The sequence below is a fragment of the Myzus persicae genome, unplaced genomic scaffold (assembly GCF_001856785.1).
Source record: "Myzus persicae strain clone G006 unplaced genomic scaffold, MPER_G0061.0, whole genome shotgun sequence".
NCBI classification, from domain to species: domain Eukaryota; kingdom Metazoa; phylum Arthropoda; class Insecta; order Hemiptera; family Aphididae; genus Myzus; species Myzus persicae.
Genome location: NW_019100468.1, coordinates 1 through 288,358, shown reverse-complemented (window position 1 = coordinate 288,358; position 288,358 = coordinate 1). Strand labels below are relative to the sequence as shown.

Genomic DNA, 288,358 nt, shown 5'->3' with positions numbered 1-288,358 from the left:
ATACACCACTAATTATAAGTAATATTGAATATAGCATTCAAATTATAACTTTTGAGAGGTCAAAATTGAAAATTCTTTGTAGTAATAAAAAGTATTGGAAAAATAAAAAAGGTAATTTTTACATAAAACAAATTTTGAAAAAATGGATCTTCTTTTTTTAGTAACTCAAAAACTAATATTTGTAGAGTAGATAACTTATTAGATAATGTAGTGTGTCATCATTTTTAAAGATCTAAATTATATTTTCGTCTTAAATAAAAGGTTGAGAAACGCTGATCTAGAGAATGCATAAGTAATTATTGATATTTAAATTTTAAAATTTATTTTATTTTACATAGTTGTTATAATTTACTTTAAAATAAAAAGTCTATAAAATTATTCTATTAGTATTAATAATAATTATTCTGTTTTTTTAGTCTATACAATTCCATACCTAGTATTCTTACATTTATGTTTGATTTTCTCGGTAAATTGCTCTAATATTATAGCTAACAAAAAAGTTGATTCTGCTGAACACAATTTTTCCATGTTGTACAATGTATATTTGTAAGACTTATGTCGGGTTGTATGAAAAATTGATGAATAAATATCAATAAAATTTATTTCATGTCCTACTAAATTATATTTAAGAGACCATTACTATTTCGATTACTATTGATTGTGATTTATGTTAAGCGATTGTTTATGCAACTTGACATATTTAATATTTATGCTTTTTGTGTTCTCTCAAAAAAAGAAACGATTTTAAGTTTTCAAAATACTATATTTTATTTAACATACAATTTTGTTTTATTTCAGATTTCTTATAACATGGATTTATTTCAACAGGTAAATATTTTGATTTAATTTATTAATATAGATGTTGATAACATTCTCATACTAATTTAAGGTTTTAGTGCTATTTTTGGGTATATTTTCACATAAATTCATATTTTAGGAGCTATATTGGTAATTTGGAGTTATAAATGCTGTTTTTGGGCATATTTTTAAAAACTAAGTTTCCTACCAAACAGCTGCCTACGAATATGTGAATGAAAACAAATTATTATATTATTATTACTTATAATTAAAAATCTGTAAAATTAAAAAAAATTTGTTGAAAATTTTATTTTGCGTATTTTCCAATTTTTAGTGTTATTTATAGAGCTTATATTAATGTTTTTATGTGTATGTTTAAGCGCTGAAAATTAATTTTTTTAGTGCTCTAACTTCCGAGCCCTGTTAATTAACATTCTAAGTAGACCTACCATAGTTGGTAAGTATAAAATAGTTATCCTACTTAAAATCATGTGTCCAAAAATACTCCATATTATATGTATGTGATTGTTGAACATCCTATCAAATAGTATATATTTCTATACATTATATTAATTTGAAATCATAATTACGTTCATTCAGAAAAAATAATATAAAAATAATAATCCAAAAATATTACAATAATTTAGCTATGGTTGTATTGTAGTTTAGATAATATAAATATTTGTCATTAAATGTATCCTGTTACTATATTACATAGTTAAGCAGTAGTCATATCAGCAAAAAAAAAAAATAATAATTCAAAAATAATGACAATAATATCATGGCTATGGTTAAATTGCAGTTTACTTATTCTTTTGTTTAAGAGTCTGGCGAATTATTTTATTTGAAATTCTTGTCAAAGCTAATCTTAACCAATTTCTAATTTTTGTTTTAACATCATACTCTGTTGCATCGGTGTGGAAATTTAAAACAACGCCTAATAGTTAACAAATATTGATAATTATCAACTGTGGTTATTACTTATTAGATATGAATTATACACATACTTTTAATTGAAAACATATTTTTCTAATATCTACTACCGAAAATGTGTATTGTATATCTTACAAACCCTATTTTATAATAATGTCAAAAATTAATTTTAATAAATTATTACACACTTTAATTTTGAATACTGATACATTTTTTAATATTATTATTGTCTGGTTAGTTATTGGACCATTATAGATTTTATAGATTATAAAACCAAATTCTCTAGAAATGTTAATAGTTATGGGTACTACTCAATTTTACTGATTCTGTTAACTTATATTCACATATGGGTTAGGTGCTTCACTCCAATATTTGTTAGGATAGAGCCTAATAATGACCAGCCCAATAAATATAAAACTTTTAAGTAAAAATAAAAATAAAAAACAGGTAAAATATGCAAATGTATGTAAATTCGGATCCTAGTTATAATATAACTAACATACTTTGTACAATTATTGTCTTACTCTTATCGTAGATTGCTGATAGGTCATTTTTGATTCATAATAAATTGTATGTTGTATTGCAGCCTGTAATGGCTCTGGAGCCAGTTAATATTGACCTAGCAGCCTCTCATTTAGACCAGGATTCTGGCCAAAAGCTACTTCAAAATCAAAGTACATCTACACAGTAGACTACAATCGCAAATATGTATTCCTGCCCCCCTCTCCAAATAACACCCTGAAATATACCCATAGGTTACACTAAATTCAAACAAAAAATACAACTCCAACTCCTTTGAAAAATTTATGAAAATAAATGTATATGCTGATGTATGTATTAAATATGTCAATGAAAAATAAATAAATAATTTAAATTATCACTTCTTAGCACAAGTTTTTAGCTTTTTAGAAGTGAATCAATATAATTAAATGTTTTCTGTATTATTATATTGTACTATACTACTATATTGCTTTTTTTTTATTTTGCAGTTTTAGTTTCAAAATGTTAATTTACTTACTATTTTTTTTTTTTTTTTTGAGCTGTAAAATATTATATTTTAGCAAAATAAACTTATAATTATCAACAATTTTTAATAAAACACTAAATTGCTTTTCTCAATATGTTTTGTAGTTGATAAATTTATGTCGAAACAATAAGCAGTTTCCACAGTCATATGTTGAAGATATGAACAAAATGTACAAAAAATGCAATAATAAGCAAAAGAATTCAAAACTTTTATGCAATTTAGTACTTAAAGGAATAGAGTTCATTTCTCCTAAGAATAAAAATTCTTTTCAGTATGCTGCCAATGTTTATAATGAATTATTGCAACTATCCCAAAAAGACTCAATTAATTTGCAGGTTAGTATCTAATACTATATTATCATATTGTTTTATTAATTAAGAATATATAATAAAATATATAGTTACAGGTATACAGTATATAGGTTATAGGTTACCTATAAACTGTAGTATGTACTATAATCTATGAAACATATTTTTGAACTACATTGCTGCTTAAATAAATTTACTAAATAGAAAAGATTGTTTGTTAACAACTATTTTTCACAAGAACCATTCTGATCAATTATAGTTATGAAACCAAATCTAAGAAAAGAGAACATTAAACCATACAAATATAATTTTTTTTGTCTTTTTGACATCTCTAACACTTATAAAACAATTATTATTGTTATAAAATTCATTATTTTTATGTTTTTCAAATAGGAACAATTTATTTTATATTAGTGATATCTTAAATATAAACACAATATTCCTGAATAAATTAAAATTGTTTTTCTATGTAATTTGGTATCATGCAACAAATATTAAAGATATTAATATAAGAAACTTCTTTGTCGCTTAGATTGTATTTAAATATTATTAAATTATTAATGATAAAAATGTATGAAATGTTTCCTCCTAGTTCACCTTACTAATTATACCATAAATTGAGTTGGTATGTTTGATAATTTTGTATGCATTTCTTATTATTAAATACATAGAATGCCAGGTTTCATGACCAGTTGCCAGGCTCATAATTGTTCCATTAAATTAGTACATTTTTCATGCAATGTGGCTTCTTACTTATCTAATGTGTATTATATATACATGATAATGTATTATATATAATTGTTAAAAACATGATATTTTTTTTATACATTTTAGACCAAAAATTGTGTTGCTAGTACTTCAAATGGTAATGCAATTATAACTACTGAATTAGAGAATGATAGAAGTGACAATGAAATTAGTGAAAGCGATAAAATATTCAAAGAAGTAAGGCACATATTATTATGGATTTAAGAGAATTAATTTTTTTTTATTTATGCATGTAAATTAGGTAAACTTTATTTAATACTATGTATTGTAAACTACAGAATAATTCATTTTGGTATTATACTATATAGTGCAACGTATAATACATATTTTATACAGTAAAATATTCAAGCTTTCATTAAAAAGTATATGCAAATTTGAAATTATCCAAAACTTTGACTGCATTACTCAACAATTTCCCTTTTGTATCTTAGTAATACAAATTGGAAAAATGAAAACCAATTACCAATGAGTAATGAATTAGTAATTAATAACAATTTTTAAAAAATAACATTTTACACTTGCATAAAATATTTCTATAAAGAACGTATCCTTATTACAATGTTATACAAATACACATCACTAGATAAACTTTTGTTAATATTGTTGTGTATTACTATTGATATATACTATAATACTGATACATGGTTTTTTGGCATTTACCATTGCTAATTACAAACATTATATTCTTATTTATTATAATATACTATCAACTTCAAAATTATATTATTTGTTTAAACCATAGAAATAAAAATATTGCTAGTTCCAATGTATGAAGTGCAAGTTACTTCAGCCCATACTCAATAGTTCAATAACTTCAGTTAATCACCTATTTTTTGCTTTTGATATGTCATATTCATTGGTAAAAGTTTCAGTGCTATTGCATACAATAATTATACATTGACCATGCATTTTTATTAGTATAATAATTACCCAAGTACTATTCATTTTTGATATTACTAAGTAGTATGTTCATTTTGTATGTTTCAGTTAATTGAAAAATGTTATGAAAACACAAATTTTTCAAAATCAAATATTGATGTTATTGATAATTTGTATAAATCTCTGCCTTCTGAATTTCTTGATTCTAAGTATTTTATTTTGTTGTTAAAAGAAGCAAATCAAGTGATCTGGCCTGATAGTGGTATCTGTTTATTTACACACATGGAACATATATATGATCAACTACAGCAATTTAAAACTTCAATGAAGGTAATATTTAACAATAGCTAACAAAGGGCTAACATATTATAGAGGTTAAAGTTAACCTCCTTTAATGTACTGAATAATGATTTTAAAAGTCCATTTTTGTTTCTGAAGCTATATAACAAAAAGTAGTTATTCAGCAAATCAGATCGACCTCCTGTTTGGTTTGATTCTAGTTTATAACAGGTGTAATTGTTTTTCTGTTTTTTCATACAATTTGTTATTTTTATAAATACTCTGTTAAGTTTTAATGCTTGATATATCATATTTAATAAGGTATTAATGCCTATTAAGCATTTGTCATTGTTTTCTTTTAAATTATATTTGTCATTGTTTTCTTTTAATTTATATTTTTCAAATTTATTCATCCTAGTTTAGTAATGGGTGTTGTTATTATTAACAGACTTTTTACATTTTATGAAAATATTCTTAAATTATGAAGTCATGGTTACAGACTACAGTACCTAATATACAATATATTTTTTTATTTAGGTTAAATTAAAAAATGTTAAGAGTATTTATGATTTATTATTAACGAGTACATTTTGTATTTATTTAAAATTACTATAATTTAAAAGAGCACACAACTAAAAAAAAAAATGTTTATTTCACATTATTATCAAACATTAAATTAGTAGGTATATTATTAAAAACGATTTGGTCAAAATTCAATGTAAAAAAGTATATTTAAAGAGATATCAGAATAATTAGAATACCGTTATTAGGCGGGCCTTGATATAATTGTTTATCTTACACTTGTAAAAGTTGCTCACTTTACACAATGATTTACTCACCAAATTAAATTTTTTTTCATGCTTTATTTACATATAAATGTGTGAATTCTGATGCTAAAGATGATAAAAGTATCTCAATTTTAATAAAACGTTAAGTTTTTTTAAATATTTAAAAATCTAAAGAAGTAATGTTCAATTGTGGCATTCCACATTGTGAAAAGTGACCGTTGCAGGTACAGAGTTGTTAGTAACAATGATTAGTTCATTACAGTTTTGAATATCAAAAATATACAATTAGACAAATAAGTTATGCGAGTTAAGCTCACGTTAAAACGTTAAACCTATACCATTTTTCTTAGAATTTAAAATTTTTTTAAATTTAAAAAAATATTTTTGTTCTCTTTTTATATTTTAATATTTGTGATAGGTTCAAGATAATAGAACATCTGTTGAGAGTAAAGAAATTAATGAAAAGTCATTAAAACGTCTCAAAAAACTAAAAACTGCAATGAAGGTAATTTATTATTTTATTGTAATTTAATCAAACTTCACGAATGATAGATTTTAAAATTATTATTATTATTATTATGTGCTTTTAGAGTATCAGAAAAAAAATTAAAAATCTTGATGAAAAAGAAATGGATATAAATAATGATGATGAATTTAATTCTGACTCTGCATATGTATTAAAGGATAAGTAAGTTTTTTGATTTGATTACATTTTATTCAAAACCTTTTGAAATATTATATCTGCTGAAATTTTTAATATTATTATTGCTAATTTCAGATTCTGAACAAAGCTAGGGGCTTAGTTTTATTAATTTCTCTAGTGGATGTTTTTAGATATTAATGACATACAATCTTATAATACTCCTTTATACATTTCAAAAAAGACATAAATAGTAATTAAAAAATAAAATCATAAATCATAATAAATTAATCTTCTAATAAAATGCATTGTTATAGTTTCAAATTTAATCACATAAACCTAGAGTCCTGTTTTGGCATAACCCATAATGTAGAGCTGACTGCCAAGGTTGGCATTAAAAAAAATAATAATCATTTTATCTATATATTTTTTTTCTTTTGGAAATTGTAGATATGAAAAAAGGATTGTTGAAATATACAAACGAATGTGTAAGCTACAAGATGAGCCAGACTTTTTAGAAGAACCTGTACTGCGTTTTAAAGAAACAAATGACAGATTGGTTAATAAAACCATTGAAAAATATTATAATCTTAACAAAACATTTCCAGATTATTTTGAAATATATACATTATTAAAATGCTTACGAGAAAAAAAACAACTAAAATGGACTGAAACTGAATTAAAAAATATTTGTGAGTAAAATATTTTAATACAATGCTCCAGATATTTTAAATAATGTTTTGTATTTATTTTAGCTCATGATGCTTTTCTTAAGCTTGGGAAACAATTAAAGCTTCGGAGACTGAATGAATATTTTGGTCGTTTGGCAAATATAAATACAATGAAGGATCCAGCTGAAGAAGATGGAGAACTCAAAAAGAAACTCGATGAAAGTAACAAAAAGTTACATTCAGATTTGAATGCGGTGAGCTTGTTTAGGGAGTTGGTTTATTCTGGGAGTAGTATAAAAAAGTTCTTAGAAATAGAAAAATAGAATTTAAATATAATTTGAGTTTAATAAGCATTCTTTTAATGGGTATTTCATGTTTAGTTTGCCTAATATTCACCAACTCTAATTGCTTGAGATTGTCTATATTGAAGTATGTGTCCAATAGAGAGTCTCCCGCTAGGATTTGCCCATTTTGGTATACCTTGAGATAATAAATACATCACAAATCTGTTTTTTTTTATAAGACTCACAGAAACTACAATACTTCACATATTTTATTTTATAATTTAATTAAATTTTTCAGTAAAAAAGTTAAAAAATTATTTTTTTATTTTTGAAACAATTGAAGATATCTATTTTGTAGAATTTATTTTTCTGAAAATGTTTCAATATTTTATTTTCATTCATTTTATGGCTTTTAATCATTTTTTAAATTTATAGGTAAAACGTCAAAAACATTTAGGGCATTAGCCATTAAGTTATATCCTCACAGAACACTCCATGTACTTTTCTTTTAGACTTTCTGTCAAAATGTTACAATAATTATAATAACCTTGGAAAAAGTGTCATTTGTCTGTAAATGTAACAACAGCAAAAAATTTATTCTACAGCTTAGTGGTATTTGTGTATTTATTTATTCATACAAGTCAACTTTTGACATTTTTTTTTCATAATCTAATTTTGTGTGAAATTTTGCCCCCAATCAATGGTACCACATTGACATTGACGCTCAAGGATTTGAGGTTTAGAATTTTTAAATGCGATACTGTTAGAAAAATAATTCATGCAAAAGAGCACAAGTAGTTTAATTATTCTGTTTTTATCAGATTAAATTAATATTTTTATGTAATTTTCTTTTATACCTTACCTAATACAACAGTTAACAAGATCATACAAGTTTTTAAGTCTAATGAAAATCAACAAAAATTGGCTATTACCCCCTTTATATAAAAACTGTGCTCTTATGTTTGAAGTGTTCAATTAAAAAATCACAAAATAGCTTATTTTAGTAATAAAAATCGTATGATATGACACAAATATTTCCTTTCAATGAGCATTAACTTTTTATTCTTCATTCATAGGTAATTTTAAATGACTCAATATTAACTTTTGAAGTTAAGAGAACGCTATATCCGCATGTGTATTGTCTCTGTTGAAAACAGTTTTTTACAAGTAACAACCACTCAAGTTGCAGTTCAAGCTAAGCAACCAAATGTTCCCACTATAAAGAGGAGAACATTGACTGTGCAACATTGCTTTATTTTTTTTGATATCACGTACACAAAAAAGTTCTTAGTTTTCTTGTTTTTATTTCTGATATCAAAAAAATATAAGAACGATGTCGCTCAGTTAATGTTCTCCTCTATAGTGCACAAATTTGGTTCTTACTCGCGACAAACAGTTTTTGGTATGTTTTGCATTTGTGATGCTGAAACAATACACATGTGGGTGTAGCGTTCTGTTCAAAATAATGGATTATATTTACAGTGGTTTAAAATATGGTGCTTTAATTATATGTATATTTTTTTTTAGTTGACACAAAAGTTTAAAAATAAACAAGATTATGCAGAGGAAACAGAAGGGTCTAACCTTAATGATACAGAGTGTGAAAACAGTTCAGAAAGTGATTATTCCGATAATAAAAAATTTAATAAAGAGTTGAAACCCATAAAACCCATATTAGTTAAACGGAAAAGATTATCATCGTCAGGGTCAGAAAATTCTAAACCACCAAAAAAGAGTCAGAAAACTATTTACATGGAGTCATTTGATTTAGCACCAAGTGGTGTTACTTTAGAAACAATACAAAATGAGGAAAATGAAGATACAACTGTTATTACAGGAAAAGTACCTGGCCAAATAACAATTGTGGACAATGTTAAAGGTATGCTAAATAATAGCAATAGTATTGATGAAGTAAACGATGATGCCAAAATTTCAAAAAATTCTAATGTTATTATGTCAAATGGGGAAACATGTTTTGTTGACAAAAAGCCTTCCAATAAAATAACTGTAAAAGATGTTGATGAGACGACAAGTAAAAAAAACAAAACGTACACCAAAGAGGTTGCTGAAAAAGTAACCAAGTGTATTAACAACACTGATTAAACCTTAGGAAATAATAATTTAGTCACTAAAGGATCTCTTGATAATAATGATACAGATACAATCCTTGTGATTGATGAAGATATTAAAAATACTAGAGTTGAAGATAAAACTAATGAAACAGTTACCAAAGAACCACAGGAATATAAAATTAGAGAAGTAGAGAGTGAAGTAAATGCTATGAATCATAGTACTATACCTATTTATAGTGATGATGATGATCCAATTATCACTGAGCCTGAAGTAATAATACATGAAGATAAAGATTCGAGTAAAGATGTAATTGAGATTAATGAACTTGATGATTCAGATGTTGAAATAACTTCTTGTGAAACATCCATAGTTCCAGTTCAAAATAAAAAATCTCTAGAAACTATTATAAAAGCTAGTAAGTGTTAATTACTCAGTATTAATGTATGAGGATGCTCACTTAGCATGTTATAGACTTGTAAAATGGAGCATAAAGTGCCATCTTTTTAAGGTTTTTTTGATTTTGAATACATTTTTGTAATTTGTTTTCAGTGAATTTTGAAAAGAAGTACAATTGGAATAAAGAATCGAAGGGTTCTAATCCTATGCTCCCTTGTGTAAGTTAAATTATTTTCTAACAAAGATAAAATGTATACATACTTGTATGTTTAATATTGTAATATATATTATATTTTTTTTTCTTTAAGTTTAAAAAATAATTTTAATAATGAAAAATGATTAATTAACAATATTGTATTCATAATAATTACTCATAAAACTAATACATTATTTGTATGTTGTTATAAAGCCTTTACATCAAAATTCAAGTAATTTGAACCAGAATTCAAACAATAATTTTGTCAATCGTTGGGTTATGAACAATACGCAGCCTCCTAAACAAAAAAGCACAAGCAATATTCCTAATTTCAGACATAATAATAGACAGTAAGCTAATTTTTGTTATAATTATTGATTAATTGTTTAGTACTCAATTAATTGTATAAAATAAATATGATTTCAACATAACAAAACGTTTTGAATTAGGTATTATGAATAAGTATTATAACTATTTATTATTTTATTAGTAGACCCACGACTTGTCAGGGAACGCAATCAACTTCTTTTCAAAGGAGTATGCAAACTGCAAGACAGTTCACTCAACGTATTTCAAATACAGTTCAACAACAAAGAACTTTCAATAATCAATCAGTATTACAAGAAGTAAATGTTTTATTAAATATATTACATATTTTATTTTATAGTCAGATTTCATAATAGAAAATTTCCATATAAAAAACTTCCAATTAAAAACATTTTCTGTTGAACCAATTATATATTTAGGAACCAAATCAAAGTTTAAAAAACTATTTTTATTTTATTTAATAAAATACTCTATACTACACATTTTGTTAGTGCTCATGAGGCTTCGTAAAAGTTTTTTTGTAATTTTTAAATACAGTATAAAATATAAATCCAATATACTCGAGAGTTTTTCAACGAGAGAATACACAGCCGATCAACAAAAAACTATTCTGTCCCCTACATTAATATTATGTATAAAAAGTGGAAAGTGGGTGCTGATCTGCTGTACAGTAGGTGTCTAGGAGGGACACTGTAAGGCAGTGTTTCTTTAACTGTGTTCCGCGAACGCCTATCTCACTTAGGAGTTCCGCAAAAGCACTTTATCTACATCATCTATCATTTATACTTTTTTAAAGATAATTTTCATAGGGGTTCCGCATAAAAACAATACATTTGATACCGAAAAGGTTGTGAAACACTGCTGTAAGAGATGTGTTAAATAATTTGATAAAAGTTCAATACTATAAATGTTGTCAAAATTTGAACTTAAAATGCTTGGAAAAAAAATTGTGCCTTTTTCATAATAAATTTAAACAATATTATATTTTATAATTTTTAAATCATTTCAAATTATATTAGCATAACTTAAAACTTTTAATTGACTATATATTTATGATAACATTATATTTAAAATCTAGATAATTATTGTCCTCTGTATTTTTTTTTTAAAATGTATCAAATTGAGAAACCTAAACTACCATTGAATACTTAGCCACTTTACCACTTATTAAAGAATTTTTTTTAAACAGTAATTAATGATATTTTCATATGTAAGTTTATTATGCAAATATATATTTTATTATATTTAATTTATTTTATAGCAAGTAACCACCATGACTACAACAACTACAGTACGACAAATAGTCCAAAAAAATCAAGTCCGCCATCCCGGTAATCCTGTAACTAATGGTGGTAAGAAACCTGAACTTATAGAACTGGATTAGTATTTAATATTGTAAATATAATCTAATATAAACATATTTTAGCATATTTTATCATAATATTGTTTTTATATTATTTTCATTTGTTAGATATTACGACATATATTATTGTACTATCAAAGTTTTTTAAGGTTTTGTCTTAACTAAATATAATATTTTGTCTTCTATAAAACGTAAAATATTGAATTAAGGGACTATATTTGTTTCTATTTAACACCAACAATTTCTTTGTAATTGTAAGTATTTTGAATTAAGATCTAGGTATATTAAAAAACTATTTTAAACAAATATACTTTTTTCTATTCAACGGAATATTATTAAACACTATAATGTACAAATGTATCATGTATATAAATATATTGTTAAAAAATACATGTTTTCATAGTAAGGTAGCTAGTAGGAAAATATCATTGCAATGCCCACGACCAGGGACGATAGTCTACTACCACTAGTCTACTATCATCTCCATAGCTTCAACTATTCATAGCACATAGGTTTACTAACCATCTCATGACTTATTTAACCCTCTGTTGTAACAGCATAGTTGTGTTGGGGTTGCTGGGTTTAATCTTCCCCGTTTGGCGCATGACTAACAGAGGGTTAACTGGGACCCTTAGATTAAAAAGATCCTTATTTGATTTTCTATTTTAGTGTCTGCTTATCAAGTTGAACTTTTTTTTTTAATTTTTATAACTTGAAGTATGCATATTATATATGCGAAAGGCGATACAGACTTTTCGCCGCTTATATGTGCTTCAAGTTACCAGACATAGATCTATTCATTGTATATGATAAAGATAACACGTTAACTGCAGTAACCTAGACTTGAAAGTATGATTGGATGTAGTATTAATAATTTATCAGCATGTGTCGGCCCTGTGTTAAAAGTGATCATCTATGTATGCAGATCTCAATTAGCAATAAAAGTTTTAATATTTGAGTGATCTTTGGAACCAGCAAATCTTAATGATAACTGCATGATTAAAATTTGATATGTTTCATATTTTGTAAGACACGTTTGAAGGCTACATATTCAAATGAAACGTTTTCTATAAAGCAACATTTTTTATTAATTTTTTAAGCTTCATATGTTTTGTAAAAATTCTGGGAAGATGTCTAGACAATGAATTTGGAGATTATAGTCTGCAGTCTTCATAGTATGTTCCTAAAGTACATTTTTTGTTTTTTGATTCCTAAAATGCATTCCCCTGCAGGCGCCCATTGTCCCCTTCCCAATTTATTTATCCTAACACTATGTTGTTTCCTGCATACATTGTAAAGGGCGACCGTTATACTCCGAAATTATTTCGCCAAATGATGATTTTAAAGTCAGTCACAGCAACATAACCTTAGGCCAGCTGCGGCTTCGTATTGTCCTCCACAGCATAAAATAGTTGTCCTCAGTAGGTATCATGTAGTCGGCACAGCATCTTTTTGTAGGATTCCTTAAAATGATATATTTAATGTATCTAACATAATATACTATTATGGCACAATTTCTAGTGTGGATTTGTGATCATATTATTTATGTGTACTATACATACACACTCCAGTTTGCTGTCTTCCCATATATTATATTTATATAAATGTTCAAGCATGTACTTATTTTATATATTATATTATATTATAAATATCTGAATATATATTAAACTATAAAATGGTTTTAGTTTATGTCAATCAAATAATTGACAGAAAATAAATAAGGAATGACGATTGACGAATGACTATGATTCAGATAACAAATTAACACTTAACAGGGGGAGCGCTTACTGTCGTCATTGGTGGTGGTTACCCCACCGGTCCGTAGTAGGATAAACATTATTGATAGTCTATAACGGCATACGAATATACGATTCTATTAATATTTTGAATCATTCTCACTTCTCAGTGGAAAATCTATTTTTGATTTTTGTTTTTAGGTATTTGGAGTAATAAATACATAGGTACCTATAATATTATAACAATTTCTTAGTTTTTTAAAATTAAAATGGCGTTTACTATACGAGAAATATTTACGTTTGACAATATTGTTATATAAACTTACGAAATGTTGTGGAAGGAGAACAAGTTTTAAAAAGTAAATAAATTATATATATATTATATTGGAAAAACTGTTAAGGTATGTTTCTTACATATTATAATATATGTAAATATAATGCTAAAAAATTTAATTTTTAGAAATCCTGGACACCAAAATTTGTAAAAAAAAAGAAGAAATATATAATTATTTAGGAAGTAAACATTTATATTTATTTTTAATTTTTTAATTTTTATACTATTATATTTTTACTTTAGTACTATAACTAACATGGGAGGATAGGCCCATCGGGAAATCGGGATTTTCCCGGTAGGCCCCCATCGGCCATCAATATTACACTCAGAGGCCCCCGTCCCAAAATTTTTAAAAAATATAACAATACTATAAAAGTATATTTTTCTAATACTGGCTGGCGCCGTTCTGGCGACCCTTAATGCGCATTTGTAATATTTGTAAACTTCATTTGGGCCTAGGGGCCTCTGTAAAAACTCGTCGATACCCGATTTTGTTGTATGTTCTAAACTTCTATTGTGCTGAAACTAATTTATGTATGAAATGTAAATATAAATAAACATAATCGATGTTTAAATAACAAAAATAAACAACAATAATAATAATTAATTTTTCGATTAGTGATAGCAGTAAATACCTATCTTATATTGTGGTGATAAAACATTCAAAAATGAAATACCTTTTAAAATTTTGAAAATCGGGTAGGAACCCCTAAGGAAGGTATTTGGAACAATTCTGTGAAAAAAATTGGAAAAAAGTTAAATAGCGTTATCATAAAATTGGTACATCAAAAATACCTGTTCTTTTATATATAAAAGGATTTAATAGTTTCTTATATTTTTCTTGCCGATACAAAATCAACAAAACATCGTTTCGATAGATTTGACTAGTATAAATTATTTTTGTAACTCGAAAATTATTTTCACGAATTGATCACTACCCACTAGCTAAGCTATTGACGCGACCACAGGTGATGTGACCGGTCTTGGGAGAGTTATCGAGAAATTAATGAAAAAAAATTCACGGTGCGGGATTTGAACCCGCGACCCACACATTGGGCCACCGCGGGATTGTTCATTAAATTTCGATATTCCCTCTTTAGAAGAAAGTGGCAAGTATTAAGAAGACTGTTGAGAGAGAGTAATGGCCGCGCTGGGGGCCGTGGTCTTACTCCCCCAATTCAAGGATACAATCGCTGTAAAGACTGTTATCAACGTAATAACAATCCCAAGGTAACAGTCGAAGGATGATTCGTATTGGTAACTCAACGTATCCATAGAAGTATGAAGAATAACCCCCCCAGGTGACTGGGGTTCGGGCTCCCCGCCGGGAAGCCAATCGACGCGGACCACAGGAGATGTGGCCGGTCTTGGGAGGGATATCGAGAAATTTATGAAAAACATCGCACGGTACGGGATTTGAACCCGCGACCCACGCGCCGGACTGCCGGACGCGTAACGCTGGGCCACCGTGAATTATTCTTACATATTCGATATTCCCCTTTTAAGCCAGAGTGGCAGTGGCGCAGTGCATGCAGTCGGCGCCCGAACTACCAGCAACATCGCGCAAGGCGCAGAGTCGATGGTCCTCAGTTCCAAATATACATATAACTTTTGGACTGGTGGACCAGCCGGGACGGGAAACAGAATGCAGAGACGTCAATGAGCAGGAGTTGGTCAGTGACCCGTTTAGAGAATGACCGCAACCCCTTAGTTGCTGAATGAAGTAATTCATTATTACCGAAATTATTATAAAACAATTTTTGTTCATGAAATTGATTTACATAAATAAATTTGCTTTGTTATGCTACTTATCTAGTTGGTTTTGAATTGAAATACACATAGTATTATATTAAAATCAAACACATCAACATTCAACACCCTAGGGTAAAATTAATTTATGTAGCTCGTGAAAATAGTAACTATGTATACCTATTGTAAATCTCTAAAATCTATAATATTGTACCAAAAAAATCCTTGAACAAAAAAAATAAATTTCAGTACCTATAAAACTTCAAAAGTTGTACAAAAAAGATAAATTTCTCAAATGTATTAAAATTACTTTGTACAAAAGAAATTATCAACGTTATCTTTTTGTATAAAAATTGATATTCAAATAGATTTCCAAATAATTAAGTTATATTACAGTTCTATTATTAGTTTTATTACAGTTACCTATGTCTTACATTATTTATGATATGTTTGTACAAAGAAAAACTACGTTCTGAAATGAAATATGCTGAAAGTACATAGGTAACTCAGGACTCTGTATACTTTATACAACACAATATTTGATCAGATTTGATTCATCTTGTGTGCAAACAAAGGTGCAATGTCATTAAAGTCGGTCTTTACTCTTTAGTTATAACTTATAAGTGTTGTAACTTATAATCAGTGCTGGAGAGTTGCAGCATTTGCTAATTATTATTTATTTTTGGCTCTAGCAGGTAATGCCACTGAAACTCATGTCAACATGATGTTACAATCATCTCAAATATTCAATTTGAAAATTCTTCCTTTTTTTTGTACTTGTATTATTTTAAAAATGAAGGAAATATTTTATTCCTATGTTTTAAATTTATTGACCAGTTGTTCGGAACACATTATTATTATCATGTTTTGCGACAAAGTCAGTCTCTCACAAAACTCAGACAACATTTGAACGATACTTCAACACGTGATTCGTGCGCTGTCAATATTATCACATTTTCTTATTCTTATATCATATAATAATTATTAATTATTATATAAATATGTAGTTTATTTGTTCAACTGAAATTCACGCATATAGTCCACACGAGCCCTGCGGATTCTCGGGCAAGTTAAAGCCTAAAGGATTCTTTTTAACCTGCTACCTGTAGTTAAGTGATTCTGAGTGTGCAAGAAAAAGTTAATTAAATATTTGGTTAACCTAGTTATTATATTTGCTATTATATTTTTGAATAAGACAATAAACATGTATACAAAAATATAATTACTAACTATTTCAATATATTAAATTTAATGTAACTTTTATTTTTATTTTTTAGTTCCCAGGTCCGTTTCTTAAAAGTGGATTTTGAATTCACTATGATCAATAAAACAAACATACTATTAGTGTCCTGCGCCATATTAAACAGTTTAAAAAAATATAATAAGGTATTTGAATGGTTTTCGGTATGGTTAAAATATCAGAATTTTGTGAATTTAATATATTTCTATAAATTCCTTATTTCGTTGGCTCACTAAGATCAATCAAAACCAAAATCGATTGAGTACTACGTACCATTATACCTACTGATTGTTACAAAAATAAATACACCAATTATAACTAATATTTAAGTTTTTTTTGCCCTTCGAACATTTTTTTCCAATCATCTAGCATTCTAGCCCCCCCCCCTGCATTTGAAAAAGCCTGTGTACGTCCCCTGGTGTGTATATTGTATATTTGTAATAATTATAATTACATGTGAACACTTGGACCTAGTTTAAAGTATATTATGTACGATATGGTATATCGCGTTTGTATTATACAAACCGAAAAACCATGAGATTTACAATCCTCATCAATAAGACTTGAGCTTGTATTTCATAGGTCTACTCCTAAAATACTAAACTACCTTCCCTTTATGTTTCATTTTCTTTTTTATTAAATTATTTAGCATTTAGGTTACCTACGTAAATACATACATTTAATATAAGCAATTTCAGAAATATGGCAGTAGGAAGTAAGTATTAAAGTAGGTACATCAGGTTAGGTATATTCAACAGCCAACAATACATTTTACTTGAAAATCGATTTATCAGACGAATATTAATATTAATTACTAATCAACAAATATATCTCAAATACAGAAGTATATAACTTTTCTATTATCTTTAAATTTTAATCTAACTTTTGGGCGTCGAAAAAATAACTACTAATAATTAATTAAGTAAATAAATAATATAATTTATTAATATTTATATTAATATAGTGCTCATTATATTATTCTACGTGTTGCGTTTATTTATTTTTAATTTAGGCATTTTTTTAACTTCTTTAATTACTGTGGAAGTAAAGACAACTTTTCCACTTTGAGATGGGGGATCTGAAAATACATGTGACTGTGCACACACATCTCCGTCATCGACACGAGGATACGGGAGCTAAAATTGTTCAAAAAATAGGTCGTGTTAAAAAAATTAATTATATTATACCCATAGTCTTCCAAATTTCACGTCACGTGACAAAAATGGGGGAGATTATATATTGGTTCTTACCTCTTACGCGATCTACCCCATTTTTATCACACATAATTTGGAAGAATCCGTGTATATAAATATATTATTTATTATTTATCATAACACTTATGAATCAATAACTAATTTTACTTTAAATAATCGGAATATGGCATTAATGTTGCAACGGCTTATAAATTGTATTTCTTTTTCATCTAATGTTCTTTGAGACACAACTTTTAATACATTTGCCCATAACTCGTCCACAACACCGTAAATAAAATTGTAGTCATCGTCATTGAAGTTAAATCTATATTATAAAATATAAACAACAGATTTTAGTAAAGATAATGGTGTAAAAGCCTGTCACCTCATAAGTTACACCATATAAGACAATAGATAGGTATATATTATGGTACAGCCGTACAGCTATATGTAATTAGCGTATTAGTGGGTAGGTGGGTGGGTCCAGTCATGTGTCACTGTGTTAGGTCATTGAGTGCTGAGGGTGAAAATTATAGAGTAATTTAGTTGTAACCATCGACTGCATTACGCCTTTACGTTAATACGGTACATCGTACATATTACCTAAAACATAGACAAAACAAACTATCACACTATCGCTAATATAATAATAAATACCGCATTCAATCACGCATCACAGTCACGCGAGTAATGTTTAATAATATAATTTCAGTGTAATATTCAATAATATATATTTTTTTAATAATGTTTCGTAATTTTGCGTTTCAATTTAAATAGACTGGATAAGTCCATAGGCGGCAAACAGATGATGATGGCGCGATTCTCTTTGGCGTGAATGAACTTGACTAAATAATTTAAAATTGTAAGCCTAAAGGGCTAAAGCCAAGCATAGACGCATAGTGCCATAGTGCATACCATACGATTCAAGACTGAGAAGTGTGAATGAAGTCTGTAGTCTGTAAGTATAGACAATTAAAATGTTAGACCGCTAAACGTCAGCATTCAGCGGTCAGCAAGTTGTTATCAAACTTATTCAAACGTCTACAATCCAAATGAACAAAATATGTATATTATATTTTATTATTCTGTAAATTGCAATGTTGCGCCGAAGAAAAAAAACCACAGTTTACTGGGTTACCCTGCAATAATCTGTGTACATTTGTATAGTTTAACTTTGAGTTATATAGCTCAATTTCAAAATATGTATTATCTTCTTATCTGTGAATTCGTTGTAACCCGCCGAAGGAACCACACAAAAAACAATTTTATTTTTAGAACTAGACGGTGCTCGAGCTTGACTATTGAGGTTGAGAAGATCATTAAAAAATTGGATATTGTAATTTTACAAAACAATAGTACATGAAACATCTAAGCCACATATTTTAGTTTCAATAAAAGTTCTGCTAGCGCAATACATAATCAACCAAATAAATAGTTGTGAAGAGTGTAATAAATATTTTTAGCTTCAGCGTTCAAGGATGTAATTTAATGGTACTCACAGGTTCTAGCAGGTTAAAGCCAGGGCTCGTAAGTTCATGAATTTGCGTATCAATCGTGCTAAGTCGTATTTAATGGTAGGTGACATAGAAATTCATTTAAAGGTAGCGTGTTTGAGTATTTGAAGTTTTATTTTGCATATTTATAAGTTTTTTGTCTATTTTGATTTTGGAATATTTATACGTTTTTCTATTTTATCTTGATCATACTTAAAGTATTTTTACATTAATTTGATGAAAATGCAATAATTTATACTTTTGCACTGTATAAAATATAAAGGAATTTTTGCAATGTAAAATTATTAAAAATAAAACGTTTATAGCCTGTAGCCCGCGTTAATAAATTAGTGGAAAACATGTCATATGAAATAGTCTTATCTTCTTGATACTTTTACAGTGGTTTATTCTCGACTATTTCAGTTGTTATTGCGACGTGTGTGCGAGAACATTCGTTCAGTTTAACGATTTTTGAACTTTTTGAGGCATATTTTGCCAGTTTTTTGTGCACAAGTTGACAAGTGTAGTGTATACATGTATTATTTTTTAGGGTATGGACTCACGAACCCTGGTTATAAAGCCTATAGGTTGTATTTTTACACAAACGTCTGTTAAATTGTGCAGGTATACGCTATACAACCGTTATAAATATTAAATTATAGCTATACTAATAATTAGACATTAGTGAACACTAAATACCGTTGGTAGTTCAGGTAGTTGCATTTCCTCAATTTTGTTTTCGAAATGCGATATTTCATCATTAATAAATTTTAAATTTAAAAACCCGCCTAACAACAGATGACGTATCTTACAATTTTCAATCTGAACATAGTAAAATATTAACGTAACTTCTTTGGGATTTTTGGTGATAACGCATTTAGGTCATATCTTTTACATTAAATTTTGTATACATTAAAATCGTTTGAAGCAATTTCAATTTTTAACGGATCAATATTCAATAGTGAAGACGTGAAGTTATTGATTTATTATTTAATACCTATTAATAATAAATAATAATTTATATATATAGATTTTATAGGTAGAATGTAGATTATAACTTTTCGGAGTTTACAATATATTTAAGACTTCATTGTTATTGTATGATAGATCTTTAATCATTGAATTTAAACAAGAAGAAAAATCATCGCCTGCAATGTCTTCAATCAGAGATTTTTTCCCTATCGAATATAGTAAATTTCAGTATTTTAATAAAGTTTAGCATTATAATACTTCAATACCATTAGTGATTAAAGTTGATTTATTTCATGTTATTTAAAATAGGAGCCGGTGGAGCCAAACCCAAGAAGAATTTTATTCAAGAGAATAAGAGATATGTGACTAAATTAGCAAAATACACTCAATCATTAAAAGAAAATGTAAAACCGTCAAACAAATTACCATGCACCAATATTCAGGTACACTATCAATTTATTAGTAGGTGTAAAAAACATATTAAATTAATGGTGATGAATTTAATACTTAATTGCGACAAGGTAGATTTTGATTTATAAATATGAAACCTTGCTCACAAAGAATGAAAAAACTACCATGGGGAATAATTGAGATTGCATATAAAATAATTTTTACAAGGCTCGGACTTATGGTAGGTTTTTAATAAAGAGTGCAAAAGAGTAACAATTTAAAATTCGGTTAAAAAATTATTAATATGCAATATAGTTCATTATTTTGTGCATATTTCAATTCTATAATTTCTATAGGTAATATATAGGTATTAGGCACAGAATGAGGCCATATTTTAAAACATATTTATGTGTAACTCTTCCAATTATATCCTAATCAATAATATATTTTAAATATGATGATACCTAACCCACATTTTTTTACGCAGGTATCAAGTAATTCTTCAAAAAAAAAAGAAACTATAAAAATTTGGCCATCAATTTGTACAAATATTGTTTATTTCTGAATTAATATATGCATTTTGCTATATATTTTAATAAACCTATTTATTTTTCTTTAATTTTCAATAAATTAAAATTAAAATTGTTTTAGTTAATTATTTCATATTGTGCAGTTAAAATAATTTAATTTTTTTTAATATTAATGATGTTTCATATTATCTCAATTAATAATTTATTTTTAAATACATAAATGTTTAATAATTTACCTGTTTATATCATTAATTGAAGACATTGTTGTTCTATCATTCGACTTCAAATAAGTTGTAATAATGCACTCTTCAATGTGTATCTTTTTTTGTTTATTTGTGTATCATGGCAACAATAAAATCAGTCTTTTTATATTTTACAAAACACACTTTTAATGTCTTGAATCTTGATGATGACATATCAATAATGTTATAAACCATGACAACCTGTATTCAGCGATAGTTAAATATGATTTATAGTTGAATATTAATAATAATAACAAATAACAATAGATATGATATGCATAATACCAAAAAAATCATTCTATTAAAAACTACTTTACGAGCCCTCAAATTTGTTTCATCCTGGATATAATATTATTTAATGGTTTTTCAGGTCATAAATGCATGCTTATTTTGAAGTTTTATAGAATATATTGCCCTCTACCAACCATTAAATTAACTTACTTATATTTTACACAAGTTACTGCCTCTAGCTATATGTTAAAAGACACATTATCCCGATGCCATCGTCTGTCACTGAATACATACTATACAAAAAAAAAAATGTCAGCATATCATAGATACATTTTATCCCGAATATTGGTTTGACACTAATACATTTTAAAGGAACTGAAATAAATATGCTTATTAGTTTGGGATGGAAAGAAAATACTAAGAAATCTATAAGTATGGTCAACTTAATTTAACTAGTTTAAAAAGAAAAATATTTTTATATATTTGTTATAAATATTCCGTCTATAAATTACAGGGTATAATTAATTAATTGCACCTTGAGAATTTTTGTAACTACTTTTTGCTTAGTATATAAGAATGAGAATCAATGTTATATATGGTAATATGGTGAATATCTATGTTTTAAGTTTGACATTTTTCTATGTGCCACTTAATTTAATCCATTCTATTTGAGTTAATTTAAAATATTTAAGGTATAATTTTTGCTTCAATGTGTATTATGAATATATTATTATTAATTTTATATCTACAAATATTTGCAGAATTTTAAATTGAGACAAGGGCCAAATAAAGAAACCATCCAAGAAAACTCAAAAAGAAAAATCAAATCTATAGACTTGGATCAAATTGATGCTAGTATCAAATCAATTCGTTCTGCAATAGCTCAAACTAAGATTACTCAAAAAAAATTAGGAATCAAAAATGTCGAAAAATTATCTTTTAAAGATCAAGGTATTTAAGTTACAACATTTAATCCTGTGGCTTGGCCCAAGAATTGCTAATATTATGTTTTGATAATGTTCATAAATAAATAAAAAAAAAACAAATTGGCCAATTCTTAAAACTGAAACACAATTTTAAAATAAAAATATTGTTACTTAATTAAATTTGTGTTTATTCTATTGTGGCACTCGCCTTGTTTTTTACTGTAAATGTGTAAGTTTTATTTAGACATTGGCCATAAACTAAAACTTTAAATAAACTATTTTTAATAACTAAACAACTTAACATTTTATTTATACCTTATAATAATATTCAATTGTTATAAGTCTCGATGTTAATAACTTATATTATTTATAAGCTCCTAATTGTTTATGAAATGGCCAATGTCAAATCTAATTTGGTATCAAGTTTTAATGACATTGGTTAATTAATCTCAAATTCGTCCAAATGTGACATCGGTCTTGCACCAAGCCACACAACTATATCATTAGTTGTTAAATGTGATAACTTATTATACAATAAACAACTGGATTAACAAAAACTGCATATTTCGATTCATTTTTTACTGCAGAGTATAAAATATTAAATCAATATTTTTACTTATTAGGCTTAATCTATATATTTTTAAACTTTTATTTTACATAAATGCGATGTAATCATAGTTAACTATTTTAAGTATTATTATTAACACGCCAATTATTATTACTCAACAAATTCACAAAGATATTAATGTTGTAACGAAAATGTTTTATTATAGCTACACAAACAGTAAATCCATATGATGATGAAGATAAATTAAGAGTTAATATCATCAGATGTCCTATATCAGAGACTTTTATGCCTAAACCCTTTCCAACAAAACACATGAACACTATTTCTGTGCAAACTGAAAGTTCTGAAACGGAGTATTCTAATTTGATGTCTAGAAAAAATGTTAGTTCTGTACATCAACAAGATGACAATAAAACCAAAAGGAAACAACAACATTTAGGTGGATTTAAAGAAAACATAATTGGTCATCATCAACCTGGGGAAATACCAAAGTACAATTAATCCCAAAATATTTTTAATAATTTCTGTAACACATTTTTATTCCTTATAGATATCTGAAAGATCGTAAAGCACTTAAAGAAAAAAATGAGAAAGAAATACAAAAGAAATTGACAATTAGGCGTGAATTGGGTCTTGATGATCCAGCATGTCCTCCAGGTCATGTATTATTACCAAAAACTGAGCGTCTGGAACATCTAGCTAAAATAAAAAAAGGTAACAGTTAATCATTTTAGATGATCAAATCTTAACATAATAATTTACTGTACATCTTATTGATATAGATTATGACCTATTGATATTGCAATTGAATATGTTGCCCGTCGGTTCAGATTCATATAAGATGAAAGAGAAACGTAAACAAATTGAAAAAGAATTGGATCAAGTACAACTAGGTGTTAAACTATTTTCTAAAGAGAAATTATACGTTAAAACCAATCAGAAAATAGCTGTTTCTTCCAAATAATTAATACAATATTATCAAATAAATGAAGCTGATAACTGTGGTGTGTTAAAGTATTTATACAAATATTAATTGTAAGTTAACCAGTTAAATTATTTTTAAGGAATATTTATTTTATCAATTCTGCTGTGATTTATTTTAATTTGACAATATTATACAATTATTAGATTAGAATAAGAATTTTGAATTAATTGTTTATGATGTTATAACTTGATTATTATATTATCTGATTTCTGTGACTTTAATAATCAATAAAATATTGTTATTTTTACTTTAAAATATATTTTTTTTTATCAAAATGTAAAAGCTATTGTAACAAATAACCCACTTTAGAAAACAATGTACCCACATGTGATGTCTGTCCTACATTTAAGTTTGAAGTCACTCATTATTAAGCTAACAACAAAATTGGAACTCCTGGATGTTTAGATATATTATGTGATATTGTCCAGGAGGTGGGCATACACCCCGCCTCATCTGTTGGTCGGAGGGCACCAGATCACGATTTCAAAAAAACTGAGGTACCTCGGCGTGGTACTGGACCAGCGGCTCACCTTCGCCGGCCATATTGACATGGCGCTAAAAAGCCTCCTGATCGGCTGCCGCACTGGCCGGGCTCATGCCGAACATTGACAGGCCGGGTCAGTGGAAAAGGCGGCTCCTCGGCTCAGTAGTGGAGAGCCAGCTGCTGTATGCCACACTGGTATGAATCCGATCGGCTAGAACCAGGGCAAATCTCTTTCGTCCACAGAGGTCAGTTGCCCTTAGCCCTTAAGGTGATACGGGCATATCGAACGGTCTCAGACGAAGCCGCTCTGCTGCTGGCCTTCATGCCCCCAACTGATCTTGTCGGTCTAGAGAGACTGAAAATCAAAGCCCCACTGGGAGCACCTAACATTCCTGGTGTACCACTTCCCTCCAAAAACGCCGTAAAAACCAAAGAGCTGAAAGTCACCATCACTATGTGGCAAACGAGATGGTCCACCTCAACTAAAGCGGCGTGGACAAGACTGGCAATACCAGACGTGGGCAGGTGGCTTGGGAGAACCGTGCCAATGTTACCTTTGACATACCACATGACACAGGCATTGACACCATGGGCGGGTGGCGATCACCGCATCGCAGGACCACAGTATGTGACTCTAGGGTGGCGGACTAAGGTCGGCCCACAAAATCATCAGTAAGGGCTAGCAACGCCCGAAGCGAATTCTGTTCTTTCTTTCTTTTTTCTGTTTGTTTTACTTGAATGTAAGCACCGCGAGTTCCGCTTCCAGGTGGACATATACCTGCGATAGGAAAAGTCCATTTGGTAGAGGAGAGGGGCGCAACATAGTGTGTCATTGCCTCATTGGTATCTTATGTATTTGTATATGTACCTACACAATAAAGGATGGGGACCGGGGGTGAAGCAATGCCAACAGCAGTTCCTCCCTCGGTTCTAGATAACAAGGAAAAAAAAGAGGTATTATGTGATAGATACATTACAATTCTGGGCATCAAAATGGGTTGAAATATCAAGTAACCCGCAAAAATTTTGCCCGGGTTTTAACACAAAACCCGCTACCCACAAAATTTTTTATCCAGTTTCTAACACGAAACCGAAATCCCCAAAATCAACATAAATTGAGTAGTAACTAGTAACACTAGAAACTAGAATTAGAAATGGACTATAAATAATAAAGATGCTTGCTGCACAAACAAATTATTAATTATTATAAAGAAAGTGAAAATGTGAAATAAGATTAACTAAATGTCTTAAAATATAATATTGTAATTTATTACATTTAATATTTACCCAGAGCCTAATCTCCGATCTCTACTTTCAGCCTTCAGGCCATGGGGGTAGGGGTAATTAATTATTAGTTTAGACTTCATGGTTTATTATCTATTAAATGTATTATTGTATAATATATACGCTATATAAGTATACTAGCCGAATTACCCATCGTTGCCGGGTTTAAGTGTGAAAATGTATGTAATATGGCAAGATTAAATATTGTTTATTCTATTTTAATAAAATTTAATTGTTGAAATATTTAGAAATATTTTATACATATTAATTATTAAGACAATTTTATTATCATCATGACCATTTGATAAAGTCTTCAGTGTAGCAAGAAAATCAATTTATATGAGAATGGACAAAGAGGCACTATTCAAAGCATACGTCGAACTAGTAACAATTAATGGTAGGCCATTAAATATGGTTATATTCAAAGATTCTGGCATGCAAACAATTTTGAAACCCATAACACAAGCAATTGGAAACAGTAGTCAGTAAGTAATCATCACCAACCTAATAAATTTAGGAAAGTCCATTTTTTAAATTGATTATTTTATAATTATCTTACTCTTACATTTTAAATAAGTAATCATATTTGTGATTTACATAATTACATGAATAGTAATATAGTATATTCAATGTATGATTGCCTAACTACCATACGAATACTATTAATATGATTGTTTTGGTTCTCAACTCTCAAGTACACATTTGTGTATATATTTTTAACTTATAAAGCTTATAAGATACTTGGTATTTATATTGACTGTAGTCAATTGTACAAGTTCTTACCTATTAATAGAGTATTTAACATTAGAATCACTTTTTTTATTTTTTATTCTAAAATGTATTTATATTTTATATACATTTATTTTACAGATTTTACTATTTATCCACAAAATATAAGGGTACATATTATGGATAAAGCCGATAAAGGCAAACAAATTATGAACACTATAAAAAAAGATATAAATAACCACCCATTATGATTAGAAACGGATTGTTTCAGTAGATTGAATACTGCAATTATTGGGATTAATATACAGTACCAAATAAAAACAAATTAGTTATAAGTATAGTAAACCAATTTAATTTTCATAAGATTGAATTATGATATGGTTATGTCATTTTGTCAATATATAAATTACATAATAAATTAATAAATATGTAAATAATTTAGAGATTTTTAGATAATTCCTGGTTTTTTTTTTAATAAATACTTACCTACTAACAGGTACTAATAATTACCTGCTTTACTAATTTAAATGACCTATATTTTAAATTAAATAATTCTACGTAGGTACCTATTTCATGTTTTCATTAGGTGATCTATGGACTATGATCATCTTTTAGTTATGCAAATGTACTTGTACTTGTTTAGGTCTTAAAAGTACTGAACCGTTATGAAATAAGACCTGATCAAGTTTATTGATGTACGGTCGACAATGGTGCTAATATGGTGAAAATAATGCGTTTGCTTGCTGAAGATAATGAAAATAATGCATTAATAACTCAATTTTAAATTTTAATATGTCAAAGTAATAGTTGAATAATACATACATATAACTATGATGTAATATACACATTTTATTAAAAAAATTTATCATTTATAAATTAAGCTGAAATTGATGAAAACAGCACCAATGAAGATGGTGAAACTGATATTTTGGCTAACAACCACCACTCAATTGAAAGCGAAATATTAAATGATAACTTCCAAGAACATTTAGTAAATTCATTGAAATCTACAGGACTTCGAATGACTTTTTGTATGAGGTGTGTTCAGCTTATACAATTCAACTTTGTGTATTTGATGGTTTAAAAACCACTCATTTAAAAGATATTTTAGAAAAATCTTGCAAGGTTTTTTTTTAGTGTTGTACATTTTAAAGCTTAGTTTTAAATTTCTGTCAAGTCTCGACACTTCTAGAGTTTTATATTAAGAGGACGCCACACCCGCATGTGTTGTCTCCGTTTTACAAACGCTTAACATTCCAAATTTACGCTCAGCAGTTCACGCTTTATGCCGTTAGCTTAAAAATTAGAGTAAATCGACCAATTATGAAACTTGATGATAAGAACTTAATCTGTGTTTGGTTGGAAGTTTTTTTACGACAATTCAGTTTTTAAGCAAGGTATGCTTGTATAATAAATGTAAATTAAAAATGCTCAAACCTCACTTAAAAACTGAATTATTGTAAAAAAACTTCCAACAAAACATAGATAAAGTTCTTAACATAAAGTTTCATAATAGGTCGATTCACTCTAATTTTTAAGCTAACGGCATAAAACTTGAACTGCTGAGCGTAAATTTGGTATGTTACTCGTTTGTAAGACTGCGACAACACATGCGGGTGTGGCGTCCTCTTAAGTTATAGTTTTGCCATTAAAACTAAAAACAATATTGTGAGATGTCGGAAATAATAATGTACTCAGTGGGGTAGCTAAAAATAGCCTATGCGTAAAGACGTAAAGTTCGGTATTATGAATTTTATAGATTTAAATAGTCCGAATAATATTCTGTTTCACAATCTGGAGTAAAAAATGTATCGTGTCATCCAAAGAAGTTAAAACACGAAAACTGATGACGACATCATATTATATTATAATATCCATCTATGGAAAAAACCGGTCGTCGTACCTAGTATACTTGTCTATGTCACTCATCAAAGACGATCACAATTCTAATAATTTCAATGAACAAAAGAGAAACTTAGGTAGGTATAAGACAACAATAAACTGAAAAGTCGTTAAACACAAAATTCAGTCGTTATAAACAATATTTACTCACATATTTCATTCTGTTCAGGTATTTTTTATAAAATATCTCGATATTTTCAGTTCAGAATTAGATGATGAAGAAAGTAGTTCCACCCCAACTACCCGATTAGCTGAAAAATAGCCTTTAATTTTTATTCAGATAAAATATCAAAATTACCCCCTCAATAAGCCCTGCATTATGTATGTTAATGGTCGAAGTTAGGGTTTGGTGGTACAGCACAAGAAAAACAGGTTTATTTGCCATTAACACCTTATATTCTAGACGATTTTAGTGTGATGTCAGAGATTTAATATAATTGTTTGCCATCTACATCCAATGCAATAAAATTTTCTGATCAACTGAGATGGAAGTTTGGTTTCTTTAAGTGTTACGACATAGACATCGTGCTTCAATTATAGAGATCACCCAACAACAATTAGTTTAAGAAAACTTGGGATAACTAGAGGAAATTAGAGATTACCAGTAGGGGGACTAGTAAACGGAAAAAAAGAAGATACTAAAAAGAAGAAGACAAATCTTCAAGAAAATGTCAACTTAAATAACCCTAGTGCTAAATCTCACAGGACTAACCATTGAAGAGATGATTGACTAACTTTTAATTAATAATTAGTACCTATAGTTAAGTGATTATTCAGTATCAACTGAAGAGAGTGCTTGTTAACAAAATAACAATTGGAAAACGAAGAATCAACAGGAAAATCATATTGAGTTTAAACTTTTAAAGTGTTATTACTTTAAGCTACCCACTCACAGTGTTCCACTATATAAAATAAAGTTTAAATTTTATAAAGTGATAATTTTCGTATCGATTTTATTTGTAGCCGTAAATACCCTCTCTTTACATAGAACGCAATAGTCGATAGTAGAGATAAAATTTAGGTTTTATCTATATGAAATTCTCCGTTGTTGGCGTTACCAGAAAAACTGTGGGTACAATTTTATTTTATTTTACTAATTAGCAATCATTTATTTATACCTACATTTCTTATAACATGAATGTTTAATTAATCTAATCATTATTAGAAAAAGATAATGCCAATATTGTTTAAACTTTTTGTTGTCATAGTAAAAAAACAAATTAAAAATTATCCATCCATGAATAATATTGCTGACATAAAAATAAAAAATCATAAAATAATATTATTATAATTGAGATTTTAATGTGGGTTTACTGCATGGGCTCCCATAATTCCAACAGCAGTGGTGGCCGAATGGGTTAAGGTGTCATCATAGCAAATGATCAACAATTTAATTCAACAGTTAAAATCAAAGTCCAAGTTTACACAAAGTAGGATTGAGGGCAACCTAATCGATGCCAAACGAACCACATACATTTTTTACAAATTTACTTTATAGGCGGCGAGGAATAGGAAAAAAAATGAATATTTGGTTATTTTGTTATTTTTATAGGCCGTCGTCGTTCACAATGCTTCATATCTCTTTCAATCATATGCCAGTATACAACACTCACAATAATTTTGGATTTTTAAGTCATTTTACAAAAATATTCATTCGAAATAATTTATATGGCTAAACAACGTTTACTGCAGGTAGATTGCCTGATTAACCTGATAATAACTACTGCTCGCATTATCACGATCAAGCCTCTTATGTAGGGATGGCATTTTTAACGGTCAACAAAGTGCACGGGATCAGCTAGTTTATTATAAAACTTATAATTTTCAATAATAAGTACACCACGTATATAATATTATAATATTATCTTTCCAGTTTTATGGGAACTACATACAGCAATAATACAGTGTATGTTGTGTTGCCTATTACCTATATTTCCTGAATCCTGAAGCAAATATGTAAAATATACCTATTGTTGTATGTATGTACAATATTAATTTATCACACTGAATTAAATTCAACATATAACTTATTCAATACTGAATTATAACTATAAAAATATTATAACACCCTGCCAAAATTACTTATCCACATAAGCTTTTTTGGAATAATTATTAGCAATTGCCTCAAGCGCAAGTGTTTCTTTCAACAGTAAACTGAACAGAAGCTCATTATTTCAAACACTAATAGTATAAATAATATTTGCTCTTAAATAATTTGAAGTCACTACAAAAAAACCTTTTTGAAAAAGCCGAATATTTTCCAAAGAATATTCATTTATAAAAACTGAATTTCGACTGAGTATAATACATTTTTTAAAAGTAAGTACTTACTACTTAGGTAGGTACCTACATTAGCCACATTTAAAGTAAGTGTTTAGTTGTAAGGAATTGGATGGCACAGGGATGTATCCCGCAAAATGTTGGTACAACACTACTCAGCTCGTCTAAATGTTATAAGTATTAAGTATCTACTATCTAAGTACTTATAAGTTATAAAATTATAACCATTTAAATTTGTCAACATTTCCATTTTTGTCTATAAATATTTTCAGAAAAATATTTAGCTTCAGAAAATAAATTAATAATGTACGTTGTCATTCAACTATTTTGAAAAAAAACTTCAATAAGTACAATGAAAAACCATTTAGGATAGTAGTTAGTGGGTACCGATTTACTATAGTAGTAAATAGGGGACGAATGAGTAATTGTACAATGAATAACTTTAAATAAAAATAATTTATTCAATAGTAATTTTGCCATTATAAATGTATTGTACAAAATGTTTACATTTTTTAATCAATAAATTAAAACAGATCATAATTCAGCTAGAAATAAATAACAGAACTACATTTGCAATTTTTGAATTTATCATATGCGTACAGCAAGTAAAACAATAAAAAAATTGAACATTTATTTTATTCAAACATTATTAATTTATACGAATTATATACTTATTTCATAAATGCATTTTATAACAGTTAAAACCATAATATTCTCGCCGACTGATGTAAATTCCAATTAAACTACGTCATCCGCACGAGAGTCGAGAACTAGGTACATATGGTTTTAGGACATTAGCCATGGACACCATTTAATCTATAAGTAAGTACCTAATAAGTTAAATTCTTAAATAAAGTTAAAAAAAAAAAAAATATTGTGTTGTCCATGCGATCAGTGCAAGTCAATCACGGTTCTGTAGGCTGGAGTTTAGGTGTCGTGCGAAACACGGTGAATCATGAATCCTGCTGAAGGTTAATTATATTTTTCAATTTTTACACGACAATAAGTAATACCTAGTGATAGTCATTAGTCATGCTGGATATAAACAATATATAAATGTATAATAATATACTTAAAATGAGTCGGATACGTTAAAAATGAATTATTATATAATAAAAAGCCCCGCGAACCTGCAAGAAGGTCATTTATTATATTATGTTCTCGTTAAGATAGCTGATAGTAGGTATTATGATAGTATACTAAATAATATTATAATGTATACATATATATATATACATTGTACACTTGTCGTATTAAATAATAGGCGTTTTTCTTATTAGTGGGTACGCTCAGCGACTTTCACAACGCCTGCAAATAGGCGTGAATGCATGCTATATCGCCACGAGAGCGCTATCCCGACAAAAAAAAAAAAAGTAAAAATCGCATTATGTTTAGTAAATAAGATCGAATAATTATTAATACCGACGATATAAACAACATATTATAAATAATAGAATCATACGAACTATACGTATAGTGAACATTATACACACCATTGCCTAGGGGGTCTACTCAACCACCACCCGATCGATCACCGACATATAATATAATACTAAATAATAGTATAATATCATACAATAGAAGTCAAAGTCAATAATAGTAATAATAATACCCACAACCCACTGTAATATATGCGAGCACGGTGCTGGTGCAGTTGTAAACGAGAATGTAATTAACATTTTTAAAGCCCGTGCTGCATTAACATTGTGTATGTGTAAATAGATGTAGGTTATAAGAGGTATCCATCACGATTTTTTAGCCCGTCCTATAGAACATTGTCGTTTTTAGGTTTGAGCGGCAAATCGTTTTTTATATTCATGTATACCTATAATAATCAGGCCAACGCGCTTATTATAACGAAAAAACCACCGTATAATGCCTGTAAACTAGTAGGTACTATAGTTAGGTATAATAGGCACCTACTACATAAAATTATATATTCCATATTTTAATATTCCTATATGGTATATACCAGCTAGATATAAATAGGTAGGTAGGCCGTATAGAATTTAACAAGTTATTCAACAGCGATTTCACGTTTTAGACGTAGGCAATTCTATTGATGCTTTTCAGTATTTATGAGGTGTATCGTAATAATTAACTACCTATATAAAGAATTATCACTAATCATGTAAAATAAAATAAATATTTATACATGTTATAAAGTCTATGTAGACTGTAGCATTTGACATATTAATATAAACCAATACACAAATAATAGGTATAAAAACATTTACCTATTGCGATACTATCCTTGCCGTGGATATGATTTTTCTTGGGAAGGGGGGAGACAATATACCTCATACAAATGAAAAATGCATACTTATATTTTAAAATAATTTATATAATTGATAATTTCTGGATTTTTAATAATTTGATGTTCCTTTGCTCGTGCCTCGTGGTACAGTTTATAATACTCTTTTATATTTTAAATCGTAACCTTATTCTGATGGGGTGTTTGTTGAATGATAAAATCGGAGCCCGGGGGGGGGGGGGAGCAGTTTCAATGAAAACACTTAGAGAATTGAAACTCTTTATTTTTTTAAAAAAAAATTATATTATGATCATGGATTACGCGTAACTCATTCAACAGTAATTTAAAATGCACAATGTAAATTGTACGCGTATTCTGTAGATATTAGTTAAAAATTAAAAATGTACAAATTAATATAACTGGACTATTATAACCATAAATGAGGATACTAATTTAAAAACTGGACAGAGCAGACGACCTTAGCAGTCAAAGGCGCAAATAGTGTTTGAGATTTTTTTTGAGGGGGAGAACTTAATCCAATAATAATGACAATACTGAATAAGTTTAAAAATCAATTGGGAAATGTTTGGGGGGCTAGCCCCTTAAGATGCTTCCTATTTGCTCTTATGCTAAGCACCCACCAAATTGTGCCTATGGATAACACCCATCAATTCCAAAACCTGAAATATTAAACTTGATATACTCACGCTTTATGCGTTTGTGTAATGTGTTATTTAAAGGGCTATCAAAAACACATGTCCCTCTTTAGACTCTCAAAACCACGTAACTTAATCATGATTTTTACCCGGGTACGGGGTAGATAGCCATGCAGGTAGGCACTAGGCACTAATAAGTAATATTAATAAAATGTTTATTGAATATTATATTATACCTATACGTCATGATATAATATATGACGTATATATGGTATATATAATATATTCATATAAATGTTATAATGAATATCATATGAATAAAATATATTTTAATTTATCACGTTTCGTTTCTGTCGTGTGTTAACAAACTTGTTGGCCTGCCGTATATTATTATATGTGTATAAATAAAATCAGCCAAAGTCTAAACAATAATGGGAGCGATGACTAGCGATAACCTTTATTTTCGATTCGAAATTACGTCACCCGTAATTTGAAATTAAAATGATATATAGTATAATATTATAATCAAAGTATAAGCGCTCTGTTATTCTCGAGAGATGCGCAGCTATTACACGCTATACACTTATAAGTTATAACATTTAATATTATATTAGTTAATCATATCGTGTGAGTATATTATTACCTATATTATAACATGTGTAAGTGTAAATACCAAATACTAAAATATAGTAAATACTGTAATTTTATTGTTATCAATCAAACAATTATTATTGAAATAACAGTCGCAAATATAATAATAACTACGTAATGTAGAAATCTGAAGTACGCCCGATATATTATTATGATGCGTATATTATTGTGTGTTGGGCGTCGAATATCGAAACATTGAAAATCATTGCAGTAACAGAATAGGTATAGCCGACGATCCTCGATCGGACGATTTGTGAATTAACCGATCAAATAATATTTCTGCTACCGAGGTATCTATCTATAATCGACCTACTCAAGTCTGTTAGGTACCTAATCCGTTAGACAACTGTGCCCGACAAATAAATAACGAAACGCAGGGGCCGGGGGCGTCCCTGGATCATAATTGAGGGGAGGGACGAGAAAAAAAACGTTGAAAATAAGCCATGAATAAGGAATATTATACAGTGGTGACTGGTGGTCAGGCAGGGATCCAGAGTAAAGATCTGGGGAGGGGGCACTATTTTCTGCTTATATAAAATTACAATATTTGAATGACTATCCACCAGGAACAAAGATAGTACTATCTTAGTTTGTGCACCCCAGGTCCCCAGAATGATACGTACTCGTATAATAATATATTATATTATCAGACATACTTGTAATTTTAAATATGGTACTATCAGGATCTGTAGAATTATTAAAAATTGGGAAATAATATGTCTGGGGGGGGGGGGGTACGCCACTAGCCCCCCTGGATCCGTCCCTGGTGGTTGTGCCTCTTGGTAGGGATAATATAGATAGACGTCAATTTTTCTAAAAAATGAAATTCCAGCCATGCACTAAAAAAAAATATTGATAAATACAAGCTAGTTACTGTTTTTTTTTTAAACTTAATGAAGAAATTGTATAATATGTTATTTCACTTTGACAAGTTACCTAACCTTACGTTTTTACTTTAGGTAAAATAAAACAATACGCACAGTATTAGGGACGGGCGTAACACGATTGCGGACTTTTTACCTTTTTACCTGAAAAAAACATAACACGATTGCGGACTTTTTACCTTTTTATATTTGAGGAAAAACAACACGATTGCGTGTTAAATATTTTTATTTTGAGTAAACACAATTTTTATGTTCCTGTAATTTATTGTTTTTTAATTTCAAAATCAACTGAAACTTATATACAAATGTGGCACACAATTATTAATTTATGTTTAAGATTAGACATAGATATACAAAAATCGTTAAAGTATTCAAATTTTCATTTTGATTTTGAAAAAAGTGCTCACAACGCTGTTAGACATTTTTTTCCAAACTGCAAAATTATGGCCTGCAGATTTCATTTAGGCCAATCTTGGTTCAGGAAAATTCAAAGTGACAGTAATTTATTAAAAAATTATAATTCAAATTCTGAACTAGGTGTTTGGTTGAAACAATTTTTTGCACTTGGATTTTTACCTTCGGAAGATGTAGAAGATGCTTTTACTTATTTAATTGAAAATAGCCCTACTGATAATTTTGAATTCACTGATTATATACTGAACAATTATATATCATCTGATGCCGTTTTCCCACCGATTTTATGGGCAACTGAACCTTCAACAGAGGCAAGAACGACCAATGTGCCAGAATCATTCCATAGTCACTATAATTCTCAGTTTTATACGTCTCATCCATCTATTCACCAAGTTCTACATATTTTATTAGATATCCAAAGTGAAACTTATTTAAAAATATATAGTTTAAAACAAAATAATATTAACAAGCCTCGTAAAGATCAAGAAGAGAATATTGCATATATAATAAATACTTGGCAAAAATATAAAAAAAAAGAAATATCTTTAAATAATTATTTGCTGACATTAGGACCACGTTTTTGTGCAAAAAAGTTATAAGAACTTGATTTTTGTTATGTATATAGGTATATTTTTTTTTTTTGACACGTAATAATAAGTTACTGTGATTTATATACATATATTTTTACTAATTTACTAATTTTTACTACTATTTTTACTTATTTTTTTTACTTATTTTACTAATTTACTATTTTTACTTTTATTAATTATTATTATTATCATCGTTATGAGTACATCTTAATTCTTTATTATATGATTTTTTTTTACATACTTATTGAGTTACTATTAATGTTGGTAAAATTATTTAAATATTTGTGTTTGCTCAAAATAAAAATCGTGTTGTTTTTCCTCAAATATAAAAAGGTAAAAAGTCCGCAATCGTGTTGTTTTTTCTCAAATATAAAAAGGTAAAAAGTCCGCAATCGTGTTATGTTTTTTTCAGGTAAAAAGGTAAAAAGTCCGCAATCGTGTTGCACCGATTAGGGACAACAGACGTATTTGTAGAAAAATTTAAAATCTTCGTAATTCGTAGGTAATAACATTGGTTATAAAATAGGTATACGACTATACGAGTATAGGTTGTAACTTGCAGGTATAACATTAATGTATTATTATACAAGAAATAGTAATAATGTTGTATATTATTGTTAATTAGATATTTTCGTGTATACCTGAATCATCTACAATTTATTTTTGCTTGAAACATGACTAAAAATCAAATTAATATGTTTAAGGTCAGCTAGGCATTTTCTGGTAGGGCCATGGTAGGCAGCCAGTGTAAATAATTATGTTGAAAAATGATGTATAGAAAATCGTGGTGTCTGGCTAATGATAACTTCAATAAGTACTATTTTTACGAATATTTATTTTGTATAAATCGTTTGATCTGTAATTTTTAAATTCGACATCACCAATTGATATTCGTCTGCAAAGCAGTGTGGTCTCAGCCAAAGTTGAATATGCAACAAGTGGATTTATCATGTCATATGGCTACATCAAACAAAATTTCTAGAATTTTGAGCTTTTATTGGTACAAAAAAATAGGTACCACAAGACTATGAGAGAGCCGATTGACCAGTCAATACCTCAGATGGACCAGATTATAGCTTATACTTAGGTATATTTTATTTGGCTGGCAATGCTTGCTGCTACCAATCGAGTATCAACTATCAAGACAGCATCACTAATTAAGACGATATATTATATACACTAAATTCGTGGACAGCACGCGCCCTCGCCGAAATATAACTCGTAGAGTCGTGTCCAGCGACAACCGCTGGCTATCGATCGCGGTCGACCACGTCGATTTACATATTTTTCACCATTAAGATATTATTGTCATAGCCATTAGCCATCAATCAACGCAAAGTGATATAACAATCGTTGCACCGTCATCGTACTATTGCCAATAACTATTACTATTTACTGGTCGCATATAGTTACTTTGGGAAATCGTTACATATTATGTGCGTTTCATAGTTTCATTATTTATTACATTATTATCGGTATTCGGGACCTAACCGGAATAATACTTTTACTTTCTCTAAGCCGAACAAAATCGGCTACGCGCTCCCAAGCGACCCTTTGCCCTTTTATCACGAATTTGCGGTGCCGTTAAAAATTACGATCGTTACACTAATACACTATCGCGGCGAGTTTTTGCGGTCTAACGATCGTTAATTTTCCCCATAATATAATAAGATATCGGTCGTAAGTGCAAACATACCGCGAGTCCGCGATCTATATAATAATAATAACAACGACAATGACAATAATTACGCCGCCGCCGAATCGAGGTAAAAACTCGAAAGTGAAAAGGTAAAGAAACCGCCATACACACAAACGACGGTACGCCGCCGCGGAGCGCAGGTTCGAGTTGAGGTCATACCCTTGGTAGTAGTTGTTGTACACTATAATACAACGCACTCGTACAGTCGTACCGTCGTTTACTCCACTCTCGGCGAACCAGTCGGCCGGCGGGTCGACCTTGGCGGCTGTAGAACATACCGATATTCCGTGCGGCTAGACCTTGATCCGTTTCGCTGGTTGTTTTTATCGCGGTTATCACGCCGACCGCCCGTCCACCATTCACCCAGTGACCGTGTTGCTGTCTACACGCACGTCGAGCACCGAACACCATGAGTGGCAAGTGAGTACAACATGTATTATAAGTGTAATTTGTTGTACGATTGTATTTCTCTGTACAATATCGTACCTAATCCAACTTGATCGTTTTCACCGATTTTCAATCATTTTTCTCGTCCATCGACCATCGTTGACGTCGTCATGTCGTTTTGTTTGCTTCGCAGATCAGACTTCGGACTCATCGGCTTGGCCGTCATGGGCCAAAATCTCATACTCAACATGAACGATCATGGGTTTGTGGTCACCGCCTACAACAGGACCGTCGAGAAGGTGGACGAGTTCCTGCAAAAGGGTGCCAAAGGCACGAAAATCGTTGGAGCGCACTCGCTTAAGGAATTGGTCGACTCATTGAAAAAGCCTCGCCGGGTCATGATGCTTGTCAAAGGTGAGTCAAATTTGTACAGTTTTCATCGAACACTACTAATGTCAACACAAGTAGATCGGAAGTAGGTGGGTAGCCACTTGGACTAACTACCTTTTATAAAAGTCTCATTTTGAAACTAATTTCTACAATATGATAGTAATGAGTATCACGTAGGTGTGCTCGTTTCATTTTTAGCCAGTCCAATAGAATGATAAGCAGCCGACTTATTTTTCTCGCTGTGTCATAACTCATAAGTAATACCAGCAAAGGGTGTGCAAGGTAAAAACTATGTGCTCCTAAGTCATTCGATTATATGCTTGAGTAAAGTATTGTTTAGTATTGACATAAATAGGTATAATATTATATACGTGGGTGATTGGCATTTAAAATTAATATTTACCGACCCTCTAATTAATCCAAAAGTAATTTCAGGTGCGGTGAAAGCAGAATTCACTGTGTCAGTGCTTTTGTCTATGCTAAGTACTTCAGCATTACGGTGTACACACTGTACTGTACGCAAGCTGTTTTTAACACCTCTATTGTTACAAACATCTGAGCCTAACATGCTGCTACAAACACTTTGATTGTTGCATCACTCAAACTCACTTATAATGTTCCTCATTAAATTAATAATGATTGTTGAACAATTGAATATTTAGACAAATTAACTTGTAGGTAATATTGGTAGAAGTCAAGCTATTCTATTAAAACATGTTATGGTTATAGAACTTAAATTAAAACAAAATAATCCATAGTATAATCCTAAGGTGTAGATATGTTCAAGAAATTTATTTATTTATAAAATAATAGCACACAATAGTAAAAAAAAAAACAATAATTCTTTTATATTTCAGTCAAACTAGAATTTCTAGTTGTGTATTGTTCTTTAGTCAAGAGTCCGTCTTTGATCTTTTCAAACCTCTGTTTTTGTGGTAACACTATTGCTATGAATCCAAGATCATCTGGTTTGGTCAACATGATGTTTGGAGTTTCTGCTAGTTTGCTGTTCATTTGCACTAATTTTCCCGGGACGGCCGACAGTATTTTGTGCTCTTCGCCGTCAGAACAATGGACCTTACACAGAGTTGACCCTGCCTGCACAATTTGAGCTCCTCGTTTTCCTTTTCCCGTCATTATATTGCTGAGGCGGTCAGTGTTCCCTGATACTTGAAAATCTATTTTGTCGATGGTTTTGCCCATTAAAACATGAGTGGGTGCCAACGACAAGATGCACAGATTGTTGGAATGAATTAACACACTGTAGTCTTGATTGGGTTTTTCGTTGACGTTCGTGGCATAACGAGATTCATAGTACCGTTGAACGACAGTCGGTGGAACATCTTTAGATATGTCAACCGTTTGTTCTATTGATGGAACTGAATCGTCGTCGATACCGAAATCATATACACTCGATTTGTCCATTTTCATTAGTCTACACGGTATACGAAGGTTTAATTATTTAGACACGTTTAAGTTGTGATCAAACTATGAATTAATGATTAACATTAGTTTTTACGGTTTTTGTTGGAATGAATCACTTTTGTACGAATGATGATGGACATGAAGTTCAAATTTAAATCTTTTAATTTTCGTGTACAATAACGTGCTACTGATAACGTATAAAGTGTTATCTGAATGTCATTAAAACCAATGGTACCAACTTAAAATATTTATATTATTTATCGTTGCCTCTTATTTTTGAATTATGAAGGTAATACTCCGCCATTAACTTTAATATATTTTGTTTTTTTTATCAAATCGTGCTAATTAAATGTTAATTTCTATACAAATGCATACAAGTTTTGTTCGTTATAATTATTTTCATTTATATTTGCTGTACTTAATGTATGTATTTTTTGCCATAAACATAATCAAAATATAACAATTTTGTGATGCATGTAAAAGTTTAAGCATTTTTACAATGACTAATAAACTAAATTGTCATTCAAACATTAGAAATGTTAATATTTTCAATGAGTTCCTTAATTCATTTTTGGTTTATTTTTGTTTTAGCTGGTAGTGCTGTTGATGATTTTATTGCTCAACTTGAACCTTTGTTGGAAACGGGTGATATCATTATCGATGGTGGAAATTCTGAATACCAAGATACACAACGCCGAACTAAAGCACTTGCCCAAAAAGGCTTGTTGTTTGTTGGTTCAGGCGTATCTGGTGGTGAAGAGGGAGCACGATATGGTCCATCATTGATGCCTGGGGGAAATCCAAAAGCTTGGCCATATATTAAGGATATTTTCCAAGTGAGTAGTCCTTAATATGAATATTATGTTGATATATTTTCCCTATAACTAGCAATTATATGTATACTATGAAGTAGTCTTGGGATATTTAATTATTTTAATTTGTTATTTTACTTACTTACCAATATTTAGTTAATATTGCATACCTATAGAACTGAATAATTTTCTTATAGAAAATAAATTATTAGATAATTATACCTGAGCTAATGTGCTTTTTTGTAATGTTATCTTATCATTTAAATTTTCTATTACCTTCAAATATTATTATTATAATACATTTTAAGAACCAAGTCTTAGTTGATCTGTACATAAATTCTATTCAAATTCATAACTTTGACAACCTAGCCTTGGTTCAATAAATAGTTCCATTAAACTAATAACAAAATATAGGTATTTTAAAGTTTATTCATGTTATGCCTACAGTTAAAAATAGTTTTGTTTATTGTTGTAATGACTGGTACAGGGCTATTTGGGCGTGTAATTTGATCATATTTTCTACTGCCTCAAGGCAACTGCCTACCAGATATATAATATAATAATCCTTACCTACCAAATTGATATTATAATAATGCTATGAAAGTAATTACTTTCACTTTGATCAAGATTTTATTTCATGCAATCTTAAGAAAATAGTATGTAAACATTATAGTTAAATTAAATATATTGTTATTATGATTGTTAAGAAATCCAATTGCCTCCAATTTTGTATCAAACCATATCTAATTTACAGAGTATTGCTGCTAAAGTTGACGGTGAACCTTGTTGTGATTGGGTTGGTGAGGATGGTGCTGGCCATTTCGTGAAAATGGTCCACAATGGAATTGAATATGGAGACATGCAACTTATCTGTGAAGCATACCATTTGATGAAATCTGCTTTAAAAATGAATAATAAAGAAATGGGATTGGCCTTTGAAGAATGGAATAAAGGGGAATTGGACTCATTTTTAATAGAAATCACAAGAAACATAATGCAGTTCAAAGACGACAATGGAGAATATTTACTTGAGAAAATCCGTGATGCAGCTGGCCAAAAGGGTACTGGTAAATGGACCGCTATTTCTGCATTGGATTATGGTGTTCCAGTCACACTTATTGGAGAATCTGTCTTTGCACGATGTCTGTCTTCATTAATTGATGAAAGAGCGGAAGCTAGTAAAGTTCTTCAAGGACCAACAGAGGCCTTTAACGGAGATAAACAAGCTTTCTTAAAAGACATTGGAAAGGTAACTTAATTTTAAATTCAGTACAAATCAGTTACATAGAGTTCCAAAGGTCAGTAGGTTACAGTTATAATGTGTTCTCATTGTAAACAAAATGTGATAAAATATAAAAAGTATAAAAAAATATTTTCATTAATACTGATTTAGTTAATACTAAACCATAAGTTAAATTGATTATGATTGGAAGTTTTCACAATACTGTAATCTTATTCTTAATTTTTATAAACTTAAAAACACTAGAACCTTGTACATATTTAGCATAATGTGTATAGTTATTCACATCTATTCTATAATATCTACACAACGAAATATATTGATTTGCTGGTAGGAACTGGCGTAACATATAGAAGGTGTATGCACCATTGTTGATGTCTTGTTCTAATACATATTCATTATTAATTGGTGTGATGTATATTTTTATATTTTATTTACCATCATATTATAGACTCTTATATTTTACTCTTTCTTAGCGGCATCTCATTCTAAACGATAGTCCTTATGATTTATACTGTATTTAAGTAACTGAATGTGTTGATGTAACACATATGTTTTTGTTGCAATTTAATATTAATATTTTGTTTTAAGGCGCTGTACGCATCTAAAATTGTTTCATATGCTCAAGGATTCATGTTGATGCGAGAAGCTGCAAAAATACACGGCTGGAACTTAAATTATGGAGGAATTGCACTCATGTGGCGTGGAGGATGTATTATTAGAAGGTTGTATTATTATATTTACTTTTAGCTACTGAAGAAATTGTTTGACGCAAATATTGTATTCTAGTGCATTCTTGGGAAAGATCAAACAAGCATTTGAACTTGATCCAAATCTTAAGAATTTGTTACTTGATCCATTCTTTAAAGATGCCGTACACAACAGTCAAGCAGCTTGGCGCAAGGTTGTTGCTTCAAGTGCCATGCTAGGTATCCCCACTCCAGCTTTCAGTACGGCTCTTGCCTTTTACGACAGTTATAGAAGTGCTAGGCTTCCGGCCAATTTATTACAGGTAAAATATATACTAAACACATTTGTTATTTATTGTTTAACATGTAGTATAATTGTAAACAATTTTAATTTGCTAGGCTCAACGTGACTATTTTGGTGCTCATACTTATGAGCTTTTGACTGCTCCTGGAAAATATATTCACACAAACTGGACTGGTACTGGTGGTGATGTTTCGGCTAGCACATACAAAGCTTAGGTGTGTAACAAGCACTGATTGCCTGTAAATTATTTAATTTTTGGGACCAGACATATAAAATGGGTTTATATATTCTCACAGATTGCTTGTTAAAACCGATTTTATGTTATTGTATTTAAATAAAATGTACTTTCATCTACTTAAAATTAATTATCATGAAACTTAAAAAAATATTAGTTCACTTCTGTATTGTAAAACATGATTATTGTTATTCCCCTTTTTAAACTTTTATATTTATATAGTGTACTGTTATTGTTAAAAATGTATTGTTTTGTCAAAAAAACCCGTTTTGTTAATAAGAGTATAATATTTTTTTTTATTAAAAGTGGTGAATTTCATAACAAGTTTATTTTTTTAATGACAAATTAATTGTTTCTGTGTATAAACAATAGTGGAAAGTTGATGTGTAGCTATCAGTTACTGTACTGCTTTGAGTGGACATTGGCTTAGAGATATTATTTTTTATTGGGAACACGTTTGGGGGGGGAGAGAACTGACTCATTAATTTCAGGGATACTGTTAAGCTTTAATATTGTATTTTACTCTTAAGCCAATAAGCAATCATTTCATAATATTGTAAATAATAAACTACTACATTCAATAGATGGTCATAAGGTATGAATTTCTATATATTTCATTATAAATACAATTACAATGCAGGCAGTGTCGGTAAAAATATTATTAAACTCAAAATAAACTTTATAAGGATATTTTAATTGTCTATAATTTAAAATCCATAAATTTCAAAAAATATATTTTAATATATATTTATAAATACCATTAATACACATCCTCTCAATCCTTAAATATTGACAAATTCAAAAATTATTGTATATTAAGATTTATCAATTTTTAACTATAGATTTATGTACCTACTAAGTATGTTAAGTTATCTGTTAATGTTATATTATTAATTATATTTGAATATTTTTGCCTAAGTCCGTTGATTCGGTATAGTTCAGCTGCTGTTCTTAAATCACTTATGTAGTCAAGACTCAAGGGTACCTAATAGGTAACTTATTTGTTAATATTATATAATATTAAATTAGTATCAAAAATATATAACATTTTCAAATGTTTATGTATAATACTTTATATTACAATAATGTCAAGGTCACAAATATAGGTATATTACCTACACGTCTTGATAAGGTGAAATGTTATCCAAGGCGTCTTTAAAATATGTAGGCATAATAGTTTTAAAAAAATTCAATAATTGACTGATAACATTTAATTTTTAGATTTCAATAACTTTTAATGTAGGTACCTAGGTACTTACTACGCACTATTTACCTAGCTATTTTATATTATAGATAGGAAAATAAAAGCATTCATGTCTTAGGTATGTATCCATGACCAGGGTCTGAAAATTTGCAGGCCTGGGGGAGAGTACATTTTGGGGCCTAAAATGTCATCATTGTCAAGTGTCCGTTTATAATGATGCATGAGCCAAAATAGGCTTTAAATATTACACTTTGTTCTTACAACAATATGAATAAGTAAATAAATTAATAACACAATACATAATTTACTTAAGCTTAATATTGGTAATTAAATTGATAAAATAAGTCAATAAATGTAGTAAAACAATATTATAAATTAACTTTCCTATTTTTTAAATCAACAGATGTGTCTATAATATTGTTATATTTTAGTTGGTCAGCAATTTCTTTCTATAGATACCCATTAGGTATAGGTAAGTTGGTGTCTTTTTCTTGGGATGGAGTGCTTTAAAGATATTTTTAATTTTCAACTTCAGCTTTAAAAATCGAATTTTAATAACTTTAAAATTATAATTTAGTTGCTACCTTAATTATAATAATTATCTACTAATCTACTACTCGATACTTACCTATTTGTCTAGAATTTTAAGCAACACCTACCTAAGTTAGGAAAAAATTATCTGTTTCGAAATTTTTTTTTATCAACGCATTTATCACCATGTACTTAAATTGTTAAGTCAACTTTGGAAGGTCAAAATAAACTTTTACTTGTTTAAAATTTAAGTATCATAATTGTTTATTTTTTAATACAATATAATACCTACACACAATCATAATATGAAAATTATCAAACAAATATTTCACAAATTACAATATTAAGTATAATTCTAAAAATATTAAAATGTAAATATTTTAAATTACAACAAAATAACTTAAATCGTATTTCTTGGTTATTTAAGAGGACGTTATACTCGCGTGTGTTGTCTCCGTCTTATTAGAGCGTAGCATATCAAATTGTACGTTTAGCTCTGTTAGCTTAACAATTAGAGTGAATTGACTTCTTATTAAAATTAAATGTAAGATTATTACGGTGGGCTTCTGGGCTTTATATTATATTTTAATTTTAAAGAGAGTTATGAGTATCTTAAAATTGTAAATTGTTTGTATAACTTAAAATAAGTAATAACTATTTTTAAAAAAAAAACTGATATAATTTTAAGATATTTTTGGTTACAGAATAATCATTTTACGTGGAACCTAGTTTTCAATTTTCAATCCTTAGCTATAAAAGTTGAACATTTTATAATTTTTCAACTGCAAAATAATTTGTAAATTTTCAATTTGAAAAATTTTGTCAACATTTGAACTTTTTAATATTTTTTAACTGCTGTTGTAACTTGTAACAATATATCAGGAACCTTATATTTTATTGACATTTATAAAAAAAAAAAAATTGAATACTACTATAAGAGTTGTTTAGAGACAACAGTTCAAACTGATGAAGGAGCCATATTAATTGTCGGTCAAGAATTTTCGAAAAGAGATATTGTATTAAGAGCTCGAGATGATACATTAACACGCGTAAGTGAACATCAGTCGTATACATCATACATCGTTCGTACGATGCGTTACAGTATCCTTTAATGTTTTGTTATGGACAGAATGGTTATCCTATACGAAATCGGTTCTTGATCAAAATAACTTAATTAACAAAGTTTATTCTGAAAGTTCTCATCTTTCCAATAAATCCAATGAATGGATTGCAATGAAACGTGCAATTTTGGCCCCTAAAAACGACACCGTCAACATCATAAACGAAAAAGTTCTTTCCATGTTCGAAGCTGATAAAAAAAAAACTATATTTCCATAGATACACTTTAATCAAGATGAAGCTATAGATATCCCGACTGAATTTCTTAACTCATTAAATCCATCAAGTCTCCCTCCACACAAACTTGATTTAAAAATCGGTGTGCCTATTATTCTCAAACGAAATTTAAATGCTCTCAAATTGTGCAATGGAACGAGGTTAAAAATATTATCTTTGAAAAAAACCTTATTGAAGCTGAAATTCTTACCGACTCAGCGAGTGGTCAAATTGTATATATCCCAAGAATACCAATGATAACAAACGAGTACCCCTTCAAATTTAAACGTGTCCAATTTCCCGTTAAACTTTGTTTTGCTATGTCAATTAATACGGCATAAGGACAGACAATGAAAGTTGCAGGAATTGACATCAGCGATCCTTGCTTCAATCACGGACAATTTTATGTTGTCTGCTCCCGTGTAAGCTCAGAAAAAAATGTATTCATATATGTCCCTGGTGAAAAAACTAATAATATAGTTTATTAAGAAATATTGGTTAATCGGTAGTTATGTAATATTTTTCCAAAATAATAAAAATTACTTTTCAAAAAACTTAGTTTTATTTTTTAAGTTTAGTATCCTAGCCTTATATCTTATCGATAATTATGAATTTAAGACGGTAAATGGTAATACATGGCGTTATCTTATTTGTCACGAATTTGTTTCCGGGCAACGCCGGGTAATTCAGCTAGTAATTTATAATATTCTTTTTTAAATTAATTTTACTTTAATCATATACATTTTGTTTAACGACATTTTTACTGATGACGCAAAGCAACAACTAAAGCTCTTCAAATTTACGGTGAATGACTTTCATCCTAATAGCATGAAAAGGGATGGTTGGTATCTTTCCACTTTAGGCCATGTATTTACACCAGACGAATAAATCCTCGCTAATATAGATCTCGTTTTTAACAAGTACAATTGTCCATTATATCCCACGTCAAAAGAAACGAATGTAGTAAATCCACGCAAACGACCTATATGCGATGATAATGCAGAAGTGTCTCCGCCAAGGAGACGTCGAAGGATATAGGTACGACGATAATTTATGGGTCCAAGAACAAGTAGATGCTGATCAAGGCAATATTATATTGCCAGTAGAAAATGGCAACCATGCCTGCCGAACTTATATAATATGTTGGCAAACGACTATGCTAACGATACATGAGAATCTTTGTTTGTGGAAGGAGAAAGTGTTAATGTGCTCACAAGAGGTGACCCTACTTAGCCGAATACATATCGAGGATATGGGGTAATGAAATTTTCATAAAATTTCCATTCAGAAAATTTGATAGGTACGAATATAAATAGCACAAAGATTCAATACCTACTGCCATTTACAACCCAATTTCCAAATGGCAAATTTACACCGATAAAGCTAATTAAAATCAGACCACTATAGCGTGTCAAAAGAAAACAATTAAAGACTATGAAGAATGACTAATAAGATATTTTAACACACCGTGTGACTAAAAATTACATGAAATATGTCAACATTTTATATGAAACTAGGCGAATATTGATGGCCAAAAGTTATATGTTCAATTTTCATATTTAGTGTTTGGGACATAAAACTTTTGGCCTCTTAGCCATCGATATAGAAGGTATAGGACTCGTGGAATATTGCTCTGGGCGATATCACGTTAAAAAAAACGAGCCGTAGCTTAACCTCAGCTGTAAAGAGGAAATAAACTATAAATTATTAGCCAACCAGCTGAGAAATGACTGGAAAGCTTAGATCCCCCTATATATAAATATGATATACATTAAACAGAATTAATTGTATTCAAAAAGTGTTTATAAATTTAATAAATTATTATTAAGTCACGTCTTATGTATAAATGCCAGTACCTATACAAGATTTTCCAGAAAATGAATACAAATGAAATATATTTTGATATGTTCATTCATAACACATTACTGTTTTTCCTTATTTTTTTTTGTTTTGCCCGGTGCTTCTAAAAACTACTGTCTACTAGAATTTTTAAATTTTGAACCGCCGAATGTACCAACTGTGGATTTCAATTCCCGCCTGAAAAAGTACCGGAAGTAGAAAATCGAAGCATTATTTCGACTACAATTTTATTTTCGTGTAAACAGATACGAATAAAAAACACACACACTTCATTGAAAAATCTTTACTTAAGTTCCTCAGAATCTAAGACACTTGTCGAGATAAAAATACTATCCTATACTTTTAAGTTGGACCAAATCGTACACATTAAGTATAATAATAATATTATCAAAATTGGTTGAGTAGTTACGGAGTGCATTGCACTAAAACCATAAAAAAATTATTGTCGTATGCTTGATTTTTGTGTGAATAGATTATTATTATGTTACTAGCCGTCCCAACACGGCGTTGCCCGCGTATTAGTTTGTTTTTTGACATTTTCGTAGGCCGTGTATTATTGCTATTATGTATGAGAAAATATTTTTTTTTTTTGTTTGTAGTTTATTAGTGGTTTCGGTATAGTAAACTATTGAGTATGTCAAATTAATATTCATATAATGTCACTAATAATAACACACGGGATTAAGGATAGAACATAGTCGGCAATGAATGAGTATATTACAAAGTTCTTTATAACTTAATCAAATATAATTTTATAAATATGAAAGATATGTAACATAGTAGAGACCCTAACAAAGCCAAGGATATGATTGGATAGGTCGTAGTACAATATTTGAATTATTAATTAGGAATACAAAGATACGTGTCTGCCGGAGGAGTGCATATTATATGTACCCGAGACTGATCGTAAGAAAAAACAATTATTAAGATTCTAAATTTGGGTCTACAGCTTTCAAAATGGTATCACATGACTCCATATGACTTACTCAATACTACCAAAGTGTTTTAGGTCGGCTGGTAAACGAATTTGACATAATGTAGCCGTGGGGACTAAACGTATTATTTTACCCCCATCATAATCCTGCACCAAGTAACGTTTTCTGGACAACTCGACTCCACCAACAATGTATGCTAATGTTATGTTCCAAAATGCATTTCCCAAAAAGCGGACATCCTAACGAAGCCAGAGATATGAATGGATAAGTCGTAGTACAGTCGTAGTAGAGTAAATCAGCTGTAGTAAAATTGTAAACAGTTTGCTTGTTGCTATACATATTTCCTAGTGAAAATAAAAGGGTCTTAACAAACTAAAACATAACACATTATGACACATTTAAGAAATATTGTCGCATTAATTTATCGGGAATTCACAGCTGAATCTTTAGGTAGATTGGTGAATGAGATAACTGAAGAGGATATATGCTGGTATACTAATCATTTACAATTAGCACTACAAAATAAGGGACTTCGGGACACTGTGAGATGTATTTCAATAATTCTTACTGGTTATCCTCCAAGAACGCAAGACTTTGGTGGTTTGTTATACAAATGGCTTAGGAGAATTACGCCTTTAACCAGTGTATGTACTGTAGCGAGCTGTGACTATGACTTATAATTAGTAAATCCCTCAGGTAGTTATAAATGAACATGTGAATGACACAATGTCATTTAAAGAATAAGAAGAACTCCATATATATATATATATTAGTTGAAGGAGGCCTACAACGCACCATAAATCATTGCGCGTGACAGAACGCTGCTTAATTAACAATTTAACATATCTCATTGTACTGTACAATCTTAATTTAGATGCTGTTTCAAGGTAGGATCATAGATAGACCATTCATATCACTAAACTCAATGCATACTTACCCTTACAATATACAAAGGACAAAATGGAAAAAGAGATCTAATGGTGTTGCTTTTGATCCACAACCACAGACGTTAATGGATATTGACGAAGTTTTACTTTGCAAACACCACTGACAAATGTAGTCTCGAATAATCAAAACCGGGTACGAGAAAGAACGAATGATTGTCAAATTTATTCGCCGCCAAAAAGAAAGAGAAAAGCTTGCTTTCAGCATTGCGATAATGACATACAAAACATAGTAAATATCACACTACCTAGCCAGACTAAATCGTTAATAAGTACATATTATGTTTTTCAAGGAAACAGCTTGCCCCCAAAATTTAACACAAGTGGACGAATTTAGAAATGAAAATGAACCATTGGTAGAAGAACAACCATGCTCAAGCCAACAACATTTTTCAACTGACCTAGAGAGGCCGGTCCGAACACGAAGACCGCCAGCGTTTTATTACAACGAACAAACTCCAGTACGCATAAACCAAAGGGTTAACACTTGTGATTTTACGATTTGTACCAATAGTGACTTACAAAACACAGTAAATATAAGTATTTTTAATTATGTGTGTTGTCAAGTATGCCCTGCAATATAAAAATTATATGTCTATGTATATTTATATATATAGATTACACTACCTAGCCAGACTGAATCGTTAATAAGTACATATTACAACAATGTATGCTAATTTTATGTTGCAAAATGCATCCCCAGCATATAGGGGACCTTGACGATCCATGGATATCATTGGATAAGCCGTAGTCCAATATTTTGATTGTAAATTAATTTTAAACCGATACGTCTCTACCGCGGTATAGATATTTTGTCCGAACCAGACATAGGTACATGACGCGGAAAAAATTATTCTGATTCCGAATCCAGGGATATGATTGGCTAAGTCGTAGTAAAAAATCATATTTTGGTGTATATGATACATATAAAGTTTGTTATTTTAATTTTTAATAGTATTAAGAAATCATCCATCGCATTTTAACACATTAAAACTTACACTACAAAAATGACACATTTTCGAAATCTTGTCGCACTTGTGTTTCGCGAATTCGTAGCTCAGGTACTGGGAAAACATACTTCGAAAGTCAATGATACAGATATTGGACGGTATTCGACAACTTTGAGAAATAACACATCATGTAATGGTATACGAGACACTAGCTGTTAAATGCATCCTATGTATTTTAACCAGCGAGCACGCAAAAACCCAAATTGTTGCGGACTTGGTAACATTGGTAACAGTATGGATCAAACGAGTTTCGCCGTTAGCCAATGTAAGTACGGTCCTTAATTTAATTTCGAAATATTATACAAGACTGTTTTTCTTTCTAGATATTATTTGGTGGGAGAGTCCTGGAAAAACCATTTACGTTACCACTAAATGATTCATTTCCTTACTTTATACAACAAAGTCAGTGGAAAATAAGATCAAATAGCTCTGTATTCGATCCACATGAACAAACTATACAAGAGATGAATAATGTTTATGAAAAATTCAATTTTCCGGAAAATCCTTTATCAAGTATAGACCCGCCTGGACGAAATGCTCAAGTGCCTGCGAAACGGTGCGCTTGGTGTACGAGACAATGACCGCTTGACAAGGCCATTGGGATAATGAACCAATTATTACGCACTCGCCAAATCACACTTAGCCGACCAGTGTTTTTTCCCGATAAACCCGACTAATACTGATTGAACTATATTTCACGGAGAAGTATTTTATATCAGGGATACACTATTATTATTATTATATTATACACCCGACTCAAATATATTATTATGTTTTTAAAAAGTGCAAAGTTAAAAGCGTAAACTTTCCGTATTTAAAATAGTGTTTCAAAAATGCAAGATGGTTTTTGAGTGAATCAAAATTGGTTTTAAAAATTGGGGTGACCCAAACATAAGTCGTGGACAATTACATAAACTATCATATTGACATCATCTATTACAAGAACATCAACAATAATTTAAAAAAAAAACCTCATAAAAATAGAAATTCAATAGGGTGCCATGTTATTCCGTATTCGTTTCGAATATTTTGTACAAGAAACTTTGAATACATTAATATTTTTTCAGTAGTATAAATCAACAACTTACAATTAAGATGAATAATTATCTAACAAAAATATAATTAACTACATTTGTAATTATTTAGTTAACTTAATCAACGGATACACTATTGAATAAATACTTATATTTCAAGTAAAAATGCGTATAAATGAATGAAAAATAGTTACACAGAAGTTAAGGCCCCCCCCCCAGTAAATTTTATTCGCCCACCTCTACTGGGTTCCTCATAAGTTGTTATATTAACAATTAAAAAATATTTTTTTATAACTATTCTCAGTTCAAATTTTTACAAAATTCGTCAAAATCACAAAAATTCACTAATAATTTTGTAAATACAATGTATCGATCTTATACAAATTTAGATTCAAAGGGAGGGGGTGGGGCTTTATATATATTTTACACAGTCTTCCCTAGTATTTTTAAACTACCTCAGTGCCACTGAGCCACGGTCACCTTCGGCTCTTTTCCTGCATCGCACTGCAGCCGCTACCGGTTACTGGAAACCATATATACCTAGCTGTTTCGTGGGCTGACAGCTTTGTTGAGCCGTCCTTAGACACGACCTTACCGAACTGCACTTCCGTGTGCGGGGCATCAGACTTGAAGCTCCTCTGCGCTGCCCCTTCGGACTTCCGACATCGCTGATTGCCCGAGACACGTCCTATTCGGCTGGCCGAACCTTTGTCAATGATGACGAAGCGCATTCAATCTCACATTCTGTGGGGGCGAGTATCATCACTACCGTGTTAACCAATATACTAGTGAAACACCGGTGGACTTGCATGATTTGTTACCACTACCGCGGTCGGTCCTGCAGACAGCTCGACAACATCGACCGAATCCTTCTGCGTCGATAGGTCAGCGAACGGTTGATCCGTTATTCCGTTAAGACGACTTGCAGCAACTCTGTGGCAACTCCGAGGCGACGGAAGTTCACTGCACTGCCATATTTAAGGCATCGCACTGAATCCTCTGTTCAGTCCACGACACTTTCTGCAGGTGATTTGACCGGAGTCCGACAGGAGCATAAGATAAGGTTATTGCAGTGCTTGCAGTATTTGGACATGGTCCTACATAGGTACATCAGTCGATACAGTATTATATCGAAAGTGTCTACTTTAAAACTTTTAGACTGTAGGTGTAATCAATTATTCGTTGTGTTATTTGTAGATACTGAAATAAAACAGAAACGAATTAAATATACTTCAAACACTTGCGTTGCCCATATCAACAAGATTTCTATATAGTTTTGGACATCGTGAATAAATAATGGTTAATTATTATTTAATATGTAATACGTATTATGTATGTTAATATAAAATTTAAAAAAAAATTGTTCAAAGAAATTAAACAAATTAGGAAAGCTCACTCTGCCAGAGTGTTAAATTTCCGATTTCTAAGACGTTCCTATAATTTAAAATTATACAACGCAATGGTATAAATTACATACACAATTTGAAATCTTTTAAAATTTTTTTTCTTGGGATTTTTAATATATTGGCTAGTATGAATTCATTTTGAATAGAATCATTATTTAATATTAATTTGTTCAACTGTAGGTAGGTAAAAAATACAATATTGAAACAGGGCAGGTCTGATTGAAATCGTACGAATAAAAAATTTAACACTAAAAATATCATAATAATTTATTGATTATTGTTTTGAAAGTAACTATAGTACCTTGTCAATTTATTAATTAACTAGATAAATAATTTTATATCGATTATTCCTATGCTCACAAAGTATTGAATTCCTTTGATTCATGCCATGGGACTATAGCCATGAACTGGTGGTATCCAACGACACTATTTATGGTTTCGAATAACACTTATCATTCGTATGACTACGGCCTAAATGTGATTCTTCAAAAAAAAAGTTTTTTTTCCAAACCAATATCCAATTCAAAAATATGTAAGCAAATTTTATAAGAAATGAGAATAACCTCGTATCATTGTGGTATTGAATACAATAATGACGTTGATAAGTTAAATCATTCTTTTGGTTATTCGAATGAACGATTTTATGACATTAATGTCATGTTTTATCTGAAACTAAACTTGTTTTATTACATGTTAATTCGTCAATCTTTCAACCTAAGTATTATCGTTGATTATAACTACTATTTAAATAGTTTAAATTATTTATTAAAGAAGTTTAATATGGTTAATTTATAAATTTATAATCAATGATATTATTACTACATTTTATCAGTATATGATTTGTATGGTGGATATAAAAGGGTCTACTGTTGAGTTTAAAACATGAAGCATGCATCAAACTGAATTTTCGCGTATTGCCCACCAAGGTGGTTCTTATAGCCACTTATCGGCGTGTCCAAAATCAAAATAAATAAATAAAAATATAACATAATATTATTCATATAGAGTGAGCACCAAGCGAGGTACTGCCTAATAATATACTGCTCGCATTATCATAAGCGAATCTCATATAGAGATGGCATTTTCAACGGGCAACTAAGTGCAAGGAAACAGCCAGTTATAATATATTGGGTAGTTATAAGTATTTTATTTATTATAACGATAACACGGAACTCTGTATAGGCTATTTACCTACATTACTGTCTCAAGTGCATTTTTGTCGCCATATTATAATTTTGCAGTAATATTATTACATATTTACATCACTTCAGTTTAATCGTTGTATCATTATACTGCTATTATTATGGTATAGTTAGCGTATTGATAAAAATCATATTTTGTTATGTTTATAATGTAATAATTATATCACATTACGCGAGGTCAATCCCGATTCTGTTTCTCTTCACACAGCACATCGGAGGCTGTATGCATAATATACTATGAAATCAGAAATAATAATAATATAATATGCATTGTTGTAACTACATGCCACACTTTCTTCTAAACGTTATATTGATGCTCGACACTTCCCTTCTATACACTTATAGTTGAGACATTATCTTTTACAGCTCAAAGAGGGGGGGGGAGAGAGAGCTCCAAGATAGGTTAGATCTCGTACCTCTGACTATAGTTATGTTAATTTTATTTTATTTTATCCTCAACCATTTTCGTTAGCACACGACAGAAAATGTAATTGTCCTATTCTCGTAATCATTCTACTCCGAGTGCAAACGTTATTATGAGCGTACACCCGGTAGTCTAAATGTCAATTACCACAGCCTTGGCACGTTCGTTTTCATCCGATGGATACACTCGACTTCTGTGGGATAAAAGTTTGTGTGCCAACGCTGTGGCACTTAGATTGCTTGATGTATGCTCATAAAAACGTCTGCTCTTGTCATAAATTCACATTAGAGATACCACTAGTTCAGCACAATTAGGAAATCTGAGGTGTGTGCTGTGTGCATGAAAATGGATGGGTATTGAAATGAACTTACTGACACAACAAACCAACGAATACAAATTTTGTGTGCTCTAACGATAAATATTAAAATATCAGTAATTCACGAGAAATTCAGTAATTCGGTATTGTGGATTCTTAAATAAATTGTCTTGAGCCATTTACCCATACAGTTATTTAAAATTATTAACAGATTTTATAAATATGTATTTATTTTTGTGAATTAAAATTTACTTGTATGGATGTTTTCTTTAATATTTGTAACATTTTAACAGCTTATCAATAAATGCATATTATATTCAACATCAACAATAATATTGTTTGAGTTTATACATTTATACCCACCTATTTTTAAAAATAAATCACGGTGTATTATCATATTATGTGAAAATTTGTTTACTAATTTTTCACCGGTTTTGTTGTTGCGTAAAAATTTTTAATTTGATGTCATTAATGCGTGATGTTTTACATTGACATCACGTTAAAAAATAAATTGAATGTCAATATGTGTGAAATTACTTTTTATATTGGTAAGTTATTTTTTATATATTATTATATATTATTACAATTGATAAGTAAAATAATATCATCATTGGGTATCAAATACTATAAATAATTTATTATAGATATTATGCTGGATATAAGAGTGTCAAATTCTCGGCTGACGGATTAAGAACATTAGTACATTTTATGTATTTATTTGTACACATGTTCAAGTCTATCGTTAGTCACTATAATTTGTGTTGAGACTTATCTTGACAAAAGTATTAATTATCAATTATCATAGTATCTGGATATAAATCTAAATGTTATATATTATTTATCCATCTAAGATGACAACTTCAGTCATCTACTGTCATTTATCTTGATATTTTCGTCATCTATGTAGATCAACAATAACAATTTCTATTATAATTACTCATTAGTCGAAAGTAGAAAGTCGGGGTTGACCACAAATAGTGTACAGCTTTCGATAGTGACTGCTGCCATGGATCGAATCCTGGAGTTGCAGTCTCTCAAAAGGTTGGACGGGTGGATGGGGGGGGGGGGCTGCTATCTTAACGAGACCTTAATAATAATGCAATAAATTACCTTGCAGTTATAAGTGGGGCTTTTTAATTTAATATAATAAGTAATAACTCATTTTTACGTATCCGATTATTATTTCGTGTATTATTATATTATGTATGTATATATGCATAAAGCACGACTAACTACTATCACTAGGTATTCCTTATTGAAAAAGATTATTAACCTTCAACAAGATTCATGAATCACCGTGTTTCGCACGACACCTAAAATCCAGCCTACGGAACCTTGGTTGACTTTCACTGACCGCATGGACACCATCATAAAATCAGCTACAATGTTTTTTTAAAACTTTTTTTGTTTACTTTATTCAAGAATCTATATTATTAGTTGGTACGCACTTATTTATAAATTAGATTGTATCCAAGGGCTTCATTTCAACGTAGATATATACTACAGAATATAGACTGTTATAGACGTTATTTTATTTTTGGGCACGTATAACTGATACGTTGGATTTTATTGTACATAAATATCAACATGTTCAGTTTATTCAAATTAATAAAACAAGTATTGCTAAGAACGAAGATACCCCAAAAAACCTGTCATTAATAGGTATAGAAGTTATGTCAGAGACTCAATCACTTGAAGTAATATTTCTGTTGGTAATCGGAATAAAAATCCCCAGACTAAAATATTACCTCTCAAACACATGCAAATTATTGAACAAATATTTTTTTTAACGCTGTAATTAGTGTAAAATAAAAAAAATAAAAAAAAAAATTTTAAAAACACACTTTTCCATAAAAACATTTAAAAAAAAATTTTAAAAATTGCACTAAAAAGACAAAAATAATTCTCTGTACTTAAAAATAATGAAAAATTTATTGATGAAAAATTTTAAAGTGTGTGGTGCTCATACACTTGACATATATTCCCAGTCACTATCTTATAAACATGATTGAACAAAGAAGTGTATGTGAGACTTTCCTTGGCTTTTAAATTTTTCATCAGTAAATTTTTCATTATTTTGCTCTTATACTTGACATATACTGCCAGTCACTATCTTATAAACAGGATTGAACAAAGAAGTGTATGTGAGACTTAGCTCGGCTTTTAATGTTTTGTATGATGCACCACACACTTTTAAATTTTTCATCAATAAATTTTTCATTATTTTTAAGTACAGAGAATTATTTTTGTCTTTTTAGTGCAATTTTTAAAATTTTTTTTTAAATGTTTTTATGGAAAAGTGTGTTTTTAAAATTTTTTTTTTTATTTTTTATTTTCTACTTTTTAGTTGAAAGTAAATATTTTTATTAAACGTTTAAGAAATATGTTTGTGAAACAAAAAGAATCAAACTACTGGTGATTATGATTTATTTATAAATAAATAAGTTTATGTGGTCGTGAAATGACAAGACATTTATTTTGTTTGCCACAACCAATTGAAATTTTTTTATATTAACAATTTCATTATGAGACCATTATGTGTATTATATATTTTGTTATTTGACAGTACTTATAATTTATTGTCCGTCATTTACAATTGCTTCTGATATATTGGGACGATGTTGTCTCATTCTGTCGATTTCATCCAAAGCGTCAACGTTACAGAATGTCTTGCCCGTTTTTTTTTTTTTTTTGGTCCATGTCCCAAAATGACAACGGATTATTGTATTGTCATCCAAGACCAAGGTCTATACCAATTTTCAGAATTTTTCATCTTCAAAAAGTGCCTCAAATCGAGCGCGCAAGATTTGATCACAGACAGACGTGAAACCAAACTTAAGAAAAGTGTTAATAATTATAATCATCAAAAATAGTTAGCGAAGAAAAGTACACAAAGTAAAAAATCAATGGTTAGACAATCAACAAAATTGGAAACTGAGCACAACAATATGGACCTTTATTCAGGTTCGTCAGCCTGGCACCCCAAAATCAAAATTTTGGGATCAAACCATACATAAAAATTAGTAACCATTTCGTAATAATTTGTAACTACAGGATAAGAATTTGTAACTAACCACAAATTGTATAGTAATTTTTGTATATTTACACTCGACCATAAACCGATAAAATATCTCTATCAAATGGCCGCGAAATACGGACGTACGATGGTATAAGTCATAAGATGAATAAAACCCCGATTACTGTTTACAGTTTTTTTGGAAATAATAGAAAAATAATATTGTTACGTTCAAGGCCGTAGTCAGGAGATGGTTTCAGGGGTTCAACCCCCCCCCCCCCCGATTTTTTTTTGAAATAAGATTTAATTATTTTTTAAATAAAGATTAATTTAATTTTAATTATATTTTTATATTTTAATATTTTATTATACAATAAAACCCCCCCTCCCCTTAAATATTTTCCTGTCTACGGCCTTGATTTTCATATTTTATCTTATAATACAACATATTTATACTCAAAACCTCCCTAAATATTTGTCTGGCTACGGTCTTGGTTACATTATATATAAATAATAATTTTCGACGGCGCACACACACACACACACTCACAATATCATAATCAATATATTGTATAATAATAAGAATCATCATTAAATAATGTAAATTAATGTAAGTATATAATATTATAATGTTTTTCCAGTATTTTGTAACCTGAAAATAATTGTAACTTATTTTTTTTAGATTGAAGATAATTATACCGAGGATATAAAAAAAAATATATAAACATGAAAAATACTATAATATTAATTTTAGTATGTGTGAGTCTGGCACATTCCATTTTTTTTGGAAATGCGAAATTAGTAAGTACTAAGTTTAAAATGTATAAAATGATCAGAGAAAAATAAGAAATATTGTTAAAAGAAATTAAATGAGCTAAAAGGAAAAAACGCACAACCGTTAGAAGTTAGTACCTACGAGTAGTCGAGTAATCAAAGAGCGCCGTCTATGTTATTACGCTTTCCATACAGTCATTGCTTGTCTAGTAAAGTTGTGAGAAGTCTACGGCTATAACCGCCACCATGGATTAAAATTTAAAAAAATATACAGGGTGATCCAACAATTATGCTCACCCCCTTTTTTTCTTTAATGACGTTTTTCAAAATCTGATTTTTGGAATCTCTAAAAACACTCAAAGACAATATTTTCATATTCTTGAGATTTTTTGTACCACTTAAGGAGTGTCCTGTGGCGATACAAACTTTTGTTTTTCAAATGAGAACCCCACTTTTTTTCTTTAAATTATTTAGCTTTAGCGGATAATTTTTTTGAGAATTTTGATGTATTGAAATCAAAATTCGAACGAGTACTTTTCTAGTGATTACACATTTTGTGCTAAAGATAATATAGTTTATAATAGGGAAGAAGGATATGCTTATACAGCTTAGATCAGAGTATTGAGTATATGATCTAAGTTATACAGTATACGTTGTTGTCTATAGTCTAAAACTCTAAACACATAATATAAAATAATACATCATTTTATATTTATTTAGTCAAACACTTAGGTAAATAGTAAGTAAAATCCTTCATTCCTTCTTGATTTATTAAGTTATTTTTCTTATTCCATGTGTAGAACTGTATAAGTAAATTGATATATTCACATCTCGTCGATGGTATTGGTGACCAAAAATATTCGCGGTCGTGACACATACTTGTTAAGTTACTAAACAATGTAATGAAATACAATGATAGCAACTTAGTGCTGTTCGAAGATGCGGCGATGTCGCGATGATTGATCTTCCAAGACGCGACACTTCATTTGGTTAGATTTTTTAGAAAACGTCCATAATAGGCTATTATGGACTATTATCCTTAGTACAAATTGTCCAATAACTAGAAAACCACTCGTTCGAATTTTGATTTCGATATATCAAAATTTTCAAAAAAATTATCCGCTAAATAATTTAAAGAAAAAAAGTGGGGTTCTCATTTGAAAAACAAAAGTTTGTATCGCCACAGGACACTCCTTAAGTGGTACAAAAAATCTCAAGAATATGAAAATATTGTCTTTGAGTGTTTTTAGAGATTCCAAAAATCAGATTTTGAAAAATGTCATTATTAAAGAAAAAAAGGGGGTGAGCATAATTGTTGGATCACTCTGTATATATATTATATAGAATTGTAGAATACATTTTTATAAATCTGTGTGATAACTTTACTGAAAATAAATGATAACGATAATCAGCTGATGTCGAGTCCACCACTAAAACATTCTAACCTGCTGATTTTTGTCCTACATCTTCGAAAGATATGTTGCAATAAAATCATTTATGATTAAAGATTTCGATTCAGTATTATTTTTCTATGGTATTATTCAGTAAAATTCGCCTCCGTATCATTGAATATATCAGTTTTCACTAATTCACTTTTCCAAGTAAAACTTATTTATTCAAGTGCTCAATTCACCAAATATATTGTAAATTTTTACTCACATAATGGCTCTATATTTAAGAAGGTAATATATTATTATTAGTTTATGTGTAATCATTAATTTAGTTTAATTTGTTTATAACTATTAATATTGCAAAATGCTGCACAGTTTAAATGACTTAAAAAGCCATAGTGTGGACATTTGTTTCCGTGTTGTAAATGTTTTGTTACAACTCCTCAATGACATAATAAATCATCCGGATCAACCAAATTTCAGAAGACTCTACTTGGACGGTGATGTAATTCAAAATAGTCTTTTGCCTTTTGCTGGAGCTATGGAATTTCTTTTTGAAATCGGGTTTATAGATGATAGAAATTCTTTAGTGTTACCAGAATCTATAAGTCTGAGTACATTAAATAACTACAAACAACAACTTATAAACATAATTGCAGAGCATCAAAAATCAAGTTTAAATGAAAATAGTTTCTTAAAAGAAATGAGTTCAACATCATTGACTGTACTTAAGTTTGAAGATAAAATATTGCAAAGTAAAGCATTACACAATTTATCACCAGAATATATTGAGTTATTTTCAAATGTCAACAAAAATGAATCATTATACCATGAAAAAATGATGTTGAAACTCATGAAATGGTTTAAAGAGTCATTTTTTAAATGGTTTGATACACCAATTTGCCAGTTCTGTTCTAGTACTACAAAATTTAAAGGATTAAATCACAATAATAAAGATGAAAATGTTAAATATTCAGAAATGTATGAGTGCGAGAACTGTTGTTCAATCACTGATTTTAAGAGATATGGTATTTGTGAACAACTTTTAACTACTCGTCTGGGTAGATGCGGTGAATGGGCTAACTGTTTTACTTTATTCTGTAGAGCGCTTGGTTGGGAAGCAAGATTGGTAGTTGATAAAACTGACCATGTATGGACTGAAGTTTGGTCAGTTAGTCAACAAAGATGGATTCATTGTGATCCGTGTGAAACAGCTTTAGACAAGCCATTACTATACGAAAAAGGTTGGGGAAAAAAATTGTCATATATTATCGCCTACTCTAACGAAGAAGTGCAAGATGTTACTTGGCGGTATGTAGGAGATTGTTTCAGCGTTTTAAAAAGAAGAAAACTTTGTTCAGAAAAAGAGTTGTTGAATACAATTTTGAGTTTGTCCCATCATAGACAAAATAATTTATCATTGTCAAGGCGTAAATATATTGCAGAAAGACGTTTGAAAGAGTGTTTTGAAATGTATCTTAGTTTATACATTATACACTGTAAACCTGAAATTGAAAATTATGGTGGCAGAACGTCTGGATCTCTTGCGTGGAGATTAGCTCGAGGAGAAACTAAAATTGAGAAATTTGTTTGGACTCCGTCTGAGACTGAAATAGCCAATAAAAGATTTGAACTAAAATATTCTACAGCTATTGATAAATATATCCATGGCAATAGCATTCACGTAGGATGGAAAAGTGGTGTGTATAGTTATAATTCATTATTTCGCAAAGAAGAATTAGACTGGAAAAATGTTTATTTATGTAGAGAAGAATACAGTGAGAAATCAACAATAGAATGGCGATTTGACTTTTCTTCAAGTGGTCTTGTTGTACAAGATGTTAAATTAGTTTATACTACAGCGCTGTTTAACACAGGTCAAGTTGAATGGAAGTTAATTGGAAATAATCTTACTGTGAATCTGCCTACTGTGGAAAATATTAAAGAAGTCGTTTTTGATCAAATGAATGGTGCTGATTTTGTAACATTAAATGCAAGTTTATCTGGAGGATCTGGGGATACAGCCTGGCAACACTCTCAAATATTTAGACAGTCAATAAATGATCAAGACTATCCATTTCAGATAGTGTTTATTCTTAAATAAATATTTAGCATAATAATACAATTTTAATAATTTTTTAACTATCATTTTATATTGAATTAGTGCTACAACTTAAAATGTATATTTTTCTCTTAGAATATTATTGTTTTTAAAAAACTGTAGGTAATACTTATTTATTAAAATACCAATATAAAACACTGTCAATTGTACAAGTAATTGTGTTCTTAACTCCTTTAGTTCAAATAAATAAGTAAATATTATATAATATATTAGTTAAAAAAATAAAATTTAAAAATTGTATTTATTAATTGTTAAAAAATATTATAAAATATTTCAGTGTACACAGACTATGCACAGCTAGACAAACAATGTCATTCCAAACTCCGACAATGTAAGTAAAAAAAGTATGATTATAATAATTTTTTTAAATATTATGTTAGTACTTATTATATTTTATTAAAATTGTTTTAACACTTCAAACGAAGCTTTTGAGTTAAGGCTATTGTAGACTTATTGTTATTGTCCAGGGAATAATTATTAGTATAAAAATAATATTTATAGTTCAGATGTTCAATAAAGGCTATATTATATTTGTACAACATATTTTTCACCATTCTATTATACACTTAAATAATATTTTACGTAGTCACACGACTACACAACCACATGGTTGTTACTACACCTACGGGTTTACCCTTTGAAGAATATATTTATGATTTCATCTCCAAAAATGAAGTTAAAAATCTAAAATACATTTTGATTTTATAAATTGTAGAATTAGAATGTACGTGTAACACTTCATTGAGAATTATATTTTTTTTGTGATTCCTATCATATCTACCTACTGAAACATCTAGAATTCTAGACTAGGAAGTTTTTTTTAAATATTTGGTAGATAGTGTACTAAAAAAAATTTTAGTCTTTATGCTGTGTTGCGGCTCATAATAGAAAAACTAAACTTTAGTATGATATAAAAATATGTGAAATTTGTTCTTTAGACACCGTATGATTTCCATGAAAGTAAAAACTGTTCAAGAAGTCGAGGCAATATTAGAAGAGACCCATGATAATAAAAATGCCCGCCTCAATAGACCTATGTCTCCTCACTTGACTATTTATCAGCCTCAACTAACAACCATATTATCTATTACACATCGTGCAACTGGAGTGGCGTTGAGTGGCGTTACAGCTGGGTTTGGAGCATGTAAGTTCAGTTTTTTTTTAATCTTAAATTGGTAAGTATATTTAATAACTCAAAAACAAAAACTAATTTTATATTACAAAGTAATTCAAAAGTGTTCCCATGTTAGTACCGTTCCTATGCTTTGTCCAGCTAGGGACCACAACTCACATTGTTGTCCACTCATGGCGGTTGAAATTAAATCTATAACCGTCAATTAGATACCTATGTTAGAGTCTCATTGGACAAGTACGATTTCTTGCATAATTATTTATATCAATATACAATCTGTACAGATTGTGTATAAACTACAGATATCCATTAATATTTATAATTTAATTTTTGTTATAAATTCGGTAGCACATTATCTGTGAGCTAATAATTTTTCACTCAATAATTTTGTATTTATTATATTTTATTACAGTATTCCTTATCACGGATTTGCCGTCATTTGTACAATTTGTACATGGGTTGGAACTACCGTCGGCCGCTATTGTGTCAGCTAAAGGATTAGTCGCTTTCCCGTTTTTCTATCATTTTTGCAATGGTGTTAGACACTTGGTAAATTTTAATGAACTTCATACTTATTTTAGTTTTGAAAAATTAATACTATTTGTTTTTTTGTTAGGTGTGGGATGCTGGTAAATGTTTGACCATCAAACAAGTTTATTCAACTGGATACGGTGTGATTGCTGGTAGCATACTTTTAACGGTATTGGCTTTAGCTTATAGTACTTAAATGATAAAAACAAATAATTGTTCAGTTTCTTATTCTATTATACAAAATGATTCATTTCAAATAAAACATGTTTATTAAAATCAATGGTATTGTACATCTTGTGTTGTAATATTGTAGTATTCTCATTATTTATTTGTCAGATAGAATAACAAGTTGTGTAAGTAATATAATAGTTACATTATATTATTGTTATGTATGTAATGTGTAACATATTTTTTAAAGGATTACAAAAATAATTATGTTAAATCATTGGGTTTCTTATTTATTTTTTAATGATACAATACTGTGACTGTTAAAAGTTTTTTTAACATAAACAAGTTTTTTGTTTCTAATCAAATTTTTGTAAGATTGTTGTTTTCGCGGTTACTTATTAACATAAATATACTTATGATTCATAGATTTTCGTTGTACAAGAGTAGCAGTAGAGTACTATGGTTATTTTATTGTAAACATCAGAATATTATTGAATATATTTTATGGAGATTTAAAGTAGATTATTCCAAAATTTGAAAAGAAAGAAAAAAATCCGTACTTTAATCGTAATATAGTATTATAATAGTATAACTATGTATAAAGTATACGAGTACATAACATTCACAAACATAACTGAACAATAATTTTCATTACATCATCTTTCAGGGAATAAACAAAGATAAAATATAAAGTAGTCCCTGTTTATAACTAATTATCTCCTACAAATAATTATATTCAATGTACTGAATAGTTATATAACTTATATGTGTCTTATTCACCCGGTGAGCAGTCCTCGTTATCATTTTTTATATATATTTTTCTGTTATCGAAACTACTAATCATAGTATCTATAGATCTGGAGGGTTCTCTTACTTTGATAATTTAAATCAAAAATATCCATAGCCTTAATTTTATGTGAAACCACCTTGGGTAGTTCTCGAGGTAAGGTTAGGTTACTCTGAGATCAGCTGAAGGTGGGTTAACATCATAATTGAGGAACATTTTCGATTTAAATTGTCAGAGCAAGTGATGCATCCAGGTCAATATGTATATCTAATATCTATAACCAAAAAGTATCAATACAAATTATGCACTCTATCATGTACATATTTCTATACATTTATATTGCAGGAGAACAATGAGAAATGGCATTATAATTTAGTGAAGATCAGGAAAAACTTTAAAAATCTTTATTCAATCTTATTTATAGATTTTAAATAATAAATTACAACGAGGGGTTGGAATTTCAATGCATTTATACTTTATAGCATTATTTTTTTTTAAATTTAATGTGACGCTTATTTTGTTGAGTATTGGTATGTTATGGTTTTGTTAACTGGATTTACTACATTTGTCTCCATTATTAGTTATAACTTTAAGCAGCTTTTGTAAAATTGGAGTTCTTGAACACTTTCTCTAATGTCATCAAGAGCTCTATGCTTACATGCTTTGATCGGAACTTCATTTGCTAATTCGGGTTTCCAACGTCTAAAATTCATAAATTTATTAAAAATTGAACACGTTAATTAGATTTTTTACTATTACTTTAACATTTTTGTTATGTGGGATTCGAAATAAATTAAACTGTTAATTCAAGATACAATAGTACTTATTAGTTGTAGGTTCTTGATAACCTGATTTTCAGATGAATTAACTCACCTTTGAACTTTTATTATAATATAAAAATCTGAGGATAAAAAAATGTAATGTTTCAGAAGTTTGATTTCAAGTTATCAAACTCCAAAACATAAAACCATTAAGATTAGAATAAGTAGACCAAAATCATACAGAAACTTACTTGAATTAGTGTCCCGTAATAAGTCACACAATTAAACAGCCACAGGCTACGCAACGGCCGCAAAATTTTCTAACTTGTTTAACACATCTTTTACACCTACATGGTTATATATCTGTATGTTATTAAACGATTGTTACACTCAAACTTGTTTCTTAAGAATGTTGAATTTATGAAATACATACATAATATCACATGTATTAATATGTAATTTTACAACCTGTATAATGGGTCATGGTTCAAAATAATGCATGTAATATAAATTCCAAAAAGTATGAATAATTCCTATATTACAAGGACTAAAGTAGCAACCAATGTGACCACAGAGCAGCCTGTGGCTGTTTAATCACGCAACTCATTCTGAGCCCTTCATAGAAGCTGAGTTTGGTCGTCACGTTATTCTTCTAGGTCTTTGGGCATTAAACGCTTAGCAATTAAAATAGAATATTATAATTAGGTTTAATACGTACTTAAACAACTCTTTTAGAGTAGACACATCTATTAATCTATAACTTAATTGACTTTCAAGTTTTGGCATATATTTTCTAATAAAAGTTCTATCCAAGTAAATGGAATTACCAGCTAACGGACAAACGCCTGAAATAATAATTAATATTATAATTGAATGATTACTCTGGCATCAACCTGGTTGAATTTGAATGATCAAGAATAATACTTATCACTTTGTATATTTTTAAAATCACCTTTAGGAGCAAACGGTTTAATAAACTCATATAACATTTGATCAGCTTGTTCTATTGATATATTGCTCTTTCTAACATTTTCAGTCAAGCCACTCTGAAATAAAAATACACACAAAATAAAAGATTTGTCTAAATTAATAATAGTTGTGTTTTATGTGAACAATTTTTAAATCTAAGCACCAGAAAACTTGGGGAACTTGTTCTTCTAAATAGTGGTACTTCTATTTTCCCTTGTTTGTATTAGATAAATGACAAATTAATTTTGCAATATAGATATTAAAATATGCAACACCCGTTCACCCCCCCTCCCCCCATGACCATCTAAAGGCACTTTATTCAGAATAAGAAAGGTACCGGGCGGTCAGATGCTCCAGTCAACCACCGGCTTCGGCATTTGGAACAAAGCCAGCGTGCATGAGAATGGTTTAGAAAATTAGTACATGCTATAGTCTTGCAAATTAAGTTCATATAACAAATATGCATAAAAACAACCAATAAACAGAATGAAAGGATCAATAATTAAAGATAATAAAAGGTCATAAAATATACCCTTGGATCTTGGCACTTATCAAGATATAAATAAGCTCTTCCAGAGAAATGTTTAATAACTATACTTAGCTTATACAATAAAAGGATAAAAAAAACTGGGCCAAATTCAGGTCCTAGTGTGGATAACTGAAAAACTCACTTTACTAAGAACAAAAAAATCAAAATTGTGTCAAAATATTTACCATTTTATGATGCTTTTTGGACCAATCTTCCATATTTTCTAACACTTTGTCTGATTGATGTATAACAATATTTGGACTCTCAGCTAAAACTTTTAAATTTTTATCGGTTATAATTATAGCTGCTTCGATCAAGGTATGGTGATTGTAATCTAATCCAGTCATCTAAAAATCGATAAATACAATTTACTAATTTAGTTAAAAATGTATTTACCTGAGTAAATTATTTTAGTAGGTGGGTTTAAATTTAACATATTTGCATTATAAGATTATGTATGTTCTTATTTGAAATAAAAATATTAGTATTGCAACATAATACTCCTTAAATGCTGTGCTTGTTACTAATTACACATACAAATTCAAAAAATCATAATTTGAATGTATACATAATTTAAACAAAAAACTGGTCGAGCATGCTCAAAAAGTCACTATGTTTATGTTAATATTAAATTAATTTCAGTAGAGTTAATAATAATTACATACCTCGCCGTCAAACCATACAATATTGTGCTCATTATTCAATTCAGGATTTATTTCAACGCTCATTTGTCTTCTTAAATTTAAAATACTTATCCTGAAATAAAGCATACACCATAAATAATACACAATTATGAATTGATATGGTAGGTAATTTATATTTTAATCAGTATCACTTATGAAATGTAAGTTATAAATAATATTAATCAATGGGAAAACACAATGACACATCTTATAGGCTTTTATGATTAATCATGTTAGTCACCGTCAATATATTTTAGGCAAAATTAATATTTAAAAAAAAATGATTTTCGAGAGTTGTAACAGTAATGAAGACCTATGTTGTAATTTGTGTAAACTCAAATTATAATCTAAGGATAAAACCGATCATTCTATGAGAAGAATTCATATTATTTTGCACAATTCTTGTAATTAAAAAATGTAATCCATTAAGTATATTTTCATATAATGAGTGAATTTTGACAGATATTTGTTTTAAATTAATTATATGGTTTGATCGTTGATTTAATGTACTTAGGATAATTTTAGTAATATCAAAAAGTATAACACAACACCTCTATAGATTCAGTACCAATTCATTTGTGGGTAGAAAAAGTGTAAGGTTTAAAAATATTTAAATTAAACTAATGTCATAATACAGTATGCAGTTCAGAGGTATACACAAAGGGAAGAGATTTAGGGCCTGGACATGCATGCCATTACAACTAGTTCAAAAATTTATCTTTGAACTATTTTATAAATGTAATATTCTGTAAATATAACAAAGTAACAACAATTTGTTTTACATTACTTACGTTTTCAATAGGTTGATTAAATTATTGAATTTTAACGTATTCATGGAGTTTTCAATTACTTCTACAACAAATTTTCTCTACTGGGCACTAAAAAATTAAAATAACAAATTAAATAGGTAGGTATGTGGCATAACATTTAATACTGGTTTAATTGGAACAAAATTTGTAAAATAATTCATAAATTGTATTTAAAAACAATAAGATTCACGATGATAATTTAACATTTAAAATAGTTTACAGTACAATACATTTTACTATATAGGTGTTAATTGTATTTTTATGAATACACGTATAGAACAGAGGTTCCCAAACTTCTTATTGTGCGACCCATTTTGAATTTTTTTTAAAATATAGCGACCCACAATATCAATGAATGACCTTTTTTTTTTTTTACCATACAACAGAAAATTAAACTATTTTGTTACATTTTATGTAATTACGAAAAAAATGTATAATAAGTATAATATATAGTATTTGACACGGCCGCTGGTAAACTCGTAATTGTCATACTCACAGATAAGGATTGACGATAAAACTGAATTTGAACTTTGAACATCAACGAAAAGTAATAGATGATTATATTTTTGTATTAATTTAAAAAATAGTGCGACCCACTTTTGGGTCGCGACCCACAGTTTGGGAACCTCTGGTATAGAATATTATTATTAAATACGAAGAATGAACTAAGTACAAAGTACAGTGAACTGTGAAAAAAAAAAAAATATATATAAAATTTACAACCAGTGTCCTATACTATTGATAAATGAAAAACCAAGCTTATTTACCGGTGTCCGGTATGGCTTTTAGTAGTACACACTTATAGCTGCACAAGTACACTAAGTCACTACTGTTCAAAGTTGAAGCGTTTATATATAACCCCAGTAAGCAGCATTTATTATAATAATTATCAATGATTGTTGTCATCACAACACGATAATAATAAGCTAATAAAATCACAGAATAAAAAATAAAATAAAAAAATCACAGAACAGCGAACAGCGCCCTCTGGTTGTTCGCCTCAACTTCGTTGGGTGTCGACTGTCGATAACGAGAAGGCGCGAACTGCTCTGCCTTCGTCCGCCCACTGCCCAGCCATGTCACCGACATAATATACCTTGTTTATCTTTGTATGCATATTTTAGTTCGAATTAACTCGATTCGTATTGAGTTATTTTGAATTAGGGACTAGGGTGCGAGACGCGAGTGTACAAGCACGTCAAAAACCGTATTAGTATAACACACTTCCAACAAACCAGTTTAAGTTTACGTTGCAACATTTACATGCAAAGTTCAACCTTTAGCCGATTTACTCTAATTCGAATTAATCGATAAATCTCATTCGGTTGTTGAAGTGCGATTAGTTTACATGTATTCAGCACTCCCGTGGTTATTTTCAATGCGAAGAATTTCAAATGTGTTATAACTAAACCGAATTGATGTTAAACTGAATTAACAGCTGTTTACATGCATTGAACTTGGGGAGTTACCTCTTTCAAATCAAGTTAAATCGGTTTTAATTGTGTGTGTAGCCTTAGTAATATCATCTACTTGATACATAACGGGGGCCCAAACGCTAGACCACAATTTAAAGAATAATATGATTCCTGATGCAATTAGGTATTCTTTATACTGTGACTAGACCAAGTGTTCTCAAGGACATGGGTTAAAGAATTAACATCCCAATGAATGACCATCACAGGTCACTGAACTAAATACTATATTTAGTTCAGGCCCACAGATGTTTTATTATAGTATAGAATTCTTGTGTGAATAACAGATAATTGAAACCGATGTAATAATGTGAAATAGACTGTGAGAACATTAAACATTACTCACGGTTAAGATATGTGATCATTGACAGTCGTTTCATTTAGATTTTAGACACAGATTCCATTTAATATTTTTACAGCATGTTTGTTGTTAAGTGTTTCAATCACAATAGCATAAAATTGAAACCCTATCAACTTGCGTATGGAAGTGGAATACGTCCATTTGTACGCTTTCATTTGCAAATTTTTCATAGAATACAGTACTTTTGGAGTTAGCTGGTAAATTAATTCTGCATTCAAAAAACATGTAATACAAAACAATACTATTGTTTTTATTTGAAATATATTACCCGTATTAATACAGCAAAATTCTCTCTATTCAGTTGGGACAAATTCCACTTTTTCAGGTTCAATCTTACATTTTAATTCACATCAAATACACTCAATTTACCACCTATAATTCAGTTAGAAACATTTGAGTGCTGGGAAATTTCCATCTCGGATTTCATCTTGATTTCTGACGTCAAAAAACAGCCCTTTAAAAGTGTTCCTTAATCCTCTCTAATATTATCAAACACATTTTTAACAAATGCTGTAAGCAATTCAAAGAACAGGGATTGGAATTTAATATGAGCTACTTGGCCGAACCCTAGGTCCTGACTCTGTTAATGAAAAAAAACATAAATTAAAAATCATACATTGTTATTTTTATAAAATGTTTGTATATAATGTTTTTAAGATATATAATATAATAATAAAATATGTATCTGGATAAAAAAATTACATTCTGAATTTCCAAATTTGGAAATAAATATAGTTATTGTACTTTACAGTCTGGCGTCTGCACCGATTGCATCAGATATTGAGTTGTATTTATCTTCCCTAAAATCAGAAAATACAAAAAATTAAATTAAAACCCTAAGTATGATTATAACACTGAAATAAAAAGTGCTATGATAACATTAAAACAAATTAAAAAGGTAAATAAATTTATTTTAAGGGAATATTTGGTTTTTAATCAGTCAATTGTACAAGATAAACAAAAAATTTTTTTACCAACACATTCATTTTAAAGCTAAACTACAAAATTTTATAAAAAATGTATGTTATCAATGCTTTCTCTTTTACAAATTTGATATTTGTTTATTTTAATTTAGAATAATATTTAATACTTGAGTTACCAAGAATAAATTGTACATCACATTGTTTTATAAATTAATTGAATCTGTGTTCAAAGTTTGGAAACTGGTATATAATATTGTTAAATAAAAATTTAAAATTGAATTAGGTATTAATATGTTAGTTGCAAACTTTAATTTAAATTGGAAACATTTTTTTAAAATCCCACTCCACCTTTAATACAAATTCTGAATCTGCTATAAAAATGATAATCTCCCTTATTTTAGAGGCTGGACTTATTATATAACATATTTTTTAATAGTTTTATTCCATATAATTTTCTAGTTTCTATACTTATGATTGTTGAGGTATAATAGTTGTGTACTGAAAGCTAATAAAAAATATAAGTTTATTTTAATATTTATTACCTAAGAAGACACTCTAATTCCTTTTTTATATTAACTATAACTGATGGGCCATTGTAAATGAAAGATGTATAAATTTGTATAAGTGAGGCCCCTGCTTTGATTTTGGCATATGCATCTTGACCATTAAATACTCCACCAACTCCAATAATTGGGACTTTACCTAAATAATAAAATAAAGTAAAATAAATTAATTCTACTAAGATATTATACTATGAATATAATTCACCATTTGTCAATTTATAAAATTCCAAAATGAGTTTTGTAGATTCTTCTTGCAAAGGTTTCCCACTGAGACCACCAGGTTCTAGCGCATTGGGATTATCATAAACACCACTTCGTTTAATAGTTGTATTTGAGATTATTAATCCATCAACTTTACACTAAAACCAAAAAACCCTTTTTTAGGACATTTTTAACTTAATCATTATTCAATTAAAAAATAATTTTACCTTTTTATCATTAATTACATCAGCAATGTCTTTTTTATCTTGATCAGTTAGATCAGGAGCTATTTTTAATAATAATGGAATTTTGCGTTCTTGACACACTTGATTCCTGGCTTCTATGACGTTTGAAAGTAGACTCATGAGATCTTTTTTCTTTTGCAAATTTCTTAGACCCGGAGTATTAGGACTAAACAATTTTTTTGAAATTTATTTCAATTATTTCATTTTTTTAGAATATGAGTTGAGGTTGAATGTAAAATTAGCTATTTTACCTGGATATATTTATAACAAAGTAATCAGCAACTGAAGCAAACTTTTCAATACCTTTCACATAGTCATCAACTGCACTTTCAGACTCTTTATTTTTTCCCAAATTAACACCAACTATACCATCAAAGTTTTGGTGGTGCTTAAGTTTTTTAAGCCTTTCAAATACAACATTATGACCATCGCTATTGAATCCATATCTAACATATAACATCAAATTAATATTCATAACTAAGAACGAATGCAATTTTTACCTATTAATAATAGCTTGACTATCTAAAAGTCTAAACACTCTTGGTTTTTCATTGCCTGGTTGAGGTAGGGGTGTTATTGAACCAACTTCAACAAAACCAAACCCTACATCTTTTAATGCTTTTGTTATTTCACCTTGTTTATCCAAACCAGCTGCAAGGCCTATTGGGTTGGTAAAATTCAAATCCCACAACTTGGTTTTCTAAAAAAATAATTTAACATAATACACTACCATTGATTATAAAAAATACTAATATTTAAAATCAAAGAAACTACTTTTTTGAATAATAAGAATAATAAATAAATGATAAAAAGTTAAACTAACCAATATCGGTGGATCTGTATAAAATGATTTTGGTATGAGACCATATTTTCCCGTAAATATTAAAAGGTTATGAGCACTTTCTGGATCACAAGTAAAGAATGCAGGAATAACATATTTCTTATAAAATTTTTCATTTAGGGTAATAACATTTGTTCCTGCCCATAAAATAAATCCTCCAGACGAAATGTAAACCAGGGATCTTAATGAACCCTAAATACATTAACAAATATTAGTTTATAGGTAATCAATTGATTATTATTAAAACATGCAGATAATTTATTTTATTATGCCAATTTAAGCATAGTTTATAACATTCAATTTATCAAATACAATTTGTAATAACTTACCATTGTATAAAAATTCAGATTACAGAATAATTTTCTTAAACCAAAATATTAGAAAAATATAGGCTAATTAAGTTTGGAATTCATCCACTATGTACTTATTAGTCTGTACTTATATGAATTTGAAGTCTGTGCAAAACTCCTTTGTAAATTGCCATAAATTGTACTACTACTTATTAATTCAAGTCCACTTAATTACTGAAATAAAAAATGTATTAAATATTTAATTTGTTGGGTAGGTCTAGCCTAACCTACGTTTTAAATTCGTCAAAAAATATGTAATACCTATCAGTGAACATGTAGATTGACAGATTGTAGAACAGTAGGATGTATGAATAATTATTAACCAATTATTATCTATTTGAACTATGATGAAACAACTGACAACTAACGAGTAATAACAATTAACAATAACGAATTACTTATAATTGTATTCTGTAAGACTATAATTGAGTATTGACCACGAATCACGAGACATCGAATTATTATTTATTGACCACCACGATTTTAGATAATACTATCTTAAATCGTGTTGACCACGGAAATTAGAAATTTACATTGTTATTGTGATAAGCTGATAACTGATAAGGGATGAAAAAACCGGTATGGAATATAAAGGGGCATACAACCACAGATATATAGAATATTCTATAAATATATATTATATTCTATATTGGTATCTGTGATAACAACCCATACACACGATCGTCTACAGCCTACAGGACGTGTCCGTGCCTTTCCAGTTTCCCCACCTACTTTATTACAATACTAAATTTTATCCAATTATTAAAAATATAAGATTAGCTATATGCCTATATATAATATATTGATATTTTTTGTTGGCGAAAAGTATCCAAATTTCTTTTTTTTCGAATGAGAAGCAACTCTGTTTACTGTAAATTATTAAGCAGATATTTGTTTTAATCTAAAAAACATTTTAACGAGCAGTTTCTGAGTTATTCAATCTTAAAATACACAGAGTCTAAGGATATCTATCTTCTTAATACCTAATCCTTAAAAAGTTAAAAACAGTTTTTCGTAAAATCATGACAATAAAACATTGCCTGTTAAAAGTAACACAATGTAAGTAGTGGCTCCCATCGACTGTCAGTACCGGACTTCTAATGTCTATAATAATCTCTGAAAATGTATACATTGAACATTCACTATCAAATAATATTCAAGAAGTCTTAAGGGAGATTTTAAAGTTTTGAAACCTGCAGAGGAAGTAATAACAAAACGTTCAATTGGTGACTGGTGTTGATAATGAAATGCATGCAAAAAAACCGCAATGTCCGCTTTATGTTCGACGCTACGGATAAAATAATGGAAATTATGAATACACTAGGTACTTGAAAAACCTGATGATAAATTAAAATTGAATGCACGCGAATACGTGATGTTTTGCCATTGAGATCCGATAAGTCTTTGCAAGACTCCAACGCAGCTATTAAAAAAACAAGAAATACTTTCACCGAAATAGAACCAGTAATCATAGAGTCCACGACTGCACCAAAAGTATTTATGGAAAACGTTAAAATTGTTACATGGGTCGATAAAGTATACACGTATCTGGGCATTTTATCGTCTTGGCCGGAGTATTCCACTTTAAATTCTACATTTTTTAAATATTTATTACATATCTGTATGAAAATTTAAAATAATTATTTTTAAATATTTTTTTCAGAAAAATTCTAACCAGATAGAGAAAATGTCGAATTGGACACCGATTTTGACTATCAAAAGTATGCATTTTTTTTAATGATTATAGGTACAATATTACAATAATATATTTATTTTTAAATAATTTTTCAGAACATTCTATGGAAATGGTGGACTACATTAAGGTTAACGGTTATGCTACTTGGAATCCGTATTCGTCAATCAAAAGTATGAATTTTTTTTAAAGTTATTACTTATTAGTACCTACCTACTGTTATCATTATTTTAATACCATTTTACAGAACATATGGATGTTATAAAAATAATTTTCTTGTCTGCGTTGTTAGTATTGTTCTGTGATAACTGATAAGTAAAATTAAACAATTTACTACAATTTATATACTTCCTAACATTTAATTAATGTTAAATTGTTTACAGGATTATAATATAGATTTTATTTAAAGCATTCTAAATAATATATTGATGATAGGCGTGTATGTAGAAATTTGAAGGAGAGGGCTGATTTTTTTCTTTAAGATTATGAATATTATTTTATTTTATTCTACGTAGGTACATGAAGGGGTATGAATATCATGGAGAAATTCTATGGAAATTACCTTTTGTATTTCCAATAATAAGGTTTATTGAGCGGCTTGAGATACCCATTATCAACATTCAACATCGCAGAAGAGAAGTTAATCTGTGAGTGTGTAAAAGTAAATTTTTGATATTTTAATTACTTATTACCTCAATAATTGGAATTCAAAAAGTATAATATCACAAGTAAATAAATAAAAGTATGGGAAATTTAAAATGTAATATCGAAAGTCGACTCATATACAGTATACAGACATAGATAAACTATTCATACTTCCAATTGGTACAATGTGGTAATGTACTATATAATGTCGCTCATATTGCCATATTATGGAAAATACGTAATTGGTGTGTAAAGTGCTGCTTTATTGACAAGTACCTACGTGCACTCACATTAATGATCACTTAAACTACGAACACATTTACATGACCCACAAGAAAACACATAGAAATATCCCTATATTGAGTTCCTTAGAAACGATCTGTATTTATACTCCTTAAGAGCGGATTTCCGAGGTAGGTACAGTGACTTGAATACAGCTTTTTACACATGAGGTTGGTACCTACATTAGATAATAATTAATAATACAAATTTCTGAAAATCATGGCAAAATTTCAACTATAACAAAAATAAAATATGTAGTTTTGTAATTGTCTATGTACAAGGTGTAGAGAGGGCAAGTAATTTACATCTATAAGCAAGTAACTTCTAATAGTATTTTAAATTTAAACAGTTCAGATTGATGAGGTGAAGATATGTTTAAGTGTATTGTGTATCTTTCTTTTTTTTTCCTTGTTATCGAGAACCGAGGGAGGAACTGCTGTTGGCATTGCTTCTCCCCCGGTCATCATCGTTTATTGTGTACATATACAAATAAATAAAATACCAATGACACACTATGTTGCGCCCCTCTCCGCTACCAAATGGACTTTCCCTATGGCTACGTATATGTCCACCTGGAAGTGGAGCTCGGGGTGCTTACATTCAAGTAAAATAAACAGAAACAAGAAAGAAAAGAATTCGCTTAGGGCGTTGCTAGTTCCTACGGATGATGTCGTGGGCCGACGTCAGTCCGCCTCCCTAGAGTCACGTACTGTGGTCCTGCGATGTCGTAATCGCCCCCCCCCCGCCAATGGTGTCAAGGAGTGTAGGAAGAACTTGGGTCGGTGGACGGTGACACCTCCGACGGTTGCTGTGCAGCATGGATTTGCCTTCCACGTTCTTCCTCTTCTTCGGGGGTTTCTTTTACCTACCCCCTGCCGCTTGTCTCGCCCTCTCCTCCTCTTCCTTCATCGTAATAACATCTTCGACCATCTTATAGAATGCTTTTAAAGGTCTCCTCGGCATTTCGTAGAATGGCTTCCTTGTGCTCTGGGTTTGCGGGGAGACTCTCGAAGAACGGTCCGCAGACGATGTCAGGTAGATCCGCAAGGCTCGGGTGGCGACTGAGGCGCACCTCTAAGTCACTCCTGTGTCTAGACCAGTACGAGCACTCGTACAAAGTGTGTTTGATAGTGTCATACTCTCCGTCGCATTGGTACTTGGTAGCAGCCCTGCCCATTCGGTGAAGGTAGTGCTGGAAGCAGCTGTGACCCGTCAATACCTGTGCCATGTGGTATGTCAGAGGTAACATTGGTACGGTACTCCCGAGCCACCTGCCTACGTCTGGTATTGCCAGTTTTGTCCACGCCGCTTTAGTTGAGGTGGACTATCTCGTTTGCCACATAGTGATGGTGACTTCAGCTCCTTGGTTTTCACGCCATTTTTTGAGGGAAGTGGTACACCAGGAATGTTAGGGACGCCCAGTCGGGCTTTGATTTTCAGTCTCTCTAGGCCGAGGAGATCAGTTGGGGGCAAGAAGGCCAGCAGCAGAGCGGCCTCGTCTGAGACCGTTCGATATGTCCGTATCACCCTAAGGGCTAAGGGCAACTAACCTCTGTGGACGAATGTGATTTTCCCTGGTTCTGGCCGATCAGATCCATACTGGTGTGGCATACAGCAGCTGGCTCTCCACTACTGAGCCGAGGAGCCGCCTTTTCCATTGACCCAGCCTGTTAATGTTCGGCATGAGCCCGGCCAGAGCGGCAGCCAATCGGGAGGCCTTTTTCGCTACCATGTCAATATAGCCGGCGAAGGTGAGCCGCTGGTCCAGTATCACGCCGAGGTACCTCAGTTTTTTTTAAATCGTGATCTGGTGGCCTCTGACCAACAGATGAGGCGGGGTGTATGCCCACTTCCTGGACAACATGACGGCTTCGCTTTTATGATGCGCTAGCTCCAGTCTCGTGCTCGACATCCAGGTGTCATCGCATCGAGGACTGGATTGACTGCGTCCTCTATAGTAACTGTTCCGTTCTTGCCACACAGACCACGGCTAGGTCGTCCGCAAAGCCGACGAGATGAACTCCGCTAGGGACGTCCAATCTCGGGAGTGAGTCATACGCCACGTTCCACAATGTCAGCTCGAGGACGGATCCCTGCGGGACGCCGCACGTGATTTGCCTTGGTGCAAGTTCTTCCTCCGTTAGCAACACCTTGTCTGTAAGCCATGAATGCAGCATCTCGACCAAGTATTCCGACGTAACTAGAATGTACAGGTCCTTCCTGCCAGTACAGGAAGCCGCTTGAGTCGCTATGCTCAGCACTTTTTCCACTGCGGTCTCAGTGCTAATGCCTCTCCGAAATCCATATTGGTTCCCAGCTCTCCTCCACCCCCCGTGAGTGTCGAGATGAGCTTCTAGCCTTTGGAGGAGCTTCCCGGGGGTGTCCAAAATACAAATGGGCCTATAGCTGGATGGTGCATCTAGTGGTTTGTCCGGGCCCTTCTTTCGGATCAGCACGAGCCTGGCCCTCTACCAGAGTGATGGGAATGTCACCGGACTAAGACAGTCATTGAAGACCCAAAGAGCTTCTAGGTGTCGACGTGACGCGAATTGCTTGAGTACTTCGTTGTGGATCCCTGATGGCCCAACAGGCTTGCCTGACAAGAACCTCCTGGTGGCCTTGGCTAGTTCCTCATTGGCAAAGCTGGGGATGACTCCCGTGAACTCTAGTTCATTTGTATCTGCGTCAAATGCCTCCAATAAGTTCTACACAGCCAGGGAAGGGTTATTTCAGCAAAATATGATGTTATACAGCTAATAATATTTTAATAATATTTTAATTATTTTTAACACTATTACAGATAGACAATTTTCATGGATAAGAATACAAATTAGTTTTTGTGAAACTTAAATTATGTTTCAATATTTTAGGTACACTATTTGGTGGTTGGTCTTTTAGTCAAATTATAATACAATTGAAAATGTTTTTTACTTTTCTGTACATAATCACAAAATGCATTGTTAATTAATATTACAACAAAATCAGTTAATTGCACGTAACAAAAATGGGTGTGGGGAACAAAGCCCCCACTAATTCATTAACTTAACATTTTCAAGACATATACCCACACTACACCACTGATAGTTACCTTATTATTTAGTTTATCAATGTAAAAAGTATTTGGTTCAATGAAATGAATATATTTCAATATTAGAAAATCTAGTTCAGGTGTTGCAGATAAGTACTTATAAGTTGTAATATTAATGTTAATACTTTGTTAACATAATAATATAAAATAAAGTTTAATTCAAATATTAAAATTACATTTAAATGCACCTGAAATAAGATTTAATAATTTTTCAAAATTTTAGGATTATGATACAAAATATTAATTAGAAACTGAATATTTTAAAATAACTTATTTTTATGTCATATACTCTACAATGCACATTCAATCATTTTAATCAGTAATATGAATATTAATTATTTTTTGTTTCTCCATTAGTAGTAACATCTAAAGTAGGTACTATTAAAAACTAACTATCAGCTAACATATGAGAGGAACCATCAAAAGGAGTATCAACATTTACTGCACAAGAAGAATTAGATGCCGATAAATTCATAGTATAAGGATTATCACTTCCATCAATATCTGATGATAGAAAGTCTTCCATTTTTTCATGTAACTCGGTTTCCATTTCTACTGGTAACGCATCTAAAAACAAAATGTATTGAAAAATGTATGGTTTAAACATAATTTATAATAATTGTTTATAAATAATACAATGTAAGCAAACTAATATTTAGTTGGTGAATAAGTCAAATTAAGTTTTTTTTAAATTTTCATTGATAAGTCTTATACAAAAATTATTTTTATTAATGTACAACATTTAATATAATTGTCTTGTGTAATATTGACAACATCTTTAAAGAATTTATCTAATTTAATTTTAAATGTAACCACAAGCCCAACTGCGGCCGGGGGGCTGAGTGGCCTTAATTCCACAAAATTACTCGTAAACCTCTAGGTATATTAATCTTTAAACTCATAATATTGATTCAAAATGAATAAATAGTAATCAAGTATTCATCATATTTCACAGTAGAATTCTGCGGGTGATATATTATTATTCATTATTCTACGCTATGTCAACAGTATTACCACATAATACAAATTAATTCATAAGATATAAGAGATTTTGTAATTTTCACTTGTTTAATGTTCTGTAAAGTGTATTTATATTTTGTTGTCAAGTTTTATATTGACCTATTTCATTGTAATTGCAGTCCATATTCAGTCAAAGTTAAAAGTATATTATGTATTTATTTATACCTTCTTAAGAACTTAGTAAATGATAATATATATCTGACTTTAAATGTGTTAAATATGACTTCAAACAGTAGTGATTTCATTAGTAATAATAAAATTAAAACTACCTAAACAAAAGAAAAAATTATTATTTTGTCATTTATTATTTTTTATACTACAAATAGGCAATGAATAGGGGATGTATAGGAGGTGAAGACAAAGCTACAATAATTCATAATTAAACACATACCACGAGCTTTTGCGCTAACTTCTTGGTACAATTCTTCAAATTTAACAGTAGTCAAATCTTGACCTTCTTTATTTCGTTTTTGAAGTGCAGCGTAAATTAATTTTTCTACTTTCTCGACCCATTTGGTTTCAATTAGTCGTATATATAACCGATCTTTAACACTTTATAAAAAGAAAAACATCAGAAAACTAAATTATTATTTATTATATGTAATTATGAATGATTAACAAATAAATTTAGTTAAAACATTTTAGTTCAAGTAATGTTGAACTAAATAGTGACCAAAGGGATTTAAAAAATGTTTTCACAAGTAGGTATACACACTATAGTCAGGTAGTTAGTATTCACTAATTTATTTGGTATTAATAAAAATAAAAAACTTACATTTGATCTATAGTTGTAGATCGATTACACATATTTGTATATTTAATAGATATGATGAGGACAATTTGACAAGGCACTAGTGTTTTCTGGTTCTAGATCTCTGATAGGTACACACAGTGTCTCTGACAATTTATGATTAATACTCAAGTTTAAAATGAACACATTTTTAAATGCAAATAGCAGGAATTAGTGATTGATTAGTATAGCTGGGTTCAATGGTTTATATTGTCTACGACTTTAATAGTTCACTATTTCATGACAAACTGAGAAAGAATTGTATTAGTTGTATTACTTGGCAATTACATATAATTATTATCTGTGATATTTGTATTTTTATAATCTGTGGATATTATAAATATAAAACCAGAATCACAGACTATAATATATTTTAATATAATCACAGAACCATAATAACAAGTAGTTCCCGCACATTTACTGATTATCACTTATCAATAATTCTGATGAAGCAGGTATCACAGAATACCAAAGTTATATCAAATACTGCATATGTTATTGCCTATGCAAGATATATAAGGGGTTTTAATTAACATATTTATTTTTTAAATATAATTCAGAATACAAGATGGATGAATAACGGCGATGTACTTAGAACTAAATTTCGGAGGAGAGGCATAATAATCTATTATGCATATCATGTAAGATGTACTTACCTATAGTTTAAAAAATAATTATTAGGAACAAGGGCTCTTGAGTTCATGCATTTGCATATCAATCTTGCTAAGTTGAATTTAATGCTAGGTGACATAGAAATCCATTTCAAGGTACCATGGATGAGTATTTGAAATTTTATTTAGCATCAAGATTTTCAAGAAAGAATTTGGAGTGTATCGGTATGTATCGAGTCAATTTTGAGCGTTCAAGATGTTACAAGTGCAGTATATTATAAGCGATACGTACCGACCCGTATCGGACTCGGACTTCGATACGAGGTGGTACGTAACTATTTCGTATCGATACGTATCGAATTTTTCTTCTTGAAAATCTTGCATGTTTAGATATTTCGACTGTTTGGCATAATTATGTGTTTTTCTATTTTATTGTACATATTTAGGGTATTTTTACCAAAATTTGATGAAAATGCAATAATTTATATGTTTGCACTGTATAATAAAATAGATAGACATTTTCTCAACGTAAAATGATTAAAAATAAAACGTATACAGCTCGTAGCCCGCGTTCAAGTGGTGGAAAACAATGTTATATGAAAAAGTCTAATCTTCTTTATACTTTTACAGTGGTTTATTCTCGACTATTTCATTCATTATTGCGACGTGTGTGCGAGAACGTTTGTTCAGTTTAAGAATTTCTGAACTTTTTAATGCATATTTTGTCAGTTTTAAATGCATAAGCGCATACTAATATAATTATTTTTTAGGACATTAACTTACGACCCTTGGACTTATTATCCATCTAAAAAAAAACATACTATAATCAACATGACAATTTTAAAGCATTTTAATAATCTGTATTAGTCGTATAAATATAGTTCCATAAAGAATAATTAATTAAATATAATTTTACAAAATATACAAAGCATCATCTATGATATATTTATTTTCTGTAAAAAAAAAACTACAAGACCACAAACGTGATCGCAAAATTAAGTATATTTTTTTAAATATACATATAAGTAGGGCCCGGATTTATATGCAATAAAAATCTATAAAATATGCAGATTCATATCATAAATATGCAAAAAATATGCAAAATGATTTTTTTTTTTAAATTAACAATATATTATGTATAAAAATGGTTTATTAATAAAAAAATGCAAAATAAAATTTTTAATGACATTGTGTAAGTATAAAAGTGTTATAAATTAATTAAAGTATTACTATTTATATTAAATTATTATTATTGGATGAGTACCAGCATGAAGTAATAAATATGGATTTCAAGTTTTCGAATTGAAAACTCCTACGATTATCTCGAAACATACTTTTGTACTTGGAAAAACTTCTTTCCACGTCGGCGATCGGGCAAAATCGGCATGTATATCAAACTTTGAGTAAAATTTAAAATATTTTATCAAGTATTTATTAAATATTCACATTTTATGTAATTACCCCGAAATATGCAATTATTATGCATTTTGATGCAAATATGCAAAAATATGCAAAATAAAAAATTAACAGTAGAATCTACGTTTTACGATATGTCAAGATATTTAATCAGGATTATTATACGTCAAATGTAGAAGAATATGCATTTGCATAAAAATCCGGGCCCTACATATAAGATAACATTAAGAGATAAAATTTTAGGTTCCCTATACTTGTATTTTGGATTTGATCATAACAATTTTTACTTTTTGAGTAACACAACGATTATAATATTATACAAGGTATGCACGAAAACAAAACATTTTCATTGCAGGGGAATCCACCTGATAAATGTTAATCCTGGCATCAATAGAGTACTATAAAAACAATAGGTACCTAAGAAAAATACAGTACTTATAGAATGTGTAATTTGAAAGTTATATACAAAAAAATACTAAACGGATCCTACTTTTAAAAATTTGCCAAAAAAAAATCTCACCAAGGAGTACCTCAAACTCACATTTTTTTTATATTTCCACATCACCCTTCTATTTTTTTATCAATTCAAGCATAGATCATTAATGGTTATAAATAGACAATAAAAACAAATAACTGCACTCGTCCGTCCGTGGGAAATCCATAGGCGCAATTTGGAGGGTTTATTTGTACCCCCCCTAAATTTTTAATTGCATCATCAAAGTTTTATTAATTATAATATATCATTATGATAAATTTATTATTAAGACATCATTTTCATTTTCATAATAATATTAACAATAACACATATTATATTATATTTTTAGTAATTGTTTATATTAAGGCCCTGCAAACATTTTATTTTTAAGGAATTGTGTATAGGCCAAGGCAATTATTTGTCTTTGTACGTAGTACCTAAATGATCATTATTGTGTGTATATTAAATAATATTATATACTACATACTTTCTACCAATCACAAGTAGGTATCATACATATTACACAATCACATGTACATTTCGTGTTGTCATTAGATCAAAACATTTAAAATAAATGTATGGATTTGAAGTAGCTATAGGTACGTCTAACAAAAGTGTAAGTACTTACTATTCCAATGATTTGATTAAAAAATGTAATGTAATGTTTGAACGCATAAACAATAGATTGTTTTACATTGATCGGAGCACTTTTCAATTTTAGAAAATTCATGATGGGAAATGGGAATAAACTGTTAAGATGTTGAATATAGCTAAACTTTTTTACCAAATCAAACATTTTTAAATTTTTTAAGTAGGTGCCTTCATTTTTGTTAGTCGATAAGTTCGTTGTAATAAAAAATTGATATAGTTTGCAAGGGCTTTAAAAAGTTAGTTTAATGATGGCGTATGAATGAAGTGGCTCGTGGGGGGCAAAGCCCCTTAAGGGCCACTTTAGTTCACGCATGAATTTAGCACCCCCATACATTTAACCCGAATTGCGCCTTTTTGGGGGGGGGGGGGTACGTATGGAGGTGACCTGCAGAAGCACTTGCGTAAGTACACACCGAGGTCGACCACCGATGGCTAGCCATCATGTGGTCCCCTTATTATGTCTTGTCTGGTGTTTTATTTATTTTGTTTTTCTTTTCTATAACTAACTTTTTACTATTGACTTTAATGGGCAATTTTTTGTGGTAATACATTACAATTTTTTTTCTTTGATTTTTTTTCTACCTATATTTAAATAGGCCATATTTTTTATGTTATATGTTTACAATATTTATTCTTCTAAATTATTGACCACATTGTGTCATAATAATTATTTTGTTATAATATGTTAACAATATTTATTTTTCTAAATCATTGACCACACATTGTGTCATAATAATTATGTGACTTGTATGTTTTCTGCTATATCTGAATAAAAATTCTGTTACCAAACAAAATATTGTTTTTTTTTTCATAATAAGAGTGTATTTTTATTTATTTCAACAGAATAACGGACTTCAATCTTCAATGAACATCTCATGCTGATCAACTCGTGTGGGGGCTCATGAAAATTATAATTCATATATTATCAAGTTTACCCACGAATAATATTTTTAAGTTACATCAAATTGTATATTAATTTGCTTTTAACGACAAAAAAATGTTTACCGAAAAGTTGCACTATTTATAGCCATGAGATATTTTCGATTTTTATTAATGTTTTTTAATTATTCAATTTTATCATTTAACAATTAACTATGCGATCCTCTCAGTATCGTTATCGAATACAATGATTTATCGTTTATTATGGAATTCAAATAGGTATAACACATCTATTACAATGACATACTCGACAACTATAGTTGTATAGTGTACTGCATAGAAAAAAGATATACAGTGACGAACGGTACAGAAAAACCATAGACAAATTTGAAATTAGTTACATACCTAAACATAGAGAACCTTAATAATAGTTAATATAATATAATATATTAATTATTATCAAGGCTCTCTACCTCTCTACTTATAAACATATTAGGTAACGGCTAACGCCTATGAGAAAAATAGTAATTTAATATAATTGTTTTGTACCTCCACTTAAATTAATCCTGGTTGTGCCCCTGCGTTGAAACCAAAAAACAAGTGTTCGGTAAAACAGAAAAGTTTGTAAAACTAATTTATATTTCGTGTGTAAAAACTTATTAATACCTATGTATAGGCAATAGAATATGCGGTATTCAGCATAGACCTATAAAAGACTCTTGTTGGGTTTATGGTATTCGGTTACCCTCTTTATCAGAATAAATGGCAAATTTTAGTGACCATGAATATACATATATACTGTTACTGTTTACGTGACTCACTGTGAGCTTGCTATCTTCACACTTCACAGTTCACAGCGCTATCAGTTATTCCGTGGATCGTGGTAGTTAGTAGCTACTGTCTATCCCATACATTTGTTTTCTATGGTCTATCCTTGTATGTTGCTACTACTTTATGTAAATAAATAAATATCTCGATAAATATTTATCTACTATTCTACTCAGACGGCTAGTCCTTACTCGCTAGTGGTTAGTGCTTGAGTGGCTAGTGTGTTACGTCTGAGGATTTTTAATATAAACATTTATAATAATATTTTATAAAATAGTCCTATGATGGTCGACGGTGCTATTATTTTTTTCGCCTAGGAGCCTTGTTAGATAGCTTACATTTTTTCATATCTATATTGTTATGATGGAACTAAGCCACAGCTTGCTGTTGAACGAAGAAGCGTTAAGACAATTACCTGAAACTAAACGTCCAGTTTTCATCTTTGAATGGCTACGGTTTTTAGATAAAGTATTATTGACTTCTAAGAAAGTGAGTACCTAGGTGTCTACCATTTTATTAGATGAGGAATTTTTATGATCCTTATTAGTTATTAAAAATGTTATGGTTGACCATTTCAAGTATATATAGCAGCTGTAAATTGTGGTATTCGGTCAATTGCCACCAGACCAAATGTGGTTCAAAAAAATATTACATTAGCCGCCACCCAGTGGAAGGACATTTTAAATATATTTTAAAATTACTTGAAAAGATTTAAAACCGACTTGTTTTTCATGCTAAAAAGACTGATCTTTATGTATAAGTACTGAATTTTGATTGATCCAATATTGATTTATGGATTTTGAAAATAAGTTTGGATTTCTAATTGTTTTGTCTTATTTAGATCCTATCAACTACTTTTAAACAAATCAGAACATCCACTTATCTAAATCTGGATCTTTAATTTTAAAATATATACATTTTTGAATATTTATCAACTAATTATGGGTCTTAGATTTTTTTGTATGAGTAAAACAGGTTTATTTATTGTAAATGAATTGTTATAATGTAAATTGAAAATGTAAAATCATGTAAAATTTAGTTTATGTAAGTTTGTAACTTATATAGGTGTATTATTAATTTTACAAGGTATCTATAAACACATTTTTATCTACCGTTTCAAGTGTATACATCTTATTACATGGTTTTTATACATAGGTAGGTTATGTTTATTTTTATACAAATTATAAATTTTACTTGCGAGTCACACAAAGTGCCTGCCTGTTGGCCCCTGATTTAAAGTAAACATATTAAAACTTAAAATATCATAATTCATAAAATGTTTGATTTTAATACCTAAGGTTTAAAAATAAAATACTAAGTGGATCTTATTAAAATAAAAAAAAAAGTTAATGTAAAGCCACTTATCGTAATTGTAATGAGTTATGGGTGGAAATTGTCCACATACAGGAGGCAATTGTCTGCTATCCCTAATATCTGACTAGTGGCAATTGACCTAGATTCATTAATAGAATTTATTTGCCAAATATTTCTTCATATACCTACGTAATACCTATTTTTCTAACAAACACTAGACAGTTTGAGACTGGAGTTTACCGAGTATTTTCAAGCATCCAAGTTTGGATATTTCTTGCAGTATTTTTGAGGTTTAATTATAATAATAACACAAAATAAAATTGTTTTTATTCCCTATTGCCATTGTATAATACAAATGGTTTTTTGAAATGTTCAAACAAATTCCATGATTGTTAACTACCTATTTCTTATACTCATGTTTTAGAATTCTTGTTGAGCTTTGGTGCATTTAAAAAAATATATCTATAAAAACTCAACTAGATAATTTATTTAAAATAGATGTTCTAGTTATACCTATATCACGTGTATTATTTATCAGTGATTAATGTATAGGAAGGTAGTATTTTCATTTTAAAAGACTTCTAAGTTACAGTTTCAATAAAATTAGTGTTTTACTATAAATATATTTATACTAATGGTTTTTAATTACTTATTTTAGGTTGATATCAAAGAATGTCAAAAAAAAATGGTCGATCAGTTAACAAGTTTGATTCAAGAAAACCCAGGTCCACCGACTAGAATGTTAATTGCAAAATGTCTGTCCACTTTATTCAATGTTGGCGATACATTTCTACTTTTTGATACAGTTAACAAATGTAATGATTTGTTACGTGTAAAAGATGATTCTTTAACATACCTTTCTACAAAGTTGTATGTACCTATCAACAAATATTAACTATAGAATTTAAGATAGTAAAATGAGCAAGGATGCTCAATAATTCAGTATTTATTTAACAAAACAACAGTAGAATTTTTTAAAAAATTGTTTAAGATTATCATAATAATTGTGTATAGGCTTCCCCTTCCAACTTCAACTTTTTTTTTTTTTTTTTTTTTTTTTATTAGTAATACACAATCTGTACACAATCGGCACAATAAGAGTATGAGCTGAGACACAATAAAAAAAACATGAAATTATGAGCTAAGAAGCCACCCACCGATGACACTTATGTAACTTCAACTTAAAATATTTTTTTTTTGCTTAGTATAACTTTTTATTTTTATCTATTTTACTTATTGTTGTATGTATAGATTTTAAATTCTACCAATAAAGCAACATTTTTTACAAAAATTGTACATTGCTCACATCACATAACTTAATGTACATACTATACCAATTAGTATGACAAAGTAAATAGGTATGTCAGTCACTATGATATGCACCATGTGTGCCAACCATTCTACATTCCGTCTATAATTCTCTTTTGGTAGAATATGTGATGATATTTCTATATATAATAATATGAGATTTTCTTTTAATGGATAATTGAATGGCCAGTAAAATGAGGAGAACCACGAATAGACTGGGACTGTAGGATGTGTCATCAGGATTAAAACTTGTATTGTTGCTGACATATCTATTTACTTTGACATGATAATTAGTGTAATGAATTTATATTATTTTATTTTATTCAATTTATAAGCATGTAAATTAAAAATGAAAAAAAAAAATTCAAATTGTATAGCTGAGGTTTGAAAAATGTTAAATTAGATTCGCATTAGTGTTTCATACTGGAACCAAAACATTAAATTATATTATTATAATTCATGCTATGTTTTCACTAAAATTTATATCAACCTCCCATAATACCATAATAGTAAAATAAATTAATAAAGGCAATGTAAAATAATATAATATAAAATATCCTAGACTCATATGATAACATTTACTTGGTAATATTTGCATATATTATTTAAACTTTCTACATGCATTTGAGATGGAGATTATATCACTTAACATAGATTTTATTATATTGTCTTAAATTTCTTTAGAGCTGCAGTTACTTGTATGGGATTTATGTATAAAAATTTGGGACGAATGATGGGACGTTCTTATGAAGAAACGGTCTATATTTTAATAAAATGTCTCAAAAATGCGGAATCCCAAATGAGAGTAGAGATAATTATAACATTAGAAAAGGTAATTGCTTTTCCTAAATTAATTAAATTAACTAAAATTATTCATGTTTTTTCCATTTATAATTAGATTTGCTGTGGAATGGGAAATGTTATGGGTCATATTCACAAAGATATATACAAGGCTATTAAACATTCTCTAACTGATCGAGTTATGGCTGTTCGAACTGCTACTGCCAAAGTAATATACATTTTGATTATATTTTTGTAATAAATCATCATTATTTATTTTGTTTAGTGTTTATTTGAAATGATAAAACATTCCAGTTTTTTATACACATCAGATTTAGAAAATGTAGCTGCATTATGTTTCCGAGCATTTGAGAATGCAAACTATGAAGTGAGATGTTCTGTAGCAAAATTTTTAGGCTTTTTAATTGCTTCCACACAAATCCAAAATAAAGAACATCATTCAGGTATGAAACTATAAATAAAATAAGTTTGTCTCAAATTTAAAAAAATAATATTTGCTCTTAGTTCAAATGTCAAAGTCAACAAAATGTGTTACATTAGAAGATTCATTAACCATATTAATGAATGGTTTTTTGAGAGGTGGAACTGGGTTTCTTAAAGGAACTGGAGAAATTATAAAAGGAACTACAGGTAGTCATCGAGAAGTTAGAGTTGGCGTTACTTATGTAAGTTTTTGTGCTAATAAATTTTAATAGATTATAAGTATTTACTTTTTTCATATTTAGACCTATGTGGAATTTGTTCATTCGTTGGATGTTACTTGGCTGGAAAAAAATTTAAATACTTTCATGCGACATATTTTAGATTTAGTTGCGAATCCAAAATCAGCATCTTCTCATGTTGATGCTGTTTATTCTAGAAAGTGTATTAGCTTTATATTACGTAGTGTTCTTGGACAAATGTTAAGTGAAAAGGCACAATCTTCTGCGTGTAAAGAATTGGCCCTAATTGTTAAGAAACAAATGAGTTCAATTGGTAAACTAATAATTATAGTTAAAATTAGCTAAATTTATGAGATTTTATGTTATTTTAGATTTTAGTCCAGAAAACGCTAAAGATTTTAACCAAGAGACCATATTTGGTCAACATTTTTTGGTTTGTGCATTGCAAGAAATGGGCTGTTTATTGCTTAACATGGGCACAATGGCTAACAATCTTATATCGGATAACACATGCAGTAAATTTAATTTGTATATTGTTTATTTGTACTCTTTTTATTAATTATTTTTTTTAGATGTTATTGAGACAGCTTTATCTGTTATGGTACATCCAAGTCAAGCCGCTCGATTATCAGCTGCATGGTGTATACAATGTGTTTGTATTGCCTTACCAAGTCAATGCACACCTTTAATTGATCGGTATATATTTAAAATAAATTTCATTTTTTAATAAAACAAATCAATTGTAAATAATTATTGTTTATTAGATGTATTGAGAATATTGAAAGTTCAAGAGCTACTCCAGAAATAATTGTTGGTTATAGTGCTGTACTTATTGGTATACTCGGAAGTGTTAAAGTCTCACCTTTGGGCATCCCTCATATGCGAGGAAAAGTTAGTTTTTATATAATTATATACTATGTTTTATAATCAAAATATTATATGTGATTTATGTTGAATGATTAGATAATCTTTAACACCGCTGAAGATTTACTGAGAACTGCAAGTCAAAACAGTCGGCTGTCGCTAAGTAGAACTCAGGCCGGATGGTTGTTAATTGGTGGTGTAATGACATTAGGTAATATAAATATATTTCTAAAATCTTTTTTAAAATTATTAAAAATAATAAATATTTATTCATGTGTATAGGAGTTAGCGTTGTTCGAGGGCTTTTACCACGTATGCTTCTTTTATGGAGAAATTCTTTTCCGCGATCATCTAAAGAACTTGAATCTGAAAAAGCAAGAGGAGATGCATTTACTTGGCAGGTAAGAATTTCTAACTAAGAACATTAGTTTAATAATGTTTATGTGACTAAAGAAATAACTTATGTTTACCTTATTTTAAATAATAAAGTTGATTTTGGAGGGCCGAGCAGGAGCTCTTGCATCTATTTATAGTTTCTTATTCAACTGTAATGAGCTAGTCACTGAAGAGAAAATTAAAAGATTATTAGTTCCAATTGAATCTGCTCTTGCAATGTTAATTAAGTAAATATTTATATTATTTTATTTTATATTAAGTATTTTTATATGAAAGAGATGTATTACAGTCAACTTATACAAAAATTATGTAAAGTTAATAAATATATTAATTGAATAATGTAATATATTTTTAGTATGAATTCGGTTGTTAAAAGCTATGGTCAACACTTAAAAGCTCCAATAGCATTAGTCAGATTGCGATTATATGAAACTTTATCTCTGATTCCTGCACAAGATTTTGAAGGTACCTTAATTTTATTAATATTTTCAACTACATTATTTTAGAAGGTTTTGTGTGTTCTAAAGTTTCAAAAAAAAAAAAATTTTTAAGTAAAAAAAGTAAAAAAGTACAATTCTGCTCTGCTAAGCAAAAGTGTCTTAACTCAAAAAAAAAAATTAGATAATGCATCTAATATGTGTAACAACTTAACACATTTTTTTATGAAAAAAATACCCCTGAATATTAAATAGATTAAAAATGCTGAAAGTAATAAAAAAATGTTGTAGTACTAAGTTTGAACTCAGTAAATATTTTTTATAGACACAGCGTTTTTGCTTGGAGGGCGCTACACTAAGAATTTTTTGTCTCCGTCTTACAAGTACATAAAATAGGGGTTTTACTTTCAGTAGTTCATGTTTCTGTTTGTTTATTTAAAAATTAGAATGAATCAATCTATTATGAAACTTACTGGTAAGAACTATGGTAAGAATTTAGTTTTTAAGTAAGTTAGGTATGAGTATTTGTAACCATGTGCTATATTATATACTCAAAACTTGCCAAAAAATTGAACTATTGTAAAAAACTTATATAAAACAGAGATAATGTTCTTCCCTAAATAGGTTGTAATTATAGGTTTCATAATAGATTTGATTCACTCTTATTTTTAATCAAACAAAGCTAAATTTAAACTACTAATCATAAATTAGCTATGTTACGCACTTGTAAGACAGAAACAACAAATGCGTGTCTAGCGTTCTCTTAAAATTTCTTTGTTCTACCCAAATTTTGTCATTATTAGTTATTACTTAGCATTTCTACTCTTTTTTTCTGAAGTAACTGCATTGAATATCAATAGTTTCTAAATTTCTATCTTTATTATTTAAGTTAAGTTATATTATTATTATACTTTTATTTAAAAAAATTTAAAAATTAAAGTCATGGATTCACAAGATGAGTTTTCTTATGGGTTGGAGATCAGTTCGATTTCTTCCACAGCTGGTAAGAAAATTAATACAGAATTTTGCTATAGATTTATATGATTTAAAATAAAATAATATGATAAAATATATATAATATAGATTCAACAGGAATATTTGATAGAAGATCATTTGTACATTGCACTTATGATAGTTCCGAAACTGATAATAATCTATAAATGAAAATCCAAAAAGGAAAAATGTGTTTAAATTTTTTTTAACAAACAGTGATGGCTTACAAATTCAAATATGTAAGCTATTCTTTTTAAGTACATTAGGTTTTAAAAAAAACAATGATAGGGTGTTAGATATTCTTGAATCTACACCTAGAGGTAAAATTAAATCTATTACTGATGGTCTTAACTACAAAAATTTAGATTAAGTTAGAAATTGTATTGAATCCGTTACTCCTGTGAACACATGCCTAATGTATGATGCTTGCCAAGCAATTTTACAATAACTTTCATACATTTTTTTTTTTGATCTGGACGTATATTATTCATAGTATAATTATAATTTTAAAATTTTGTTAAAATTATTAATGCAAATATTTCAAAACTAGATGTGAAAATTATGAATTATTTTTATTTTTATTTATTCAATTCATAATAAAAATAAGTGAATTGACAAATAAGTAATAACGTGTTACTAAACAATTCACCGTCTATAAAACTTGTTCAAGATACATTTATTTTGTCCTCAAAATGTAATTTTAATTTTGAATGTTCAAAGCTTGATTTTTTAAAGACAAATGTTATGAAAATATCTATAATTTGTGCACCTTAAGCATTGAAAGAACCTTGTGGCATTTCTGTTGAAAAAAGAAATGACAATTTCAACAAATTGAGTCAATTAATTTTAGTTGATTTTACAAAATACAAAATAGTTTTAAGAAAATATAACAGTTCATAATTAAAATTTTCTGTTTTTAAATATTAAATAGAACAATGTCAGTTTTTGAATTAAGGAACTTTGATTTTGATAAATTGTAAAATTCTGTTTTGCTATAAAATTATTATATTTTATGTCATATCTTTATTAGCATACATTTATTTAGGGCATTTTATTCTAGTAAATAAATGTTTAGACAACTTATAGTTATTAAGCAAAAATGCCTTAAAATTTACTTACAGTGTTTTTCCTTGGTAAATAAAAGTATATACTATGTAGTATATAAGAATTATACCTCTGAGTAATAACATAAGTTAATTTGTATATAACATATAACTATAAAGGTGGATATGACTTTTAACTAAATGAACTAGAATAACAAATAATAAGGTATAATAAAATGAAAAATTCAAACATGCATTTTTCTCAAAACTTAGATATTAGTTTTTTACGACACTTGCTTAGTAGGGAAGAATTTATCTCTATGCTTAATTAACACAATTAAATAATTGCAGCTTCATTTACACATATTTTAAGACTGCTAGTCTCAGAATTTACATTGGCAGAAAATCCTGCTAATACAGTAACATCAAAATTGAGGTATGTTTGTAAAAACGAGGAAGGAATATTATTGGGAATATGTCCTGTTCAACATTCACACCATCAGACAATTGAAGATCAGGTAATGGATTCTTTATTGTTTTATAATATATGTAGTAAACAATAAAAGTTATGTTGGCTAGTTATACATCTTGTATGAAAATTATTATTTTCATATTAGTTATCTTTGGTTTCAATTAACTTATTTTTTGGTTTTTAAATTGCTGCTTATAAATAAGGTGGATTGTTCAAGAAAAGTTGAATATGATTATGTAAGTCGTCATGAACAAATATGTATGTAATATTATTCAATGTGCTATTTTTCAACTAATTATTACAGTAAAACCTCGATAAGACGGAATCTCATGGGACCATGACATTTTTCAGTCTTAACGGGGTTTTTGTCTTGACGGGGTTCAAAAAATTGAATTAAATTAAACATGACAAATTTATTTTAAACTAGTTTATATATAGAAAACAATTTATATTTATACTTATTTATTTCTATTTATTTTTAGCCAGTATACATTAATAATAATAATAATTTAAAAAAAAAAATCGGTTATTAATGTTTGCTTTTTATTTTGTAAGGCGTCGCTTCTACACACTTCTTGACTCTCGAAGTCAAATCTAAAAGCTCACTATTGGACACTGTGAGGGAAAATTTTTGTAGTTCCTCGAGGTAGCAGATTCTTCATATTGCTTTTTGTTATTGTCTTTGTCCTCTACGTATACATATCAATTTTATTAGTTTTTTATGTCATCGTACTCGTTCATGTATCAATTGTCTATGGGTATCAACATTATGAAAATAAATTTATTACACAAAAATCTTGTTATATTTCCGTCTTAGCGAGTTTTTTTATCAACTTTTATTACAAAAAGGTGTCCGTTTTCGGCTTGGTGAGGTTTCCTTCTTGGCGGGATAAAATTATATGTAATTTGAAAAGAGACCAAAAAATTTTTCCGTAATACTGGGGTTTGCGCCTTACTAAAGTTCCGTCTAAGTGAGGTTATACTGTTCTAGTATTGTTCATTTGTCAAAATCCAATCAGAAAAACTGTTTAAATTGTAAAACCAACATACCTAAAAATATTGCATTTCTTAGCGCATACTAAGTTTGGCATTGGCGTTTGTGCTTTTTTCTTTTTTTTGTATAAAGGTTATGTATGGCAAAAACTTTTATTTTGTATTTTAGTTTTGAGTCTACAATTAACATTACCTTTTTATATAATTTTAAATACAAATAATAATTAACTTTTATTTTATTTTATTACTTAAATTGGTTATTTTTCTGATTTTTATATTTTGTATTACCAAACTTGGACCAGGAATATTTTTTAAGTTTGATTTTATTAGACAGATCTCCCCCCTGCTGAATTTATGTTTCTGTATTAGACCTGCTTTAACGGCAACATGTTTGTAAAATGTATTCTTTTGAGCATCTACTTAAAATTCTTTTCAATTATCTATCTATTTTTCCCCTAGTATGTATACAAGCAGAGTTATGGGTACAACAAAAAATTGCTTGCATATTAATATATCAATTTTTTTGAATAAAAGTTAAATAAACCAGTTACATACTTATACGTAAGCAATTAAAAACCTATACTTAATATTAATTGAAAATGGTAAGTATGTATTTTAATCACAGAATGTAATCAATGCAATTTGTTGTGATCTGTCTAAAATTCCAAAGAGGCAAAATGTACAATCTGTATTATGTTGGCTTACATGAATATTCTGGAATACTCTTTCTATCCAGAATAATTTTTATATTTTTATGATAGTAGATAAATTAATAGAAATTCAGTTCAAGATAGTAATGTATGATTATTAATTATAAAACAATAATAAATTATAGGTTATAAATAGCTATTCCAATCAGTCCTTTGTAATATAAAAAAGGTGTTTGATAAAGTTACAAATAAACTCGAAAGACTAAGCTTTAAATAAAAAGAGTTATTTTTACGGTCGGTGATTTTTAAAATAATAAAAATTACTGTAAACAGAATTTACCATAATTAAGTCTATAATATTTTCACTATAATATAATGCTTCATTATGCAATTGCTACATCATAGGTATTATTTGATTATTTAGGTATTTATACCATTATTTCTTACAGTTACAAACAAATATAATGTTTTTTTGTCTCCCTTCAACAATTAGAAAAAAACCTGAAGTTATTCAGTTAAATTATTATTTAATCTAATATGCAGTATGAAAAATTGTCATATACCCTAAAAATGTAATAATAATATAGATATTAAAAAAAAACTTATCTCTCAATGGCCACAATGCCTAGAGCTATTTATAATATACAAATATATAATTGTAATAACTTATAAGTTATAACATAAAGTGTATCATAATTTTTTTCAGCTGATACAAAATAATGCCATAGGATCAGGTGCTTTAGAACATGATCCTAGATATCTTTATCTCTCAGTATCTAAAGTAAGTATTAGATAAACCAATAGTAATTAATAATTGAGTTTTTTTTTTTTACAATTACATTGCCTAGTTTTCACAAAATTTTTTTGTCAACAAATGAATATGTGTATTAATTCTCAATTTATAAATTTGAAAATTATTCAATATATTATACTTAATTAAATAAAAATATTATCTAGGATGATAACATACCAAGTCCTTTACCACTGGGCGTATCTGTAATTGATGCATCTGTTACTCTATTTGGTTTAATATTTCCTCGTGTGGCCAATAAGCATAGAATTCAAATGATAGACCATTTCACTGATCAAATAAAATACTCAAAGTCTTGCCGGTGTGATGCTATTTCAACCAACATTTTTGCTTCACTATTAGCTGGTCTTAAAGCACTTTCGGATACTAAATCAACAATTGGTCACGAAGAAATTAAAACAACTACTGCTACTCTGATTACAGTAATATACTTAATTTTTACGAATAAATTATCATACTATTATAAGAATTGTTTGTATTTAGTTTTATTTTTTTATGTTAATATTTAATTAATATTTTTTCAATATGGTTTTTAATTTTAATTTAATTTTAGAATGCATTAACAAATGGAAATACCATTCTACGAGTGGCTGCTGCTGAAAGTGTTGGACGTATGGCTCAAGCAGTTTCAGATTCAAGATTCACTGCAATGCTTGCTCAAACCAGTTTTGATCGTCTTCGTTGTGCTAGAGATGTCCCTAGTCGAACTGGACATTCTTTAGCTCTTGGATATTTACATAGACATGTTGGTGGTATGGGATCATCACACCATTTGAATACTAGTGTTAGCATTTTGCTTGCATTAGCTCAAGATACCACATCTCCAATTGTTCAAGTATTTAAAATAATTAAATAATTAAAAATTTGTATGTTTAATACATTTTTAAAATTTTTGTTAGGTTTGGTCTCTCCATGCATTATCTCTTATAGCAAATTCAGGGGGGCCAATGTTTAGAGGTTATATAGAACCTTCACTATCGTTGGCCTTAAAACTTCTGTTGATAGTTCCTCATTATCATGCTGATGTTCATCAGTGTATTGGAAAATTGATCTCATCTCTAATCACTACTATTGGACCAGAATTACAAGGTTCTTATAACTAAATTATAAAATAAAATAATGTATAACATATAAAATATTAATGTCTATAGGTAAAAAAAAAACATAGACATAACCTTTTAATACTTAAGTAAATACCTATCAAGATTCGTTACCTTCATTGTTCACATATAGAACATAAAAAAAACTTGTTCATATATTAGGCATATCACATAATATAAATTTGTTTTAGATGTATATTATTTATTTTTAATAGATTTAATTCTTTATATTAAAAACACTTGTTTATCTGTATTCTTTTCTCTAAAGATAATGAAATGTTTTCAAAGCTATTCTCAATAAAATCAACTGATTTAAACGTAACACGTTTTTTAGGTCTAGTTTTCCATCTTGAAAAACTCATCCCAAGGTTTTACAATATATTTCTAGGTAACTCTTACAACAAGAATCATTCTTCCATCCATTTGACCCTTAATCAAGCTTAAAACTAACTCAACTTTTTAAAGCATGATTACTTAACTGTAAATTCACTTAGTAATTTATTTGTTAAGATACTATTAAATCTTGTAGATATTTCAAACAATAATAACTTCTCATCTTTTATTGCATATATCTATTATTAAGTATTATGTATTTATTAATAATATTTATATTTAGGTAATTCAGCGTCAATTACAACTGCCCGGTCATCTTTTTTGTGTGCATGTGCTATTATGCAAGATCATGAAGATCCATTAGTTCAAGCAGAATCTACAGTATGTCTACAAGAGTTACACATGTTCACACCAAAACATGTCAATTTGACTGCCTTAGTTTGGACTTTATGTGTAAGTTATAAAAATTATATTAATAGCTGGGATATTATAGATATTCACATCTCAATCTCGTCAGTATAGTTTCAGCTCATCCCTAATTCAAAAACTTAAATACATTTATTTTCTTCACATTCCAGCAGTCTGTAATTTTAATCACATTTTGTTTGACTGCCCCTTCTTGTCAGCAGAGCGTTCTCGCTTCTTTTCTCTCCTTCACTCTCTCAACATCAGACCCGACCCTCGCCGAATTTTTTAGAAAGTTATGTGTTTATAATATAGCGTAAATTAAAAATGTTCAAAACTCCCTTTAAAATTAAAATAAAATAAAACGCCTATGAAATGCTCTAGATAATGTAAAATCTTACCTTTAAATTTTATAGAAGGTCAGTTCACTAATTTTTAAACTTATGGAGGTATACATGATCTGCAGATCTTAAATTTGCTGTATTATGCGTTTGTAAGACGGAGACAACACATGCAGGTGTGGTGTCCTCTTAAGCATACAATATACAAATATTACTATCATAAATGTTATTTGTTCCATAGATATATAATATATATATGTTATAGATATTAAATGTCTTGATTGGCTGATTGTTTGTTTTTATTAGATAATTTATTTTTATAACCTTAGCTGTGTTTTATTCATGTTTAGTAATTTAATATGTTTTGGTGACACCTCCTTAAAAAATCTTGACTGTTTATATTAATAATATTAATTGTTTTGTTTAAAATTTCGTACCTTTTATTAGCTTTTCCCATATCACTGGTTGAGAAACACTAAAATAGACATTGATAATTTTTCCTTATTTACAACAATTACAATAGACATAGTGACATGGAAAGTTTGGTATAAATACATGTTGTGACCAAAATGTTTTACAATGTATATAATCATAATTTTTTAATTAAAAAAAATTACAGCAAAATTTATCAAACAGCCACTTACTTCTAAGAAAAGCAGCAGTTTCATGTTTGAGGCAGTTATCACAGAGGGAGGCTAAAGAAGTTTGTGAAATTGCAGAGTCATTTGTTAAATCTCCTGAAAATATTAACAAAGATGGTAAAAAAAGATTAACTTTTATTCATTTTAAGATTTTATACAAGGCGAGAAAGCTAATATTTTTGAAATAATGTGTTTTTATTTAATTTGTGTAAAGAAGGAAAAATGATTGATTTTAATCAATAATGTTTCTTTATCGCAATATATTATTACATTTTTATTAGATTGAAAATATATGTAATAATGTAATTACAATTTAACAAAGTGTCTTATTATGCAATATCAACAATAATTTATTTTTGTTTTTAAACTAACATTTTACATAAAGTTATAGTAATTTAATATTGTAAATTCTTATGTTTAGGATTTTTATTGACAGAATCTGGATTACCAGGAGTATTATTTAATATGTTGGACACAGAAATGGACAAACAACTAATAAAAGATATCCATGATACTCTCATAAGTATGCTTCAAATGTTAGCTGTTGACAATCTTACAAAATGGATAAATTTATGTAAATCGGTATTAACGGTTTCTTCAGGTATTATTAACATTTTGAATTCCAATTATTATTTTATTAAAATATTATTCATAATAATAATTCTTGCAATTTTTGTAGAGTTACATACTAAGGAAATAGATAAAAATGATGGAGCTATAATGAATGATGACGATGAAACTGGAGATGATCATGATGAATTCCAAAAAGATTCTAAAAATGAATATTTATTAAAAAGAAAAAGACAACCTAGATGGCCAACTAGAGTTTTTGCTGTTCAGTGTATTTGTCGAATAATATCTACATGCCATAAAGAATGTGACTCTTCTCCACATTTTAATTTGTCATTAGCTAAAGAATTATCATTTACTAATAATAAAGGTATGGAAAAAGCTTTACATTTTTCTTTGTACATTTTAATGGTTATTGTTTTTATTTTTATTATTATATAGGAGATTATCTGATTCTTCATTTGTCTGATTTAATAAGAATGGCTTTTATGGCAGCAACTAGTGACAGTGATCAGCTACGTTTAGAAGGGTTTGAAACTCTTAATGAGATTATTGAAAAATTTGCTCAAGTACCTGAACCTGAATTTCCTGGTCATTTATTATTAGAACAATTTCAAGCTCAAGTACATTTTTCTTAACCAAGCATGTTATAATGTATATATAATGTATTAAATATAATTTATTAAATATAATTTAAAGGTGAGTGCTGCATTAAGACCAGCGTTTTCTGAAGACACTCCTAGTCATGTTACAGCTGCTGCTTGTCGAGTATGTGGAACATGGATAGGAAGTGGAGTTGCACGTGATTTAAATGATTTAAGACGAGTTTATCATTTATTAGTCACGTCTCTTAAAAAACTCAAACCTGGTTTTAATATAAATTTTAACAGTTTATATAATGAAAGTGTTGCAACATTTGAATGTTTAGCTATACTTAAAGCTTGGGCCCAGGTTATTAATACTTTAACTTCTACACAATTTTTAATTAAAACGAAATTTAAATTAAACTAATAGCGTATTTATTTTAGATTTACATTATTGCTATGATAAACAATGGTATTGCTCCTGATAATTTCAATAAAAATTCTAATTTAAATGTTAGTGAAACTAATGATGATTTTGGAAATTATGAAGGACAAAATGATAGTCTGTTGACATTAATTCATCCAGAATTAGATATGTTATCTAAAAATTGGCAAGCTGCTCTTAAGGATCATGCTCTTTTATTGCTACCTTGTGGTAAATATATTTTTGTTTTAAATACAACTACTACATTTACACCATTTTATTTAATCAGCATTTGTGTCTTATATGGTTTACTGTAATTTTGTATACTCAATTCAAGTTAAAAAACAGAACTGGCTGCGAATAGTTCTTGTTCTTGGCAGTTAGGCAACACTCGTTTGTCACCCCCACCTAGTCAACTATCGACATACCTACCTTGTAGTGTTGTCACAGTCCTGCGCACAATTATGCTGCTGACGGTCGTTCTTAACTTGAATAGAGTACATGTGTAGTATGTTGTGTTATTCTACAATTCTCGTACCTTTGGTATTACTTAAACTCACCCTAATTAATATTTTAAGTTTGAACAAAAATTATCCTTAAACAAAATGTACTATCATAATTTGTTATTATTTAAATATTTAAAATTCTATATAGAGTTTAACAGTCAACTTCCTCATGAGGGTGGTGCCTTTTATACATCAAGTACAATTGACAATAGTAGAAGTCATTATAAAAATGCTTGGCCTCCAATTTTATATGCTTTATCATTATGGTTGAATTCTGAGGATTTTAAACATGAAAATACTAGCATTGCTAAAGAATTACAAGATAAATTTTACCTAATATTTGGTAAGTATAATTTTTTGGTAGTATTGCAATTTCAAATTCTAAAATTCTATAATTATTTACTTATTACTTAATTAATTATATTATTTTTAGGAATTTGTACTGAAGCAATATGTAATCAAAGGACTTTGGAAAACTTAGAAAATTTTATAACTTGTCTTAAATCGTTATATACAATATTAGATTCACCATTAGCCAGACAAATTATGATGAAAAATTCTATTTTAGCAGTGGAAACTTTAAATATCATGCACAAGTAATATACTTCTGTTATATATTAATTAAATACAATTAAATTCTTATAATATTGATCATTTTAGATTACTTTTAACAAATGATAGCATAGAAATACAACAAACTATTATGAATATTGTGAAACAAATAGTAAAAGCTGCTCAAGAAGATTTAAAAATAAAAAATTCAACTACTAATGGTAATTGGCAATTACTAATTTCATATATTTTTTTCTTTGGATATTGCTTTATTATTTATTAATAAATTTGTTTGATCTTTAGAAAAAAGTCTTGGTTCCTCAACTGCTGCTGATGTAGCTTGCTTAGGTGATGGTGGACAGGACGGGGTTTTAGAGCATGACAAAAGTATTGTATTTGCCACATTAGAAGTTTGCATGTGTTTGATTGTTCGACAAATACCAGATATGAATCCAACACCTTTAGTATCTTCAACCAGAAAATTACATTCAAATTGTTTAAACCATAATGTTATCGCTACAACATTAAATATTATGGCCCAACTGCCAAATCTTTGCTCTCCGAGTGGTAAAATGTTTTCTATTTTTAACACGCTTAGTAGGTAATACATATATAAATGATGATACATATTATATCTTATTTGCAGGAGGTGTTCAGATACTTCCAACAGTTGCTTATTTAATAACCAATGTACTAAAAGAATTGGGAGAAACTAATGAAGCTAATGAAACGTCCAAAAATAAAGTTTCTATTCTAGCTGCCCTGGACGCTTTTCATGTACTCTGCAAACATCCTTTTGGATATCACAAAGTGTCTGAAAGTAAATGGAGGTCACTCTTACAAAGTACAATCGCTAAACTAATTGATATTTCTAAAACTGGTAATTATATGATTAAATTATTTGTATAAATGAATTATATAAGAAATTTAATTAGTCTTAACTTAATTTTATTTAGGAGATGAAGGAAAAAAATTAAATGAAATAACGATGCTATCTGTTATCACTGTATTTACATTACATGCGCCACCTGGTGTTATGTTTGTTCAAAATATTTTATACCCTTGTATTAATTACTGTACACAATGTTTCGGAAGTGATAATATCTTTGTGAGTATAAAATGAAAAATAAAGTTCTTGTGTTAATCATTGAAATTTAAAATAAAGACAAACTCTTAAAATACATTAATACAAATATTGACTATACTACATACTCTAATTAATTGTTATTTATTTGTATGCAAAACAATTCTTAATACATAGGTTAAAACAAAATGCATTCAATTTCTTAAAGCTGTTTTTCAACTTGAAGATAAATATATTGCAACAGGATACATTCAAGCACTAGCTCCACGTCTTATGGAATTGTTATACGTGGATATACCAAGCAATATGTTGGAATCTAATTTGATAATGCTATGTGAAGCAATTAGCACAATTGAATGCTTGGTTCAATTGGCACAACCCAAACACAGTAATTTTAACAAATATTTTATTAACTCTAAAGACAATTTAAGAGAACAATAAAATTAGATCTTAGAACTTCTTAAATTTAAGCGTTGCTTGTCTTATCTATATTGTGCTCATGTATATTATCTAATGTACTGTGTTATATCATGTTAAGATAATGTAATATCAATATAAAACAGTAATACTCGCTTAAGATGCTCTTCAAAGGACCAGCTTAAAATAGCGTCTTTTGTGGGTATTAACTAGTATGTTAATGTGCAGGGACCGGCTGAAAAGTTTTTTGTAAACTCAATTTGTTTTCATATTTAATGTAAAACATAACATGGCAAAATTACTATACATAGTAAACCTCACTTAAGATGCTGTTTTCTGCTGGTCTCTAAACATTTACCCTACTAGTTAATGTCTTCAAAAAAACGTGAGTGTCTTAAGTAAAGTTTACTGTGTCTAGTAATTTTGCTAAATTAATGTTTTTCATTAAATATGAAAACAAATCAAGTTTACCAAAAAAAGTAGCCTATTTATACTATTTATTTATTTATTTGTAGTCTAAAGAAAATGCATATATTCTATTCGAAACATTGAGTATATTTTACATAAGATGATGTATCCTGTTTTTTTAGAACTGAGTTGATATTAACACAAATCATATATTTTATCATACCTTATTTTATTTTCAGGAATCCAAATGTTAGCGTTGCTTGTACCATCCTTAATCAATTTTCTTATGGACACAGAATTGAAAAAATATGACACTACTGTATCAAAATCACGGTCTAAACTTCATGAGTTTAGTTTACAATGTTTATTGAAAATTGGGCCGGTTTATCCTCAGGTATATTAATTAGTATTTGGAATAAACATTTTTTTTAAATTGTCTACTATTTTTTTTATTGTTTCAGGAATTCAAAATAATCATGTCTCAAAACAACAAATTGAAAACAAAATTAGAACATACCATTAAAACTACTAAATCACAACAACAGTTTAACTCTGGTTGTCATATACCACAAAGTATAACAAAATCAATCCAGCCTTCAATCAAACTAAAAACAGATTTCACTAACTTTAGTTAACATTAAGAACTATATCTTTAACATAATGGTTAAACAGTTTTAAATATTTATTCTTGGATTTTGATTTTTGTATCACAGAATTATTAATAGAAGATATGTTACCAATAATTCTATGATAGACTGAAATCATTGGTTATTAATTTTTTATTTTTGAAAACATTTTAAATACAAAAATAGTAGTTAAAAATTGAACGAATTAATTATTTTTTAAAATAGTTGATTAAAATTCTTAATCCAAATAGATTTTAAGACACCAGTGATCCCAACAATTGTTGCAAACTCTTTAATCTAAATTGACTAAAATTGTTTTAAAAATAACAAATATAAAACTAAACCTAAAGAAAAGTTAATTTTATAAACACTTCAACTTTAAGACACTTCAACTCACTAGGAAATTGAAAAACAATTGTTGGTATACACTGTTTTTTGGGGGTGTGTTCAGACATGAAATGTACATAATTTGAAGTTACAGTTCTAGGAACAATATAATTATCTAAATATTTTTTGTATGATAATAAATTTAAAGATTGACAAAAAAGCACATTTTTTCTACCATATAAATAATTTTTTTTAACCTATAAACTAACATATTATTATTATTTACCTACATAACATGTTAAAATATGTATGCGAATATACAGCATTGAAGTATCTATGTAACTTTATCATAACTATTGGACACAGGTGTCCGTATATTATTACCATTAAATGAAAGATAAGGATACCTGTATATAACAGATGTTTACAATGAATATTCATAAATAAAGGCTCAACAATTAACAATATTGTATATTATATAATTACTGAATGGTTTTTAAATGAAATAATAATCAGTTAGGTGAAATATAGTTAACAAAATTTTAAAAGTTAAAAAGGAGGTGATGATTTTCAAATTTTTTGTGGACGGGCGTTTTGTTTAGGGTTATATATTGACATATTTTGTGTGTTAAAATGTATGATAATTAGTTAGGCTCTAATTTCCCTAGGTAATATTTCAATATTTTCTTTAACTGTTATGTTTATAGATACAATATAGAATACCTTGGTAGTTAGTAGGAAAAGATCATTGAAATGCACACGATCAGGAATGATAGTATACCACCAATACCAATAGTTTACTATCATCACCATAGCTTCAACTATCCATAGCCCATAAGTTTACTAACATTCTTATTACTTATTTAATCCTCTGTTGTAGGTAATAGTACGGTCGCGCGGGGGAAGCAGTGTGAGGTGCTGGGTTTAATCACCTCCTCGCCTAATAATGGGTTAACTGGGACACTTCGAATAAAAAGATCATGATTTTGTTTTCTATCTTAGTGTCCGCTTATCAAGTTGAACTTTTAATTATTATAACTTGAAACGTACAATATAACACGTGAAAGGCGATACAGACTCGTCGCCGCTTATATGTGCTTCAAGTTACCAGTAATGGGTCCAATCATAGTATAATATGATCTAAGGTTAACCCATTAACTGTAACCTAAACTTTAAAGTATGATTGGATATACATTTTTAATGTAACTAGGTGCCTATAGTGTTAATAATTTATCAGCATTTGTCAGCTCAGTGTAACAAGTGCTTATAAAATTCAGTACCTAGATCTTATTTAGCAATGAAAGTTTTAATATTAGAGTGATTATTATTATTTGGAACCAACGAAGCTTAATGATAACATAACTGCACAACTAAAATTTGATATGTTTCATACTTGTAAGACGCACTTGAACAATTTATTGGAGACTACACATTCATGTAAAACTTTTTTTCAAAGCAAACATTTTTTATTAATTTTTTAAGCTTCATATGTTTTGTAAAAATTCTAGGAAGACGTTTAGATTTGAAGCAACTTAATGACGTATTTAAATAATTTTGGTTTGGAATTCTTGAAGCATTATCTGGATATAATATTCTCCCCCCTTCCACCACCAATGACCGACACCATTAAATAATTATAATTGTTAACGGTTCTATTATAATCTCTAATTAAAGTAAACGATTTAGATTTTTTTTCTAAAGCACCGGGAACTGTGGTCTGTGGCCATTAGCATTTTTTGTAGGGGTCATGGTTGGGTTCGAGTAATACGTGTGTATGTGGAGCTAGGATTCGTCACTACACACCCAGGTGGTTACCCATCCGGAAGCTAGCGACGCCAGACGATGCTTGACACAGATTAGGGACTGCAGCCAATCACCGTGCCACATCAAGCCCCAACTGTATTCTTATTAATTTGTATTAATTATTAATACATACTATTATTTATATTATTATATTTCTTATTGATACACGAGGCATCGGCTTACGAATAATGGTTCAACCATGAAAGAGGTAAATTACATACAGAGACCTTAACATAATTTATTACACAAGTAAAAGAGTACTTGTACCTACATCTATCATACAGCAATTTCAGCTACCCATATTGTTTTATTTAGATAATAATTGCAATACGTATTTTACTAGATATACTAGCCTAAGTCTATGTGATAATTAAATATAATTTCTAAAATAAATTATTGTATCTAATCATTTAATATCATTAGGTATTGTCTTTCATTAATTATGTCTATCAGTTGTAGTAAGTCAAAAGTCTAAAATACTCCTCTTCCAATGAAAAAATTTACCAATACTTGTCATACATTTAAATAGGTAACTAAAAGTGATACTTTGTTCATGAGAAAATTCATCACCTCTCCAGATAGTACTTCACTCCAATATAAGAGATGTGGATTAGTTAAATACTTAAACATTACAAGCAGTAGCTTCCAATTTTGTAATATCATTTTTATAGTGTCTAACCACAGTTTTTCTTTGATCTCAACTAATTACTACAAGACAAGTTATTTGATTTAATTTCTAGAGCAATGCTCCAGTATAATGTTACGATTAATCCAAGTTAAACAATATGCTGTGATTAATGTATTGTTAGGTATCTAAAATCTTTCAATTTTTATAAAACATGTTGCATGTTTATCTAACATTTTGTAATTATTTGCACATTAAAGGCAATTTTCATTTTATTAGTAGGTTAATATGATTTCCAAGTACATATTTTATTTACAAACTTCATCGACAAATTATTAAATTATTAGTACCGAATACTGAAGAAGTGCTATACCTCCTATTGGACCAGAATTAAATAAATAAATAATTAAATATTAGTGTCAAGTGTCAGCAAAGTAGTATTTATGATTTTTTTAATCGTTGATAAACATTTTTTTATGTAAGGAGTTATAAGAAATGGCAATATACTATAATATACAACTTGTTCAATCTAGTTTTCTTCTATGAGCCATTAAGTCCAAGCTGTCTATAAAAATATGTCAGTTCACAAATATTGATATTTTCTTTACTTCGGTTCCTCCCTATCATATGAGTTCATATATTATTCAACTTAGCTATATAATGCTTAAGAGGACGCTACCCAAGTATTTTTGTCTCCGTCTTACAACAAGTACCTACGACATTTTCGTTCACTAGTTTCAATAGTGTGCTGTTAGCTTTGATATTAGAGTGAATTAAAGTTATCAACGTTTTAGGTAAGAACATTATCTGTGCTTAAGAGTCGGCAGATTTTTGGATACTTTAATTTTCAAGCGAGATATGAGCATTTTTGATTTGTGTTATTTTACATACTCGTATCTTGGTTGAAAATGAAAGTATCGAAAATCCGCCGAAGCATAATCATAGATAATGTTCTTACCTCAAAGTTTGATAATTCTTAAATTTACTGTAATATCAAAACTAACCTCACACTATTCAAATTACCGAACGAAAATGTTCTATGTAGTAAGTCGGTAAGACGGAGCGCGGAGACAACACACGCGTGGGTAGCATCCTCTTAAGAGGACGCTACACGGACATATTTTGTTGTCTCCGTCTTACAAGTGTGTCACATAGATGACTTAATGCTCAGCTGATCACGTTTAACTCCATAAGTATAAAAATTAGAGTGAACAGACCCCTTATAGAGTTTCCCCAATTAAATCTACTCCTCTGCAGTAGCCAGCATTTTTTTTGTGATGGGGAGGATTCTTATTTTTCCATAGATATTATAGAACTGAATACTTATCATCCATTCATCCTGTTACTTTATGACACCATTGTTCAAAAGAAAAATGTTGGGGAGTTTTCTTCCTTCAGTTGCCTCCATTCTCCTTTCCCCCCCCCTCCCGCTTCGGGCGACGACACTGAATCAAATATACATAACATAAAACGCAGTGTAATTCAAACAACGTGTAGATATTTTTATTAAGAATAGTAATAATAATAATAAATAATTATAAATTTATATGTATATATGTTACACCCGCGTTGGCGTACAACTTCGTCATTTGCATATAATATAATGGCCGGTAGGCCGATCTTCGCGTTCGTAAATAATAGTAAATTAATATAGGTAATATAATTTTATGTTTAAGTAGTAATTATGCTTATAATAATAATAATGTACACATAAACAGTGATTGTATGGTTTCGTTATTTATTTGTTTTTAATTATAATAATAATGTGTATATAATAACGCATAAAAAAAAATCGCATAATGACCAAATACAATAATAAATACACGTATAGATATAGGTAATTCATATAATATAATAATATAATACACCGGTAATAATAATAGTTATAAAATAAATAAATCGAGATGAATACAAATCAAGTTAGGTACATTAATAATTATCGTAATATAAAATATGTAGTTAATAATAATAATAATAATAATAATAATATATAATGACTTATATTAACGTGTGTGTGTGTGTGTGTGTGTGTGTGTGTGCTGAATATACAAATCGTCAATGTAACGATATTATTTGCTCTGTGTACTCGTAAAATATTGGTATAATTATGACGTGCAATGATCATGTATGATAATAATTATTAGACTTCCTTACTATCGTGATTCGTGTTATTATTACAGTTTGCAGAGGGCGGTGCAGTGAAACGACCGATCTCAAAAATAGGGTTTTCTCGATTAATGTCTCGTTGATACTGCTCACTAAACATTATTAGTTTAAAAACAATACACCATTTGATGAGCACGCCCGTACCTAAAGTGATAAGTAATGCGTATTTTTCAATGAATAATTGTTTCAAAAACATAACCAGGCGCAGTTAATTTCAAACTTTAACGGATCCAAGGTATACGAGGAAGGTGTCATCCCGAAGAAATATTATTTTTTTTATAAATTAATGTCATGTCATGCACTTCAGTCTAATATTATTTCAACAGTTCATTTTCGTTAATATTTAAATATCGATTTTGAAAATCAGCCGTTTTAGTGCCGCACTGGCCACCTTTACGTAGGTCCTATACACCTAAATATGTCAAAAATACAATTCGGCTGTAGTGTGAAACCGGAATAATAACTTTTTACAATAATCATAATTTGCTTTTTGTTTAGAGTGTATATACGTCTGAGTAGCGATTGTTATCGGAAAGTACGCGTTCTCATGACAAATGTACAATATTACTAATCATTAGCATCTCGTTCTCTCTCTGTTTTTCGATACATGTACAAACATATTCTGCATAAACTCTATACGTCGATAATCTATGTGTAATCAAATCGAGGAGCGTGTGTAATGTCAAAAATTCAGAACGTCTCAACCCAGACAAATCGAATTTTGTTTTATACCACCACGCGTTACAAAATAATGTGATGATATCGGTACACCTACTTTAGAATTATTAATGTGATTGAATAAAATTGTGATGAGTACGATATAATTTAAAACGGAATTGCAGTCTGCTAAAAACCTTTTAAAAAGTCGTCAGCCGGCGGTCAGTAGTATATGTTACACGGGAAACTTGAAAGCATTGATCATAAATACTATAGTATAAATTAAGGCGTTCGCAGAAATATAAACTGGGGAAGGGGGCTGCCCCATCTTTGATAACACAGCACATATTTTTTTTTTGTTTTTACAAATGATAAAACGATTATTAATAATTAAAATATGGAGGGCATGTCCCTCCCCCCAACCCAGCACCCCCTGCGGGCGCCCACGTACTAGTATTTATAATAAACGATGACAGGTATACATTTTTGTTGGCTTCCTTAGTCATATATACTGGCATCCTGATGATTAATTTCATTTCGAACGACCGACAACAGCTGTTGCATATATATATATATCGTCCCAAGACAATATATACCTAAATACGTAATTTTGCTGGGCAAACCGTCATCCTGAGGTTTTTTGCTTTCCGACCCTATAGAAATTATCGGATTCCGCATTCCGAATTTCCGATGTATCGCCATGCAAGTGGAGTGTCAAACGCGAGGTTGAGCAACGCATATAGGTATATAGGCGAAGAATTTTGCAAAGAAATGCCCAAAATTATTGTACGCTCGAGCTATGTGATCGATATTGATCAAATATTTAAATAAAGTATACAAACGATATAAAAACGCGTTTAATATAATAATAGTGGTAGTGTATAATGATATTTTTTCGACTAAATGTGCGCACTGTGTGTGGGGTGAGCCAGACGAGAGCAACAAATCGTCGCATTTCCTAACTTAAGCTTTTGTATTATATCGTGAAAATTGCTCTCTCGAGTAGGTGGTTGCCAGAACTAATAGTATAGGACCAAGTTATGTCGAAAAACGTTTAAAGTTCTATTAACAAGTGTTAAAAATTGGCCTGGATTTTGGCTAATAGAAAATTCGGGTGCTTTATTATTAAATACTTGAATTTATTATATACGATATAATGACGTGTGATCACTGATCATAAACGAAAACACTAACCTGCAACAATAAAGTTTCAACATATTTTAAGTAGGTAAACCGCGGGCGCTTGTTGTAGCCTCCCCCCCCCGAACAGGATTTGCAATCTCATATTTAACGGCGATCTGAGGATAGGTGCTGGATGAGCATTTTATTCGTTATTTATCGCAATTATTTTATAAGTAGCATTTTTTGACAGAATGCTCAGACAGTCCGTCGGTTGTATAGGAGGTAAATAAGTCGAGTGAGCTTGTTGGGTTGTCAATACATGTAGCAAAGTACGCCTGTATCATGTGTTGGACGAGTGAATTTAAGGGGCTTATACGCAGTTACACTCAGTAACTACTTTTTCTATACCTATTTCTCACCCCCCCCTCCAAGAGTAAAATTTTGGTAAAATGTCCTTCCTTTTGCCGGGTGCGTTATTTACTTCAGCGTACTCTAGCAATTGGCACATTCGGTCAAGGGAAATCGGTATACGATCGATTGATGGTACATTTGGTAGAGGGCATCTGCTGGTATTTTTAATCGCCACCCGATTGTATATTATTACATTTTTCATAACTCCAACACGCGTGGTTTCCGACTCGAAGATTTCCTTTTGGCGGCACTTAACGACAACAACAACAATAATTGTAATAATATTAATATTTTAGGAACGATTTTTGGCACGACCGAAAAAAAATAAATGCGTAAAATAAAATTAAAATGAACACCCACGCATCCACTTGTTGAGTCGATCGTGTTATTATAATAATTATAGGTATACAATATACTAGTACACACGTATAGTCATGTTAAATAGAATCATATACGAACACGCTTTGCGGGGAGTGAATAAATAATAATTATAATATAATATAGTAATGTGATATAAAGGATATAGAAATTAAATTAAATCCTCGTTCGCCCGTTCGTGGTCCAGCAGAGAGATCGCGATTAAGCACATAATGATAACATTATACATATATATATATGGTTCGCGTATACCCGCATATAATAATATTGGATATTACGAAAACGCCTCCTATATAATACAGTGAGGAGGCTTGCGAGCGACGTGACTTCCGGCTATGATGACTGTCATGTATGATATAATAATATATAATATAATTCCAACTCGAAAACAACAAATCTCAAAATTGTAGTTCTCGTCTTTGCGACTTAAAGCGACCGGGATGACAACGCAGCGGTTCTTGTCGGCTAGAGACGGTATATTCATGACAATAATATTTTATATTGGTACTTATTATTATATTAACGTATTGATAAATAATAATAATTAATACTATTATAATATATTTACAGGGTTATTGAGCATATGAGCTGACTCGCTAAAGCCAACACATTAAACGTGTTTCCGATTTTGAGACAATCCTCTCTCAAAAAGTGGAAGGAGGGGGGTCGTCTGTTTTTTATGTTTAGGTACCTATTCGGAATAGGTAGGTAGGTACATATGAGATTTCCGAATTTCATGGGGTGCATTAGTGAGGGGTACTCACGTATATAATATTACCTACGTTTTGTTTCATTCATTTCCGCACCCCATAGATAATGGGTCATGGGCCGTTTGAGCAATGGTCGGAGACCACGAGTAGAGATATATAATAATTATTCACAGTATTATCCAATGTCAGGTGAGAAGTCATCTACACTGCAGTAACAAAAATTGAAAGTAGCTAGAAGATGATGTCTTGTTCATGTGCGTTATCAGTTACATTTTTTTTTTTGAAAGAGGTCTTATAGTTTTTATTTAACGTGTCGTTGAATTCGTATCTGAATAGGTCAAGAGAAAACGGTTTCCAAGACTCGGTTCACTTTTTTCGAAAATAATTTTAATATGGTCGCGGTATATAATATTATTGTCACCTCGTTACCACTACCCGACACTTAAACTTAAAATCGTTAGAGTAAATATAATATTGTTACTAAAGAGAAAAAGACGGTGGCTCGAAGACGGAGAAGACGGCGGGAATAGTGTCAAAGATAGTGGAGACGACGGTAACCGGAAATCCGGGGGCTGCACGGCGGTGGATGCAGTGGCGATGGTAGCAGCAGTATGGCGGCAGTGGCAGCAGTGGCGGCGTTTACCACAACAGCATTATATATATTATATTACAACAACAACAACAACAACAACAACAATAAAATAATACACAACCGAAGCGCTCCAATTTGCATCACACACAATGATAGATTTGCCGTTACACGTTTCAGACGTCAGTCGTGGGTCATATAATGTCCGTCTCGTACACTTTGCTGACGGTCGTCGTCGTCGTCGTCGTCGTTGTCGCAGCAGCGGCCTTGTTGTTTGCGGCCGACCGTTGCTTTTCGGCGGAGTCGTCGTCGGCCGCTGTGGCAGTGGTGCTAGTGGTGACGGCGGCGGCCAGCTGGGTGAGCGAACCCGATATGGGGGCGGCGGCACTCATGGACAGCCCCATCTTTAGCAGCAGGTTGCCCTCGCTGCCCGTCTTCTTGAGCTGGAGCAGGTCGGGCGGCGGCTGCGACCGTTGCAACTGCTGCAGCCGCGTGTACTGTTCCTGCAGCGCCTTTTGCTTCTTCAACAGTTCCTGGTGCCGCTGTTCCAACTGTTCCTGTCTGGTGGTTGTCACGACGGCTGTCGGAACGGCCGGGGATGGCAGCTGCTGCACGGTCGCCGCCGGTGGTTCGGGCATGGGCGGTTTGCCGCAGCCGCTGAGCGCCACGGTTGTCAGAGACCCTTTTCGGCTTGGAGGGCTGCCGCCGGCCGACGACGATGACACCGAGCCCCTGGGAGACGACGTGGGGGCCCCCACAGCGCTGCCCGCCGTGGTCGGCGACGCCACCGGTGACTTGGAACTGGTCCGCGGCGGTGGCGGCGGGGGCATGCGCTTGTTCTGCAGGTCGGGCGTCCGTTCAGGTACGGGCGGCTTGCCACCTGCCTCCGAAGACGTGCTGCTCAGACGTCGCAATACCGGTTTCGGGGTGACCGCGACAGCGACCGCCGGACCGGTGACCGGCACGGTGACCGGCGCGGTGACCTCTGTTGCTTCCACCGCCGCTGCTGGCTCCACCACCACTGAATCCACCACCACAGCCGCTGCAGCCGGTGCCGCCACTGATGCTACTGATGCCACCGCCGGGGTTGTCTGCAGTTCGTCTAGCAGAGTGTCGAGTGCGTTCTCCGCACCTGCTGGCTCGCGCTTTCCAGCACTACCGCTGCCGTCGTCTGTTCCTGTTCCGGTCTGCTCCACGACACTCCCCTGTCCAGCGACACTCCCCTGTGAAAATCACACGAAAAACCATTTTAATAACGCTCAGATGACCGCAATGTACTTTTTCACACGTAAACTTTATTATGAGGATGTCAGTGCAATTTTTGTTTTATCTCTCAGACCTTCACGCACATGGACACAACAAATCCGGAGTTAAATCGTAAATTGTTGAGAATCCTTTAAAATTAAATCAGCTGTTAAAACATTGCAGAGGGCAATATTTTTGAGGGTACAACATGTATACTTTAAATTTTATTAAATAATATTTGACTTATAAAATAGGAATTTATTTTTGTAAATTTAAATTAATATTTTCATTGTTTTCAGACAATGTTTGGAAAAATCAATGTCACAAAATCGAAAAAAAATTGTAATCTATAATGTTTGCAATGGATCATTTACCCCTAGATTAATCGCATAAATATAACGGAATATTTGTTTTTTTTTCGCGTACGTGTCTTGTCCATATACGTTGCGCACTGGCCAGAGAGAGAGAGAAAAAACAAACAGTGGGCTGACATCCTCTTATTATTAAAATAATATAATATTATAATATGGAAGGTAATAATTAAATACGATAGGTAATATAATATTACGACGCATATCAGGATCTTGCTGATATAGGTCGTTTCGTAAAGAGGACGCCGGCTTATCTATATATAGATCATTCGGTAACCGACTGTTACCACCATAATATGAGTTAAGACCGCGGGTTTATGTCCAATGCGATGGTTAACGAAAACGACATTTCCATGGACAAATAAATATATAAATATTTAGATCGACCTGGCGTACTCTTTACGTTTTGACACGTGGTCGTGCGGTGATCACGAGTTATATGGTTTTTTTTTCTATAATATCCGACCGATTCAATTCGTCGTGGGAAGCGCAAGTGACTGTCTTTCAATTAAAATTAGAAATTACTCTCAACTCTTAACAATTGTGTCGGCTTTTAGTTTGGTTTTCTTAAACTCTGTACGTTAACGTGCTCGGTGTAATCATATTATTATTATTCGAAGTCATTAAAACCATTGGACAAAATCGTTGAACATCCATCGCATTTATCGTCCCGCGGCATAAACGTGTAGCAGTCTTCTAAAGACGATACCTACACGTACCAACGCTTTCACGCGAACGAATATTGTAATAAATTATGTTTATTTCATTTTAATATGTCTCTCGGAGTGGTCCAGAAATATAATATATTATTCGAAATCTAATAAATAGTGCGCAGGTCCAAACAACATAAATCGTACTAGCAATGTTCATAAACGTTTCGTTGGAATAATTATTTATTCGGGTCTTTAAGATAACGATTTTTCGTCCCGAAACGAGCCGGAGGCATCCGCGGATAGTGTTTTTTTTTAAAGTGATGGATATCGCGTCTACGTTTTAATCGTTTTATTTTTTTAAATTTAATTTATTGTAATCCTCTTCCGCTGCCTATAAGCTCTATATTATAGTCAAATCTGGTATTAGTAGGTAAAACGTATATAGATTATTATTATTATGTTGCAAAATAAATTTGTTTACAGTCTCAATTTTATTATAGAGTATATAAGCAGGTGGGTAGGTAAATAATGAAGTCTTTATCAACCTTAGGAATCGTGTGAAAAATATTGTCTGTAGGTTTAAGCGATTAAAAAAAAAAAGTATTTTACAATATAATATAAGGTACTATACTTAGGCTCAAAAGAATATTTTAAAATGAAAAAAAAGTCGGGTAGTTTAACGTTTTTCCAGCGAAATAATAACTGTATGGGTCGATTGTTTATTCACGGTTTGGACTCATTTAATGTATTACGGAAGAAAACTTTTTCACTTGTAGTGTATTAATATTTTGTCTTAATCATTATCGATTACGAATTATCAATTTGGTTCGAGAAATCGGATTTTGAGGTTTTTGTTATTTAACGCATGATATTATTTGTCGAAAAATGTAATCACACACGCCATAATATAGGTAGTTATTTTCGATTATTCTCTCCGTCCTAGCCTATAACCTACGATTGTTCGCTTCGTCAATAGAAAACATAATGAATAATGATATGTAGTCGCGGTCTTAAATATATAGAAGACGGGCAGTTTTTTTTTTGCTTAATTAAATTAATTAAAATAATAGTGGCGATAAACGCACCCATAATAACAGTTCGGGAACAACATACGTATTATGCTATTATTATAATTGGTATACATTGTCTCTATTGTTGTTGCAGAATATATTCATCACGATAAATTGCATTAAACACGTATTATTAGTATTATATTATGGCTAGACGCGCCTGCGCCTGCACGAGAGGAAGATCTAAAACGATGTGCGAAAGAGACTTTTTTTGTTAATTACGGGAAGTTATGTACACAACGCGTTGGATGTAAGCTTTAACTAAATATTTTTTTTAAACAAAATTTCGTTCGTGTATGCATAATTGATTACAATTAAGGTCATAATAATCATCTCCAGCGTATACACTGCGGGAAACAGTTCATTTAAGCGAACGTATATATAATAATAACGTTATACATAAATGCATAAAATTGGGTTTCTTACGTTATAGGAATATAACAATGATTAAAAAAATTATTATATAAGAGAGGATATATTTTTATACTTCGTTTGGCTCCGAAACGGCTGATGGAGATCACTTTTAATACCTATTTCGTATACATTTATTAGTAGGGCTCGGATGTCGATACGTTTGTATTTTTTTTTTCTGGGATTCTTGACTAGGTGCTGGCAACAAACTATTTTTGGGGGATTTTCCGAGATTTTTGAAGCGGAAGTTCATTTTAACCTATTTCTAGAAATTTTAAATGAAAAAAAAAATATCCAACTTATTCATACATTTAGGTATTGTACTTAGAGAACAAAAGGTAATCTGGTTTTTAAATAGAACGATTGACAAATCGATATTGATTTGTAAAGAAATCTGGGGTCAATTCTGGGGAATTTTTATAGAAAGTTTTTTTTTAGAGTTTTTAAGAGGATATTCAAATCTTAGTCCTGTCGTTTCAAGAGTAGGTATAGTGTATTTTATAACCTGCTATTTGTTTATTTCGTTGACGAACGCTAAATTGTATAGTTGCAGAGATCGCACGCCTACTCATAAGTGGACTTGATAGGAAATTACATTTTAAATGAAAACCATCATCGAACGACTTCAAGCAGGTACCTATAACCAACGTACGAACCTATATAATATTATATAATTAACCGGTAACAAGTTTACTCGCGGTAAGCATATCTCGGGAGGTGCACGGAATTAAATTGTTTATTAACGCACCGCTTAGAAGGGCTAATAGTTATTAATGTTTTAATAGAAATCCGAGTGAGTATACGAATAATATTAATAATAATAATTATTTTTGTTATGCGCCTGCAGTCGTGACACGAGGTGGGTATAGGTCGTCGTCAAAATATTATTAATATTATACGCGCAAGCCCAATCACTTTTTCTCTAAACGATTGAAAGACAGCCATCACACCAAATCCTTATAATATAATATTATATCATATACAATATAACATTGTGCGCAAACATAATATATAATCTACGTCCAAGCTATGTAATTTAAATATTAATTACGTCTGTGCAGCAGTACAAAATAAGCATTATTATCAGCGTGTGTGCGGCGCAAGAGTAGCCTGGATGCTACGGGTATGTCTAAGAAAATAATGTTACTATGTTGAACGCAAGAAAGGATATAAAACAATTTTCCGAACGGACGTCCAATCAACAGTGTTTTTGGAAGTCTTTCGAAGGTTTTTTTTGTCCCGACAGTTATTTCAATATTTGTTTATTTTTTTGACAATATTAGAACCGATTACTTCAAAATCACGTGATCGAGGTGAAAAATATTATAATATTATGTTCGTCTGAAGCGTTCATCATTCCTCCAGCCTAAAACGGCCTTTAAACCCGTATTCGCGAATCATAAACTACCGTGGTTTTGTACACTGTTAAATATTCGTCCGCCTAAGTGTTTTTTATCGTCTAATTATGCATTTATAGTGGATCTGTATGACGTCACGACCACCGAAGTGCGCAAGCATGCAGCAGCCAACAGTTACAATATTTAATCTACTACGCAACAGAGTATAGGTAAGTATATTAGTGTAAGCCAAACACGGATTGCAATATTATAATATAGTTAGATTTGATTTAGACTTGGTAATATATAATAAAGAATCGAGATAATATTTTAGTCGTACGAAATTATAGTGCCGTCAAGGAAGTATCCGGAGGGCGAGGGGGCAGAAATTTTTAAAAGGAGAACAAGAGTTTTTGAATTTTGAACGTGAAAACAATAAATGTCCAGTATCCAAATAAAGTGTTAAAAATATGTAGGACCCTTCCGAAATTTTTTTTTAGTAACGATCATGAGTGAAATTGATTTCATAATAAATAGTATTAACTATAAAATCGATGATAGTGAGCATAACGTTGTAGGAGCAAAGTCCAAATGAAGTGATTGAACCAATATCATATGGCGACCGTGTCCTCACGTTTATTAATAGGTTTCAATTTATTAAGTATTAGCACAGTGGTGCCTTTAATTCTGGGGGTTGATTTCGGAAAAAAAATCGACGACATCGAATAAAAAAATAAAAGAAAAAATACTATGGGGGTGGGTGTGTAATATACCACTCAGATCACCCCCCATAAACACGCCACTATATGAATAACATTATATTATAATATTATCGTCGAGAAATAAAATATTATATTGTAAAATTGATTTTGGTACCGTGATTTTATTTCTACGATGATGGTTAAAACGTTTCGGGTTAGTAAATTTAATTGTTTGTTAGTATTCTGTGAAATCACATTGTATACCATGATTATAGAGAAACAAAAATTAATCCGGTATTTACCAAAGTCTATTTGATCCGAAACACTGCGAGTTATAATTTGCAATGGACGTCCGCGGCAAACTATACATTACAATACTTGCTCACAATCTACATTATCTGTGCAGGTATTATTCACACACTATATTAAAAAAAAAAACAAAAAACACACGCAAACTAAATAATAATTACAAAAAAAACAACAACAAACAAAATGACGTTTGTGTAGAACAAGTAAAACAAAAAGTTGCAAATTCAAGTGTAGTTTTATAAAGGCAAGAAAAATACAGGGAGTCATTTTATATAAGTGGTGTACAATACATAACAATAATAATAATAATAATAATATTAATAATAACAATAATAATATTCATAATATAATATTATTATCGCGTAGGACCGACTTATATACATTTGCTGTTGTTGTATTTAATTAAAAGCACTACAGTTAAACAAGGTATTAGAAAAAAAAACAATATATTTACAAAAAAAAAAAAACATTTCCAATGTGAAATTAACTTCTCTTTGTACGATAGTTAAAACGATATTAAAAAATATCATTATAATAATATGTCGTACGGTGTGAGGGTAATGAAAAAGATAAAAAAATTTTCAAAAAAAAATAAAGAACAATATCATGTATGTTTCCTTGGCGCTTAATTCGTATAATATTATGTGAGTCTGTGTCATCTGTGCGAACGAGACCAGATAAAAACAAAAACTATAAACTGTGATAGAAGAAAATTAAAAAAAAAAAAAATATTAATTATTATACGACGTTCTGGCATTTCAGTATTCAGTGTACGTAATAAAAATTTCGTCTAAAAAAATCCATGCAAACAAGTCATCGGGTAGGTATTATAATATATTATTATCTAGATAGAATATGAGAATAAAAAATACTCTTTGCGGGTGCCAAGATATTATATTATTATTGTTATAATATAACATAATATAAAAATAGAGGACGGGTTGAAACAATATTTATATATATGTCGACATATAATAGATTAGAAAATATATAGAAAAATAAAACCACAATAATATTAACAACGAAATATTGTCACACTGAACCGTTTACCTGAACCACGGTCGTGTATTGCAATATAAAAAAATATCTAGCGAGTGGAGCATGCACCGTCAGTATATAAATACGAGCTAAAAACAAAATAAAACCAAAACATTTAACGGAGATAATAATAATAATAATAATAATAATAATAATATGTTGATGAATAAAAAATGGGATAATAATACGTAATAATAAATGAACCAAACAATAAAATATAATAATATGATAAAAAACGTGAAATCAATAAATATATAGTAATAAAACTCGGATGAACATGAAAATGAGTCAAGCAGATGAAAGTAAAAAAGTATTACATCAATTCATAAGCATAAAAATACAACGATTCGAAGATTTTTGGACTTGTATAAAACAATGAAATAACAAAAAATTTACTCGTGGCTAGTAATCGCATCCTTGAAGTTTGCACTCCAACGCCAACCAAACTGGTAGCCGATTTAAAACACAAAAAATAAAAAACAAAAATTAATTTCTATAAAGCTTTTTTTTGGGGTTGTTTTTTATGTAATTATTAAAAAAATTCTATTGGTAAAACATGTCCCGCGATATATATATATATATAAAATATAATAATCATTTACGATAATGCATATTGCGTATGTATGTATATATACGATGTATATATATTATAATATAGTATAATAATAATAATAATTACGTTACGAAAATGTAAAATGCAAAATAAACGTTAAAACACATTGGAAATGCATTATAATAATAATAATATATAATATGTTTAGTTATACACACGTTGGTAAAATAAATAATAACTAAGTTTTCGTAAAAAGCAAGTTTAACTAAAACAATAAATTATTGAATAATAATAATAAAAAAAAAAGAACAAAGCTATATATGTTTCTGTAAAACTCCGCAAGTCCGGCAAAACTTGCGGGTTGAAAATACGAATATGAAAACTATATAATAATATAATTATTATGACAATAGAGGACCCTCCTCGACAGAACGATACGTAATATAATAATGTAGTTATTATTTTTTTTTTTTGTCCAGCCTAGCCAAAGAAAAAATCGAAAAATAAATTCGACACTTGTCGTTTATATAGAAACAGTGTCACCGATGTAATACCTTGGCCGAAGATGTAGGCGTGATCGGCGGAGTGTCTTCGTTGGTGGGCGACAGTCTGGCGTCCGGCAGACGTTGTTCCTGAACGGAAGCGAGCCTGCAAAACAACATCAGTACAGCGTCCGTTAGAATGACATATTATATTATTAATATTACACAAAAACCATCATGTGAGGTACCTAGGCCTACGTATATGTACAAATTAAATTTTTCCAGAAATGTTGTCGAATGGTTTTCAACTGTATGATTTCTATTTTCCATACAGAACACCTCGACATTCCATAAGTGTAAGAATTTGAAGATTTGATCATATTTGAAAAGTATATTTAATGGTTCAAAAAATTAGATATTGGAGAACCGCATTATTAAAGAAAAAGGGGTGCCAAACATGCTTGGTGAATCACCATGCATATCAATGTGATGGTTGATTAAAAAAGTAAGCCTAAATCGAAAAATTTAAAATCGTGTTAAATGTATACGGTTATCACCGTCAAATTTATGTACGCAGGTGTGTCGAAAAAAAAATTGAATTTTCTCCGAAGCTATTGTACGATAATAATATTACCGGTCAGTGGGTGGACGGCCTTATTTTGAATAAAATGCTACCGTAGGCATTATGTCACGATAGTCTGAGTTGTAATATAATTTAATATAATATTAATATGTTAAACAGTTATAATAATTATTATTAACACAATAATAATTCTGACGATACACATATTTTATCAGAATATGTTTAGTATTTATTTAAGAAGTAATCATTAATCAATACTTATTATATTATGTACAATAATGTTATATGCATTTTATGCATTACCATTACGACAATGATTTACCTCTTGAGTGTTACAAGCGTTCCGGTTAATTTTTTACACCGTTTGAGAGCGCTTTCTAGACGATCGGGCTCTTCTTTGAGAAACCTATATGTACATACATAGCAGAAGACGGAAACTTGCATTATTCCATAAGGTACACATTATTAATATTGTATCAGTCAATTACTTTTCCTCGGTAACCGCTCTGTCCATTTCCTTCGTCAATACTGTACGAATCGACTCTTGTAAACTCGGGAACCTCAATTTCAATTCGGCAACCGTTTTACTGGAATAACGTATAAATAAGAAAACCGATTTCAATTATAAACGATAATAAATTGTATATACGGGGTGATCAATTCCTACGCAAAAACATACTAACGTTTTTTAAAATATATTTTCTTTTACACAATAGTTTGAGCATTGTTACGAAACAACATTTCTGTTGTCGTTGTTATCGTTTTTTAAGTTTTTTAACTACTATACATTATTAATTTCATATTCCAAAGCAGAATACCATTGGGAGTATTTCGATCCAAAACAATCACATTTCGCACATCAGTACATTAGTTTATTGGTTATGGACTTACAACTTACTACTTAGGTATAATACTCATAAACTACTATTGATTTGTATACATAAAATTACTCCAAAAAAATATTTTGCTTTAGAATAAGGAATTAATAATGCACGTTGTCATTGAACTAAGTTAAAAATTTGAAATAATAAATGAACAGAAAGTAGTAAAAATTATTTTTTTTTAGAAAAATGTTGTTTTTTAATGACTTAGAATTGAGTAAAAAAAATACACTAATAGTTTTTGAAACAATAAGCATCTTGCGTTAAATGGATCACCCGCTAGGTATGTTTATATAACTGATTTACTATCTTGTATCTCGTATCGTGGTAAATAGTGTGCAGATCTATATATAGTAGAAAATTGACGTTCAGACGAAATTGCGTCGAAAAGCAATTTGCCTGTATGTGTTGGGGAGGGGTGAAAAAGAGGAAAAATGAATTAGTGTTCGCATTAGGTTTCTATAATAATATGTTGCGAGCGGGATTCGCCGAAGGGTTGGATGCAGGCTATGTTTGGGGGAGGGGGTTGATTGGGGTTGAAGGAAAACGAGACGTCGTAATGATTTCGGTTTCGATACGAAATACTCGTGTCGGCCGTGATATACATTTTGGATAATATTGTACCTGGATTTGCTGAGCACAAGCGCCATGTTTTCCACGTCCGACATGTTTACCCTGGACTTCTTGTTAATGACGTTTCCCCGTAGTTCTTCCACCGTGCTCTCGAGCTCCCTGCGCCAACACAACCGGAAAAACAACAAGGTTAGGTTAGGTCCATTAGAGGAATATTCGGCAGCCGAAAATGATACATTCCGAACACGTTCGATCCATTGCCGAATTATAGACTTATTATGAACACACACACACATGATAATTATACAGTCCCGCAGCGTGGACCTGCTATTTATTATTTGCGCCGAGAACTGTTATATAATAGTTATTAATGCTATTGTTGCTATACACGGCTGCTAACAAATATAAGTAGGTGCCGCGGTATATGAGGTAAAAAGACTAAGCCATTTGAGATCAAATATAGGAGCATCGTAATAACGTCATTCAAAATAATAATATACCGGGCGATTGTGACCGAGCATGCTCTCTCCCATTTTTTCATTCAACGCCATAAATTTATCCTGATTTTTGAAATGTACTCCGACCAAATTTTCGAATTCTTGAGATTTATTGTACTACTGAAGTGTCCCGTCGCGATACAATTTTTTACTTCTTTTTTACTGTAAATTTTTTGGTGTATAATTTAAAAAAAATGTTTTATGTAGGCACATGATTAAAAATTTTCAATACATTACTCAAAAACTACTCTTTTGAATTTTTATTTCGATACAGAAAAAATATTATAATCAGTATAATTAATAATATACATAATGACTTAATTGATGAAGAAAAAGGGGGTGTGGTGTCTGGTGAATCACCCTGTATATATAATATATATGTATCATAATGATTCTATATGTTAGAAAACACGAAAAACGATTTTAGAACTATAGGTACTAATTTAAATTTCATCGTTAGAATACACATCATCTTTCTGTCACATTTATACCGCGGTATATATAGGTACTTATAGTTGTGGCCGTATACCACTGAGCGATTTTTTTTTTAATCGCAGTTCGGATAGCGATGAGGTTATCGCTAATAACTATTCTTAAAGTTCAGGAATATCGATTGCTGTGCGAAAAAATGAATCACACTGTATGCATAATGAGACGTGCGCGGCACGCAAGTCTAACCATACGACTAGTTCAGTAGTTGGTATTTATAATATGATAATTTTCGGGATTTCCGGCGGGAAAACAACAATATTAAGGTACTTCCGCGTGAACGGAGTGCGCACAGTTTAGTCATTATTGTAAGTACATACATTATTACTCTATGTGCATGTGCAAAATTATTAAAATTATGTTAGCAAACTGTTAACGGGAGATTTTCAGACGATATAATATTATAACATTGCGACTGTAATAAGTCGCTGCGGTGTGAAAAAATTGCGTTATCGTATGAATCGTTAACTGTTGTTTGTTTATTATCTTTTCGTTTTCCGACGACGAGCATCGCTTAATGTAACAATATACGGGGTGATTCATTTAACGTAACACTCATCATAGGTATACTTACTTTAGAAAAAATTGGTTTGGGAACGTTATAGAAAATGTTTTTTTTTAGAAAAAACATTTATTTGAAGCAGAATATTATTTGGAATATTTCGATTTATAAACGACAGATTTAGCCGATTTAGGACTAGTAGTTTAGAAATATTATAAGTTATAAGTATTTAAAGCTTTTAAATACGTCTTGTAATTCATAAACTACTCTTCCAAAATTAGATTTTTTATAAAATATCGAAGTACACGAATAAAAATTCTGCTTTGGAATGAGAAATTAAAATCACGTGTCGTCATTTGACATTTTTAAAAAAATTGTAAAAATGTTCTAACAATTTAAAATTATGTAATAAAAATGTTAGTAATTTTTTGAAATAGTGAATGTGTGTCTCACGTTAAATGTATCACCCGATATAATATACTGTATCTATTCAGGCATATACAGGGAAATTCACCAAGCTTAGTCCCATTTTTCCCATTAATAATAAATTCATTCAAAATCTGATTTCAAACATAAATTATACTCAAAGACCTTATGTTCAAATTCTTGAATTTTTTTGTATGTATGAGTGTGCTCAGTCTGTTCAAACTTCTGGATTTTAAATGAGAACCCTCCTTTTTTATTGTAAATTATTTAGTTACTAATTTCTTCGAAAGTTTTGTTTATGTATACTTAATTCAAAATTGGATTGAGTAGTGTGTCTTAGTTATTTTAATGTCTGTACTATAAGGATAATAATAGTCTTTGAAAAAAGTTGTACAAAAATATAATAAAGACGTAATATTGGAACTAGTGTTTATTATACATGGGGCATTTCAACAAATTGTTAATGTTGATAACTAATATAAATGACTAAAATTATCAAATTACCATGGCCCCCAATCCCCATTATATCTTATAAGCCCAAAGCCTCATTGAACTTGGAACACAAAGTTGAATAGCTGAAAAACTACTCGTACGAATTTTAATTCTGATTCGTTAAATTGTTGAGTAAAATTATCCACTGAATAATTTACAGCCGAAAAGAAAGGTTCTCATTTTACAAACAGAAGCTTGTATCTCCACAGGACACTGCTACAACTCAAGCAGTACAAAACATCTCAATAATTTGAAAATATGGTCTATAATAAATCTATAAGTAGATTAAAAAATTCCAAAAACCAGACTTCAAATAATAGCGTATAACTAGTCGAAGGGAAAAAAAGGAAGCGAGAATGCTCGGTGAATCACTCTGTATATGAACATAATAACAATAACATTAATGTTATATGTACGCGGTGTCGCCGGGCGTTACGCAAGGCGATACTATTTTTTGTCAAACGTTCATATCGTCGTCGTCGTCGTCGTTAAATTATTATTGTCACTTACGTCAAGTCCGTTTCCAGCCTGATAATCTCCTGTCTGTATATGTCCTCTTCCCGGTCCACGTGTGCCCTTTCCTTCGATCCAGATTCGCTCCACGCCTGGTCGGCGCCGGAAGCGATCAACGTTCTAGATAATAATATATATATATATATGTATACAACACAACGTTATATTCAGCACGATCGAATACGTAGGTATATTAATTTAATATACCTAGGTATATAATATATATGTTGAGCGCACGCGGCGGTCGACAAAAATCTTCACGAGTTCGCTAATCGTTCGTCGTAACATTATACAAGCGTCTTTTTACCTAATATTATTACGAGCGATTAAACCCGCGAGTATTTCGTGACCGTTTTCGCATTTTTTTTTTCATCGAAAAACATTATTTTCACTAACGGACATTATGATTTAATATGATGTACAAATGATAAACGTTGAAAAAATAATAATAAATTGCTGAATTCGATACACTAATATTATAATGCAGCGAGTGCGTCAGCATCGCGATATCGTTGGACAATATGTTATTATTGTAACACACGACCGCGACTGCCCGAAAACGCCATATTGTAACGTTTTCGAAAGATAGCATCCATATTATAAGCAGCTCGGGGATATATTTTCTGTTCGAATAATTATATTATATGCGTGTTTAAAATTATCATACATTTTATGTACCGAATGATCCGTTTAACGCCAGACACATAATAGTTTTTGAAAATATTTTTTTTACATAATTTTAAGTCGTTAAAAATATAACGTTTTCTTAAAATGCAGGAATAATAGGTTAAAATTATATTATGTTTTTTTTTTTTTACTTTTTAATGACAACGTGAATTTTTAAGTCCTTATCCCGGAGCAGAATGACTTTCGTATTACACTTCGATACATAATTAATTACATTTTGTACAAGTAGCTTATGCTGAGCTATCTCAAGTATTTAAGTTATATTCCGATTAATATATTATTCAGTTTCGGGATATGAAATTAAAAATATGTGTTGTCATTAAACAAAATAAAAAAAAAAACTGGTGACGACTCACAGTAACTATGTAAAGAAATATTATCAAAAACGTTGAAAGTGTTTTCTGAAAAACGAGTGTCTTGTACTTCCGTCAAACGGATCACTCGGTACTTCGCGGTGTTTGGGTACGCAGAACATGTAAATTTAAATTCCCAGATATTCGCTCATAGATTATGAATTATAATATCAAACAACGAGAGAAATGTACCTGATTTTTATGAACGTGTCTTTGATGGTTTCACGAATGGAGTGGGCCTGTGCCTGAGACATTCTCCTCAGGTTTCGGGCTTCTTGCCGCAAGTCTTTTGCTTTTTTCTGCAGAACTCTCAGTTGATTGTACATTTCTGGCGTCAGCTGTAGATCTGAAATGATCGAACGACAACAACAGTTATTCATCGATCACGAGCTTATACACTTTTATCGGATCGCTAATATATAATATATTATATTGACCAATATGGACTTACCGCTGTACAAGTGTCTGTCGTCATATTGTCCGGGTATAGCGGACGGCTTGGGCGGAGGATGGGGCTTAAATCTGTCTTTTTCTAAAAATCAATCACAACATGTAATTAGAAAAAAAACCGGTAGGTAGACGAATATGGACGCAATGGAATTACACGGTAATGAGAATATAAAATAAAATATAATAATAATAAATACAAGTTTATTACTAGTTTTCTAAAACGATAACCTCTCGAAGTCTCGACACCGTCAAAATGACGATGACTAAAGAGTATCTACGGGTAAATGTACAAGTAAGTTGAAACGTTTTCACAAAACGTTTCACGCAGTTGTGTCGATATAATGACGACTGCGTAAAAAATGTTTATTTATGTTTGTTGCTATTTGTTAAGAAAAATAAAATTTAATTCTATTTAAAATATGTCAACGTATTTGCATCGCATCCAGCAATTCGGGCGTTTCGAGTAACAAAATCGAATCAAGTCACTCAAAAAACCGAAACGAAAGCAAATAATGAGATTTTGGAGATACAAATACATTTCAGTTTTTTTTTTTTGGCGGAAATCAGATCAAAAGGGTTCTATTTAAACGATTAAACATTTTCGTTGAAACATACCAATCTACAAACAGGACATGGGTACCTATTTAATATTTTCTGTAACTTAAAAGCGTATTTTAGAAAACTAGGTAAAAACGAAACGTTATTATTTAGTACCTACCTACCTACATTTAATTTTAATGTATTTTTAAGAACATAGTTTACGGCGTTTTAGTACAGACAACAACGATTTAAGTGATTGTAGTTTTATTTTTTCATCTCGGAAATCTTAAAAGACGAAGACGTATTAAATTTTTTATAAAGAAAAAACCCAAAAAATCAATAGCAACAAGAAAAAAATATTTTATTGTTTGAAAGATATAATCATCATTGTTCTTGCCGGCCGGTAGGATTTCTCCGCCATATTATTTTTTATGTTCATGAAATCCATTACTTATAAACGTCTCAGTTTTGAGTTTGTTATTTACTTTCCTCTGTGTTTTCATTACTGCAATCTTATTTTCTGCTCGACTAGAAAATATTCGGAAATCACGCAATATTTTTTTATTGAACGGTACATAAAAATAAGTACCCAAGTTGTGGTCCCTGGTAATATTATAGACACACATAATATAATATAATTATATGTCAAACTACATTATGTATGAGCTAAGAATGTTATTATTGGAATATCTTAGTGTGAATACGTAATGAATATTGAATTATTAGTGCATACGATGTGATATTGTATTCTACGTTCTGGTTATTTGCCGACCGCAAAGCAAACACTGCTTTGGCATTAAAAAAAAAAAATTATGCGATGATTGATGTACATTTTAGAGGAGAGTTTAGCCAAGGATTGGTTCTACAGCACGCTTATAAATATGCACTATATAATAACATAGCTGAATATTTCCAAGATTATTGCGAAATACAGTTAAAATGTACAATTAAAATGACATAAACTGACGAGTGTTGTTGACTCGTCAGTCTGCAGAGTCAGAGTATACAGATTTAGATTTTTGTAAGTTTCAATGAAAAAAAAAGTGACGACAAAATTACAAGAAAGGTTGTACGCGAGTGATAGTCGACAAAGATGAAAACTGTAATTTTGTGTACTAGTTGAAACAAAATATGACCAATACTGGTCAGTAAAGATCTCGAAAAATAGTACAACAATAAAGTAAAAGTCTCAAAATTAAAATGTTCCTGCTGCGTTTGGCCAAAATAATTATTAGCGTTCTATAGCTATAATAGTATTGTTGTTTGCTACAAAAAAACGGAACAAGACTGGCCGGTTTAGTGTTACTAGTAAAAATAATGAAAAACATATCAAAGTGACTTACAGAAAATAAACTATTATAATATACCTATTGTATGTTTTTAGTATCATTATTCAATATTTGTTAATTAGTTTATATTTAAGTGTTATAACGTCATATAATTAATTATTATCAATAATATTGTCCTAAACATAACTTAATATTTTCTTATAAATCGATTGATATTATGATTTCACGTTGAAACTAATAAAATAGAGCAACGTGGCGTTTCGGGTAAACTTATTTATTTATAAATAGTAGGAAATGGAATACGAAATTATATCTTGCTACACCTGAAATCGATTGGTCTGTGTACACCTACAGATTAAATACGAGCCAGGTACCTAATATGTTGGACCAACAGTGTTGGTCATAAAGAAATGGAATTACAACGACACACTCGAGCCTCCACACCAAAATAAGACGAAAAGATCATAGGGTCAGAGAAACATTTTTTATATCCTCGGAGGACAGGTTTCTATTTATATATTGTTATTTGAAAGCAATTCGATAGGTACATTGTTGAAATTGAAATATTACAACGATTGAAAATGGAAAATTAAACAGCTGGAAATTATAAATAAATCTTTTAAAATTATCAGACTGTGTTCAAGAATTTAAAAAAAATGGCTTCGAACGAAAACCATTAAGCGCTTTTGTACTCAAAAAAGTGCCAACCGAAATAAATGTGCACATAACAGACATATTATTACTATAAAATCAAAATATTGTGCGCGGTCTGTCGTTCCATTCAAAATCGAAAGAGAGGGGCGATTTTTCCGAGGTGACGACCCTAAATAATAACATAATAAATTGTGCAAGTTGTAATAATTTCAGATAACTATGTGTGTGTGTGTGTGTGTGTGTGTGAAGTGTGAATAATTTGAAGTATAAAATACGTATGCGCAGTATATGTGTGCAGCAAAGCGCAGTGAACGAAATGTCCGGTTAATTGATTTTCATCTCTCCCGTGACATGTGAATAAATGTGTAATTTTTTTTTTTAATGTTTACCTTGAGACGCTGTTCTAGGTAATGTAGACGATTTAATTGCCGGTTTCGCAGGTTTCGTGTCCGCTATAAGGTAAGCAACGGAATACAACAACATAACACAAAACAATAATATTATATAGTCGACACTGTGCTTTCGTTATTATTTAATGATTGTAATAATAGTATAGTCTTATTATGAATATATAAAAAAAAATCCTTAATAAAATTAGCTGATATATTATGTGTATAATGTATATGTGTTACAGGTAATGTGATTGACTATTGATTTTACTATAATAATTATTTGTTCAATATTGGGGAATTTTATAAATTTTAAATTAATTAATAGAAAGGGTGATTTAAAATGTTTTAGTTGACAAGTATGATATCTGGTGAAACATAAAATAGAAATAATTGTTTAGTAAAATGTTGGATACGATCGTCTCTGTAATGTTAAGAGTGAGACTCAGTCAGAGCGATATAAGGTATAATTATTACGAGTTATACGAAAAGAATTACCACAGAAATTATGGAGCTCTTGTTCACACTCTTATGTAGTTATGTATATAAGCCAATTAAGCAGCTATCACTGACCACTGTTCTACACTCGTTAAACTATAATGCAGTTTTAACACTCGACCGTCACACTTGCATTAACAGATAACAATGAAATACCCGATGAGTATTAGGTTATGATTTATGGTAATTATTACTACAGTTTTTCGATGAAATTAAATTAAAAAACGTATCTGGTCGGCTTTATGTGTATTGTATATGTTACCGCCAATGATGATAATTAGGTATTGTTAAAAATGACTAGTCTATGTTAACACTGACTGTTTTACATAGGTATTGATATTATTGGCTAGTCTTTTTAGAGAATACCTAACTAAGATAGACAATCATAGAACAAATTTAATATTAATACATAATTTCTATGATTGACCAGTCATTGTCATTATTGACTAATACTATGTAGCCATTGATANATTTTTTTATATAGAAATACAATAATCTAATTTCACGGCCATCAACGACAAAAATGTATTTTGATTTTCAAAATAAAAACATATTATTATATTTTAGTAATAAAGTGGCTACAAACTATTAAAATTAGAACAGGTAGGCACTACAAGTCATCACTCTGCCAATTACAGCGTTGTTTCAATCACAGTTCATCCCAAAGTAAAAATTTTATTGTCTAGTCATTATATTATTAGGTATTCTGAATTCCGGTTGCCCGCCAAATAATAACGATATGACTGTTGGAAATAAATAATTTAGACGACCTGAACGAATTCTGATTTCCAAGTCTGAATTTAATTAGTAATTATTATCGTGTCACTACTATAGGTACATATAGCCTATAGGTACTCTGGCTTTAGCGTAATTGTAAATATAATAATTAACCTGTTCAGATCGACGAAAGTGCATCAAATATTCAGAGCCGGAGAATCGATCGTCTTATTTCTATTAAAGTGAACACGAATTGGCTTGCGTTCGTCATCATTCATCATTAACATACCTACCTATACCTGATATAATATTAAATTCCTCGCGAACGTGATCAATTTATTATTATTATTTGGTATACACAAAAATTATGAACACGCACAGTCATCGAACATATATTATCATAATACCAGATAGACATTCACATTACCGGTAACATATATTGTAATATTATATACATGATTAAAATTAATATTACAATATTATATATTATAATACTTGTGTGCATGTGGGGGAAAGGAGGATGCACGAGTATATTCGTCTCTCTAATACGTCTGTCAGAAATAATGTTTATGCATGATATTATTATGTATATATATATTATATATATATACAGAGTAAATTGCAGAGATCTGACACAAGTCAACCTACGTGATTTCAGTGTAAGACTATCAGATCTTCTCGATGTACACCCTGTATATATACATATTATAATATGCAATGTGTTCGCGAAGGGAAACGGTCTTGAACGTGTACCGTGTGATCGATAGAAAAATCTAAATTATTGACCTACCTGAACTCTGTGGCGAATGTTGTTTCGGCGAGTTCATGTCCGGTGGCTCGTCGCTGAACGATACAGATTTCTCGAACGAAACCGATTTGTCTGCAAAGTTAATATAGTACATTTAACGTGTTAATGGTTATACAAAGTTGTTCGCTATAAGGTTAAGTATAGTAATAATAGTAATAATAATAATCATAATAACAATATCAATAATTGTTCGTTATAAAAACTGTAAACTATAGTATATAAAATGTCAATAAGCGCAACAAAAATATTCAATTATACATAATAATTCATAACGATTATCATTACATCATCGCAAATTTGGCAAAGCAATTGATATTATATAATATAACTCTCAGCTCCAAAAATAATATAATATAATGTTATTTTATTATATATATATATATATATAGCGTATTCGTTTGTTTCTTAGAAGCACTATACTTTTGATGGTTAAGAGACGCGACGGAGAGTCGTCTCAAGACTATCTCCTACTGAAATTTTAAAAAGAAAAAAAAACTATATAAGTTTATCAAGTCGTTCAAACAATATATAACGCACAAGCTCTTAAAATATAGTTCGACCTAAAAATATACTAATTCACTTTGCAGTTATTCGCCAAAAACAAGAAAACATCGGAAAGCCGTAAAATATTACCTTACCTTTTGAGTGTTGTGCGTCGTATTTTCAACGCGCGAGATTCAAATTGAATTAGTAAATGGATGATGCGGGATAGGTAAGAGGTGATAAAATATTTACACAAGCCCAAGACATTCGATATAGGGTAGAAAGCAAATACAATATTACAAACCAGCCGAAAGGCTGTCAATATAAGCAGATAGTGAAAATTTCAAAATAAAATACGAATACTAGTAGGTATACAAATAAACAAAAACAGTGTACTATAAATTATAATACATTATTATATATACCTACTTTATGCATTAGCGTTAAATTATTATTATAATATATATATTATATAAAAATAATAAAAATTGTGTATAGCTAACCTCGTCCGAGTTTAGGAGGTTTAGTGTCAGACCGCTTGTATGGTTCCTCTACAAAGCATACATATCATACTCGGATAAGAATATATTCTAAAATATTATGGGTTATAACGTCTTATATAACAGTGTACAACATAGCATAGACATTTACACGGTGGCGAAGTTTGTTGGGCATCGTTCTCGCGTATATAGGAAGGATTGTTTTTTTATTATGTCATTTTTTTAAAGGTAGAAAAAAAAGAGTTATAGGTAATAGATAGTTTAATAGGTCATAGGTAAAACAAGAATAGTATTATTATAATAGGGCTCTGAGAAGCCGTCGTAGGATACTAGGATCTATGTATATAATATAGTATTAGTATATACCACTACCAGTGTTAGAGAACTGCAATAATATCGTATACAGAAGGGTTAGAAAATAGACAACGTACCTGCTAGAGATGTGGTGCTTCCGCCGGAGACTTTATCGAATTCATCACTAGCTGAATCGTAATAATGAAAAAAAAGATAAGTGTTAGAAAACGGGTATTAAAACGTCAAAAACCAAGCAAAATCGTGTCAACACGGTCAAAGTAAATATGTGAATATAAGGTATAGGTAGTACCTACATAATAATAATAATAATAATAATAATAATAGTAATAATAATATAGTATTAACTGCAGACAGATATTAGTAATAAAATATGGATAATATTATTGTAAAGATGTTATATAAAACAGATGATATGAACGGGTTTGAGGTAATAGTAGCAATGTATGGTTAGAATATGAGTGCGGATGTATTAATCGTATAATATACACAAATACCTATATATATTATTTACAGAGTGATTCACCGAGCAAGCTCATCCCCTTATACTATATTTTATAATGTAATTCATATTCAAATTCTGATGTTTGAAATTTTTGACTGACTTATAAAGACCATATTTTCAAATACTTCGATTTTGTAAACCATTTAAACGATTGCCATTAGTATGAGTGATATTATACTCATATACGAGACGAGCGATAAAACCTTCTCAAAAACCACATTTTTTACTGCAAATCAGTAATCAGATGATTTTTTCTAAAATGTTGATGTATCTAAATCGAAATTCAAAAACGAGTAGTTTCTCAGTGTTATTATTAAACTTTAAGTACCTACTAAGGAAAATAATTATACAGCCCATGCTAATGGTTTTTCATAGCTCTCATATAATAAATTCAGTGCCTTAATAGTTTTCAAAGTTTTTATAACTCAGAAACTATTGCCTAGGTAGTTTTAATATATACAATTTATATACATCGGCATTTTCTAAAAATAACTTGTTAGATTAAGTTAGTTGTTAACTCACAGTAAAACAAGGTGGCTCTCGTTTGAAAAAAGTGTGTGTTGCCATAGACAACACATCTCGTGTCCGATAAAAAAAAAAATTTGATGTTTAAAAATATTGTCTTTAGGCTTAGAGGTAAGTAAAAATTGCAAAAAAAATAGAATTTGAATACATGATTTTACTATCAAAGGGCATGTACATGCTTTGTGAATTACCGTGTATACATGATGTGTGAAGTGTGTGTACTTATACAAATGGGGTATATATGTATCATAATATGTGTAGGTAGGTATATACGACTTTTGGAGTGGGTGCTTCAATGCCTACATGAAAATAGTTGTCTATAGAAAAATGAAATATGAATGTACAAAAAATGATAAAGTAAAAATTCAGCTAATTGCCGAAAACAAGGATATTAAAAACTATACAGGGCGTTGAAATAATCGGTTTATATACTTTTTATACATTGATTCATTGGTGTATAAAAATCAGATATTTACCATTTCTGAACGGTGGTGCCACGACCGGTGCGTGAGTTAAAGCTTTCTGAACTAATCCCGTTAGATTAGCGATCTGTCTCTCCATGTTTTCCACTCGTATCCTGCAAAATCATTAACAGTTGATGTATTATTAAACACGATTTTATTCGGCTATATTTCCAGTCGTGCATAACAGTAAATTATAACAGTAAATAATAATAATAATTATAGTAATAAAAAAAAACTAAATATTATTACGATTCTGAAAACACTAAAAAAAAAAAAAAAATAGGTAATTGTAGGAAACATGCGTAATATGGCTGATGTAGTTGGAATTATAGGGATGTGTGCCTCTATTTATAGGTATTAAGAGATCAATAAGCTGACATCAAATATTTAAAAACAATTTTCAGAAACCATTTGAAAATATTTATAATGGGTACCTCTTCTACTATGTTCTATAGTAGGTAATTGACAAAAAAAAAAAATTTAAAACATAATTACATCAAGTACCTACATAAAAAAAAAGTATTTTTTGGCCTTTGATAAACCTACCTCTGGTCTATGGTAATAAATAATAATAATCAATAAATAAAAAATATTATAATAACATACAATAATATGATATATAGTACAATATTACTTAAGGATGAACTATAGATCGTACCTATTAAGTCCTATAAACGAGTTTGTAAATACTTGTTTTCAAATATCTTATGACATAAATATTTATTGAGGTACCTTTTTTTTTATAAATGCATGTAAGTAGTCTTTGGGATGTTTGACGAGTACAATTTTTATTAAAGCTCCTACTTATTATTATAATAATTTATGTGATCATATAATATAATTAGGTTATACCGTTATAGGAATTGGACTGATAAATACATAACTACCTTCCGCATAATATTGTTATTTTTTGAGTACCACTTAACGGAATTTGAAAATTCACAATAAAGTCATAGGAAACGAAAACAGTTCACTTGACGAGGATGAATCTCAGCGAAGAAATAATAATATATTTTGCCATTTATCTGCAGTGTGTCTGGTAGTAGTTAAGCATATTATTATAAATATAATAATGTTATAATACCATCGATGATGTGATAGTTTTAGTTTCGGGCGACTTATTTATTTATTCATATGCAGTGTACAACAGAAAGATCTGAGATGAATGAAATAACTTTTGTTCTAATCAATATATTTAGTATCGAAAATAAATTTTTTTTCATATTATTACCTTTTTTTTTTGGAAAAACTCTAAGTAGCCATTTCGTAAATCTAGTTTTTAAGTACATTTTGATACTCTACACGTTTATTTAAGGGGTATGAATAGTGTTGAAAAATTATATGAAAATTAATTTTTGTATTTCCGTAAATACGGTTTATTGAGCGGGCTGAGAGTAAAAACATCTATTATCAATATTTCAGAAGAGATTTTCTCTCTCAGATCTGGGCCTGTATAAAAGTAAATTTTTGATATTTTAATTATCACTTAACTCAAAATAATTCAAATTCAAAAAGTAAAATATCACAAGTCTTAGATCTAAATATTGGACATTAAAACTAAAATATCGAAAATCGACTCATATATAGGCATAGATAAACTTATTCTCCTCAATGTTTATGATAAGTGTTCTTACCATAATGTCACTCATATTACTATATTATTGGAAATACGAAACTAAGTTTCAGTGTTTCGCTAAAATTCACATTCGTAATTAGTGAGTAAAGTGCTGCGTCATTGACATACGTGGACTCACTTTAATGATCACTTAATAGTTATTAGTTATTACGCACACATTTACCTGCACTAGACACTCACAGAAAATTGCCTATATTGAACTCCTTAGAAAAGGTCGATTTTGAATATTGATCTGCCTTTAGTCTAAGTAGTTTATTTTTATTGGAATTAATATGAAAAGTTATAACTTTTTTCGAAAATTTCCTGGCATAAGTATGTTTCTTAAATTATTATTATTGCCAGTAAATGTCCATAATATTTATGTCATACGTTTAACTAGTATCAATTTTGTTTTTTATTCGTCAGGTCTAAACTGTATAATGTATATACGCAGAGCGTCTCAGAAAGAATTGACAGATTATGCATCATGATTAGCTATGTAAGTATCTAATAATTAAAATTAAAATTATTTTTTTATTTTTTGAATTGAAAATTGTATAATCTTTAAGGATCGTGCATATATAAAAAAAATTAAACATTAATAACAGAAGTTATTAGGATTGTTATACCTACAACAGTTGGCTAATCAAACGTGTCACTTTATTTCGTTACAGCTTGTATACAATGTACATACCTAGGAACCTGCAGCTAAGTCGCCCTAATTAATGTGCAAAATATAAATTATCATAATATACTATTGTTTTACAATATAAAGGGCGAGAACAGAACTCGTATAAGATATCTACCAAATAATTATCTTTATTATTATTGTTAGCTGGAGCAGTGCTGGTTTTTATTTTAGCCAGAATTTATTTCGCTCGTCTGGTTAATACCTATTATAATAACAAAATATATTGTATACTAATTATTTGGCCAGTTAGTAGACTAATTGCACCCAGAGGATTATAACTATGGCTCCTCGTTGTATAGAAGAAGAATACGTCTGTTGCAGACAGTGGGAGAGCGTCTGATAATATCTATGTACAATTATATGTATTTTAAACTCGAGCAGTTCGTATATAAATACGCACACTGTTACACTAATAAAGCAGTATCGGACACGACAGTGTTTTATACAAATAATAATAATAACGATAGTAAGAGTTACATTATTATTATGTTTAGAGTTTGAAAAAATAAAACAATGGAGGAAAACACACAAACAAGTCTATATACACAACGTACAATGTAACTAACCAAACTACGAAATAATTAAATGTAAATAAATAAAAACGCACACATATAATAATAAGGTATAGACTATGGGTACATACAAAATATGATATTAAACTGCAAGGAAAAAAACCAAACGAAAACAACAATACACGATTAACCGTGAGAAAAACGATTAATATTCTAACAGGCTACCGATGCGAAGTACAAAACGTTTTATGAAACGTGAATGTACAAACAACACTATATAATATTATATTATAAAAAAATTTAGGGCTGTGGATTAACAGAGTGCAGTTAAAATGTCAAAAAATTCAGTATAAATTGCGCTAGAATGGTATAATTTAAAATATATTGTAAATATTCATATAATGTAAAAAAAAATTTAATGAAAGATAATATTGATTAAGTGCGGCGTTCAGAAAGTGTAAAATATAATTATTAGACGAAAATGAAAAAAGAATTCATAAATGTATGAAAAAGTTTTAATTTTGCGAAAATTATAAAAATGCTTTCGAAAACCGTAATAAAAAATGAAAAAGTAACCTAAAAAGGGCAAAAAAAACAAAAACGCAATAAATTAAAAATATAAAAAATGCAAAATGTAACAAAAGAATATTTTTAAAATTGAATTCATAATGGTACCTAATTCAAACTTTGAGTTTGAAGAAGCTATATTATAGGCACTATATGTTTCACGGTGTGTTAAAAATAATGCATACAAACACACAGCCCCAATCATTATAATATAATATACGTGACATCATTATTGTTGTTGTTGATGTTGTTGTTGTACCTGGTGGCGTCGTAGGGGACGGCCGGCGGGTTGCCGTAAGTCGGTCTTTTGGATATCGACGACGGTTTCGCGGCGTACATGGTAAACGGGTCTTCCATGAGCTCGTTGTCGCTGAACAGAGGATAAGAAATCGACGGCGGCGGAGGAGGAGAGGAGAAAAGCGCACACAACAAAATACGGTAGTGTTAGTATAATAATATAATATCATATTAATACAGTGTTAACATAGGTTGTTAAAATAATTAAAATGTGTACAATATTTTGCGTTCATATAGTGTTATATAGTAATATTTTACTAAATAAATATATTATTAATAATGTACCTAGTTCGCTGTGCATAATACAATATACGGGTGGGGTCTGCGGTTTATTAATTACTCTATCGAAATTTGATTAAGACGAATAATCGCTGTTGCATGTGTATAAGGAGAGGTGTTATCTACATTACGCAGGATAGGTGGTATCGTAGACTGAAGCCCTTTACTACAATAATGTCGAATATGCTCAATAGAAATTTAGGAAATATTTGGAAGGGGGCCTAGCCTCACAATTTACACCTATGGGTGGTATTATAGACACAAGTCTTTGGTTCGTTTTTCATTGTCAGCTTGAAAAAAAAAAAATGAAAAATATTGAATTCCGCGTTAAAGAAAAATGTATAGTATCCAAACACCTGATGAGTGATGACTGCTTCTCCACATTGCGATTGTGGGCCAAACGCGCAATACTACATACGGTATACTCGCGGTAATTGGTATAGTTCGATTTTTTCGTTTTCGGTATAAACAGTGCTTGGTGGAGCTAAAATTTAAAAAAAAGCTTAACGCATTTTTGGGGGACAAGATTTGGCGGGTCTTGACAGGACGTCAGGACGTAGTCATCCATTCGTGTCCATCCATCTTATTCTCATTATATATAATATTATAAAGGGCGATACGCGTTTCACCAAAATTTCTATACCACCTTTTATTGGTAGTATACCAGCTACCTACCTACTGTATAAGTAGGTAAGCGTATTCGTGTTTCGCGGTTCCATGCGGTTCACTATTCATTGGAATTCTGGTCCAAACTCTGCCCAAATTTATTCAAGATGAATTCGTGGTATATCGCTCAGAAGTAAAATTCAAAGACCAAAGACAACGCATTCAATCGATAATTAACAGATTCTTGTACAGTTCGTGTAAATTCGTGTTTGTTTGCCGAAACACGGAAAATAATTCAAAATTTACCCAATATTTAGTTTGTAACACTAAGACATGCAGGCCCTATTTTAGGTTATAACATTTCTTGAAATAGTTTATCCTTTAATTGCGTTTAGTAATTATAGTATCTCTGCTTAGAAGTCAATTTGCATCAACAGCTCAAAAATAATAATATGTACCTACCATTTTATATAAGGTACATGTACGGTTATCATACCTTAAAAAAATTAAAAAAGTATATTTTAACCAATAAAATTGTGTTTGAAAAACAGTTAAGTAAAAATTTATTTTTATTCCCTTTGAGGTTCGATTTATCGAGACTCGACTGTATACCAATACAGTCACTATTGTGAGTATTCCCAAATTTTAAAACATATCATATTTAAAAAGTTTAGGTACAGTTTTTGGTGTGATAAAGCTTGTTATGGAATTGTCATCTAAAAAAAAATTCACTAAGGTATTAAACTTTTAATGTTTGAAAGGGGAAATTGATATTTATACATACAACTCAACTGAATGATTATGAAAATTAATTGTAAAAAGTTAATACAATAATACCATAAAAAGCAGTAATATGCAGAATTTAAGTAACGACCAACCAATTATTAGAAAGCATATTACAATATTGAATTTTTAAAATTCACTGAATATTTTTTCATTAGGTAGTATAAAGTATAATTTCTAAAGACATTTTTTTTATCAATTTTGTGAATCTTTATTACACTAGGCCGAAAGAAAAACCAAATTATGTGATGTGTTTCAACAATTATATTTGTTCCTATGGGAGAATCCAAACTATAAAATTAAAAAAAAACCAAATTACGTGCTGTGTTTCAACAATTACATTTGTTCCTATAGGACAGGGATGGACAACTCAAAGTTACTAGAGGACCAATTTTTAGAAAATTAAAATCTAGCGGGCCAGAGCATAGAAAGCAAAAAAAAATGTTATTCAAAATATACATTTTAATTGATGTTAAATAGATTATACAATATAGACTATAAACTTTAAAATTGTGAGATATAATTTGAAAATGTAGCTCGAGCCAGATAAAAAAGCTGGCTGGCTGCCAGTTGCCCATCCTTGATATAGGAGAATCCAAATTATAAAATTTTAAAAATAATTGGGTATTATATTTTTGATTTGAAAAACAGCAATAATGTTTGTATAGGGGACTGTATCTCTATCTCTTATATCCTTTTTTGAGTAAAATGACTGTTATATCATTTTTAAATTTTAACTTTTTTTGGTATTTTTTAGGTTTTCTAACTGATGAAAATTTTTTCCCTGGGTTATTGATAGAGAAACAATCTTTTCAAGTGACAAAGTAAGTTTTTATAATATTGAAGATTTCGATTTTCAAAAACCAGATTCATAATTTTTCACAAATCTTCACTTCGTGTGGGGATCGGTCAATATTGTGATTTGGTGGAGACGGCTACGGCCTGTGTATTGATGATGCGGGAAAAGGAAACGCGAACATTTTTTAGGGGGAAACAACACGCGGCTATGCCCATATATAATAGAAAAACCTTTCACTCAAAACTATTCGTGTCTATACGTACAGTTTCGAAGAGACCCCCCCCCACCCAGTGGCCATCATCGTTTGGTCAGAAACAGCGTCGAATTTAACGCATATATTTGCAGAAAATCAGTATAATGAATTTATTCTACAGTCAGTGGTAATACAATATGTGTGTTGTCATACACCGACGTACACTTATATATGTGTACAAAGAGCCCACACATCACAGGGTATATTCTGTCCCTGCACACTTCGTATATATATGACGTACGACGCATAATACAACAAAACGGATAATATATTATTATTTATACAAACGGCTGCTAGTGCGACCCATATGGAGTATGCGTGTTTGCGTGTGTGTGTGCCTAACGAGCGTATAAGGGATGAGTATATATGCTTGACTCGCGTGTGAAGAATATGTAAAACGAGGAGCATTCGCGGTATATATATATATATGAACCGACTCTGTAAAATAATAGACCTTTCGACGGACGCGAAAACACGTCGGGTGTAATAATGTTGACCTTAAAAATTAAAATACCTATATACGATATATATATATAAATACATATATAAGCGATATTTATATACCATGGTTATGTAACCGAACCTGAGGTACAAGGCTTTAGAGATACGAGGAATCAAAAACGCTGTTAGTGACACATAATAGTAATATAATATTATCGTCGACCGCCGTTGTTAAACTCCGCAGTTTTCGGATAGAACGAGATATATTTTTATTTTCACGTGTATCAAGTAGATAGCTACTTCTCGACTATCGACACTTTGTAAATATGGGTGAGGGAGGGGGGGGGAAATAAAGATAAGGTACGAAAAACAATCATACGATTTTATTATACTATATTATACTGCAGCATAGGTATAACTGTATAAGACAGTGTAATAATATTTATTTATTTATTTATTTATTTATTTCAACAGGTCAAGCCCAATTAACAAAAAACAGCAACTATATTACAATCAAGACGGAAAGTATATTTATATTATAATATTAAAATAGAAAGAAAAAAAAGTAACGGTTAGAATAATTCTTAGTGGAAGAATAGAATATACAAATTGAATAAATTAGATTAATAATAAGTACAGAGAGTTGCAACATTTTAAGGTATAAGTTAAAAGACATGTGCACGTGGTGTTAAGAGATTCTATAGTGATAAATTAAATGCAAAAATATCGATATTTATAATAAATTTACAGAGTGCATTAATCGAATTGACGGGGTATAAAAAGCATACTATTATGCAAGAAAAAAATGGTTTTAGATCTATAGTAGAATAAATAAAAAATATGTTTAGTTTTAAAAATAGGGCGTTGCACATAAGTATAATTTTATCTATTGACCACGAGACAACAAAAATACTATTAGGTATTTTTTTATATTTATGAAAATTTTCATGATGGATCACTTGGTAGTAAAAAAAAAGAAATGGAGCTTAAGATGAAAATAAAAAAAACAATAATGGTGTAAAACGAAATGGCGGTTATAATATATTATTATATTATTGTGTAAATGTTTACTGATGCATTCAAATAATATTATATACATTGTCTAATATGTTATATAGATTAATAAAACTTGATTTGGATTTGTCAATTTCGATAACAGTCTTAACATTATTTGAGTTTTCCTCAAGATAATTAATTCAATTATAACTATATATCGATTACAACTAGAGCGAAAAGTCGTTAAAAACGAATTATTTCTATTCGGTGCATCTTAAAACAAAAAGGTTTGTATATTTTGTTTTTAATTATAAAAGTTAAATAATAAATTATATAAATAAGATAATAAAGAAAAAAAAATGACATTATCGTATCGTACGTATATAACTGCTTTATAGCACGAATTAAATAGTTTTTTCATTCAAGATTTTTATCGTCTTGAGGAAATAATAAAATTTTTCTGTGTAGATGCGTCCATCTAATTGTTGACTCGCGGCGAGTTTTAAAATTCGACGATAAGTTGGTGCAGAAAAAGCCACTTGCTAATAAAAAGCAAACAATATTTATATTTTAATAATGGAACTGGGAAAACTAACACGAAACGGATTAAATTTTTTTTATGAAAAATGCATAATTTAACCTATCATCATCTCGAAATAGTAATAATTCATAACGTATTTTATAATTTAACCGAAAAATGTTTTTTTTTAATAGGATTTATGGTTGGTTGAAAATACTTTCGTTATAAATAACATGATGAGTAATTAAGTTTGGGCAAAACCATAATATATTGCGAAATATATAATAGTCTTTCGACGTCCGGATCTCTCTGCAGCGGCGGCGGTGTATTTTAATGATATGCGCGTCGGTTTATAAAATAAATATCTACGAGTATAATATAAGGTGCACGGTATACACGTGGTATGCGGTTATAATATGTAAGTACTTACACAGTAATGACTCGAAAAACGAATTTCGAAAGAAGACATAAATTAGACGTAGGTACCATATAATATAATGCTGTGCATATATTTGTGTAATTGATTTATTTGTGTGCATGTACGGATAAAATCAAATATATATTTGTTATTGTAATATTATACATATTATATGCACGATAACGTGTGCGATAGGTTCTCTACACTTGAGTGAGAAAGTTTCGATAAGCATTACGTTTTCAATATATTATTATTCTTGTTTTACATAAGCAGGTACCTACCTATTTATCGCACAAAATGTCAAAAGGTATCGTTATAATATTCAACCAATAATACGAGAAGTTGACATCGACTGCACGGCGGTCGGTATAATATTATTATTATAATATTTTATTGCCGAAGCGAGACTCGTACCTATAATGTAGACGTATAATAATATATATTTAAAATTGCCACGCGTCGTCGTTATAACCAGTCGTTTAGGCGTGCAGGTTGTCGTGAGCGGAATGCGAGTTAACATTTTTTTTAAACAAACATTATTTTTTATAGTAATAAACCGTATATAGGTGTATGTTTAATAGGAATACACAACTATATTAAGTGGCCTGGTGTGTGAAACGGTGGTAGTGTTCAGTCACTTAGTTTCCTAGTGCAACCATCGGATGGGTGACCACCCGGGTTTTTAGTGACAAATTCTCGCCACACACACACGTGTTTTCTAACCAACAGTATTAACCTTCCCCTACAATAATAAATCTACTAAACGTAACAAACAACTCGCTGACTCCAAAAACCGCATAGGTACTTTTGGTAGATTAAAATAACCACACGCATTTAGCAAATAGGTTAAAACCGCACACCTGTTAAAATTGTTGTATCCAAAAATTGTAAAAAAAATAATATAAATATCATACGGTTATACACAAAACCGACTAATGGCGAGTGTAAGCATGGTTCTTGACTATTGTAAAGTGTCTTATTATCGTATATATGTATTCTATTATTTGGCACTAAATATGATGTGTGTTATTTATTGCTACAAGTTACAACACAACGAACCGATTGTTTGCGATTTTTGTGTACCGGCCTTTTTGGGTTCACAAGTGCGTATGGTTTTTTGATACAACCAAACAGCTAATGGCCACATGGTTGCTGGGCTTAAGATCAAAAAAAAAATTGCACATTATTATATGGTCGATACCCGGTAGTTCGTGGCGTTTTTTTTGTTGTTGTTTGGTCGTTGTCAATTCGCGGAGAACCGGAAGTGTCACAAAATATGCATTCCGCCGCCGCAGCCGGGACTAACTACGATACGTAACCCGCACGTTATTTGTGAACCGGTTCGCGAGCGATTGTATATACGCAATCAAATATCGTGTGATTATCGCACGCGACGCGAAACAATAATATAAAACAGTATAAACGTTTAAACGGTTTTAATTCTGCTGCAAACGACATTAATTTATTATGCTCGGCAAACGCATTACGTTTTATAATATACCACATACGCTTATTACGGAGCGGAGAAGACAACCGGATACCGGAAGCATTAGCTAGGTTAGGTTTTGTTGTTCGAAACGTCTATCATTAGGACGAACGGACATTAATTTGTGATCTAATAATATTATACGCACTGCTGCCGGCGGTCATTGTCGTTATAATCTATACAAACGCATAATAATATGTGAGCGCGTAATACAATAATATTCAAGAATGCGATAGTATTATTGCAACCGTTGTAAACGTCTTAATATATATAACTCGAAACTCGAACCGGACAATAATATTATGTATTTGTGCGAGTGTGTGAGTGTGTGTGTGTGGGTAACGGGGGCGTTGGAGTTAAAAAAAAAATATTAAGTGCATTATCGCACCCACTGCTGAGCGCTGAAGCGAAATAAAAAAACAAAACATATAAAAACGTTATTATTATTATTATTATTATTTTACTTTCTCCGCGATTTCACAGCCGAAAAACTTGGTCGGCGACGATACAACCGGGGGCTCATCTCTCGTCGAATCGAATAACACGCGATTGCATAGGTATTTATTATACATTTTATCATCTGTTACTCTTCCGGTCGGCATTATATTGCATACATTATTATTATTATTATTTTATGCCATCGTCCGGAAGTAAATAAATGTATAGGGCGCCAGCAAAGAGATGAATTTAAATAGTCGTATTATTACTCTTTATATAATATAATATATTATACTACCTAGCTGTATAACTGGACTTCACCAAAATAAATTATGTCGCTAAATCGGTGTATACCGCCTATCCGGTTTTAGTGTATATACCTCTCGTTCGCGGGAAAATTGCGGCATATTCACCACTTCGCTTTTTTGAACTCAATAGAAAGATATGGGCATGTGAAGGATTATTGAAAACCTATATATAGCAATAAATTGATTTATTTTTGAAAGTGGTTCAAACTATATACTCTCTGAACTTTGCTGATATCTCTAAGAACAATCTCTGAAGTTCTTGTCGAAAGTGTTCGAGTAGCTTTTATTGCCTTTTACACTTGAACAACAAACACAATAATTAAATAATATTATTTGTTATTTATAAAAAAAATCACCTAGTCAACTCATGATATTCCTGTAACCAATGGCAGCCCATTAATAAACAAAAAAAAAAATCATTCGAATTTCGTTAACTAATTTGTGCGTGTGAGCTACCTGCCATATTGTAGTGACCTATACAGGTTAAAATAGAGGCTGTAAAGAGAAGGCGAGACACCTGAGTCTCAAAAAATCGATTGATTTAACTTTTATTGAAATCGGTCCATTATTATACCAGCAAATAAATAATTTCACAATGTATTAAAGTTTTGCCATTTTTAAGACAATATTTATATTTTAGTTGATATACTGGTATATATTCCTATTTTATCTTTCAATATTCCGTGGACAGAGGAATTAGATCCACTTAAAACTAATCTGCGCCGCTATGTCCTGCAGTACAAATTAAAAAATACCAGATGACGATTGGACGAGTAGTTCCATATGAGCCAACCTTTTAAAAAAATTAAACACTTTTCATTCTTATATATATATATATATATATACCTACTTATATAATATAGGTTATATTTTATCGGAAACAGCACATGCAGCCGACCCAGTGTGTCATTTTTATGTAATTAAGTCGAGGTAATAGACCTCGTTGCACTGACGAACGTACCGACGACGGGCGGTTTGGAAAGATAAAACGGAAAATAAACGAGCATATAACTATATTTCCGTCCTATTGGTTTTATGTCAGGTTTATACCGAACGTAAGCCTCCTACCGAGAAAAGCTGGTTTATACGCGATGGTAGCTCCTACATTTCCACCCCTTCACCAAACCCGACTCATATAATACGTAGAAAACGCTCGGGAAGCCGATTCTCACACTCCCCGGTGCTGCAGAGGGACGAGAGAAATAGTCCAAGAGAAAAGAAACCGCAGCACCCACGGCTGCATGTTTAAACATGTCGACATGAGGAAATACTAAACGTCATATACACAGCCTAAGCAGGTATATTATCTTTTTAATCTTCATACATATTATATACACACGTAATTCCAATATGTGGCCCGATCACGTCATAGTTTTGTTCCGGCCTTCGAGATAATTTGGAGAAAAACCAAAAATTTCGTTATGTTGTGGCAATATTATTAGGTCAATGTAATCGTCGCGGTCGTCCTGCATCACATATATAATAGCTGGCGGGTACGAGATTCTTTCCGTAAAAAATAGGTTTGGTCTGCAGAAGATCCGGTTGTTATAAGTCGTTTTATAAATTATAATGATATACACCATAACACCGGTCGTGGTTGTAAGTTCAATATTGAATAATATACGGTATATTTTTACAACTAGTACCTATATATATATATATGTTTGATATTATTGTGTCGACTGGAGCCTATTTGTATTACGTATTATATATGTGTGCTTATAAACAAGACTTACAAGACACTTATAATTAAAATATATTATTTTAGCAGCCGCGGGGTTAGAGCTTCGCAAAGATGATAATAATTCATTTCCCCATTAATATAGACTTTTACTCTACAGTAACAAATATCTATCAAACTTAATTTGTTTGTTTGTTTTTTTTTTATGATATCTGTAAGCTAAAAAAAATGTTGTTTGTTCATTAATTCTACATACTGTACGACGTATAGTTATCCCTAATCTATGTTATATTATGTATCTTCTGTACTATTTGCCCTAGGGGGCGTTACTATATCAGTAAATAAAAATAAAAATAATAACAATTTAATATAAAATGATGTACCTACGCGATATACGCCGACGAGGCAATCCTAATATTTTTATAGTAAGAGGCGACAGACACGATCCCGATGACGCAATGTGTAATACGATGATCATGTGCGCGCTCATACTCTAAAAGCAGGTAGTGCCAATATTATATTATCATTGGCTCTCTAGTCAACGACAATTTTATAAAATATATAACACATTTAAATTTTATTTTCTGAAAAATGTTTCCGCTATAATGTTTTGAAGTCCTGCTATTTATAGCTATATTATGTACACAATATGAAACTACCGAGTGCACATAGTGTATTATTCGATTTTTTCAAATTCGCTTTAAAAATATTATTTAAAATTGAATTTGGTAATAATTTTGGTAACTTATTTATGACAAATACATGGGTATAATTATAATATGATTGAGGAATGGGGCGCTTTAGAATACGACGTGCGGTCATTAATTGACAGACACACGTTCGATCGACCATCGTCTTTTCACAGCAGATGATGCGGCATTTTGCACTGCTGGACCAGAAGATACATTAAATTTGACCGAAATGAGATGATTGGTCTGTTATATGGCCGAATATATACTCAAGCGTTTATAGTGACGTATAGTTTTACAACGTAATTATATCGTTATATAGTGTCATTATATTATATATTTATACTGTCTAACTCTGTTATAATATAATATAGGTGTAGTTTACGACGAAAACGTTTAAGCCGATATCTAGCTATTTCGATTATTTTACCGTGTTTTAGAAGAAAATAATAATTCTTTAATATATAGAGAGATCCGGAAAATGTCTACCCATTATTATCGATAATGGTATTTCATAAAGACGCTCGGAGATATTACTTTCAAAAATATTTGACCGTTTTTGAACCGTAGAAATTCAAAAAATATCTATTTATTGCGCCTAAGCATTCGAATTGTGTCTGATCCACCAAATGTTTGAATGAGATTCCTATGATACCTCGTATACATTGCACGGTTAATTCCAGAGCCATGCCAAGGGAGTGGTAAAAGTAGTAACATATTAATGGGCGACAAATGGTAATATGTATGTTTAATAGTGGCGCCAAATATTATTGCCATGTGGTATCAATGAAATAGTTGGCATTCTATAAATCACGTTTCGTCAAGATTTTTACTTTTGTTAAATTTAATAATTAATTACTAATCAATCCGTCAAATAAATTTACCTCATATGACATAACCCATATTGATTGTTATACAAGAGTATAACGAGTTAGAATATCCCGAAAGTAAGTAGGTATTCTTCAAATTTAAAGTTACATAAAAACAGCTGTCTTAAAAAAAAAAAAAAATCGTTTTCGATATCCGACCCGACGAGGTATTTTTAATGCCAATCGCCAATATTAACAAACGACCATAAAAACACATTAACAAAACGAGAAGTAGTTAAAATAGGTATTTTGAGCTCATCTTTTTTTTTTAAACAGGGAAAAAATAATCCGACGGTCAAACATAAAAAAAGTTTTCTCGTATTAATTTATGAATTATGATGCAAGTTAATACTATACATATAGTTGACCATAATAATAGAAAGGTTATTATTATTATTATTATTTTTTTCAGAATGACGAAAGTGAGTACAGCCGACTAATGCCATGCGTAGGACATGTGTACAGCAGGCAAAGGAGGTGAATAATGGTGTAACACCCTTTTAATTTGTTGAAAGCTGCACGCGTGTAAACCTGCAACCGCTGTCTCGTAACTAACGACAGTTTATTTATTTATTATTTTTTTTTTACAAATTTACGATCGTTTTTATTGAAATAATAAAATTTAACAGCGCTATAATGCCGACGACGTTACGCTGGCGGTTAACTAGGTCTGAATAAGTTTATGTTTTCACGTCTTTTCACTACCTATTTTAGTGCTTAAAGTTTTGTGAATTATTATGATATATATATATACCTATATCTATTTCTATGTATTACTATTATTGTAGTGCGGTTCTATGGACGACTAGTCATTATTGCATTTGAAATATTTTGTAAAAAGTGTAATACACTCCGAATACAATATTGTTGAGTAATTACATTGGTATACCTAACACATAACTTAGAATAAATACAGGGTGACTCAACAAGCATTCTTACTCCCATTTTCTCCTTCGAAAATGCGGATATTTACAATTCGATTTTTGGAATTGTTAACAAAACTTAAAGGGCATATTTTTGAATTCTTGAGATTTTATTTACTACTTAAGAAATATGGGAGGTACCAGGTGCAAACTTCTGTTTTCAAATTAGATTAACTTTTTTTGTGGATAATTTTCCTGAGAAATTCGATGAATCAGAATCGATATTAGAATATTTTAGTAATTAATATTAATCTATCAACATTAATAATTTGTAAAAATGGTCCGAGTATAATAAATACTAGACCTATATAATTACGTTTATTTTATATTTTGGTAAAACCATTTTTATGGACCATTATCCTTATTTATACTAACATTTAAATAACTAAGAAACTACTCAATCCACTTTTGAATCGATATTTAAAAAAAAAATTCCCACTTAATAATTTATAGTAAATAAAGGGAGGGGGATTATCATTTGAAAAACGGAAATTTGCATCTCCACAGGACATTCCTCAAGTAATATAAAAAAATCAAGGGTTTGAAGAAATTGTCTTTGAATATGTTTAAATTCTAAAAATTAGAATTAGAATAAATTCTTTATCGAAGGAAAAAATGGGGGTGAGCATGCTTAATGAATCACCCAGTATAACCAGTCATATTTATAAGTTAACAGCATGTTCGTTTACTATAATAGTATGTACATAAATATAAATACAGTAATAATGTTATTATTAATAAATAATAACACACTACTCTACACTGCAATTACGAGCAGTTTTTCGAACTAATGTTGCTTAAAACGTCATAAATAACGATAATTAGCGCGCGACGAACATTATTATTAGCATATAAAATATAAATTATAGTACGGTATCGAATTCTCTGTTTGCTGTACACTCGCCGGCAGTTTGGTAGTTTTTAAAATTATTGGAAAACAATATTTCGTAAAATATTCAAACTTTCTATACAGCCGCTGTAGCGGTGATCATTACTGATTACCCGAAACTATATACATAGGTGTTAATGTTAACCATTATATTTTTTACGGCACCGTCGATGATGGTCGTAATAATAATACGTCCATATCTATGCGAAATATCAGTTATAGGGTTTAATAAAATATACAAACACGGGATAGCGTCTTGCGTAATTTTTCCGCAAAACCTCCATATAATAATAATATTTTTGGCGATCCTATCTTTATGTGCGACGCGCGTGTATAATATTATTATTATAATAAGTCGTTAAATTACTTTTTCCTTCAAAATAATTAATAATGTATTCTACAAACGGATTTCGCATTTACCTGGTCTCCTCATCGATCACAGGAGTGATAGACCCGGTCCTGGGCCCATAGCCATAGTATGAGTTGTCGTCGAACGACGAACCCCCCGGAGACATGTACGGGGCGGCAGTGTACCCGCCGGTCCTAGAACTAGCCCTCTCCGGCGACGACATGTACCCTGAAACATAATGTACTGTTATTATTATTATTGTTTATTAAACACACCAAAACCGCAATTTTACATAGTAAAACAAATATGGTAATTAGGTGTATACAGGTGTATGATTATACATATAGGTACAACAATATCATAGAACACATAAATAATAACAAGACAGAAATAGTTTAAGATAACAATAATGTTAAAAAATATGCATACCTATATAGTTAACTAGTATTTAAACAAAAGTAGAATAGTGGCCTAAGGATTGATTTTTTATTTTTAGCTCTGAGAGTTTGCTGTATAGAGTATGATTATGCCCATAAGAGGTCTTGTGAGTTGGAACATAAAATTGGGATTGGTTTCTGGAAGAATGAGAAGGAAGCTCTAAAAATAATAGCGGCAAGGAGTTCAAGAACGTCTAGAGAACCATTTACAACTAACTATAACTAAATATAATTCAATAATAATGTGGTCTATTAACTATATCAATTTTCATATTAGTGTATATACATGATGTGTATAATAATACTGATGAGTCTAGGGGTATGCTCACGGGGGTACAAGAGTGTAATAGCCCTCCCCCCATTTGGCTTATTTTTTCAAACAAAATATATGATACAGCAATGAATGTATTTATAATACTTGGTCTGAGAATGGTAACAAATTCTTCCCCCCCCCCCCCCTTTCAAAAAAGCTGAGCTCGCCACAACGCCCACAACCGGTGATTGCATCAGAACAGAAAACAAATATCTTTGCATAATATGTCTCCTGTATGTAGTATATACCTATAATATGTACCTATAGTAATCACTATTCGATATGCCAAAAAATCTCAACACGATCAAAGCATTTATTATGTATAGCAACTAGTACGGCGGTGCATGAAAAGTTTGTTCGAACGTTGAGAATAATGAAAATTGAATCCGATCAAATATATAAATAATTACGGTAACTTTTTGGATGGCATTGCGTAGTCTTATAGGCTCATTAATCATGATAAATGTCAACGTTTATAATTACTTGAGTCGGGTTTACTGAGCCGCACATAATGTAGAAAATATTATTTTTAAATCAATTAAGACTTAAAATATCAAATATTTGAAACTAAAAAATTTCAGTTTTTCCAAAAGAAATGTAATAATTTTACCTAGTAATAATATACCGCGTGTTCACGAAAACAGGGTGCACCGCGTAGCTCAGTTTCTTGTATCACTATTAGCACTCTAAAAATATTTTTGAATTCTGTTTGTGGGGCACGAGTCTAAACTATTGGGTCATAAATCCCTACGAATTACAATTTTTTAATTCTTTTATGCTGCGCATGAGCAACTTCAATTTTCTATGTACCTGTTGTTGTGGATACGCTGCAGTATATTTCCAGTTTTCAATCGATAAATCGTTTTTAAATACGATTTTTATTTTTACGAATTACTTTCCATGTAGGTCTGTGTCATACAGTTTTAGTTAAAACTCAAATAATGTTTTTGGTTCAAAATGTAAAATGTTTTGTATGTACTGCAAACCAGCAGACGTTAGTTAAATACGTTTAAATAGATTTTTTAGGATACCAGTAGATATATGAAAATGCAATATAAATAATGTTTCTCTATTATTAAATAAAATGCGCATAATATATAATTTATAGCTAATTTCAGAAAATATTGTATATATAGTTGAGATTATATCGCAATATTATGATGTTATTACCATGTCATCATTTTTACGAGAGAAAACGCATGGCGAAAAAAAAGTAGCATTATTAAAAAGAAAACGAGATTTATCATTGTTTAATAAAATATGTAGTTTAATTATAAAGTTTAGATTAAAAGACAAAATATATACAGTTATAAATTTATCAAATTGTACAGTACAGGCGATAAAAATAACTTTGATAACTTAACATTCGTAGTTGTAAAACGACATTATATATTTGGCTACAATTAACTATACTAATATATTATACACTTACGAGTTACGATATTACGGTTGAAACCAATGAACACCGGACACTCTCGGTCGCTGAAATTGTGTCCACTGTACGGGGGGTTTAGATCGAAGAAATTGTGTATAGCCGATTCCCAAGAAAACGACCGCTATTGGGAGGTGTCCGTTAGGGGAGGTTTCACTGCATTGTTATACGTTATTTACTTAAGTATTAAGTATATATTTTGTTGTTCGCATTTACCGTATAATTGTTGAAAAAAGTTGCTGGACAATTAAAATCTAATTGTAAGATGATTTAAATTTTGAAAAAAATCGATGTGAAAACTTTAAGGTACAGATTACAGAGTGGCGGTATTAAAATAAGCGGCAGGGTACATTATCGACGGATGGAAAATAAAAGTTTAAAATGTAATATACCAAAACGTACAAAGTTCCTAAACGATGAACGTTTACCGAGAATAATGTCTGTCGGTATTATGAATTATGATAGTCGACAAATAATTCGTTTACGAAGAGACTGTCGGCGCGTATTTTAAGTAGGTACGCGCAGGAGACTTAAACATATATTATTACTACTATAATAATAATAATAATAATAATAATAATAATAATAATAATAATAATAATATTATTATTGTACGCAGTCACCACGGCGGCGTTCTTCCTCCCTCGCTTCCGCTGTATAGAAATAATAATAATGATTGTGTAAATATGATTTAATATTCTGAAATCCAATCAAGTGTTGAAAGGTTACGGATCCGAATTTGTTTTGCATATAATGATAACGTGAACGTGCAGGGGTATTTTATAATGATCATAATAATAATATAATATATACGTATAGACCTGAATATATAATAATGATAATACAGCTACAGCCTTCGGGGGCCGTAAAAACTTTCTTCGGATAACATTGTCGTTATTTCGTCGTCGGCCTATTCATTCGAGGGCGGTTATATGCAGTCTCTAAACCATAACTAATTTCGAATAATTAATAAGTGAGACGACGAGGGTTAGAATAATTAAACAACGGACTGTTGGTGTTTTGAATGAGCCGCTGAATTTCGTCGTCGGTGTGACCTCGAAACGCCGCTCCGCGGTTTGGTGGCCACTCCGACGCGATTATACAATGAATTTGGCGACTCGGCACAATAATGTCATTATTATTTAAGTAATATAATAATATATTTTATACTATTATGTCGAATACGCATGTGCGTACGTGCCTATCGTTATGCACAAAATATGTAATGTAATGTGTATCAGCGGTGGTGGCGCAATCGGAATTTTTCAACGAGAGGAGGGGTCCAAGAAGAATGCTAGAAAACCTATAAGTTATAACTAGGTTATATTATAATATTATGCCGAGAATAGAGCTGGGAATGTAATGCCCTATAAAAACCCCGAAAAAACTTGTGTGTTCTGAAATTTTTAAATAATGCACCTATAAAGTGCACTTTATACTTTTTTTTATTTTAAACAGGGATGGAAGCAAAATAACAATTTTTCTATTTGCATTTAGTAAAAAGTTTTTCAGGATTGCACAGTTTCTAATAGTAGAAACTTGAGCTTTTAATTTGAAAAAAGAATCATTCTCATTTAATTTTCCATCGCCAATAGTACCTAAACTAGATCTATAGGGATTCTGTTCAAAAAATTACGATCAATAATATTCGATTAGTTAAAACGTCACAAAGTTACTTTTTTAAACAAAAATCTTAAAATGAAACGTAAAAAAACCCAGATTTTAATTTGACCCTCTTAAAAGACTGAAATGTTTTTAAAAATGAAAAAAATGACATTGAAATAGAAAATTGTCGAAAAATGCCAAAAAATGCAAAATAAAAACTTCTTATATTTTAATTCAAAAATTCACGAAACATATATGTCATAAATAATTACCAACCAGTGTATCTGGCTAGTGGCTTTGGAAAACAATGCAAAGTGCACCAAAGTTACAGCCTTATAATTATAATCATATAATAAATTAAAAAATTGTTTACAAATTAAATAGAGTGATTATCATCACTTATCATCATAAGTTTATTCAAATTCTGATTTTTGGAAATTTTATGTGTCATTGCTACGTATGTATGTATGCGTTATTGCTCTGAAATGTCCCGTTAATTTTGTTGCGTGTTCTTACATTTTTTATCTAACCACGTCAAATTTACAACTACCTAAAGTTTTAATTCTAAACTATACCTTATCAATAAAATAAAATAAAATTGTGTAATTTAAACTAGGTACATCTCTATCAGAAGACTTCTCTAAATCCACCTCCTTGGGGCGCAACAGATACAATATATTTGTCCAAGTATATATTCAACGAAACCACCATCCCCTCCCCATATCACATCGATGGAAACGACTACACAGCTGAACCGTAATCGATTATTATAATAATATATTGCAGTTTGAATTAATCTACAAACATACTATTATTTATTGTTGCGATCTGCGTGGACATTGATTCAAGTGGACACAATTACATAATATATTATAGGTACGCGTTTTCGGGGCCGCACACATAATATAGAGAAACAAAAGAAAAAGAAACGTCGTAGTACACTTCGAGAACGTGGTCTACCGTATAAGACCTACGGCCCAATAATTATTGTCATCGGGATCGATCACGTACCCATATGTTTAGGATAATATGCGAAGGTCGATTTGGACAATTTGATTATAGATGTCAAACGGTGGTGGCGCCGCCATTATAATACAATGATTTTGTTCGCGTGTAAGTCAAGTAAAACATATCGATGTTATAATAATGGGGGCCAGTTGTAATATCAAATATGTTATAATATTATATAATTGGTTGAGGGGAATATGTATAATATACTGCGTTCTTTTTTATTTACCATCAGAGAATATAACAAATTAATTGATGCATTTTGACAAATATAATAGTTCAGTAGACGCTGCGTATTATAAGACACGTGGATATATGGCTCGGTAGTTAATAGACTCAAAATCGTCTGGAACGTCCAGGAAACATTGAAAAATAAATCGGTTATACGACTCACCACTTCGGTTAAAAGACTCAAATTTCGTAAAAAAAAATCGTAGAAAATAAACTTTCCTGTTGGTTATTACATTACTGATTTCTAATCATGCCATATATACCTACCAGTAGTCTTCAATTGGAGAGGGTCGAGACCCGAATTTGGGTCACGTCGGCTATTAAAACGGGCGGCGAAAATAGGTCTTTAAAAATAAAAAAAATATGACTAAACAATTATGAATTATGATTTCGAATAATAGTAAGTTCTGAACGGATCGATTAACTCCATTTGCAGTAGATTTAATGACGGTTAAAATGTCTACCGACATAGAAAATCTAGCTTGCTAGTTGCAGCGATCGAGTAGTGTGAGCGTACTTGCAGTATTTATGCGAATCCGGAGGCCAAAATAAGAGATCGTGATGCGTGTACACAGAGAGGTCCTACATAAATTCTGAAATTGGCAGGCTGCAAAGGTCGTGGGGGAATTTAATAAAATACACACACGCGAATTTTGGCGTCAGTGACCGCGGCGGACGTGTCTGCGACTTGCGACTTGGACGACGACACCCCGAGACCTATATTATACGGCTTCGGTCGAGGTCCCGGAGCCGCCGCTTATATATCTGTGAGCGAAACGTATTAACAAAAACTTATCTTAAAGGAACGATCGTAAATCTCACGATTGAACACCATAAATCACGTTTTAAACGACGACGACGACGACGACGACTACTATCTCCGGTCCGCGGGTGAGCGGCACTTTGCGCAGGCTGTATATTGTATAATAATTATGTTGCGCGCGATAGTTTCGCTGATCGGATGGCCGATGGGTCGTTATTCTCTCGCCATTTAAATACTGCACTATTATTATTATTATTGTAATATTATTATGATATCGTTATCCAAAGCGGCGACTTCCTCTAAATAATTGTACATTGCCGACCAGTAGATTTGTAAATACCATAATTTCTTCTGCAGCGTTTATAATAATTTTCTAAGCCCAATGAAACTCACGAACACTAATCGGAGGCAACTAATTAAATTTCATACGAAAAATAAGAACGAATATTGTATTGACTACCGGTTAAAATTATTTTGTATCTATTACATTATATTAAAATATACATTGTGCACTGTTAGCTAGGTATTTTTTTAAGCATGCTCACCCTATTATGCATATATTCAAATTTAATTTTCGGAATTTTTAAATACACTAGAAGACCATATTATTATCGAGTAGTAGAGTTTTTGGTGCTGTGACACTTCATGAGTGGTACAAAAAATATCAGAATTTGAATAAAATAATATGTACTATTAAAGGGGAAAATGGGGTTGAGCATGATTAAAAAATTACCCTGAATATTATATATTGGCAGTGACATTAATTATTAATTATTTGTTTATATAATTTCCGTAGTTAATATTTGTACAGTCGATATTGTATAGAAATATTCTAGATAGATAACTAACTTTATGTTAGTAAATTAATCTGTAGGTGTGACAAACAACTTTGAAGTTAAAATACCAAATGGAAATAATTAGAAATACACACTACTTAGCAAAACTGTTGTGGATATTAACTAATTTTTTAAGTATTTTTTTTAGATATTAGAATAATAGAATATTACTTTTTATGTTATAACTCCTAAAGAGAATTATATGAAAATACATCATTTTAATCATCTAATTCTGAATCAAAATACGAGTACAGTAATATTATTTCATTAATAAAAATAAAGACCTATATATTATACCCACTTGTTAGCGCTTAAGTGGTGGTGATGTCAATAATACAATGTATTTTCGAGGTCGGTAAATAAAAAATTTAAATATAGGGTACTAGGGTCAAAGACTCTAATAAATAATAAAATAATGGACGACAAAATGAGTAAATATTTGTTGACAAAAAAAAATGTGGTTAAAAATAGCGATGTGGTGAGCGTTTATCGTTATCAATAAAACCAAATATTGATATGAATTCTATATAGGTACCTATTCAAGGTATCGATTTAAAAAAGTTGAACCTATTGGTAAAAAGAAAACAATATAAGTATCATTTTTTCAATTTGCAACTATTGAAAGTCAATCAAATGGTTTGCATAAAACTTATGTACACTACCTATATATAATATACTTTGCGAATTAAAAATCATTTTGGCCTGGGGGTGTTCACTAAGCGCAGTCTGCAGACACACCTACCTCACAAATATATCGGCAATGTGCATAAATGTTTATACATTTCAGCAAGATGGCCGGAATAGTATTTAAAATAATAATTAATATAGCAGTCGTATATATATATATATATATATACATAATATAGTTAAGTACATAGAAACTATTTAGTAGAATCGTGTCATAATATTAATCTGTCAATTTTTGTAAGAGTTCAAAACATCAACACGCAAATTTAACGAATCAATTAAAAATATAAACCTGACCGAGACCATACATACGCGCAAGTTAAAAATTGTCGGATGTAAGCCACGGCTGCTTGTACCTACTACATAGCTAGGTATATACCGTGGTATCAAAAGTTTTCTCTGAGTAATCTCGCCCAAGTAGTTGCGTCGCCGCGTAGGTGGCCGAAATAAATAATGTTAGTAATAATAATTATTAATCGCTATTCGTATTTTATTGTTTCTATCGAGTGTATGGGTAGGTAGTGTACCCGTAGGTCACTCACGGATGTAGAAGGTACTGCAGGTTACCCGTAGGGAACTCACGGATATCTCGCAGGTGCTCGGGTACTCAGTCGTGTATAACCACTCAGCTGTGCAGCTGTAGTACAATAATAATAATATGATAATAATTAATAAATATATTGTACCTGTGTATCACATCGCAGTGTCTGACCACCGCCGTTATACAACTGTAGGTAAATAATATTATGTGTTGTTCTAATATATATATAGTGCAGCAACCGCGGTCGCATGGCCGTTTTACGTCGAACACATACCACTAATAATAATTATTACGTGCATAAAGTATTATGTACATCCGTAACGAACTATATACACGGGTAAAAATATATGACTGCTGCAGTATATAATATTATATTATACTGTATTAAACTCGCGAGTGCCAGCGGCGGTGCGGTCGCCGTCGACGTCTATATACAGGTATAGAAACCGCGGTCGACCGTGGTTGCGAAACGCTGGAGAATATTATTATTATTATTATTACAATTATATTTCACTATGTCGTTATTATTGTTATTAGGTATCGTTATTGATCCGAATTCGCGTGACGTCCCTTGTTCAGATCATATGATTTTCAATTTTTTTTTTTTTTGAGATATACAAAATACATATTTATTTAGCACGAAAAGTGACAGAACAAAAATGTATTGAAATTTAGAATAATTAGAAGCCACCCAAGACTGTAAGCCAGAAAACGTCATGTCCTTCATGAGAAGCATCGAAATTAAGAAGTACATTTAAGAGAAACACAAACAAATAATGTTAAGTCATACACCTATTATTGTGATTGAAGTGTTACCAAAAATAAATTTGAAAAATACCGTTAAAAATGCCAACTCTATATGAGACTCGATGGTGATTATGCGAGCAGTAAATTATGCCTACCTGCTGTGGATTGCGGATCCCGTTTGATGAGTACTTTATATAAATAATATGTTTTATTTTTATTTTGATGCGAACATGCCGATGAGCGGCTATAAGTGCAACTCAGCCTCCTTGGTAGGCAATGTGCGAAAATTCAATTGTAGGCATGCTTATACCTGATCTGCCCGATGAACCACTGCAGGCAACCAATAAACAAAAAAAAAAAAAATACCAATTCCTACTAAATATATTGATATTTCTCCTATAACCAATAGTAATCGTATATAAACAAATATTTCCTTCGTAAATCTTAAAATCACTGTTTGAGCATCTTTCAATGCGTTACGTCACCCAAACGCATACACAAAAAATTCATTCAAATCGGTTCAGCCGTTTAGGAGTTCAGTGACCTACACGTACAGTAGAATTATATATACAAAGATGGAATATAAAAATAGCAAAAGGCCGTTGTCATCAAAGCTAAAGATCAATAGAAAAAAAAGAAAAAAGAAGTCACCCATAAGTGGCACTTGACTGGACTGAAAATTATTGTTTGATTATCGATTCAAAACCATATACCAACTATACATAATATATATTTCTTTTTCCTCAGTTCCTTCAAAAGTTCCGGCACCAGTTCCTTTTTAGACGACTCCTGGGGTTGATAGGTTTTTATGGAGACGAGTATAACGTTTTTGTAGAAGCGTGCAGCTTCTTCTGTCACATTTTTCATATGATTTTAAATATATAAATATTATAGTATCGACGTGTATCTAAAACTACCATTTTATATTCCACGAAACGCGTGGAAATGAAATATTATACAGATAAGAAGGGACCAAATCCGAAACGGCTTATTAGTATTATTATTTATGAAACTTCTTAAAAAATACCTACTTCCTGCGAGAATAGGAGTATGAATAGGGGTTTTTTTTAATCTTGAGACAGGAGCTGCAAAGAATTAATCGTGGTTTCATTCAGAGTGCGTTTATTAAAAACGTATTTTATAATATTATATACGGCAATTACTTTTTTCAAGTAGAAAATTTAATTTAGTTCTGTACATCGCGAATCGAAAAAATATATATGTATACCTACTGAATCTAAAAAATAAAAACTATTTTGTAAAAAACTGAAAAATTAACCATGACACAACCCTTGTTTGAAAATCGTTTTGGTCATTCTGTTATAATTTCGTTGGAAAATAAGAACTTATTAGCTATGTAAATTTAGCATTTAACTCCACAGTGATAATATAGACATGTGATAATTACTGCACGGGTAGGTAGTTCAATAAATATATGTATAGAAATAACAATTTTGTATTTATAATTTTTTTTTCGTTTGGACTTAATATCCAAGTGTACGAGGATCGTAAATAGGATTTTTTTTAATGATCATTATTCGGGATTATTTTCAAGAACCCTATTCCGAAAGATATCTCAACCACAGCGACGATTGGCCACGCTGTGGGCGCTATACAATATATTTTGTAACATTATCCGTGGATAAGATATTTTTATTAATACATTTAAATATAACTGGTGACGTTATAAACATTCAATTTATGGTCACGCGTCTTATCGGATAAATGTTGTAAAGCGTATCAAAGCATACCCAGTGAAATAATTTAGTTTGATATTAATTGCCGCCGGTTTTGTTTCTCTCAAAAGCTCTCCAAGTTCCAACTAAAGAAGGACGATTGATAGTTTTTGTAATAATTACAATAAGAAATTGCTAAATTTGTAGGGTTTTAAAATATCTTGAAACTTTTATGAAATATTTCATTTTGAAGGATCAAAAATCAAATTTTAATTCAGAACTATAGTAGCAAGTACCTCTACTTAGTTAAATGTTAAGTGGAAAATGTTATAGAAATATTGCTTACCTTGTACATTATATAAATGATATAACAATCTATCTTATATAATAGGTATATCTTCTCTATATCGTGATCAGGAATTAAATATTGTTAATAAGCAATAGACTATTAATCTAGCTGGTATGAAATAAGTCTGATCATCTAGTGATGATTTTATGAAACATACCAAAAAAACACAAAATTAAAAAATAATATATCATTCAATATTTCAAGAATGGTGAGTGAAAATTTCATAAGTACTCCTAACCCTCATTGGTTGTTTACTTACACCCTATCGCCATGTGTGGATGTGAAACATGGTCCAAAGCAAGAAAACAAGTTATTGGTCTTTGAAAAGAAAATATTTAGAAAAATATAAGGGATATATGGGCCTGTGTTAAAATGCAAGATTTTCTGAGGTCGGAAAGGCTGTCGAGTGGGCTGGCCATGAATGGCGTGCAGAAAGTAAATTGAGTGGACAGGCTCTTATTAACAAGCCAGATAAAAAACGACACGTGGGAGGATGACTTAGATTAAGAAATAGAACGATTATTGGAGATGCAGAGAATTCAGACGGCTGAAGAGCTCTGATAGAAACTGTAAAAACAGAAAACCTACCAATAACCTCCCAAGAATTATATTATATAGTCTTTTGCACATTTATTGTACGCGTTAAAAAGATGGCGGTGATATAATATTATGGAAGTCAAAAACGTTCATTCAAACGAAATGTTATTTGTTGTACGTTTATAAATGTATGGAATAAATCGATCTCAATCCACATGGGCTGTCTCGTCTGTATTATGGCATATAACTCCGAAAAACGTATGCCCACTGTGTACGTCATGCGTAGGAAATGTTTTCTTTACAGCATGAACACTTTTAACGCTCTTATGTTTAATGCAATTATATTTAAACGTTTTCAAACAAACAACGAAATAATTAAATGACTACCAAGTACAATAATAATAATTCTTTTTTATTCAAACGATGAAACGGTAAGTAAGTGGCTTACCTCGAATTAATTTCATTACAAACCCCTTTTGATCTTGCCGTTCATGATGTTTACAATATATATCATACCTGTCGTCTATATATATTATGTTTACCGCAGCTGTGGCGTATGCTGTGGGATGTGAGAGGGTGCGATGTGCCTCGCGTCCTTTGACTCGGGTGCGCCTTTGAATGACGTCAACAATAAAAAGAAGCAAACGAAAATTCCTTTATAATCCAAACACGGGTTTACAGCTGCTACGCTGCAGTTCTATACAATATTAATGACGACGACACGAATTGCGTTTTAATGGTATACAAGTACCTAAGTAAATTATTTGTAATATTAAAACAAGAATGTAAACCTACCTACGGCTGCCGACTTCAAAATGGAAAGAGACGCTAACATATATTACGCTAACTAACCTGGAAAGAGATGCTAACATATAAATAGACCCAAAACATCCGAAAAAATGTTCAAGCGGTTGCCTGTAGCCACGGGTTGGGGAGTACGCGCTTTTCGTGTAAGATCTTATGTGTAGGGTGATCTATATTTGGACGACTACGAGTTGATTCCCAATTTTTGGGAATTCCGTCAAATTAGTGTAAGATCAAAATATAGCAATAAAGATTAAAGCTTGTCCCGCACGACTCGTAGTACTTGGTGAGCGTCAGACATTACTGATAAAGTGATAAGGTAGATAAAAACTGATGGTTAACCACTATTGAATATAATCGTTATGCTTATGCTATCGTTAGACTATACGGACCTGTTTAAGACTTCCTGTACATTCAAACAGTACGCCCGAGCTGGTTTTCATTGTTCACTATTTTGTGCTCAAACGAGTGGTCGTAAATTAAAAAAAATATATTAATATGTATACGAGTCACCCCCAGGCTATCTACTGGTAGCACGTATTAGTTCTCGGGTTGTCTCTGCAAGCAATATACGAATTGCCATTTGGTGAGTTTTCATAATGATAGTACAACTATATTAACTTTTCATTTGAACTTATTGTTTAACGCTTGCCTCTCCAATAATATGTTTTCAATGTATTTTTGATGATTGTGTTCAGGCGCGGACTGCCATCTAGGATGCTGGGATGCTACAGCATCCTTTGCTCAAAAAAATATTTTAGTTTTATCGGATATTTTTTTTACGATACAACTGTATAGAACTTTAAGTAATATAATATTGTACAATTTTGTTTGAATGTTTGTTGTAACTTGGTACTTAATTAAGTTTTTTTATGTATTTTAAATAATTTAATATTGTATAAATAATATGCATATTTTAAATTTTCCAAAACATTTTTGTAATTTGCTTTTTAAATTATGTAGCATCCAGTGCTCTTTTTTACCAGTTCTGATTGTGTTTAATGTTACTTTCCTCAGTAATATTTCAATTATTATTTTTTTAATTCACTTAACATATCACTTTCCTTTTAACACACACACTTATATTCAGTAAATATACGTGCATGTGACTAGGTTATTAATTGTCACATTAAGACTGACAAGACACAAACATTACCAATCTATAATAATATATTAGATACTGGTATAATAGGTATTACACCTATATGCTTTACAAACTTTCTCAGACATTGTAAAACCTAATGAAATATTATAAGTTATGCGTTAAGGATTTATACGTAATAATGGAACCAATTCGAACAGCTGTATGTTGATAAGTAGTTTCAAAGGAGAACCAATTCGTACAATTTATTCGACCTAGGAACCAATTCCATAGTTCCCCTATATTCGTTAGACTACACTGTTATTTCAAAAACGATCGCCTCACCTTTTCAGAAAATATTTTGTTTACATGATTTTAATCCGTTAAAAACGTAATTTTTTTAACTATATAATTATACATGACTTCTAATTTTTTTTTATTATTTTTTATCGTTATAATTTTTTGATGACAACGAGCATTTTTGATTTACTTATATATTCCAAAGCAGAATTTTTTTTTGGAGTATTTCGACGCATGCAAATCGAATTTTGACCGAGTGTATAGTCTATGGTGGTTACAACTACTTTTACCTAAGTTCATTAAAGTTTAATCGAACGGGGTGGAGGAGTGCGGGAAATCCCGAGAGAAAAATGACGGTCCAAACTTTAAATACTTACAACTACACACAGTATAAACTACTCGTCCGAAATTCGAAAATTTTCATCGATCGAAATACTCCGTGGGTATAATAATTATGTTCTGCTCCTGAAACATAGCTACCTACGTAGGCATGCGGTAGTCGAGGGTTATAATACCTGACGATTTGTTGGCCGCTACGGGCGGCACGGCTGGCGAATACGCTCGGGCCGGTATGGACCCGGTGGGTGGACGACCCCTGTTGGGTAGCGTGGCGGACGACCCGGGCGGGAACTGATGGGTCATGTAGTACGGTTGTCCGGGAGCGCCGCCGCTGGTGCATTTGCTTCCCTGTGAACAAACGAGAGAAAAAAGGCGATTAGCATACATATAAATATATATAAGCGTACAAAGGGGCACATTGTTTGATAAGAATAATAATAACAGTATTGTATTATATTAATTATTATTATTATTTTACCCACGACGACGACGACGACGTAGCAGTCTGGCGAAAAAAATCGATATGACTCTGAGCGCAAATATCCGCGAGAGTTCAAAGTGTGGTAACCCGACCTAACCTAATCTATGCGTCATATAGGTCATCATGACCTATGTGTAGGTATTTTCGATACCATAGTCTAATATTATCGTATCGTCATGTGCAGTTTATACCGCGGATGATGTCATTTAAAGTGAACTTTTGTGTCAATAAATTACGTGTTGTCGTAGGTATTATAATAATATACGTATTGTGACCGTATGGATTATCCTATGGATCATCAAAAGCACAGACTGCGTCCGACGAAATGTTTTAATATTATCATTGTGGTGTTTTGAAATTAATCGTCTTGACTTTCTAAACAACAGAAACAACCTAAAATATGTATGCAATTTCGTTCGGGGTCGTCTGACTAGTAAAGAGTTCGCGAGCAGCATCGTAATCGGAATATATTAGTGTAACGGAGGATAGATGTTATTATTAATTGTACGCCCAGTTTTATAATAATAATCATAATTGCCGTTATTACCGCACTTGGTACGATAATTATTATTATCGTCATCGTTTTATTATAATTGCGTATTATTTTATGTTAATTGACTGAAATATAATAATAACAAATGTACAAGCCCAGCTCGTTTATTTCAACACATTACGTATATTGTGTTGTGATTACATTGCAAGGTGTGCCTGGTTGGCACACATACGTCGTCGTGGACATATTGTTCCAGGGCATCTAATTATTCGCGATATCTCTCGAAAATTATTAAAGCGAACACGACGACTCGTAACCCCGGTTATACATACTATTACCATTATATCATTCAATTTATACTTTTGCAACTCGGCGATATTATTTTTCGTCGACGACCAATTAATAATAATTATTATCATGCCCGCACACCATCGTCATCGTAGTCGTCCTTAATTAATTCTTGTCTGGAGCTCGTCGAGCGACGATCAAACTTCACTCGAGTCTCAAGTCTCGACTTTAGAATTCTATATATTATCGTCGTCTTTGCTCACGGTTGTACGACAAAAATATATATTATTATATATAATCTGCTGCTGCTGCTGCTGCTACAACACTGTCGAAAGCAGAAGCGACGACAGTCCGGGACTTTGTTTCTATTTTTGCTCAAAAGAATCGTTGATTCGTAAAATGTTCCGGATTATACACGTTTATATACATCGTATTGTCACAGATAAAACTATGTATAATATTATTATCAAAGAACTAAGCGAACGCTTTTCGGTACATATATTTTTTTCTGCATTATCCAAACGTATAATTATTGTTTTCTGCATTGGCGGAGTATAAAATATATAATGTACATAAACTTACATAATACAGTCGTTGGCGGGGGAAAATCCTTCTATGTGTAAAGTTTATGATTTTGAGGTTCTAGTATCTCTGGATTCAGAAAAAAAGAAGCTTTTTACGAATAAAATCTCCTTCGCAGAAAAATCCTCCAATATGTTACCAACTATAAACCGTTTATGAAATAACTTCTATGTGATTTTTTTATTCAAAACGTTTTTTGTGTTTCCTGGGACCTACACTATTTTTACATACGGCCATATATAGGTACATTACTATTATAATCTGCAGAGACCGATTGTTGTCCATTTATAAGCAAAAAAAAATTTCAATTTCTCGAGATTCCCCGTTTGACCAACTTTTTAAGACGAGATTATCGGAAAATCTTTTCTCATTGCAGCACATCCAGAGAGCATTCAAGAAACCACTATTCCAAATTTCAGGTTTGGTGAGTGAGTGGTATTTTGATTTGATGTAATATTATTATATAGATTGAATAATATTGTGCGCACTGCAGTAGTTATTGGGTCTCCGCGACGTGTTTTGAGCATTTATACGTATATACAAGATGTATAATCTTATTATTATTTTATGTGAGATTCAAAGTCGGTTGTGCAACAACACGCACTCGAACAGAAATCATTTCCCTAAAGTTCCAAGATGCAAAATTAATTTTTGCTATAGTCATTGCAATGAAATAATATAAACATCTTCTAGCGCAAAATATACACTCGACGATTAGTTATGCAGCCGTTTTTATTTGCAATTAACCTCTATGTATACAGAATAATTCTCCGCGAATGTTCAACCCCGTTTTTCCGTCAAATAAGTATTTACAGTAGACAGAGGGGGGATCATTTGTAAGACAGAAGTATATGTATTTCCCGCACCATATTTATTTATAAGTAGTATAATAATTCTAGAGAATTAAAAAAAAATGGTCTTGGAGCACCTAGAGTCCTAGAAGGTATATTATTTACAAATTCGAAAAATCAGATTTTGAATAACTGAAGCATTGTCGGAGGAGAAAAAGAGGCGAATAGCTCGGTGAACCATTCTGTATTCATCGGTGATGACGCATGACTGTGCGAATGACGACACTTAAATAATTATAATTTTATCGAACTAATGAATTATCGTCGAACTTACACTGCCGTAACCTAGGTATACCAATATTTATTGTTGTTTGGTAATAGTATTATGAAAACAGTCCATTTAATTATATTTCAGGTTGCGAAATATTATTGGTATAATATATATTATACCAATACAACCTGATTGGATTTTCATATAACGCTACTTTCGGCTGCGTCTGTCAATAAACAAGTACCTGACCATCAAACACAAATTATGAGTATCGCATTCCTAAATATTCGAAATATTATAGACCTTCGGCGGGGAAAAAACTGTTTCATGTTACCATCATAAATTATTAATCAATGTGCGTATATCATTATTATATATAGTTTCCAATAATAATAATAATCTGGTCACTCTGGTTGACGAAACCGTTAAATATTTCGTTTAACTGTTGCATGTGAGAGAACACATGAGAGAACATTCAATCGGAATGTGATATTTGTTGTAATGATAATATATATATTATAGTGTGACTATAGAAGTGTTCAATGCGGTTTTCGAATAGCATTGTATATCTATGAATTCATTATTATATAACAGTTTAATGTGAGCTCGAAAACGTGAGAAAAACAAATACAATCAATTGCAAAGACAATGTGAAGACAACATCATCTTGGCCAGTGGGGTATAGAGTTGCTCGAGGGATTCACGTGACGATGGTCTTTCGCGCTTCATTAAAATTAATAATTAATTAATTTAATCAATTAAATTTATATAATAACCTAATGATTCGAAATCTACATTTTAATTAAGGAATTAATATTTCAGCCGTTGCAGTAAAAATCTTAAGCACTGCTTATAATAACGTTTCGTTTATAATGTATATAGTTATACGGTAAAGCCGGAAGAGGTAGACTGCATTTTGAGATATTTTTTCTAAATAAGGCATTTGTGTAGCAGGTGGTTATACGGAGAACGAGTTATCTAAGGTATTTAAAAATCGATGATCGCTACCTCACATTTATTTCATGTCAGTAAATCGTTTAAAACAACAAATTCATCACAGTATAAATAAACAGGTACTTAATTAAAAAAACAAAGAAAACATATATGTATTATTATTCTGGTACAGTTAACGTTTACAGGGTATCTATTAAAAAATATACCTACCCACAAATTATACTCGTTCGAATTTTGATTTAGGTACATCTATCTGAATTTTCAAAAAAAATATTCCCTAAATAATACTTACAGTAAAATAGGAGAGGGTAATTCAAAAAAACAGAAGTTTGTATCAACACAGGACACGCTTCTTAAATAGTAGGTATACTTACGAAAAATGTCAAAAAAATTTCTTTAAGCGTGTTTAAAATTTTCAAAAATTTGGTTTTAAATAACTGCATTGTTGGAGAAAAAGGAGGGAGGGGGGTTAGTGTGCTCGGTGAATATAATCTATATAATAAATATATATATTTATATATTTGATTCTGAGGACTGTAGAATACAGTTGCTCTGTCTTAGCGGCTTGTTAAGGAGACTTGTGCGATTGGGGTGGTTATGCCCTGGGACCTAAGGATTACACGGATAACACAGTTATATTAAATATATATATGGTGTCTCGGGGGATTAATGTGAGCTCGAGGGAGAAACATTAATAACGCTCGCGAAGCTGCGGCACCGATCGCACCACGCCCGGAAGAAAGAATATGTAGACGTCAAAAACGGGCTGCGAACTTCATTTTTATAAACTTTGTTTTCGTCTCTTATACCCCCCCCCCCTCCGCCGGGCTAGGATTCTCTTTTAATCCCTAACGCAGTTTTCCCGTGTGTATCAACATCGGCTATAGGGCGCGTTATTACATATAATATAATATCATTATGTTTTTATTACGGACCAATCGAGTTGGCGCAATATATATGTTTTTCAGCGAATTTTTAATATCCTAGTAAATCTCCCATATATTATATACGTGTGTGTTGTTGTTGTTGGTATTATTAATATTGTTACTGTCGTAACGTTGAGAATCGAATGCGCAATATTGTCGTCATTATTATTATTATTATTATTATTATTATGTGTCGTCTTTGCGCCCGGGGATTTATAGCAAAGCGAGGCGAATAGCTCGACTTAACACAGCGACGACGACGATTTTAATCAACCAGTACGAACAATAATTATACTGAAGACCTAGGGGCAACGACGAGACATCCATCCAAATTTTGATCGAAAATAAGTTTTCGATTGCACATCGCGTTAAGAATAAGAAAAAACTGCGTTATTTATTAGCTCAACGAACGGACAAATCCGACTGTTAAATACACAGAGATATCATACTAATGGAGATAAATGAATTTCTGGAGATGTTTCTTGATGTTGCACAAAAATAATTTATTCATCACTAGTACGTTTATATATATAGGTACATATTTTATTATTATTTTTTAGTGCAACGATAAGACATCTCCGAGTTTAATTTTTTGTTATTGAAATCACACACATTTGATTTTGACAATTATTTGTTACGCTGCAGGCTATAGGTACCCTATTAATTAAATTAATTATTGAAATTGGGTTTAAATATTATATTTTTAAAAAACATTTTCAAATACCTCCCGGAAAATTGTACCGATCGGAGACTTCACGTTCATACTCCCCAGGTCTTCGACGAGAGCACCTCCTAATAATGATAATATATATATTTATATGGCTTTCGGCTTTCAGTTTTTTTTTTTTTTTTTTGGGGGGGGGGGGGGAAATCGTCGAAAGCATTTTCCCTAACCGCTTCGCGTTTTTCACGTATAGGACGTGTATATAATCCTATACGTTGCGCGGCGTGATAAATTAAGACGACGGGGTCTTCCGTGCGTGTAAGTCATACACACCGCCGTAATATTATAATAATATATTATTACAATGCGCGTACCTAGGTATATTAAAATTCAGGGACGAGCCAAAACGCCGGTTGAGACAATGAATACGTTATTATATACTCGCGCACACAGCTGGCTTTTCACATAATATCATAATGATATATACGTCATATTATATATTATATATATGTGTTACGATACATATAATATTTTCTTGCCGGCGCCCGATCGACCTTTTCCCGAGCCGGTACCGGCGGCACACGGCGAAAGCCCGATTAATAGTAATTTACAATTATAATATTATTACTGTTTGTTTAGTCGGCAGCAGTGTATTATTCGTAATAATGCAACGACGGCGCTGAATCAACTGGCTTTCGACTTTAATGAAACGGTGGCCCGGATTACTATTACTATTATTGTTGCTTGTTAGCGTATGTATTATTATCATATATTTTACTGTACACAACGGTAAACTTTAACCGTAAGTATATATATGTATACGATGTATCTATGTATTGTGTACACGCGTTCTTGAGCGGACGGGTTGAACTGTCATAGCGCCAGTCACTAATTAAGTCCACACAGGACGGATGATGCGGTGCTAAGTATTTATAGCGGTTCAAAGGGGGCTCTGTTAGAGGTCCTACGACAGACCTATACATCATATTATGATTAGATGACGTTCGACTCGGGTTGAACGCAATGATATTGTTCGTTAATTATAATTACAATTATGTATACGAAAAACGAGACTTAAAATTTTTAAACTCGCGTATTATCAGCCCCATCGCGAGCTGTGTGACATCGCCCGAGGTTAATTGTTATTAATCGACAAAAATAATTTTCAACATTTATGTGTTTTTAAAACAGCCATCAATCCACGCGAATAATATTATTATTTTATAGGTTTTTTTTATATTTTTTTAATTCGCCGCCGACATAATCGTTCCATCTCTTCAAATTTTTAATGCATTCTCTGTATAGGTACCTTTATATATGTATGGAAACAAATCGTGGCGTGACAGTAGTAATTACGCATTAATGTCGCGTATAAAAAGTGATGCTCCATATAACACTCGGACTATTGTACGGTACCTAATTCATTTTTTTTTTACCTGTTATACATAATTAATAGATCACGAACAAACGACGCATTTCCTCAATTGACGGCCATATTTTTAAAATATATTATATTTTCGTCGTCCGTCGCACGGTGAGCGCACTTCATCGTCGGAATCGGTCCAAGCTTCGAAGCACATTAACTTTTGCGATTTCGTGTCGCGACGACGAAACCAGATGGTTTGGAGTTTGTACACGGAAAAAAATACTAATAATTGTACGTTCATAAAACGTCGCCGTTTGGTGTTTTAAACGATAATTAAATAATAGCTATTGACGAAACGTTTCGTTTTATTTTTTTGTCCCATGAAAGGTAATTATATAAATTATATAAATATATATATTTCGCGGTTGAACTACATATTATGTATTCTACTCAACGTCCGATAAATGGGTGGTGGCATGTAATTTCAACGATTACGACAGTAATAATAATAATTTTAAAAAATGCTGACCAAATTTATAATTTCATATCTAATACTCACACAGCATTGCAACTGACCCGTCCGCCATCGATGGTAACGAAAACACATATTATTTTTTTTTTTTAAGTAAAGGCTTAAACATCGTGGGTTATTGGCCTACTACAGTTGCACCACATATTATTATTATGTATTTATACGGTTTTACAAATTTATTATTCTGCGAACAATCGCATACTGCAAACTTGACGGGTCCATAGGTACGCGAGAGGTGGAACTATTAAAATAAAAATGTAAAATATGTGTTTTTCAGTCGGCAGCGCAATACATCGGTCAAATTATATAGTAACATTATACGAAACGAATATCATAATCCGATGTGTTAAGTGTGTGATGTTTTTGGACGTGCTATTGTGGACAATGATAATTACTCACGTTTCTAATTCAAAAACAAAAACGGTCGATATCAATAACAATAACGATTACAAATAAATTATTGTTTTCGAGGACAAAAAACCCAAAGTATCTATTATACAACATATTACGCCTATATACCAGCCATACCATTAGGAATATGTTTTGTGCCTGCAGTTGTCATTATAATCACAGCGGAAATGGCCATATTGTGCGTAACCGTTGACCACAAGACTTTAATACTTACGTATAACAATGATGATATCATAGTAATAACGATAACATGATATTATAATAATACCTTCTAGGCGATGTCAAAACGGTGGGCGGTTTCACACTATACTCGACGCCAATATGAAACGGTCTTATAATACTATATTAAAACTCGATTGATAAAAATATTATTTTAAATATTTTTTAAGAACGCTATTGATGAACACATCATTATTATTAATTTTTTTTTCTAATAACACTCATATACGTTTAATCTCTTATCCATTTGACCTATCGCAACGGCGTTTACAGACATATTATAATAATAATGTACTCGCGCATAACTTGACGCTTTTGCATATATAATAATATATAATATTATAATAACACCTGTCATGTCATCTAAGCGGACGCCGAAAATTTCCATCTCGGGAGGGTCAACGAAATGTTATACTGCAGGTCAACTACAAGGAAAATATATAATTTTTACGTAATATTAGGTGTATGTGTAAGTGGATACTGACCCACGGGATCTATAATATAGTTTTTGTGTGTGGGCCGAAATTCGAAAATAACTCATCTGCATGTGAAATTAGTTTTATTTTTTCATAATAAGCAGATACGTGCAACGCTTAGAGCAAATATTAAAATGTATTATATTATTAATAGTATTCTCGGCTAAAATTTAATTTCACACAGACTTTCGTTTTTTTTTAGGCGAATCCTACATATTTTAAAATAATAAATAATTATAAATCATCATCATAGATCACGATAATATGATGGAAAGACTATTGATACAATACTGCAATTACCTTCTATACTAAGGACTAGTTGTTTTTTTTTGTGAAACATCATAATATATTATTATTATTATTGTCTCCATAAATGGAGATAACAATTTGTTTCCAAATATACGATCGCGGTAAACGTCGCTCGTATACTAGTTTTGGTCTCATCCTGAGACCTATAACCCCGGATGTGTTGTATACTTGTATAATAATAAATTGCGTTTACCGTTTTTATAAAATATAATAAAGGTGTCATGACTTTTTTAGTCAACGACTGAGTCATTTCTGTACAACAAAAATAAAACCACCACAAGTATTAAAATAATTGTACGCAAGTAGCTATATTATACCATTACTCGCAGAAAATCCAAAAATCCTGACAACAGGATTTTCCTTAGATTTCAAGTCGATTTTTTTTTATACGTTTTTGGCCATAAGCACAGCACTTACCACTATCGACCATTAGTGCATTTTTTTCGACTAATTTAACTTTAATTTCTAAATAATTCTTGAATAATAAATTATTATTGCAAGGACCGACTAAAATTAGAGCAAATATTATGTATTCTTAGCCGCAGGATAATATGCATGTTTAATGACATCACGTCGATTTAGTTGGTTCAAATGTGGGTCACGCGAACACTTCGCAATTCAAGGAGCCACTTAATTAACGGTCTCGGATTCATCGCCGAGTGGTCCTTCGTCCTTGTCATTATATTTTTGAGTCCGATTGAGTTTCAAAATATTGGGCGAGTCCCGTCCATTGAGATTCTTAGTAGTTTTTTTATTTGGAAAAATATACGATTTGAACAACAAGGCGTAGTCAAAGTATATAATACAACAATTTCACAGTGTTACAAATAATAAAGATATTATGATTTTATGAATCAATTTTTTAAAAAAAAATTTCGTTAAACTTAAGTTATCTAAAGTACCTACTTGATTTTCAAAAGCGTATTATTAGCCCAACAATTTAATTTGATGTATTTATTTTATAAAACGACTGAATTCAATCAAAGAATTACAAACGTGACATTTTAATTCATAACCGGAATGGGTTACTTTAACATGTATATTATTGGTTCAATATCTCACCAGTATGCGAAAAGGGTAAAGTACAGTATGGTGCATTCTGTATACAATATAATAATAATAATAATAATAATAATAATAATAATAATATATAACTTTCTTATTTTTTTTATAGAACCCAAAGAATGGGAAAGACTCTTGCTAAATATTTAACATCAAGTGTTTATTTACATCACGTATTATTATGTTATAATATGTATGAATTGATGTTTAAATGTGATACAATGCTTAAATAACTTAGTAGGACAAGTTTTTATACATTTTATGAAAAACCCATTATATGAATACAGTACAATTTAAATTATATATTTATAACGTCTATTTGCATCCATTAAGTCTTTCATGAATAATAATAAAAAATAGTAATAATAATAAAAAAATAACGTAAGAACCACGTTAGGTCTTAATATAATGGATTATTTCTATTAAACCCGAACTTAACTTTATAATAATTATTATGATGATCTATATGTGAATAAAAAAGGAAGTTCTTTTATATTATAACGTGAACTGGGAGATATTTTGTTTTTTTTAAAATTGTATTTATTTATTTATTTAAGAATACAATACGGGCATAATGTGCTCAATTTACAGTTAATATTTAGTACAATTAAAATTACAAAGTGTGATATAAAGGTGAACATAATCATTAAAAAGAACTTTACTTAGTTACGTTTATGGTATAGAAAAGGAGGGGTCAGAATTGGTGCAAATTGTCCTTCTTTTTTTAGTAAAAAGTTATGGAAACTCCAGTAGGTACTCGTTGTATCCCTACTAATTATCAATTGCATATTTTGACAATTATTAATAGTTTATCTCAAAAACACAAATAATTCTACTCTCTACCCTATAAAAATGAAAATCTGTAATTAAATCTGCCTCGTCAAAATCCGCTGACTGTAGGTATGTCTCGTATAAGTGTTAGTTGGAAGAAGTGTGTCAGCCGAGAATTATCCTCCACGTCAACTTAAAAGAAAATGGTATCACAACTCATCGTAGTAAAATTGAACAGACAAAAGTGTCGCACTACTGAGTGTCTCCTTCATTAAAGTTTACGTGCGAAATTTAAAAACTAACAAAAAATAAGCGTATTGTTGTACGAATAAAAGTATGCATGTGGTAGTCGTTTATAATGCATATGAAAATATAATAATAATGAAAAATAAATATTGGTCAATTGGTAGTCGATGTATCAGATAGAAGGTCATAAAAAAAACCACGCAAATAAAAATGGTTCATAAATACATTGTTAAAATAATATAATGATCCCACTATATCTGCAAGAAGTGTATACCTACTTCAGTCGTATACTCGTGTCTCGATACCTCGAATCTCGAGGGAAATATAAATAAATTCGACTTGTGTATTTTTCGAGTTATATACCCCAAACACGACTTAAAAACACTTCAAGAGACAAGAAAAAACTTTTCGACTATTTTTTGTAAGACCGTAAATTGTCGAGTAAATCTAATCTTATCTCCTGGATTATATTATAGACTTTGACACTCGAACACGGGGTGACAACAACAACAATAACAACAACAAAATGTCGAACCGGCTGCTGGATTTGTGTGAAATTCATGTTTTCGTATCCCGTCGATAAATATCTATGATTCGTAGCCGACACCTATACCGTGGTTACGGTTGTTGGTGAAGTCACAGATCTCAGGAAAGCCCGCGAGTGGATATTCCACACCGCGATAAACGGATAATTCGTGCGAAACTGCAGTACTGTTGCAGAACGTCACAACAACAATATAATATAATACAAGCATTGAGAGGGAGGGGGGGTGGGTGTATAATATATTATAATACGTATCAGACCGAAAAATCCAATAAGCAAGTTTTCAGAAAATTTACATAATGCACATATAGGTATATAGTCGTGTAATGCACTGCAGAACACACAATATAGCAGGCGGAGACAAACTCAAACAAGGTGTATATTGTAGTCGACGGATGTTATTATATGTTACGGTAAAAAAATCCGTAGCTGGGCTCTGCATAATATGACCTTTGCGGTATCTACGACGTACGTTGCATATTTAAAATTAAATGTAACGCATTTATAATCAATATGATGGTAAGGGTTAGTACTTCCACCCGACGTCATCTGCCACCATCGATAATCCTTATTTATAAGAAACGTATTCGTTTTACTGTCGCTGTCCTCTTGCGCCTGCACCATACTTGCAGTATATTTTATTATATTATTATTGCATATATTTATGTACATGCATACGATATTTATTTATATTAAATTATATTTGTTATTTATATGATATTTATGCATATTGATGATACGTATATAGTAGGTATATATGATATTTATGTATGTTTATGATATGTATATGGTTAACATGCATGTATTTTACAGTTATATAAGATGTGACCGCGCGAAATTGTTTTTGTCAACTGTTTGAATGATTTAACAAGAAACTTGATCTCTAAACAAAACCGACCTTCCCCCCTCCCGCCATCTCGCAAACATCCTCTTTTACACAAACATATCGGTTTGATCGGTTTGTTCGTCACTAATATTTTTTTTTCTTCGATTTTATGATATAATAATATACATATTATGTGCCTACACGAAACCAAGACAAACCCATTCGAATTCTATTTTTCGTCGCATAAAATACTATGAGGTTTTGATGGTAATTATAATACTCATATAATATTTCACCACGTGCCATTTTCGGCAAGGCAATCGATCGGTAAGTTACTGAGCAGCTGCTCTAGCTGTCTCGCCGACAGTAGGAAACGGAGAAAAAAAATTCTTTAGAAAATATAAAAAGCGGCGAATAAATTTTGCTCCAAACCGGTACGGTCGACTTTCCAAAACAGGTTGCGACGTAAAAATTGCTCATCCGAAAGTAGACGGCATATCCTCTAAGTAGATGAAACGATGTCGACTGGTTTTTGACGGTTTGTGGAGACATAAAATATATTTAAACATATATAAATCTCGTGTATTGCACTTAAGACACGCATCGTATTGATCTAGACGAATACGATAGGTATAACAACCTCGAGGCTACTATACATAATATTATATTCTCGCATAACATATTATACGTACGTATTATTGAATACTTGCAGAACGAGCAAGTGCATTTCATATACCTATGTAAACTGCAGGTACTTTTACACCGAGAATATGTACAGAGTGATTCACCTCTTTTTTTTTACATCAATAATGCTGCAATTGTTAAAAATTAGATTTTTGAAATTTTGAAATACACCTACGTTTAAATGCGTATTCGTATTTGTATATTTGTATTTTACAGATTATTTAGATTTTTCGTACTACTTAAGGAGTGTCTTGTGGAAATACAAACTTTTGTTTTTCAAATGAGAACCCCAAGAGGACGTGGGTGGTTGTTTCTAAAGTAAATTATTTGATGGACAATTTTTTGAATCGAAATCAAAATTCAAACCAGTAGTTTTTGAGTTTTGGTCCAAGACGTGTAGTAAATATTAGATCTAATTACACATAAAGATAATTAAAATTTTTGGTAAACGGTGTTTGAGTATTATCTAAAAATACAAAAATTCAAAATTTGAATAAATTCATTGATAATGAAAAACACGGGGGTGTGCGCATGCTCCGCGGTGAATCATCCTGTATACGCGGCAGTTATAATTCAGTAATAATGTTTAGATTTAAATACACACACACTCGGCACGACGAGTCTAATTATTATTCATGAAAGCGAATGACGGTTACCAATGTATAGGAAATAATAATATTATCCGTCCGGTAAATGTTAAATTTGTATTATTACATAAATGTTTACGAAAGTTTGTCGAATTTAAAACGGGGAAATAAAAACGACTAAAGGTATACAACAGGATTCAACCATGTGTCGAATGATGGACCGCGAAAACACAATATTATGTTACACATATATACTTGCATTGTTCATTAATGATATTGTTTAATAATTATTATTGTATTTTATTATTATAATTGTAAATTTTTTGCTCTACTCGGCTCGGCCGTGATCAATAGGAACAGGACCCCAATGGAGGGGGTATTTAAAGTCCGCGATAACTGTCTGCGCACAATATTTATCACTCCGTCGTTGATTATAATATACTTTTTTTCTACCTCAAAGGTTAAGGGGGACGCTAACCATGAAAATCTCCGTCCTAGGGACGTAAACCGTACGACATATTTTTAGCTCAGCAGAACCATTTTGTGCTGCTTTGTAGATCAAGATAATTTGAGTAAGTATAGGTAATGTGAAATATCCGTGGACCTTATAATAACATGTTCATGGACCTGCCCTGTCTATATTAGGTACTAAAATTATGCGTTGTGAGCAGATATAGAGAGCGTGATTTTTGAGTGACTGTAAGTGACCGATGCACAAACGCAGTTATATTTTTGCCATTATATATTTTCATAACAATATATATAATGATGACATATAGTTCATATAGAACCTCAACAGCGCCCATTATCGTGGATCCGATTTGATTCATAGGTCTGTATGAGCATGATATGACTATATGAGGTCTTTGGAAATAACTTCACAAATTAAAAATTCACCATCTACATACTTGCAGTGCAGCAGCAGCAGTATACTTTATTCTATTCTATTATTGTATAATAATACATAGTTATGTATATGTATATGATATATATATATATATTATTTATACGATATTTTTAGTTTATGTATATTTATGATGTGTATATTACAGTTGATATGCACTTATTATATTATACAGTTATATGCGTGACCGCGAGAAATTGTTTTTACCAACTGTTTGAACGATTTAACTTGAAAAAAATCTGACGCCTAAACACAGATCATGATTTATGTTTTTACCTTTAAGCTCAATAATAGACGTGCCCACATCAAGTTGTCCCCCCCCCCCCCGAGTAAAGACTTAACACGAGAATTTTATTTTCAAAAATGATTACGAGACAATTTTAAATAAGAGTAATTGTAAGTTCAATCCACGGATTCGTAAATCATTGCAGACAACTGGAAGTTGAAACGTCGGTGGGTCAACTCCGCATGTACCTGCTAGGTCATCAGTTCTCCCTAACGATGTTTAAGCTATGTATGGTAATATATTATATTGCATAATAACGACACAAAAATCGATTGTGCTGAACTCAAGTGTAATAGATACCACCTAATAATAATTTGTCTTACGTTTGTAAGTCGGAGACATCATCAGCACGGGTAGCACATGCCTGGATAAGACACGGCGGTGTAATAGTAATAATAATAATAATAATAATAATAATAATAATAATAATAATTATAATATGCATTATATTATAATGGGATAGAAGCAAGTTCCGAGCAGCTCGGATAGTATCGCGACTTGCAACGTAGTTAAACGGTGTGGAGATCACGAGAGACCAAAAGGGCAAAGGGGGCGGCGGGCTACCGCTGCGAAGACGTTGTCTTTTAACTATTATGGCGAATAACAGACGACCTCGAGTAAAAAATACAATACAATTTAATAATATAAATAATAATGTTCGTAGGAGATCTCTCGAACGATATATTACATATATAGAGAAGCACACGCCCGAACGCAAGACGTCTACGTGCGTAATAGAATTATATATTACATACTATGTGTATAATATATGCATGCGTGTGCGTAAGTGTGTGTGTGTGTGTGTGTGTGTGTGTGTGTGTATACGTGCAGGTGCAGTCGGTCCAAGTTTTTTAAATGCTTCATTTATTTTTTATCGCGTGTAATACAGTTCGCGTCATGTAGGTATATATTTTACACATACCTATACTGCTGCTGCAGTGAAAGCGTTTATATTATATGCTTAGGCATAATTACATATACGAAGTGATCCGTTTAACTGACTGCAAACCGACCTACACATGCTCGTTTTCTTATCATTTATCATATTATAGTAGGTATAGGTAAACCTACGGTTTTCGGGTTTTTTTTAAAAATAATTTTAATTGCGTTCGCACAATCGAAAGCACAACACTTTTTCAACAATTTTATTCAAAGACATATAACCCATCCTTCGACATTCGCTGTATCGAATATTGAACGAACAGTGTACAATAAGCGTGAGAGCGGTTACATTAAAAAGTTTATTTGAATACGGACTTGTGCTGACCATACTTTTGCGGAGTAGGTATGCTCAGTCCGCAAATGTAAATGTCAAATGGTTGTTTATTATAATGTAAAAACCTGAATTTACTAGTAGAAACTAGTTAAATGCATGGGTGTGCGGTGTTGGTATAAGAACTCGGTTGTATTAGGTAGGTACACCTAGTTGTTACTAATGGCCACTAGAGTAAAAATGAGAAGAAATTTTTTTTTATTCAATGTTCAGTTAAAACTAGTTTTCACGGGTCACGACCTCATAGTTAATACAAGTTTTATTCATAGTTTTAGATACACGTCGGTAAAAAAATGCGCGGTTGATAGACATAATTTATTGACATTTTTATCAAGTAGGTAATAATGATAGCTCGACCTTTAAGTCATCAAATTATTTTTGGTGACTTGGGTAATTTTATTCCAATATATTGGTGAACGGCATTACAGATATACGGCATTTTCTGGATAAAATAACACATTGGATACAGATTGAATAAATTATTGTACAACTCAAAATATCATGACATTTATTATAACTATGAACTTAAAATAATACATTTTTATATTATTTACTTAAAATAAATTGTGTTTAAGATATAAAATATATTATTTTATAAGATGATAATATTTCAAGTATTTTTATTTTATTGCATAAAATATTGGTTTGTCCTATAAAGTCAGGTAATTAGCCACTTTAATAACTGTAATAAAATAATAATTGTTTCTACTCGATATAAATGTAAATAAATCACCTATTCGTTTAAAATTAAGGGTAAAACTAATATTTTCTGTGAGGCCATTTGTATAAACTCGTTTACAGAAAATGTAATAAAACTTAAGCATAAATAACATTGTTCGAATTTTTATTGAAGCCATTATAGTAAAAATTAAGTGAACACCCTTAGGTTAACAAGTTTTTAAAAGACAGTTTTGGTAATGTATAAAAACGATTTGTCTGATATTTACACTTCAGCGTGAAAAAAGTACATTCTGCATTATGCTTCGTTTAATAATTTATTAAGACTAAGTTCCTCCAGTAGGGCAATTCTTCATTCCTGTGAAACATGTCACTTTGTCTTAGTTATAACTGTTGTAGTTCAATTAAATTGAAACAGATTGTGTAGTAAAACAATATAACTCAATTCATATTATTATAAAATTAAAAATGTGTGGGTCATCGATACATTTAAGAACAGTATCATAAGCAAATAGAGTCTTTCAAAAGTGAAACGTTACAATAATGTACTTACTTAAAAATACGAAAACAATTTTTCAAAAAACACAAATATCGAGAAGAAAACTATAGTTTAGCGACTAAATGGATTGACTTAAAGACAGCCACAGCGAAAACATTATTTTACACCGAAAACCACTGCACCATCGTTCGCAATCGTTGAAATTATGACGGAATTCAATTCATTATATAAAATTGAGTGTCGTTTCACTAATTAAAATATATTATAAAAAACAACTATTTTTTATACGCTTTCGATCGAAAAAATATATAATACATATAAAACAAAAACGAAATGGAAATACTTTCAATTTGAATGGAACTTGATAATAATTATGTTTAAACTCACATGCAACAAAAATTAAGCACGAATTCACATTTTAACGTCGCGGTGTAGTTTGCAACTAATTGTAAGCAACGGTTACCAGTTTTTAAACGGTATAGAAGCGCGGGTACATACGGTAAACACGGTATAACATACCACAGAATACCACTTAATTACAATATTGTAGATTTTATTTTAGTCACGATCGATATTATTCATATTATTATAAGTATTGTATAACAACGAAATCATATTATTAATTTCCACCTCGCAACTGTGCGCCGACGCGCCGTGTACGGTGTACCCATATTATACACGTTTTCTCGTTGCTAGGAGTAAATCGTAATAATATAGTTAGGTAGGTAGTAGAAGTACCTAACTATATCACATTTGCGTATGTATATTTAATATACAGTATAGAACAAGCTAGATGACTTGACGGATCAAATAACTTTTATTTTAATCAATTACTTTCTACTTTTTTTTAATGTGTACAATTTGTTGACGTTTGCACTATATGTATAATATAACATTTTTTTATTTTTATTTTTTAATACTGAAAATAATAAAATAAAATCTTATAAAATTTTTTTTTACAGCTTATTTGTAAGTCTGGTTTTTAGAAACCTTGGGCTTGTAAAAACATTTATCTGAGTCAAGTGGTTTAATTTTTATGATTTTTTAAAACGTCAACATTTAAGTAACTCATTAATCTGAAAAGTAAAAACTTTTTAGAAAAAAAATTAGATCTTAACAAAAGTATCTACATAAAAATTCTCATAAAATAAATAAAATTGGTTCATACTTTTTGAATTAAAAACGCATTTTACAGTTGGATCAACTTCATTTAGCAAAAACAATAAGAGGTTAAAAGAATTGAAAAAATGCAGAAACTACATATTATTTTTAAATAACTATTTTTACAGTCAACTTTTTTCTAAAAACCAGATTTACAAATTTGAACGATATTTTGAATTTTTCAAAAAAATGCACATCTGATTTTATATATTTTATTTCAGTATTAAAAAATGTTATATTGTATATGTAGCACGAGTGTCGATAAATTATATAAAAAAAATATCGTTTAAAACAAAAGTTATTATTCATCCGTCCGGTCTTCCCACCGTTACGCCCTGTATACCAGCTATACCTACCTATTATCTATGAATCGATGATGAAAATTCACTTATATCATCGCCTCATCCATCGCAAGACGATGATAATAACAATAATAATAACAGAGGTACGTAAATGCGCAATGCACATTATATAACATTATACACGGTCGAAAACTCTTTACTCTGCAGAGTGTTAATATTCGCGTTCCTATATATTTTATGGTATATACCTATACGCACATCCATAAACGATAGTATAATGTTATTGTTAATACCTGCAGGTCTCCGGTATGATATTATATCGACTGCCAGTGCTGCAGTAATTCGATTGCGGGCACTGCACACGATGAAATTTAAATTTATCGATTCAAACGAAATATTATAGTGAGTCGGGAGCCATTATACCGCAGCGCATTATTACATACTCTGTTTTTGTTGTATCGCGGGTCGGCTTTGCTGCTGCAGGAGAACGATTCTGTTTAAATGACCCGTGTGTGTGTGTGTGTGTGTGTGTGTGTGTGTGTGTGTGTGTGTGTGTGTGTGTGTCTGCTGCAGTGAGCGGGTGAGCCGAAAAAAAAAATAAAACCAACCCTTATTTCCGGTATGTATATAACAATATAGTAATGAAAAACGATACACTAAACCTGTATATATATATATGTTCCACGGCGGCGTTTCGTCTTTACTTCCGACTGACCCCCATCATCGCAGTTCACGGCGCTTTGCCGATTTAATCTGCCTATATATATTTATATATAATATGTACCTAGGTATACCTGCAGAGTGTGTATGTGCCGCCGGCAACTTCGTCCTTATTCAAGGTTTTCCCGAACGTATTACGCAATAAAACTTTGGATATCCGTCGAATATATATCATAAAAATAATCGTTACCTACGTCATAAATATATATCGTTCACGCGCAACGCATCGCCTATTGTCCGGACGGCTTAGTAATCGAAAATTGAAGTTGTAAGTGGACGTTTTGCAGCCGAATAATATAATAATATCAGTTATCACCTTGAATATTATGCATGTGTTTTGATGAATATTTTTTTTTCACCATATAATATAGAATAGACAAGCATACACATAACCCGACCGTGAAAACCGTTTCAATAAACTCTTGTAGGCAACTCTTTTATAGACTTTTCTTGTTTTTCGTTCAAAGGAAAATAGATTTTTTTTTTGTCCTCCTCTGCGAATTTTATTTCGGCGTTTTTAGTCGGACTTTTATCGATGTGACGTATCAAAAAACGATTCGTAAATGAAATCTAGTTAGATATTATGTACGTGCACGAAGACGGATTAATCGATTTCGAAAAAGGAAATTGCAATCAGCCATAGTGAGTTTTCCGAACATCTGTCGAGGTCATTAATTTAGCGAAACTTCATTAAAGTCACCACACAATATATAAACAACATATTCAAATCGCATTTTCCTTTTATAACCGAAGTTTATCGGTTCAACTTTGTCGAGCTCAATCCCATATACATACAGTCGACAGCTATCCAAAAGGAAAACGCATGCAAATTGGTATACCTAGCTGTAACAATATTATTTGTAAAAGTTATTATGACGTGTACATCGTACAACCGTACACGTTAGTTATTTTATGTTACAGTAGGTAATAATAACAACACCAATAATAATAATAATAATAATAATAATAAACGTATACCTACTGAAATGTATACGCATGAGTAGTACTGTGTATTTGTTTGTAAGTAAACTACACCTACACTTTATATAAATAAGAATTGTTTCATCGGAGTAAGCGCTACGCACAACTTTGAATTTGTTTTTGTTTCAAGTTATATTTAAATATTTCGCAATTAAAGCGTCTCATCAATATTCATTTGGAAAATGTTAATGTTAAAGTTTAAATTGTATGTTCTTATTAAGCGTCATATAATAGTAGATGAAATAAAAGTTATCTTTATTCAAATAATTTTTAATTATTCTGAACGAAACAAGTGTTGTGGTTTTTATAAATCAGAAAAGTTGAGAAACTTTTTAGAATATTTCATAACACAAATAATTGATATTAAGTGAGATTTTCTACGAATAACATAATAATAATATATCATATTATGCTAAAAATTGTATATAGGTATAACAATGCATAAAACAGGTACAATAATATTATTGTTATACTCACGAGTGACCGAAGTAAAAAAATTAAAAAAAATTATTATAATCTTACCATACCTATTCTCATTTTTCTATTACCTATTCTTTTCTGCACTTGTAAAATAATAAGTGGACAAATCGTTTTAAATATTACTATTATATACGCTTAGTTGTAGACAAATAGATATAAGTATCCCAAAGCACTTTTATGGTACAGCACGCACTCACACACAGTTGATATTTTATTATATATTTATATGCACCTACATGACTGTTCGACATGGAAGTTTTAAAAATGCATAGGAATAAGCCATTTTTGAAATGGGTTTAAACTTTAAATTCCTTTCAGTCACGAAATACCTTTTAAAAACAGGCGGTTTTTGGAATTTTGTATTTTTTTTACGAAAATCTGTAAGGAACAAGTTCTAGAGATACATATATTTTGTTTTAAATTTTCATCGGCTAAAATATTAATGTTAAAAGGGAAATATTTTCCATGTATTCTTTTGGGAAAATAACGAGTGAAGAATATTCTTTATGTAAGTTGCATTGTGCTACGCATGTCCGATCATTATGTATTTATATTGTATTTTGCGATACGACATCCAGTGAGTAAGTATAGTCATCCTGCAGGGTCATTAGAAATAATACAATTATTAAATATAAAAGGTAGGTAGGTTATACATTTTTATAGTAATTCGAGCCCATGTAAACTATGTCACAAGTACCTTTTTTTAGAGTAAACTCAGTTTGAAAAAAAACAGGTAAAATTGGGTTCATGTAAGCTCAATGAAACAAAATCAATTAACAGTATAAAATTAATATAATATAAAATATTATTGTTAAAAAAAAAATTATAATTTTTGTAAATAGTTATCATCCACATTAAATAATAGTTGGGTATGTGTATATATGCCAAAAAAGATGCAAAACTTACAAAAAAAAATAATAACAATATTGTCTGAACAAATCATACAACTATACAAGTTGTCATGTCTATTATGTCAACAAATCATAAATCAATAAAATAATTTAAAATTGTTTTCATTGTTTATTATTATAATGAAATAATAAATAATTGTGATAATCATAAAATATTATGTACCTCGGTAAGTTATGTTTTAATATTTTGAACAGTGATAATAAAATTGACGGAGTTTACAGTTGCTCAGTATTTCGTACCTAATAATAATTTTTAAAACACACTTGTTGAACGCTCGAATGTCTACGTTGAATATTTTCATGTAAGTATAGGATATATTTGAATATCGTTACAGCTGTTAAACATGTTACACGAACACTTTTTAGTCTACACAATATTACCCAGACGTATGGAAAACGTTTCCAAGTCATTTGATTTTCGGAAAAATGCGAGAATGAATTATTATGCTCAAGGTTCAGATTAATCAGTTCGATGGACGGCAAAATAAAAAAAAAATCATGAAAAAATATCATCATCGGTTATTGGAATGCTCGCATGTTTCTCTTAGGGATGATGACAATATTATGATGTTAATCAGATTTTAAAATGTACAGTAACGATTTTCACTGAAATAAAAAAAAAATTTAATAATAATAACTAAACAATTAAAAATACTTCAATCGAGTTATTGGATATATTCTGTTTTATAATTAGTTTTTCTCTTACTTAATAATTAAGAAAAAATAAAGAACCCGTAGAATAACGGCTAATGCATAAATACATATTTTGACTTGTTTGATTTAGGTTTATTATAATAAGAATTCTCGCGATTTCGTTTATTATTAAATTATTAATTAATAATAATATCATTATTTTAATTACTATTTTCTATACCAGAATAATTGGAAAAAGAAATCGAGCTACAGCTGCGACGCATTGCCGCCGTCAGCGTGCAATGATTATAGTTTTTTTTTTCAATTTCAATTTGTATTATAGACGAGTATTAAAACATTATCAAAAATAAACGCATATCGCATTCGTTTGGAAGAGAAATGCTTTTGGGAAGTTTATCAAATAAAACGAGCTGGTCGTGAAGAAAACATAAAGTGATTGATGTAGGTATTGTTTATTTTTCTTTATTACAGCCGTAAACATATATACGATGTACATCAAGACAGAAAAAGAGTTAATTTACCAAGATTCAAGAAGCTCAAATGTTCAGGGTAACATTTTTCTAAGATGACACATGACAAGCACATGTCCATGCGCGAATTAATCAACAGTAGTGTATGGTAGTAAAGTTCACACTAAATCGTCCAACGAAAGTTCCTGTACCAAATTTGTTGATGTCCACCTGTTAAAAAGTTCGATATCGAGTCGTTTTGATTGGTGAGTAAGCTAGTAAAGTAAAGAATTATTAATCGAAAGAATGAAAAAAGTTCATTGATGTTTACACTTCTTAAAATAATTACGTTTTTTAAACTTTTCAGATATACGTACCTAATTTATTTTTTATAATATTTAAATTATAAGAGAATAGTGCAATAGTAATATATTATAATAGATATTGTAAAATTAAACAATATCATATTCAATTTAAAGAACATTATTTTTTTTATTTCAAAAGAATAAATAATAATCATTTTTTTTTAGTATTCATATTTGAACTGTAAGACAAAAAAAAATGTTGTTTGTTTAATGGCTATAATAGCTTGCTGATAAATATATATCTATGTCTGTAAAAAAAAAACTGATACCTTCGTCACCCCTCCCTGCGGGCGCGGTGCCTGGTTGTATTATATCCATACGGTAACCAGACACTACAAAGGTTTTTAAACTTCTGATTCGCTAAAAATAATTGTTGTTTATGTTATTACAATATTAACAGACTATAAAGACTTTTCATTGGTAAATGTGCAACGAAAATGTAATTTCCATTGGGTACCTACACCTATATATTTTACATACAACGTTTTGCTTTGAGCACTAATATTATATTATATTATAAAATACCCAAACCGACTTTGAACTTCGCAAAAGGTGAATATATATATATATATAAAATAATATTTATATCATATAAATCATATTTAATATTATTGTGCATGGTTTGCATCGGACGTTTTTATAGTCTATATAGTCTGTATTATTGGTACGTTGGAAAATACAATTTTTAATTTATATTTGTAAAACGTGTAATTATATTACTCGAGGATATTTAGATAATAGTGTGCCCAAAACATAATATGGCAGAACGATGTTGAAATTATGATTTGTATATTAATTGTTAGAGTATAATTCATATTATAATAGTGTTTATTCAGTGTAAAAATAATTTTACTGAATATTAATATAAACACGATAAGGATCTACAATCGCAAATACATAATTTAAATTTAATGTGAATACATTTTATTAAGTTTTTTCTGAAAATATAAACTATCACTACGACGCCAGAAAGACGACGAAGAAATGTCTATCTTTACACATTAAAAATAGGTGTTTTTACATTTGCTCAACGTGTTTCAACAATTTTGATTACGAATCAGGGAATAGTCATGCAGAAATAATTATTTGAAATAATCACCGTATAAATTAAAACTAATATTGTGATGGAATTGCAGATTGGATTTCGGATTTCATTAGAAATCTTTGTTTTTATAATATTATATTCATTCACCCGATGTTGAATAAATTAACTTCAAGTGTCGTGGGTCAAATATAGTATGCGAATTCGGAGTTACAGGTTTTAGGCACCTATTTAGCTGGTATATATACAATAAAATATAATAATTTGTATTTATTTTATTTTAATACATCATTAGCTATAAGAGTCATTAATATGGGTGGCTGCTTTAATCATAAATTTCACGTTATACATCACTTTTACCATGTAATAAACTTACTGTGCTAATATTTGTATGGATTGTTCATGTTAAATAAAAATTAAATAAAAATAATATCATATACCTGTTTGTTGTATAGTTTTATTGTTTTTCATGAACGACAATAATTGTGTAGGGCTCATTTGGCGTGGCAATTCGGACCGACTTTATTTATTAGAAAACATTCGCCGCCTAATAGGTCACAAATTATATGTAACAGCGTTATACAGGGATTTCTCATTTTTCACTCGGCTGCCACATTATATTATATGTAATTTTCATAGGTGCCTACCCATCATCATTTCGATGCCGGCGTCATAGGCGTATACATTTTCTTCGGACCCGAGTCGACCAGCCCGAGGGGGAAACAGAATTAACGATCGTCCGGTTGTGACAGCAGGGCGGCGAGTTACTGCAGCAGCCCGCGATTGTTTCCGGATCCGGCGGACTAATAATCGCAGATAATAGGTATAGGCGAACGGCAGTACGAAATGACGATAGCCAATCGCAGGGACTATGTTTATATTGGTCGGACATGTGGACGTGATTTATATTTATGTACAATATTTATCCACAAACTTATAAAAGCAAACACATTTTTACCTAAAAACGCCATATTTTGTAGGTATGTAAAACAATAATTCTATAAAAAATAGTAACGGACGTAAAATGAAGAAAACATTTGATTTTTATACAAATGTTGTTCGATAAAATATTGTATGAAATAAATATTTCATCGGTCAGAACATAAAATATAAAATAAATATGTTTGGGGCTCATGTGGCAAAGGTTTAACTTTTTCTGATTGTCTTGAAATTTCTAATATTTCATTTGTATGTCCAACTGAACAGATCTAGGGGGTGGGCCCTTAGGAATATAATTTTTTTTCGTATTCACCATATAAATACCACCCTAATATATATATTATATACCTATACAGAGAGGAAACTATTATAGGCCTATTGGCCACTACCTAAAAACGAAGAAATATTGACACGGCCAACGTTTATTATTTGATTACAGCTAACAGGTGTCAGGCGTTAATGGCGTTGTTATTTATTACTTTAGTAACTATCATTATACAACAATATATAATACGTCAGTATACAACAGTGTACATCGTGTCTCGATCAGTACCTATCGATATATTGTATTGGATAGTATATTATTGTTATGGCGGGCACGACGATTTTCGCGGTATTTTATTATTACTGTCGATCCGAAATAATACTATTCAATTATATTTTTATCGTCTGTCGTCCTGTGTTGTATAGTCAGGTACTGTACGCAAGTACTCGTATACAATATCGTGATTCGTGGCAATTAAATTAGTTTCGGGATGTAATAATATAAAACAGAGACTGGAGTTTATCTACGAGTAGATTGACTTTTACGTTTACGATGCGTCTTCTCTTATTGTGTCGTATATAATACGATTTATAAAATATATTGTTTTACCGCCGGTATACGACATGTCCTGCTACCTACCTATATATATACATAGTATATGTTTTATTTGTTTATCACCGTAATCCGAAATGTTTTCACCGTCGCGAGAGAGAGAAAGAGAGCGAGTAAAACAACAACTTTAACCCAAAAATGTCGATAAAAAAAATAAGTTTGTCGGTCAAAAAAAAAAAAAATAGAAACTTACCTTGTGTATTTTCATCTTCTATAGCTAGGTATATTATACTATACGTCGTGATGTACACAGGACGGAAAATACTATTATCATTGGTTTGAAGAAAAAAACAATTCAATTTGCGACTGCAGGTATATACACATCATATTTCGAGTAGTAAAATATAATGTCGAATATTATACGGCACTTTGGCTTGCGCTGCGTGTCGCTGACGGTTTTCATTCGTTTTTTGAATGATTATGAGTAAGGTAGGTAAGAAAACCTCAACATTTCACGTACTCACGATTTTTGACTAATTGCCTTTCTATCAATATTCAAAAAGGCCATTTATACGGTACACCAAAATAAGGTGAGCTTAACCTACATAATAAATTATGGTAAATTTGATTTCGCGTCACTTAGTTATGTATACCTACCTATACTATAATATTATAATAGAACATTACTGATATTCGGGAAGACTTTCACGGTGGATTATATTATTATTATCATCATCATCAACAATGTTATAATATTATAAAGGAAGCATTAAAAGGACCTTTAGAGTATAGGCACTTTACCAGATATATAGCTACACCACGCTGTAATCAAAAAAATATAATTTTTGTACCGCAAAACCGATTTGTCCACACGCACGTATAATAAATATAATTGTTTCCACGGAATGAATGCACTAATATATAAGTATCTATATAATCAAGGAAAAAATAATATTATTTTTGTATTTTGTGATGTCTTTTTAATTTACCTAATGCACGCGGTCGTTGGCCTGTCGTCTTTCCGAGTAAAGATATATTTACGCAGGACGTTTTTTCGGAGAAAAACGTCAAATTAAAAAACCTACGGGATGCCTTGTACGCGTTATATTAGCCTTTGAATTCGGAGCGTGACTGCTGCCGATGTATACATTTATTTTTTGCACACTTCAGCTGCGGGTTCGGGTATACCTCCAGAGAATAGGATTAATTTGAATATTATGTTTCCGAGAAATTTTACCTGATAGTATTCCGACTCCGTTGCGTGCAAATTAAAAAAAACCTAACCTATATTCTACAACCGTATAACGTCTATATTCCGGAATCAGGAACCTCGTATAGAACAGGACGGTTTTTGTGAGAATATAGGATCAAGCCTAAGTTTTCAAAAATTGTATACTACACTTTTGTTTTGAAGATATAATTGTACACCGGATCGTCCGGATCGACTGCTGGCAATGATATTTGCCTATATCTCAGTATATAGTATTATTAAGAATGAGGCAGCCAAATATCAGTGCCACCAGTGGTCGATCAGACAATTATTGGTTGTAAATTATTGAATTTAAATCTAACACTTCCATTACAGTGCAGACTTCTCTAGGCAGGTGGCCTCATGTACAACTACAACAGAGGTATCCCGCTTTCCTCCTTTTTATTTACTATGACACATATTTATATAATATTCCCATGATATACCAAGGTATTTTGAAAGCAGCGGGACCACCACCAACAAACCAACGTAATTTTGTGGGAGCAATCGCCTCAAAAACAATACATCCACTACGCCACTGCAGTAGGTATAATCCGGATGACATGCATATAATAATATTATAACAATTAATAATACAATATAGTGATGACATACATAACATAATTGTTAGTTAGTTAAAAATTATTATGTTACATGTTTACATAGATTATTCAATCAAGTATATTACGTACATGTATGTATTCTACTAGTTGACACATTTTTTATAAAAAATAATTACACTGTATGGGCTTCTCTACTTTTGGTAAGCGTGCATCGCAAAATAGCTGCAGAGTACCCACCTCGCTATACCTTTTACGTAGTATACGATTATTTTCTGTTCGTTACACTTAATAAATAGTCATTATCGTCGTCGATATAGACAATCGGTAATACGATAAACAGAGTTTTTTAGATGTCGCGTGACCGAATCGGTGGGCGTTGCTGTTGCGCATGATAATAAATAATAATACATCAAAATAAGGAAATTTCATGCGATCCCCGCCATTTTTGTCACACACGACGTCTGCTGCAGAAATACACGTTGCAACGCTACACACAATCATTATTAAAGTCCGTGACACAACTTCGGCGATTGACTTAAACATGATATTATTATATCATTTTTTTGCTACGATTAAGTATATAGAATAAACCAAAAAAAAAAAAAACAATGGAATTATAAAAACTGTTACGTACAGTGCGTTTACGTCGAGATGATTGCATGTAATGTATATATGGACGTGTGTAAGTGTGTATGTATAAGTATAATGTATTTATGTTATATTCATATATGGTAGTATGATATATAACCGCGCGCGGTTACCACGCGGAAACCAAAACGCGAGGAACGAAACACGTACATTTTATTTTGAAATGGTGAAATAAATTTGACTTTAGCTACTTGATGGACGATATTTTTCCTCGTGTCATATTTCAGGGGAAAAAAAAGTAAATATAATAAAAGTAGGAGAGGCTGAAAGAAGAAAGAAAGAGAGAGAGAGAGAGAGAGAGAGAGAGAGAGAGAGAGAAAACGGTAACAAATGATGGCCACACGTGACTAGTTTGGTAAAAAAATAAATAAATAACGGCGTGTATATATATATATTAGGTATATTACATACATACGATATATAATGGTATACATGTATACGTGTAGGTGCAGTGTAGCTGATGGATATAATATGCCGAGGATGGTTTTCTTTTAATGCGATACAACATCGCGTCGCGTACGACGGATTTAAAAATCAATGAAAAACGCGTACAAATTTCTATACGGATAACACGAGCAGCTGGTAGACATAATGATAATATGCTTCCTCAAAGTCGGTACGTCATCGGGACTATAAATATATACATACATAATATATCATAATATTATGACCGGATATATTGGAAATTATCTCTCTCAGCAGAAAACATTATAATATCTGCAAGAGTAGGTATATGCAGAGTAATTCACCAAGCATGTTCACCCCTATTTTTTCCTTTAATAACGAATTTGTTCAACATTTTAATTTTTGGAATTTTTAAATATACTCAAAGACAATTTTTTCAAATTATTGAGATTGCTTGCAGTACTACTTGAGGAGTGCACCTGATATTCTTTTAAAATGTTGTTTTTCAAACGAAAACCTCCCTTTTTTACTTTAAATTATTTGTTGGATATCTTTTTGAAAATGTTGTTGTACCTAATTGAAAATTCAAAGCGTAGTTTCTTAGTTATTAAAATATCTGTACTAAGGATAATAGTCCTTAAAAATAGTTTTACAAAAATATAAAACAGACACGTTATATTGAGAATTTTATAAATTTTTATTAATGTTGATGGTTTAATAATAAAGACTACAATTTTCAAATTTCCACACCCCCAAAATTATATTATATTATAAACCCATTACCGTGGGTTTTTTAAGCTTAGAACACAAAGTTGAATAACTCAAAAACTACTCGTACGAATTCCGATTTTGATGCATCAAATTAATTATCCACTGAATAATATCTACTGTTGGGAAGGTGAGTTAGTTCTCATTTGAAAAACAACATTTTGAAAGAATATCAAAGGTGCACTCCTCAAGTAGTACTACAAGCAATCTCAAGAATTTGAAAATAATATGGTTTTTAAGAATAATTAAAATATCAGAAATCGGATTTCATCGGAAAACAACTGCATCATTGAAGAAAAAAAAAGCGAGTGGACATGCTTGGTACGAATCACTCTGTATATTAGTCTTATTAATATTTAGGACACGTGGCCCGTGCCTTTGTACACACACACACATTATTATCTTTTCCAGGCGTCTCGCGTGCAAATACAACATATATACCTAAGCCTAAATATATAATATACGTAGGTATAGTAATAAAATATATATAATACCCACGTTTAAGACGACCCGAGAAGTCGCGTTTGTTTTTATATGCGCACGTGCACTACACACGTCGGCCCGTAAGTTGGGCGTCGGAAGTTCGACTTTATATATTAATATTATTATAGACAATATATTCGCCGCGTTTCTCGTATATTATTTCATTCTGTATTAGAGAAAGACACACGTGCAGCAGCCAAGGTGCCGCTCATAAATACTTCACTACGTATACAGTGTATTCGTTTATCGAAATGAAAAGTGTCTAACCTCCATCGCGGCGGAGTAAAAAAAAAAAATGTACATATACTGCGGGGGGATTCGTCGTCAAGTGTCATGCTCACTACCATTTTTTCTCCTCTAATACAATGAGTTTATTCAAATTTTGATTATTGGCAGTAATACTGTTTAAATTATTACTGTTTTTTTTTTGTACCATTTAATATGAGTGTCTTGCGACGACACAAACTAAAATAATTTTTCAAACGAGAACCCTTCGCAACCTGTTTTACCGAGTTAAGAGTTGAGCCTATGATTTTTTTTTTGGTGGGGTGATATTTTGATGTATCGAATTAATTGAACTCTGTAGGTTATTGAAACCAATAGGAATCTTATACTAAGCATAATAACATATTCTGTAAAAAAACGGCGGTTTTCTTTTGAAAAAAGAAATGCTGCTGGATATTTGCAGCAGGCATCGACTGCACTATTCTATATTAAATGGTTTAACGAAATTAAGTATATTTGAAAATTCGGTCTCCGCGAAAATTCTAAAATCTGTATTTTTTAAAACTTCACAATTTAGGTAAAAACGGAGGTGAGTGAGAATGATCGGTTGGTCTCACCCTGTATACATATGTATATATACTTAGTTAATTAATAGTCGATATATACGACGTCATCCGCGATATTTTCTCCACGCCGGCGTTTAGGTACTTATCTACTAAATATTACGTGTATCAATAAGACTAAACGAGTAAATCGTAGTCAGCAACTTTTTTTTTTGCAATCGCCATTCCCACGACCAAAACGATACACATATTATAATGGAAAAAAAAAAAATTAAAAATTCGTATTCGTAACCGACGCGTACGTGAGCGGCGTATAGCGCACCATATAAATGCACAAAAACTATATACCTACACATGATCTAAACTGGTTATAAATTCTTTGCATTAAAGCAGTATATATGGATTCGTATCTGTGAAATATCAACGGCGGCGAGCGATCGGTAAAAGAATCTGCACGCCCGTGAAAAGTAGTTGTGAAAGTGATGCTGTCAACAAAAATAATATGTATATCTATAAGAAAATACAATATTATATATATTTTAGAAATTATTATTATATATTATTGCACCTCGTGGCGCAAAGTCATGTACGCAAAGTTCATCAATCTAATTATACTCGCCAGCGGTCTGCGAAAACCCATCGATTAGGTATCCGCGATAACACCCGATTTCACCAAAAAACCAGCGGGCGGCGTTTACGACTCGGTATACCGATAATGAGAGTAATCGTAATAAGAATTTATTATGTGTTAAAACTCGCATAATATAACATATTATTATTATTATAATATTCTGATATGTGGCGATCGGACACGACGGCGGCGTTATTCGGAGCAGTCTCGCCTGCTATATATGCATATAATTTAATGCGATTACACATTACATACTATGGGTTCATGCTCAATATACTTATATAGAATGTATATAGTGACCGTATACACGTATTATTATATTATTATATTTTAAAGGGTATGCGAGTTAGGTAGGAACTACTTGTAGGTAATGAGGGGCGTGCACTCGGACTGCAGTAATAATAATAATAATATAATCGCAACATAAAAGCGGTTTGTTCGCATTATAATTTGCAACCGGAGTTCATGCCGCTTGCGCCGATAAACGCACTTAACCGCGAGTTTTCGAGGGAAAAAACGGCTTTTTTTAACACACACGTGCGAGCAATAGTAAGTGTAAAAAAATATGTATAAAATGAGAAATATATTATACGAGTACGGCAAATGCGGTTTATTTTTGTACATATCACACGCACACACAGACACAATATATATATAGCCTAACGATTTAACGCGTCAATAGGTATATTTATCTATACAATATTTCTTATAATCGTGTATAGTACATCATCAGCCACCGGAGAAAAACGCTCTCCGATCTCCAATAAACCGTTAATTACCTGCGTAATATATATCATAATAAATAGAAGGCAAGTGTGAAAAAGTTAGAACTTACTCGTATATGACGTAACGACTACTACAATACACCTACATAATAATCTGCAGTGGTACAAATTAAAAGCATATAATACCATACCGTCAATTGAGTATATTTTTGTTTTAAACGTTCATCAACTAAATACCTGTCCGGAGCATTATTTTTAAAATGTCCGTCAACTAAATACTCATATATACATTATATCGATAAATATGTGTGTGTCGAGTGTTTGTCCAGGAGTCTTGCGTCCGGTATCAGAAGCCTCTCTATTTGCTGTACCAAATATATTATGATATTATTATACGAATCCGTACTATTTTTGGTTTTAACATAAATACGTTTTTTGGCTGGATACGCGCATTTCGTTTTTCAAACAACCGATTTAGCAAGATATTATTGTCTACTCTTAAGGTTTTTGCTGTCATACGATTCACTTATTAACAAAAACATATTATTTATGATTCATGGATTTTCCTCAAAGAGGAAAAATATCGATGAGTAGCGGGCTACTATTTCCTTTGTGCGTTTAGTGTATCGGATGCACCAAACGCATTTGTACTCAAGTTTTACAAATTCGTCGTGGAGGTATTTTTCTTTCTGTAGTGTATTTGTTGCGTATAAGGCAAAAACAAAAAGTGCACTCACTGCGCTCAGACTAAAATACTAATAATACGTGTAGGTGACACGTTGGCGGGAATGTTGTTCGAAAATGTGAAAATTATTACAATATGGTTATACTCCTATAATATTTATGTACTACACTACTGCTGGATATATATACTATATATATTATGCTCGTCGGTAAAGTACCTTCGTCTGCCCAGAATCCCGAAGTAGTACAGGCGATGTGAATTAGTGTACCTTTTTCGAATAAAATATAAAGATTGTATACTGCAGTTGTCACGACGTCATGTCTTCCGGTGAATTATATTTTATAATCGTTTTTTTTTCTTCTCGTTCTCAGGACGAGCGCGTTAGATTCCATTTTTGAAACGTAAAATATTGATGCAATAACTCTGTGAGCAGTTCTGTTTTTTCTCCGTTAAATGCAAGAATATCCTATATTTTATACGTTTTATTTTTAATAGTTACATTCTACTTCGCCAGCAACGTTGTATAATTTAATAAGTACATACCCACCAATATTGAGCAGTGTACGTGCTCGCAGCAGGAAAATACTGCATGCAAAACGAGAAAAAAATAGTTTGTTGTATACGAAATACTTAATCGTCAATTCCAAATTTTACGACGTGTTAACTCATATTTACATTATTGGCGTGTACCTATATAGTAAACGATATTTTAATCCAAAGAAACAATATCAAGTTTAAATCTCTCGGTTGAATTATCATATTTGGGCTTATAAATTTGAGCGACCGTATACCAGCTACCTATATATCGACATAGGCGATTGGCCCGATGCAGGAAAATGGCATTATATCCGTATAACCCTTTGAAACGTATTCCCGCACCCAGTCCCGCGACGAAGATTAAATTGTTTTCGGTATGAGATGAAAAATCACGTTCTATCAACACCGTCCTGCAATGTTTGCCAAACTCGCAGCTTATACCTCCTACCAGCTATTGTGTTCGTAAAATAATCATCTCCGAGATTTATTCTCGATCGTCCAAACAAATTTTTCCCTATATACATATAATCATCAAGCGTGAAAGGTATAATAGTTCAAAATATTATGTACAGTAGGTATTGTAAATAGAATATAAAAGTCGACGATTTATAAGAGCTATTTGCTCGCAAATCTTAACGTTTCAATGCTTTTGCAAGTATATAGAAGTAGATTTAATTTTATTTGTAGCCCTTTAATTTTACAGCAACGACGAACATATAATAGTGTGTCTGCAGTTTAAATTGTATGAAAACATAAAAAAAAAAACATTTGATGTGATTTTATACAGAAATTTAAATTTGTTTAAAAAAAAAACTCTTGATCGATAAATAAAATTATGACGTTCAAATTATATGCCAAACAACATAATATCTAATGATATTATCGTAGTTTAGAGTGACGAATCGACGTGAACATACAATTTATTTTATTCAAAACATTTGATAAATACGGTAAACCGTCACTTAATTCGGTCAATAATATCCGGTAACAAAATAATCGCTTCAAAATATCTGTCAGTAGGTATATAATATTATACCGTAATCGCTGCGATTATGAAGCTGATAATTTGTTCTTTTTGTATTGTTTTAACTAACAAACTTTATGAGCCAAATATATACATATAGGTAATAGGTATTGAACTCCATGTACCAAAGTGGTTTTGTAGTACATAATAATTGTGATAAATTGTTATACATAAATTTAATCAAAAATGTCTCTCAATAGTTATTTAAAAATGTTTAAAAAAAAGTCAGTTTTGTTATAGCCCCTCTTATACATAGTGGTATAATATGGTTAGTATCAGTGCTAATAGTGCTATAGTATTTGCTTAGAATATTTTCATTGCCATCTGAGGCTGAGGTATAATTAATGTATAATATTATGTTCAAGTTACAACTTGTAACGTACCTATACAACTATACCGAGCTACAAGTGTATGTTTATTTCAAACAAGCGTTGGAGATTTGAGAAAAAATGATTATCAAATAATTTTTTATCTTAATTAAAAATGACATTTAAATATCATCGAAATATGCAGTCGACATCGGAGGAGTGATTGTGAAAAAAAAATGTTGAGAAGCATTTCAAAGTCCAGAAAAGTAGTGGTCGACCACACAATATTAATTGGGCACAATGTACACACTTAGTATTTACACAAAGCATGTCTTGAGGTAGTATAACAATCAGCGCGATCTTCAAGCAAATAATAATTACATCAATTATTTCATATTAATTAGACAATGTCTTATACTTCTATGCGTATATAGGTATAGCGATTCACCGAGCATGCCCACCTACATTTGTTTTTCTATTAATATATGTTTACTTCTAATTATGGCCACTAAGACCACACTGTTTTCACTTTTTTGGATTTTTTACGTCGTTATATCATTTAAAGAGTGGTCTCGTGACGATACAAACTCCTTTTTTTTCAAATGTCAACCACGTTTTCACTGTAAATTGTTAAGTGAATGCATTTTTTTATATATCTAAATCGAAATTGTAGATTGAACAACGAGTTGTTTTTTGTTCTAATGGATAAAATTCCTTAACACTGGTATTACACAAAATACAAATTAAATGTTATACTTAGTCAGTAGTCCAGTACTTATTAATATACTCAAACAAATTTTACAAATTATAGAATGGTTGTAGGTTTATATAAATTACTATAATTTACAAAGCCAACATATACATTATCTTTTTATGCTTGTATCTCTCTAACCAAGGTCATTATTATTTTTTTATTATTTCGAGCACCTCTTATTATAATTATCAACAACTATATATTATCTACTTGTAAAATACCGCGACGATGTTTACAACCGTTTGTGTGCACCACAAAAATCTTACTCACACAAAGGAAAGTCGTATAATAGTGCGCGAGATGTTTATTGGTACACATAAAATCAATGGGAGTAAAAAAAAAACCATATATTTTTCCGTTGTATTGTTTTGCTTTCATCGTCGAGGGGGGGAGCCTGAGCGAGGTGGATTTGATATATTGATCAAGAATGTTTCGAGGCGGAAACCCAGAAGATTCTACCCATATATATGCCGGAGGAATATACATGAACTTTCCACATGTAATATGTGCACCCTGCGTGATATGGGTATTTTCTTAAATGCGTGTAGGTACCAATATAAAGTTTTCCGACGGGTTCGGAAAATGCGTCGTGTCAACCGCCAGGGCCGTCTTACCTATATATGTGAGCGCATAAAAAAAATATATATAAACCTTCGTTCGCTATATAACAATATATACGCACTTCGTCCCGAATTACAGTGGATCGCATCTCATGTTGTTATATAGAGGTATCTCCGAGTGTAACTGTCAAACATTGCGCCACACGCATATGTGATATACAAATTCATCGTTGACATCGCAAGGGGAGAAGGTTGACGTGGGTGAGGTGGAGGAGAAAAGGTGATGTATGAAATAAAAACTCGTCGGCACGTCCCGCGAGTGGGGAATAACTTTCCTCGAATGATGGCCGTATAATATTTTATATATATATATACTTATCGTTAGTAAAATCTAGAGCGCGATAAATCTCGATTATAAGGGCGGCCCCCCCAGCGTGAGCTGCACATTGGACGTGTTCCATGACGTTGGACAAGGTCAGTGCACTATGACTTACCTGCTGGTATAGAGCCGGTTACGAGTTACGGTTACGAGTCCGTATGGATGTATAGGTACCGACATAAATATTGTATCAAAACTATAATCGTTACATTATGTTTTTACTTCATATTATAATATACGACACAAAAGGTACTGCAGCGAGGCTGCAGTGTCGAGGGGATTATACGAAACGTGTAATCTATTAGTAATAATATTTCATAGTGTGTGTACTGCAACTGCAACTCAACACAGCTGCAGTATAATACACCTGGGTCGGTCCGTCCTAATATATTATGTAGGTAAATATATGTTATTGCATATGCTGAGATTTGGAAAAACGTTTCATCCACAGGGTTGAGCTGTGATTTAACGAGAGTGTATTATAACACTTAACATCAGCATATTTATTATTAATAAAGTTATTCCGCCGAATGCCCGTTTCCTCTATAAAGTGACCGGCTACGAAATAATACAATATTTTATTAAATAAAGAAAAAAACATACATAGGATAATATGTACATTGTACGTATAATATTATGTGGAAAAGCGAAATGGCGATATTATGATTCTATCGAGACTGTATCACCGAAGAACTGGTGCGGAATAACATATAATTATTATTATCTGCACATGTATAATAATAATATACAGATAATATATAATATATATATATACTATACACTATGGCCGAACACACAATAATAGCATATAAATATATAAACATTATGTATTACACTGCATGGCCGTGTACGAGACACTGCAGTTATGATATTATGTACGTACATACACCTATACAGACACGCGTGCACATTATTATTGTTATTACCATTATATTATTTTGATGTTCGCGCGAAACGGGAAGTGAAGATTTTCGTCTGTACATAAAGATATCATATTATAGACTCGTTTGTTTTTCATCCGTCGAGAAAGTCGGCCACTTATCATGATATATACGCCTATGCCATATTATTGCATATGGCGCGTGGCATATTATTACACGAATAGAGGAGGTATTACAGACGTATATAATACGTTACATATATTATCATAATATTATAACACATATATCGTCTGTATGCTGTACAAAATATATTAATATTATTATTATTATTAGGTTCACTACGATATCCACTGCACCCGTTTCGGAGAAACCGCGCCCGTGCGACTATACCGCGGTAAGTAAGTATACCTATATAATATAATATGTGTATTTAATATGGGTGGTATTCCGGTAGCATAACCGTTGCGATGTTGTACATAATAATAATATATAATATGTAATAATAACGCCCGCGGCAAGCCTGGACATAAACGGGTTAAAAAGTTTAAGTTACGTTCGAAAGTCAAGTAGATTTTAACTTTTTAAATTTTCATTTTCATCAACTCGATTATTAACTTAACCGATTTTTATCGATATAAACTTTAAGAAATAACGAGTTACTTTTAATCAAATCCAATTTCGTTGATTCATAACAAAATTATTATTGATGATACATATTATATTCCCCAATAATTTGCTTTTTATGATTTTCAACCATGTAACTGTACCTATATTTAAAAAATTATAAATTCTATTTAACTCACTGTAACAAGTTTATTGTATGTTCCCGTATAACGTTTAACTTGACTCGGAGTTTGAGGAAAAAATTAGAAAAACTAATAACTTTAAACTTTTTAAAATGTTTTCTATCGACGTAACTTCACTCAATTCAAAATTATCATCAGCTTCTTGTCCAGACTCGACCTTCGAAAATCACAATAATAATTATAACAATGCAATATAATATTATTAAATTGTAACAGCAATAATAATAATAATAATAATGCAACCCGTTTAGGCCGGAACGTAACGTGTGTGTATGCAGGCGACGATGGCTATTAATCACGGCCGAATTAACTGGACGACCGTAATCGCCATTATTATTATTATCAAGGGGCCATTATTATTATATTGTTGTTGTTGTACTATCATTCTCGGGTCGTCTGTTGTCCGCCGTCAGGCCGGAAAAGGGTTGAACGCTCTGAACGCATTTATAACGATACTAATGCTAATAATAATAATAATAATAATAATACAAAATGTATAGCGCGACTACCGCATTCGTCTACGATGATAATAATAATTAAAATATGTACCTGACCGAACGTTTAGTAAGCCGCGTCCGATCGCTCAATCGGAATATATCATAATAACAATATGCTGGTTCCGTCGTTGCAGTTGTTGTGATGCGTTATCGTCAAAAAACAATGACGAGCACATTAAACGCGCGTGTAATCCTACGTAATGTCACGTATACCGTGATAATATCACAGTATTATACCATTGGTAATAATAATATTATTATGTTGGAACGGGAAAAGATTTGTTTTTTTTCTCGAGACCTAAAAAGTTTACGCCACCGGCGTTTACTGTAGGTAATGTGTACATAATATATATAAATCGCATATATTAATAAGCCGTGTCGTTTCCGCACGGCCACCGAAGTTGTAAACAATGATGTTGAACGTATTGTTGTTTTAGTTTTACGAGCACGGCTGCATTATATTTATGTACCTATATATAATAATAATAATGATACACCGCAGACGATGATTATGACGCTGTCCCGGACAAAGTCATATAATATATATTATATATAAAGGTACTTTGATACTCCAGTTAGTTGCTACGGATCTACGGTACTGTAATATACTAATATACTTTTAAATAATACATATATATATATAAATAAATATGCGGTACATAATATAAGTGTGGGACGCGTGTGCAACAAGCACACTAATCTAAAATGACCAAAAGCATCTATACAGTCTCGAATTTATTGAAATTACGAATTTCGAGAATTTTTTATCATCTTCTACATACAATTGTTTGATTTTTCGATTTTTCATTAATTCGCTTAGAGAGCACGCGAGTAGGTAAACTTGTTTGAAAATATGATCTTATTATTATGTATAGGTACACTTGAAATTTTCAAAAACCAGAATTCAAATAAGCACATTTATCATATAAATCAAAGGGTGGCTTACAGGGGTAAACGTGGTCGACGAATCATCTTTTATATATATTATACCTAGACATTTAATAATATTATTCTAAATATATTATGTGATATGTTCGTAATATATTGTGTGTGAGTGAAGCAAATTTCCAGTCGAGTTGCCACAATTCCCCCTCCCCTCCACACTGTATATATATGTGCTATAGTTTATGATATTATAATATTATTATGTATTATGTTGTTTGAACGGTTGTTGGAAGTGAGCCGCGATTTGTAAAAGTAAACACAATATATAGCTACAATGCGTGCAGACGTGCAATTGTATATAAAAATATATATATATGAACACAACAATTTGTAATGTGTATATAAGCGTAAATCGAAGAACAGAAAATAATAAATCATCGATACGTTTCTAATCGTTAATTATTTTCATAACAGACTCCGGCGAGCGCGCCATACACAATCTGTATTAACTATTATTATTATTGTGCGGGCACGTTTGCACGCAGATCACGGCCATTTTTTACACTCTCAAACTCGTTTTTTAGAGCTTTTTCACGCATACCGCGTATTGTTTACCTATGTATATATATGGTCCTAAAACTGAACGGTCGACGTGGGTATAATATCAGAGTTGCGTACGAAATAAAATATTTATTATTTCGTTTAAGGATTTTGAACGACATTCGCTGGAAAACGAGTTTCAAGGTTTAAAATATATATTATCACGTTTTATATCATAGGTAAGTTAGGCTACTGCAGCCTATGATATATTTTGGGAGAACGATATTTTTAGATTTTGTCGGCAAAATGTCAGCGATAAAAATATGATATTATTATTCGAGGGTCTATATCGGCCGAAAAAAAATAAAATATAGCCTCAAACCTTTTTTCGTAGAAATTTTGAATATTATCTGAAACGATTTTGATATCAAAATAACGATGACGATCAGCTGACGGAAATTATAAACGCACGCGAGGAAGAGAAACAATGGTAAAAGTATAATGTTATATTATTTAATCTGATATAGGTACTAATAACTAGTAATTTAATAAGGAATAATTGTATAGCTAATAGCCAATTATATATATATATATATATAGTATATACATTGCTGGACACGATTAGTATGAGGGGAGGGAGGACACGATCGTTAAAAATCGCTAAAACAATAATTTATTCTCCGGTGTCGAAGATGAGTCGTCCATTAACGGATAATATTATCATAATACTGTAGGTATATCGTTATAATACGCCACATGATTAGAGCAACACAATAGTAATAATTATTTTTATATTATGCAGCTACAGCAGCAGCAGGTGTGTCGCATTAATTTAATGACAAACCAGGAATTCGCAGTGAAATCGTAAACACCTGTTTGTTTTTTTACGAGTCTTGTTAATAAATATATAAATAAATGTATTAATACATTATTATGATAAACGCATAGTCCAGCAATGGCACTTAACCTACGCGTGTATCATCGGGTGGAGGGTGGGGTACACTCGTGATAGATAATTATATTATATAGGAGTAGGTAGATTTACGAAAAAAAAAAAAAAAATTAAGGTACACTTTCCCGCGGTACGAGTAAAATTGCTTTCCAAAATGAATTGATAAATAATATAATAAAATCTTCATAGCATATTATATACCTACACGACGGGAATTAGCAATATTGTCAGCAGCCGCCACAGCGGCGGCGGCAGATCCGGACGGAGACAATTATTACGACAATAAGGCAATTATTATTGTATTTATATATTATTATTAATATGTTGTACAAGTATTTTGCGACTAAAGCGATGAAAGTTCGACGTTTTCATAGCATTATACGACGATTACAATGTGTAAATATCGCGTATTTGATGTATAATTTAATATTTATTAACTGTATATTATTATATTACGACGGTTTAAATTGTCGCAGCTGCTGTCATTCCGACCTTAAATCGTGTTACGTTTTTGTAGCGTCACGGTACGATAATTTTCGTTTCGAACGAAAGCCTCTCCAAATTAATAATATATGATCGTTAAATCGTTGTACAAATTATTTATTATATAATATTATTGTGACGTGTGTACACACGCTGCAGGACGGTGCACTGCTGCAAAATCAATTAATCCATCAGCTGGTAGGTAGGCAGGTACCTAACTATATTATGTTTTTCGTTTCGCCGAACCGAAATAGCACACACCGCCGGATGGATAGGTGTACAAAATGTTAAATACGCGATCGAAAATTACCCCACAATAATATTATTATTATTTCAAACGAGTACTCAATATTGATAGCTAATGGCAATAATTAGTATATGGTCTGAGAGTCATTAATACAACGGTCGATACCACATTGTTATTATAGGCATATGTGTTTAGTAAGTTGTATGTGCTTTTACGGGAAAACTCGTCGGCATATTAATGTCATTTTATATAGCCGGAACCAGCCAGAATTCATGGGAACTGTTTGGAATGCGTTCGTGTTACTCACTTTAGTCACTTGTCTATTACTCAGATATGATTATCTATTATTAGTAGACATCAGTGGATATAGTAATATAATGTACTTGCGATTTCATAGTTTGTCTATATGTACCAACTACTACTAAATGGATTACAACGCAAAATACTTTTACATTCAAGAGTACACACGTCATCGTGATGGTGACGAATCGATTCCTAAATATTATTATCCTATTAATACATAACTATTGGTCTTCGACCACATGACTAGTCGTTTCCATAAAAAACGTTTTTGTAAATATTTTTCGTATGATATTATAATACACTATTCTTGAACATTTTTTTACAGTTTTTGTTTTTAGGATTTTCAAACAGTTTTTTTAGAACATTTTTGAATCACAGCACTCGGTTGTTATTTTATATTCCAAAGCAGGATAATATTTTGTTTATTGCAATAAATATAAAAAAAATAAAAATAAAATTTCAAACGAGTAGGTAGTATTAATAAGTTAGTTCATAAATTTGTATGAGTGGGTACTCCACCATACTCCGCAAGACATAGGTCTACTAGACTTCACTTATCTAAACTTTGAAGTTCAAATACCTACTTTAATCTTATAAGTTCTTACATAATTAACATCTAATTATAAACCTAACTAATTTATTACTCAAAACTAAATTTTTATAATACCCATCATTTTTCAGAAAAACATTATGCTTCGGAAAATGATTTTAAAAATGTATACAAATGTCGTCGTTCAAAAAAGTGGTGCACGGAAAATTGGTACGGTCTATTATGTTTTGAATAAAAGAAATGAAACAGGGAGAATATTGCTCCAGAAAAATATTTTATTTTTAGTAGTTCAAAAAGTATATCCAAAATTAAATTAAAAATAAATTCACAATAGTATACGTACCTATAAATTCATAATAGTTTCAATATGGTATTTAAAAAAATATCCATTGTAATTTCTTTAATTAAGTAATTATTACTAGACTGCTGAAGTCAGTATTGAAGTGAAGCATATTTTGTATTTTTTTTAACTATACCCATACAATATCTTTATTCATCAATATTAACATTGTCATTTGTCGTTGTAGATTATAGAATATTAGATTAATGCTTCGCTAAAAAACTAAATTTCAGTACTTATCTAAAGTGTAGATACTTTAAGATTGGTTTTTTATAGCTTAAGAAATCCTGGTTTGTTAAAACCGTACCAATTTTCCAACAATCCAAAAAAGTAATACCCAACATAAAAAAATAATTGTATCGGTGAAAAAATTGATTTTAGTTTTAGTATAACGACTTCATAATATAATGATATTATCTTACAAAAATCTTTCCAAAAAAGTAAAAAACGAGGTTGGAAGATTCGCACTGTACTTAATTCATGACTCACAATATGACGAGCGATGTGTAGGTACACTGCAGTTGCAGTTGTCGTGGCCCACCGACGGAAACAGAGAAAATCGTAACTGATGTTTTGTTTTCGGCTGCTCTGCAGTATATTATAATAATATAATAGGATTGACAATACAATACAACACCGCCACGGACGCCGAGCATATAATATAATTATTGAACACGTCCAGATAAGACGTAAAATGTCTTAATTACGGTCTTTATACGTTTTTATGGACGAAAAAAGTATAATTTAACCACCGCTTGTTTACGAGGAGTTCCGCGTTATTGTGAAAGTCAAATGCAGAAACGATGAAACGACTGCAACAGCAGTGGCCATCACGCAGAGATCACTGTACGTTATATTATTATTATTATATTTTTCGTTTGTTTGATATTTTTCGCTCTCCGTCTATAGCAATAATATAATATATTATTCCGAACGCGTATCGGATGTTTTTATGGTCGTCTATAAATGATCTATTGTACGATATAAATATAATAATAACAGTAAAAAGAAGAAAAAAAATCATCCGCTGCAGGGGTCCCGCGCGCTGATCGAGAAAGTGTCTTTTTATTTTTACTCGACGGAATCATAATAATATTATATTGTGTCGCCGCAGTTTAATATCATTATAGTATAGTTCCAAATAGTCGGCGACGACGCACCACCTGTTCACTGCCGATTTAGGTGTATTATCATATATAATAATTAAGTCTCCGAGCATTGATTCGACGGCGACCCTACAATTAGGTATTCAAATTTCGCTAAGCGAACGTATCTAAAGTACCTCATTATTTTATAATACAATATTATCTTGATTTTAATTCCAAATTAATCGAGAGCCAATCAAATTTATTGTTTGGTTACGAGTATACGTAGTTTTGGTATAGGTACATTATAACCCTATATAGGAAGGTAAATATAAGCCACTCTTTGACTATAGAGCTATTTGATAGAATTCAAAAATAAGATATAAACTAAGGGAATCCCGAATGATCGATGTCTTAGTCGTGTTTTTCAACTCATTTCCATTTTTTTTTCTTATAAATTATTTCAAAAGAAGATAGACACGAAGAGAGGACATTTGAGTAATACGCGTGTGTTTGCAATACAGTCAGGAAACTGGTATAATATCTTTGCAAATAAATTTCAATAAAACGATTTAAAATTATCTAAAGACTAAAATCTTGTTTTTTGCATATTTCTACTGAACTATAGTATAGATATAATATGTTATATTGTCATATATAATGTCAAATGTGTTATGTGTATTTACTTTATTATACGGAAATGTTATTTCAAATGGTGTTAAATAATTTGGTTATTACACATGTGTCGTCTTTTTTATCACACCGAATTAATAAGAATTAAGAAGGAAAATAATTTTGAATTTGTTTTTTTTGCTGTAAAATATTTTATGAAATGAGTAAGTAAGTTCTTATTAGCTTTGAAATATAAATATTTTCATGTGTATAAATTAATAACTAAATAACAACTAATAGCACATTGTCGGTATATTATTACTATAGTCTTATGCTTTAAAAGGTAAGTCAACAAATTAATAATATTTTATACGTAAGTAGGTACTGAAATATAAATAACGGTGTTTTATTAAAATCGGAGTTTTTGACATAAAGCAATGCACTGCGTTTGACAACTCAACTTTTTAAAACGAAATTCACAAAAATTATTAAAACAGACGTCTCGTCGTTTGATAAAGAACTCGATAAAAACAGATCCGTTTAGGATGTGTACCTATATATAGTTTTTATTATGTTTTCAGTAAATTTAAATTAGGGACACGCAAACTTATTATTATTATTATTTAGAAATGGATAGTTTACTAAACATAAATAATATTATATTAATAATAAATTTAAATTAATATTTCATATTATGTTATTTCGTGAACAAAGGTAGGTACTTCCCAAGTAAAAAGTATTCCATTTTAGTTTTAGTCCAGGGATGACAAATATAAATGGACCCTACACAACTTAAAATTTCATAATATTACCCAAATTTAGTTTCTCTCTAGAAAACAAGTTTTAGGGTACGCGCGAACATAATATGAAAATGTATAGAGGTGAAATTCTAAATGTATTATATAAGTAACATCGTTTTACATATTCACATATAAAATATAGTTTCACACATAAAGCAGTTGGTTCATACAATACATTACGATAAAACGAACAGAAAATAAAATTCAATTTAAATTGCTAACAGCATTCTGTGGAATGGTTAGTGTTTTTATTTAAGTGTAGGCATTTATATAGATAACATATACATCTAAATAAAACCAATAAATTTTTTTATTTTCAACTTTGTGATTTTTGTGGGTATGGTTAAGTATAGTGCGTGTACGGTTTGTGTTTTTATTGAAGTGTAGGCATATGAATAAAATAAATTAATAAATATATTTTCAATTTCGTAATTTTTGTATACAAACTATACCTGAATAACAATAGTATTGATCTTTGAGTTTCAAACTATTTGACTTACTGAAAATAAATATCTCAAATTTATGATATTCATCTAGACGGTGTATAATTATTGATAAAGAAAAAAAAAATGGTGATAAATCTGGTATAGATAATATAATATAATAATAATAATAAATAATACACCCTCCTCCCTATAATTATAGGAACAACCGGTTTTATAATTTCGGTAGTCATTTTTCCCCCAGTTTATGGACCATGCATTATACTTTTGAACATGTGCAGTGATTGTTGAATACCAATCAACAAATAATAATGATTTGTGTATACATTTACCTCCATCCCATCGTTTTACAAATAATCTAATTGATTTGGTTTTCTATGATGATTTTTTTTGCCAAACAATCAGGGGTCTCAGAAATTTCTCTCAAATTACACCACATCACATCCACTTCCCCTTCGATAGTTTCTGGCTGTGTCGAACCGTGATATAAAAGTCATTGAATAGAAGGAAAATAAAACGCGATTTATTAATTTTAATAGGGAAAAATCGTAGGATTTCACCTAAATTACGTTTGGCCGTGTGTTATATTGGAGACGTACCAGAACGAAACGGACAAATGGCAGAATATGATGGTTGGATTCTTCTTTATTATTATTATTATATAAATATGGTATACATAGGCTATTTCCCGTTTATTTGTGTTCGGCAATTGAAAATATACAATTTTAGTATACAAGCAAAAATGAACTCCCGTGGTTACACATACATCATGTATATACAAATATACAAAATAATAATATAATATTACGATGTGTGTGTGTGTGGGTGTCGTGTGTGAGCTAACTACGTCGCACACAATCGAATTGAAAAGCCTGCAGATACGCGCAAGCAGTGCATTAATATAATATTACCGTCGAGCAAATGTCCGAAGACTGAGGGTGAGGCTTAATTAATAACGACACGACAGAGTTCTGGGGGTTTTTTGTCCGTCAGTTATGGAAATCCGGCGAACCCGATTCAACCCTTAAATCGTTAAAAATGTATCAAGTTTACGTAATCGAAACGGTCTGATACCTACTTTGGGGTGTGCGTGTGTGTGTGTGTGTGTGTGGGCGAGTACTTGTTTTTTTGCCTTCCGAACAGCGACCCGGCTAGAATATACCCATTATTGTTTTGGGTATGTGCACGCCGGGGAATAATATTCTCGAAGCGACGGACTTGACGCACGGACAAAAAATAAATAATAATATATAATCTCCGCGCGTGTAGTATTACTTCGCAGCGCCAAAGTGTGAGCCGTAGTTGAGATCTATATAATAATACGACTATATACTTACCTACCGCTGTTGCAGATCCGCGTGTAATCAATGTGCAATCTTTTTCGCTCGGTTTTTATATATTTTATATACACGTATAAATCGCTATTGTTTATTGATGGCACTTGCGACCCGGTTCGAAGAGTCCCGAAAAACCTATTTGGCATACATATATAAACGAAACAAAGAATGTGCAGATAAACCGAACCCTGCAAATAGAAGCAGCAGAAAGTGAATTATTATTGTTTGTTGCTTATTTTTTTTTATCTTATAAAATATATCATACGATTCGGTGAAATAAAAAAGGCGTTTATTTATTTTGCTAATATATTTAATAATAAATGCAGTCGCAGTTTCGAATATTTGCGTTACTTTCGAAAGACCTTTAAGCTTTGCAGTATGGAAGAATGCGCAACGTTATTATATAATATCACTTCAATTTCAGATTTTAAAATAGTCGGAATTTTAAACAAGGAATTTAATTTAAGCTAAATTTGAGATTTTAAACCTATCAGTTATATTGGACACGCGTTTGACAACCACACAATTGGATTATACTACGTTGACATAATATATTTATATGTATATATATGACAATAGTGACAACCGTAATTTGGCAAATAAATAATTTCGACAAAGTGGAGATCCCTAGGGATATAATACTATAGTGATAATAGTATATTTGGTTTTTGCAGGTACGCTAGGAAATTGGAGGAAATTCGATTTAAAGTTTTTCGTTGTTTTCATTTATATATACAATTATGATTTATTATATCTATAATTATTGGTTGTATACATATATTGTTTAGGTTTTGCATTTGAAACGAATTTGAAAAAAAAATCAATAAATCGAAAAAGCCTAGACATATCTATAGGATTTTGATGAAATCGTATTATGTATGGATTTACATTTATTATAATAAAAATAGCTTTATACGTCATAATATAATAATAACTACCCTACAGTAGGACCTCCATTCGACAATGTTAACGGCGCCATCGTGTATAATAATGTATACTATGTGACACAATAATTTCGAGCAATATGCGAGTCCAATACTAGTATAGGCATAGACTCATTAAGCACGCGGATAAAATAATTTACATATCATTATCGATGACGGGTGTCATCTGCAATTTGCATAATATGTAAAATGTGTACACAAAATAGGTATGGGTACAAAACGTTTATTGAATAACGGGCACTTTACTTTTTTCGTCGGTGGCCGGATATGCGCAGGAAATCCATTATATTCAGCTATTAATGTGCCCCCCACTCGTAGTACGATAGTCGCTTGTCCTGCAGTCCACACGCCATTGAATACATAAATTTCACAAGAACAACGGCCCAAAAGAGATAGGTACACACATCACTACATACTGCACCTTCCGTCGTCATGATTGATAATATCATCAGACATTTCGTTAACCGATAAAGTTTTTTTTACTAAACGAGTGTTCGTAGAATAGGTTTTTATAATTGTTATGGAATACAGGGCAAATCACCGCCATATTTTAGTTTACTAAAAATAATTATGAATAATACAAATTAACATTTTTGAAACTTTTGTGTGTTTTGTGTACATATAGGTCTCAATGATCATTGTAATGTTTTCATTTCAGTGGTTTTTTATACAATTTTAGGAGTGTCTCTGGGGCGATATACAAACTTATTTTTATCAATAATCAAACACCGACATTTTTTTACTGTGAATTTGACTCTGTGTGTTTAACCTGTGAATTGTTAAAAAATAATGGTTTTTGTATCCAAATAAATATTCAAACGAGAATAGCTTCTAAGTTACTGTGTATAGAGTATAGACTAAGGTTAATATTATAGAATACTTAAAACGACCTTATACGAAAATATACAACCTATGTAATATTGAATCTAGTGTTCATTATAATTGGACAGTTTTTACCGAACTATATGTTAATGTTATCCTATAAATGTTGATGGATAATATTGTTGATTACTAAAATGGCCAGAGCATCATGTCTCCATGTCTTTCAACCCCATTATGATATCATATTAGACCCATTAGCCTTATAGCACACCAAGTTAAATAGTTCAAAATTACTCTTTGGAAATTCAATTAAGATATTACGTTCACTAAAATTTGAAAAAAATAGTCTAATAATGTATTAAAAAAGGTTGTTCTGATTTGTAAAAAATTTCAAAACCTTGATTTTGACTGAATGGATTATTGAAGAAAAACGGGAGTGAACACATGCTTGAGAAATCACCCTGTATTTAGTACATACTGACGTAGTGTTTGACAAAATACTAAATTAGTAAAAACGTAGTGATAACTATTAATTTTGACATTATGACATTTTTATGAAAAAGCTGGCAAGTAAATTGTACAGCAATTTATTCCACCGCAGTAACCGAAAACGGTCTCGATTAACGTTATTTATTGTAAGATATTATTATTAAAACAGTGATTTACAGCGGTTCGGAAAACATTTCAATTGTGTTATATTATTGAATAAAGCGGATAACTCAAATGTAGTTTGATAAATTAATTAATACATCATAATGGCATTGGCGTTTATTAGTGTTCAAGTGTCCCGAAAGAAAACCACAGCGGTGCGGGAAAAACTACATCGTGTGTACACACAAAGTCAAAGTAATAATATAGCGAACGTAGTTAAGAAAATAATTAATTAATTGTTTTCACTCGTTCGTTCCGAATTCCACGTAAAATCCCAAAGTATACGCACGTCGTCGTCATCAGCTCGGTAATACTTTTGTGTTATAAATTAAATTTTAAGCACTCATTCGCTTTGCGTTCGGAAATTGTTTTCGGTACAGAAATCACTACTTACATAAGGGTTTCGAGTAGGCACTGCAGGAAACGAAAATGATTGAAAAACAGAAGTGTTGACGTGCATCGCAGAAAAAACAATTTACGTAGGTATCATATTATTATTCGTAAACATTTTTAACAAGGGATAATAAACCGTGTAAGTTTAGATGCATACGATTTATTAGATCGTTGCAATAGCTGCTTATTCAACAGTCAATATTATAGTTTCAATACAAACCAGGGGAGGGGACGAAAGTAAAAAATCTCTGATAACAAAGCGCATACATTTTTTTATTTTTACAAAAAAATTAATAATAATTAGTTGGGCGCTGATGGCTGTGAGACCGTATCTACCGCATCTACCCATATATTTTGTTTTTAATTTAATAGTTTATCATAATTATACTGACGTATGGGTAATTGTTTAAAACTGTAATCGCTATCTTAGATTATTATAAAGTTAGTTATCAATAATATGATAAAATATATACATCGTATATTATTATGGTACTAAACGCTAGGAGTAGCTATTGCGGGAATAACTATCGCGGATCGTATTATCCGGGAGAAGTAAAAATCAACTTCAAGAGCGTTGTTTGCAGGTTTTTTTTATTTATTTCTTCATTTCAGACGTTTTTTTTTTTCGTTGCGGTTTTTGTAGATAATTAGGCACCTACCTACACAATGTTTGTCCAAGCACTGCGGTCGATGCACATAATAATATTTATTACTTTATTATTGTTATCAAACCATTCCGTTTCACGAAATCGTGTCCACAATTTAGGCGCAAATAAATAATCATAGGAAATATGTACACGATGAACCAGTTTCCGTCTGAGCAGTTAACATATTAAAGTATTATATTAATAGGTATATTGGTATAGGTTGGGTAGGTATAAGTAGGTTCCACTCATGCTTGTGTTGACGATTAATCGGTATTCGTATAATATGACGAAGGTATGTAATGCGATTTGGAGCAAAATACATAAAATAAATTGAATACGATTATTATATTATGTCTTTCTGACGGTTCAAGAGTCATAACGGGTTTGTCAAAAAAAAAAAAACAACAAGTAGATGCGCGAATAACATTATTACGACGTGTATACAGGGCGATTCACCAAGCATGTTCACTTCCCTTAACTAATAATGCAGTTATTCGAATTCCAGTTTTTGGAATTTTAAGAATACCTACTTAAAGCCCATATTTTCAAATTTTTGATATTTTGGTACTACTTAAGGCGAATGTCCCACGGTGCAGGAGATAAAAACTTCGAATTAGAATTCTGCTCCTCATTCAGTAGAAAATTGTTTTAAAACATTTTGATATCAGTGCCTATAATTTTAAATCTGAAGAAGTAATTTCTCAATTGATAAAATGTTTATGCAGAATATAATTAGTCCTTAAAAGTGGTTTTACAAATAATAATAAATTATGGTAAAATAACAGTTACTAAAACGTTCAAACCACCTTGGCCCGCTCTATCTTCCAAACACCCATTATCATGGATCTATACATTATATTTAGTTCACAACGTTAAATAACTCGAGAACTAGGTACAAGTCCGAATTTAGGTTTTGACGCGTCAAAGTTCTCAGAAAAAATTATCTGCTAAATATAATTTCAGAACCGCGAGATTTTCGTTTCAATACCTGCAAAAGTTTTTATCTCCACAGGACGCACACATTAAGCAGAGTACAAGAAATCGCAATAATTAAAAACAATTTGGTCTTAAGTTATTTTTGAAAATTCAATAAAAAATCAGATTTTGAACGACTTCTAGCAACCACGTGTTATAAGAAAAAAGGGGGGATGCTCTGCTTGCAGTTGAAATCACTCTGTACACCACATAAAAGTTCGATCGACATAATTATCGTAACAATATTATGCATAACAGTACGAATTGCAATATATTATTATTATTATTATTATTATAATAAAAGCTACAATACTATGGGCATTATTATTATATCTTGGTTTGCGGGGATACGACACTATCGGCCCGCTGACGAATCGACGATGTCTTCCATCCCGGGAGAAAGCGATTCTCCCCTACTATGCACATAACAATAATAATAATAAACGCGAAGGTAAAACGTTGTTATTACCATTATTATTATTAAATTATGTCGGCGGCGGCGAATATCATACCCGCAGAGACGGACATCTCGCAGCGTCTATACCTCTCCCGCGAGACAAGCGCGTTTCCCGCCGCTGCACACTGCAGACGGTTTACATGTTATATTATTATATATTTTTCGTCGTTAAAGTGGTCGTGGCCGGTATTCCGGTTCCGACCGGCCCGAACCATCTCCGCCGCCGCAGATGACCACGTCCAAGACGTCCGGTTATGTGTTTTTTCGCCGGCTCACACGCACGTCGCACACCACACGTCGTCGTCGTCGTCGCAGTCGTTTAACACAACGTTCAGTCGCTCGTTTACCGTTGTCGCGTCCGTTGCGCCCCTCGTGGCCACTGCGAAATCTACCCGTTCATCCGCCAATGTTCATATTATAATAAAATAATAATAATATATAAACAATAATTGATATCGTACGTCGTCCAGTTTGATAAACGCGCGCGGTTCAGAGTATAGTATTTTACAAAATCGATTTTTTTAAAAAAAATTTTCTTTTGAGATCGTCCAATTTATTAGTGCCGATCAGAGTACCTCTTACTATACGAGACCTGCAGAAATCCGATTAAAACAAAACAAATCGCCGAGCACACTTCTCTTCCAAGCCGCACAAGTGAGTCCTATAGAGTATAATATATACACACCGCACGACGATGCCGATTCGCACAACGATTAAAACAAATTTTAGTCATATCATATTATGTTATTATTATTGTCATTAGGCTTAAATCGGCCTTTAAACTTTTGTAAAAGACTATATTTTTTAAACGTTAATATATATTGTTTTATTCTAGGATGTCAATAGTTAGGTACTTTATTTTTGACTCGAATTGAATGCAATTTGTTAGCTGGGTTAGGTTATTTTTGTTTTTTATTATTTTATTTAATTTCTGTTGGGTTATAACAACATGATTCACGTACACAATTAATATTATATTTTATTATTGGAATCCTGTGCTATACTCCTACAAACTACGCTGTATGTACTTAAATCGTGTATACCTACACAAATTTATACTTCGAAAAAAAAATGATTTAATGTTTTTTAAATGGGATTTTGCCAAAAACACAACAACCCTGTGTAAAGATATAATATAATTTTTGTAAAATGAGAAAATGTAAATAATATTTTAACAGGCTATAAAAACTCGTTCAACCGTTATGCGATGTCTATATATTATACACAAATACATTGCGGGTACTTAAGACAGATATCTTCTGGTTAACGTTTCATAAATCAGCATCACTGCGTAAAATATCTCAAATGAAATCGATAGACTAATTTTTTTTTTTAATTCATACGATTATCCGGGTAAAAAGTATAAATGTAATACTCGTATATTATATCGACGTCTCTAGAGAGCCGATAGGTAAATGTCATTAAACACGCGTAAAAATATTTAAGTGCTTTCGGGTTTCGATGTAAATTGAAACACTTTTCACATGGTTATATTCGATTATGTATTAACTTTGAGCACAGTCCATACTATGTAAATGCCAATTTACAGTCTGCGATAGTTTTTCAATATCCGCATGGTTTTGACCTCGTCAATAAAATAAAACTGCGAGTATCCCATGTTGAATATAATTAGTTTGATAAATTTCCAAAGTCCCCTCGGGTTAAAGTGACTACACGTGCGTCACCAAGATAAAAAAAAAACGTATCAATAAAGCATAAAGTATATAATATTATAAAAGGTACGAGAAGTTAAAACTGAAAACGGAAGTTTTTTAAGCTTTACTAGTCCAGCAGTAAATGGAATCGTAATCACGTTTACACTTTATTGCATGTAGGCATATATAGGTAGTAGCAATCTGATTTTATTTTCATTTACCGGTGAAGGATGATAATTGCATGAAACGATTACGGAGTAAAACGACCGAAGGTTGACAAATTGACATGTGCAGTGCAGAGAGCTGTCGAACAAACATTTATTCATTTACTTTTTTATTTGAACCGATTTCAGTTTCGAAAAAAAAAACATTAAATAGATTTCTCGGGTTTAAATATTGGTATTTCTACTGTATGGATTGCTTGGCTTAAAGTTTCATTTACTTGATCGTCAGCCATGATGGTTATTTTAACCGTGTTTGTCATGTAGAACTTCAATAAGGGCCCATTCAATGCTAAAATAATTGTATTGGTTCTGGTAGGTTATATATTTGTTTATATTTTGAGATTGAAATATTGTCAAGCTGTATAATTTATTACGAATAGAACAAAACAGCTATAATTGTATAATTTGTTTCACTGAAATTGTATTTAATTTTAAACATTTTTGATGAAACGATAACATAATATTATAATAAAATATTCCGGGTATGTTTTATTTATTATTCTGCTCTACCTTAATAGAAAGTATATGGTCACCAGTTTGAGTGTAAATAAATAATTTTAAATGCATAAAATTTAGATATATAAATAGTGTTACTATGAGCAAGTATTCAGTATTAACATAATTGACAGTGACAACATCGCACAATAACTGTCGTAAAATTTAAAAACATTGAAATTGAAAGCACATTTATCGTGTTTTTATTATTACGGTTTTCTAAATGCATTACTATCGAATTTATTTTTTTTTTTTGTCTTTCTGAAAGTATGAAAACAAAATATAATACATTTAATTTATATTACATTTAATTATATTGGTTCATGATGCGCAGCTGTATTAAATAATTTCTGAAACTGTAATTTCACTGTAGATACCAATTATTGTATATTATTATGGTTATTCAATTACGTGGTTTCTCTGCAGGCCAAGGCTAATTTATTTATCATTTGCACTGATCATTTCATAATAATGCTTAATTTGAACGTTGACGATTCTACTTGATGCTAAACCGTCCAAATTTAAAAATTTAAAATGAACATTTTTACAAGTTTTGAATGCTGTGAATTTCTATAAGCATAATAAAAAAATTACTGGTTTTTCAATAAACCACTACAACTCGTGTTACGTGTAAAATGTTTATTTTTAAGTAGTCGGAAGTAAGAAATGTTCAGTAAAAAAACCATGTTTTTTTATTGTTTCAAATGTTGAGAAATTCATTTTGGTACATATTTCTTAGAATTTTCTGAAATATATTGGATACCATAAAATATAGCAAGAATATAAACATGTAAGCATGTAAACTGAAATTAAAATATTCTCAAAGTTTTCAACGAAGTGTGATACATTTTTTGCCGTGATTAACGAGCTAAACGGTTTTCCAAGACTAATGTTTGCAGTGGTTTTCAAAACTGTTTTTTTTTGTGAGTGTGATGTTTAAATGAACTTGTTCAAAAGGTATGTGAAGAATAAGTGCTTTAGGAGTAGAAAAATATTATGATGTATCACGTAGGTAGGTGAATTATTTAAGTTGTTCAAATTACTCTTTTCGTAGTAAAAATATTATTTAATACAATTTTAAATATAATAGTATAATATGTACCTACTACAGTATAATATATATTAAATAAAATATAATGTTACTGTTTTTTCTATTTGTACAACTATTTGATGAAATATTAAAAATGATCTATGATAGTGCGTTTTTGGAAAACATTTCAATTTTAAAACAGTTCTACCCTTCGGTAAATTCTACAATACAGTCGTGTAAAAACCACAGAAATCAACGTTGATAAGACATATTTTTTACTGTACGTGCAATCGAAAGAAACGGCAGGCTCAAAACTCGGAGGTGTAAAGTATTCGACGAGAGTAAAATCTAAACCAAATAAATTACCTAAAAAAAATTATAATGGCGCATAACATTAAAAATGTATTGTACTACTAGAATAAAGGAGACGTTTCCGTTTGTCGATTTACTAAATAATGGCAGAGAAAAAAATTAATATTATATTTTTTTTTTATTTTTTTTTTCTTTTTTTTTTATTTTTTTTTTGTTTTTTTTTTTTCTTTTATATTTTATTATTATTTTATAGGTGTATAGATGTATCTATCATAATCCTGCCTCGAAAACGGTTGAAGTTTGGTCCCTCCCAACTACTCCCCTCCACCAGCAACGCAGGACTTCTGCACGATGTCGACTCCTGTCGTCCTGCCGCAGAAAAAGCGGCGACCACGAGTCGGACTTATTATTGTTATGATAATTATAATTCTCGCCGCCGATCTCCCGGTGCGCGCAGCTGTATAGACGCTCTCGTGGCGGGCTGTCAGATACCAAGCACGTCCGCGTACGTCTTTGTCGTTATTACATTATTATTTCGGCTATTACATTACCATCATTGTATTGGCCAGCAAATCCATTATAGAATTGCGCCATACAAATCCCAATGATCATTCGAATCACGTACTTAATCGAAACGCATTAACACTATATAGGTACGCGCGACATAAATCGGGGCCACAAACACACACACACACACACACACACACCCGCACACCCACACAATAGCTGTAGGTATATATAATAATCGTATTATTATTATTATTGTTGTTGTTATTATATTATATCATTGTTCTTATCATCGAGGACTATTATCGCGGCCGGACAGACGACAATGGTGCGACCACTGCAGGCCGTCGAAATAAATAGATCGACTTGTCGCAATACCGTAGTTATTATTGAATTATATATATATAATATGTTATATACACGAAGGTATATAAAATATAGAAATAATACGAAAAACAAAATATCGAACGTAAAAGTATTGCATTATTACTACTACGTTTTTACTTCAGTATTATTGTACGATACACGTGATTTTTTGAAAGGTAAACATTAATTTTCTAGAAAATATTTGAAGTTTTTTTAGGGCATATTTTTTTAAAATTAATTTTAAGCAACAATAATATATTACAAGACAACATTTTAAACACAAATCATATTTTTTCCCATTACTTATGGTGAATTAGTTATGTTATTAAAATAAGTAGGTATTTAGAGTTTAGCCGAGCGCCGTGGAGCGCTGCATATGAGGGTACAACACGAAATTTTGGTTCACCACAATATGTTTAAACTCATCTAAACTTTAAATCTGCAAACCCTTGCAGTGGATTCGACCGAAACCCTAGTAAATCATTCCGGTTAGCCCTAGATGATTTTTTAATTCAAATTTTTCCCAAAATGTCATGTAATAAAAATAATATGCAATTTTGTACATGTTTCTTTTGCGATATTGTTTTGGGACGACAACAAATATACAATTATATTTAATATTATCATCAAAATCGTTACAATATAGGTACTTTTCCGTAAAATCAGCGTTTACGTTTAAAAAAAAATCATCTTCTGTCGCTTGATGTTATGCACAAATTCACGTATTATCGTTACAGTATAATATTGTCGATTCAACAGACGACGCGAAGCACTTAAACAAAATATGACATAGAACTAATGGCCTTTGCTGCCGAGTTGTATTTTTTAAAGATCAATAAAAAAAAAATATGACATATTATTATGGGCTTAACCGTTTTTTCGACAACCAATCATTTCGCGTGTTTTCATATAACGCGATTTACGACATCAAATCTCGATATGTACATAATATTATGCATGTGATTTAAACACACACTCGCACATACACACAAGCACGCAGAAAACCGCAAAATATTTTTACGCGGCGTGTAAAAATCAAAAAAAAAAAAACACCGAAAAAAATCACAACGTTTAATCGTTGTGTTGTTTCAACACGTAACGGACTGTGTGAAGCGGAGGCGATGAATAGAACGTATATGTACACAATAATAATTAGTAACCGAAAAAAAAAACAATCCGTTTCGGTTATGCACACCGCTAATATGTGAATAACCGTCCGAAATTCTTTGGGCAGATTATTATTATTGTTGTTGTTATGTAGGTACATAATATACTATTATGTCATATATTATTATGAATCATAATTTATTCATTTTTCACGAGCAAATTTATGTTCACCTACGAAAAATGAGGATGTGTCAGATTCGGTTACTCAATAATATGAGTGTACATCCGATTTTGGACAACTGTCACAATATTCGCAATAACAATATGATAAATAAGACAGGTATAATATCTGTTAAATGCACAAAACATAATATTATCTTTATTTCCGTAGCACGGTTGCAATTAGTTTTTATCTGCGCGACGGGTTTTCGCTCTTGTTATAACTTTAATTATTAACGCGCACTTCTGCAGAGCGCGTCTTCACGGTTGTACGCGCTTATAATATTATATGATAAAGTCGAATAAAATTCCTTCGTAGGCAAGTACTTTCCAGGAAGTTGTAATAATATAATATTATGCAGGTGGGTAACGATTTGTCGGTGCAGAACCAGCTACAACGATCAAAGTTTTTACAATCGAAAACATCGTCGAGCGCCATATCAATTCATCGGCCGTACACTACAACTTCAGTCAATGTAATAAATGTACCTGTTTTATGTACACTCGTGCGAAGTTCATTTACTGCCAACTCTGTCAAACTATTATGTTATTATTATTATTACATTGTGTAGGCAATCGCGTTATAAACTCGGCACAATAATAGCGCCGCCGCCGTAACTAGCACTGTTATACACATCGTAATAATTATTATTACTCGCTGCAGCAGGGACGACGTCGCAGAAAGGAAAGCCTTTAGCAGCCTTTGATGTGATTTTTCTAAAAATCATAATGTAAGGGGCCGCAAAGGTATTATTATTAATTATAAAGAGACTTCCAAAAACTACTACGAAGACCTTTTGATGACGCACGGCTTACCACCCGCCGGCGTTTTCGCCCGTGGTGTTGAGTGTATGGGGGGGGGGGGGGTTGAACATTTTGGTACACGTGGCCGGAACGTCGTCACGTCATTCATAGGGTTTGCCAAATATTTATATTGACGTTTTGATGCAAAAATTACATTTGGTTTGTCTGAATGAATACGGCACGCGAAGAACGGTTTTCACAGCGCGCTTTTAGCTGAAACGAAAATTCTTGGTATTTTTTTTTTTTGCGACCTACCCACTTCAAAGCGAAAAAATATCGAATCTGGCGTTTTCGAGATCGCTTTATATATATACCTACAAGCGAGACTTAAGTTCATATTGTAATATAATATTTGAGTCTGCATATAGTAATATTAAGTTAGACATATAATCGACTAAGAAATATGGAAAAAATATGATCGGCCATACCAAGTATTATAAATTTATAGTGCACGATGTCGTCGAAACATATTTATATTTTTCGCCGGACTGTTTCGATTTATTTTCCCGCGTTTCGTTGAAATAATAATAATAATATATAGAAGCACAAAATCTAAAATAAATATCGGGTATGTAATAATATTATTAGTTATTAATATCGCATAATATCATTCGTACAACACACATCCGATGTTTGCCAAATCACTGTTATCATTCAGCTTAGTATTAAAATACTTTAAAGTTGAATTTACGGTAATATAAGACTTGGTTTTATTTTTAGTATCATAATTTTTTAACTATTTTCATTTTTTCGGTTTTTGTTCTTTATTTTTAAATAACCATATCTTTTCGAAGACATGCTTAGTGAAATCAATTAATTAAAATATAAAAACAATCATAATTCATAATATATGATACTATGACAGAGTTGTAAGTCTTCAGATGTGCAGCGAATTCTCTTCGACAAAAAAAAACCCTCGCGACATGATATTATCATAATTCATAACTATCATAACTATCAAACTAAAAAGCGAAAACCTATCCATCCATAATGAGAATAGAATATTAATCGTTTGCTGCTGCAGGATAATATAATTATATTACTGCCTAACTTTATTAGCAAATACACCTCTCCCATCTCCCCTTCCCACGAACCACACACGTCACAATATTATAATATTTCCATATAGGCGTTTGCGTCGATGAAACAGCTGCTGTGTACCAAACTATAATATGTAACAATTTATAATATGAAAATTACGGTGAATGCGATTGCATATAATATATAATATACACCGGGAGCGCCTCGCCTAATCGCGGGCGTCTTATTATATAAACGCGACTGTTAATTGAAACGGTTATAAGCGATTTATCATACAATGATATAATATTAAAACGCGTATTATTCAAGCACAATATAATAATTATTATATACCTACATGATAATATTATATAGGGCGCTAATACGATTAAGGCGGACAGCAGACGTGCGATGCCTGGAGGTGCGTGGCCGAAAGTCGAGTTTTAAAAACCATTATCGTATGGAGGCGATCGTACACTAATAATAATAATAATAATTATTACTATCGTTATTATAATGTATAAGATATTATTGTGGCGGCGAACCCGAGTCGGCGGCGTACGAATATTCAGCACACTCTGCACCGCTAAAGATAATAATACATAATAATTATATATTTTGTAACAACCGGTAGCTGCAGCAGGGTCAAGAAAAATAACGACTACAGACCTAAAAAATAATAAACTAAACTTACTACGCCCCATTATACTCTCGCACCACTTGCAGAATATATTGTTTTCAGCGGTTTTTAACATTTCGTTCTGGTGTACGGAATTTTTGGGTAATCGATATTGAGATGGGTCATAATAATATATTACAATATGGATGGAATACAATAGTACGCGAAAGTAATACAAATTATCATATTTTTATAACACTGTCTAGACGACATTTTAGTTTTTAATAACACAAACGAAACCATTGTGGCGATTAAACAAGGCCAGCGAGAAGACTTTTTTTCAACAATAATGTTTCGATTTTGATTTCTCAAAATGAATTGTTTTTGGATTGTCAGTTTTATTTTTATATTGACAATCGTCAATGAATACAAATCGTGTTGAAAAATACTGCGTTTCTATATTATTACTATGCTTTTGATATTTGCTTATTTTCTTTTTAAAGTTCGGGAAAAATAGGTTATATGAATAATAAAAATGTATAATATTAAAAAGAATAAAATAGAAATGTTAATCCTGGCGAATTGTTATTTACTAGTATTTTCTCGAGAAACGTGTGCACTTTAGAGTTTTGAAGTACTTACACGTTTTTGCATGTTATTTATTTGGTTAAAAGAATATTTTGTAAACTTTTAACGCACATCAGTATACGACACGACTGCGGTTTTTAAGTGCGTTCAATCGAAGGGCTTGAAGATAAAAAATATAATGGGAACCTATATACCTACTTATGTAAGGAACAACCGAAAAAATTATTCACCCACGCCGCACACGATGACGGTGGTGTCTATAATAATATAATATGGCCCGGTTAGGTTAGGTTAGGTTCGTATAATTTGCAAATTAATACGAAGCTCTCAATAATTGTGAGACAGCCATGGTTTTACATTATTACGTATGCCCTGCACGCATACGTATATCGAAGTACCTACCCGAAACACGCGAGCTTTCATTTAGTATTTAATATATCGCATGAAGTGCCTATATATTATGATTATTATATTGTATAATAATATTATCGTTTTCGTATTTAATTATACAACGCGACGTGTCTCGCATAGCGTAAATCGGAGCCATGATTTATAATAAGCAATAAATAAAAAAATATTAAAATATTATGTATTTTGTTTTTAAAAATAATACGCAAAACAGTGAAAAAAAAAACATTTTTAATTCTGTCAAACGTTAAGTAGTTTTTATAAAAATATCGGCCAAAAATAAATAATAATACGATTGAGTATTTCACTCGTCACTCTGGAAAACTTCACTGGAAAATTTTTCAACAAATTTTCATAATTTAGCGCTTTCGCTTTGAACTTTATACAGGCATTCTTCGGAATCGTTTTTACTGATGTCACGCACAAAATATAAAACGTTGTAAGGGTATATCTACTGCTGCATGACAAACTCGCACCGTACCAACGATTAGTTAGATAGAATCTTAACTTTTATTCGATAAAATTGTACATATTATTAACTTATAATATTATTTTTAGTATAAATTTAGGACAAAAATAATAAAACAATAATAATAATTACAGTTTTTCTACAGATGAATACGATTTTACAATAAGTATTATCAAACAAATATTCAAAAACTCTTATCATGCATTCATATGCATTACGGTTAAAGTAAGCAAAGCAAATATTGTTGTATTTGATTCAGTATAGACCAGTTCGCGGACAAAACTGACAACCAATCATTAGAAATCCTAGTTCTAATTTATATAACATTATTGGGTATAATATCATAATATTATAATCATACAGCCACAACGCTTATGATTCATAAATATTAAATTTGAATAAAATTACCAACGCACTATGAGTTCGTCCAGCCACAGTCACTTCCTAGCTTACAATATTATACGCGACAATACATTCTATATAATAACATAAATATTGTACTGCCGCAGTGTATATAGGTGGTTAAGCGCGAGCGGTTTGCAAGAGCGTTTTAAATACTAAAAGATGTTTCGAAACCGAAATCTTTTATACATCGTTTCGGAGACTTAACGCACACAAAAACGCAGTTCGTTGAAAAATATAATATTCAAACGACGCATTCAAAAATATTGCACAAAACGTTTTTTTTTTTTTTTTTTTATAAAATTCGAGTGAATTTTCGTTTCTGTTTTTTTAACAAGCACTTTTTAGAACGACGAGAGACCGTCGTGTCGGTGTGTATTCACGATAAAAACAATACAGTTTCTGTGCACATTATGACGTATAGTAGCCGATTTGAAAAGAAATAAAATACGCGTTCTTTGCAGCAGCGCGTCATTAACAAAACGTGTGAAAAGTCATTGTCTAACGCGACACATCAAAAGGATTACGGAAGAATCCTATACATATAATGTCATATCATATACGTATATACACGTACACGGTATTCGCATTCAAATAATGACATAAATATTTAATATGAAGAATAACGTCATGATTTATGAACGACCAAAACGCTTGTCAAAATAAAATCTGTCTCTGATGTGCGAATTTAATAACAATAATAATAACAATCGCATTGTTTGACGAGAGTATCAAAATATCATATTATAAATAAAATTTATAATATTATCATATACACTGTTAACGGCGGCGGCGTGGATATTGTTATATTATAGAAATCAACAATAAGTGTGAAACCGTGCTCTAGAAACGAACAGCTCTGGGGGCCATCATATATAATATACAATATTATTAAAATATGTTATGATTTATATTGATACACGTAATACATATTATATTATCTTTAATTAGTTAATCGTGTTACGTAAGTATAATTTGTTAATGTATAAAATAATAATTATATAGAATTACCAAATTTTAAAAATTCGACTTTAAAAAAACCGACCTCATTTCAAATCCGGTTTTTGAAATCTGTTCTTACTATAGGGTGTCATTTAAAAAAAAAAACAATACAGAGTACCTAATATAATAACTATTATGTTATAACGAAATAAATCCATTTAAAAAATGATTTTGATGGTCAGATATTTAAGTTAAAAATTATGATTAAGGACAACACGTAATTATTGTTTAAGTCCTTGGCATTATAACTTTTAATAAGAAATCAATAAACAAGGTTATATTTTGATAAAAAAAAAAAATACCTCAAGTGACTTATACGATTTTTTTATTTTAAATTTTAACATCATCTATCATCCCTACAGATTTTACTGCGTTGGGTTTCCTATTTTTACTTTAAGAGACGGGAATAAGCCTTATGTAAATATTGACAACACATCAAAGTTATTTTTGTTGACAAAACATTTATCATGTCCAACACTCATCCAACTTCAATGGGTACCATTACTTTTTATTAGGGGATGTAAATATATGAGCCTACCTCTACCTACTGTTATTTATTTACAACAAAAATTTCTGAAAAGTTGCAAATAATATGTACACTCACACGATTCTTACAGTGACTACATAAGCATTAACGATCAAGTTTTAATAGCAATTTTAATAAACGGAGAACAACGAAGTCGTTTGTACGCATGTCCGGTCTACATAATTATTTTTTAATCAACGGAGGAATTGAAATCGATTAATGTCAGTCTTAAATAATTTTTTAACGACTTTAACTTGTAATTGGCTACAATGTACTATTGTACATAAATAAATTGGAATAAGCTTTGTTTCGAAATAATTCTTAGTTAGGTAGTATTTTTTTTTTTTGTAAACAGCGGATGAAATACGGAATCGAATTTATATTATATACAGCAACACATTTAGTAACAATACACGAATAACACAATTACGGTGATACTTTCTCGTCGTTCATTGTATTTTGTTTGCATTGTGAATGTTTTTATTTAATTTGACGTGGTTTTTCGCTATCCTTAAAAATGACGTCACCCGTTTTAAAATAATGTTTACCGACATTTTCGTTTTTTACTTCTTTCGAGATAGTTTCGATTACCTTCCTGGAAAAATAATATTTCTTATGTATAATATATCTTACGGATGTAGGAAGAATTTCTCTGTCGTCCCCGACAAAGTTATATCAACAGAAAAATTCGCTGTAATACAATATTGCAATTTCACGTTTAAAAGGATTTCCAAATCAAATATTGAATGTATACAAACCGCGTGTTTTACGAATTATTATTACGATCCGGTTACATCTAAGAAGCTGTCATAATTGATTAATTTAAATGTTAATTTGTCTCTTCTAAGTTTTTTATTTACAATTAAATCAGTAGAAAATGTCAACAAAAGTTCAATACCGAAGCAGCAAAAACTATTTAGTGATGAGCGACGGACAATTATAATCGTTTATAAAAACGCAGTAGGTAGGTATTAAAAAAAAAAAAGATGTAGGTAATTGTACATTTAGAATGTCTTGCCTGTCTGACCGTAAGTTTTGAGATAGTGGATGGGATCTGACGATGCATATCAATCACTTCGGAGAGGGTTTTAATAAATATGCAATACGACCATTTAGTGTGTGCTTATAGCATTATTTTCATGATAAAATCAATTTTTTGATATATATTAGCTAGTATAACGTTTATGATGAGCTTGGTATTATAATATTATATTATTAATTATTAATTATTATCTACACATATTATATGGTGTAAAGTGATATAATATTTGAAAAAAATATTTCTGAGAAAAAAAATTATGTCCCGCGAGGATATTTCTGTTGAAAATCACTGAAAGAGGAAACTATAGCTATATATTATATAACTAAGTAGTCGAAGTTAAGAGTATTAAGTTTATTTTCCTGTGCTAGAGAGAAGTAAACGGATCATGGCAAAAAGTGGTGGTAACTGGTAGCGATATAGTGGTGAAGGGGCGGTTATGTTTTTGAAAGTTTCACCTCCTGGGGCTGCAACATTTGCGCCTTATGTTATAGTTTCGGTGAATTGAATATTAACTTTAGACTTTTAGATATTATTATACTACAACAAAAAGCAAAAGCTGACGTTTGTGCAGGGACAATGTCAATATATAATATTATATGGCATGGGCATATAATATAATAATAATATTTACTGCATATTATGCTATCGTGAACTAGGAACTTTATGCCCTAAAAAACAATGAAATATGCACTGACATAAAAAAAATATAAATAATATGCATATTAAAAACATAAAAGTACGCATAATATTATACGAGCAAGGTATTTGTAAGAGAAAAAAATTGTCATAACTAAAAATAAAATGTATGCATGCATGCTGAAAATTCACCAAAATAAAATATCTAGTAATGTGCTATCTTTCCGAATTATACCCAAATGCACATCACTGAAACAATTACGGATCAAATATAATATTATTATTACGTATTAGTGAAGTGTCATGAAAATATTATAATTAATTATGCACTATGTTGGTTAGGCCCAAGTAAAATTTACTACACTCCGGCGTAGGCGAATTGCCTATATAGAACGCCGTCGTAACGCATATCGACGATATTATTAATATAAATACTACAGAATAATAATATTAGTATAAAATGCCGAACATTCCACGATATTATTCAATTCATCACAGACGCTAATCTTCAAACCAAAATTTAAAATCAATATTTAGAATAAGTAGACAATATAATAATACATAATCGATTAAATTATTTGTAAACTCAATGGGTCATGCTGCCGAGGGTCTTTTATCTATAGCAATAAAAAAAAATTAGTAAACATTATTATTGATGGCTAAGAATTTAATGCACTATATAAAAAAAAAACCGTTAAAAACCTCATGAAATTGTGTACTAAAAAAAAAAATATATCTTATACAGGTATTAAGCGTGTAGGTATATTATATTAAAAGTAATAGCTATAAATCAATTTAATTTGTTTTAAGCTGCACTATATTATATTGCAATATAATAATGATAATAATGATAATAATATGATATTACTCAATTAAATAAAACGTGTTTCAAACGGGTATTGCAGGAGCTCCTCTTGGATCGTATTATACTTATATCATATGAATTTGTTTTTCAGTCAATTTCGAAATGGTTTCGACCCGACTGATGGCAATGGCCCTCGTGGTCGTCTGCTGCTGTTCGTTGACCGCCTCTGAACAAAACTGGAAGTGGTACAAGCCGTACACGTGGATGAGTTCACCCAAGTCTTCGTACTCGTCGTCACACCCGACCATCTACAGCAAACCGCTACCGCGACCGTACATATCGTCTGGTCACGACAAACAGCGAGACCGGTGTGAGCTGCGCAAAGTGGTGTTCACCCAAGACGCCGATTCGCCGCAGGTAAGCGAATCTGGTCAATGTCCCGGGACGTCGAATTCTCTAGGCGTAAAGACTTTGATAGGTTTTTCGGGGTTTACGCTCGTTTTATCATGATTAAAATTAATTGTACGTTTTTATTTCGTCTGTTTTCAGTACATCGTCTACAAGACAAAAATCCCGGACTTGAAAGAATTCACCCTGTGCCACTGGCACAACATCTTCAACTACACGCACGACCAGCCCATATTCTCGTACTCGCGTAAGTAGTAGATACCTACTGCATCAATGTAGCTTAGATATATTAAATAAAAAATAAAAAAACTACAGCGGCCTATTTTTCGGTGGAACACAATATTTTTATATTCACTCCGATCGTCTCCCGAAGTACCGTCACACTGCCGAGAGGACGATAGATCCTAAATATAGGACATCGTAAAAGATTTATAATATGTCATCAAAGGCGTATGATGATGTAAATTATAACTACGTGAGTTTATAACGCCGTTTATTAAAAAAAAAAATTATGCCGCAGCTATAAATTCATACTCGGCCGCTTCCGGGAAAAGTAAGTAGTGATTTTTTACGAGACTGCCGATGGAAACTTTCGGAGAATTCTGAGCTAAGCATTTTTTGTTGAACAATTTAAAACCGTTTGACAGCACCTACAATACACATTGTGTACATAATTTACGAAGGCGTATTAACGGGAGAGTGAAAAATAATAATTCCAACAGAGATTTTTGAAAAGTATTTTTCTTTTTTTCGTAATAAACTGCGCATTTATAATATTATAACAGCTAAAGCTGAACGGAATTCGATTTTTATCTAAGACAAGCAGTTGTTTAATAGTAAATTCTGTACACTTACAGAGATTCATTTACCGAAGACACTAATTTTAAAAACGACCACGTTTTTGAAAATATTCCTTAAAAGAACCCATAACGATAAAAATAGTAAGAATGTACGGGTTTAGGGAAAAGTCGTTTCAACGATTTCAATTTATTAAAAATATATATATTATATTCAATAATGTCAATAGTTTTTCAAATATCGAGTGTCTTGAGCATTAAATAGATCACGTCCGGTAAATGGAAATATAATATGGAGGTTTTCGTGAGATATGGTATACCTTATTAATATGATACAAAAATAACATAATATTTTGTACCTATAGGCACAGTCAAGTATAACAGCGAATGATAGGTACGTCTCATAATCATCAAATTTTTGGGTTTTCCATCAATCCATAATATATAATCGAATGTTATAGACTATTATAGTGCAAACAGAATATATTTTTTTATTTTAATTTGTTTTGTTTCCACTCGTACAGATCCCGGTAAGCCTCGTGTCATATATTCGTGGATCGAGAACAAGCCCGACAAAACGTACTACTCGTTGGCCATCAACGGACACACCATTTACAGGATTAATTACCCGGAGAAGTTGTTCAAATGGTACCATGTGTGCCAGTCGTGGAACGGTCACACGGGCGAGTGGCAGCTGTGGATCAATTCCGAGAGAGTGGGCAGAGGATTCTACAACTTGGTAAGTGCAGCAGCTCCCATTTACAGCACGTGGGGGGAGCTTTTGGTCGCTATACATACCGCTTTCGAGTAACGGCTGTAGGTAGGACACAACGTCCACGGCAATTATTAAAAAAATCATGAAAATAAAAAAACAACCGACTCGTATATAAATGTATCAGTTTTAGCCACCAGTAAAAACTAAATATAACATTACGTGACAATTTCCTCTTTATTACGCAAGAATTACAACGTTTCTATATCTTTGGACACCACCACTTCTATATATGTCACAATTATTGCTGAATATATTTTATTTTCCCATATTGATTAAATTATGTATTATACGCTTAGACAGCCGTAGCCAGTAGGTGGTTTTCATACAGTTGAATAAATATAAATATTACTATTATTATTATTAATTATCGACGAACAATTTATTTGTCGGGTTATTCAGATAATTTGACTTTGAGACGGACACACTAATGACCACCTCAAACAGACATCTTTCTGATTTTTCTTTAAAATTATAGTTGAATATGATTTTTACAAATTAGTCAAAACATGCTTTGGTCTTATATATTCGCCTGTACGCACTTTGCTGTCGGACGTAGGTCGTCATAGTAATTAAGATCCAACGCTGCGAGATTGGAATTCAGTCCACAGTAGATATGCGACAGTTATCCTTCCACAAAGTATGATAAGAAAAAAAGGTTAATAATATTGATCGATCAACGGGATATGATTTTCGTTTCCGTTTATAGACATTATTGTAATTGATTGTTTTCACATTGAACTGTTTTCGCGGCCGTCGTTCTTCTATCTTATCCGGTCGGCCAATTTTGATAAAAGAAAAAAACGATTCCAGAGGTCCAATGGACATTTCATCGTATAGCCAATATAGATTTTCTTTTTCAATAATACTCACAGTAGATTTTAATTAATTATAACCTTACAGCACCTTATACTATAAAAATGGGTTTGAAGTTAATTTTTTTTTGTATTATGTATAAAAACTTCTTGATAAAATAAATTTAATACCAGACTTGTGATGAAAAAAATCTATAATACACTTCTATAGGTTCATAATTTTATAGTTTTATTTTTATAATACAAGGGTTCGTATATTTAATCAGAAATTAAAATGCTTTTTGGAGTAGGTGGGTAGGTAAAGTATTGAAAACAAGCGGAAAAACTGTAAAATGAGTGTATTGGCTGTATTTCATTGTAGACAGCTAATATTATATTGTTTAAGTTTAAAAACAAATCCACGATTGGCAAGCAGTAGTTTTTTCCCCAAATTCAACAATACGATCTTTGTACAGTCGGTATACACGTATCAGCTGTTATAATAATAGGAAATTTAATTTAAGTTAATACGTATTGAATTACGCAGAAATATAATAAGAATTAGAACTTTCACTCGATGTGTACACTCGATATTATCCATTCTGACACGGGTACAAGAACAACTTCTAAAGTTTGAGCACAATATTATTTTCTCTGCGAATTCAGAGAATTATGAATTATGATCGTGAAATGAGTGCAAACACATATTATAATAAATAATCACTGTTAGTAGCAAGTGTACCAATGCTTTACCTATGTATATAATGTGCTCGTGATGTTTGTTTTGTATATTGTTTTCCACGATACGCGATATTATAACGACACGCAATATATTCGTCGCACGAATGAAATTGATTAAATCAAAAAAAAACATTATCGCACTTTCAAACGAAAAAAGAAACCGCTATAGCGGGTTTAGAATATGCCTACATCGTCATTGAGTAGCCTGAGTAGGTCACTGTAATGGATGTGTCAGATTTGAATTCAATGATTAACCAAGTAAACAATGGAAAACCATTCTGAACAGAGATGGTCTATATTTTGGGTGATCATGGTTAGTGGTTACTAATAACAATCAATGTTGTATTTTTCCTCTAATTATTTTAAAAAGTACCTACCTAGAAATGTTTACTTTAGACCCACCTGTAAAATATATATCAGATACAATTTTTTACCTGAAGTCTCTGTCAATGATGATGATCGGAGCAATTTTTCTACTAGAAAATGTGTCTTCAGTCACACAAATAAATAACAAACATATAATTGTAAAATCAATACATTCACCACTCCGCTCAGAATCTAAAAATAGAAACTACCAGCGGTCGCGGCGATTTGTCAACCGCTGTCAAACTCCAAGACATAGGCCACGAGCTTAGACAATTCAATATCATGAAATAATACAATTACACAAGTACGAACACGCAACTATATGTACATCATGGTTGTCGAACTTGTGTGAATGCTCGCGGTTTGTACTAATGGACATTGACGACGTTGATGAGGCATTAAAGTCTTCAAACTTCCGCATTTCTGTATCACGCAGCCATGGGCCCGATTCCGGTCGAGTCGAGTAGTAATGTAGATTCGACGGGTGGATCACCACACGAGAATACACTTTAATTTTTTTTTTCTATTGATCGATTATAGTTACACCAGCTTTCAGGACATTAGTTCTAATTTGCATTGTAATATTACACATATTTTACATTTCAATCAGTGCGTATATTAAATTAACTCGATTTTCTTACAGATACTGATGGTATTGATATTTGAACGGAGGTCTAGTTGTAGGTCTTCTTTTAGACCCTAGTATGATCCTATCGTATGGGCTGTTTATTTGTAGAGTTTTCGAACTTTAAGCATTCAGTTAATATGTGCTAACACAAATTATTATTATTTTTGTCTTTGTACGAAGGATTACGGATCGATTATCATAATGATGTTGTGTACAAAGTTTTGTTTTTGAAAAAGCGGGGTTTTTTTGGGCGCAATAGTTCTCTAGGCAGGTTTTCGTTAGTAAATTTACTCTTGCCGTTTACAATATCTGTTAATTGACACTCGGACCGTTAAATCGTTTTGCTATTACGTTCATCAATAACCATGTGCAACTTGCAGCACGTCGGGTTATATATAATAATCAAACTGGGGATCGTCTGATCGGTAACCGTAAGATTTCAAAAAAAATAAAAACAGTGATCCTCAAATTATATTATACTGTGTTATTACATTGGAAAAATGTAGTTTTCGGACCACTATAACTTTGAAATCGCGGCGAGTGTCTGCGAGATGAATAACTGTAGGATGGTTTATATTTCTTTTACATTTTTACTTTTATTAGCTCTTTTAACGTCAACCCGTAATAATATGTACTATGTAGGTTAGTAAATATTAGTCTACGCATCTTTGGTGCGTTTCAGGAGAGATTATTTTTTTGGAAATGCGCTCGTGTGTCAATAAGACAAGACACATTGAACCGATGTACAGTTTTTTTACTTACACAAGCATCGCGTGCTTAGAGTACATACACGGATAAAAGCTACTGCTAAGAGGTATTATAGAGGATGATATCTTGAGACGTTACCCGCTCATTCGGTAAAAAGTTTACCCGACAAGACTTGGGTCTTACTAAAATCGCTCTGCGTATTGATATTTATCTGTATATTTGCTCCGCCGGTTAAACATTGCTATACAAAAATACACTCCGTATACTCACATAATATCATTTTATTAAAAGCGACGGCGACGACGTTTTGAAAAATTGCAATTTTTTTTTGACCTTACTATAATATTATTTTCCAACCGTCTCTGTTGGCCGGTGTCAGGAAGTGACCTTTCACCGCGGTCTCCTTTTTTCTTCATCTATTTATCATCTTCTTTCCTTCTTTTTGTGTACACAATATAATATGATATTTAATTTTATATGATTTTGTGACCGAAAACACAATAAACTATCCAAGACGTTGACGCCGAAAACCGTAAAAGCGACAAAATCATAATAATTATATTACTCTTACTGAGTGATAAAGTATGTCGTTATTAACGATAAGACATCAGCTTGAATGTAAAAAATCTGATATTATTCTTTACAGAGGTCATGACACAGCCAGACGCGTTAAGTATATTTTATTACATTGACATATTATATGACATGACATTATAATATCAATTATTCAAATATAGAGTGCTAAAAATTGTTATTTTAATTATGCTTTTACTTTCTGGTGAAATAATACTTAAAATTAAATATACATAGGTACAATAATAATAATAATGAACTCGGAACGCGTTGAAAGCGGCTGCCTTAATCCAGTTATACCCTTAATGACGTGTATAAAATATTCCCGTTGACATAAATGAATTTGTTAGTCATGTGATTCAAACTTGCACTAAAAAAACTCGTACGCCGTTTTTAAAGTAAAATTAAAAAAATTATTTTCTCACGGTAGTTCGGATGAATGAGTTGGACGGATGAAAAATAACGTTCATTTTATTTCAGTAAAACCCTACATAGTCTATGATAATATATATTGCAGACACCATAGTGTTGAACTCGTAATAATTATAAAATAGAACCATCACCACAAAAGACTACGAAGAAAAAAAATGTTTTCATAAAACTTAACACTCTAACTAGTAACTACCATGCATGTCCGTCATAGCATATTGTTGGCCGTTGGTTATCGCACTGAAAGCTTGATAATCTAATTAAATGTTTCATCCATTATTATATTTTAGTCCAAATATTCGAGAGGAAATGGGTAAATTTTGTTGAGTATATTAAATTAACGCTTTTTGAATAAAATATTCGTCTACATAATATAATGATATTGGCATATCCAATTTTAGATTTAAAATTAATTTTTTTTTAAACTTGAAATCATTTTATGTTTTTTATTGCATATCGGCTGCTTTTAAATAAACAAAATACTAAAAAGTGACTTAATATCATAATGAAACTCGAAAACAAAAAATTAATCACTGCACACGTGTAAAAATATCATATAATATTACATGTGTAAAAGTAGTACCTACAAGCGTTTAACCGTCGAACGATATCGCAATAATATAACTATTGGTTGATCGGTGTATATTTTATGTATAAGACAAGTAGGGACTCATCTCGGATACTAGTGTGTTTTATTATTATTAGGGTTATTAAGTATGTTATACCTAACGTAATATTATGGTCACATGCAGTAGACGGTATTGATGTTAGCTTAAACGCCGGACATTTTCTTTCAAACATCCGGACAGTTGTTCGGAAATTGAACGTGGTGCAACCCAAAGCAGCTTCGTTTTGACGATGGCGGGTGGTTTATGATTTCCGATATTATTAATATGATTATTATTGTTCAGCGTACACACAAGACTTAAGAATCGAAATTTATTTCACTCCGATCTTCTAAATTTAAAATACTTAAAATTTAAAAGCTACTCGTTCAAAATAAATTGTTGTATACATCGAAGTATTAATAAAAAATTCTACTTTTGAATAAAGAATTAAGATTGTATGTTTTCCATGAACAAATATAGGACTGAAAAAAATGTATTTGTCTTGGAAAATAACTGGGTTTTTTTTACCGTCAAAAAATTATATGAAAAAAATATTTAGAAAAAACGTTAATAGTTTTTGGAACAATGAGAGTCTCAAGTTAAACGGTTTATTATCGAATAGTGGTGAATGTTCTGAGAACAAAAAGTTTAAGAAACCGTTGAATCATAAACGTTATAATAATATGAGAATCAATGTCCGAATCGTTTTTCGACGTGATTTATCTTCGGCGAACGATACAGACATTAAATAGATTCCTATCGGGGCGCGAGTGGGGTATGATGGGTTACCTATATATAATGTAACAGTGGCGGCTGATAATCGGCAGACTTAACGATTCATATTATGTGAGCTTTTTTTCCATTCATCAATCGGAAAAACGATTTTGGAAAGTTCGGTTTTCAGTTTAATCTGCAGCAGAAGCAGGGGTGTGTGGGTGGTGTGGGTTTAATGATCGATTGTACATGATCGTAGTTTGACGTAATATCATGTTCTCATTATCTTTTTTTGTAGATGGCCGGTAAGAAGATCAAGGGTGGTGGCGTGGCCATCAGCGGACGGGAATACCTGGACCAGGCGTTGGCCGTCCACTACCCGGCGTTCTCGGGAGAACTTACTCTGGTGTCTCTGTACAAGGCTGCGCTGACCGCGGGCAAGGCATACAACGATCACAAGCATCATCACGTGCACAACTTCCATCATGGATACGATGAATCGGTGGACGAGGCTGACACCGAGGCGCCACCAACTCTGCCTCCCAACCCAGAGGCTACGCGGCCACCACATCTGGCGCACGGTGGAGCCTTTGCCAACGGTCAACGCGTTCCCGGAGTTCCGATACCGACCCCCGCCGCCCCGGAGCAACAGCAACCACCTCTGAATCTTCCACAACTGCCACCGTCCCCGCAACTTCCGCTGTTCGACGGCGGCCTGTACGACTTTTACGATGCACCGCATGCCGACGAGACGTTCCGTGTCAACCTGTTGGACAAGCGCGACGACAACCGCCGCCACAGCACGGTCCGTTTCAAGCGCAGTTGGATTCCACTGTTCCGGCAGCCGATGTCCGACGTCACTCCCGTCACCGACGTCACTGCCCCCCGGAACGCCCGGTCCAACGTCGGTGATCCGCATGACCGGAAACGCGAACCGGCTGAGTGGGAGGTGATGAAAGTAGCCAGCGTGTGCTCGGCCTGCGTGACGGATCCGTTCGGCGCAGCTTCTGTCCTGTCCTGGCACGAGACCCGCAAACAGTTCTACAACGGCGCCCTGTACTTGCCCGCTCTGCCGAAGTGCTATTTGTTCTGATGAGATTGCGTGCCCCACACCGATTCGCCTCCAACTCTACCACCAATCTTCCGGACTAGCCGCCCACCGCTGACGCGATATCGCCATACCCACTTTATTATAAAGCACGATGGCGGTGGATGGTCAAGTCACTGTACATACTTATACATATAATATTATTATTATTATTAATTGAGCGTAGAACTTTATAGTATTATTATTTAATTTTAATCTTATACATTAGTACTATATGCACATAATATTGTTTCAAGATAAGACGTCGGGTGTCACGGCCGTGATGCAATCCATACACTGGACTTTATGCGATTTGAAAGTCTTGCTAAAACTAAAAATCTATTGATGCAATATTTTTGATGTCAGTTTTTTTGCCAAAAGAAATGTTCTCTGGTCACTCCAGGGAGACGGTTTTTGAAATCGTAACGTAAAAAACCATTCCGAGAGCGAAATCGAGTGTAGCAAACGGTCAGCCCGGCTGTATAGTATAAGACTAGTTATTTATTTATAAACTGTATTCTACAGTACTGTACGGCAATCGTACAACAAAACAGTATTAAAAAAAATATATATTAAAAACATTAATTATTACAGACAACGCATAATCACCGCTTTACTATTGCATTTTCACCCTAATCGCCGGCCACTTGAACGCGAAGGTTGTAACTACTCCGTATATTCCCAACAATAATAATATTGTTGTTATTAAAAAAAAAATTGTTCCACCAATAATTTTGTAATCCTGGCGCTTGTTTTTTATTTGTCTCACACGAGTAGATACAAAATCAAATTTAGTGTCTAGAACACTTTACCAGGTTTCAGCCGAATGGGAGGATAAAAGGATCGGATATTTGATCCCGAAATTTCATTATTTCCGTTTACAACAAAACACATTTACAGAAAAAAACATCTATGGCTTATTTTTAATTACATTTTGAAGAGTAGTTTGTTTTTGTGAAATCAACATACATAATACTGTTGTAATTCGTTATTTCGACAGGACACTTGATATTCAGTAGAACTCATTTCAGATATAAAAGAAAAATATAAACTCAAAAATTCCACAAATTGAGAGGAAAAATAGGGGTGAGCACATTTGGTGTATCACCCTGTATCTATACACTATACAGGTTCATAGGTTGAACACATTGGTATTTTGGGTTCTGTGCGTGTACCTTTTTTCTTTTTATAAAATGACGTGCCATGCGCCATAAAATTCGGTCTGTAGTCAATCAAAGGCTTTGATCGAACTTTAGGGATCGCTCTATTCATCCATATCAATTGAACGCGAAGGCCATATAAATAATTACATCCGATAAATCTTCTTACCTATTTGGTGCAACATATACATTACAATCGATCGGATTCCAGATTACAGGACTGCCGCAGGATATCTATTTTAATGCTGAAATTCCTTCTATACGAACTATACTTCCATTTTACTTAGAACAATCGCCCCCACAATCTAACAACATAATTAATACGTCGTACAAATCTTTCGGGCACAAAACTGTACAATTACGTAGGACAATAATTGTTATTTTTTCGTTGTACATAATATATCATAATAGTATGTTTAGTATGAATTGTTTACGTTGAGCATAAGGAATAAATTATAATACAAGGTTCTTTTAGCTTAGTGTTTGTTGAAAATAATTGTATAACTGTGATATTGTTACCGTGTATATAAGTATATAATATATCAAATAAAATAATATATTTTATGTACAAATATTATACCAATTTATGTTTTTGATATCGGAATGTTTATTTCAAAAATCAACTGTTCAATAATAGCTAGTGATTTTTAAAAAAAAGTAGAACAATCAAATTACGTTTTTGAACCAACATAATATTATGAACTATTTTTAATTAGGAAAAATGTGTACTTTATACTTGCTGTGGCTGTAGAATACTATATATGTAGTCTTAACTAATTTATTATTTATAGTATATGATATGGATTTAATTACATTTTTAGTGCTCGGTGAAAACATGTATTATATACCTATATAATACCATTTTGTAAATAAATGTAGGAATTAATATTGATTCGTATGTATACAGAAAGTTATTGAAACACTAATCTGAGTTTCAATATTAAAATTAAAATTAACTTAATTATTTCGAAGTTAATATTTTATTGTACCTATCCGTTGGTACTTGGTAGTATCCCATGTAGCCCAAGACGATGATTAAAATGCAAATGGTGCTTTGACATAACCGACTACAATCAACGCCAAAAACCAATAGTAAGTTTCTCATGACTAATTAATCATTTAGGATTATTGAAAAATAATAATTTACTAACTGTGTGCGCCAACTTATTTATAATAATAAAATATGTCCTATAGCATAAATCTAAGACATTCAAATAATTTCCTAACCACGAGTATTCATAATTATATAAATACTAGAATACAATTTCAAATAGTCAAATATGGAAATTAATTAATTAAAATATATTATACAAATTATAAAAGTATGATTTTTATTTTTATAATATTTAATTGGAATGCTATCAATATGCATATTAATTGCATATAAAATAATAACTATGAAGTAGGAAAAAGAAATATATTTTAACTAAATAAATACTAAAAATTAATTTTATAAATCATATTATTGTTCAGACTTTGGAGACAAGTATGAAACATAAATATATTTGTAAATGAGTATTTATAATATTGTAATATCGAAAATGGTTTAGTAATATTAATGACTTCAATTGTGTACCGAAATGTACCAATAAATTAATTATATTACCGATTTATTATATCTATTATTTACTAATTTACAAGTTTAATTCGTAAAATCTCCTACTTTTTGGTAGGTATAAAATGTCTCTTTATTTCAACGCGCATTATTAAAATGTGCAAAATTATACAATAAAATACTTTATAGGAAGGAATAATAGCATGCATGACTTAACGTTAAGCACAATGGTTTCACCGGAGACTAAAGTTTGTTTATGCATTCTTTGCAACATATATATAAGTCTTATAAAAGGTATCGGCTTAATGTAATATGCATTTTTCTGAGATGTACAGTACTACGAGTTTCCTCTCTCTGTGAGTGTAATAAGAAGAGGAAACGGAAATGGATTTAAACGAATACCCGAGTTGTGAGAAAATAAACAAATCGTGTATAAGCGACTTGATAAATAAATTCGTTTCAAAACCACAGCACATAAAATGGGTAAAAAATTGAACACAATAGCCATAATACCGGACAAATGGTTGCCTCGTTTTACCGAAATACTCTAGATCGCACGAAAATCGTGAAGATTACCAACTCTAATACTAGGTAGTAGATATACATATAGACGCATCATACTGCGACTTACCTTGGTCTTGTGTATGTGTTGATGTTGATATTCCGAATCGAATTCCGGCTCGCTAAAGTACGATTGATCTTGGTCCCATGTAGGTGCGGCTATCGTGAGGCCCTGGGGTAGAGGGCCGCCCTCGGCTGACTCGAAAAGTCGCAGCACTGACCTGTCTCGGATGTCGTTGAGGTGTGACCTGCGAAGTGAAACGATACATGTATAAAGATTAGAGTACACACGCAAACGATGAGCAAACACTAAGCTACCCTAATATAATTGGGAAAAACTGGTAGGGCGGGGGTGTACATTCTGCGGGTACCTATGTCGTCACCACCGCGGACACGTTTCCTTTGCGGTATGTTTGCGAACGAATCACCACGACCAAAACGGTTTTTGGAATTTGTTCAAAGGATAAATCAACCGGCGACCGCTGCCGACACCGCCACCCCGCGATTATCCTTTTCCTCGGGGAAAGCTTAAAACGGATCGCTTCGCGCGCTACTCGCACGATACCAGTCGAAATGAAAGGGTGCAATATCACTCGGCGATTCGCTGCGGTCTTATAGGATTTATAAAATGTCTGCCACGCCAACCATTCTGTATATAATATAAATATAACACACATTCTATAGGTGCGAGCGTAATACTCTGTGATGGGACAGCAATTACCACCAAGCCATAACCCACCAACCGACACCAAATTTCAATAGTAGCGTCGATTGGCGAGAGGGGGGGGGGGGGCAGGACGACAAGGTGAGATGCCGTTCGTTCGTTTAATATTTCGCTCGCTAAACATCGGTGAAAGAGTCGACTCTGACCTACAGCTACAAAGTTCGTTAAAAATGTACCGCGTTTTCGCGTATAAACGCATATGCATTCTACATAATATCATCATCATATTATACTGCTAACATGTTGTTGACCGGGATCCAGGGCATAAAACAAAAATTGTATTAATGCGCCGACGTTGCGAAATTAATTAATTAATAATTAAGTTTAATCCTCCGGCGATCTAACGCCTCCCGCAGCGAGGCAGCACTACACGCGCGTAATACTGTTTCATCCGGTGGAGGTGTTTTATGGGGCCTCGTTAAATAATTAAAACATATGCTGGCCATAATACACACACACATATATTGTACGTAGACATTTATCGTTTAATGAAATATTAATTCAAAAATAGTCCTTTTTTTCTATTTAATAATGATTAAACACGTGCTGTAACATAAACCTACTGTTTATTACATTGAGAGAAGGATACACATAATTATTTTAACTTTAATAAATTGATACTACCTTTACCAGTAGGTATGTACCTAAGAATGTAATTTTTATTAATAAAAAAAAAATTTTCGCGTTGTTAATGTACCAACATGTTTTTTTTTAAAAACATTTCTTTAAAAATCATATAAAAGGCAAAATATAAGGAACTTTTTTTTATATTATTAAAATAATTAATTATTTTTCTTTTTATTATTTGTTAATGTTAACCTAAGTAAATCCAAAACGAATGAAAACTTAACATATTATATTATTTTAATGATGAATTTTAATTTATAAACATAATGAAATTATTTTTAAAAACTATTTTTGCATTTATTTTGTGAGTTAAATTCAAGTACTAAATTATTTACCAACCCGGGAATAAAAAATGTAAATCACGAATTAATAAATATGTCAGCATATTATTAAACCAAACTTTAAAAGCCAATAAAAAGATAATATATATATAATTTTAACTATTATTAAAATTTGATTATATGATAAAATGACTGTATTTTAATATTCACTTTATAAACAAAAATAAAAATGCATATTTTATCAAATTACAAATCGCCGAAAATCAGAAATAATAACAAATTTCATCCCGAAAACGGATGACATTTTTGTAAATAGTATTTATACATAATGCAAGCGCGAAAATTATTAAGTTATGACAAAATGTTAACATATTACTCTTTTGTGTACACAAAAGTCACACGCCACGCTCATTTTGTGTTTAATGTGCACGTCGTATGCATTTTCGGAATTTTCACGTAGCGTATTGTGTCGCAGTGCATCATATATAACTGGGTCTGCTTAGAATATTATATCATTTCCCTTTTTAAACATTTACGGTTTATTATTATTATATATTTTTTTTAAATTACGCAGGCTATCTGTAGTCATTATTCATACTTAAGGTATGCGCTTTTACATAAAAAATTGCTGTTGTTGGACGATTTTTCGTTCGGGCATTTTTAGAGCGTAGGTACACGTACGTTCTACTACCTAAACCGCTATTATATCGCTTGCTATATATTGAATTCTGGGGTATTTTTAATACTACATTGTTGTTAAACATTTAAACCCCTCTGCCACTGCCGGGTCTATCAACCGCGAAATTACGTGCGGAGTATTTTTATCTGTAACGTCCGGGATCTTAAATCGATCACCGAGAAAACACCAACACGATTTTTTTGCTCACGAGTATGTATAAACATATATATATTACGTAACAATTAATAGCGAGAGGTTCAGTAAAGCATCAGAAACAACAACTGACGTGCGCAAATCACAATTCAGCGTACTGGTGTTTATACTGATTAAAAAAAAAAAAATAGAACATTTTGAAAATACACGTGGTTTTCGGTTTTAGGTTTCTAAACATAGGTAAGTATAGAAAATCTATTAATACCCCCGCTGTGTCCGTCCGTTAGTTACCATAGTACAAAATTAGGATTTTTGATATTGATTTTCCCATTTTATAATAAATTACTATTCATAATTCAAAACAAAAATGTAGAAAATATACATTTAAACTCAATAGAGTTTTATTTATACGAATATTTTAATACTATACAGTTGAATAAATAAATAATTTAAAGCGGTTCAATTCATAGCAAATTCATACAAGTCTTAGTAATAAAAAATATACCAAAATATGAGTATTTAATATTCGTACTAGCCGATATTAAAAAATAGATACCAAAATGTAAAAATAACCATAATATTTTTAAACTGTTCATGGAATATTATTGTTTATTGTATTATACTACAATGTTTTACATCGCTAGCTTTCCTAACTTTTAGGTAATATCCAATAATAAATTAACGTTTACATCAAACGTAATTTAAACTTTAATATATATTATATAGGTACGTCGTATGTGTAATACGTGTGTATAATACGATAAATGAGTATATTATCTGTGCATTCGACGAATTCATAAAATATCATAATTTAATATGATATCGTTTTAGTGGTTAATCTGTATTCAAGATGGAAAATAATTGATGGATAAATTCCTGGGTGGGTGCTTGATCGTCACAGCATCGTTGTAGGATAACGCGAGTATATTGTGTCTATTATAAACTACTACATAATAGTATTAATATTATAGCTGTTGTTGTTTAATGTCTATTAAATGTCCTATATAAACGTGTATATATTATAATAAGCTCTCCATAATATTGTATAATAATATTACAACCTCAGAGATGATTATTCAACAAAATATTCAATCGAACAACACCGTTTCGTCGTAGCGGTGGTCGCTTGTGTTCATCAGTGAAAATACATTAAAAAATTAAATTAAAAACCGATGCGTCAACCGTTGTAGTATTTTACAGTTTACATTTACGTAACTGCCGATATACTAGTTGCCAATGTTTATGTGTATGACATTGTCAATACCTAAACGCATAATGTAAATATGCAGCCCCTCCATAAGTCTGTTATTGTAGATAAAGTAAATCGCCAATTTAAAGACACATTGCAGTACAGTACTTATGCCGGAATAACTCATTTATACTCGTAATATTATAATATTATAATACTATTTTCTAATCTTACTGACCTTAGATGATAAAAGTCGATCAAATCCAGATTCGATATCATTTTTCAACAAAAAAATTCGTTAATATATTTTGAAGGACTATCTTTCGTCGTATTGGCACTTAATCCTCCATCACACGTACATTATGATCGTAGGGCTTAACGTGATATAATTATACAGACCAATTACATGTGGTTGTCACACTTGCGACTATCGTAAATCAACAACGTGCGACTCGTATAGTTTATACAATCGAAGCTCTGGGCTGTGATTTGTGGTATAAATGACAAACTACCTGATTAGTACTCCGAGCCCGAGAAACAAGCGATGTTCACATTCCGTTTGCAAATTTCGTATAAAATCGGTTCAGTCAACATAATATTTAATCGATAAACTAAGCAGTTTCGAAAACAGCAGCTAGAACAACAACAACAACACTAATACGTATGAAATATTGTGATATTGACGGCATTACTATGGATGGACTGTAAAATGTATGAGGCATAGTCTATCTAACTTTTTAGGTTTTATAAACCTTAAAACAGTTCAAATGTACATACTTATATATAAAAGTAAAAGTAAAGAATAGTTTCATCGAAAGATGGGCTTTTTTAAGTTTTTAAACTATAATAAAATAACTAATTCGATGTTTTCAAAAATTGGTGTTGCATACTACCTGTTCTAGTGTTTCCTAAACAATTGTTAGTTTTTCTCAATGAGCAGTTTTTCTAAAAGACAATGTGATGAGATTTATGATGAAATAAAACGGTATTTAGTGTCCGATTTTTGATACTTTACTTTCAACAAAAATCAATTATATTTTTCGAAATAATCTTAGTACCTCTACGGTTATAAAATGTGTTATGTAATAATTGTTATATTTTGTATAGAAAGGTACATAATATACGTTCTCGTGAAAATTAATGCTATTCGTTCCATCGAATAATGTAAAAACATTAACATTCGACCCTCATAAATCTTTTTAATGGGGAATAGTAAATTTGATTTTGAAAATAAAAAATTATCTTTTGAATTTATCATTGTCTATTGATAAACCATATTTAGTGTAGCGTACATAAACAATAATATATTTCCAGCAAAAAAACAAACAATAAAACGCATATACAACATTTTTTTTTAAAATTATGTTTGCATTATTCATTTACATTTCCCCACTTTATCTTAATACATAGACAGAAGAAACGGCAGAAACGGCCACCGCGAGTGCTTCCATAAACTTTCTGCTAGGATTTTTTTGTTTTTGTTCCGACATGCATTTTAGCGTTCATATTATAATGCGTCACACTGTGATTTTTTTTTAAATAGACAAAAAGGTCACCAGGCATATACAATGAAACTACACACTCAACAAATTATTATATATAATAATAATATTATTCGGTGAAACATCTAAATATCTTATACTCTCTGTCGCAGAAATTTTGTCCGCTATTTAGAGGGTTCAGTTTGTATAAAATTAGTAGTTTTTCTGAGAAAAAAGTAAGCTATTTGGAGGTATCTGTGGTTTTGAGGTGACGCTAGTATTAATTTATTACACGTTCATTGCTACAATCTTTGTTTAATCTTATACTAGGGATTTTCATATTTCTTTATGCAATCGTTCAAATTCAGATTTTTAGAATTATTAAATAGATTAAACATTTTTCTGTTTTATTGAATACTTAGTCAAAATTATATTTACTTAAACCCATTCAATTTATTTGCAACATTTAAGGAATATCCACTAAATTATGAGTGGAGATACAAACTTTTTTTAAGATTTAAAACTAATATTTTTAAGCACATGATATTTTACAGAAAATGTATGTATCTAAATCAAAATTAGAAAAAGTATTTTCTGAGTTGTTAAACATAATTTACTTTAAATAAAATACACCATGGTAATAATTATATTATATTGAGCAATGATGAGTCGAAAATTATATTAATTTATATTAATTTAAGTAACTACTTATAATGACATATTATCATCATTTATAAACATTTTTTTAGTAGAAAAAATACTAATATTACATATTGTATTTTATTTTATAAGTAATTAATAAAGATTTAAAACCAAAAACCTAAATAACTCATAAAATAGTTCTAATTCCGTTTTATGCATTAACATTTTCAAAAATATCATATTATTCTTAAAAATTACAATAAAAAGAGTGGTTGACAATTGAGAGGAAACTAAAGTTTGCATTGATACAGGGCCCAAATTAAATTGTATAAAAATGTAATAATTTAAAAAGATGGTGAGAATGGTTAATCACTAGAGTTTACACAATGGTTCATAAATCATACCTGAGATCTTCCAGCTCGTAAAACATGTCTTTCGACGAATCGTGAATATAGATCTTGACGAGAGCCGAGTCCATGTATTCCATGGTGAGTTGTTTTGGAAAAGACCGGACGAACAACGCCTTGACAGTGTCTATGGAGGTGATTTCATTCGGTAACAGTGCTCTTTTCGTTTCGCTACGGTATTGCAAAAATACCAGACCTAAACTCACAAGAAAAAAAATTGAATAAATTATTTGATTTCACTGGGTTTAAAAAATGAAAAAGTATACAATATGAACAGTTTGTAGACATTTTGAGTTGTTAATTATTAATTATTAATTATAGATGCATGCAAACGTCGTGGGATGATGGTTTTATATATTATGTATAAGTAACTTAAGTACAATACATGTTTTTTTTTAAATTACAAGGTTTTATTTGTAAAGAAAAATAAAATGTTTAAATCTACGGTTTTAAAAAACAAAACAAAAACAAAGAAAAAGAAAACGAGGAAAAAATAATTGTTTCTAAATTACCGCGCGCTCTGGGGACAAATATATAAAAAAAAAAGGTTAGTGATATTGATATGCCAGGAATGTAAAATTTTCTAATTTTGATGTGATGTGTTTTCCTGCTTTAGTTATCCACTACAAGAATAACAGAATATTTATCTGATGAGGGTATGTACAAACAACAACAACAGCAACAACAACAAAAATCACAAAAATGCCTCAAAAAAAAAATAAAAAATAAAAAATCTTTAACGTGAAGTAATAAAACTAAATACAAGTACATTAACATTTTTTTCTCTAAACAAATCATTGTCATTGGTATTTACTCTTTTCTAATTACCTATTAAAATATTGTAAAATTTCACAATGACATTTATTTTTAAATTGTTATGATGATGCAAATTATGAGTTTATTAAATCGCCGTTTACTGTATACGTTTTTAAAACAACTTTTATTACATTTCATTTTAAAGTATGTATTAAAGTTTATTTTTTACGGCCTGTGTTGCTTGGTACCGTTGAATTAACCATCCTTTAAGTAACATTTATTTTAAGCTTCAAAAAAGGCAATTAAAATATATTATTTATACGACGATATTAATTTTACAACACTTATCATGGATCAATACATTTTGTGGTTGTGATAAAACATTTTTTATTAAATTCGAAGCGATTTTAGGTATATCTGTATAAGTTATATTATATAACACTTAATATTTAATAAAAAGTTTAAATATTCACTTCGTTTTCTAAAAATCTAGTTTTTTTTAACAGTTTTAAGGTTAATAGGCACTTGATTTATTAAAATATCAAAAAAATAAAAAAGTTTATGTAAAAACGAAGTGCAAGATAATTCTTAAAACCATTAAACTTGACTAGGAAATTACAATGTAAAAAGTTAGTTGAATCTTCTTTTATAGATACAAAACATTCTCTTTATCTCAGTCAACTTTTGTTTTTAATCTATGTATTCTATGTATGTATTTATTTCATATGGTTTAAAATAATTTTAAGAATACAATATATAAACACGTTATTTATATCATTATATGAGTTATGTGAATCCAACCTTTCAAATTAAAATTCTTTTAATTTTTTGTTTTTGTTTTAATTTTTTTATACGTAAATATCAGAATTAATTATTATTTATTATTATTGTCAAATGTATAAGTCAATGATCATACTTGTTTACTTTTTTATATTATAGGGCTCAGCTAACTAGTATACTTTAAATTAATTAATTGATTAATTACATTTATGTCAAATGATACAACAAATATAAAAGTATAGAATACTCTATAATCCATTTAGTGTTTTACATTTGCTAGACACTTAATATAATTTGAAATACTAGGTACTATAATTTGTAGAACTGTTATAGTACCTAATCTATTTTTAGTGAATTGTATTTTGAAATGTTAAAAATAGAAGTAATAAATACAACATTTGAGATAGTACATATATCCCATGTTTAATGGGTCATCTGTTACATATATATATATTGTTTTTAGTGTCAAATCCAGTGTGCACGTAATAATTTCGTCGTTTCCAGTACATGTGAATAATTTCTTAAACAAATTATGTTTTTGTAAATTTTGAATTTAATAATAATATGATATATTGTTTGTGCATTATAGTATTCACATTTATTTATATATTTTGATTTGTTTAAATGGATTTAACAACATTTATACAACACATAATAAAATATACCATGTTTTTTACATAGATGAAACTAACCATTAATTGTAACTTGTAGTTGCTTATTGTTATTTTTGGATTGTCAGTTGGTCCTTGGGCCAGTTTTTTTAAGACTCTTAGTTGGGATAATTTAAATTGAATTAACCTAAATTAATAATCACAACTGGCTATGAAACAATAACTAAAAAAATATAATTATTTATAAATATAATCAGTGATCAGGATATTACGATAATGTATTTACCAGTGTTTTTAAACTTATTATTTCATTGGATATTTATATACATATGCAAGAGTATTTATATTTATATGTATAAATTGACTAATAGATTCTATAATTTAATATTATAATTCAAAAAATTTAACTTAAAACATAAGATATTATATTATAGTGACATAAAGGGTTTCACCTACTATTCAAAAGGAATCCGAGCTAATAACGTACCTATTTATATTTTTCGAAAAATTGTAGGTAAGATACTTTAAATTGGTTGGGTTATTCAATAATTTTATGATACCTAATATTATATTATATTATTAATAAGATAGTATCATAAGTTTACAAGTAAACATTTTTTAAGATTTCGTTTAGATCTACGTTAAATATAAATACGTTATTTGTCATTGTGTCACAAAAAATATTAAACTTTAAAATGTATTTGAAGTCATGAGTGCACACTTGAACTATGATTATTTCAATTGACTTATATGTATGCAAATCCCGTTCTTGGACTAAAGAAGTCTGATCAAAAGAAAAATGTGAAGAATGTGTTTTCCGTACGTAAATATATAATTATTGTACATATATTTTATTACTTAAATTATATGATCTTGATTCAAAATATCATATACATATAATGTAGCATACTCATGTTCTCAAATTCAACTTAATAAATACACGTGTCTTACACTCCTGAGTCAAGTATTCACGTCATTTGTGTGTTAAAAGTCATTTAAATTTAAATTAAATGATTTCTAATGTGAAAATTGTATATCTATATATTTATAAAAACAAATGAATATACGTTGGAATGTGTATTGTTTTTAGGTGTATGAATGTAAAAAAAATAAACATATATTTTGTATATATATATATTTGTAATAATAAAAAAAACACGAAAACGAACTTTCCTGTCGCATGCAATAACTATAAGACGACGGTATAATATAATATAAAGGATAGAAATAAATATAAATTAAAAAAAATTGTGTTTTGTGCCTGACATACAAAAGCTAACAGTAAAAAGGTGTGTGTGGTTTCTTAAGACATTTTTTTTTTTACCAAACATTATGCATAATAAACTATGGCTCACCTAAACTTTGTCGTGGGTGAGTCATCATATTATGGAAAGCCATTTCGTCATTCAACATCGGGTCACCTTTCAAGACATAAATTACCATAGCTCACAGTTTTAAGATTAAAATATATTTCGTAACACTAACATATTATACACAATCTGTACGTTGATATATATATATGAAGTAATAGGGATGAGCAATGCCGGAGATTCGATTAAACCGCTATAGAATTGTCCGCGGAGATAATATTGTATTCTGTATTTTTGATAAATTATACCGATTCGTTTAAACACAAAGTGATTTATTTTGTTTCAAGAAATTGCAATCTGATGATGAACTATTTCCCTGGGAGTGTTCGATAAGAACTTGAATAAAGCACATTAAGAAGTTTTTATTAACGGTGCTCAAAGGATAGTATATAGTTGAAAATCGATATCGAAAGCTGCAGCTCAAATTCTTAGTTAAAAACATCTAAATTAAAATACGTCTTTCTTCACGTCTTTTTAAATGAAAAAAAGTATACCTATACTACATCCAACGTTTACGGCATTAGTTTTTGCTAGACATTTTATAATAGTATATAAAATTACTTTATTGTCTTTTGTATATAAAACGAATCGTGTCAAAAGAAAAGATAATATTATAAATATAGATACTGTGCATAATTAGGTACATTAAAAGGATTATAATAATACATTAATACATAGGTATTACTGTAATAACATGTTGTGTTTTGGTCACGTATAATATGTAATATAAAGCTACGACGAAGGAAAAAAATGTACAAAATGCAATATAAACAACACTATGTAATTAAATAAAATATCTACAATGGGGTTTATAAAACGATTTTTTTCTCCAAATATATGTGTGTGTCTTTAAACTAAATTAAAACAATCTGATTTATGATCGATATAATATGTGTGTGATGTTTACACTGCGTTTTATTCATTGGCAACTAAATAACTACTATTCGGGATCGTACACATTTATGCATATCTATATTAGTATGAAATGCTTATAATACACACGTCAGTATTTCTTTGAGCCAACAGTCCGGACTAAACTTATGATCTAATTCTATTCAAAATGTTTACTACAATAGACATCGTTTAAGCAACCGAATGTAATTCGAGCCAGATGTATATCTGGCCTCACGGTACCCCGAATCATGTCAAAAGAGGTATAAACCTTCCCTTTCAACATAAAATCACGTGTTTCTACCTCAAAACTATTAAATCTCATCTAAAACGTTATTGTATACATTTTGCAGCTATGGAAAATACCGAAACTAACTATATTGTTGTATACGAGTTTATGTAAGTACGCATTTCCAAGCAATTCGTTACAATTTTGTTTTACTAATTAATTATTTTGACTGCACAAAAGTACTTAAAATTTGCATAGTTTTCTTTTTGTAATACCTGAATAAGGTTTTATGTAAGATTTAAATTAACAAACTCACTTATTTATATTTTAACAAAAAATTCATTTAGTCTTATAAAATAACGAATACTTGCAAATAAAATACGTTAGAATATGCATTTTAAAAATAATATAATAATGTCTGATAAACTATGGGAATCTAAACAACATTTTATACGAAACTTCGTCCATAAATAACAAAACAAAATGTCTGATTTTTTTTTTAATATACAACTGTTGGACTTTTCTACATGTTTTTGACAACGTTGTACGGCAAGTTTGCACAAATATATTTTTGGGTTGGATTCATTCCGTCGTATATATATTATATATCATAATGTTGCATTATTAATGTACAAAGTTTGAACACAAAACGAGAAAACGTGTTATCGGAGATGTATTTAGAACATACAAATTATTACTCTCGGAATCGACGTTTAAAAATAATTTAAAAATAATATTTTATTGTACGTAACGTTTCTGTTTCATCAGACATTAAAAGACAATTTTGATTTATATATTATACTGTGCAAGACTTTGGTTAAAATACTGTTTCAACCTTTGACATTTTGGAAACACAACAAATCGAGTGGGTAAGTTACAAGAAATGCTATTCAATCATTATTATAATATTTGCATTAATTTTCAAAGTTTTAAAATGCAAAAGCTTGTGAGAAAACACGGGGTTTAATCTTTCCAGGTATGTTATCGATTAATATATTATAATATTACAATGGTTTCTAAATTATGCACATTTTAATGTGCTCACTTACCCAATGGTCGCTCTAAAGTTTTCGACGGGGTCCTGACCACCGGCAATGAGCTTCTCTGTTTGTTACCTCTTCGGAACCCGGTAGAACTGGTTTCAACTTCAGACATTATGCCTGGATCGTCATCGAATAGCATCCCAGTAGCCGGTGGATACCCTCCTCTCGACGCTGGAGACTGTAGAAAATCGGAAGACGGTTCAAATTAGTAATTGTCGTAATAATGTACGTTTTGTTGAATTCACAATAATGGTAACATTCATTCAACACATTACTTTTTATGTACTATAATAACAAAAATAAATAATAATAATAAAAATAAAAAGCGATCTGTATTACAAAATAAAAGTACTCATCTGTTAAACATAATTTTTTATTTTTTTTATTAATTATCATAGACTATTGGGTGTTATAAGCTGTTAAATGGAGTTGCGGCAGGGTTGATACGGTTGTTGGAAACTCTTGTATGTGTAGCAAGGTTTTTTCTACTAAGAACCCGGGTGGTCACCCATCCGGGAACTAGTAGCAGTAGACTTTTGCGTACTCTCAATCACGTTGAGTGACTAATTACAACGACTGCGCCACGCCAATTCATTGTTAAATATTATGAGACACTATATACCTACCTAGTAATAAATTGTAATAAAAACTTATATGCGCCTATCATATGTGGATCGTAACGGTCTGATCACGGAAAAAAAATAACCAGTGAACCCCTGACATACCTGCATGACCATACACCAGTTACGACAAAAAGTGAAAACAAATTGAGTAAAATATGTGATATATAAACTACTGGAATGTATTGAAAAATAGATTGCAAAATTATGTGAATGTATTTAAATAATAGGTAATATAAAATATAAATGCATATTCAAAATATTAATAAAAATCTCAAAAGTTTTAAATTAAAACAGAAAACGTAAAACATCACAATAAAAATGTGTGGCTCAGGTAGCTACAACATATTTTCTTGGAATATTATGAAAATGTAAAATAATAATAATAATTACAATGACCTGCAGTTCACCGTATACTGAGAAATGCCTGATTTTATACTTAGCATATTTGCAAAGTCGTATTAGTCAGATCTCAAGTTGTGTATTTTTTTTGTTGGTTTGACGTACTACTGGCGCAGTAGTCATAACAACGGATAAGCACCTCCATAAAAAATATGACCATACGCAAATTTCCAAAATACGTGACAGATAGAGTAAAAAAATTTGAAGTTACATGCGAATTGTTGTTTTTATAACATCGTTGTAGTGGATGGTGAGTACCTACCAACAAAAAAGCGTAAAATTTAGTTGTAGTATATTATAATATCTTCATAAAATATAAAAATGCACTTAAGAGTGTAATCGTTCAATTAAATTTAAAACTCCGTGGAATCGAAAAAATGTGTTTTTGGTATTTAAATCAAAAATATAATAACTAATTGGATTCACAGACCGTGTAAAAACAAAAAAACACTTGAAATGAGCATAAAATATAAATTCTTTATCAATTACTATGTATTTGAAATAAAAATTGTTATAATCGGTTCAAAAAAAAAAAAAAGAGTGAACAAATAATATTGTAAAAACCACCATGATTCGATCATACAATTTTTGTATTCACTGAAACATACAAAGCCGTTAAATGTACTATACAAACAGTTGAAACTGCTGTCAAACACGTTTGCGTTAGTAAAAATCGTACCAAAACCTTAATGAGAGAATTAAGATTATAATTATATACAAATATCCGTAATGTGGGGCGATGACTTACTTTTTTCCGTTGCATTTTGGTTCCCATCTATAATAGCAGCGCACACCGCAAAGCAAACAAAACGGTGGCAATAAAACAACAACAAAACATTCATTTAGTTACGGTAAAAGCAATAGCACAATACATATTTATTACAATAATGGTGTTTCTTTTTTTTTTTATCATTTACGCACGGGCAATAATAATATATTTAGCGGCGAGGCAGCTGAACCTATAAACACGTCGGTCATTGTACGCAGCTAAGTATATTGATATTGTATTTTGTATGAATTATTGTGCTCAGAATGAAAAAAACCAAAATTTTTTCGTTCGTTGAACGACTCACCTCCAAGTCCATGGACCTCGTCAGGGCCGGTTGATAGTTGTGATGTTGATCGCCAGACAGCGTGTGCCTCCGGGGATCGTCTCTCCTCGAAGACCGGCCACGGCGGAGTTCATCGCCTGCGAAAAGAACAAAGACATGAATGATGCGAACAATCTTGTAACAGGTCCATAAATTAGTGTACTTTTGTATTTAAGGGTGGAGTGGGGAGGAAAGGTCAAATTAAAATATTGACGATACATATAGTTACATATTTTTTTCATAATTACATTCGTTATTTACTATCATAATATATTCAATTATAATTATAATTATATTTATTATTATACCTGGGTTGGTAAAATAATAATACAAAATTTATTTAAATCCATCCCCTCCAATTCGCCACTAAAATACGTTTAAACTAAGAGTAAATGAAAAGATTCAGTAGGTACACACGACTTGCGAAAAATGTTTTTCCACTCGAAGTCGATAAGCTGCACAGAGTCTCATACATAGGACACATTCAATGCCCTATGCATTTATCCTCATTGCCCAAAGAAGGGTGTTGATATTCGAATGGTCGATAAATGATAGCTCCAGGTTTAGTACCTAGAGGTAATTTTTAAAGTTTTTTTAACGAAATACTTATTTTTTTCATATCATACGATATTTTATAGGAACGATGGAATTGAAGAGCTTATTTAGGCTACACTCGGTTAGTCCTAAAGCGATCGAGTATAACATTCAAAGTTTTAAGTGTGTATTTAAACGGCAAGGTTGAGGTAATATATATCGAAAACGATTATTTTATTACGATTGCTGTCCGTATTATTTTTTTAATAGTCTTGTACATTTTGTGTATATTATTTACAACTGTCGTGCTTTAGTCCACCCCATCTACTAAAAATAAATAAATTTTATTATATTTCTGTTATACGAAAATTAATTCAATACATAATAATATAGTCTGTAATTTAGTTGTTCGCGATTGGTTTGTTTAATACGTATTATAATGCGTTACAATTTGTAACTTACAAACACTAAAATCGATTAATATGCATATAATGTCGATGTCATTGTATATTGTCATAATCGATTATCAATTAGTCTTACATCGGGCGTTTGAAGAAGATAAAACGTTATCCGATGCAAAGCGGCAGAATATATTATATTGCTCTCGATATAATATTTATGAAGCGGGCATTTGAGCTAAATGTCTTGAATATATATTTACGTGAAAAACCGAACTACGGAATATATTGAAAAGATATGCGAAAAACCATAAAATACCAATACCAATACCTCGTAGTAAACACCAATAGAAATAATTATATGATCTCAAAAAACGTTAAACAAATATAACATGATAAAAAAAATATACATTTAAAGTTAGACTTTATTTATATATTCAGGATACATGTTCAGAAGTAAGTTTATACGTTACGTTACATTTTATATGTATGTATACTAAACGTTTCACAATAAAAATGAACGAAATCGTGAAAAATGAAGAGTGGGCAATAGTCAATAAGTATATATTATTATTTATTGTATTAAAACTGGTTTCCACTATATGGTGCAGTGTATTTAATGCGACTCATCAAATTATATTGTTTATGTAGTCATCACTGATATTATAAAATTAAAAGTGCAGATCAAATGTTCTTGAAAATGATGTATAACGTAAATAAAATCTTATGCAAATAATGACAAAATATAAAACTATTAATCTTCAGTTAAAATAATACTTTAGAACCGACGAAGTACAGTATATACCTATACCTGCATTATAATATATTCTAGAATTTACAATTAAAAGTGGTTTACGTTTTTAAAAAATATTTAACTATTGTCTTAAATGTAAATATGCAAATAAACTATAAAAATGTGAGTGTGTTTATCTTTATAGAAATCATAAATATTCATTTGGCTTAAAATAAATTTAAAAAAATATAAAGATCGTTATAAAATGCCCGGTGTAAATCTAGCTATATATTATCATTGAGTGGTAAAAAAATTAAAATATGTTAATATATTATTATTCTGTTAGTCTCTTTTGTTTTTGTTATTAAGAAAAAAAAACAAACATTATAAGTTTTTAAATAATTATTAAGGTGTTTAGCTAGAATCTTACCGATACGTCTTATAATATTAGAATTTAGTTGTAACAAATATATAATTGCTAACACGGCACTTTGTATAGGCAATTTTGATACACGCCGTTATACCATCACGTATTTACGTATGCCATGTAAAATTATATTACATTTTTTTTAAGGTTATAAGAAATTCAAGAACTCTTATTTCTTTTTTTTTATTATTATTGATCATTAAATACATTTACATCCAGGCCATTAGTATAAGAATTTTGTAATAGGTTATGTGTTATTTACATTAATTCTTATTTATATTTATATCTAAAATACAATATTTGATCGACCACTGCTTAAGTTTTTATTTAAACCTTTAAGTACCTATGTTTAAATAAATAGAAATATCGAAATATTAACAAGATTTAAAAAATGTAATTATTATTTAATTTATCATTTATTCAAAATAAAATTGAAGTATAAAGAAAATAGTTGAAATCACGTGGAACATATAGTCACGTAGGTACTTGATTTTTCACAAAATCTAATACTGATACCAACTTATGTGTTTATAAGTACACAAATAAGAATATGTTTTAAGACTCAAATAATTGGTTTACAACTTGAGTGAACATTAATATTTGTATGAGAGAGCAAAGCATAGGTGGAAAAGGTTGAGAAATACGGAAATAAACGTCATATTATAACAATTCAATTTTATAAATTATTTTAATGATGGTTATATTTGAAACAACATTGTCTTTTAGTTTGAAATTTTGAAATGTTATATTAAAAAAATATACTATCCGTCTACACTTTACACAATATACCGTTTATAATGTATCAAACTAAAAAAAATAGATCATAGACCTAGTTCGCTTAATGTTATAACTTATAACTAAGAACAATATTTTCATGAAAACATCATACATAAATAATAATAGAATATTACATATGAAGGTGGTAACTTTTCTGAGGATCACATGAATTTGACACGAATGGTTTTTTAGCGACCACTATTAATATTTAATATGCATAAAATAAAATGAATTCGTAATAACCGATGGTATTACGCGTCATGATAAAACAAAAACAAATACGAATCATCACAAGATCAGACGTTAAAAAATTGTCAACATCCTTATTTCCACCACCAAATCAACAGCAACGACAATATACTATTATTATATTTCAATAATAAGATTATCTAAGTTGCACTCTCTCATAACCGTCGTTGAATCAAAAAACAAATAAAATCAAGATATGATCCCAATACATTATCACACGTGACTACGAATATTAAATTATACATAGTAGGGAAAAACTAGATTTGACTTTGGAAAAGTTTTTTATAGTAGATTTGTAAGAACAATATTTTACACATAATATTATGATGGAGTTAAGGCCGATAAAACTCGAAAATAGAAAGTCTAGTAGAAAAAAAAATAAAAAAATATACCAGGCGAAGTCGGGTAGTACGAAGTATATAAGACAGTAACCTAACAAATGTACTTAATAAAAGCAAAGAATAGTTCAGATGGTATGTTTGTAGGGCTTATATAGACATAAAAACTTAAACACGGAATACTTCTTTTTCCTATATATAAAACGTTCACACGAATTCAAAGAGAAGATGCGCATCAACTGCGAGTGCTATGAGAAATGCAATATTTTAGAGCGAGTTGATTTTATAATTAAAACGGTTGTTATGGTCGAATTTCGACCAATTGACTGCGATTTTATAGTATTAAATAATAGACACGATGGACACAATGAAACGCAATTATAATAATACAGTATACAATATTATATTATTGTCGCATACACAATGGTTTCAATAGTCTTCGATGACGACTACGACGTTTCAGTATCGTTTGTCTCACAGGAGGCTATTATTGACATTTACAATGTACAATATCGTTGAAGATGCTTCAACAACAATCAATTATTTCAAAAATATTATACAGTGGTCGAGTGGTGTACGATTTCAAGTAACTAATCCTCTTAATGATTTAGCCACTATATTCACTTCGCCTGCGTTTGCTTTGACAAATCCGTTTACATATCACCTAGAAGCCTTTCAGAGTATATAGCATACATACATACATATTATATAGTTATTAGTATAGGTTTGCATACAGGTGATTATTACAACTGTAAACGCACAGTATCTGGAAAAGTACTAACATTTATAAAAACATTAATTTTGCATTAGTAACTTGAAGTCATTACAAAACTTAATTTTTGGAAAAAAAATACTATACATTTTGCTAGATATAAGTTATCGCTTTAATTTCTTGAGAGTTTGAATGACAACATGCACTTTTAATTTCATAACTTATAAGTATTTACATTTTACATTTAGCAGGGTGTCCACGCGTCACTCTATTCTGTTCTTCAAAACTTTAAATAATTATAAATTGTTACTAATTAGTAATTTAAGTATTTAACTACTCGTCATGAATTTGATTTTTATACAAATAATTGGTATCCAAAGACAAAAGTCTGCTTCGAATATAAAATCAAAAATGTATGTTGTCATTCAAAAAGTTAATTCTAAAAAAAAAAATAATTTTTTAAAAACAAACACTGTCTTCAAATTTGAATTAAGTAAAAATGCATTAAAAAAATTGTAACACTTTTTAAGATATTGAGTGTTAAGCGTTTCATCCAGTATTATGTACCTAAAATCTACGAGTTTGGATCATGAAACTCAGTCAGTGAGGCGAACTAGAGTGCGACGACAATTGAATAGTAGAGAGAGGTATCCGAGAGAGTAGGTGACTTATAATATTATAATATTGTTCCGAGACAAACACTTAATTGATTATTCTGTAGATCTCCATTATTATACACGACACCGATTTTAGAATTCAAAACGCGATTCACCGTAAATATATATATATTTTTTTCGATTATATAGTCAAAATATTAAACGATTTGTTAGGCCTTAGAAACATAGTAAACATAAAATAGCGTTTTGCGAAAATAGGTGGAAAAGATTTACTTTCGGTTGCGTCTAACAATTTTCTCTTGAAACTGGAGCCCATCATATCGAGTATCATGCAAATCTTGTCGTCAAAAATTTACTTTATATTTTACAAGAAACGGATGTATTGTAGGTAAGAAAGAATTTTACCGAAAAGACGTACAACACGCCATTTAATTACTGTTTTCGTTACCATCACAATTATGAATCACTCACTTATCATATTTTTAAATACAATACATTACTATATAATCATAGTTTTATTAATAGAAAACCATATCTGCAGATTTACATGGTTTGGTGTTCGAAATCTAATATAAAATATAAAAAAACATTTAAATCCCAAACCTCACCGCGGGCCACTAATTGCATGTAATACACTAATACGTGAAAACTCGACCACTGCGAAAACCAAGATCTATAACAATGTATAATAAATTAATCTAAAACGAATCTTAGATCGCACTACAGCGGTTCTCGACTGTTATGAATTATATTTAATGTCACAACATAAATCTAACGAAAAATAATTTAATTATAATATGGTCGTTCACAAATATTTTTTGTACATATGTATTCATAGTTACTGTAAACGTATGTGTATCATATAAATGTGTCTGTGCCTGAGTGTCGTTATGAATTAAATTTTCGTTTTAACTGAACGGTCATGACCCGTGGGTATTTTCATCACTACAACGTTAACGTCATTATGTATTTTTTTGAAGTATTAATTGCACTACCCAATTTGCAGTAAAAAATAAAAACTAAAGTTTAATTCTCTGGACGCTTAACGGAACATTGTAATATTACTCAATAAACATAATTTAATACAAAACATAGTATTAAGCATGTAGGTATGCTGTATTTCCATTAGTTTAATATATGTGTTATCATTGTATAATGTGTTGTCATAAATGGTTAATTGAATTTAGTAGCGAGCTGCGTATTCTACGAGTGTGTAGTTTTCTATGGATATAAATATAATATTTGACAAACCGTGATATATTTTAGTGTAGTTACGTGGTAAACTTAACCTTTAAAACTTCTAACGCTGTCATTAGATTTTACCCATATCTCCTGAAGAGTTTCTTCATTGTGTTGTAAGGCGATATGTAACATCGTATTATGCGGATGGAAATACTTTAAGAAGCTTAATGGAGTTTCACATACCAACACATAAGTACAACGACATAATACTTGTGAGTTTTGTGCGTCAATAAGTTTGTAAACCAAAGACGAATGCTTCTGGAGTTATTATTGTTATGGCACATTTGAGCACAAAAGTCACACGTCATGTAGCGAGATTTAAAAAAAATGTCAACGATCGTTCTGATGTTACATATTATAAAGAATAAAAAGAAAATATTTACAAAAACTATTCAGTATTAAAATCACATAATATTACATACGAGATAAAATCATTTAGTTTCTTTCTATTTTTTTTAAAAGAGCCAGTCGTATGACATCACCTCAAACCGTATTGCATTTTTGTACAGTTAAATTGTTTTAAATTGAATTAAATTAAATTGTCTGTTTCGTAAACTATGGTCGTGTCATCTATGTATAGATCGGAGAAGCAAATGTATAGGTAGGTATGTAAAAAGACAAACGTATTTTATTAAGACGATATTTGTCAGGACTCGTCAACTCCGACAGACTTTACTCTCGTTTTCACGAAGAACGGTTTTTGGAAAATAACCACTTACGCTATTTGTAGAGAGTATCGAACGGTTAACGAGCATTTAACATCGGTGACAGTTCTGCGTGGAAACTGCGTAGCTGGAATTGACAATGTTAAAGAAAAGCTAGAGAGAAAAATAAATCAAAATCAAAATGTGCTAATTATACGCATGGTTAACGTCGTTTCGCCCTTCGGCTTCGCAAATCCTCCAACTCGTTACACAAAAAACCACGTCACGTAAAATATTGGGTTGCCAATAAATTTTGTTTTCTCGAAAAATCAATTATGAAGCGTAGGTAGTATTACTACAATAAAGCCGTTAGTCAATGATTCAACTATTTAGTCACACAGCTAGGCTTATCAATTTATATACGTTCAATATGAATTTATTTAAATGTAACTAATCGTGCATAAATTGTATTGACAACTGCTGTGTAATGTGTATGCATCGAGTGTTACAGAAAAAATAACGAGTTTAAAATTTTAGCGTTTTTACTGATCCAAAAGGTGTTAACATATACACCGAAAAAACACACATTTCATTGTAAAATCAATACATTCATAATCGCTCTAATCTAAAAGTTATGTTTTTCTTGTGAAGGTCGATTTATCACAATACTTAATACCCATTACAGTGACTGGTCAGTAAAAATAAAACGAATTTAATACTATACTACATATTATGTGAATACCATACAATATTCTACTGAGCACAATAGTTTTTCTAACTCTAAAACTCGTTGCAGGAATCGGTCAAAAGAAAAATTTGGGTAGTTATTGAAATATGGTGACATTGAATATTATTATTCTGAATATCTAAGTGGTAGTTGTGTGCAGTTGAATTGCCACGATTATTCCAAAAGTATTTAAATATTAAATGAATTCCAATTTGATTTAAGAAAACGTACGCTGATTGTTACAAAAAAATAAAATAAAAAATATAATCCGTGTTACAGAAACTTTAAACAAATATAATTAGAATAGGTTGACATTGATGCGGAATAATTAAGTTACGATCCGCGGACATGAAAACAAGTTTGAACATCTAAGATTATAATAGGAAATATATAAAATATATATAATTTTTATTTAACGTCATATTATGTTAGCAATTAGTGATATAAGTGTGTAACACATGTTACCAAAGAGATTTATACTAATGTATAAAACTATAAATCTACGGTTTAAATCATATGGTGTTAAAGGTTGAAAACTTTCAGCGACGAATAGCAAAATAATATTTCATAAGTTTACCAATTGCTTAAAAATATGAAGTTCAAATTTATATTTTTGAAACCATTATACCAGACGATTTTTTTTTATTGAATACAAACTTTATATGCGCAGAAAAACAATACAAAGTTTGCTTTAATTTTTGATTGATTATAATTTTTTTCCTGGTACTATTTGCATATATTATATTCGTGTGGTATCCATCACTCATACTGACACGGTCGATTTTAACGCCATATGCGGTAAAATAATATCTGAAGCATTTTTATCATTCATATATTTTTACTTTGTAAAATTCTAAAATCACATAACCGCTGTGTGAGAGTGTGCTCACCGTATAAGTCAAATATACAAAATGTATAGTGTATGATTTTCAGAGAAAAATGTATTATTGTTCGAGACCCGGAAACACGAAGATGTAAGCTAATATATTTGTATAGTTACATTAATTTGTACATTATACTTACACAGTAGCAAAGGGATATATTGTACTGCCTATTGTGTTTATCCGGAACCATTTATATTATGAAAGCTGAACAATGGGTTAAATAGATATGACGAATTATTGTAAAGCGAAACTCTAACGGTTCCTCTAAATACGGACGAAAACAGATTTTATCAGAAATATATAGCTATAGATTCACAATCAATGGAATTAGCTTGTTTTTGGGTAGTAAATTATGTTGAGTAGGTAACATTGATAATATTATAGTATCCGTCGCTGCCACTCTGCTTTATAGGAGCTAAAGATAATTTGATTGTAAACCCGTCAATTTATTTTTGCATTTGTATTCTGTTCACAATTTATTGTCTTGTATTTTTATGTGGCTGTTGGATTTAATTATTCAATGTTTTGGCGAAAATTTAGTTGAGTTCAGTAACTATAAGACCTAAGTTTTATACACATTTTGTATAGTTTTTTAAATCATCAATTTATCGGAATAATGAAAATATAATAATAGCATAATCTACATTAATTATCATAAAATATAACAAATATTTGACTGTAGGTACATGTATATTAATATATATTATAGTTTATTCAATCAAATCATGTTACCCACGAGAAATGTAGAACGACGAGTATAGAAAACAACTTGTCTTTTTAACTTATTCTGACATTTGAGACATTTCAAAATAAAGTCGTAAATAAATTAGATTATAGTATTATTATTTTCACTAAATTACAATCATGAAACTAATATACAACTACCTACTCTACTTTGCGTTGTAATTCAATGATTATAGGTCAGAGCGTCATTAGAGAGCAATCGAAGTGATTGACGGAACAATTTGAGAATTTTAAAATAAGTTCAAACGACGACACTGATAAAAAAAATTCTGGCAAACACGTTTAGCTTAACTAAAAGAAATTTTCTGTAGGATTATATTTTTTCCTTTGGATGTTCGATACAATAAATGATATCGAATAAAAGTACAACGAAAATCTACACCCACGCGGACTATGTACAGGAACATAAATCATAATAAAGTGTCACTACATTTTTATTGCTTCAACGATGATTTTGTAGACGCACCATAATAAATATAATATACGCTATATCAGAAGGAAAATGTGATTTAAGGGAGGGTGCAGTGTTTATAATAAACTTATTATTAAGCTACATCACACCTATCACAGATAACATGTATTTCTTACTTAATAATAATTTAATGATGAATTTTATTAAAGGTATTTATGACTATCATTATAAATTAAATGGCAGTTGTCTTAAATAACGGTATATTTTATTGTTTGATAATATAAAGTTTTAAATTTTCTTTTTTTTATGTAGATCATGTATTGAAACAAGGGAACAGGATACATATTATACCACAGTGAAAATGATGACAATCATAAATGGAATTACCCAGAAAACTCTGTAAAGTTTTCTCTTATTCTTATATATTTATTAAAAAGATTTAAAAAAACCATTGTTTTATGGTTTTTAGTAATAAAAAAATAGAGTACGAAAAGTCTCAAACATCTCTTGAGAGACTTTAATAAATTTATCCGTTACACAATGAACTAAAATTATTATTAAACGAAAAACAAAAACAAAATATAGTTTATTGAAAACCTTTACAATAAACCTTATTAACATTAATAATACTATTAAAATATAAAAATGTTTCAATGTATAGTCTACAGTTGAAAATAAGCTAATAATTGTAAACCATAGGCAGGTACCTATATAATATTGCATTTAAATAGATATTAAAAGAACTGTTTCTGAAAGCTTAGTATTAAATTGAGCATTGTTCAAACATGAATTTTATCAATTTCATCCTATCGCGAAATGTTAATAGATATTATAATAATATAAATAATTATTATTATTTGTGACATGTACGTTTTATTAAATATTTAATTAAAAACATTTCAATTATTATTTTTAACGAAATCGTTTGTTATCAATTGACATTACACGTGAGTGCAGTAAAATAAACATTAATACATTAAACTAAATTTGCCAATATTAATGTATATTAAATTCATGTACAGAAAGGTACAATATTATTTTATTATTTTAATATTATAATTTATAAAGAGTACTAAATAGCTATTAGCTATACATATTTTGGTAGTATTATTGTTTACATGATAACACGTCAAACTTTAATTTATATGGACCATTAATTAAATAAACCACTTTACATTTTACATACTAGGCATTATGCGGCACACGCTCATCGGAATTCGATGAATATTAGATTCGAAAACCGCAATTATTACTGACTGCCGTGTAAAATTCAGGTGAAATTTATTTGACGGAATTTCTAGAAAAAAAGTTACTGATACGCTTACCTCAAACTTCGTTTCGTATGAATTAATTAGAGTATGGCTACAGTAATCAAGTTATCAGTCATCAAAATAGGATGTTATTGGATTAATTTATGTAAATTGAAGCCCCTATGAATTCCATTAGAAGGAAATTAAAAAAACGGTCTATTTAGTCCCCTGAACAGAAAGTTTGAATATTGGGTCAAAATGGACGCACAAAATAACACAACTCCAAGAGAGACGATTGAGAAAATCATTTTTATGTATATTATTCTTAAAGCCTAACGAGTGGAAAATAATATTATTTTATTCTGCGATTAGTTTGTAAAAACTAATTTAAGTTAGTATGTGAAGACAACGTTATTAGGATTACTTTTCAAATAAGTACTACAATATTGTACCAATCTTGAAATATTGGTTTCTACGGCGTCGTGAATAGGCAACTAAAAGTATCCCACATTGGTATAATGAGATACCGCAAAAATAGAGTGTGATGTTTCGGGAAAACCAAAAACTCTCTACTCAAATTGGTTCAAGTCTTATGCATAATCGATTATTACAGTTATATAAATGACAAAATTTAAGCATTACACCGATGTCATTTTATAGTAATTTGATTCTGTTAAAAATATGTAATATGAACGTACATACGACTACAAAACGTACAATCAATTTAGTGCCAGAAACGACATCGGTAGGTGCACTATAGAATGATTTCAGATTTTCCAACATGTACAGTCACATTTTTTTTTAGCTTTCTCCGTTTTGTTTATGTTAAATATTTCAAAAAGATTTTGTTTCATTATCGTAACGAGCTTTTAGACTGCAAATAACCTTCATGGCTTCATTCCTTATATATTTAAATTTGAGATCCAATTTTGTTCGAAGAAAAACCTAATTCCAACCAGAATACGCATAAGTAGCATTGTTTTAAACGCGTTGGTTGTGTATAGTTAGTTAAGTAAAAACTAAAAGGTTTGGAATATGCGATCAGAATCGCAATACTATTTCACGAGATTGGATGTGATATATATAATATATATGTATAATATATAAGGGAGTATTAGGGTGTAAAGGAATAACACAAGATAAAAGATTCTCGGCAATGGTTTCTTTTTAAGCGCCATAACCTTTTTCAACATAAATTCTCTTCACGACTTCAATTTCAATTGCCCATAGTTCTATTTATACATTTATATTAATATTAAATATAATACAACATTAAAAAAAACTAAAGGATACGTCGATAGTATATAATATTATTTTAATTATTTTAATACTTTTCTCGTATAATCTCGCAATTTTGTCTAACATGTTTAATAATATATGAATTACTTACCTAGTAAAATATAGTAATATCAAAGTTTGGAGCAAAATGATAATATATACTTATAAATAATAAAAGGTTGAACGAACATTTTTAAAGTTCTACGAAAACATATTATTTGTATTTTACAATCTGCACGTCCTAAAAATATCTGAACGATCACATAACTAGAGTAGGTCACTCGTGGAAAATGTCTACTTGGCTTAATAGTCGATTCATAATCCAAGGCTTGAGTACCAATTGTGTATTCACTATTCACACATACAAACACGGCCAGTTGATTTCAATACATACACGTGATCCCTAAAGGTTGTAAATTATGGGTAGTTTTTGATATATTATAAACATTTTTTTATTCGTGTAGCCTTTAATTATTAGCATACATATTTAATCCTTGATAACTGCTAACTAGACTCCACAGAACTGTAACTCTCAACACCTGCTAATGCATCACACGTAGAGTACATGTTTATTTAATTGAACCAAATACAGGAAAAAAAATATATGTTATCTGGTTAATTGATATAATTTACAATAGAACGTACATAGAAAACAATTATACCAATATAATAGTGATGTACGTAAATTGCTATTTTTCAAGAATTTATGAAAATAATCTAAGTTCTAAGTTCTAAAACAATATTAGCATCTTGTTACTTAAGAAACGCAGTAAAATAGAGACGAGTTCATTAAATTATTTAAATGTTTCACACACAACCAAAGAAAGAAACTGTTTAAGTTTTTTAAATACAAAATAATATAATCTAAAAACTGATTTTTATTTATAATTTATCTTTAGATTTCTATATCATTTTGCTACGTATATTATACACATATGAACAAATATTACGTAAGAAACATTACACCCGAAAGTCAATCCGACTTTCATCACCTTGGTTACCAATGTGCAATATTGATTTTAAGAAAATATATCGTTTAACAATATTTCTGGGCTACACCCTTAGATATGTCACATTATCTTCAGCATATTTTTTTATTGCCATAATATGGTTAATACCGTGTAATTAAATTGTGTTAAATTGAATTTAATCAAGTAAGGATATAACATAAATCATTGCTCTTATTGGTTTTTTTTAATGTTGATGCATGTACTATATTATATATTAAAAAGCATCAAGTTATCAGTTATAACGGTCGTAGTATGCTTTTCCTTACTTGTCTAAAAAATGTTTTAATCATCTTTATCACAGTTGAAACATTAAAAAAAATCATTTTTTTACTCGAATTTTGATTAATTATTAAAAATTTAATATTTTTTACTAAGGTCAAATCCATTAAACTCATTAGAAAAAATGTATACTGTATCTTTTCCTCTAAATATTAGATTACAACTTCATACTTTTGAAACTTCGTATACAAAGAGAAAATATTAAAAATAAATATGTAAATAGGAAAATGATGAATTATATTAACGGTATAATTTAATGATAAATAATAAAAATGTTATATACTTTAAAAAAAATAAAGTCATATATTATACATCTCCAATCACTGCACTCCAAAGTTTTAGGTTATTATAGTTTGTTTAAGTAAAATTATAATATTTTTTAGTCTAATTTTGATTTTCTGCAGGTAGTAATAGCTCTAAAAAATATTAACTCAATTATTTAGAATATTAAATATCGTCAAAATAATTGGGAAAAACTAAAAAAAAATACTGACATTTGTTAATATTTTAAAATTTAAACCTTGGTTTGCAAACAGTTATTTCATCTTTGCTCAAAATAATTTTTCATCGTATACAATGATTTATCATTGAATTCAATTTTTTTTTTTTTTTATTTAAGCTTCGACATCTGAGGCCATTAGCTGTAGGTTGTGGTACTGTAGGGTTTTTGGAACTGTAGGGTTACGGAACACATGTGTGTTTGTTTGGCAGAATTTTTAGTGGGCACCCGTAGGTTTCTGCCATGCCCGGTTGGGGGAAAATTAAAATTTAAACAATCTATTACAGTGTCTATACTGAAAAAAAAACACTTAACTCCTACTATATATCAAAGCAGTTACCCACTTTTCCCTATTTTAATGTACCAATTAATTACATACAAAGAAATTCAAAAAATAATGAAAGCCTTTCCAATGATTTTGAACGAAGATGGTCTTACTGTTTGGAAACCAAGGTTTCCTAACATTTATTAAAAGGTATATACCTATCTATATATTATAAAAAACTATTAAATGATAACATTTTTTTAGGAAATTATGTAATTTGTATATAAATTAATAGTTTATAGATAATTTGAAAAATTATGTTGCAATCGTCTTTAGCTACTTAGTAGAATAATCAATATTAACAAATTAGTAGTTTTAATAGTTTCAGCTTACAGATGTTTAAATAATATCATCGTTTATAGTGTGTAGCAACTTAATAGATATCGTTTAATTAAACTGTTATAAATTATAATATTAAAAACAACAAACAGTAAGCCGACATATCATTCAATGGAAAAATGTTTGAAAGCCCTTACTATATTCAACTACTGTAGCTCAAAGCGAATGTCGCGTGGAAAGAATATTAAATAACACGCCGTTCGTTTAAAACAGTAATACATTAGGTATCGTCAACATATCAATATATTATCACTATACATAGGTATTCACGATCTCTCAAAGCTGTACTTAATTTTTACGTTCCGCATAATTTACAAACTTTAAAATAATTTAACTATATTATCGTCTTGCACACATATTACAAACAATTAAACAAGTAATACATTGTATATAATATAGTGAAACCTCCCTTAAGGCCCACCTCCAAAGGTACATTTACCTACGTTTTTTTGTGAACAAATTTCTAGCAAACTCCATACTTTCTACAGGCTCTCTGAATAGTGTCCGAGATTTCAGTAACTGAGAGTGTCCGGTATTTAGAGGTTTCACTGTGTACAATAATGCATTGAATATACGTGAATATCAGCTGCTGGTCGCGCACATCACACAGGGTCTACTGCATCGTCGCCTTGGAAAATATGGTACGGAAATTCACGCCGATAAATCCTATAAAAATCCGACGTTTTCCCGAAGTCGTTTACGACCGATACGACTTACGACCCGTCGAGGTTACGCCCCATTCGCGGCCACTGCGTTATCGTACAACTCGTGCCGACCGCCGCGCCGTTAACCGTGTACTGCTTCACCGCGTTGCGACAAAACCCGTGCCAGCCAGCCAGCCAGGCCGAATGTATTATTGCTTCTTTTTTTTTAAACTTTTTATCTTGTTCCGTTTCCCCACCACGGCTGTTAAAAATATACAATGTGATCCGTATAACTGCAGGCCGCACCAATTTTTCGGTGATTTTTTAAGAATTTTCGCACTTAAAATAAGAACTTACTTCAAAACCTTAGAAAAAAACATTTTAGTATCATTTTGTTTTTTTTTGTTAAAAAAAATTATTAGTATACGTATAAATCACGTCATTTAACACATACACTAGCCGAGGCCTAAACAATCTATTTAGACGGCGTTGTCTCGTAGTACCGCGGACCTGCAGCGGAGCACATGACATCGGCACACATGTTTCACACGCAGACTAGTGACGTTTTATTGATATATATATACCTACCTACGGCTTGCTACGGGAAGTCTCAAGAATCATTCCGAACCGTTGCCAGATTATTTTAGATTTTTTTTTTTTGTGAAATCACGTACATACGAATTATGATGTATAAATAATACTGTACTGGTGATGTTATATACGGATAGGTAAGAAGTAGTTGTTATATAATATGGACGAACGCCCTGCAACCTTAATGGACATCGATAATAACTATATTTTCCCTCCCACCAGACGATGTTGAACTATATTATAATATCATACGGATAGAACAAATCGAGACAAAAACGACTTAACGATGTCGTTTTATTAAATGTCAACAGTATACAACAAACGGACGCATGTAGAACGTACATATACGACAGTGGGTCTATGTATGTTGTACTGTTCTGAATTCCTTATAATAAGCGTAAGCCAACAGTTCGCAACACAACGGTATAACCCCAGCTGTTATCGGAATTATTATATAATCAAAGCTGTACAAGGAGGAGGTGTTCAATTGTTTACAACTAGGGTACAAAAAACGTTTATTTTTTATCATTAGATGAAATATTTATTTAACCGTTTAAGTTTTTGCATGAATGATATTTCAACTCATTTGGACATTAAAAGCTAATGAATAAAACGAATAGTATAACTACAAATACAATTCAGTACCTACTAGAAATGTAGGTATCGATTGTGTGTTTTTAGAAATGTAATTTGCTCTATAGTAGATTGTTAATATATTTTGCCTGTTCCAGTATGTTTTCCTCAGGAAAACCTTGCACTCGCGTTGCTTCCTCTTTTTAGTTCATGAAGTATTGTTGGTAATTCTTAGGTCATAGGACTTATTCTTATATGTATTTTGTTTTAATATTATTGTACTTATAGGTACACGGAAACTAAAAGTGATAACCTAACAAAAAGTCATGTAGGAGACTAAATCCTATCATTATCTTAGCACTATAACTGAAACCAATAAATATTTTTTTCTGATTTTTGAAATAAATTAATGGTTTGCCATTAAGTCCGCATACGTATAATCACTGTGACTGTATAATCCCGCAGAAAACGGCAGTAATAAGTAAACAAGAAATCTGACAAGAAATCGATAATATGGGATAAGAAATTAAAGTAAAGCTTTCTACATTATGTATTATATAAATACTATAGTATATAAATAGCTGAACAACATTTAATATTTTTTATAAAAAAAATATAAAAAGCAGGCAAAAATTGATATTTATTGATTTGCTATCATGTCATTAGTTATTTGCTACCCCGTTGGTATAAATATTAACTGTACTCATCGTGTCTAATTATCAACTTACTACTATTTTTCTTACAAATATCATCAATTATTGAGAGCAAAATCTAATTTAAATTTAAATCATTATCATTAGTAGTTGCACAAGCCCAGTCCTTCAAAGTGTGGGTTTAATTGTTAAACCAATATCAAGCAAATTTCAAATCAATATTTGCAAAATGCAAATTCACGCTAATCACTTCCTAAATATTAGTGCATGAATTTTAAAATACTTTGAAATTGGCCGGGCTGTCTCAGAGTACGTTATTAATAGGTACCTACATTACATCCCCGCTCCACATTTGTGTATTTTTCTTATTCATGATAACTGAAAACGTCACTATTTTTTGCACATTTCGTATAATGTGTAAGTCGCTTACTTTATGTGGCATGCGTAGTAGTCATCTAATTCATACATTATTCTTGAACTACACAAAAAACATTGAGTTACAACATTGTACATGGACAATAATATTGCCTATTCCATGATCTTCACTTCGTTAAACGCAGTCGATCCACGAGTTCACTAATTTCTAGTTTACGGACTTGATAATATAACCTATGTCCTCATAAATTAGTCCTATTTAGCATTTGTGGATTATTGTGGTTGTTAAATAGAGAACAGTTAAAAAATAGCATGAAATAATATGGAATATTATATCTTTCGTCGGTGGAGTCATATACGATATTATAACTGCTACCCACCCGGCTTTAATCTCAAAAACGGCAGTGTTTTTTGCTCGTTTTTCAGTCGTTCGTTATATACTGCAGTTGCAATACAATAAATACAAAACAATACGATAGTATAATTATTTCAATCAAACTAAATGCCAAATAACTAATAAGTAAGAAAAAACATCGATATACCTTCTGTATATTAAATAGTAATATTATAATAGCATATACGAGGGACAACTAATACACTTAACGCTGGAGTTGTAGGTATATACTCCGTAAATAGTAACGAGTTTCAAACATGATTTGTATAATGTTGTTATACAATATGCAGTTGTGGAGAAAAAAAGGTCTCTGTTAAGTTGTGAATTATGACTTGCATAAAACGTCATGTCGGGGGAACGTGCGAAAATAATGAATAATGATATTAACTAATACAACTTTTTTTCCTTCTGTCGTGTATGTATTATATTTATGATGATGGTCAAAACTTTAATATTTAGTACCGTTTTTTCCTCCTTAATTGTATTCAAACAAAACAAAATACTTGTCAAATAGAAATCGTACTTCAAAAACCACTTGAAATCTTACGAAGAAATTATGTTTTTCTATTTCATAAACATACATACACAAACATAATACCTAACTACTATAACGTATAATAATGGTTTATAATATATGTATATTGCTCAGTTCGGGAATGTTACACATCACTGATTCGTTTCATAAAATGAGCAAAAAAGTGCTTATTTTATAAATTGGACAATTTCACGCCTGAGGTATATCATACATACACGTTAAAATATTTTATACTTTAAGAACTTTACAAAATTCAAGAGAATGTCATATGATAAAATTAAAATGTCATTTTCCACAAACTCTGTTCTTGCATTTTTAAAAAAATTGATTATTTTTTTTATACCTACTTTGTTTAAATAGTTTTAAAAATATAAAATTAAAGAAAATCTTTAAGCGACAGAGTTCTTCTTTTGAAAACATTAGTCAACTGCCTGCATATAATTCAATTTTAAAGGTAATTGTTACATATAACGTTTGTTAAAAATAAAATATTCAATTTGGTTTCAAAAAAAAAATATAATACTTTGTATGGCAAAATCATTCACTTTGAATGTATAAAATTGTAATATATAAATAATAATGTTTCTACTATAATTCAAAATATTTCTCTCTCACTGCGAATAAAATGTCAAAAACTTTAATTAAACGAATTACACATAAAAGTTAACACTTTTTGTGTGTCACGCCTGCGGTTATACACTTATAGGTACCTATTATTCGAATAAGTAATGAATACAGCAGTAGGACATGCACATTTCATTCAGCAGAATAAAATGGTAAGAATGAGAACGGCAATCGGGCAAAAGTCCACGACCACTGCAGGGGAGACACAGATAGAAATAAATGGTAAAACATAACAGAGAGTAAATTAAGTGTGTCGGTAATTCGAGATATAGATTTAAGAATGGGTCCGGGGGTGAGATAATTGCAGGGCGTTGTCGGTAGTAGGCGAGACACTTAAAATCTGCAAAATCAACATAATAATACAAGAAGAAAAAGGAGAAAAGTATTTCGTAAGAAAATCAATACATTTAAATAAATATGGACATTTTCTCTTTTAAACAATACAAATACATAGACTTAAACATAAACGTATGCCTCTTTACATTATACCGATAACTGTCATGATGGGTGAAAAATCGTTGTCTGTAATCTAAGTCCCACTACGATTACATTATGTAAAAATAAAAACATGGAAAAAATAATATAATACTTTTATGTTGTTGTTTTTACTATCGCCGAATAGCTACTTTGGTACTTTATATTATAGCGATTTATAAAAAAACCACTTACCGGCTTGTTCAGCGGCCCCTCTGGTTTTTCCGTCTCCACTCCAATCATCGTCTGAAACAAACAAAACAAATTGAAGTTATCGTTGCCAGGTTGCACTTGTTGCGTTACTGCAGGGGGGAGTGTTTTTCATATTTTGATAACGATCTGGAGTGACATTTCTTCGTTTTGTGCCGTGCCAAAGGGACTGTGTGCCAAACGTCAAAAAATACAAAAGATGAATTCGCTAAAGCACTCGGTAAATAAAGAGAACGCGTATTGTGTTTATGATTAATTACGATTTCAAACCTGCTGCAGTACCTCGTTTTATATCAGAAATAATAGGGCGGATACAAATAATAACAATAATTATAATAATAATAATAATAATAATAATATTTGCTTATTAGTATATTTGGAACAACCCTAGTACAGATAGTTTTTAGATCGTTGAATGCAGCGTAGTATTTTCACAAGGGGCCAAAAAGTTTCCTCTTCGTATATTACAGTACTATACAGTTTACAGTAGTCAGTATATATAGGTATTAAATTGCTATATATTACTCAGAAAATATTAGTTATACTATAACATATTCCCAAGGGCCAAAGACATGGGTGGTGGTGGTGATGGGGATAATAAGAGTGTATACGCATTGTACAATTTCGTTTTCATCCCAAATGTAATATGGCGAATAAAAATCGTGGAAAAATAAATCAGTAATGCACTCTCACATATGATGTGTGGACGTACATCCAAAATATCGATCCGATTTTTAATATTAATATTATACGTATAGAAACGAGGTTTTCATTATTCATAGAATTCAGTACAACACATAACTTTGTTAGAGCACCTACTGATTAAAATTTTACAAATTTGTAATGAATATACAAGTAAGGAAATATGTATATAAAATTATGTACTCCTTACTACTAATTAAGCTCAAACTATTAGTGCATTATGAGGATAATATTTGTGATCATGGTTGAACGATTGGTGAATAAATTATTTAATGTAAAATTTATATAAACAAATCATTATCAAACTAGAGTTTATTTTACTCGACACAGAATAAAAATTTCAAAACTTTTTTTATAATAAATCATAAGAAAACTTTTGACACTGCAGTATCAATCTGTAATCACAATTATTATTGAAGAATCGTGTAATATTGTACAACATAATATATTTACAATTTCAGAATTCCTCTTTTGCCAAATCATATATTTTGTAGAAAATAAAATAGCTGATTAAAATTGTGTTATTTATTAATGAACCCTTGAAAATAGATTTATAAAATTTCAAACTAATAATGTACCTTACATTTTTTACGTTGTTTTCGATAAATTTCAAGGTTTCTTTTAAGCACGTTATTTTCATTTTTGACGTGTCATTTATTTATTTTATTTTTACATATTTATAAGGTTTATTATACGAAAAAAATATTTCAATATGAATATAGAGAAATATTGGTCCCTATTCCTTTCGAGTATTTGAACATTTGACAAACATCATGGCCAATATTTGAGAATGCATGAATAAAATAGAAAATACAATAACAATAATATTTTAATAAATATGTTAATGTATCACACAGAATTATTGTATGAATCCAAAATACACTATATTATCAGTTAAGTTAAATTTTTTATTGTATTGTTTTAAGTAATATTTAATTTCTATTTTTATTTCACTCAGGTATTATCTACTTACATTTATTATAAATACACAATGGACGTTAAACGTTGGCTGTAAGATGGAAGTATTATTTCTAATAACGATGTATAGGAATTCAAATTATTTAATGTTAAACGATTGCACGTGCCACAAACGCCCTAAGAAAATATCATTAATAATACTCTTTTAAAGAGTTATGATCGTTTAACTTATAGTGATAGGTTCCTAAAATTAATGTATGTGCATGACACGAGTATTTAAATAACATTACCGTGCTTGATTAATTTAAAAGGGTAGGTTTGTAATAGATAAGTCAGTCGAATTATGATTGTTATTTATTGTGACATTGTATAATATATAGGTATTATAGATATTCATCGAATCCAGCATATCTGTATTAGCTAGCTTATAATTCTTACCAACATAAAATATAAAAATAATATGTAATACTTTCTACTTAATGAAATCTCATTTCAAGTTATAAGTTAGGTACTTATAAATAATATCGGTTTGAATTTATTGTATAAATCCATATAACTTTTAAGTATTAACTATTGGTTTATTACAAAACGTCTTATAGTGATTTGAATGTACAGAAAATAATTATTTGTAAGTTATATTTTAAGTATTCATTTTGTATTGCATGTAAAAAGTTTTGTAAACATTTTTATATAATACCTGACTTATTAGGTAGTTATATTAACTTTTACTTGATTTCATCGGCCACAAAAAAAATACATTTTTCAATGAATAAATTATACGTTTATCTTATATTTAAAGCAGTTTGTCAAAGAGAGCTTTTGTAATATTACAAGATATTTATTCAAAACTTTAAAACATCATCACTGGAAAATGAAAATGTTTTAAGAATCGATAAGTATCCGTTCATTAACTTTGTTCTTTAAATATATAGATGTCGTACATATTTCTTTTGTTTTAATTTTTTTAATTGGCCTCTTAGTATACTCAAAAAGTGATTATTATATATTAATAAACTGTTTAAGTTAGTTAACAATCAAAATACTAACCATTTTTAACAATAAATTTAAATATTACATTATATTTTTAGTTTAAAAATATTCAACAAAGAATATATTATGGTGCATGTTTATATATATATATATATATATATGTGTGTATGAATTCAAAATATCTTCGCAGAAATATTATGATATTGAGAAAATAATTAGTAATTAATAATAACCTATAATATAGGTAGATTAACTAAACGATCGGCAGTACGCAACTTCAACTCCCGTGGAATGATTTTCAATGGGTATCAAAAATTGTGGTTTTGGGTGGATACTGGATATATAAATATCCGATACCATGTATCATTTGTATTTTAATAAAAAATATCTAATTTCAATTCGTAAAAGAAAAATAGTCGAGTAGGTAGGTACCGAACAAAAAGTAGAAAAAATCTGTGCAATGACGGGATTAATTAGCGATTTATCTGGTTGGAAACAATATGGCAAATAGTTTAGAGATTTCGAATGTTTGCGTACGTGATGTATAGGTAGCTTTAAATCAGCCATCTAGAAACTAGTCCTGGACGTGATCTGGATGTTACTACATAATTTGACATAATATTATTTTAGTTAACCAAAATTCAGAATACATATATAATATATATGTATTGTTTGCATACATCGTTGTGTGTCATAATAAGTTAACAATTATATTGTATACGCCATACAGATAAGTAGGCAACCCTTTTTATATACATCACGTTTTACTTATAGCTCTTAAACTACAGAAATACATCATTTTAACGTTATAAATTTAGTTTTTACGTATAGTTATAATATCAAGCACGTGTAACGTAAGACAACGATTTATTAAATTAATAAGAACAACCAAAAAATGCATTCAAGGTGTGTGGCTGAAATGTAAATGTTATTTACTATTTGTCATTTTATATGTATAATATATATGTGTACTGCGTAAAATAATATATAGTGTAGTGTAAAATATAATAACATGGACATAGTAACAATATAAAATGGTCCCACGAGAAACATTTCTAAATAAAAAAACTGCTAAAAAAAATAATAAACGTGATTTAGAGGAGTTTAACCATATACCTATTTTTATTTACTATTTTTAGAAAAACTAAGAAACTAAGTCCTAGCATATAATATATCATATTATACTATAATCAATGTTTCATTTTGTTTTTTTTATTTACTGTCATTTCAACAGTTTTGTCTATTGATATATTTGTAAGTCTTGGGGATAAAATAATGTGTACGAGTTTTGATAGGCAGGAATACTACAATATACTATTTTACTCAATGGCCTATATTTATTCAAAAGCAGCTATGATACTATATTGAATTATGCAAGATTAAAATCAATGTATAATGTATGTATATATACCTTATACCATGTACTATATGCAATATGCATATTGCAGTATACTGTATACTGTATAGTGTATAAATATAATAACTGTTTGTTTATTATTCACATAGGTTTTAAGTTAAAAATTTTTAATGATAATAAATCATACATTCATGTTATAATATTTGGTTTATAACACTAAAATAAGTTTTTCGATTATAATATTGTCATACAATGCACATTATTTTTTATTTTTCATTTATTTAGAAAATATACAATCTGTAAAGGTGTTTTTAGTTTTTTACAATAAGCATATGTGATGCTGCTGCAGTTTATACTTTGTAAATGAATTATTTTAATTAAAGAAACTACCCAGCAGTAATTCTTATGACTTAAATGATATAATAATATAAAGAACATACGTAATCCGATTTGGTTTTGTGCTTATAGGTTAATACTTTACGATCAGCAGATAAAATATGTATAGTATACACAATACACATATCCATAATTACAAATGTAAGACGTATTATAGTTGAATAATTAATTTAAAAAACATTACATAATATAATTTAAAAAAAAAACAAAATGTTCAGTTAAGAGTTGTAAAAACTCTTAACAGTTTAATACTTGATTTTTTTGTGGCAACTCTTAACTGGATACTCCATATTAAATAAGACAAAATATTAATTTTTACTTTTTTTAAGTTCAAAGAAACATTTTTTTTTAGTTCCTTATCTACCGTATTGATTAATTAAGTATTAAAACTAGAGTTTCACATAATAGCTTTTTTAATATAATATAAAAATATATGTACATTCATTTTTTTTCGACATTTAAAATATTATAATCCCATACGTATATATGTTCCCATAAATTATAAAGCTGGATATAAAACACTTTATTCGCCATAATACTTAACCGATCTGTAAGTACTGTTCAGCAGAACCTAACTCGTAATGTTGTAAAATGATGTGCATTGTATATACAATTTAAGAATGGTTATATCGCTGTAAGAATATATTTCGTTACCTATTTATTAATAGCGAACTAAACAAAACATAAGTTGTACTTTTTATATATAAACCTACACATATATGTATGACTTCATAGTAAAACTCGATGGATAAATATATAATATACATTATACCCTACATAATATATAAGTTGTCATTATAGGTACATGTAAACATTCTGATAATAGGAGGAAATTGTATTAAAACTGAACTTCTTATTACTGAAGTCGTTATATAATTGTGTTTTTTTTATTTTTTTTATTAAAAGAACAAATAATGATAATTAATATAAAAAGAAGTTAGATCTAAAAATAAAATAAAATCTCTTAATGTTTGAAAATTGTTATTAAATATTATATAATAGTAATTATTTAATTTATGATTTCCGTGGGGGTTTTTTTTGGGAGGGGGGGGGAGTTAGATCAAAAGCATAAAATTACTTTTGTTACGAAACCAAGCACTTCCAACTGAAGTTTCCTGTTATAGTACATGTGTGTAAAACAATAAAGCAAAGGTTTATCGTATTGTTCGAGCGTTCGGCACATATCTAGCAATAGAATCGCATATTGTGTTCGAGAAACCAATTTATATACGGATCTACCTCTAAATGGGAATTATACACTTATATAGGTACCCCCTGCGCTTCTCTAAACATTGATTGGCTACCGCAAAATAATTGTGCCGAAATTCATGATAATCCTAGAGTAAAGCCATACAGGCCTTGCTTATATTACATAAGTATATATGTGTTTATGTGTGTGCCTGTATTATTATAAAGTTTATTTAAAATCCAAATGTTCTGTTATAGTCTAATAAGGACTCCAGTAAAGAGGTTATACATCTTCATAGCAAATAATGAGATAATGCATATATACATACTACCTACATATAGATTCAATTTTCGAGTGAGAAAATGAAGTACGATGATGTGTTTAAGTATTTGTAGTATACCAAAATCTACTTAGTTATATATGTCAGTTTCAGGTCAGTAATTTTTGAATGTCGAGAGTTCTACTGAAGTGTATTTCACAGTTTTAAGGTACAGCGGTGATCCTTACCTCGTTCAAATTTACTTCAAAAGATTGGAGAGGTTTGTATTTTAATTAAATGTTAAGACTTCAGATCACATATTTTCGAGTAGATACTAGATATATAAGAGAGCATACATATATTGTATTATATAAAACGTGTGTGTGTATGGTGCACCGTGTATTTGACAACATACAAACTATTTCTGAAAATCATTTTCAAACGTTAAGCATATAAAATAATCGTTCAAATTAGTCAGATAAGTAATTTACTATAATTTTATACATTTTAAATTGAAAAAACAACCTTTATCATGAAACAATAATCTTCCTAAAACAATCATTAACAATAATTATTATTGTTAGCACAGAATTAATATTCAAATATCATATTTACACCAAAGTTTCAATAATATTATACTACCTACATACTGTGTAATAACGTGCAGTGTTTCGGTAATAAATAAAAGCTCGTTAATCAGTTAAGTATCCTAACTCACAGTCAATCATGATTAGGTATCACATGAAAATATCAAGCCAATAAAATATAAAAATAAACTGTAGCTACGAAAAAAATAACCACATAGGTACCAAATATAATAAATATAGGAAGAAAATATAATGTAAATTCTATAATACATAATTATCATACATTACAGAATAAATAGTTGAAATAATTGAAAAATAATACCACAGTATACCATTAAAAAATGGGTTCGGTTGTTACATTATAGTTATTTTATTGTAAATAAATACATATATTTTAAATATTCACATCAAAATTATACATATAACCAGCATCAAAGTACAAACACCATGAATATTATGAAAAGGTCATTACGCTAAGGACACTAATGGAATTCTTTAGTGTTATATGCGTGTGCACTTTCTAAAATTGATTGCGTTGTGTATATGGAAAAAAATTTAAAATAAAGGACGGTTTCAGATAACTTTTTCATTCATTTTCTGATAAAAGATTGCCACCCTTAAATCCATCGTAATATGTAATATACGACATTTTGTATAAAAAGGACAGGTTTTCTGTGCCACACAATCATGTTTATATAAAATATGATACATATAAGTAAAAACATTGTGGGAATGTAGATAGTAAAGTAAATTTTTTACTTTTCTTGAAGAATAGGTATACACTAAATTTTATATTTTATATGAACACATAACATACATAATACAGTAGTATCACTTGTCCAAATAACACAATAATAATATTCTTTCTGATAATTCATAAGTATATATACGACAAATTCATCTATGATTTTTACCGGACACAAACAAAAACCTAAAAATTCAATATCCTACTATATAGTCGTATTCCCGAATATAACATTCATCAGTATAATATAATAAGTATATATAAGGATATAAGATATACGGTATTCGATGTTTTCGTTAGGGGTTATACCAGATTTGAAAAAACTACCAATATTCTAAGATTTGTTCATTGTAGTGTAAATAAAAATACATTATGCTTTTTATATTTTAGTTCCAAACATAACCTTCTACCATTTTACACTAATTATATGTAGTGTGAACATCGACAATACTGCAAGTATTATTATTATTTATAGAGAATTGTTATTTGGTATTAAAGACTTCATACAAATTCTGAAACACAATATATCTACATATTAAATAAAATGAAAATGTTAAATATACCTGGTATGTAATAATAATAAAAAAAAATTGTGTTATACGAATTGTAGTATCATTTTAAGTCTGACTTGAATGTATGATATTCATTCGAATAAGACACACAGTAGGCTATTTTTGTTTAAATATGTCAAAATATGCGCAATGAAATATTTATTTGATTATAAAATTAAGATTTTTTTTTTATTTCATGAGAATGCTTTAAAAAGTTGTGCAGTTAAGTATTACACCTAAACCCCGATAGTAGTTGGAGAACAATATTTTTTATTTATTTTAATTCTAGAAATGTATAGCTATTATGTAATTTAAAATGTAAAATAGGTGCAATTACAACTGTTCTTAATTAATGTTTTCAATTAAATAGTTATATATTATCCTTAACAATAAAGTTGGCTTTAACTTAAACAACTATGCCATTTAAAACTATTTAATATAATATTTATAAATATGTCAAAGCAATTATTTTATCACTTAATTTAAAATAATCTATTTTGTACCTTTATTAGTAATATTTCAAAATAATATGTGACTTTTTTTCAGCTAGATGATAAAAAAAAATTTATAGTAAATCTAAACAAATGAACGGAAGAATACTACGAGAAAATGAATTGTATGAGTTGTAAATTTTAAATTTAAGTAAATAAGGGACATTAAAGAAAAGAAAGAAAAATAAATAGAACTAAAAGGGAAAACATATTTGAAATAAAATTATTCTTTAGTAGGTAGAAAATAATACAAAGATACCAAGTTCCTTTAGCTAATATTGTTTATTAAACATAATGAAATAATAACACAAACAACGACGCCTGTTTCAGGATTTATTAAATCGATCAAAATGTATACATTCATAACACAATCAAGTCACTATGACTTACAAATATAAGATGATTACGAATCAAAACGTTTCAAACTCTAATAATTATTGTTAGTTAAGACTTAAGAATATTTCTTAACTATGTTTTATAGTTATTAAATGTTATTTTAATAAGTTCAAAAAATTATTCGTTTAAGTACCCAAGTCATATATTATTCATTAGTACCAAACTTTTCAAACAGAATAAATATAAGCAACTTTAGAAAAAATTGAAAGCAATATAAATAAGCATTGAGAGCTTGCGAAAGTATATTATGATATATTGGGCTCGTTGCGCGTCTTACTTACGAATATACTACCATCCCAATTTGTATTACGATTAATTAAAAATATGGATGATTAATTTCGTTCATGAATGTTTATTTATATAAATCCAACTTTGAATTACTATACTCCGTATATAGATTGATAATTTTCAGATTTACATTAATCGAATTTTGAAATAAAACAAACAAAATGTAAACATAAAAAACAATGTTTGAGCGACAATGTTAACAATTATATTCATGTACTAAGGAATTAAAAATAATCAACATGCAAGTTAGTTATGACAGCTCCATTTTGGATAATTTGTTTAAGTTAAAACGTGTATTGTGACAGTTTTTTGTTCATTTATGTTCTGGTATTGTATCAAATGTATAATTTGCCGGTTTAACCGTGGCCTGTTATGATATTTAGTAAGAATCACACACAATTAGTACTCACATACAAACTCAAATGGTTTCCGTAAATTTGCTAGAGATAGGGAATACTTTAACGTACAATAAAATCATAAAATGCATACAATTATGTTATTGTGCATCAATTTTTCACTAACGCAAAAGAATATATAGAAACAATCACGTCTCCCGCACGTCCGAACTGACCCAGATCGTTTAACACGCAGCTATACATATAAAACAACAACCTATGTTATAATATATTATATTTAGGAGTAAATCCTATACTCTAAATGTTAATTTGTATTTGTCAGAAAAACTACTAATTTAATTATTCTTGTCAAAGAAATACATTTCTAATATGATATTATTGTATTAGGTAACATTTATAAAAAAATCATATTTGTTTCTTAATATTTATTAAATAGCTTTATTTAAGTGAAATAACCGTATGTACCGTAATACTGTATTACTACTGTATATATCAATATAATAACTTAGTTATTTTTAAAATTTCTATTTGATGATTAATTAAAAATTAGTAATCAGACATTCAGACTTGAAACGAAATACATGTATGTATGTATGTATGTATGTATGTATGTATGTATGTATGTATGTATGTATGTATGTATGTATGTATGTATGTATGTATGTATGTATGTAT

At 30.5% G+C, this 288,358-nt stretch overlaps 13 protein-coding genes and 1 long non-coding RNA gene across 30 annotated transcripts in view; 8 read left to right on the top strand and 6 right to left on the bottom strand.

The window, feature by feature from the left end:
• The window catches only part of LOC111029045 (MATH and LRR domain-containing protein PFE0570w-like), a 13,320-nt gene extending 1,478 nt beyond the window's left edge, over nucleotides 1–11,842 (top strand). Inside the window, 13 exon segments of the mRNA XM_022307914.1 lie at nucleotides 799–828; nucleotides 2,863–3,093; nucleotides 3,901–4,011; nucleotides 4,822–5,043; nucleotides 6,199–6,285; nucleotides 6,371–6,468; nucleotides 6,871–7,112; nucleotides 7,176–7,345; nucleotides 8,903–9,863; nucleotides 9,998–10,062; nucleotides 10,254–10,390; nucleotides 10,531–10,666; nucleotides 11,629–11,842. Coding sequence (XP_022163606.1) covers nucleotides 799–828; nucleotides 2,863–3,093; nucleotides 3,901–4,011; nucleotides 4,822–5,043; nucleotides 6,199–6,285; nucleotides 6,371–6,468; nucleotides 6,871–7,112; nucleotides 7,176–7,345; nucleotides 8,903–9,863; nucleotides 9,998–10,062; nucleotides 10,254–10,390; nucleotides 10,531–10,666; nucleotides 11,629–11,751 — 2,613 coding nt within the window. The 3' untranslated portion in view covers nucleotides 11,752–11,842.
• Nucleotides 11,843–16,890: 5,048 nt separating this feature from the next.
• On the bottom strand, nucleotides 16,891–18,384 carry LOC111026262. Its single transcript, XM_022304344.1, has 4 exons — nucleotides 18,380–18,384; nucleotides 18,151–18,307; nucleotides 17,775–17,925; nucleotides 16,891–16,898 (listed from the first exon to the last, which is right to left on the bottom strand). Exons 1-4 carry the CDS (start codon nucleotides 18,382–18,384, stop codon nucleotides 16,891–16,893), a joined length of 321 nt encoding a protein of 106 aa, XP_022160036.1.
• Nucleotides 18,385–20,419: 2,035 nt separating this feature from the next.
• On the top strand, nucleotides 20,420–24,564 carry LOC111032609. The gene is made up of 6 exons (XM_022313036.1): nucleotides 20,420–20,665; nucleotides 20,757–20,890; nucleotides 22,602–22,791; nucleotides 23,540–23,825; nucleotides 23,885–24,048; nucleotides 24,117–24,564. The coding sequence occupies exons 1-6, from the start codon at nucleotides 20,629–20,631 to the stop codon at nucleotides 24,296–24,298; spliced, it is 993 nt and encodes a 330-aa protein (XP_022168728.1). The 5' UTR covers nucleotides 20,420–20,628; the 3' UTR covers nucleotides 24,299–24,564.
• A 13,845-nt stretch (nucleotides 24,565–38,409) lies between these two features.
• On the top strand, nucleotides 38,410–43,891 carry LOC111039992 (6-phosphogluconate dehydrogenase, decarboxylating). Its single transcript, XM_022324074.1, has 7 exons — nucleotides 38,410–38,566; nucleotides 38,727–38,947; nucleotides 40,940–41,184; nucleotides 41,915–42,409; nucleotides 42,992–43,125; nucleotides 43,190–43,412; nucleotides 43,489–43,891. Exons 1-7 carry the CDS (start codon nucleotides 38,556–38,558, stop codon nucleotides 43,606–43,608), a joined length of 1,449 nt encoding a protein of 482 aa, XP_022179766.1. The 5' UTR covers nucleotides 38,410–38,555; the 3' UTR covers nucleotides 43,609–43,891.
• LOC111040780 (protein Simiate) lies at nucleotides 39,365–40,619 on the bottom strand. Its single transcript, XM_022325159.1, has one exon. The coding sequence runs from the start codon at nucleotides 40,352–40,354 to the stop codon at nucleotides 39,770–39,772; it is 585 nt and encodes a 194-aa protein (XP_022180851.1). The 5' UTR covers nucleotides 40,355–40,619; the 3' UTR covers nucleotides 39,365–39,769.
• Nucleotides 43,892–61,075: 17,184 nt separating the features above from the next.
• LOC111028870 (succinate dehydrogenase cytochrome b560 subunit, mitochondrial-like) lies at nucleotides 61,076–65,232 on the top strand. Its single transcript, XM_022307991.1, has 5 exons — nucleotides 61,076–61,301; nucleotides 63,410–63,463; nucleotides 64,071–64,276; nucleotides 64,677–64,813; nucleotides 64,881–65,232. Exons 1-5 carry the CDS (start codon nucleotides 61,282–61,284, stop codon nucleotides 64,989–64,991), a joined length of 528 nt encoding a protein of 175 aa, XP_022163683.1. The 5' UTR covers nucleotides 61,076–61,281; the 3' UTR covers nucleotides 64,992–65,232.
• On the top strand, nucleotides 61,308–63,354 carry LOC111026178 (peptide-N(4)-(N-acetyl-beta-glucosaminyl)asparagine amidase). The gene has a single exon (XM_022307644.1). It carries the CDS (start codon nucleotides 61,375–61,377, stop codon nucleotides 63,112–63,114), a length of 1,740 nt encoding a protein of 579 aa, XP_022163336.1. The 5' UTR covers nucleotides 61,308–61,374; the 3' UTR covers nucleotides 63,115–63,354.
• A 904-nt stretch (nucleotides 65,233–66,136) lies between the features above and the next one.
• LOC111026445 (oligoribonuclease) lies at nucleotides 66,137–71,439 on the bottom strand. Of its 4 annotated transcripts, XM_022305553.1 has the most exons (8): nucleotides 70,269–70,395; nucleotides 69,998–70,187; nucleotides 69,484–69,570; nucleotides 68,675–68,765; nucleotides 68,195–68,356; nucleotides 67,464–67,557; nucleotides 67,230–67,356; nucleotides 66,137–66,452 (listed from the first exon to the last, which is right to left on the bottom strand). In XM_022305553.1, exons 3-8 carry the CDS (start codon nucleotides 69,525–69,527, stop codon nucleotides 66,332–66,334), a joined length of 639 nt encoding a protein of 212 aa, XP_022161245.1. In that variant the 5' UTR covers nucleotides 69,528–69,570; nucleotides 69,998–70,187; nucleotides 70,269–70,395; the 3' UTR covers nucleotides 66,137–66,331. The 4 variants fall into 4 exon arrangements, with proteins under 4 accessions (XP_022161245.1, XP_022160552.1, XP_022161906.1 ...); XM_022304860.1 differs by lacking the exon at nucleotides 69,998–70,187 and having other exon boundaries at nucleotides 70,269–70,405; XM_022306214.1 differs by lacking the exons at nucleotides 69,998–70,187; nucleotides 70,269–70,395 and adding an exon at nucleotides 71,320–71,439 and having other exon boundaries at nucleotides 66,138–66,452.
• Nucleotides 71,440–71,711: 272 nt separating this feature from the next.
• On the bottom strand, nucleotides 71,712–74,951 carry LOC111034035 (dihydroorotate dehydrogenase (quinone), mitochondrial). Of its 3 annotated transcripts, none has more exons than XM_022326230.1 (9): nucleotides 74,437–74,951; nucleotides 74,090–74,299; nucleotides 73,767–73,966; nucleotides 73,518–73,712; nucleotides 73,249–73,432; nucleotides 73,026–73,179; nucleotides 72,800–72,959; nucleotides 72,037–72,134; nucleotides 71,712–71,914 (listed from the first exon to the last, which is right to left on the bottom strand). In XM_022326230.1, exons 1-8 carry the CDS (start codon nucleotides 74,437–74,439, stop codon nucleotides 72,080–72,082), a joined length of 1,161 nt encoding a protein of 386 aa, XP_022181922.1. In that variant the 5' UTR covers nucleotides 74,440–74,951; the 3' UTR covers nucleotides 71,712–71,914; nucleotides 72,037–72,079. The 3 variants fall into 3 exon arrangements, with proteins under 3 accessions (XP_022181922.1, XP_022183396.1, XP_022174457.1); XM_022327704.1 differs by lacking the exon at nucleotides 71,712–71,914 and having other exon boundaries at nucleotides 72,019–72,134; nucleotides 74,437–74,631; nucleotides 74,689–74,951; XM_022318765.1 differs by lacking the exon at nucleotides 71,712–71,914 and having other exon boundaries at nucleotides 72,019–72,134; nucleotides 74,437–74,631; nucleotides 74,719–74,951.
• A 1,120-nt stretch (nucleotides 74,952–76,071) lies between these two features.
• On the top strand, nucleotides 76,072–78,274 carry LOC111030219. The gene is made up of 3 exons (XR_002604082.1): nucleotides 76,072–76,178; nucleotides 76,249–76,323; nucleotides 76,666–78,274. It is a non-coding gene; the product is annotated as an uncharacterized LOC111030219 (long non-coding RNA).
• Nucleotides 78,275–79,834: 1,560 nt separating this feature from the next.
• Nucleotides 79,835–82,403, bottom strand: LOC111030134. The gene is made up of 3 exons (XM_022309542.1): nucleotides 81,961–82,403; nucleotides 81,577–81,737; nucleotides 79,835–80,732 (listed from the first exon to the last, which is right to left on the bottom strand). The coding sequence occupies exons 1-3, from the start codon at nucleotides 81,990–81,992 to the stop codon at nucleotides 80,554–80,556; spliced, it is 372 nt and encodes a 123-aa protein (XP_022165234.1). The 5' UTR covers nucleotides 81,993–82,403; the 3' UTR covers nucleotides 79,835–80,553.
• A 4,772-nt stretch (nucleotides 82,404–87,175) lies between these two features.
• Nucleotides 87,176–106,362, top strand: LOC111035608 (HEAT repeat-containing protein 5B). 2 transcript variants are annotated; one of them, XM_022317662.1, is made up of 36 exons: nucleotides 87,196–87,324; nucleotides 88,808–89,019; nucleotides 90,142–90,289; nucleotides 90,356–90,466; nucleotides 90,524–90,701; nucleotides 90,763–90,923; nucleotides 90,984–91,233; nucleotides 91,292–91,435; nucleotides 91,493–91,616; nucleotides 91,685–91,811; nucleotides 91,884–91,995; nucleotides 92,067–92,185; nucleotides 92,274–92,407; nucleotides 92,536–92,645; nucleotides 95,005–95,171; nucleotides 95,329–95,361; nucleotides 97,475–97,549; nucleotides 97,726–98,001; nucleotides 98,133–98,414; nucleotides 98,479–98,668; nucleotides 99,296–99,465; nucleotides 100,378–100,516; nucleotides 100,821–101,000; nucleotides 101,079–101,339; nucleotides 101,411–101,592; nucleotides 101,669–101,920; nucleotides 101,998–102,208; nucleotides 102,632–102,826; nucleotides 102,917–103,079; nucleotides 103,144–103,256; nucleotides 103,339–103,602; nucleotides 103,682–103,915; nucleotides 103,992–104,143; nucleotides 104,297–104,507; nucleotides 105,184–105,338; nucleotides 105,406–106,362. In XM_022317662.1, exons 1-36 carry the CDS (start codon nucleotides 87,196–87,198, stop codon nucleotides 105,577–105,579), a joined length of 6,138 nt encoding a protein of 2,045 aa, XP_022173354.1. In that variant the 3' UTR covers nucleotides 105,580–106,362. The 2 variants fall into 2 exon arrangements, with proteins under 2 accessions (XP_022174088.1, XP_022173354.1); XM_022318396.1 differs by lacking the exon at nucleotides 95,329–95,361 and having other exon boundaries at nucleotides 87,176–87,324.
• Nucleotides 106,363–110,331: 3,969 nt separating this feature from the next.
• On the bottom strand, nucleotides 110,332–278,523 carry LOC111031591 (coiled-coil domain-containing protein CG32809). 11 transcript variants are annotated; one of them, XM_022312228.1, is made up of 23 exons: nucleotides 278,444–278,523; nucleotides 258,950–259,065; nucleotides 258,625–258,651; nucleotides 256,861–257,032; nucleotides 254,677–254,742; nucleotides 251,172–251,370; nucleotides 245,062–245,239; nucleotides 166,930–167,101; nucleotides 153,139–153,295; nucleotides 140,303–140,413; nucleotides 136,671–136,771; nucleotides 135,284–135,334; nucleotides 134,856–134,903; nucleotides 133,852–133,941; nucleotides 131,847–131,909; nucleotides 128,976–129,056; nucleotides 128,717–128,870; nucleotides 127,482–127,604; nucleotides 124,617–124,724; nucleotides 123,600–123,698; nucleotides 123,434–123,517; nucleotides 122,601–122,694; nucleotides 110,332–115,581 (listed from the first exon to the last, which is right to left on the bottom strand). In XM_022312228.1, the coding sequence occupies exons 2-23, from the start codon at nucleotides 258,959–258,961 to the stop codon at nucleotides 114,553–114,555; spliced, it is 3,219 nt and encodes a 1,072-aa protein (XP_022167920.1). In that variant the 5' UTR covers nucleotides 258,962–259,065; nucleotides 278,444–278,523; the 3' UTR covers nucleotides 110,332–114,552. The 11 variants fall into 11 exon arrangements, with proteins under 11 accessions (XP_022167920.1, XP_022167337.1, XP_022168000.1 ...); XM_022311645.1 differs by lacking the exon at nucleotides 278,444–278,523 and adding an exon at nucleotides 273,829–274,516; XM_022312308.1 differs by lacking the exon at nucleotides 278,444–278,523 and adding an exon at nucleotides 273,825–274,513.
• On the top strand, nucleotides 219,125–243,090 carry LOC111032201. The gene is made up of 5 exons (XM_022312487.1): nucleotides 219,125–219,508; nucleotides 233,242–233,507; nucleotides 233,640–233,745; nucleotides 234,820–235,034; nucleotides 240,927–243,090. Exons 2-5 carry the CDS (start codon nucleotides 233,253–233,255, stop codon nucleotides 241,719–241,721), a joined length of 1,371 nt encoding a protein of 456 aa, XP_022168179.1. The 5' UTR covers nucleotides 219,125–219,508; nucleotides 233,242–233,252; the 3' UTR covers nucleotides 241,722–243,090.
• Nucleotides 278,524–288,358: the final 9,835 nt, after the last annotated feature.

Coding starts and splice junctions, on each gene's coding strand:
- LOC111028870 (XM_022307991.1), top strand. CDS start 61,282: ATGGCTCTATATTTAAGAAG. Junction 63,464..64,070: donor TCATTCCAAACTCCGACAAT/GTAAGTAAAAAA, acceptor TTTGTTCTTTAG/ACACCGTATGATTTCCATGA. Junction 64,277..64,676: donor TACAGCTGGGTTTGGAGCAT/GTAAGTTCAGTT, acceptor ATTTTATTACAG/TATTCCTTATCACGGATTTG.
- LOC111039992 (XM_022324074.1), top strand. Junction 41,185..41,914: donor ATATTAAGGATATTTTCCAA/GTGAGTAGTCCT, acceptor TCTAATTTACAG/AGTATTGCTGCTAAAGTTGA. Junction 43,126..43,189: donor GGAGGATGTATTATTAGAAG/GTTGTATTATTA, acceptor ATTGTATTCTAG/TGCATTCTTGGGAAAGATCA.
- LOC111031591 (XM_022311645.1), bottom strand. CDS start 273,862: ATGGAGTTTGCTAGAAATTTGTTCACAAAAAAAC. Junction 258,652..258,949: donor CGAGGTCCATGGACTTGGAG/GTGAGTCGTTCA, acceptor CTGCTATTATAG/ATGGGAACCAAAATGCAACG. Junction 123,699..124,616: donor CTTGTGCTCAGCAAATCCAG/GTACAATATTAT, acceptor ACGTTATTCCAG/TAAAACGGTTGCCGAATTGA.
- LOC111032609 (XM_022313036.1), top strand. CDS start 20,629: ATGTCTTCAATCAGAGATTTTTTCCCTATCGAATATA. Junction 20,891..22,601: donor TACCATGCACCAATATTCAG/GTACACTATCAA, acceptor AAATATTTGCAG/AATTTTAAATTGAGACAAGG. Junction 23,826..23,884: donor CAACCTGGGGAAATACCAAA/GTACAATTAATC, acceptor TATTCCTTATAG/ATATCTGAAAGATCGTAAAG.
- LOC111034035 (XM_022326230.1), bottom strand. Junction 73,967..74,089: donor ATACAGATCCACCGATATTG/GTTAGTTTAACT, acceptor TTATTTTTTTAG/AAAACCAAGTTGTGGGATTT. Junction 72,135..72,799: donor GAATTAGAGTGTCTTCTTAG/GTAATAAATATT, acceptor TTCTGATTTTAG/GGAAGATAAATACAACTCAA.
- LOC111035608 (XM_022317662.1), top strand. CDS start 87,196: ATGATGGAACTAAGCCACAGCTTGCTGTTGAACGAAGAAGCGTTAAGA. Junction 90,290..90,355: donor TAATTATAACATTAGAAAAG/GTAATTGCTTTT, acceptor ATTTATAATTAG/ATTTGCTGTGGAATGGGAAA. Junction 91,617..91,684: donor TGCACACCTTTAATTGATCG/GTATATATTTAA, acceptor ATTGTTTATTAG/ATGTATTGAGAATATTGAAA.
- LOC111026445 (XM_022306214.1), bottom strand. CDS start 69,527: ATGAATACGTTAAAATTCAATAATTTAATCAACCTATTGAAAAC. Junction 67,357..67,463: donor TAAACCGTTTGCTCCTAAAG/GTGATTTTAAAA, acceptor TTATTATTTCAG/GCGTTTGTCCGTTAGCTGGT. Junction 66,453..67,229: donor ACTCTAAAAGAGTTGTTTAA/GTACGTATTAAA, acceptor TATGAATTTTAG/ACGTTGGAAACCCGAATTAG.
- LOC111026262 (XM_022304344.1), bottom strand. Junction 17,926..18,150: donor CCATATTCCGATTATTTAAA/GTAAAATTAGTT, acceptor GAACAATTTTAG/CTCCCGTATCCTCGTGTCGA.
- LOC111040780 (XM_022325159.1), bottom strand. CDS start 40,354: ATGAAAATGGACAAATCGAGTGTATATGATTTCGGTATCGACGACGAT.
- LOC111032201 (XM_022312487.1), top strand. CDS start 233,253: ATGGTTTCGACCCGACTGATGGCAATGGCCCTCGTGGTCGTCTGCTGC. Junction 233,508..233,639: donor AAGACGCCGATTCGCCGCAG/GTAAGCGAATCT, acceptor GTCTGTTTTCAG/TACATCGTCTACAAGACAAA. Junction 233,746..234,819: donor GCCCATATTCTCGTACTCGC/GTAAGTAGTAGA, acceptor CCACTCGTACAG/ATCCCGGTAAGCCTCGTGTC.
- LOC111030134 (XM_022309542.1), bottom strand. CDS start 81,992: ATGTGTAATCGATCTACAACTATAGATCAAAT. Junction 81,738..81,960: donor TCTACAACTATAGATCAAAT/GTAAGTTTTTTA, acceptor CTTTTTATAAAG/TGTTAAAGATCGGTTATATA. Junction 80,733..81,576: donor AGTTAGCGCAAAAGCTCGTG/GTATGTGTTTAA, acceptor TTTTGTTTTTAG/ATGCGTTACCAGTAGAAATG.
- LOC111026178 (XM_022307644.1), top strand. CDS start 61,375: ATGCTGCACAGTTTAAATGACTTAAAAAGCCATAGTGTGGACATTTGT.